Genomic DNA, 288,358 nt, shown 5'->3' on the forward strand with positions numbered 1-288,358 from the left:
GTTATATCAAGTGGACAATGAAAGTTACCCATCACACACAGTGAGTCAGGAACAGGTTATGGATGTTTGACTGCTGCCTAAAGAAATGTGAACGTTGCTCAATGGGTGTAGAAGATGCTCTCAATGCTGTTGAACTGTGCTGTGTTTTAGGAATAGTACCCATTTATTTTTGGAAAGTAGAGATGAATAGGGTAAGAGATAGGGCCAACAGATAAAGTTTCCCACATAAAGAAAAATGTAGTAAGTAGCTGAAGTATGGTGGTACATGCCTATAATCCCAGGATAGGCTGAGGAAGAAGAATTGAGTTTAAGGCCAGTTGGGACTATAAAAAGAGTTCTAGGCAAACTTGGGGTACATAGTGAGATACTATCTTAAGGGAGAATAGAAGCAAAGAAAAAATAATGTTGACTTTATTGGAGTTGAGGGGAGTAGGGAGCAGGAATAGAGAATGTAATAAAAAAATCAAGAGGGTAAATCTAAGTACACATTGACTGATTGACTGCATGAAAAACTACACCATCATTAACATCTTCATCCAGGATGTGACACAGCAGGTTGAGAACAGACAACCCTATAGAAACCTACTCACCGAAGATGGCTTCAAAGCTAGGAGATAGCAATTGAAAGTACTTGGACTTTGAAAATCCCCCATGGAAGGCCTTACCCTCCCTGGGGAGCAGAAGGGGGATGGAATGTGGTGTTGGGGGGATTGGGGGATGAGGAAGGAGGAGAGGGAGCCGTGGGTAACGTGTAAAAAGTTAAATTAAAAAATATTATAGATTTTTTAAAAAGGAAAAAAAGAAAGAAAGTGCTTGTTCTTTGTATGACTTCTTTACTGGTTAGGTACGAACCAAAAGAAAGTTAAAAAATGGCATTTGAACTCGGCTGTTGAAGACTTATCTACCAAAGAGGTAGGGAGTAGGGCAGAGACCATTTTCAGAGAATTGAAAGAGGAACTTTGCAGGGAAGAGGGCTGCACAGTGTCAGTTGCCAAGAGGCAGTTACATAAAGGTTGAAGAGCAGCCAAGTGGTCAGAATCAAGGCATATGGCCTACAGATTTATATATTAACGTCAAGATCAGAGGATATGATGTGAACTTTTAAACACATGGTGGTAAAATGAAATCCTGCAATCGTTAGTGAAATTTTGAAATACGGAGTTCAAAGTTGTAATATAATAAGGGAAGGATATTTTCAAACATTTCAATGGGCTGCTTAATATGGCAGAAGACTTCATTAATACGATGGAAAGGCCTGGCAAGAAGAAGCATGGCCCTTAAGGCAGAGGGAATACAGTGACCCTTGGGATGAGTACAGTGTGAACAGCATATGATTTCATGAGAACAGAATTAGCTCCTGATACATTTCATCTTGTATTTATTCAAGGAACTGTGACTAGTGTTAAAGACAAACCAGGCCTTTCCTTTAGGTCAGCCAATAACCAGGACCCCACATAAAGGGTTCAAGAGGTAAACTGAGTCCTAAAAGGTAAAACATGTTACTCCCAGTGAAGGGATGAGGAAGAACCTTCTCGTCAAGACATTAAGTTAGAAGATATGAATGGGTAGAGAGCTATCTCATTCTAGTGAGGTCTTTGCAGATGATAGAAAACAATTCCTTCTGTTACATAGGAATTCCTTGAGTTTACATTACTAAACCCTGGGAAGGACAGAGACAGATCATTGGGACCAGAAACACGAATGCATGCACGCACACACGCACGCAAACACTCGTTTATCTGGGCTCCTACGTATGACCAAATTTCTACTTTCGGATATTATTCTCCATGATATGGAAAAAGTGATCTAGTTTATGGATACTCAGCTTTCTGGCCTGGGAAGAAAGACATTCCTGTGTTTTTATGAAATCTCTGTGTCGCCGGGCGGTGGTGGCACACGCCTTTAATCCCAGCACTCCGGAGGCAGAGGCAGGCGGATCTCTGTGAGTTCGAGGCCAGGCTGGACCGACAGCCTCCAAAACAATACAGAGAAACCCTGTCTCGTAAAAACCAACAACAAAAAAAAGAAATCTCTGTGTCAGGAAGATGGATATTCCAGACTACTCCTTTACTATTCTCCTAAGCTGGGGAAGTAGAATCTTCCCATCTGAGACAGGTCCACGGTAGGAAGGATACCTGGTTTCAAGGAAATACTGACCAGGTGTCTCTTTATGTCTATCCCAATGACACATTCTGGTGATCGTAAGTCTCTATAGGTGATGAGTGGGATCTTACAGAAGGCTAAGAGCAAACATTCCAGTTACATTCCTAGAACAACCGGAAGCTAGGCATGAACTCTAAGATGAGGCACTTCAGAGACAGAAGGATACATGTGAGAAAATTAGAAAGTAGAAGTGATGAAAATTGGTGATGGAATCAATGTAAAAAAAATAAGACAGAAGATAAAAGGAAAAAAAAAACACTAAGTGTCCGTGCTGGCTAGTCTTAAGTCAACTTGCACAAGTTAGAGTTAAATGCCTCTATAAGGCATTTTCTTAGTTAGCGATTGTTGGAGAGCTGAGCCCATTGGACAGTGGTCCTGGGTTCTATAAGAAATTTGACTATAAAGAGCAAACCCGTAAGCAACAACTCTCTACAGCCTCTGCATCAGTGTCTGCCTTCAGGTTCCTGCCCTGTTTACATTCCTGTCCTGACTTCCTTTGATGATAAACAGTGATGTGGAAGTGTAAGCTGAATAAACTCTTTCCTCCCCAACTTGATTTTTGGTCATCATGTTTTGCTGCAGCAATAGAAACCCCAGCTAAGGCAGGGTCCTAGATCTGGAACTTGACAAAGGGAAATGAGAGATAATAATAATCAAAATAGATATGATTCAATGGCAGACCCTAAACTGTATGAAAAAAAGATGGTCATCTGCATAGGTGCATGTAGAGGATAGACTGAGGAGAAAATAACAAATGAGTTATAATCTCAAACCATAGACAAAAATTTCTATAGCATCTGTCTCAGTGAAACTGATCAAACAACAGAGGGTCATTACCTAAGAGGTCGTTGGTGAGATTTGCCAAAGCACTGTCAAGACAGCTAGGTGCCTTTTAGTCCTGATTTGGGGACTAAGTGGGAGGTGGGGTGGGGATAATTAAGTATGCATTAAATTCTGGGAAATTGTGTTTATGAAATATAGTTTAATGAGGCCAGAACCAAACCAAAGGAAGGAAGGAACAATGGGATTTAATTCTATAAGAAACTACCAAGCCATTTTTTTCAGTACAACCATATAGTTTCCTGTTACTACCATAGTTAGAGGATCTCTTCCTCTGCATCCCCACAACACTTTCTGTGCCTGTTCTTTTTCATTTTAACCATCTTGGGCAATGGAAATGATTTTAATTTTCATTGTGGAGATGAGTGAGTGCTGTTAAAAAGATTTTGTGCTTATTGCTAAGCATTCCTGTATTCTCTTTGGTTGAATTGTCTTTTTAATTCTTCTTCCTATTTCTTAAAAGCTAGATTGTGGCTTTAAAATTACTCTTGGTTTTTAAATAAAACACTTCTTTTCTAAAAATGTATTTATTTTTGTTTGTATAGGTTTTTTTCTGCATGTTTACCTATGCACCATGTGTCTGCAATGCTAAGGAGGACAGAGGAGGACACCAGATCCTGTGAGGACTGAAGCTACAGATGGCTGTGAATTGCCACATGGGTGCTGGGAACCAAACTGTGGTCCTCTGGAAAGCAGCCATGTTCTTCCTTAACTACTGACTCATCGCTTCAGCCCCAACAAGAACATTTCTTCATGTGAGCTAGAAATAGGTCTTTTGCCAGATACACATTTGAGAATATTTCTCCAAGTCTGTGCCTTACACTTCTGCTTTTATTGTTAGTGTTTTATTGAGAGATGAAGTTCTTAATATCCATAAACAAGACTGCATCGACTTTTCTTTACTAGTGCTACTGAGTCCCAAGAAGTCTTTGTGTTCCTTAAAAGCCATGGAGATGCTTCTGGTGTTTCATTCTCAGTAATTTCCTAGAGTATTAAGCATTTTATTCAGACGTGTCATCTGTATTATAGAAATTAAGATTTTTTTACTATAAGTTTCTCCACATTATAGTAACATTGGCAGAAAAATGTTGGCAGAAAAAAATGTCTTTCTCCATTGAGTACATAGCTTTCCCAGGAAAGGCTAAGTGGATTCGCACAGCTGCTACCACTTCACGCTATGCCAACAGTATTCAATGGCTCCATTTACTAATAGTCCTGCCTACACTTGTTTACTTTATTTTACTTATTGCAATTACAGTCATCCTAATAGATGTGAAGTGCTGCCTAGCACTTTGCTTGTGTTGCACAAACTACCAATGATCCTGAACGGCTTGCATGTGCTCACCAGCTACTTTACCACCTTCTGGGGAAGATGTCTCTTTCAGTCCTTTGTCCATTTGAAAAGTCAGTTGCTTCTCTTTTGTTGAGTTGTAAGACAGATGATAGATAAACCATCTGATCGATCAGTTGATGGGTGGATGGACGGATGGATGAACAACTATTCTGGATTTTAAACCCTCTATAACTACTGGTTGCTGGCACTCTGGAGAGGTAATGGAACCTGCATAAGGAATTACTTTCTGGAGGAATTACTTCACTGGTGTGAGCTTTAAAATATTGTAGCCTTCTCCCACTTCTTGATACTCCCTTACTCCAGCTCCCCACTTCCAATATGGATAAAAATGTTACCATCCAGCTTCCTGCTTCTGCCACCATGCCCTCCCTGCTATGATGGACTTTACTGCTCTGGAACTAGAAGCTAAATGATTTCTCCCTTAAGTTGTTTCTGTCGGAGTATTGTATCACAGCTACAGAAAATTAACAAACACACTGCCTGATCTTTCTCACACCTCCTGGATAACTCTAAACCAGCCTTCTTGTCCCTCTTCTTATGTGTCAAATCCGGTTTCATCTTGGATTTTTGCAGTTACTCTTCTCCACACCTTTTGTCTTTTAGGTTATATAATGCCTTCTTTTCTCACCTTGTCTAAACTGTACATGGTCTGAGAGACTTTTAGTACTCTCTAAAAGCCGTCCTCACAACAGTATGTTGTTACCTAGCCCTTTGTCCTGATTTTTTCATAGCACTTACCACTCCTCGATAGTACATTATAAGCTCTGTGATCACTTAGTGTTCTGAGGACCAGAACATCGGCTCCAGAGAAGAGGAGTGCTGTGTTATTGCTGTATTTCCAGTTCCTGGAATAAAGAACTCAGTGAGATTCGCTGCTTGTGTGAATATCCTTAGATACACAGTCTTCCTGTGATTTGTTTTAAGTATCTAATCATCAATTAAAATGATGAAATAGGACATAGAAGAGCTTTCAGATACTTCTACTCTTGCCAGATCAAATTTTGTTATATTTTATGTTCCCCATTACCGAACCATGCTAGAAAACATTCTTCAGGCTAAGTGAACTCGTTTAACCTGAAGAATAAGTGTGTGAATTATTTTGTTGTTGTTGTCTGCACAGGATACTAACATGAAGTGCAACTTCCATGAACTTCTGGTTTAGCTCCTTGCCCTTCAGATGACAGGGCACAAAACATTTTCTGCTTTCTCAGTTCATCCAGAACTTCTTGTTCACAGAACTGCTGAACTCATGCCCAAACCTGCCCATTAAGCATTAGTAGGTTAACTGCCAAGTCAGTGGGGTTAGCATGAGACTTCTAGATTTCAATAAATAAGACCTACAGTCAACCCACTGTGATGACAGCTTCACATGGGAGTTTGTAATCTGCTTAATGGAGTCTGAGTCATAATAAATAACTCTTTCTTAGGAACTATATTTTTACATCATTTGTACAGCTTTGAAAGTCATTTAAAAACTCTCTGGGGTACCTAGCTAGTTGTTGTCTATGTATCTGTTAACATAAACAACAAGTAAAGTAACATCATGAAGACTAGCACTAGTTTTGTATTGTGTGTGACCGTTGTAATTGTTAGCACCTAGTTCATGATAACTTTGGCAATACTTTTTTTTCAGAGAAAACTATTTTTAAAAGTATAGTTGAGTGCTCTTTTCCAAAGTAGGCACCTGGCCCTATTGTGTCACTGAAAGATTGTTCCTGTATGCTGCAGGAGAGGGACAACTTGTTTTATGTAAGCTGTGTGAAAGATTTAAATCTATATTTGCCATGTTTTGAAAATGTACTATCCTGAGGGTCATAAAGCCATATAGCAAATCATGATTCTGCATTTTCCTCTCAGTCACTGAATAGTTTGTCTAGACTGTATATTAATATAATTCATGGTCTTTAAACATAAAGTTATTTTTCTGATGATAAAAATGATACATAATCATGACAGAAAACTGTGGAAAGAATCATAAAAGACAGAAGCAAGCTAAGACTTTGTGAATAACTTAAACTCACCATTGTTATTCCATTATCAACATGTGAATTTTTATGTCTTAAAAATAGCTTTATAAGCTATGTTTTACTGAACGTGACAGCTTTTTCTTGCTGGACAGTAGTGGCACATGTCTTTAATTCCAGCACTCAGGAGGCAGAGGAAGGTGACTCTGAATTTGAGGCCAGCCTGATCTACAGAGTGAGTTCCAGAACAGCCAAGGCTATACAGAGAAACCTTGTCTCAAAAAACAAAAAGAAAAAGAAAGTTTTTCTAATATTAATTTAAAAGTATCTGCATATGATATCCTGTAGTGATAGATCTGCCTCCACACCTGTAGCACTGACCACACCTTTTGGGCATGGTCACAGGTGTAGGGAGAGATCTACAGTACCCATAGCGCTGACCACTTGCTTTCTATGTAAGTTCTTTTTCCCCAAATAAACTCCACTTCCTTTATACAGAGTCCAGTGAATCCTGATTTCCACGCCCATAACATCCCATGCACACATACAACATAATTGGACTGTCCCCTAATAATTAGCAGATTTTCTTAAATTTCACATATTATAATTAATACTGAAGTTTTTATGCATAAATTATTATCAATAACCATTTAGTTTGAAATGCTAATGCATTAGAAGCAGGATTGGGAGATGGTTCAGCTGGTAAAATTCTTGCCATACAGTCACGAAGACCAGAGTTCAATCAGCAGGACACAGGTTAAAAAGCTAGACTTGGTGGCTTATGCTCGTAATTCTAGTGTTGGAGGGGTGGAGACAAGCCACCAGTCAGCCTGCCTCCTTGGCCACCTTGTCTCAAGTGAGCCAGCTGTACTATCTCCAAAGAACAATACAGCTGACCTCTGGCCTCCACGTGTCCAGGCACATTCCTGAGTATGTATCCACACATGAACAGGCACACACGATTAATTAATTAATTATAGAGGCACTAAAAGGTAACATGGTCAAGTGTGATATATTATCCTGACTAAGGCATGTTGTCATGACATCCCTGAATAGTCCTTTGTAAATGTGTTGGCTTGCGATGATGTCCTCCTTACACTTCACTTTGACTATGTGTTGATAACAATGCATACAATGTTTTTAGTTTATTGCTTTTTTTCTGTAAGTAATACTTGGTTCTGCCTATTTTGCTGTTAGAATTCTTTTTTCTTATGGTTTTATAATGCTAAGGATATATTGACCTGCTGCAATTTTTTCTCATATATATTTTCTAGCCATTTGTAGAATGCATGCTATGCTTATTCTTATAGTAAACTAGCGTATCATTTCATATAGGTATGAGACACTGTAACTGAAAATATGAAGTTACCTCTCCCAAATTAAGTTCTTAACCCAGGATTCAGCTGGATCATCATAAGTCATATTAAGTTATAACTGAATAGCTGAAGGTGTGGCTTTTAAGTAGAATTTTGAGTATCTTTCAGTCTCTTTCTCACATCCATAGGAACAGCGAGGCCAGTTTGAAGGAGTTTGAGAATGAAGGAGCGCAATGATCTCTGTCCTGCTAAAGGAGGTGCTACCTTGAAAATGAAATATTTATGAGGGCATAGCAAATGTCCAGGTGGCTGAGACTTTATTTCTCCCAAGTGGTTCTCACTGTGCAGTTCTCCAACTCACAGAATAGGAGTGCGCCTGTGTTGTGTGTGTGAGTGCATGTATCTGTGTGTGAGTGTGACTGTGTGTATGCCCCTGTGTGTGTCTTGTGTGTGTGCCTGTGTGTGTCTGTATGGGTGAGCATATGTAAAAATGTGTGTGCCTGTGCCTGTGCGTGTGTGTGTGTGTGTGTGTGTGTGTGTGTGTATGTGAAGAATGGGTGTGCATTTGACTGAATATTTAGTGGGAAATGAGTGTGATATGAATCTGGAAGCAGATGATCTAAGTGTGAATCATGATATGATCCCCTGTTTATTAGGACTCATTCAAAAGCAAAAACAAAGAACAAAAAGTCAGAAGTCTTTGATTAACCTTGGCAAGGATGATCTTGAAGGGAACTAAATTTCCAGTGTCCATCCACTTCCAATCTGTCTGTCTTATTATGTAGAATTTTTATGTCAGTAATCATCACTTTGCTGTTTTCTGTTAAAATCTCTTAGGAAGCATTGCTCTTAAAGAAGGCACCCAGATTAGGTACTGAGTCTTGTATCTTACACAAGGAAAGCATCCAAGGTTTTAACTATTAGGCTGCTGATTCTCTGAACCTTGGGGCAGGTTATAGTAAAAACCCAGTATGTTTCATTCCCTTCTGTAAAACCTAGATCTCTTGTCATAGCACTGAGAAGGACAGGGAGAGGGGAGAGGGAGAGGTGTGTCAGTCCCTTTGAAGCTCATGTTGGGAGGACAAAGAGCTCCCTGCAGAGGACTCTCTGAGGGTCTAGAGCATCGGTTCTCAACCTTCCTAATGCAACCCTTTTATACAGTTCCTCGTGTTGTGACGAACCCAACCATTAAATTATTTCATTGCTACTTCATAACTGTAATTTTGCTACTTTTATGAATCATAATGTAAATATCTGATATGCCGGATATCTGATATGCGACTCCTGTGGAAAGAATCATTCTACTCTAAGTGGTCGAGACACACAGATTGAGATTCCTTGGTCGAGAAAGTGACCAAGAGCCAGGTGCACATGACCCAAAGAAGATCACAAGACATGAAGATGCTCTTCTGAGTGAACATTTCTCTAAGGAAGCCTTACTCAAGGAACATCCTTCCTTCTCCATACACTGCTGACCAGTCACCCTCCAGAGATGGAGAGGCCTGAGGAGATGGTGGGAATACTTGGGCTCTGCATGTTTGACTGTGCTCAGATGTTAACAAAGAATCAGAAACAGCCACCAGGAGTTTGGGAGGGGGAAGAACTCACTTTCACTCTTCCTTAAATATCTCCTCTATCACTTAGACTTTTTATATAATTAACTATATATTTGTAGTGGCTCTGATGTATGTCATATATTATATGCATATACTATACATCATATATTATATATTTCTTTCAGTTTATTGTCTTTTTTATATTTTTTATATGCTAAGGTCTTCTATGTGGTGTTTTTTGTTTCTTTATTCTGGTTCCACTGTTTAATCTTTTCCTATGGACTAGTCCTATCTTTTAAGTATGTTTATGGTTACAGGGTCTGTGCTTCTGCCCCACCAAAATATGTAGTAAAATACCATCTGGGTTTTGTCAGGCCCTGTATTAACAGCACAGGATACAGACAGGAAGGCTTTGAGAAGTGGATACGTAGGATTGTAATTAATGGGGGTTGGTTATACTCCGATATCTAGTCCCTAAAGGCTGTGATGGTCCAGTGCTCTCAGAAGACAGATAATATTTTATGAGCAATCTCACAAAGTTCTTTGTCACACAATTCAGAATCCCTCCTGGGAAAAGGCCTGCAATTTGCCAAAGCTGCTGATAGAAAACTGGAACTGAGGCTCCCCAAACCCATTGGTGGCAACTCCTGGGTCTGCCATCGAGTACAGTTGTTTGTGGAAAGCAATAATCTGAGGAACAGAAGCAACAGGCATGAGTGCTGGAAGATGAGAATCACAATCCTACAGTGGCCACACATTCTCCAGAGTGACCTCTTACCTCCTACCACCTGTCTCTGAAAATATCATGACGCTTGCAGATTGAGGGACAAATATCTTCTTACCACGGTGGCTATCTTTCCTTTAAGACTGAGGGACAAATGTCTTCTTACCACGGTGGCCATCTTTCCTAATCCTGCTTCTTTCCCCTTTCTCTGGCTTTCCTATAGCATCCTTACCCCTTTGCTGTTTATGGAATGTTTTTTATTTTGTTTTGCGATAATATAATTACAACATTTCTCCCTTACATTTGTTCCCTTCATATGCCCCTTCCCACCCTCCTTCAAATCCATGGCCTCTTCTTTCATGAACTGATATTGTATGTGTGTGTGTGTGTGTGCGCACGCGCGCGCGCGCACACACACACACACACACACACACACACACACACACATATCCCTAAGTACAGCCATGCTGTTTTGAGTTTGTAGGTTGGTAGTCTGGGGTTCTTCCATCTCTCCTCCTTTCCCCAGTTCTTGAGTTACAGCTAATAGCATTTTCCTTTTCTGATTTCTCTCTCCTAGCTTGTTTTATCCCCTGTGGGTTCTATATAAATCCCTTTCTCTAAGGTTCAAATTGTGTTGCCAGTGTCTATGCTTTTGACTCACCAATAACATCATACCTGTTTGCCTGTCATTGGGTGGTAGCTTTGGCTATGCCAGACTCAGCTCAAAGTCAACTGAGAAAATAATCTCAGGACCTGATTTTACTTACATTTTAAATGAAAACTTCTGGTTTGGAATAATAGGTTTAATCCTGCTATGTGAAGAGAACGTTCTGGAAAATTAATCATATTCTGTCTGAATGGCATGTGGTAATTTTATAATATATGCAGTCATTGCTGCACAGTTCAAGACTTTACTAAGTAATTGATATCCACTGATATCCAGTGTCAAGTATCTGCTTGAATGGTCTGTTATTTGGCCTCCTTACTCCTGCAGTGTCCATACCTACATCCATCCCAGACAACACTCCTCTTTCCCCCTTCATCTTATTTACTTACTTACACAGATTGTTTGTAGTGGGCTTCTCCTTAACACTCATGTTCTCTTCACCCTAGAAATAACCATAGCAGACTTCGTAAAGGAAGAACCTCCCACTCTTCTCCCTTCTTCAGTATGCAAATATTTCTTTTTCCATCCATGGCCTTCTTCTCACTCCCTTTTAGACCTATGCTTGGCCATTGATGCCACCAGAAGTCCCCCTGTGGCAGGATTACATAGAGATGACAAAGGCTTTACTCTCCTGTTACTCATTTTGCTCCATCTGGTGTGATAAGTCTCTACACTAGGTGACAGAGGAGGTTTGTGGCTTTCTTTGCTACATCCTATACCAAATGTCAAAACAGATACTGCAAATCTAAATTAGACCCATATGTGTGTCTTATTTGGTTCACGTAGACACTTTACAAACCTGAGCAGGGGAGCTGGCAAGATAGCTCAGTGTGTAAAGGTGTCTGCTCCAGTTCTTGTGTCCCGAGTTCAATCCCTCGGACCCATATGGTGTAAGGAGAGAACCAACTATCTTAAGCTGTCCTTTGACCTCTATCTGTCATGGCATGCATGAGTGCATACACTTGGAGAAAATAAATAAATGCAATGCAATTTTTGAAATTATTCGAGTAGGCATTTAATAATTTAACACAGCTTACCTGAGTTTATGATTTCTCACCAGTCACACTGGGCTACAGGTTTCACGATAGCCACCATCGGCCAGAGCTGAGAAGGGGCTTCAGTCTTAGGTGGGTCATATGATCTATGTAGGTCTGGGTGAGTGTATACAGTGTGTGTGTGTGTGTGTGTGTGTGTGTGTGTGTGTGTGTGTGTCCTTGGAGGCTACAAGAAGAGGTCAGATGTGGGGCTGGGTTCTCTTCAAGAGTAGAGTGTGTTCTTAACCATTGATCCATCTCTCCATCCCTGGTTTGTTTGCTTGTTTGAAACAGATTTTTCATTCTGTGGCCCAGACCTGCCCATATTAACTGTGTTGTTCAAGCTGGCCTCAAACTCAAAGCAATCCTCTGCCTCAGCCCCTATATTCTGGGATTACTGATGTGAGCCAATTCACTCTTCCATCCTTTAAAATTGTGAAATATAACATACATACATAATTAAAAAACTTTTAGAAAAAAAGAGTTTAATAAGTACGTACAAAAGCAAAAATCATACATTTACAAAGTCATAAAGGCATAGTGCTGGTGCAAACACCTCTTCCTGTGTCTATTATTCCTCCAGAGCACAGCCATCCCTCCCCATCAGTCATCACCAGCCCATCTTAGTTCCTTGACTTTCTTTATAGTCTTACCTCTTAAAGCATTATAGCCTATTGCTGCCTCTTATTGGACTGAATTTTAGGTATTGGTCATTTGATGTCTGTGAGTAAGGCAGCCATGAGAACGGCCTCATAGAATTTCTTTGTTAATGTTAAATTTAAAGAAATCATTTTAGATAAAACATCTTTACTCCATTCCCAAGTAAATGCATACCCTAATGGAATAAATTGTTTTCTATTTTAAAATGGCAACCAAGAAAAACATAAAACTCTTGAGTATACACTATTGTACACAGCAATTCAACCTTAGGTCTTAACTTCACACCCACCCCAGAAGCCTATTGGGGAATAGAAAGAGCTCTCAGAACATTTAATTAATACTTCCAAATATTTAGAGACATAGTGGAGTAGAGCTTTATCCCTTTTGATTAAGGGATAGTGGGGAATCAGAACTTGTGAGCAAAACAAGTTAAATTTAAGGACAAATAAGTGGAAATCTGGCATAAGGAATACAAAAGAAGATTCAAGAATAAGCAAAGGTGATGGTACATTCACTTGTTGATATTTCGTTGTCCTTTGGCACATATATATATATATATATATGTGGTAAGTTGAATCCATTTACCTATCAAAAACTTGGCCAAAGTCTGGAGAGTCATAAAGTACTTGGTTCACACAATTATGAGGACCAAAGTTTGATCCCACCCCCAGAAGCCATATTTTCTTTTATTATTATTTTTTATTTAGGTTAGAAACAATCTTGTTTCATATGTCAATTCCAGATCCCTCTCCCCCCTCCTCCCCTGCCCTTCCCACCGGGTCCCCTAGTCCCCCACCCAATCTCCACTCCGATCACCAGGGAAGGTGAGGCACTCCATGGTGGATCTCCAGTAGCTGTCATTTCATCCAGGGCAGGGCCTAGGCCCTCCCCCCAAGAGTCCTGGCTGAGACAGCATCCCTCATTGTGGCATGGACACTCAAAGTCTAAATATTACCCAAGGTGCCATAGATTACCTAGGCCTCCTCACTGACACCCACATGCAGGGTTACTGGGTCAGTCCCATGCAGAAGCCATATTTTAAAAAGCAAGACAAAATGGCATGGCATGCATTTGCAATCCCAGGTTTGGGGAGGTGGGGAAAGGCAGCTTCCTGAGGCCCACTGACCAGCTAGCTTGGTTGAATCAGTAAGTTCCAAGTGAAAGTGAGAGGCCCTGTCTCAAGAGGCAAGTGGGAGAGCAACCTTAAAAGAAACTTGATATTGCCTTCTGGTTCCCACTAGCAGGTGCATACACGTACACCCGTACACAGAGATAACCCTTGCCCAAGCTCCATGACCAGTTTTACTACTGGCCAAACCATGTTTCTAGAACACATATTGGTACTTGTTTTCTGGAAGATGAAAATCATATACTTGGGACTACGTACATTCAACACCACTGGGTGTAGTTTAAGGGGAAGAAGTCTGTTAGCCTTGTGGCAAGTGTTTATATACAGGTTTACCATTTCTCTAAGGGTGAGGTGTTAAAATAGTAACAAGTTAGACACAATTTTGTGTCTAATTCTACTTTTTTTAAGGGATGGAATTTCAGAAAGCTGAAAAATCTCCACATCATGTACAGTTCAGTTTCCGGATTTGGATCTGTAATGTGGGCATTCCGACTCTCCGTTCTCTACTAATTTACTTTTTGGATACTAAAATTGTTTTCAGATAGGTGTGATGGTGCAGATCTTTAATTCCAGCACATGGGTGGCAGAGGTTGGCAGATCTCTATGAGTCTGAAGCTAGCTTTCTCACATAAAGAGTTCCAGGCCACCTGGGGCTACATAGTGAGTCCCTGTTCTCAAAAACTAAAAATTCTTTTCAATGTCAGTGATTTTGACAACCCAGATTGTACAGAGAGATCTAATAATGGGAGTCTTTATTAAACAATGAAAGAAACTAACCATGTAGTCCATCTTCTCCACTGTATGAATGAGAACTCTAAAAAGTGCTTTGTCCATCTGTTAATGTAAACAGGAAGCTCATGTTGCTGTTATGCGCATGCCTGTGTTATCACGCTCGATGCTGATGACTCAGCAGCGTGGGAACTCTCTGAACTGACAGAGCAACCCCCCATAACATGCGTGTTACCCAGAACTGTAAGAAATGAAGAGCCATAAACATAAGATAAAGCGTGTTAGCTGTTAGGATTACTACAGTTCCTTGTTCCCACACACTCTGGCCACGTGTGTGAAAGAGTATAACCAGCTATCTAGCTTGAAGGTTTAATTAGCCGAATGAAGGCGAACTGTTGATGCTGGACCGGCTACAGCACAATGAGTCAACCCATATGTTTTCTGTCACTGGAATATGAGCCTATAAACAGACTGTCTGTGGGGGGGAACCCACAGATGACTGATAAATGAATCTTGGCAGTGGCCTATGATCAAATTTGGCAATAACTGAGGAAAATATTGACATTGATAAAACTAGTTGAGCAGCCCAGGAATCCTCCTGGACCAGAAAATTTTAAATGGAGCTTCTTTTTAAATGGGAAAAGAGTGTCAAATGGAAGCAAAAGCTTTTCAGAATGCATCTAAAGTAAATGACTATAGATGTGCCTGTGAGTGTGTGAGTGTGTGCGCGCGTGCATGCATGTGTGTGTGTTTCATTTTTGATGTTATTAATTAGTCTAGAAAGAAACACAGAGTGGTGAATACTCATGGAGAAAGGAAGGAAATTGTTCTGTCAGCCTACAGCTTCAAAGCCTGTTGAGCACATTTGGCATGAGAACTCTTCCATCTGTCTTGATTTGCTCTGAGGCAGGAGATCTCAAACCTTCCCTGGACCTTCTCAGAGAGCTGTGGGTGATGAGAAGGAAAACAGCAGTGGCGTCTCACCAAGCTTGAATTCCTAAGACAGCAATGCCAGCTGAACGCTCATTCCACAATTGTTCTGGAGACAAGTGGGAGATGACAGCAGGCCTGAAATAGCAGTGCCGCTCACCCAACTATTTGTGTCAAAATCCTGCCAAAGAGATGCCTGTTTATTTCAATGAGACACTTTTGAGGCTTCAGTTATCAGAGGCACTATTTTTTTGATGCTGGGACCATGGCATTTATCTCTTCTGATTGAGCTATCACTTGAGGATTGCAATATGTATCCTTGTTAACCAAGTGGGAGATTTTCTCCATTCAGCAGGCGTTTATGAGCATTTGCTACATGGCGAACTCTGTGCATGTCAGAAAGAATATGAAGATGCCTGAGATATTCTAGGTGGAGCTCTTGATTTCATAGGAAAGTGAATAGATAAGCTATCATATAGTGAGATTCATATTATAAATGGAACACAGTGCTTTGCTGGTCCCCCAAACATATGGACCTTGCCTGCAACTTCAAGGAATGGCTTTATGTAAGGTTGGAATGGAAACTTGCTTTAAAGATACTTCTTAGATGTAAAGAAAAGTCAAAGGAATTGGAGGAGAAAGGCATGTGCATAGACCTAACTGTGTTTATAGTTTTATGAGTGTGTACTTACTTACAGACTCATCAACTTGAATACATTAAACATGTAAAGCTTTTGGCATGACAGTCAAACAGTCAGACAGAAGGCTGGAGAAATAACTCAGTGGTTAAAAACACTTTCTATTCTTGCAGAGGACCAGGTTCAGTTCCCAGAAACTGATGTGGTTGCTAGCAGAGGATTCATCATCTTCTGGCTTCTGAGGGCACTGGGCATGCACATGGTACACTTACATGCATGCAGACTAAACACACACACACACACACACACATATATATATATAATAAAAAGTTAATCTTACAAAAACAGCTGGGAAGAACTTAAAAGTCATAATACAGATTGGAAATAAAAAGATAATTTGCAATTAGCCTGTGACAAGAGAAGGGTTCTTGATAAGACTTTCATGAAAGTTCAAGGAGAAACTTAGGCCTGGATTTTAAAATATTTTACACATCAAGTGATGACTGGGTTACTTCCTCTGAAGGAAACAGAAAGTCAACTGAGATCTATAAAGATAAAAATACATGCTTACATTTATGGCTAAGCATGTAAATTCAGTCTATGGTGGAAACAAATGAATTGAGTGTGGAAAGCCACTGTCATAGAGATAGTGGAAGCTGGTGACAAGAGCAGTAACACCATTAACCTTGAAAATAATTAGTACTGGTAACTGTGAAGCAATGTGCTTATAGGAAGAGTTACATTTAGCAAGAACAGGACAGAGAACTCAACAAGAGTTGCTGAACACAAATAGAAGTAACATATTGCCCATGTTCAGGGCACACTCTTCCTCTTTTACAGCCTAACCTTTCTCAAGGCTATATTCTAAGTCATATTTCAAGTTGCCTGCTTAGACTTTATGGCTCCAGTTAAGTTTGGAGAAACAATGCTTGCAGACAAACAGGAAATGATGCCCTTGATGTACTACTAAGAAATGTTCTCACATAGCTGTACCACAGCATCAGATTGAAACTTAAAAAATGGTGGAGAACAATTCAAACACATTGTCTTGAAAGATGATCCCAGGTTTTAAAAAAAGGACAGTTGAGATACAGTGCAGAGGAAGAGTTGAAGGTAATTGCTCAATCGAGATTAATGCGTGGTAATTTTTTATTACATACAGTTAATGGCTACCACACTCTGATGAGATGCTAATGGTTGGAAAGTGACCTCAGGGACTAGCTTAAAAACAACAGAAACAACAAAAAACAATGAACAAGCTTATTGACTGTGTTTACTTAACTTTCTCATAAATTATCTCAGTTTCATTCGAGGAAATGTCTGTGCTGTTTAGTCATCACCCCAATAGAAACTAAGCTACTGAGGAACACAACTTTCACCTCACTGCACAACACATACTACATTGCTAAACTATTGTAGACTCTGAAATTAGAGCTGGATATGAATCCCAGGATAGCCCATGATGTGCCTGTGGAAAACATAAACTCCCAGCCTTGCTACCATGACCATTCTGTTCATGGACCAGTAGACAAATCCAGGGATCTCAAGGGAGAGAGATTGACATTCGTTCACAGAATGGGTCATGCTACTTACTTGGTTCCTTATCTTCTGAAATAAATCTTTCATGAGAATTTACAGGGGACATAAATAGCTTCATATGCTTTGTCCATTTAGAGAAAATTAGCCATATGCTTCTTCCCCAAATGTCTTTCTCACAAGCTTTCTAGTCTTGTTCCTTCTCAGTCCCCACCTATCCAGTCAAACCATTGGTTACAGCCTAGGAATGAGGAATCAATCACACATCTGGCCTGAAGTTCTAATCTCTGTGAAGATGTTCCTTCACTAGTATCCTTCAGAGTTGTCCTAGCAAGGGGCTGTAGTACTGCAACTGTGGTGCCTGCATCTGTGAACGAGTTCTAGTCTTCTCCCCAGTAAATGGATCATAGGGCATACCTCTTGAGGTCAAAAGTACATGCTTGGACACAGAAGGTATTTTATCAGGAGTAGGAATAACTGGCAGTTGGAAAACTTCAAATAGCTTATTTGTGTCTTTTGGAAGGAACTTCTCAGGCCTGATCACATGTGTACCACTTCCATTTGATGACAGAACATTATCTTGTACATCTAACTTTATGACATGGTTAGTAAAACAGCATCCAGCTTGTGATAGGCAACTCAAGTTGCATGGCAGTTTATTGCCAAATGTTTAGTTTCCTAAAAGGCCCAATGGCAAGACTAGAGCTGCCACTCAAAGTGAAAATATCTGTGTGCAGATGACAGCAGCACCTTGCTCCAGAATCCCAAGGGCCTCTGTTGTGATTTACCTATGAGTGTCTGCTGGAGAATCTAGTACTGGTACCTCAAGTGCCATTGAGTCTGCTGGGTGATATGGTACAAGTGGCATAGCAGCCTGTAAAACATCTGGCATCTATTGAATTCCATGACCCACTTAAAGTTAAGAATGGTGATTCTCAGCCTTGGGTCATGACCTGCAGGTGTTGTGTATCAGCTATTTATATGCCAATTCAAAACAGTAGCAAAATTGCAGTTATGAAGTAGCAATGATACAGTTTTATGATTGGGGAGGTCATCACAACATGAAGAACTGTATTAAATGGCTGCAGCATTAGGAAGGTTGAGATCCACTGGTTAAGAGCCTTCCAAGTCATTAGATATATGGGCCAAATAGCGCAGAAAAGTTAGGAATGTAATGCTTCCAAAATCCAAATAGACCCACTAAGCATTGTACTTGAATTTTTTATTCATTTTGCATAATAACCAGAGTTCCTTCACCCTTCCCTCCTTTCCCTACATCCCATCCACTCCTCAGAGAGGGTAAGGCCTCACATGGGTCATCAACAAAGCTTAGCATATCAAGTTGAGGCAGGACAAAGTGCCTCCCCGTGTATCAAGGTTGAGCATGCTATCCCACCATAGGGAATGGGTTCCAAAAAGCCAGTTAATATGCCAGAGATAAATCCTGGTCCCAATGCCAGGGGCCCCACAAACAGACCAAGCCACACAACTGTTGCCCACATTCAGAGGGCCTACTTCTGTCTCATGCAGGCTCCCCAGCTGTCAGTCCAGAGTCCATGAGCTCCCACTAGCTCGGGTCAACTGTCATCATGATCTTGATCCCCTTGCTCATAAATCTCTCCTCCCTCTTCTCTACTGAACTCTAGGAGCTCGGCCCAGTGCTTGGCTGTGGCTCTCTGTGTCTACTTCCATCAGTTACTGGATGTAGGTTCTATGTTGACAATTAGGATAGTGGCCAGTCTGATTACAGGGGAAGGCCAGTTAAGGCATTCTCTTCACTATTGCTAGAAGTCTTAGCTAATGTCATCCTTGTGGATTCCTAGGAATTTCCCTAGCCCCATGTTTCTCTCTAACCCATAATTATTCCCTCTATCAAGATATCTCTTTCACTGCTCTCTCACTCCGTCCCTCCCCCAACTCAAGCATCCCATTCCCTCATGTTTGTATCCTCCTTTCCCCTCTCTATTGCCTCCCAAGTTTACCCAGGGGATCTTATTTATTTCTAGTCCCTCTTAGGGCCCTCCTTGTTACCTAGTTTTTTTGGAACTGTGGGTTGTAGCCTGGTTATACTTTGTTTTACATCTAATATCTACTTGTGAGTGAGTACATACCATGTTTGTCTTTCTGAGTCTGGGTTACCTCACTGAGGATGATGTTTTTCTAGTTCCATCCATTTGCCTATGAATATCAAGATGTCATTATTTTTTTATAGCTGAGAAATACTCCATTGTGTAAATATACCACATTTTCAATATCCATTCTGCAGTTCAGTGGCATCCAGGTTGTTTCCAGGTTATGACTATTACTAACAATGCTGCTATGAACATAGTTGAGCAAGTGTCCTTATGACTGAGTATCCTTTGAGTGTATGCCCAAAAGTGGTTTCTCTGGGTCTTGAGGTAGACTGATTCCAGTTTTCTGAGAAATCACCATACTGATTTCCAAAGTAACTGTACCAGTTTGCACTTCCACCAGCAGTGGAGGAGTGTTCCCTTACTCCCCATCCTCTCCAGCATCCCTGTCACTCCAGGATACAATGTTGGTGTTTGCTATTCCTGGTAGAGGCAGGTCTTATGGCATCTATTTGACCTTTCAAACCACAACATCCTTCACTTGGTAGGTCAGTGAACTAATATGGGGATTCTGTCAGCTTCTAAGAATATTTATCCCAATTATGCATTCTGTGTTTGACAAAATAACAAGATGAGTTTATGGATCCATTGAACCCACTGTGAGTAGACTCAGTGAAAATTCCATTGGCCAGTGGTCTTCAGTGAACTCCTACTTTGACTAGAGGAGCACAGTGCTGTTTGTGGTCTCCTAAAATCAATAGCAATTCAAAGCCAATGTCCACTAGACCCGAAGAAATCTGATTATTTCCTTATTCTAGTGAAAGACCATAAGTCCTTTCTGGAAAAGATGTAAGACAAACTAACAGTAAAACCTTGCAGTATTGTGGCAAAGTCCTTCCTTAAGGAGACCTTGCCTCCCATTCATTTCTGAGGCCCTGAGTCTATAAACTGACTCCAGGCTAGATATTGTTTGAAGAGCCTTGTTCTCTATTGGTAAGATCAATGTAGCCTTTTATTAACTTATTCTAGAATTGTTATGCCTTTAGATCAAACTGTCTCATACATTTTAAGTATTCATTGAGTAATGTTCTGGTTTTTTTCTAAGAGAGGTTTTACTATGTAGTTCTGGCTGACCTGAAACTCACTATACACAGCAGTTTGGCTTTGAACTCACAGAGCTCTGCCTGCCTCTTCTCTTCATAGCTGTGATTAAATGCTTGCACCACTATACCAGCTGAGGAAACACAATTACATTCATAGCCTGATATTTAGGAATCTAAGTAGATTTCTTTCATTTACAAATTTGGGATCTTGTATATAAAACTGGGTTTCACTTGGTTGTCTTCAACATTGTACTAAAGTGTGATAAGCTCAGTTAAGTTTGGAAATTGCAGAGAGGTCACCTTAAGGCATCAGCATACTTTGGCCACATTATTTTTAGACCTATGTTATCTTGTGCACAGAACCCTCCTTGGAAGTTATCTGAGGAATCTGCTATTAGTGACACACTTAGTGCTTAAGTATACAACTGCTAAAGGAATCTTAATGGGATTTGAGCCAAGCAAAGATTGTGAAAATGGAGGCAAGATGTTCAACAATCTCATGAGTTGTGAGTGAATGTGACACCTATCTGTGATCCCAATACTTAGGAAGCAATATCAAAAGAATCAAGTTCAAGATCTGGGAATGGTGGCACATGCTTTTAATCCCAGCACTTAAGAGTCAGGGTCAGTCAAGCTCTATTATAGAGCTATAGTCCTGAAAACAGCTTGGTATTGGCACAGAAATAGACAGGTAGACCAATGGAATCGAATTGAAAACCTGGGTATTAACCCACACACGTACGAACATCTGATCTTTGACAAAGAAGCTAAAAATATACAATGGAATAAAGAAAGCATCTTCAACAAATGGTGCTGGCATAATTGGAGACTGGCATGTAGAAGAATGCAGATCGATCCATGTCTATCGCCATGCACAAAACTTAAGTCCAAATGGATCAAAGACCTCAACATAAATCCAGCCACACTGAACCTCTTAGAAGAGAAAGTGGGTGGTACCCTTGAACGAATTGGTACAGGAGACAGCTTCCTGAACATAACACCAGTAGCACAGGCAGTAAGATCAACAATTAATAAATGGGACCTACTGAAACTGAGAAGCTTCTGTAAGGCAAAGGACACAGTCAGCAAGACAAAAAGGCAGCCCACAGAATGGGAAAAAATATTCACTAATCCCACATCTGACAGAGGGTTGATCTCCAAAATTTACAAAGAACTCAAGAAGCAAGTCTCCAAAACACCAAAGGACCCTATTAAAAAGTGGGCTGCAGAACTAAATAGAGAGTTTCAATAGAGGAGTCTAAAATGGCTGAGAGGCACTTGAGAAAGTGCTCAACATCCTTAGCCATCCGGGAAATGCAAATCAAAACAACTCTCAGATACCATCTCACCCCTGTCAGAATGGCTAAAATCAAAAACACCAATGACAATTTATGCTGGAGAGGATGTGGTGAAAGGGGGACACTCCTCCATTGCTGGTGGGAGTGCCAACTGGTTCAGCCACTTTGGAAATCAGTGTGGAGATTCCTCAGAGAAATGGGAATAAACCTACCACAAGACCCAGCAACTCCACTCTTAGGCATATATCCAAAAGATGCCCATTCATACAACAAAGAGGTCTGTTCCACTATGTTCATAGCAGCTTTATTTGTAATTGCCAGAACGTGGAAGCAACCTAGATGTCCCTCACCCGAAGAGTGGATAGAGAAAATGTGGTACATCTACACAATGGAGTACTATTCAGCAGAAAAAAATAATGGAATCATGAGATTCGCAGGCAAATGGATGACACTAGAAGAAACCATCCTGAGTGAGGTAACCCAGTCACAAAAAGATAAACATGGCATGTACTCTCTCATATATGGATTTTAGACATAGATCTGGGGAATGCCAGCCTACAATCCTATGGCCAGAGAGTCTGGGAAACAGAAACTTTATTTAGTGGCTGATCGAAGAAGAGGCAGACTCCCTTGGTTAAGTACTGAGCTGAACTCAAGAAAGCCAGTAACAGAGAGGGAGGACTGATGATCAAAGGGATTAAGACTGGGCTGGTTTAACCCCCAGAAACAGCTGACCAGACAAAGGTTAACTCTTGAATCCCAGGCATTAGCCTGGGAAGCCAGCATGGGACTGATCAAGACCCCCTGAATCTGGGTGTCAGTGAAGAGGCCTAGGGAATCTATTGAGCCTTGGGCAGCAGATCAGTACCCATCCCAAGTATACACACGGACTTTGGACTCCAATAGAACAATGTGAGGTGCACTCTCACCCAGAACTCTTGGGAAAGGGTCTAGGCCCTGCCCTATATGAAATGACACACTATGGACACCCCCATGGAGGGCCTCACCCTCCCTGGAGAAATGAGAGGATAACGGGGGGGGGAGGGGAGGGCACAGGAGGAAGGGAGGGAATGGGAGAGGGACCTGGAACTGACTTGTGAAGCAACCTTGATTCTTATCTAAATTTAAACTGGAAAATAAAATTTAAAAAAAAAAGAGTCAGGGTCAGGAAACACTCTTGAGTTCTAGACCAGGCTGGTCTAAAAAGTGAGTTCCAAGACAGCTAGGGCTACACAGAAAAAGAAACCTTGAATAGAGAGGTGAGGGTGGGGGAATCAGTTCAATGCCATCTTTGGCTATGTAGTGGCCACGATATCACATTGAGATACATGAGACAAACCAATAAAAATCATGTTCGGCTCCAAGGAGATGGTCAGAACTAGTAATTTTCAGCTTCACTTCTCCTTGAATGTAGATACCAAATAGACTGGTTTTGAATGACTTGGAAGGCAGCTTAAAATAACAGGAACTGACTGCTTGGTCATCTTTCATATCCATTTTCTGGAAGTAGAATCAAAGGAAGGGACTTAGTTCCTACGGCTCAATCAGGGACCCAAGTCCATGGGACAGCCTTATCCTTAACGTGTTTATCATTATGTAAGGGAAAAGAGAAAAATCTGGGGAAGGGGAGGGCTTTTTAATGTATGAATGCTTTTGTACATTTTTCTATTGAGCTATACATTTTTCCTCACTCCTCTTCTCTCCCCTTTCACCTCTTCCCACTGCATGTGCATACACACACACACACACACACACACACACACACACACACTTCCAAATTATTCAGGAGATCTTGTCTTCTTTCCCTGGAAGGGAAGGATTTTACCACAAAAATTAAGTTATTTTAATTTCAAAATGACATGTGATTTTACTCTCAATTCACTGGGCAGAGCTAATCACATAGTCCCATTCTTAACAAAAAGAAAACATGGAAACAGACACCTTCCACCTTCCCAGAATGGAGCAGTAGCAGTAATATTTAACAAACAGTATTGATGATGGCCCTTGACTTTAAGCCTGAGATGGAATAAATTGTCCTAGAATTATAAACCCAAGTTGGGACTTTAGGACAATCTGTCTCTTAAATTAGCCTGCATGATTCTATATGTTTCTTACAAGGATTAAGTAAATGGACTTTGGATATGTCAGGGATATAGAATCCATCTGAGATGAGCAAGTCAGTAATTTTTATCTATACTCCATCAATGCTTCATTAATGGTAACATTATAGTCACAGGTTTTCTCTGGAAAGCAACTCTGAAATAGTCCTGGACAGGAATGCCATCTGTTCTGTCTTTACTGGATATGATCTACTTTTCAAAAGTTAATATTAAATACATGAATATATACACATATATGCTGGCATATTCATGTATATTTTCTTATTCTAAATATTCCATTCTCACCAATACCTACTAATGAATAGTTTCTACAACTTTTTTATTTTTGAATACTGAACCTGCTAGACAAAAAAATTCTCAGTAGATCCTTATAAAACTACAAAATAACCACAATAACACAGAGTGTCTACTGGCACCAGAAATACAAGAGAATAGATAGTTCTTACCATACAAGTAATGAGGTATTTTTATAATGTGTTGTAACAACAGGCAAGTTGAGGAGGGGTGTTGAGGTCGGAACTTTGGGGTTTGCTGTTCAGCCATGTAAATACAACTGCTTTGGCTTATATTGTTCCATCTGCCTCTCATTTCTGATTAGAAATAGAACATTTGGCTCCACCCTCTCCTTGAGGTGAATGTGGGCTCTTCTCAGGGACATAACTCCCTGCATCCCCCTCCTTGGATATTCCTGGGCCTGCCCCTTGCCTAGAGTGTCTCACACCCACTTGCACCCATCATGAGACCCATCAGAGTACTGGACCTGCTTGAACCCACCAGAAGAGAACCTTAGACCCGTGCCCACCAGGAGAGGAAGAGACCCCAAATGCACACACTGGAAGAAGGGATGGGAAGATGACACTATGAAAACACATTCAACAACAGAAAAACCAATATGACACCTCCAGAGTATAGGGGCTCTACACCAGCAGTACCTGAACATCCCAACGCAGATGAAACAGAAGAGAACGACCTTAAAAACAACCTCATGAAAAATGACAGAGGCTCTCAAGTGATAGAGGATATGAGAAAATCCCTTAAAGAAATGGAAGAAAAACAAACAAAACAAAAAATGCAACAAATCAATAAATCTCTTAAATTAAGCAAGGAAAGCCAAGAAAAAACAATGAGACAGTTGAAGGAAACAATCCAAAGACATGAAAACTGAAATAGAGACAATAAGGAAAACACAAACTGAGGGAATGCTGGAAATAGAAAAGTTGAGTAAATGATCAGGAACTACAGATGCAGACATAACCAACAGAATACAAGAGATGGAAGACAGAATCTCAGGTGCTGAAGATAAACTAGTGGAAATAGATTCACCGACCAAAGAAAATCTTAAATCCAACAAATCCTTAACACAAAATATCCAGGAAATATGGGACTCCATGAAAAGACCAAACCTAAGAATAACAGGTATAGAAGAAGGCAAAGAAACCCAACTCAAAGGTGCAGAAAACGTATTCAACAATATCATAGAAGAAAACTTTCCAAACCTGAAGAAGGACAAGTCTATGAAAGTACAAGAAGCTTATGGGACACCAAATAGACTGGACCAAACAAAAAAAGTCCCCTTGCCACATAATAATCAAAACACCAAACATACAGAATAAAGAAAGAATATTAAGAGCAGCTAAGGTAAAAGGCCAAGTAACATATAAAGGCAGACCTGTCAGAATTATACCTGACTTCTCCATGGAAACTTTGAAAGCCAGAAGGTCCTGGAAAGATGACCTAAAAACACTAAGAGACCACAGATTCAAGCCCAGCAAAACTCTCAAACTCTATAGATGGAGAAAACAAGATATTCCATGATAAACCAGATTTACAAAATACATATCCACAAATCCAACACTACAGAAAGTTCTGGAAGGAAAACTCTACTACAATGAAATTAACTACATTTCCAAAAACATAAGCAATAGATAATCTCACTTTACCAAAAGCCAGAAATAGGGGAAAAACTCACACACAATACGACCACCAAAAACGAATCCAAAACAAACAAGAATCAACAATAAATGGTCATTAATATCCCTCAATATCAATGGTCTTAACTCACCTATAAAAAGTCACAAGCTAACAGAATGGATACGAAGACAGAATCCATCCTTCTGCTGCATACATGAAACACACCTCAGCTTCAAAGACAGACACTACCTCAAAGTTATGGGTTGGGAAAAGATTTTCCCATGAAACTGACCCAAGAAACAAGCTGGTATAGCTATCCTAGTATTGAACAAATTAGATTTCAAACTAAAATCAATCAAAAGAGATGAAGAAGGTCATTTCATATTCATCACAGGAAAAATCCATCAGGAAGAAGTCTCAATTTTGGACATCCATGCCCCCAAATACAAAGGCACCCACCTTTGTAAAAGAAGCATTACTAAAATCACACATTAAGCACCACACACTTATCGTGGGAGACTTCAACACCCAACTTTCGCCTCTGGACAGGACTCCCAGACAGAAACTTAACAAATAAATAAAGGAACTAACAGAGGTTATGACCCACATAGGTTTAACAGACATCTATAGAACATTCCATCCAAACACAAAAGAATATGCCTTCTTCTCAGCGCCACATGGAAGTTTCTTTAAAATCGACCACATCCTTGGCAATAAAGCAAACCTCAACAGATACAAAAAAGTTTAAATAAATCCATGTATCTTATCAGACCACCATGGCTTAAAATTAGAATACAACAACAACACAAATTACAGAAACTCCAAAAACTCATGGGAATTGAACAAGACTCAATTGCATGTCTCTTAGGTAAGAAATAAAGAAAGAAATCAAAGACTTTCTAGAATTCAATGAAAATGAAGGCACAACATACCCAAACCTATGGGACATTCTGAAAGCAGTTCTAGAGGAAAGTTCATAGCACTAATGACTGATAAATACTTAAGAAAGTGCTCAACATCCTTAGCCATCAGGGAAATGCAAACCAAAACAACTCTGAGATACCATCTCACTCCTGTCAGAATGGCTAAAATCAAAAACACCAATGATAGTTTATGCTGGAGAGGATGTGGAGAAAGGGGAACACTCCTCTACTGCTGGTGGGAGTGCCAACTTATACAGACCCTTTAGAAATCAGTATGGAGATTCCTCAGGAAAATGGGAATCAGTTTATCACAAGATCCAGCAATTCAACTCTTAGGCTTATACCCAAAAGATGTACATTCATACAACAAGGATATCTGTTCAACTATGTTCATAGCAGCATTGTTTGTAATAGTCAGAACCTGAAAGCAACCTAGATGCGCCTCAACTGGAGAGTGGATAGAGAAAATGTGGTACATTTACACAATGGAGTACTATTCAACAGAAAAAAAAACAATTTTGAAATTCACAGGCAAATGGATGTTACTAGAAGAAACCATCCTGAGTGAGGTAACCCAGTCACAAAAAGACAAGCATGGTATGTACTCACTCCTATATGGATTTTAGTCATGGAACAGTGGATTGCCAGCCTACCGTTTCACTACAAGAGAGTCCGGGAAACAGGGAGGACCCTAAGAGAGATATGCATGGTACCCTGGAGAAGGGGAATTGGACAGTATCTCCTGAGTGCATTGGGAGTATGGGGGAAGGGAGAGGGAGCTGGGGGAAAGAGAGGGGGAGAAGAGGAGGAGAGAGGAAGACATGGGGCAGCAGGAAGGTTGAGTCAGGGGGAAGAATACAGGAGAGCAGGAAGAGAGATACCATAATAGAGGGAGCCACTATAGGTTTGAGGAGAGATCTGGCACTAGTGACATTTCCAGAGATCTACAAGAATGACACCAACTGGCAATCTAAGCAATAGTGGAGAGGCTACCTTAAATGTCTTTCCCGATAATGAGATTGACGACTACCTTATATGCCATCCTAGAGCCTTCATCCAGGGGCTGATGGAAGCAGAGGCAGACACCCACAGCTAAACACTGAGCTGAACTCCTGGAACCCAGGTGCAGAGAGGAAGGAGTGATGAGCAAAGGGGTCAAGACCAGGCCAGTGTAACCCACAGAGACAGCTGACCTGAACAAGGGGGAGCTCATGAAACCCAGACTGATGGCTGAGAAGCCAGCATGGAACTGATCTAGAACCCCTAAATTTGGGTGTTCTTGAGGAGGCCTAGGCAATCTGTGGGGCCTTGGGTAGTAGATCAGTATTTATCCCTGGCATACAAATGGACTTTGGGAGCCCATTCCATATGGGAGGATGCTCTCTCAGCCTGGACATGTGGGGGAGGGCCTAGGCCCTGCCCCAGATGACATGACAGACTTTGGAGGTCCCCCATGGAGGGCCTCACCCTTCCTGGGAAGCAGAGGGGAATGGGATGGGCAGTTGGGGTGGCTGATGGGGAGCAGGGGAGGAGGGGAGGGAGGAGCTAGGATTGACATGTGAAGCAAGCTTGTTTCTAATTTAAACTTTTAAATGGTTGTGGTATCCATCACCCTGCATCAGCATACCCTTGCTCTAATGGCTGGGTACATGTAAATGTCTTCAGAGGACTTCCTGTGTTGACTACAGGGGTCTCTTTGCCAAGCTGTCCTAAGTGATGGCCTGTTACAGGCTCAGTGAAACTATAACCCAGTTGGCTCTAGACACTGGAAGGTAGAAAGAGGAAGAGACCACAAAGCTTATCATAATACAGTGGGGGAATCCAGGACAGAGATCACCTCATAAAGGAGGAAAGTATTCTGCAAAAAGCATTGTTTTAGCCCTTCTTCCAAATTGCATGTACCATTTGTCTGCTTCACTAAAAATAGCGTGATGCTGAGCCCTTGTTTTTGTTTTTGTTTTTCAGAAATAAGAGTCTGGGAGACACGTGTATGTAAACGGACAGAGACTACAACAGTAAATTATAGATGTGAGGCTACCAGCAGAAGGTGAGCTAGCTAAAGAAATAAATTAAAGAGGTTGTTAAAGTCAAAAGTAGCCCGATAATCCATGCCAAAGTCTACACACACACACACACACACACACACACACACACACACACACACACACACACACACACACACAGGAGAGTGCAGAGGTATTTGAGATTCTGACAGGCAAAAGTCCTGAAATTCAGAAATGCCAGTCAAGCTAACATCACTGTGAAATGGGCCCAATTTGAAAGCTGGATTATCTTAATGTACTTGATCCTCACACCGATAAGATTAACAGAATGGAAAACACCTGTCCTGTCGGCAAGGCTTCAACAAACTGTCTCCCAACCTCCAACCTTTCTCCTATTGGAAACTTACATAATGGCTTTATTTCTGGAGATGTGGACTCCCGAATCAGTACTACTGTGCAATTTTAGTTATTTGTTGATGCCTCAAACTGAAGTTGTATCCTGCTGAGCATTATGTAGGTGCAAATACTATATGCTGAAAATACATTAGTTAGGTGCAAATACATATGCAAATGCTTTATGTGAATTTACTTACTTGATATGTTTTATCATAATGAATTTTATTTACAGGTTTCATTTGTTTATTTTGTGAGAACTAATTTAGACCCTAGATATCATAAGGAACAGATTGCTGTGGGTGAGACTTGCATGACTTGCGATAAGAGGTTAATTCCTGTGTAAAATAATCTCATCCTTGTCCTAGGCCTGAAGACAAAGATAGCAATGTGTTCAGCCTTTGTAAACTAGCACCCCTTCCTGAATTGAAAGCACATATATATGTGAGGGGTAAATATAGCCAGGTTCAAGGACTGTAAGTTCAAGTGAACAAGAGAAGGTAAGTGAAAATAGACTATACAGAAGATAAAGCAGAAGAAAAGAAACAAAAGGAAGGAAATATACTCTAGAAAACATTTAGCATTGTCAGAGTGAAGGTAACTCAATGGAAAAAATAAAATAAAATCCTGCTTCTATAATAGTAACATACAATTAAAAAAAACACCCTCCAGAGAAAGCCTGTTTCAAAACAGAAAGAAAATAAATAAGTTTTGAGTAATTCAGTAGCTGGTATTTACTCACTGTTTTCTTTTTTAAAATCAGTTGTTTTTTATATAATGTGTTTTGATCATATTCACCTACAAACTCTTCCCAGATTCACCTTCCCTTCCCTACTCACACAACTTTGTGTCTTTAAAAGCAACACAAAATAACAACAACAACAAAAAATATTAAGAGCGATTTGTGTTGTCCAAATATCCTTGAATGCATAGACTTCCACTGGGGCTACACTCTTTTTTTTTTTTTTTTTTTTTTTTTTACGAGACAGGGTTTCTCTGTATTGTTTTGGAGGCTTTCGGTCCAGCCTGGCCTCGAACTCACAGAGATCTGCCTGCCTCTGCCTCCCTCCCGAGTGCTGGGATTAAAGGCGTGTGCCACCACCGCCCGGCCCCCAGGGGCTACACTCTTAGAGAAAACTCTCTCTCCCTTTCTCAGCAGCTAACAAATGCCAATAATTCTGAAGCTAGGTGTAGGGTTCTGTGACCAGTTCCTCTCTTCTTCTGGGATTTGGTCTGGTTTGGCCTTGTACAATTTTAGGACATTCTGACACAAACACTGTGAGTTCACATGTGCTCCCGCCCTGCTGTGTCCAGAAGACAGTTTCCTTGTGGTCATTCATCACCTCTGGCTTTTACACTCTATTCACCCCCTCTTTTTCAAAGTTCTCTGAGCCGTGGAAGGAGGGCTGATACATACATACATACATTTAGGATCGAGTATTCTGAAGTCTCCTGTTCACTGTACCTTGACCAGTTGTACATCAGTGTGTTAATCACCATCTATTGCAAATAGAAACGTCCAAGATAAGTGATAAGAGACAAACTGACCTATAGGTGTAATGATAAGGAGTTAGTTTAATACTGTGTCCATTTAGTAGCATAACAATAGTAGGTTCTCCCCTGGGCCTACGATTCGTCTGTCTGTAGGATCTGAGCTCAGTTACAGTGCAACATATGAATCCCATTTGGTGGAGTAGGGCTCGATTCAAATCATAAAATCGTTGGTTGCCCCCATGAAGTTCATGGCAGTACTGCATCACTAGGTATGTCTCTCTAGGTCAATAATTACTGAAGCTGGACAGATTCAAAGCTGATAATTACTTTTCCCCTTCGGTACTTTGCATAGTACCTTCCAGCGTTATGAAAGCTAGCCAGTAAGGATGAAGTTTCCAAGTCACACCAGCTTGATTTTTCCATGTTCTATGACTCAAGTTTGTAATGTCTTTAGTAATAGATCTTACCATCAAAGGTAACCAAAACCAATTATAATCACCTATAACATTTGGGTGTCTACAGGACCTCACTAGCCCATAGTTGCTAAAGAAATGACCCATTCCTGACACTATATTTTTTATTAGTTTGCCTCTAATGCTTTCAGTAAAAGCATTGTTGCCCTTTTATAGGGTAACTCTACTTTAACTCTTTTTCATGAATATATATTTGTAAACTTCTACAGTAACAGATTTTCATACAATATGCCAGAGATCATATAATGAACATGCTCAAGATCTGCAAATATGACACTGATAAAGATAAACATTTTCCTGACTCTCAGAATTATGATCTAGTCGGGCAGACTATATTTTATGTTTGAAGAACAGGTCCTATGAAGGATTCACCCTGTGATGCTTAAGCTGAGAACTAGAACATGCATTGCGTTTGAAGCGATAACATGTCTACAGGAAGAAAGAAAAGCAAATAGAAGGCTTCTCGAAGTATTCTTAGAATTGAAATGAAACCAACTATGAGAAAGGAGAGGATGAAGAATGTCAGGAAGAACTGAGGCTGGAGAGTAGTGATGTCTTCAGTGGTGCCCTTAATCCCCAGAGCCACACAGAAGCATAAGTTCTACTCTTTTACTTCAGCTTCTAAGAATGTCTCCTGGCCTCACTTTTCCAGACTGATGGAATTCTATGTGAGCCCAAACTACTGAAACCCAGAGATTATTTCATGAATAGCCATGAAGCAGTGACGTGAAGTAACCAGGTCTTCATTTTAATATCATGTTAACTTCTCTGAACAAGACACATTAGAGGAAGCGTCTTTCCAGCCAGCAGTAGAGCAAGACACAGATGATAGTGATGTGGCTAGGGTGGCCTACACCTATTGATGTAGATTTCCACCTAGTGAGGTCAATTAGTGATGAAGACTAGTCTGTTCTTCTGGAGAGGACTAGATGACTAAGTATATTCCAAAGGTAAAATAATAATCAATAGGGCATTTAACATGGATAATATAGATGATCTTTAATATATTTTCTGAAGGTCATAAAATAAAGATTAATTTTGTGAAAATGTTCATGTATATTCATACTAATTTGGTTGGATGAATACTTTTTTGAGTATGCAAACTATCTAAGGCATGGTTATTTCAACTCACAGTAGCCTTTAAAAACCTTAAAAGTAGTAGCCTCTGAACCACTGTGTTCGGTATCAGAAATATGTGTCCACAGGAAATACCATTAAGAAGTCCCTAACTTGGGCCTGCAAGGAAGAAGAAGCAAGGAAGTATGTTCTGTCTAAAATTTCGTTAGGGATTAAAACAGGAAGCGGGAGATGAATGACATGCCCCAGACAGCTCCTGCTAAAAATAAAACATATCTCCTTAAAATAAAAATTTTAAAAAGGTCAGGAATTTAAACTTTGGTCTCATTAATATTCAGGTTTCACCAAAAGTGGTTAGTCATCCTAAGGACTGATGGATGACTGACTTCGTCTGGGGACCATTTCAATTCTAACGAGCAAGAGTTGGCAGCATTTTGTTGGATATTGAGTGCCAAACTAATAAAATAAAATAAATTGATGGGGATTATTAAAATAATGTCTCTAATACCTGAATATGAAAATGGAAATTTTAATTTCCAAACATAAACCAATAGTGGTAGGTTATCTCTGTGGTCAGTTCCTGAGTGAGACTCAGGTAACCTGTTGCTTCCAAGTTGATTCCAGGTATCTGATTGATATCTTCAAGGGAAAGAGTTCAGACTGGAGATGCCATAGCAGCAGTGGGGAGATCAGCTGTGGTGAATGGCAACCCATATAATCCCTGTCTAGTCTTCTTGTCAACATGGCTGCTGTGTTCATGTGTCTGTGTGCCTGCACATGGGTAACTAGGAACAGAGGCTGAATGACATAATAACTGTCATTTTGGTTGCTCAGTACCTCTTTCCATATCAGCTGTTCAAATATGGGGGAAAGGAAGGTCTTCACACTTCATATCCAGTCCTTTGTGGGATCCCCCATGTGCCTGATCTCTAAAATTTCCTATTTTTTATCTTCAAGTATTTCTTTTTCCATGTCCCTAATAAACAGTTAAATGTATTCTTTACTAAATAGAGGGATGCTCTCTCAGCCTGGACACATGGGGAAGGGCCTAGGTTCTGCTCAGGATGAAATGACAGACCTTAGAGATCCCCCCCCCAAGGAGGGCCTCACCCTCCCTGGGGAATGATGTGGGGATTGGGTGGGGGGCTGGGGGACTGGTAGAGGGACAAGGGGGAAGGGGTGGGAGAGGGAGCTGGGACTGACATGTGAAACATTCACATTTCTAATTTAAATAAAAACATATATTGAGAAAAATCTATATATTCTTATTTGGGACAATTTTACCCAAAAAGAAAGTTGCACTATGCAATGATATGCTCAGTGGAAAGATATTTCTCAGTGCTGAATTTTTGAACCAGCCATCCATAGAACCATGGAACCATGGTGCAGCAGTCCTTAGAAGTCTGGAACCACATGCTGAGCCTACCTATCTATAAGTTAAGACTTCCATTTTTTAATATTTCACAGCTTGTTATAAAGGAATGCCTGCCCTTGGTAGAGGTATAAGGGAGTGGGGGCAGGGCTATGCAACAGTCATTGATGATAGTGTGGTTCTGGAACATTTGCTCATGAAGCTACTTGTATCCTCTAGCCATGCTCATGCATTATTCCAGATATCCATACCAGTGTCATAATTGAGTCTACTTAATCTTATGAGTCAGAGAGTTTGACAAAAATAAACATTTAATAAGCAACTCTTGCCATGTGCTTGTTACTTCCCTCTTTTGTGAGGTAGGTCTCTTGATGTAATGTTCTTTTCAGGTCACTCAGATGTCAATGACTTCTCTTTTACTCCTCTATTACTGACAATAGAGATGAAAATTTTCTAGACCTTTTTGAAATATTTAGATTATTCTCAATGGTAATAACACAGATCATAAATAAATTTTAGTAGGTGACCAAATGTCTTTGTAAGATATAAGGAATAAATAAAATATATCAATTATTTTGTGTATAAAATTAACAATTCTGTCTTCTTCAACAGTGACTATCACATACATATTTTTTAAAGCACATAAAAATGTTTGGCTATATTGTGAGATTTATTATTGTTGTGATGGTGGTTATTGTTATTTTATAAATCACCACTGTAGTTTCACAATACTAACTGTATAAAATCAATCTCACAGAATATTAGTAGATATGTGACATAGTTTATAGATTATAAGATAAGGTGGAAGCATATCCAAGCATATCCAATATATGGCTGAACATATAACACAGTTCATAACTTACATATTTTAAATAAACCAAGTAACTCATCAAATAAGCCATTAAGAATGCTTCAAGCTGGGTGGTGGTGGCACACACCTTTAATCCCAGCACTCGGGAGGCAGAGGCAGGTGGATATCTGTGAGTTTGAGGCCAGGCTGGACTGACAGCCTCCAAAACAATACAGAGAAACCCTGTCTTGTAAAACAAAAACAACAAAAAAAGAATGCTTCAAATTTTCTTAGAATTTTTATGATAATGCACCCTTTATTTCTTCAAAATTTCAGGGTGTGTGACTACAGCAGATGAGGTTCTAGCATAGGAAAACCAATAGTTTATGGACACAGAAAACAAAGAAGTTTTTGTTTGTGTGATTGCTTTTGATTTTCGAAACAGGACTTCTCTATGTAGACCTGACTGTCTTGGAGCTCTATCTGTAGACAAGGCTGGCCTTGAACTCAGAGATTCTCCTGTCTCTGCCTCTTGAGTGTTGGGATCAAAGGTGTACACCCACACCACCTGGCATTATTAAGAAAATGTTTAAGTTGTGTGACCAGATTGTTTAAGGGGAAATCAGCAGATGATGATGCCATGAACACCAAAGCGAGGAAGCATCAGGAGGGTTTGACTAGGCGGCACACTATGGGAATAGTGTAAAAGATACCTTATAGATCGGTGGCTAAGATTTCACTAATGTCCTTGAGGAGAGAATATTTAGTTCAGATTGAGGAAAAAATGAAATTGTGTTTCACCTGAGAAGCAAAGGTAATCTGAGAAAAATATGAAGTGCCTATTTCTTTTTATCATTTAAAACATTTTATTAAAATGTATCAATTGCACATAATAATAATTTTTGTTATGACAGTTTTATGGGGGTATATGATGTATTTTGATCATATCCACCCCTGATTACTGTGAAAAAGCTTGTATCGAAAGAAGGAAGATATTTTCAAATGATGTTAAAGCAGTATTCAGCAAAACTTTTGTTGGGATAAGAGAAGCAACAACTTCCAAGAGCTTTTTGATACAATATAGCTATATAACATGGGTATGTGTGTTGATTTTTTATTCCACAGTCTTACTGAACTCATTTATTACTTCTAGTAAGTTGTATGGTGGGGTTTTGTTTGTTGTTTTGTTGGATGGTTTTTTGTGTTGCTTGGGCTTTGGCTGGTTTTTTTTTTGTAAATTCCTTAGTATTTTCTAGGTAGGTTATGCTATTTGATATTTTATCCTTGTTACCAGATACTTGCTTTTCTTCGCTTTTCTTATTGTATTGGTGAATATAATGTCCAGTAAAAGTAATATGGGAACATATCCTTGCTTTGTGCTTAAACTTAGAGGGAAACCATGCTACTTTCAGTATAATGTTAGCTGCATGTTTTTAGTAAATGAGCTTTTGGGTTAAGAAAAATTTCCTTTATTCATAACTTAGTACAAGTTTTATAAAATATTGCATTCATTTCGCTTAACTGTTGAGATAGTATGCTTTCAGTTTTTGCTTATTAATTTGATGATTTACTTGTTTTTAATATGAATACTACTTTACATTCCCAGGATAAACTCTACTTAATCACGGAGTCAGATCCTTTAAAGTATTGTTCATTTTTATCGTCAAAATTTCCACATACAATGAATGAGTTGTAAAGTATTTCTTCTCTTTTATTGTCTATAAGCTACACAATTAGTATTATATCTATCTTAACGATTTAGCAGAATTGGCTTTTTTACTATACAGCCTTGCAATTTTTTGTTGGAAGTATTAAGATCAAATTTCTTTAATAAAATATAATGTGTCCCAGTTGTTTATTCATGTTTAATTAAGTTCATGAGTTTTGCCCATTTCAGTTCACTGGGATTTATGACCTGCAGTTGTTCATAATATTTATTTATTAATAACACAAATTATATGGCATTTCCAGGCTCTGTGGTATCTCTGTTCTATCCATGAAGGGGAAATGGTGGTGTGAATATTCCTCTAAGGACTTCTCAGCTGGAGCATTGGCAGTGTTTGGCATGGATGGGGGAGACATTCTCAGCTGGGAGAAGCATCCCTGGGCTTCTGCATGATGTTACCAGCCCCACGATGGTGGGACCAAATGTGTCTCCTGACATTACCAAATACCCTGAAAATCAGAGAGGGAGTTACCTCTGATTGAAGACTGTTAATCCAAAGGAGTTACAGTCATAGTGCTCTGCACGCAGATTGAGTTTGAATTTTTCCCTCTATTGTTACTGTTTCCTATTTTGGTGATTTCTTATTTTTAAGTCCTGCCCACTTTGATCTTAAGTTTCTTTGAAGAGCTACCCAGGTGGGAATGTTTACAATTGACTTCAGATGTTTCTGATATGAGCATCTAATGATGTAAATGTTTGTGGTAACTTTAGTTTGGCGGCATCCCCACATATTGTGGTTCTGATTACACCTCATAGAAAGCATTTTCTGATTTTCTTTATGACTCCTTGCTTTTTAGATTTTTTAAAATAGTTTTATTTTGTATGTATGAGTGCTTTTGCTTGCTTGTATGTAGGCGAACTTCATGCTGGGAGAGGACAGAGGTGTATAGGATCACCTGGAACTAGAGTTATAGACAGTTGTGAGCCACCGTATGGGTGGTGGAAATTGAACACTGCAGTAGCAGCCAGTGCTCTTCCCCACTTAGCCATCTCTCCAGCCCCACTGACTGATAATCTTTTTTCATATCTTATTGATGTTTTTCTATAGATTTATCAGCTTTTAAGAGTTCTGGTTTATAATCAGAATTTGGCTTTCTCTGCTTATCACTTTAGCTCTAAATATATATTTTAGATGTAGCCCACGTAGGATTTTCTAATTTCTCAAAGATTTAACACTACAAGAAAGTCCCTTTAATCTGTGGCAACCGTCCTATGTTAGAGCACACATTGATGTTAATGAAGCACTCCATGTCCCTTTGTCATAGCGTTTGCAGTATCATTTTTATATCATTTTAATTGTGATCCATCTATGATTCTATATTTAAGCAGAGTGTTTTTTTAGAAGCTATATGATCTTTGTTTTTCATCCAATCTAGTAACTTCGGCTTTTTAAATCTCGATCTTTTAAACTATTTTTTTCAGTGATTATTTGTATGAAGTACCTTAAGCTGAACCTTTTGTCCCTTTGTGTGTGTGTGTGTGTGTGTGTGTGTGTGTTAGCCTTACTTGCTTACTGTTGTTTCTCCCTGTGTCTCTCCATATTATCTTATTATCTCTACTTCCTCTTCTGGAGCAATTTTTCAAAATAATATCATATGTATTCTTAACTTTTCCAATCCTGTCATGTATATTATAAGAAAGGGTGGTCCATGAAATTGCACTTTGACCATCATAGAGTTGACTTATGCTGTGTCACAAAGACTCCAACACTTTTTCTATAAGCACCAATAACTCAAAGAGATTAAAAATTAGAAAAATATGGCTGATGTTTCTTGCATTGTTCTATCTGTACATAGATATATTTTCCATGTGGTATCTGAGTCCTACTACCTGGGCAAGTTACATGCACACACAGACATACACATGCACACACATATGTACATTGTATGTATGTATGCATCATCCTATATCATACTGCATTTGGAGGCTACATTTCCCAACCTCTGTCAGAAACTGAAATGGAGTTTTCTCCAGTACTCACGGTGAGAACCTGGTTTGCTCCTGCAGCCAAAATTCATAAAATTGTGGGGACATCGCTTGTGAGTGCACGCTCCTGGGGTCTTCAACTTTCAGGTTTGTCTGAACTGATTCTCCAGCAATGCACTGAGTGGTTTAGCTTTTCCTGCCAGGTGCTGGTTCCACAGAACCTTCTGCCTGTGTCTCCCCTTACTTGTCTCTTTCTTTGAGAGCAGTGACATCACTTCTTTGGCAAATCTAAAAGGACATGTTGTTTTGCAGTTTGTTTAGTCTTTCAGTTATTGTTAGGATGGGGTGTTGATTCCAAATGTCTCATATACTAGGCCAGAAGCCGAAGTCAATTTTTTTAGTATGGTTATTATTTTTTATTCTAACAAATCTGTCATGTTAGGACCTCTGTATGTAAGTATACATAGCCCCCCACACACACCGACATACATATAATTAAAAATAAAGATTAAAATGTAAATTGCAATTGTTTTGTAGTTCATAAGTAGGATGACTGGGTTGTCACATGGTTGTGTGAGGTGTGCCTCTCTCAAACCTTGTCACAGTATTGGCACAATATCCAAGTGAGGTGAACTTAGAGGGGAAAGAAAAGTAATATCAATCTTCTGCCAAAAGTTTCCTTTGATCCCCTCAGCTTAAATGCTAAACAGCAACCGACTCCAGCCAGTCCGTCCAATGCATCTCTGTTTTCTTCCACACCTTAAAATGAGCCCCACTGGACTCTTCAGCATTTTCTAATGTTAACAATTATGCACGAAGAGTAATTACATGCAGCTAAAAATGTATCAGATGGTTTCTTGAGGACATGTTTCAGTCCCTTGTGACGACTAAATGTGCATATTATATGAACTAGTGATTAACCTCATGTCACCAATAAAGTATCATTGTCACACTAAGGGAAGAAATAAAAGTACTTCCCCTTGGAGTTGCTTAACCAAGGTCAAGTCGAGATTTGATTTCGCTATATCGTGCTCCCTGTGTTTTCTGTCCTCTGTCTGTTCCATGAGGCCAAATCTATGCCGCCTGCCTGAAGGCTGTTTTGTGAATCTGTCCCTGTCCCTGTGTCTGTCTCAGTGTTTGTGTGTCTTTGGCTGCAGTATGAGCTCTATGTGTCTGTCCCTAACAAAGACAGGATATAGACCTTTGCTCTATTTCTATTGAACAGCACAGGAGTAATCACATGGGGGAAAGAATGGGTTACTTTACAGAGAACTTTAGCAGAGTTTTACAAGGGATTGTCAGTGACTTCAACTGACCCCGGTAACAAACACCATTGTTTATCACCTAGAATCCATAAACAGTTGCTTTCAACCTCTGTGTTTTCTGCTTTTCTTCAAATGATGCCCATGCATTTCCTGGGTCAAGGGCATGGAAGAGTACACAATTTGAGGTTACAGCTATGCATTAGCTTTGGTTGTAAAAGCTAACTGGACAGACAATCCAAGACAAGGAAGGTTAATTGTTACATTAAACAAACAGGCTGAGTACACAGCTGGACAGCAGCCTCAAGTGATTTCAGGGTGTATTATTAACTTGGTCTGTGAGGTCCGGCAAAAGTTCCAGTCTCTTAGGCCATGGGCGATAGTTTTAGTACATTTTAACTATACAACTAAAGAATATGGATATTCTGTGGGAACATCTAAAATTTTTCATGATTTACTTTGATTAAAATATGCTTATTATTGGTGATGATATGTGAATTCCTACCAAATTTATGGTTCAGCCCTTTTGGGGGTACAGTAAACACTTTTAAGACAGCCTCTATGAAGAGATCGGTGATACTGTACTCATGGTGCTTTATACTTACTGATTTCCCCTTCTTTGATGCTGACTCTGTCACCTTAAAAGCTTTCCATCCTCCCAGAGTAGATTAACATGGAAGCTCTAGGACAGTGATTTTCAGCCTTCCCAATGCTACAACCCTTTAATACAGTTCCTCATATTATGGTGATCCCCGCCAGCCATGAAATCATTTTGTTGCCACTACATAACTGTAATTTTGCTACTGTCCTGAATTACAATGTAAATATCTGATGTGCAGGATATCTGATGTGTGGCCTCCAAAAGGGTCGAGACCCACAGGTTGAGAATCACTGCTCTAGGATCAGGTAGATACCTCCTTAAATTGCACAACAATCCTTTGAAAAGCCACATGACCTTGTATAATTTACTTGGTCAAAAAATAAACCTGTTTTATTGTAGGTAAATAATAATGTGGGAATAGTAAGTGAACCAGCACAAGACAATTATAATGAGGATTAAGTACAATAATACAAAGTCTATGCATTGAAGTCTCTACAACCACAAGTCATTAAGATGAGTATAGTTGAAGCATAAGACTCTTGGTGATTGTCCTGCTTTAGATACTGAAGATATCTAAGGAGCCAGACTAGCCTTGAACCCTGATTACTGAGAAAGGTCCATTCTACCTACAGCTAGATTCATCAGATTTTTTAAAATGTGGTAGAACTAGAATGGTCAGTAGCATGGTGCCACAGATAGATACATGGACCTTCATCCAAAGTTAAAACAGAATGTGGCAGGAGCCCTATTTTCTTTCCCTGCCACCTTCCCAAAAGATGTTCTCTCATAGAAATGCTAACATGCCCATTCAGAGAGGGGTAGAGGAGCCTGGATCTGATTAGGTGGTAGCCCCAATCATTCCTGGGCTAACTGGTCCCCCACTGACCAAGTAGACATTTACAGGCCCAGAAAAAAAAGAGGAAATTGGAAGTAATGTTAGCAGGGATGGAAGAAAAATAACGGCAACCATCACTTGGTTAGCTATCCTTCTGATACCGGGGGCCTTCTAACTAAGAGACACATCAAGTCCCAGTACTGTCTTGCTATTAGGAATTCTTATAAAGACTGTAGAAATGCATCTATCCCCTGTAGACTGTGCCAGCAAAGACAGACCTACGAGATTCATCAAAACAACAGGTCTTAGAACTGAAAGGAGAAGTGGGCACATGTCTCCATCCCTAACCTGGAGGCTATCTCCAACTGATAGCCACTTGCAAGTGAAAGATTAGTTTTCTTCAAGGGAGTCTCACTACGGAAGCAAACCACTCTTAAATGTAGGTTGCATGGCCAACAGAAAACAAACTCAGTGGCATTTGGGGGAGGTTCTTTGTTTCATAATGGAATGTCAGGGCTTTTAAATGATTTTATCTTATTTTAATTTTATTTCATTTATACAATTTTCTTTTTTTAATCTTTTTTAATCCTATAGGCCTTTGTGTATGTATATATTATGGATTCTAGTTTAATGTTTTTATGTTATTCCTGAGTGTACAAATAAGTGGATTTCTGCATTTCTGTCTCTTGTGCCTTTTCTTGGGGTCTTCACCTTCTATTTGTTTTGTCCTATTTGATTGTGCTAGTTTTTGTTTTGTCTTGCTTTATCAATTGTATTACTATTAATTTTATTATTAATAATTTTATTATTATTACTATCCCTTTAAATCTTGTTTGTTTACTAATGAAAGACAGAAGGGGGATGGATCTGGATGGGAAAGGAGGTAGGGAGGAACTGGGTGGGGGAGAGGGAGGGGAACTGTAGTCAGGATATAGTATAAAAGAAAAAAAATCAGTAAAAGGGGATAAAAGTCCATTGTGGTCACTGAGGACATGCTATTTCTCTGAATAAACTTGTAGATGTCTTACCATAAGCTCTGAGCAAAAGCCATCCATATCTTTCTCCTAGTGTTCATATATCAGCCATTGTTTAATTTGGCGCATTGACAGCCTCTCTCTACAGATGTGGATTTGAATGCAGGACTCCTGTCCTTCCAGGACCTAAGCACGTGGATTGCCCTCTGCAAATGCACTGTTGCTCATCTGAATACTGTTCACTCTTTCCATCTCTGCTCTCATTTATGCAAAAGAGATAAATTCTGCACTTTATCCCACTAATTGTCATAATAAACCAATGAAAGGACATAAAAAATCTTTTCTCTTTCTGATTGCCTGGTCTTCTGAGTGGTACATTAGCCAGCAGCATTAATAGCTCCGTACTCTTGTAGTCAGCACTAGCTTTCATCTTAGAACTAATTACTGCATTACAAAAGAATAGATGAATATGAGAACAAAGACAGCAGACATGCTGAGCACCACCCCACCACGCACAGGATTTGAGTACAAAAAGATGAGCAGAGAGAGAGTCACTAAAGACGAAGCCTTTAATTTAACACTAAGGTGTGGGAAAGGGTTTTTAATCATGTTCATTATTGTAAAAGGCTCAACACTAAGTTGATATGATCTCTCATTAGAAATATGATTCTGGTCACGCGGATTACGTATTTGGTAAGAAGATGCTAATAAGTAAATTAACTAAGTAAAAACATAAAATGTGTGATAACTAGCATTGGTGCTGTAAGGTGCGACTCATTTCCTGGGAATTGGGCTTTGAGGTTTGTGTTTGTTTTGACGAGCTGGTTAGCTAGTCAAAGAAATGTGTAGTCTTCCAGGCTCCTCCAGGACTGATAGCCAAAGACTACATAATTCGGCTTCAGACTACCTGGAAGAGTTTTTACAGTGGAGCCACAGTTCCATACCTATTAAATTAGCCTTTGCCAGCAGTCCAGGTGGCTATTAGCAGTTATATGCTCTGACTGATTGTAAGGGGCAGTGAAAACTGAGATCCTAGTACAAATCTCTGTAGTGATTTAGGATTTAAATAGTCTCTCTCTCTCTCTCTCTCTCTCTCTCTCTCTCTGTGTGTGTGTGTGTGTGTGTGTGTGTGTGCTGTGCTCATGTGTGTGCATATGTGCATGTGAATTAATGAGTAAATGACCTCAAGTGTCATTTACCCATTTTCATTCTTTAAGATGAGGTGTCTTGTTGGCCCAGAACTTGACATAGCCTAGACTTGGCTAATAAGACCCAAAGATCTGCCTGTCTCTACTCCCCAAAAGCTGGGATTAGAAACCTTGGCCACTACATCTAATTATCTTTCTTTACGTGTGGGTCCTGGGGATCGAGCTCGTGTCTTGGAACTTACAAACCAAACACCTAACCAATGGAGCCATGCCCCAACCCTAACATGATTATGTTGATGGCTTCTCTGATTAGGGCCATTTGTTTGTCCTTTAAGGACAGTAGTAAAAACTAACTCAATTCCAGCTATTTTCAAAATAATTTGAAGATAAAGTAGTTACTCTGGTCTACTTTGCAAATATTATTTTATCAAATTATATGCTACAGATAGACTATGAGAAAATCAATGTATTGTTAGATCATAGATAAACAATATTTAATCTGTTGAAAGCCTCGCTTGAAAATGAGCTTGGTTTTGTAGATGTAATGTAACCTAAATTAGTGCATATTCCAACTACTCTGTTGACTCTCTTAGTATCGTAGTCCTCCCCCCATCTCTTCCTTGCTTTGATCCCACACCGTAATAAATTCCTGCCATATTTTCCATTCCATAACATACATTCCCATTTACATGAAAAGACTGTCCTCAATTTTTATTCATTGTTTACTATCTAGTATCTATTTTCATTTTTTTCAATTTAACTCTTTCTATTGATTCTTTGTGGATTCCATATCATGTATCTCAATCCCACTCATCTTCCTGTCCCTTCCCATCTGCCTTTTAGCCTTGCAACCTCCCCCTCGCCAAGATAAACAGAATAAAATGTAAAAGAAAAGAAAGGGAAAAAAGAAAGAAGAATGTCATCATTGAAGCTGTAGTGTGACACAGTGAGTCACACAGTATACCCTTTAGTCCTTATATCATTACTTGTAAGTATTCATTGCAATGAGTCATTGTTCTGGTTCTAGGCCTCTGGTTTTTGCTACACCATAGATACAGGGCTCTCACTGGGGCTCCTCTTGGATATCCTGTTGTCCTGTGTCATAGAGATCCTGCAACTTTGAGTCTACAGGTCTGACCTCTTCACATGCTCCAGCAGATCATACATGGGGGTGGATGATTTCTGGGTCTGCGTGGTTACTGGGTTGGTCAGCCCACAAGCTCGCCTTCAACACCAGGGTGAGTTCTCCGGCACTGTCTCAGCTAGCTCACCCTACCTAGTAAGTAGCAAGGGGCAGGGGCAGTTCTCCTGCTCTCGTGTGCTGTAGAACAATCTTTGTGCACTGTAAATATGGATCACTCTCATTGGTTAATAAAGAGCTGAGTGCCCTATAGCTGGGCAAGAAGAGATTAGGTGGTAGAGCCAGACTAGGAGGATGCTGGGAAGAAGTAGTGTTATGCTATGTGGCACGAGGGGAACCTTGGCGGATCCTGTGGTGGGTGAGGGACAAATACTCCATGCAGACAGAACTTATATGGGAAGGAAGTTTTGTGGGAGGAAGGGAAAGAAGTGGGGGGAGGTGTGGGGAGGTAAGAGAGAGGAGGGGTAGAGAGAAGAGGGAAAGATAGAGAAAGAGAAACACAGAGAGAGAGAGAGAGAAAGAGAGAGAGAGAGAGAGAGAGAGAGAGAGAGAGAGAGAGAGAAATCTGTATGCTTCCTCAGAGAAATGGCAGAAAGAGAGAGAGAAAAAAATAGGTGTGCCTTGTCTCTTAAAAGAACCTCCTGCTCCTGCTCCTGAGTAGAGCCAGGGTACTGCTCAGCTATGCAAGGAAGGGCGATGCACTATGCCAGCTCCCAAGATGCAGGGCCAAAGTGTGCCTGGATGCTAACATTCCTCCCTTTTTATTTATTAAAAAGGTGAGGAGTTAGGCATGGAAAACTAGGGAATGAGGGGTTTGAGTTCTCGAGACTGCTTCCTGGAGACCTGGGGGGTGTTGACCATCTTTGGGGAACCTGAGAAGGATGTGTGCTGGCCACATCCTGGGGTAGCTGGTTGTTTTACTGCTGTCCAGGCTGCGTGGAACTATCTGGTGTTTCTTGGACCTGGTAAGATGCTGGCATAGCAGAGAACAAGGTTATGTTTAGAGGAAAATCTTTCCTTAGGTCCTAGTAATTGATAGAGGGGGATCACAAGACAGTCGTGGGGGGGGGTGGTACTTATCTGGAGTGAATCTGACCTTTTCAGGTGATTCCAAGTTGACTTCCTGGAGCTTACATGAATTCTTTGAGTTTGTGAAAAGGTAAATTTTAGACACATTAGCATTTTTACTGTTTGTAATCTGTACTGAAATTCACATTGTAGAAATGGCAGTATACTCATGCCAGAAATGATTTTGGTTGAAAGCATTAACACTTTTCCTTTTGTCTGGAAAACTGTGACAGATGTTTTTAGTCCAATGAAAAGCACCTTTGAAGTCTATAGTTAAAAACAACCAAAGGGAATTTAAAATCTTAATCTTGCAGTTATGATCACAGAGTGGTAGAGTATGGTGTTTTGTGCTGTGTCAGAGTTGAATTGATAGCTTACCAGAACTCCATAGATTACTGTTAAGACTATGAACTTTTGGAATGTTAATATAACAAGGAGGGTGGAGTCAGAGGAGATGCTATGAGACAGAGTGAGCATGGTGGGAAGTATGTACATGAGGTAAATGAGCCTCGGGGCAGCATATAGATTAATAGAAATGAGTCAATTTAACTTATAATAACTAGCTTGGAAACAAGCCTAAGTTACTGGCTGAATTTTATAATTAATATTGAGTCTCTGTGTGGATATTTGGGGAGTGACTGGTGGGACAGAAAAGTCTGCCTACACTCACGTCCTCAGGGGCGGGGCTCATACTCCTACACCACAAGGGCCAGCTCTACTGTGTTGCCCAGGTGAGGTGAAGGGACCACTCTGCAGGGTACCTCAGCTGGTGAGAGACAGGGCCAGCTCTCTTGCTCTCATGACCACTGGTGCAGTTCTCCCACCTGCCACAGGCTGTGAGGGGCAAGGGGAGCCTTCTCTCCCTCGCCCATGACATCGTGTAGCAGATGAGGAGGAGGGCATTCTCAGGGCCAGCTTACCCACGCCCTATCAACATGGTTGGCTACTGTATTGCTTAGGCCAAGTGAAGGCCTGCTCTCCTGAATGTTGCATCTGGTAAGGGGCAGGATCAGGTCTCTTGCCCGCTGCAAGTGGCAAGGGGTGAGAGCATGGAGGGGGGAGGCATTTCCCCCTCGATACTACAAGGCAGCTGAGGGGTATGGGGCCAGCTTCCCATTCTCAGGCCCTCAGGGCAGGCTCACCTGTGCCCATTCCAATAGGGTCAGTACTACTGTGCTGTCCAGGCAAGGTGCAGGGCCTGTTGTAGTTGCTGAGGGACAGGGCCAGCCTTTCCACTCTCATGACCCAGGAGCCCACTTCTCTGCCAGCCACAGCTAGGGGCTAGGGACAAGGGGAATGTCTGTCCCCTGCCCACGCCGCTGTATGACACATGAGTAGTAGGGCTAGATTTCCCATGCTCCCAACCGTGGGACTGGCTCACTTGTGCTGTCACCAGTGTGACCAATTCTACTGTGTTGCTGAGGGGAAGTACAGGGTCTGCTCTCCCGAGTGCTGCAGCTGGTGAGATGCTGGGCCAGCTCATCAATTCTCATGACCTCAGGGCCAACACTCCCACCTGCCATATTAGGTAAGAGGAGCAGGGAGGACATCTCTGTGTAGCCCTGTCTTCTTGGCCTTTGGTGGTAACAGGAGCCACAGACATCAACACAGGCCACCGGTTATAGCAGGGCCACAGGTGCAGACATGACCCTTGGCAACAGCAATATCACTGTTGCCCTCAGTGACAAACAGGTGACTGAGCTCAGCCCACCCCTCACTGCCTTCACCTCTTAGGATCTGCCTCTCTCCACAGGACATGAACCATTCTGTCTCTCTATCTCTCTTTTTTATACCCCACCAAGTATTTGTTCCCATAATAGAGCCCATATACCCAGCACCTTGTGGCACTAAATGGGCCTTTGTTTTCTCTTCCAGCCTAGGGCGGAGACCCACAGACTGGCATGTGGCTCTTAATTGCAAGCCCCTATTTTCATTTTCCCTGATAGCCTTTCATCCTCTTCCCTTCTCAATTTATGTCAAGTGACATTGTTGGAGTCTTTTCTTTAATAGATATTTTCGCCTTAAAGATAACCTGGGAGTAGTCAGAGTTAAGTATCTATCCTACATATTTAATGCCTCTTTAGTATGACTAATGGAAAAATTTTGTTCATTGAATATTTGAAGACCAAAAAGTCTATTCAGTAGAAATAAATGTTCAATGACTTGCTCAAATGAAAAATAAAAATGGAAACTAAAAATAACCCATTATTTTTCAGAGCAGAAGTCATGAAATTCAGCAGTACTCTTAAGAGCCATGATAGGTCATGGATGACAGGTAACACTGGAGCATCTCCATCATACAAAGGAATGGGAAAAACATTAGACTTGACTTAATTTTAAATTCCATTCTGCTGCTTGCAACTAGTATGATTCTTAACCTTTCTGCAGATATTGCTTGTTGGGTAGAGTTTCCATTTTATGTATGCTTCTTTGTTGCATGCTAGACAAATTTTATATCACAGAGATACTTCCCTAGCCCTAACTATAGTTGTTTGTGCGAATGGAAATAGCCATCCAATTGAAGGCAATTTTTGCCGGGGCCTGAATATGATATTTTGGTATAGGCCTCAGCTCAATTCCAGGAGCTCTAAATCTCCTATTGTCTTTCAGATGTCAGCTGGTCGATGGCCTGGCCACAGTGGAGAATGACTTTTATTTTGTATAACAATAGTCCCAGGCCCCACACCCATCATGAGAGCTAGTGGGACATGCCTGGGGACCAGTAAGATATGCCTGAAGACTCCTGAGATGTGCCATTACAGAAAGTCTGAGGACTTGTGTACGCACACTCTAGAACCATCTCTAGATGTCTTCTGCCAGTGCCCTGCTTTTAGAAAGCTATTTAAGAGGATGCTTGAATAAACCAGTGTCTCCAGTATGGACTGAGAGCCCTCCTGAAATGACAAGATGTATCTGTCTTGTCCTTAACACTGCCTTTGGGTAGCTAGGACTTCCCTGATCCCCCCCCCCCTCAGGGTTGGACCCAGGGCTGTTCAGACATGGCCCTAAAGACATCATTCCAGAACAGATGGCTCTTGCAGCTTAGGACTGATACAGGCCGGACTCTGGCAAGTTTTCAGCTCAAATTGTATACCTACTTCCTGAGAGCTTTGTAACTCTGATGAGGGTTAGTTAACCTCTCTGAGCTCACTGGGGAATAATATCCATCTTAACTCATTGAGTTGTGGGAAAAAAAAGAGATAATTAGTAGGAGAATAGGAAGTCAGTGAAGAGGCTATTTTTTCATATTTTTTTAATTTAAACTAGAAACAATCTTATTTTACATATCAATTCCAGTTCCCTCTCCCTCCATCCTCCCATGGTCCCCTCCGACCCACCCTCCTATCCCCCACCCACTCCCCAGGGAGAGTGAGGCCTTCCATGGGGGATCATCAAAGGCTGTCACATCATTTGGGACAATACCTAGGCCCTCCCCCATGTATCTAGGCTGAGAGAGTATCCCTCCATGGGGAATGGGCTCCCAAAGCCCATTCGTGCACTATGGATACATACTGGTTTCACTGCCAGAGGCCCCAAAGACTTCCCAGGCCAAAGAGGCCATTTTTAAGAAGATAATGTATTGGTTATTTCTGTATTGCTGTGACCAAGAGGGAAGGCTTATTTCCACTCACAATTTCAGAAGGTTCATGGTAGAGTTCATGGCAAGAGTGTGTGGCAATGGCGCCTCACATCATAGAGGCCCAGGATACAGAGGGTAAGGCAGGTGGTCAGGTGATGAGCTACATTTAACCTTCAAATGTCTACCCCAAGTGGTATACTTGGATTGGACATGGCCACAGCCTTTCAAAAGCAATGTCACCATGTGGGGAACAAGCATTTGGAAGGTGACCCTGCAGGTGACAGTTTAGAATCACACCATAACACATACCTTGGGGGCACATATGGACTAGTACTGTGACCAGTGTGGAGTCTGGTAGACCTGATGAACTAACTGTGTGCCTTCTGGCAAGGTCCTGGATGACTTTGGATCTGTGTACTCTGATTGTCATGAAGATCAAATAGAAGTATCGTGTTTATGATGTGAATACTTGTTTTCAGTGGCCACTTATTCTTAACATGTGAGAACGAATATGATGAAGAGTAAAGTGTGCCAGCTTACTGCTTTTAGCATCCATGCTTTTGGGGATAGGGACGGTGATGCTGACTAAGAATGCCTAGTCTGGTCATAGTTTGTCAGCGTCATGAGACATCAGATCATTGTGTTTTAAGTAAAAGCGTCACGTTTGTTTTGAAGACCTAGTGTCGCCTGACTAATAAATACACCTACTTCCTTGACTGGAGATGTTCTCAAAGTAACAGAATTTCTACAAGTGCTGATGAATATACCCAGCTACTTCACAAATCCAGCAGCACTCAGGAAGGGGCTGTAGCCACCTGCTGGCTTCTTCCGTTTTCACCTCTCTCCCTTAAAAAGCCTAAGCTATGCATTGTATTGTGATTTTAAATAAAGTATGTGTCCTATTTATGTTACACCAATTAGAGGTCCCTCAGAGTCATAGCATATGCCGATAGTGATATACTAGAGAGTTTCAGTGGAAATCTCTTCTGCTTCTCTCTGATCCAAACAGGCTCCAAGGAAACATCCAAATGACTCAGGACTGAATATGCTCAGGTTCTCCCCTCTCTCCTGGTAACCAAGGCTTTTGTGTATATATATATATATATATATATATATATATATATATATATATAATTTTTATTTAACTTTTTACACATGTTACTCTCAGTTCCCTCTTCCTTCCCTCCTCTCCCAGCCCCTCATTCCTCCCAACCTCCCACCCACTCCATCTCCCCTCTGCTCCCCAGGCAAGGTAAGGCCTTCCATGACGGATTTTCAGAGTCTGTCATATAATCCCGGGCAGGGCCTAGGTTCTCCCCATGTGTCCAGGATGAGAGAGCATCCCTCCATGTGGAATGAGCTCCCAAAGTCCATTTGTATGCCAGGAATAAATACTGATCTACTCTTCAAGGTCCCATAGATTGCCAAGGCCTCTTCTCTGACACCCAAGTTCGGGGAGGGGGGTGTCTGGATCAGTCCCATGCTGGCCTCTTAGGCATCAGTCTGGGGTCCATGCGTTCCCCCTTGGTTAGGTCAGCATTCCCACCAGCAGTGTAGAATTGTTCCCCTTTCTCCACATCCTCTCCAGCATAAACTGTCATTAGTGTTGTTGATTTTAGCCATTCTGACAGAAGTGAGATAGTATCTCAGAGTTGTTTTGATTTGCATTTCACTAATGGCTAAAGATGTTGAGCACTTAAGTGTCTATCAGCCATTTTAGACTCCTCTATTGAGAATTCTCTATTTAGTTCTGTACCCCACTTTTTAATTGGATCCTGTGGTGTTTTGGAGACTTGCTTCTTGAGTTCTTTGTAAATTTTGGAATACATATCCACAAATCCAGTCCTACAGAAAATTCTAGAAGGCAAACTCCAACCCAAGGAAGTTAACTACACTGAAAATAACATGGGCAATAGATAATTACTTTACCAGAAGTCAGAAATAGGGGGAAAACTCACAAACAAAACTGGTAACTGAGTCTGATGTCTGATCATGTGCTATCTGTTTGTGTTTGATCATGTGCTATCTGACTCTTCCCCAAGTTAAGCTCTTTGATAGGATCTTTTCAACAGCTCCTGATGGAAGCAGGTTTGTTCGAGTCTGTTCAGCATGCATGAACTGCATAGTGGATTCTCTTAGCCTCACGCTGACCTGTCCACTCATGCATATGTGTGAATCCAGGCGGGCCACTATTGTGTGTAAGTTCCATACATGATGTTGTGTTAAAAGTTGTCATCAGCAGCTTTATATGACAGAGTCCTCTGAGTTACAGTTTCCTTTCTTCTATTTGTGGTGACACAGGCCTTCAGTCTCAGGACTCAGGAGACAGAGGCAGGTGAGCTCTGTGAGTGCCAATTCAGCCTGATACAGTAGCAACTTTAAGGAGAGCTGGGGGTACATTGCAAGACTTTGTCTTAAAAATAATTCAATTTCATTTTATAAAGGTTCCTTTCTGTCTTTGTGCCTGCTCTGTGTTATACACTTTTGAATCATGACTGTCAGAATGGTTGACTTCGGTTTTACATGACGTCATGGAGTACTGAGTCAGATTTTTTATATCTGATAGGAATCAAGTCTGAAAAATGGACTTAGAATGTCTCACATCCGGGCCAATTCAACCACTATTGTTTTAAGATCTGTTTTAAAACAAAAAAACCTTGTTGATAAATTTTCTTGCAGTTTTCATCAAATAGGAATCTTTAAGCTTGGTGAATTGGATAAACCATGGTGGTTTCCCAAGGAAAATGAAACTGTTTGATGCTACAGGAACTTGCTAAGGCTTTTGATCTTTCTTTAAAAAATCCTTCAAGCAGAACATGCTTGCCAAACTTTCACTTAACTGGTATTGCCATTGACATGAATTGTCTCATTTCCTTTAGAAAGCATTAAAGGGAAATTTCTGCTGCTTTTAGTGGGCAAAGCCTGACCAAAAAATAGGTCCTAGTAAAATAAACCTTTGGGTGTTGCTTTTTCCTGTGTTAGCATAAACAGTCCCATTTACAAACATTAAATCAAGCTATTAATACCAATGGATTTCAAAACTAACAGCAATACTTTGTTGTTTTTTTCTTGATTTTTCTCTAAGCTTGTTTACTGATTGCAAATTTTATTGCAAATGAAAGCCTAAACAATAGAATCCTTGGGCTGAAAGAAAGTTTATTTAACCTAATCACCTTTCCCTTTTTTTTTTTTTTTTTTTTTTTTTTTTTTTGCAGTGCTAGGAACTAGGCTTACCACATGCTAGGTAAGTGCTCAAACACTGAGATACACTCACAGCCTAGCCAGAACATTTGAACACACATACTAACATGCTGGCCAGGGGTATTGCCTCATTTACCCAAAGATGTTGTTTTAGTCCATTTGGAATGTTATAATAAAATACCACGGACCAGTTATGGCTTAAACCAGAAATAGTTCTTTCTCACAGTTCTGGAAGTTAGGGAGTTTAACATCATCAGTTGGATTTATGCCTAACAAGGGGTTGCTTTGTGTTTCACAGACCACTGTCCTCCTCGTGTCCTCAGATGGGAGAAACCACAATGGACCCCCCCTCCCCAGGTTTCTTATTCCACTCATGAAGGCTCTACCCTCATGGACCTCACCTCCCCAAAACCACACTTGCCAAAACCATCACTTTTGAGCTTGAGATCTCAATGTTTGGATCTTTGGGAAAGAGAGTAAATGTTTATTTCTAGAAGATACAAGATTGGTTAGTGAGAGTCAATTCATGGTAATTTACATGTGTTATATGAAAATGACTCTTTTCCTAAGCATTCATTTATAGCATAAATACTTATACTCGGATAGAATGCCAGCAAAAATTAAGCTGAGCATTTCTCGCATACTATGAATACGTGCTAAGGCTCATTCAACTCTGTCACCGCTCTGTAGCAGCTGCACACATCTTCTACTGCTAAAGATGTGTTAAGAAATGAAAAGAGAGAAGTATTTTAAAGTAAAGCACCAAAGCTTAGTTTGTGAGGAAAAGTACCCTTAGTACCCAAAAGGCATTGTATTTTCAGAGACTACCAATGTCCCCATTGTTGATTTTATGGCCCTGGCATTCCACACTGTTGCACTAAAAACATGTAAATTGCAGCTTTGTTTCTTCTTTGTTTTTCTCTCTTCACTTTTTGGTGCCCCCACTAGCACCCAGCTCCCAAATAAATATGTGGGAACGTATTGTTTCTTATGAATGCCTGGCCTTAGCTTGGCTCGTTTCTAGCCAGCTTTTCTTTTTCTTTTTTCTATTTTTTCAAGACAGGGTTTCTCTGTGTAACTTTGGAGCCTATCCTGGAACTCACTTTGTAGACCAGGCTAGCCTCGAAATCACAGATAAGAAAGGTAAATCCATACTTGTTAACTAAATGCATTAAAATGTTTGAGTAAATAAGCTCATCTAAAAGCTATGATTAAAACTAAAATCTGTACTAAACATAAAGTTTTATTAATAGTGTTTTCTTTAAGAGTAAAAACTAGAACCACCCTCCCTAAGTCTTTTAAGAAATAGTTTCAGCCAGGTGTTGGTGGTGTGTGCCTTTAATCCCAGCACTTGGGAGGCAGAGGCAGGCGGATCTCTGTGAGTTCAAGGCCAGCCTGGTCTACCAAGTGAGTTCCATGATAAGCTCCAAAAAACAATACAAAGAAACCCTGTCTCAAAAAACAAACAAACAAACAAACAACAAAAAAGAAATACTTTCAGAAAATACAACATGGTGAAATATTCAGAACTTTTAAAAACTATTTTCTTAATAAAGGAATTAAAAATCTAGACCTGCTACTGTGGAGACTCCAGGGGACCAAACTAGGCTCTCCGTATGTGGGAGGCAGCTGTGAAGCTTGAACTATCAGAGGAACCCCTGGTAGGACCACAATACAAACCAGAGCTAGCTTGCTGGAACCCATTCCCTATAGTGGGATGCCATGCTCAGTGGCAGAAGGACCACAATATAATACTGGTATATGAACTAGCTTGTTGGAGCCCTTTCCCTACGGGGGGATGCCATGCTCAGTCTTAATGTATGAGAGAGGGGCCTGGCCTTGCTCCAACCTGTTGTGCCAGACTATGTTGGCTCCTCATGGGAGCCCTTACCCATGAGGAGGAGTGGACTGGGGATGGGCTAGGGGGAGGTAGGCGGTGGGAAGAATGGAGGGGATGGGAGGGAGAACTGTGGTTGGAATGTAAAATGAAATCAAAAAATTTTAAATGGAAAAAAAGGAAAAATAAATAAATTTCTGTGGCACCAATGGGGAGGAAACTATGTAAGTAGCATGGGATTTTTAGGGTTTCATATAACATGAAAATTTGCACTAATTTTCAATATGCACACACATCTGACAGTGCAGTAGAGAAAAATCACTAAACTATAGACAAAGGCTCAGTAGCCATGAGAGAAACTCAGAATTGTCAACAGCCCAAAGAAGTCATATTCTCCTGCACTCTTCTTTTAGAAAGGGGCATACTCATCTTACTTAAGAAGGACGCTGCAAATGGTGATGCCATTGATGAGATCTTGAACTGTTCAGTAAAGAAGGCTTCATCACAGAGAGACAAATGGTGCTGTGCTATTCCCTGGCTCTGTGGTCTTTTCAGCAGAGTCACCCCCTGTCTGTCCCAGCTGATTTATGTGCTCTGGGTGACAATGACTAGCATCATGCATGTAATACAAGTGTTTCTTGAATGAATGCAGAGATTTGGGCACAAGCAACCTGATTTGAAGGCCTTTTCTCATAGATGTTTATTGCGTTTTATATCTGAAATAACTCCACAAAATCTGGTGTGCTGAAGACTTATCCCCCAGCACAGGGATTTTAGTGGATCATGAAGACTCTCATTTCATCAGTGGGTTAATCATTGACTGATGGCTTTATCATTTGATGAGCAAGAGGGAAATGATCGAGTTCGGGAAGAGAGAGTTTGCTCTAGTCTGCCTGCCTTTCTTCCTTCTCTCCATCCTTTCTTTTTTCTGTGATAACACACTCTACAGCAGAAACAAGGCAATACAGAGAAAGAAAGGGCTATCCATCACAAAGGAGAGTCAGTGGGGAATGCGATGTACGAACTTGATTCAGAAGCCTTGGATGAGTGCCACTCACCTGTAGGCCTATGCTTAGCTAGACTTTTATACAGTCCAGAACTGCCTACCCAGGGGCTGGTGCCACCCACAGAGGACTGGGGCCTCCTAACCAGTTAACAGTTAAAACAGTCCCCCATAGGTCAATCTGATCTGGGCAAACCTCCACTCCCTCCTCAGATGACTCTAGACTGTGAAAAGTTGATAATTAGGGTTTGTTTTGCTTTTGAGATCACTTATGATTAGTCCAACATTCTCTTACATCTTTTTAAAAATTGGATCAAGTTAACCTGGGGTTCAGTTGTGTTTCCTTTTAAAGTATTAGTTCATCCTTTATGACTAATAATTAGGGCTTAGAATGTAATTTCCACAAGAGTGCAAAAGACTACATCCCCACTCCACCCCACCCCACCCCATCCCCCACCCTTTTTGAGTTTTGAAGACATTTTGCTGTGTAGTTATAAATTTGCTTCTAAATTTTATTCAGTGTTCAAGGCTTTTCTAAATGCCACTCTGCTTTATGTCAATGACAGCTATCATCTAACACTGCCTTAGTTCAGTCTCTGCGACAATGAGAGACTAGTTCTTCCATCAATTTATTTACATGCGAAGGGTGTCTGTCCTTCCAGCCTGGGAGAAATACAGCCAAGGGTCTTTGACAGAACATAAAAAGCTCACTCTCTTGCAGAATTTAGTCCTAAAATATTCTCTGAGTAGCCTTTTCTGCACTTCAGGGAAGAAAGACTCCGGAGTTCTAGCTACAGTCCACCATTGGGAGGAAATCACAGTGACAGAACTCTGGGCAGCTGCTCACATCACATCTACAGTCAAGTACGCTCAGCATCCTCTTTACCTTCACAGTCCTGGATTCCTTGTCCAAGGAAATGTGTTGACCACGGTGGACTGGGTCTTCTCACATTAATTAGCATAAGATGGACAATTAACCATGTCTACACATGCATACAGGCCAAGCTGATCGAGACAGTTCCTCACTGAGACGCTCTTCCCGGATGATTCTAGATTACATTAAGTTGACAATTAAAACTATCACATTACTTATCTTTTTCCTCCCTGGTCCCTTTGCTCTGTCTCTTCTTGGAGTCAACTATGACCTTGAGGTTTGCGTTTCCTTGAAGGTTTGTATTAACATGACTTCAACATACATTTTCATTTTGAAATTCAGAAAAAATTATATCACACAACATGAATTCCTGTCAGTATTCTTTCACTTTAAATAGAATCTCCAAATAAGGGCTTTTGTCTGTTTCATTCATAGATGTATCTGAATTGGTAATTGGCTTTAATCCAAGATAGGAATGCACAAATATTTGTTACCTGAATGAAGGGGAGTGAAGTCTTCTAGATAGTTTCGTCTTTTCATACACGAAGCTTAGAAATTTGGCTTAGTTGCCCAACTGAACATGAAGGGCATATGCTTTAGGGGGTGGCTCACTGGTCTTTCTAATGTAGTCATTTCTTTGTATTTAAATAAAACTAAGCTGTAATAAGTAAGCCCATTTTAGTAATATGAAATGTCTTCCTGCTTATCTTACTGTGCCTACGCCAGAAATAACTTCTCAAAGCAATGAATTTTACCCATCACAGAAGCACAAAGATAAGACAAAAGTGGAGATTTTCTTTTGTCTACTGCTGACTTTTAACCTGTCTTAGGTACAGAATTCTTGTTTAATCCAACAAGAGCTCAGGGATGCAGATGTCTGGCCAAACATTAAAAATATTACTACATACAATATCTGTACTATATTATGATGTCATCATTAACATATTATATACTTTTTTTCAAACCAAAATACTCTGTGTAGCTTAGACCTCAGACTTTCCATGTACCCCAAGCTGGAATTAAATATAAAGTGAGTCAGCTTCATGGCCCATTTTTTTAAAGATAGGGCCTCACATAATGTAAACTAGCCTATGTGCTGAGAATGACCTTGAACTTCTGATCTCCTGTCTTCACCTCCCAAGTACTAGAGTTACAGGTATGTGTCATTGTTTTATGTGATTTCAGGGACTCTGGGCTATATGAATATTAGACAAGCTCTCTTCATGATGCATCATTTTCTTCAATTAAATGCTTTCCTTAGAAGATTACTCCTTTTAAATGTTGATTTCCTTTTTACTGCTTCTTACAAAGCATATTTTATATGCATGTCACACAGTTTCTGTGTTGTAGAATGGGAGCCTGAAGTTCTGTGTGATAAAACTTCTAAGATGTTGGATGCTTACTTACATTTGCATCTAATATGAAAGACACCACATACAATTGAGGGTTTGTAAATGAGGAAGCTGGGAAGTGGGGAGAGACAGCTGCTTGAGATCGCAGGAGCTGTGTAAGTTGCAGAAGGGAGCAAATCGTCTGTGCCTCTATCATGTTGCCATGGACTTCTATTCATCAGCAAGGCATTCCTGTGTATTCTGCTTTGCAAGACTGGAAATTCCCTGAGAATTTTCCCAGAAAACTGCGTGCCATTTAAAGGGAAAGAAAACTGAAACTCTGTGTGAATACAATATGTGGGAAATAAACCTAATAAAGTAGACACACTGAGTGTTTTTGAAAGATATAACAATACTCTCTGTTAGACATGGGTGTATACATTGTTGTCTCTTGTGTTGAATTTTCCTGATCTATAATAATAAAAAGTGTCTATTGCCTCATAATACTTAGTATTTCTTGAGACAGTGGGATTTCTACAGAAGAATCTGTATACTCTCTGACCTTTCAGAGCTTTCCACTGAGGACAAAGAATAAAATCAATGTACTTAAGGCACAAGACGAGGCAAAACGGTAGTTAATTGCTGTAAGTGCTAAGTTGTAACGTACAAACTATTAATACCATACAATTGATTGGAAAAGGTTACATGAAGTTCAGGGCTTGCTTCAAGAATTCTGACAATCTATTTCCTATTTCAGAGGGATGCATGGGTGTTCTTTTCATAATCAGTAGGTGAACTGAACATACTAGTTTTACTCAGCTTGTTTAGTTCACAGTTCACATTAAAAATCTTAAGAGGAGATGAATAAGACCTACAGCAATTTGGGGGGGGAACTGTGGAGGAAATAGAATTATTGTTGCTGTTAGAGTTGGCAAAGCGAAGAATAGATCAGCTAAACAGAGTGGGTGAATAGGGGTGCAGGAAGGGTGGGTGCTGGCCAGAGTGGACTTAGAGTTTTGTGGGAAGTGCAGGACCAGAAACAAAATTGAACAATATGAGAGTGGGAGGAGGCAATTAGAAGGTTGAATACTTTGGACAGAGGCAAATGAAGAAACTTTATGGATATTTTAAGATATCAACATGTCATAGATTTAAAATTTGGTTACACGTTGGTGACAGTGGAGCTGAAGGAAATAACTCTAGTTGTAGTATCCATGTAGGAATCCGAACTGATAAAGGGAAGCAAAACTGAATCACCAAGTGATGAGGGCCTCCTCGCACTATTGCTGGAGAGGCATGGATGAGAAACACTCCAGAGAAGAAAATGCCCACCATTGGACAGACAGGGAGATGAAAGAATGGGCAGAAACAATGAGCTAGCTCCCTGCTCTATGGTGCTCAGGAAATCATATTGCAAAGTTTTACAGAGACATTCTGATGAGCATATTTAAATATAAAATATCCCAGTCATAAGGAAACCCCCATAGCATATCATATGCTACAAGACACTAAGTACCTATATAATAACAATAACTCTTGGTGGAATGGAGGACAAGAAAATAAGACGATTTTTCTCCCTGAAAGTTGTCACCAAACTCACCATTATTCTTGTCCCTTTCTATTTCAGACTGGTCTATACTCTACACATACCTGAATTAAAAAACAACACCTGTGTATTTTACTGGGTGGTGGAGAAGGAAGCATTTTTCTTCTTATTGGTGGTGATGTCTAGGTGAGATGAGTCATCATAATGATGTTTTAAATAAATTTGATTCTATGTCTTTTTAAAAGGTGAAGAAGTAATAATACCATAGAGATGAAATCTATAAAAGGCCAAGGGACAGATAGAACCAAGGAGGCAGATTTTAATTCAATACAAAAAGCACATTCTAAAAATGTGAGCTACCATAAATGGAAAAAGCTAAGTATATTTCCTCTTCTGGAAATATTGTAGCAGTAGCTCAACTCTGTAGAGATGCTATATATAGAATTCTTACTTGGGGCTTAGGACTGAGAGACCTCCATAGCAACTTTTCTATTATCTTCCTCTCGTGTATCATGGATAGGCAGAAAGCTTATGAGAATACTAATCATGTCCACTTACTCATGCAAGCAGGGTTTGAGGTTTCTAATTAGACATTGAAGATGTAACAGTGCACAGCCAGACCCAATCTACACGACTGGACAGATAATGGATGCCAGTAGCAAAGGGCTAAACGCTGTCCTAGGAAGCAAATACATGCTACTCAGGGAGCATGTAGTTCAACATTAGGGAGCCAAAGAAGATTTTAGGGAACAGGTGAGATATAATCTGAAGTATTATCCATTATACTTAATCTAATTGATGAAGACAGAGTTTTCAGTCACTGTAGTCTGTTTACATATTCAATTCTTACCCCCTGAACACAAGTCCACTGACAGAATATAATGCTTAGGAAGAGGATTTTCTATGTGACAAAATGAGCTACATTCTCAAAAGTGTTTTTCAGGTTTCTAGAAAAGCTAGGTCTATTTGCATTTAAATATTCTTTAAAAAATTAAGTGCAAGCAAAATCTTTATGTATAAGATAAGGAAAAAGCTAGGTCTACTTGCATTTAAATATTCTTTTAAAAATTAAGTGCAAGCAAAATCTTTATGCATAAGATAAGGTTGTGAGGTATTCATGACTTTCTCCCATATAACTTGACATTGAATCTTCCCTCTCCAAGGTTGCTAAGGCAAACCAGATTGTTCCATTGACCCATACAGAGGCATGGCTGGGAAGCAGAGAAAGGGAGTCATAGCAAAGCTAGAAAATAACAGCATCAAATTTATAACTGTTTGACTGTAAATGTCAAGTAATATAAAGATCGAATCAAGTATGTGCTGGTAAATTTTCCCTCCTTCTGGGAAACAAGAGTATAAAGGTACTACTGAAAATCTTCATCAACTGTACCTGTTATAAAACATACCCTCTCATGCCATTCGTTCAGGAATTGTGCCCAATGACTCCCTCCCATTGTAGTTCTCCCAAGTTGATGAAAAAGCAATAAGACTCTCAGAAAGTGTCAGGGTTTTGAAAATAGATTAAAACTACCTTGTTGTATAAATTTTAGTTATAAGTACAGATGCAAGAATACTAAAATGAATCAACAATATGCAACTAGCAATATACAAAATGATGAGGATACACTGTGATCAAGTAGGATCTCTCCTAGCCAAGCTGGAGGGACAGCTCAGTCATTTTAAAGGCTAGGCCCACAGTCACAACTACAAGAATACAAAGTCTCTAACACTTTGGAAAATTCTAGAATGCCATTAATCAGGAGGAAAGATTAAAGGAAGTAAGTCTTATAATTTTTCTCAGAAGCTTGACATTACCCCAGAGAAAATTTGTTAAGAAAGTAAAAGTTACACTAAGGTTTACTCAGAAACCATATTTTCTTTGAAAGACAAAAAAAAAATGAAAACTGTCAACCTTTACTGTAAGGGTCAGATTTTAGTCAGCTTTTTAAAAATTATCATTGGTAAGTATATGAACAAATGTCCGGTAAATTTAAAGTTAGCAAGGTTACCTTAGTTCTAATGAAGACAAAACAAAACCACAAAAACAAACAAAATGTTCTAAGGACAGCCACCTGCTGTTTCTCCTTCCAGTTATCATTACTTCCATCTATTTCCTCGCTCAGGCCAAAACCACAGGATATGGTAGAGCATACTCCTAATTCCACTACTTAGGAGGATCATCACAAGTTCAAGGCCAGCCTGGGCTACATAGTCAAATTAAGATCAAATCAGCAAGACCTATCTTCAAAAAAAAAAAGTAGGATCTGGGCTGTGGTGGGGCATGCCTTTAATTTAGCACTCAGGAGGCACAGGCAGATGGATCTATGTAAGTTCAAGGCTAGCCTGGTCTACAAGATCTAGCTCCAGACAGCTTAGGGCTACACAGAGAAATCCAGTCTTGGAAAAAAAAATAGGAGCCTGCATATAACCAACAAGTCCCATATAGTTTACAAGCTACCTCCAAATCGTCCAGAAGTTACTGCTTCCACCACTACCGCCCTGCCCCAAACCACGATCACTTCCCTTTAGAGCCCTAGATGCTAATAGCATCCACATTGTGGTAGCAGTGAAAATCGGAGTCTCTCCAAACAATGTCAAATGCCTTCTGCAAAATTAGGAGGCACAAAGTCACTCCAGGTTTGCATGGTTATTGCCCCTCACTTTACTAGTCGTCTTGTTCTATTTCTACCCTTCTATAATCTGCACCTCATACGGTAGCCAGAATAATCTTACTACAGTTGCAAGAAGCCTGAGAGACCAGAAGTAGGTAAGTACAGTGATTAGATTTGTGTCTTGGGAGAAAATACAGAATGTTATCAGTCCTGACTGTTATTTAAACACCCCGAGGCCTCCTTAAACAAGCTCTTACCCTCCTTGGACTTTGGTGTCTATATTTGTGTGATAGGCATAATTATCCTTACCCCCAGGCTGACAGGAAGATCAAATAAGACAACATGTTAAAACACTGCATTGTGCCTGACACACTGTAAGCAATGAGAGATTGGCAGTTATTAAAACATCCGAGGTAGTAATCGTAAAGCTGAGAAAAGACAGTAAGTCTCAGAGATGTTAGGAATAAGCAAGCTTGGAAAGCACTGACATTTTTACGTTTGGGCATAAGGAGGGGGTAAAGCACAACTGTTTAGATTCTTGACACTGGAAACTTTGTAGGCAAAATGAAGCTGACACTGAACTTCCTGAAACAGAAGGAGAGTCCTGCCTCCTTCTTTCATGGCTCCTGTTCCCCACAGACCGCCTTCCTCCCATCTCACAATTTGTAACTGTGTGTCCGCAGATCTCCCCAAGTGGAACATGAATCAAATTTAAATCTGTGCTTAGAAAGAAAAACTACAACTTTAACTTCACTAAATTAAATCTAGTGTTTTCACCAATTGTCAATTCTGAGAAAAAAGAAACCTACAGAAGCTAATCGTACCTATGATATCAAAAATACGTTTTGGGGTTGGAGAGATGGCTTTGCAGTTGAAGGCACTTGCCACAGCCTCATGATGACCTCAATTAGATCGATGGAACCTACGTGGTTGAAGGATAGAGCCCATTCTTCCAAATTGTTCTCTGACTTGGATGTGTTTGCAGTGATATATGCAAGCCCCTCAAATAATAATAATTTCGAAACTACAAATACATTTTACATTATTTTGAAGTTGCCACAGATTTCTCCAAATAACCACTTTCATGAGATTATAGTATTTATTTATGTTTTTTAAAATACCCATTATTTAAGGAGCCCTTAGATATCTCCAAATGTATTTGGCAGGAATAAGTTCAGACTTCCTGCTGGTTCCTTACATAAGTCACGCATCTTTTTCACTCTATTAATTAGTTGTTGTTTGTTTCTGTGTACTGCCATGCTTACTTCTATCCATAAACCTCAGCTGTCCTGCTGCGTTCTTCCAGGGAAAGCAGCCACAGGACTTTAAGTGTTTGTCAACTGTTCTGGCCACTCTTTGCATCCTTCACTTTTCACTCAGTCTTAAGATGTAAGATTGATACAAGTACTGTCCACCATCAATAAGCATTATTGAGCAGAGGGTGCTATGCTCCATGTCTTACTATTTAGCATGGAAGCAGTTTATCACTTGAGAGTTGCAGTCAAAAAAAGAGACTTATGGGGAAATTATCAGACAACATGGGAGTTACTTTACTCAGGATAGTTTTATGGCGTGTGAATTCTCAGAGATTTGTCGGAGGTGACACCGAGAAGAAAGAAAATTCCATTAGAGGGCTGAGTTTGTCAAGACTGGGTAAGTAATGTTTGTAAAGTTGTTCCTGCGTTTTCTATCTTTGAAACACTGAACAGAGCGAAGCACATTTTATTCTCTATCTTGATGACCTTAGCATATTTGGTTAGATCCAGAAACGGGTGGGATATTTAGGATATTTTCATTCCTTCGGTCATTTGTATAGAGATATCATGTTGATCACTGTAGATAAAAATATTAGGCAAACATTCACTTCAAAAGCGTTCTGTGAAGAGTTGTTAGTTTTTCATAAATTAATGCCTGACACCTGCTGGCTGATTGTGGAATTTTACTTAGCTTATTGAAGTGGGATTTGTGAATTTTCCATACAGTGAAATCCATCAATTGCAAATGTACAATTCTATGTGTTTTGATCAGCATGCAACCAAGGGAAGGTATATACCTCTTCAATACACTGATTTAACTTCCTTTAGTTATCTACTAGTGGCAGGAGAACCCTTTCCTGTGGTTGTTCTATTTCTAGCTTGTTTGAGGGAAGCTATGTTCCACAATAGCCATATTAATTACATTCCTACTAAAGTACTAGGAGTTCTACTCTTGCCTCCTCCTCACCAACATGTGTGTGTGTGTGTGTGTTTGCTATTATAACAAGTCATTCAACCATTCATTATTTAATTTTTTTAACTAGGGTGAAAGGATATCACATTGTGGCTTTGATTTCTTAGTGATGCTTAGAATTTTTTCATTTATTTACAAGTCACTGGGCATCTTCTTTTTGCAAAATGCCTATCAGATCATTTGCCCTTCTAAAAATTGGATTGTTTGGCCTTTTGTTGTTGAGTGTCTGAGTTTCTCACACTATCTGAATACTATTCTCCTACCTAGCAAATTGTTTGTAGTTTCCCTCATCGTGTATGTGGTCTTTCACTCCATAGTAAAAAGATAGAAAATGATTGCTTTCTTTGTTGTACAGAAGAATTTTAGTTCAATAAGATCTCATCAGATAATCTTTATTTTTTTAAATATATTTTTGAAATATATATTATACATATATGTATATACATATATATGATCTCTTTCAGTCTGTTTCTTGTCTATAAAGGTGTGTCAGTTTTATCCTTTGTTGCTTTTTTGAGGCAGGGTCTTACCATGTAGCCTTAGCTGGTCTGAAACTCTCTCTGTAGACCAGGCTGACTCATAGAGTCATTCAAGGCATCGTGCCAGCATATCTAACTAAAACATAATGTCTGGGTTTTCTTGATATTTAGTTTTTAGCCTCAACTTCCTGTATTTACTGTGATCTCTTATTCATTTGCTTCTTTGAATTTTGGGCTTGATTTTATTCTTGCTTTAGTGACATTGCTAGCTTGCTCTTTGAAATACATTTACTTCTTCATTCAGGGTGATCTTGAACTTCAATCCTCTTTTCCCCACCTTCCAAGCACCGCACTAGCCTGCCCAGTGTATGTGGTGCTGGGGATTGAACCCAGGCCCTTGTGCATGCTAGGCAAGCACTCTGTCAGCTGAGCTGCATCTCCAGCCCCAGGAAAGGCAGTTACCACACACTTCCCTCTTAGTGCCACCCCAGCTATAGGAAGGAGCCTTGGGGTGATGGGTTTCCATTTTTACTTGATTCCAGAACATTTTTAATCCTCTTGTCAATTTCTTTTTTAAAAATTTATTTCTTGAGATTATAACATAATTACATCATTTTTCCTTCCCCCCTCCAAAGTGTTTGTCAGAATCTTTGGATTCTTGAAGGTGTTGTACTTCCTTGCTGCCTATGTTTCTCGGCCACTCCAGCTGGAAGAGCGTTGTTCATTGGCGCAGATCCTTTCTGGGGGAGACAATGAGTGACAGGCTGCTCCACTCCGTCTTGATGATTTCATATCAGCTTTCAGCCCTTTGTGTTTATGAGCAAGGTTTCGATAAACATTTGTGTCTTTGTGTACATACATATCTCTCTACATGCTTGGTAAATACTTAGGTCTTGGGTGCGATTATAAGATGAATGTACGTTTGACTTTACAAGGAACAATACCTTCTGCTTTTGAAAGGTGATTTTATACACATTCCTTATGGTAAATGTATGTCTGATTTTTTTGTATAGTTCTCTTTATTTAGTTTGTTATTTTTGATACAAAGCTCTCACTATGTGACACTCTAGCCTGGAACTCATTATGTACCCCTGACTGTCTTTGTAACAATTCTCCTGCCTTTACCTCTTGAGTGCTGGAATTACAGATGTGTACCACCACACCTGGATGCATGATTCACTTTATAAGAAACACTGACTTTTGCTTTTCAAAAGTAATTTTACCTGCCACACACCTAACTTTATCTCCATTCTAGCATACTTTTCTGTATTTCATATCTTTGTTATAGAAATTCTTTGGACAAAGCCGGGTGTTGGTGGCTCAGGCCTTTAATTCCAGCACTCAGGAGGCAGAGGCAGGTGGATCTCTGTGAGTTTGAGGCCAGCCTGATCTACAGAGCAAGTTCCAGGATAGCCTCCAAAACAATACAGAGAAACCCTGTCTCTAAAAATAAAAAAATTAAAAATTAAAAAAGAAATTCTTTGGACAAATATATCTTTAGTTTAGCCGGGTGTTGGTGGCTCATGTCTTTAATCCCAGCACTCAGGAGGCAGAGGTAAGTGGATCTCTGTGAGTTCGAAGCCAGCCTGGTCTACAGAGTGAGCTCCAGGACAGCCTCCAAAGCAATACAGAGAAACCCTGTCTCGAAAAAACAAATATATAACTTTACTTTCATTTGAGACTAACAGGAGAGGTTTTCTTAAGATTGTCATGAATTAACACTTAAGAAGAAATGGGCTGTTACATAAAATAAAGCGTGCAGCCTTGAAGCCAGCAGTGTGATGGTTCCACAAACTTATTTGATAAACAAGTTATCTCTATGAACATTAGTTACTGTACCCTCATCCTGCGGATGGTACAAGTATCTACATTGTAGACTTGTAGCAACAGGGCTAAGTGTGTACCAGGGTCAGCATGTAAGAGGTGATACTCCTGCTGTTTGTCGTTAAATTTACAAATTTTGCTGTGGGAGGGCATGGAGTTCATGAGGCCCTGGCTCTAGCTAGGAGGTTATTGGTAATTAATGGCTGTTAGGGAAGGACAGCCATTTTCTTCAATTGTGTAGCTACTTGCAAGTTTCTCGGGATCTAGTAAATAACCCCAGAACCAAGCACATTCAAGCAATTCTAAGTAAACTCAGTGGGTCATTTTTAAAAAAAGGCATGGAGGTAAGCGGGGTGGGGGGGGTAGGGTTCCAGACAGAGGGGAAGAGACAGAAGAATATGAAGTGGTGACTAGTGTCAAAATACGTTGGACACATGTATGAAATTGTCAATTAGTGAGTGGATGTTTCTTTTGAAAAATAAAACTTTGGCTAAAAGCAAAAGGCTGCATTCTAAAACGCAAATATAGCCCATGACGTATGCTTTATTGCTTGTTAGAAAAGTGTTTTTACAAGACTCACACCTGCCAGAGTTTGTTCCTGCTGTTTGGAATGTGGGAATTTTGCAACAGTGTCCTATTCTGACACTTTCTCACATAGAATTCTGTGCTTAGCCGGGCAGTGGTGGCGCATGCCTTTAATCCCAGCACTCGGGAGGCAGAGGCAGGAGGATCGCTGTGAGTTCGAGGCTGGGCTGGACCGACAGCCTCGAAAACAATACAGAGAAACCCTGTCTGGTAAAAACCAAAAAAAAAAAAAAAAGAAAAAAGAAAAAAAAAAGAATTCTGTGCCTAAATTATACCTTTGATTTAACTGAGAAACCTCATTGCTGCATAAATTATGTTAATAGATATTATAGCTTATTTAATATGATCAGCCTAGGCTGGGATTCATTATAAGTTAATAATGTATTCATTCATTGATTTATCTGTTTACTATGGGAGAAGGCACACGTGCCATGGCATACAAGTAAGGGTCAATGAACACCTTTAGGTAGTTGATTTCTCCTTCCATTAAGTGGGTTTCAGGGTTTGAACTTGGGTCATCATGGCAAGCATCTTACTGACTGAACCAACTCACTCACCCTCATTTAAACTCTGTATAATTTCACTGAAGAAGACCTTTGTAAGCAAAAGCAGGAACAGGGAGTGAGTTTTAACAACATTGCTAAAGGAAAGCTTTGCTAAGTTTGCTAAACTTTTAGACAAAATCTTAGTTTATTGGGCTGCACTGACACCTGCTGGTAAGAAGGTCAATTTCTAAAAATTGTGTTTTGTATGTAGAACCTTACTTTAGTCTTCAAAACTTGGTATTTGCATTCTAGGTTTAATTCATTAATGATTGTAAGCAGAAATTTTTGATTCACACTTAGGCTGTGGCAACTCTTGGTGGGCACCTTATAATCCAGTGGGTTTCAACCTTCCTAATGCTGCAACCCTTTAATACAGTTCCTCATGTGGTGACCCCAGTCATAAAATTATTTTCATTGCTACTTCATAGCTGTAATTTTGCTATTGTTATGAATCTTAATGCAGGCATCTGTGTTTTCTGATGGTCATAGGTGACCCCTGTGAAAGGATCTTTCAACCCCCTCAAAAGGGTCACAGGCCACAAGTTGAGAACCACTGCTATAAACAGAAATGATGCTAAGGAGTGAGTATCCTCAAAGATACCCTCTACAGATCTGTTTGTCATCATGACATTCCATCCTCAGACACTAGGACACAGAGTAATGCTTAAGTCAGAGCCCGCTCCGAGACACTGCTCCAGACAGATGGGCCTTGCCAGAGTTAGGGCACCTCGTTTCAAGAGGGGGACATTCCAGGGTAGTATTTTCGTGTGCCAGAAAGATAAATGTGGCTGATACTGCTTTTGTTTAAGACAGGGCATCACATAGTCCAGGATAGCCTGAGACTTGCCATGTAGCCCAGAAAGACCTTGAATTCCTCCTGATCCTCCTGTCTGCACTTTCTGCATGCTGGGGAGGATAAGTGTGTATCACACATGCGGTTTATGCTGTGCCCAGGATTGAACCCGGGGCTTTGTACATGCCAGACAAGCTCTCTACTAACTTAACTATACGACCAACCCCTGACTGCTACTTTTTAAGACCAACTGATTCGACACTCTGATTTGGGGTCATCACATTTTACAATTGGAAAGAAATTTACTAATCATCTAGTTTGCTCCTCTCTTTCATAAATGAGGAAGGCGAGAAAAATAAATTTAAATAACTTAGGTACCTGGAAGAGTACAGGAAAGAAAAAGCAGCTCCCTAGATGTATATTGCTTGTGGCTTAAACCAAAAGCTTTACAATTTACATTCAGTTTTTTTTCCAACTCCTTTATGCCAGCTTTCTCAAACTCGAGATGTGTTATTTGAATACACAGTGTATTATGTAACATTGCTATCTGGCGCTTCCAAAATACGTCCTCCTCCCCCACATGTCCTTCTCAGAAAAGCAAGCAGTATTGTGTTTTTCTTCAGATGTGAGAGTAGAAGAGGAATGTGGATCAGAGTGGGAAAGTTGGTCAGGATAAGGCTTCACCAGAGACCCTTGTAGCTTTCTGATCAGGGCTGTGCTCACAGAATCTCACTCTGTACACCTTACCAGACACAGTAGCACATTTCTCCTTGGATTTTTCATTCTAATAGGCATCGTCATACAGGCAACACATAAGAATGCAAGTTACAAGTGAGAAAGCATGCTGTGTAGATAATTAAAAACCAAATGGCCATGAAATGATGCCAAGCAGGCTTTTTCTCAGCTTTGTCACTGTCAAATCTGCCCTGCTCATTGGTGGATACTCAGCAACATCACCTTTAACATACCAGAGGTGAGGAGTGTCCCTCCAGTTGTAACAACCAAAAATATTGCCAGATGTTCCCTGTAAACTGCACACACTCACACATGCATGCACACAGTTGGGCTAGGTTAATACCTGGTATGAAATAAAGCTGCTTTCTTGTGATAAAACAAAAAACAAAACAAAACAAAACAAAAAAGAACTACTGAAAAAAATCTCAATCAGGATGCAGAGATGGCTCAGAGGTTGAAAGGACTGACAGCTCTTCCAGAGGACCCGGGCTCAATTCCCAGCACCCACATGGCAGTTCACAACTGTCTGTATCTCTAAGATTTGACACCCCACGCAGGCAAAACACCAATGTAATAAATAAAAACAAACAAATTATTTTTAAAAACCCAATCAGATATTTAATTTTTTTCTTAGAAGTAAATGAAATGCTAACATACAAAAATAGGTCCAGGAGTCACCTCCTGACTAGATAAATACTTTATCGAAATATCTCTTCTGGAGCCAGGCATGATGCTCAGGCTTATAATCCCAGTGATCAAGAGACTGAGGCAGGACGACTATAAACTGAAGGCTAGCCCACATGATAAACTAAATTAAAGAGCAGCCTGGACTACATAGCAAACACTCACGCGCGCGCGCGCACACACACACACACACACACCCTATGCTGTAGTGGGCTTATTAAAGTGTATTGTGGTACTTGAAGAATTCGGTCTCTCTTCATGATGAACAGTGTGAATTTGATACAACCATACTTCAGAACTTTAAAAACAACCTCTGGGCTGCACTGCTCTTTTCCTGTGATGGCGTTAAAGAATCTTTTTGTTTTTGTAGCACTGTCAAGTTCCTTCCCAAACAAGCGCAACATGTAAAGTTTCAGGGCAGGGGTATCATCCTCACCCTGCAGGAAAGAAAATTAAGAAGGGTCAAGACCCAGTGCAAGTGTGTGTTGGAAAATAATTGGGTTTTATGTTGTGAGAGACTTTATGGAAGGAGTTTGGGGTAGACAAAAACCAAGTGTGTGGAGGAAGGGGCAGGGGAGAAATAACAAGGTTGGGAGTCTTAGGAAGCCAAAAACTGGGATAGGACAGTGAAGTATGTATCTATGCAGCAACCTTGAAATAGTTCCTAGAAGCCTTTCTAAAGCTTCCTGAAGCTTCTACCCGTCTTCAAGCTGTCATTGGATAGCTCCTGACCACCTTTTCAGCCTCCTCAGCATAAGGTTCTGTGAAAAGAGAAGCCTTTAAATTCCCATAGCACTCAAATATTTTATGTGGAATAGGTAGATGACAGGAAAATTGAAATGGCGAAGCAGGGAAGGCTGATAGGAAACAGGTGTTCTCGGAGAGGCTATTAATAGTGTCACCATGGCAACCCTTCTGGAGGAATCTAGCAGTGTGTATCAAAACCCATGAAAAGATGAGATGAATACTGGATCCAGGTGTTCACTTGTGTTGGGATTCATTTTTTATTTTCCGAGACAGGGTTTCTCTGTGGTTTTGGAGGCTGTCCTGGAACTAGCTTTTGTAGACCAGGCTGGTCTCGAACTCACAGCGGTCCACCTGCCTCTGCCTCCCAAGTGCTGAGATTAAAGGCCTGCGCCACCACTGCCCGGCTTGTTGGGCTTCATGTTAAGCAAGTAATCACAGGATATGCTCAAAGATGTATGTGTGAAGTAGAGTTGCTGATCTACTCATTATTGTAGAGTAAGAAGTTAGCACGTGACACGGGAGCATGCTAACCGACAGCAGAATCATGGCTTACTCACACAAAGAAATAACAAGGACACGGTGCTATTAGAACATTTGTTCAGGGCTGTCGAGATGTCTTAGTGGGTATAAGCACTTGAAATGAAGTCTAAGAGTTCGATTCCTCTAAGTTACATGGTGGAAGGAATTAACTGACTCTAGAAAGTTGTTCTGACCTTCACACACACACACACACACACACTACAAAACAACAAAAAAATCTTCCTTGAAAATATTTTTTTTTTTTTGGTTTTACGAGACAGGGTTTCTCTGTATTGTTTTGGAGGCTGTCCTGGAACTTGCTCGGTAGACCAGGCTGGCCTCGAACTCACAGAAATCCGCCTGCCTCTGCCTCCAGAGTGCTGGGATTAAAGGCGTGCACCACCACCGCCCGGCGAAAATAATTTTTAAACTATATGCTCAGAAGGATCTGTAGGAATACACATCAAAAATGTCCTTGTTAGCTGTATAGTCATTTTTGATTGTTTCCCCCCCAAAAAATTTCTTTCTAACACACACAGATACATATATTTATGTATATCAATACAGGGTCTTACTCTGTAGTGGTTTTGATCTTCAAAGGACTTCTCCTGCCTCAGCATTCCAAGTGCTGGGATTACAGATGTGAGCCACTGTTTCTGGACCTTTAATTTACTCCCACTGCTGTGGATATTCCATAATTGATAGAATAAATATGCGTTGCCTCAGTGTTAAAAATAGTGGCATTTGGCCAGATGTGATGGCTCATTTTGGTAAAACAGCATTTGGGCGGCTCAGGCAGGAGGGTCATGAGTTTGAGGCCAGCCTAGATTACAAAACAAACAAAGCAAAGCGAAAAGGTATTTGAAATAAAGGAAAATAATGAAAACAAGAAACAATTCCCCCCTCCTGGTTCCTGCACGCTGTGACACAGACAATTCTCTGTATCTCACTTGGTGGATGGTGGGTTTTCTAGCATTAACTTTAATGATCACCCTGACAGCTTCTGAAATGAGGTCACTATACTCTATCCAGGCACACCAGCTTATTCTTTAAAGCCAGTTCCCAATATAACCATGAATGTTAACCCACTCTGAGCTTCCCAGTTTTGAGGATATATAGGCATTATTTAAGAACTACGGGCCTGGACTGGTTAAATAATAAGATGTCTAGCAAGGATTTGAGCTCAGAGTCTAAAGGCAGAGCCTACAGTCTCACTCCTGAGCTACATACAATGTTTTGTGGGTGTAGTTTTTGAGCTTCTGCATATGATTGTGGGTCATGTGTGGCATGAGTAAGAGGTATTCATGGAAAGACAGTCATAAGAAGCTAGCCACAGAGAGTGTGTGTGTGTGTGTGTGTGTGTGGGTCCTTCTTTTCTATAGACCAAAATGTATTTTTGTTGACTATAATATTTGACATGATATAATTTATATGCTATGTTGTACTTAATTTTTTTTCTGTGACAGGCTTCGGAGCCTGTCTTGGAACTCACTCTGTAGACCAGGCTGGCCTCCAACTCACAGAGATCAGCTTGCCTCTGCTTCCCAAGTGCTGGGATTAAAGGCAATGTGCCACCATTGTCCAGTTCAAAACAAATTTTAAAGCACCAATAGGAAATCGAAAATGGAAATATTTTCTCAATAGGAAACTTAATCCTGGTGAATATATCAATTTTTCAATTTCATTGTGAGTAGTATTTTAGAGTATGGAGAAATATGTAAGACACGACAAAAACAGCCTGTTGAGTTATTAACATCTGAAGAGCTGAAGTTTATTTATTTGATAGTCGACTACCAAGAGGCAAAAACATACTGCCAAATTTGGAGAAAGATAACTGACATGGCTTTTAATGAGGTCAATTTTAAGAAAAAAAATTACATATGATTGCATTAAGACACACATATACACTCTGTTGTTAACAGACTGACATTGAACTGACAGCAGGAAGATCTTATTGTGGAAATCAGGTGTCATTCTGCTATTTTCACTCCTTTAAAATGTGTATGCCTTATATAAGGAGCAGAAAGGTGACGCAGAGGCCTGATGGAGTATTCCTTTTCAGTAGTGGTGAACAAGGACAAACCATAAAACAGCAGACAGGACACAGACACTGGTTCCCTCAACAATGAGAGGGTAATGGTACCAGTTACAGCAAACAACTGTGGGGATCCCACAGCCTTCTCACACGATAACTCAGTTCATTCATTCATTCATTCATTCACTCATTTATTTATTCCTGACCTTCTCACATGATAGCTCAGTTCATTCATTCATTCATTCACTCATTTATTTATTCCTGCAACTATGCAATTGAAATTTTATCATGATGAATAGTGCCTTGGGTCTTAAAAAAAAATCTCAACAAAATCCAGGCTTCTGGATGCAAACATTTTTGTGTGACAGTTATTAAATATTTACAAGAAAACCTATGCTGTAACAATAAAGATCTTTGACACTAAGGTTTTTAATTTCTGCTAGCTTCTACTTAACCATTCTTTCAGAAGTTCTTTTATACTATTTATTAAACACATTCTGTAAAAGGTAAGAAATAATGTACATTCTCATGGTCACACACAGTGACAGACTGAACTAACACTTTCACCCTAGCTGTATATAGGTTGCATATGAGAGACATGGGTTGCACATTTTAGCGATCCATGCAGTGTAGGCTCACAGAGAAAACAAGCAAAACAATTAGACACTTGTCAGCCATGAAAACTTACCCTTCTAGTCACAACAGGCTTAATAGCAAAACTACCAGCACTGACAGCTCCATTAAAACCATGCTGGGCAAAATTAATTCTGGTAAGAAGGTCCATAAAGACACTGGCAACCAGGAATTTTCCTGGTTCTCCGAATGGGATTCGGACTAAGCTCTCCTTACATGGCTTTCCCCTATTCTGCAGGCATTAGTTGAAGAAGCATTTCAGGCTTCAAATAAAAACAATCAACCTTCACTGAAAAGCTGGAAACGGTCACTTTTGAGTCTCTGATCCTGGAAACAGCTTGCTGTAGGTCCTTAAGGCAAATGCCAGGGCTCAAACAAATTGGAACGCAGTCTGGAGATGTAAACAATAATATCTTGAGCAAAGGTTACAACTTCGACAAAAGCTCTTCACGAACAGGCCTATCTGGGTAAGACAGGCTTCTTGGCTTTTGAAGTTCATATGTTTTATATACTAGAAGTACTGCATGTTTTTGTATTTTTTTTCCTATTGTAGAGACTTATGGACTAGATCAAAACTTATGGTGTTGCTTAAAAAACAAAAAAGCACAGCATGGAGAAGCCACTCAAAAACCTAGTAGCGTTTTGGGTTTGTTTTTGTTTGTTTCCTGTTCATATTTTGCTTATGTGGTTGAAATATGGAAAACCAAACTGGGAAATCATAATGTTGGAGTATTTTAAGGGCATGCCGTTGTAGATATTAACAAGCTTATTTATACAGTAAGATCTCTGCAGAAAATGTTCTGCCCGATGCCACATTCCAGAATGGCCACTGGTTTCTTTATCCAAAAGGGCCATGTTTACAGGTTTCACAAATATCCCCGAAGACTTCCCTGTGTGCTTGCTGATGATGAAATTCATAGCAATATCATCACAGTTCTGCGTCTCGTCGATCAGCGCATGGACGGCTGCAGGCTGCCTATGGAAGAGTTCAAGGTATTTGCTGTTGAAGAAGGAGGCTCCAATGAGCACCATGGAGTACTGGTCACCGTTTCCCGCCCCTGGTGCCTGCAGTACAAAATTTCCATAATTGTAGACACCGGATGGAGTAGAGATGTGTTTTCTAGGTACAAATCCTACAATCTGATCAGGAAATTGCTGAAAAGGAGTAGGAGGAAAAGAACAATTACATGTGGCATTTCCTTAGAGCAGACATAGACAAAATGTGTTTATTACAGAGGATGTGACTGATCAACTTTTCCTTATTTCTTATTTCTACATTTTCCTTATGTTTACACCCTAATTTCTTCTAACTCTAGACAATCTCATAACTTTGTCTCCTGATAAGTTTACAGCTTAAATTCCATCATAACCAAAAATCTCTCTGAAAAAGTGTTACCTTACAAATATTCTGATTCTAACAAGTGAACTAAGCAAATTTTAGTTGCCATGGAGTCTAGTCCTCCCAAGTTTGCTATAAAAAAAGCTGATCATGATGTAAAATAGCAACACATCTTTACATAATTAAACAAATGCAGCATAAGCAAACACAATACACCTTTTATGAATAAAACTTAAAACACCATTTGTTTTTCTTTATATTTCTACTCAAATTACTCTAACTATTATATTGTTTACATTGCACCTTATTCAATCTTTATATTTAGGGCAGATTGATTTTTTTAACCCTTAAGTAGAAATCCCATAGATGAAGTATTATATTAGAACTTTTTGTCTAAGAAGAGTTTCTTTACATAGCAGGAAAACAATGTAATATAGGAAAAAAGTACAATTCATTAATCAATATGTGAGGGATGAAATTAAAGCTGCAGCTTCTAGAAGGCTGGTACTGACAGGGCACAGTCTCTGTCTGCCCTTCACATCCCATGTAGCTCTTAGGGAGGGCTCACTGCAAATCCAGCCATCTAGGACAGCACAGTATTAGTCAGACGATCTGCACACAGTTCAGTTCAGGTAATTTGTAATGCAGCTTGTAAAGCCCTGCTATTACCAGTATATGTTTTTTTTTAAAAAATCTTTATTTATTTATTTATTTATTGTGTATACAGTCTGCGTGCCAGCAGGGGGCACCAGATCTCATTCAAGGTGGATGTGAGCCACCATGTGGTTGCCAGGAATTGAACTCAGGACCTCTGGAAGAACAGTCAGTGCTCTTAACCGCTGAGCCATCTCTCTAGCTCCCATTACCAGTATATGTTTAAAGGGAGAGCTAGAGAACAACTTATGCCTGCTCATTCAAGCTGGCATTTAGGAAAAACCAAGCCAAAACAAACACCTGCCACCACACTGGCACACACACAACTATTACCTCAGAATTTATCAACATGGTCTCAACTAGAATGCAGTTTTGTAGAGGCAATAAATGCTTTCTTTTATTACAAGTTTCTTACATGGCTAATACACAAATACATCTTCCATTTGAGATATAAATAGTCTGAGGAAAACTTCTCTACACTGTAGTTTGGCTGTACATTTCATTGTACTTGGGAAGAACAATGTTCATTGTTCTTGGGAACATTTCATTGTTCTTGGGAAGCTAATTCCATTTTTTTCTTCCTATGACACCAAAATGTTGAGCCAATTTTCATGCTATCTTAAGTTCAGAAACTCTTGACTGCCCTATGACAATCTCAGCTAAGTTTTAGACACTGCCTATACTGTTTGAGTTGCCTCTGTGTTAAAAACTAAGTGCCCCTGGTTAGGTATTGCATAGATAAGACTTTACCCATATGGTGTCATAAAAGATATAGCAACATTACCTGCCAGACTGAGAAACCAAAAGCAAGGTCCTGGGAACTAATGAGTATGTCATCATCTATCATTAATACTGCTGCAATGGAAAAGGGAAAAAATACATTGAACAGTTTGGAAATGAATGCAAAAATCAGTAAGATACAGTTGAGTCTATACAGACCATTCAAATGGAGTATTTTCAAACCCAGTTAGTAAATTAAAAATGTATTCTTAAAGAGATTTGTTTAGTAGGAAAAGAAAATTCTGCCTGAGGGGGAAGTATCATCATGCAGTTATAGCTGATCAACCCAGAAGCTAATGATCACAAAGTCAAGGGTCCTCTAAGAAAAATCACATGGGAAGAAGAAAGTGACACACATATATTATAAACTGTGCGGGCTGACTGTATGTCAACTTGACACAAATTGTAGCCATTTGAGAGGAGGGAACCTCAGTTGAGAAAATGCTTCTATAAAACTGGGCTGTAGGCAGGTCTATAGGGCATTTTCTTAATTGGTCATTGAGAGGGGAGGGTCCAGCCCATTTATGGATGGTGCTATTCCCTGGGTTGGCAGTTCCAGGGAATAGCAAATTGTATAAAAAAAGCAAGTTGTAAACGGTGTCCCTCCATGGCCTCTGTATTAGGTCCTGCGTCCAAGTTCGTGTCCTGTCTGAATTCCTGTTATGATTTCTTCAATTATTAACAGGGACGTGGAAGCATAAGCCAAATAAATCCTTTCCTCCCCAAGTCACATTAGGTCATGGTGTTTTATCACAGCAATAGTAACCCTAACTAGACAGTCATCTTAACAACCTTTTCTTAGTGACCAATATACACTCTGTAAGTACTATGCCACACAGCGTACCTCTTAAAAATATCTTAACATTACCCACTTTGTTATCATTACAAGATGTATGTGATTTCCCCCACCGGGAAGCTGCTTGGTGGATTCGTGGAAATTGCTTCCAAGTGTTGCAAGCGCCTTTTTATGATAACTTACATGAAAGTCAGAAGTCCACTCACCCACCCACAGGAGCCCTTTCCAACTCTGAACCCAGCTTTGACTCACCATTGGTTTCCAGTTCAGGGAAGACCTGGAGCCGATTCCTCATTTTGTTTGCTGTTTGTGGTTTGAAGATGACAGGGACAGGGTGAGGCCCCAGAGAGTTCCATAATTCCTCCGGCCCCTTCTCTCCTACGTTGTTCCACACCACGATCACTTTGTGCAGGTTTGGTATTGCCTGGTAATGATTCAAGAGTCTCAGTAAGAGGTCCGTTCTGTTGTACGTCTGCATGATGAGAGTGAAAGAGTCCAGGGCCGACGTGCTCTGGGGCTTGATTTCCCTGCGCAGAGTGAGCATCTTGTCTTCTTTGATGTTGGGGAGCAAATTGGTCAAAGCACCAGCTACCACCAGTAGCACAAGGATGACCCCCAGGGAGAATCGAAGCACTGGGATCCCCATGACTCTCCCAGGAAGTTTGCAGATGTGCCAACACCTGGAATAGAGACCAGAACCCTCTTATTTAAATTGACCTCTCCATTCTTTTCATAAAGTGGTTTGGCCTAATGGATTTCTAAAAAGTGTGGTCTTACAGTGTTTTATTCTTTTTTACATCAACTCTTTGAGAATGCCGTACAATGAATTTTGATGATACTCGTTTTCCACTCTTCTCCCCAGCTCTTCCCAGTTCCACCACCACTTTCTCATCCCTTCCTGTCCTCATTTTGTCTTTTAAAATAACCCACAGTGTCCAGTTTGTGCTAATCATGCTCCTACATTTGTGTCCATCTCTGGAGTCTTACAAAAAGACGAAGAAAGAAAGAAAAATCTGTCTCTCTCCCACCCAGAAGCACCAACCATCAATAGCGTCTCAGGGTTGGGAACTCACGACCCCGCCCCCCTCCACGTTAGAATGCTGACTAGCTTGACATATGATATTATATAGACAACAGCTATGGCTGCTTTTCCTCCTTCTCCTTCCTCTCTACTCTTCCTTCACCTTCTTCTCATTTGATAGCTTTTCTAGGACTATTAAACACTTTAAATTTTATATCAGGAAAATTTTGTCACTGTGGGCTGTGCTGTTCTGCCTGAATTCACCTGTAGGTTGAAGTGTAGGGGCTTGTGATAGTTTGAATGAAATTAGGCCCCCCTCCCCCTACAGTCTCTTATAGTTGCCTGTTTAGTCCCCAGCGGGGTAACTGTTTGGAAAGATTAGGGTGTGTGTCACTGGGAGTTTCAGAAGTCGACTTCTGGCCCAGTGTCTCTGTCTCTCCCCACTTTCCGTATTCATCTTTCTCTCAGCCTGCTGTCTACAGAGATCAGGACGTGAGCTCTCAGCTGCTTCTCCAGCACCACACCCGTCTGCCTGCCACCAAAGTCTCTGCACCGTGATAATGATGGACTAACCCTCTGAAGCTGTAAGCAAGCCCCCAATTAAATGCTTCTTTCTAAGAGTTTCCTTAGCCATGGGGTCTCTTTACAGCAGTAGAACAGTGACCAGGACACGACTCTTGTTCTTCCACAGCACAGGTCACGAGCTATGGTGCAATACCAGGATTCAAGAGGCTAAGGCTGGGGGATTTCAAATTCCAGGCCAGCTTGGGCTACATAATACACACTAAGACCCTACCTCAAAAAATAAATCAGTCTTCCAGAGTCAGCCATGGAATAGCAGGGGAGAACAATAAAGATAGCCTGGATATTCATGAGTCAGAAAGTTTAATCTAATCGACTTCTCAAATATATACATGTGAAAAAAGGTTAAACCTTACTGTCGGTTTTACAGACTTACAAATGGTTTCCTGGCTCCACACATTATCATTTCCAGGATTGCTGCCTCCTGCTCTAACACTGATGTTTTTTAATTAGCCCTGCTTCTGATTCCAGACGATTTATTATTCCACAAACCTCTACTAAGCTTTTCAGACACGTCCTTATGTTTTATTTTGGCAACTGTGTCTCATATCCATTTTGTCAATGTATGCCTTCAGCTAGTCATAGCTGCAGCCATCTTCAGACGTAACCTCCATGACCACCCCTGAGTAGGAAGCTGGCCTTCCCACCATAGTTTCCCAGCACACCATAAACAGATAAAACCACGGGAATCACCAGGCCTTACTATCAGACTCTGCTGGAAGCGTGTGCCTGAGTCTTTAATATTATTTTAAGAGCTGGGTGGTGGTGGCCCACATCTTTAATCCTAGCAGCCAGGAGGCAGAGGCAGGTGGATCTCCATGAGTTCAAGGCCAGCCTCTTCTACAGAGTTCCCAGACAGGCTCCAAAGCTACACAGAGAAACCCGCGCCCACTGAAAATGGAAAACAAAACAAAAAACATAACAAAAAATTTTTAAGATAAAACAATTACATTCTAGATTAAAACGGTCACACCCTGTAACTACACTTTTTTCTGACCCACACTTCAAGAGGTCTGGCTGGTACATCTGCCATTTAGTGCTACACTTCATGTCAAGTTCCCCAAAAATTCTGCATCTGTCTGCCTTCTTCTTTTGGCCTCACAGCACTTGGGGACCTACTCCACAAGTACAAAAGCCAGCACTAGGGAAAAGGACTCTCTGAAGAAATTCACTAAGAGACTAGATTGAAAAAAAAAAGCAACTAGGAATTTCTGGTCAACATTATGAAAGTACCTTTAAGTCAACAAAAGAGATTTCTCAGCATCAGAAAGAATATGAGGGTCTGGGAGAGACAGCTCAGCGGGGGAAGGATTTGCCATGTAAGTTTGAGGATAGGAGTTTGACACTTAGCACGCCTGTAAAAAGCTGGGTGAGGCAGCAAACACTTGCAATCCAGAGGCAGGAAGATTCTTGGTGCTTACTGGCTAACCAGTAGAGCTTAGTGTGAGCATCACATCCCAGCAAGAGACCCTGTCTCAGTCAAGGTAACTGAAGCCTGGGGACATAACACCAGAAGTTGACCTCTACCTTTCCCATATATATGTGAACATGCACACATGCACACACACACCTACATCCCCACCCCACACCTATATCCCTTACACACAGAGAAAACAACATGAGATTATTATTACCTGTTTTTTGTTTCGAGACAGGGTCTTGGGAGATAGCCCCAGCTGCCCTTGGATTATGTAGTGCAGACTAACCTCAAACTTGTGATAACTCAAGCCTCAGTCTCTTGTACTGTAACTGTTCATTATTCCCGATGACTTTGATCCATTCTCTATTCCCTTTTCTGTCCTATAGAAACAATCTCTCATTATTAAACAGGCACTCTCATTTACTGCACAATACTGATTAAAAAATGAAGACACTCTTAGGACTTCTCACTGGAAATCAACCCACAGCTAAGGCATGGGATCAGTACAGAGCATGGACATTTGCTCTTATTAATACCAAACTACCTTTATGTGGCACACGCCATTTCTTTCCACCTTCTTGGAAAGGTATAGTAGTGTTTACCCATGGAGTACATCTAAGGTCTTCATTTCACATCCGTGGTAGAACTCAGGCAAGTGCAGCCAGGCCATTGTCCCACGATCAACCCCTTAGACTAGTCTAAGCAATCTTCTCTTCTGTATATCAGACACCTTGCAGCAGTATTGTGTTAAAATCGTCACCACACACCCATGACCTTCCTTCACGTCCTAAAGTGTGTTTTATAATGGCAGAAAGATTCCTCCAGTTCAAGAGCAGAGAAAAAGCACATAGACTCGCTTTCATACCTTCCTTTTAAGCTTCTGAGAAAGCAAAACTCAGGGCACACATTCCCTGATGTGACAGTGTGCTAAGTCACCTGCGGCTTAACGTAGCTCTTTACTATATGAGATAGGGTCTCTCTCTTTGTAACCCAGGCTGACCCTGAATGTACAGTCATCTTACTTCAGTCTCCTAGGTTCTCTGATTACAGGAATACACTATCATGCCCACCTTGGGAAGTGTTTATTCACAAGGACAAGCCACAAAACCTCTCACCTTTCCAGCCCAGACTTGAAATGTAGTATTACTTACATTTTTGAAGATTTTTCAAGGGTAGTCGGTCTTGAACTATTTTCTGCAGTTCTATCAAGAAAAGCAATTTTGTGTTTCCGCTCTATCATGGTCTTACTCTAAGATATGGATAAAATTAGTAACCTCAGCTTTCATGTAATTATTTTTCATGAACAGTAACCTAAGGCTTTGGAGCACAACATTTTCATCCCACGGAGTCTTTTACTAAAACAACACTTTGGTGAGATAGTCAACCAAAGATAAGATGTAGGACTTAACAATCTTGATTCCAAGGCTTGAAAACCCTTCTAGCACTGAATTTAAAGGCATGTCTTATAAAACACATGTTCATTTCTGCATAGCCACTTAAAAATACTCAGGGTAAAGCAAGGCTTTACTGACTATATTAAAGGACACCAGGGTTAAGAGCTTTGTACTATTCTATGGAGCTCAGTAGAAATGGCAAATTCTAAAACTTAGAAGTGTTTCTACCCACTAACTACCTGGCAGTCTAGACTAGAAAAAGGAATGGAGATGAATTACTATAGATAATTGTAAACTTTTGACAATGTCAAACACACTCTGGCGTGACAAGCTTCCCTTTCATTTATACTTCTAAGTTGGAGCTCATTCCCTGTGCCTTCACAAGCTTTCTCTTCCAACACCTTCTAAGTCTCTACTTTACCTGTATCAGAAAGGTTTCAGGAGATCTAAATAATTTATGTCTTTAGAGATAGATCATCAATATTTCATTTGGCATATATTAAATAATGCACCTCAATTAAACTATGCAAATTTCTTAACTTGCATGAAGAGCAAGGGAGAAAGGACTTTCTAAACTGCAGTACAAAGGACACACTACTTTTAGTGTGGCCGAAGTTGAACACTCTATTGTAGGCCCATTGTAAACAACCTTGATGCATTTTGGAGACTAGTTCAAGGCTCTCTTTTGTTTTTTCCTAAAGAGGTAATCTATCACCTAATCTGAAGCTCTGAATGGGACATAAAAGAACACACCTGCAAGAGGTGAGGAACCAGGAAGTAAGTAAAGCTGGACCTTGCTCTTAACCTGGACTTTGCTGTTTTTTTCCGTTTTAAAATCATGTCTGTGTAAATTTACTGACACTCTGTCACTCCAAAGCGGATTTCATAGCTCCTCTCCCCCTCTCCTTTTGAGTTTCTCTGTGCAGCCCTGGCTGGTCTGAACTTGCTTTTAGGCCAGAATGGGTGTGGAGTAGGAGATCCACCTGCTTCTGCCTCCCCAGTGCTGGGAATATACCCAGGTGACAGCTCTCAGTCCATGTACTTTGCCCTTCATCCGACAGCCACACCAGATAATCGTTACCTAATAAACACTGCAACTGCCACCCTAACACAGCAAAGGCCCTTCTTCTCTCCATGTCTCAAAAATAAAACGAAACAGACAAACCATGGTTCTCCCAGTGATTATTCTACACGCACCTGGGCTCACATCTTAGTTCTGTATAGGTAAAGAACACACCCTTTGGGTAATTTTAATAAACTATTACTCCATACCAGAGGTTTTTCATCCAGGGATGGTTGTACCATCCAGGGAATAGCTGGCCAAGTCTGGAGACGTTTTGAATTGTCATGACTGAAGTGGAGGTACTATTGCTATCTGCAGAGTAGGCATCAGGGGTACCGTTGAACACATCACAATGAGCAGGACAGCACCCACAGCACAGTATTATCTGGTATTGCTATGCTCAAAATGGAGAAGACTTGCTCTCCATTTTATTTGCCTAATAAAATTCACTTGAACATGACAAAGAAAGGCTACCTACCTGTGAGCCATTTGCTATGTGTTATGCCCAATCATATTGGACAAAGATGGCCCAATATTTGCTCCCTGCTTGCAAAGACAAAGTAAACTCAGAGTTGGACAGGAGGATCTCAGAGGTCTTTAAGGCCAACTCAGCGAAGACAAGCTTTGCTGGACAGCATTGTCCATGACTGTACACCTTGCATGGCTGTCACTAAAATACCTGGCAAGAAATGTAAAAATTGATTCCTTGTGTAAAAGAACATTTTTGTAGCTTCAATGAGATGACACATTCCACAAAATGCACCCATTTAAAGAGTATGATTCAGTATGTTCTTTTAATGTTCTCAGGGTTTTGGAAACATCATGACATTTTTGTTATTGTTTGTTTTTAAGGTAGGATCTTGACTGTCACCCAGGCTGGCCTCAAATTCTCAATCTTGCTACCTCGGCACCCTGAATGCTAAAAATGCAGGCAATTTGCCAAGAACCTTGTTCATTACCTATTTTTAAAACGCTTTTGGTGCCCTCATTGATTTCCATTAATCTCATCCTTCCTCAGCCCCAGAAAACTACACATGTACTTTGTCTCAACAAATTTGCCTATTCTAGACATTTCTGTGAATGGAACTATATAATATATGGCTTTTGTATCGTACTCCTTTTACTTAGCAAAAGTATTTTCAATCTGCATACTCTGATACAGGCATCTCTTTTTGGCATGTACATGCATGGGATGTGCGTGTGCATTTGCACACGTGTGTGGAAGCTAGAGGCTGACATTGGTTGTCTTCCTCAACCACTATCCACTTTATTAACTGAGACAATGTCTCTTCCTAAGAACCTGCAGATTCATCTAGTCTAGCTAGCCAGGTTGCCCCAGGGACACTGTCTCTGCCTCTGAAAGGTCAACACACGGGTTAGGGGGCCTGCCATGCCTGCCTGGAATTATATTGGTTCTGGGGACCCCTACATTTGCACTGTAAGCACTGAATGTACTGAAGCATCTTCTTCATGACCCCCCCCCATTCTACATTCACTCCCAGATAATGCTCTATCATACAGATATCTCACGTTTTGCTCATCTGTTCATCAATGGGTGAGCACTACGGCTGTTTCCATATCTGGGTTATTATCAATACGGCTGTAATGAACATTTGGGAGCAAATGTTCATGCAGACATTTGTTATCATTTCTCTTGGGTAAACGCTGAGCAGTGGAATTGCTGCGCTATGATGTGAGGAATGTTTAAATGTCTGAGGGAAGCGGTTTCTGGAAGACCATTATTGGAAACTTTCTAAATGCAGATATAAGATAAAGTAAGGAAGTAAACAATACACAGTAAGCGAAGTGTGAATTAGAAATACGTGTATGTATTTAAACAGAAAGGGAAATCTGAATTCCTCAAGACACACTACTTATCAACAGTCCCCAAAAGCAGTACTGCTGAATTCTTTTCTAGAGGCTACTGCAATAATTATGCAGAGAGAAGCTGTAAACAAATATGCCAGAGTAGAGCAGGAACAAAAAAAAAAGTCCTCTGGCTAGTCAGGTAGAAACACTGTGAGCAGCTTGGCACCAGACACTGCGGATCTGCTGTTTTCATCTTGACGCCACAGATGGTAGAAGAATGATAACTATTCTGCCATTTTGCTGCGAGATCTGCCCAATACAGCACAGACTGTTTCTCTTTGGGCTCATTCTCCAGGATGTGTACTTGCATAAAAACGGATGATTATCGACTACAGATGCTCAGAAAAAGGCCTTCATCTGCCAGGCGATAAAACCCTCCCAAGGTGGAATGGAAAGGTCGATTCAAACCGTGGGGCTTCCCTCTACCGACAGGCAAGACATGCAAGAGCGGAAAGAGACAGCTGCCAATTGCCTAGCAGCTTCTGGCCAGGTACATCGCATGCAAATGACACTGTCCAAACTGAGGCAAAGGGACTGATAACATACAGCAAGCCGATCTCTGACTCCTGACAGAGGCCATCTGAACAAGTCTTTCAAATATCACCTGCATTCTGCAACTTTCCCTCACTGCCCTCCATCCTGTGTGCTCCTGTCAACTCTAGGCATGGAGATAGACCTTGGATCCAGGTATTACAGCTGTGTCTCCAGAGTCTTTCCCAGAGTGGATGTATCTCTTTTATTACATTTATTTATTTTGTGTGGGGGGGTGGCCCTTGTCACATGCATGGGGAGGCGAGAGGACAATTCCTGGGAGTCATTTCTCTGCTTCCACCCGTGGGAGTTCTGGGGACTGCTCTCAGGTTGACAAGGTTCTCAGCAGATGCTTTTACTTGTGAGAATCATCTCTCACTGTCCCGCTGTGAGGCGATATTTTGAGGAAGTCTCTAAGTCACTGAGTCCACTCAGTGACTGTAATTCCTAATAGTTGAATGGACTTAGGAATTCCTAACTTTTGCAACAGATGCCTAAAATGTTAACAGAATACATTCAAATGTAAATTAGGTTCAGTTAAGAGAGCAGCACCCAAGAAACTTTTCCCTACATAAAGGAACTGGGGTATCACCATCATTATGATCAAAGAGTCATTAATGTAGCTTCAAGCAGGAGTCACACAGACCACCTTTCTGCTTTCAATACCAGGGTACAGACTTGCTTTGATTAGAGACTGTAGATGCTCATGGAAGGGTGTTTGCCTGCCAGGAGATAAATCACCCCAAGGTGGGAGGGTGAGGTCAATTTAGAAACTGGGCTTTCCTTCTATACATAAACATTTACAAGATGCAGCCAAACTACTTGACTAATAGATGCCCCAAGTCTCTGGATGGTTTTGTTTTGATTTGCAACCCCCATCCCCCAGTCTTTCTGGGGTTATTCTGAATTGAAATATCTATTAATATTCCAGTTTATACAGAAGCTTGTGGTGAACAAACCCGTTTATCTTGGGAAGAAACCACCATCTGTTAGATACTCTCATCCTTTTCAATTTCGGGTAGCAGCACCCTGTAGGGAGACGTGGAGCTTTTGAGAACTGACACCTCACTAAGTGAGTGACTGAAGGGCAGTCCTTCTGCCTCCAGGCTGCCTCCAGGCTGGCTCCGTGTAACAAGCAGCAAGGTCCAGCCGCCATGGAATCACCAGCTGCCATCACCAGCTGCCGTGTCTTCCCTGCCATGATGGACTGTATCCTCCCAAACAATGAGCCAAAATGAATCTTCCTGCCATTTAGTTTGTTTCTATGAACTAGAAAGCAATGAATAGGTTGACAAATTAAAATTTAGTTTGGGCTCTTAAAAGTGACAAAACTCTAGACTTCATTGCCCAATAATGAGCTTTTCTATTAAAATTTTAAGAAACTGCACTGAGGTATTTTTTTTTTAGATATTATAGGGTAGTTTAGGAAGAGGAAGAGTATATTTTTAAAGATTTACTTATTTTTATTTTTATGTGTGTGAGTGTTTGCCTGCATGTATATGCACCACCAGGCCTCTGCCTGGTGCCCACAGAGGCCACAAGCACATCAGATCTCTTGGAAACGCAGTTATGGACGGTTGTTGCTGTCATGTGGGTGCTGGAAACCAAACCTGGGCGCTCTGGAAAAGCGGCCAGTGCTCTTCACCACTGAGCCGTCTCCCTCCCCAGCCTCGGGGTAGATTTTGTCCACATTCAGGAGTCCGTTCTTGCCACTGTTACTTCAGAAATGTCACTGCCCATCTTTCTTTCTGTCACTTTCTCCCAGAGAGCCCATCAGACTCTTCTGTTACTTGTTTTGCAAGTCTAAACACATCAAAAATACTTAAAGTTATTCTGTGTTAATAATAAAACTTCAAAAGACAGGAATACACACACACACACACACACACACACACACACATACAGACACATACACAATACTTTTGCTAGTCTAAACATATCAGAAATACTTCATGGACCCCAGACTGACAGCTGGGGAATCAGCGTAAGAACGAACCAGTCCCCCTGAACATGGGTGTCAGCTGGAGGGCTTGGGCAGTCTATGGGGTCTCTGGCAGTAGAATCAGTATTTATCCTGAGTGCACGAATGGGCTTTGGAAGGATCCCTATGGAGGGATATTCTCTCAGCCTAGATACACGGGGGGGTATCTAGGCCCCCCCCAAAATGATGTGACAGACTTTGAAGATCCTCCATGGGAGACCTCACCCTCCCTGGGGAGTGGATGAGGGGTGGGATGGGGAGTTGATGGGGGGAATAGAAGGATGGGAGGGAAAGGGAACTGGGATTGGCATGTAAAATAAGATTATGTCTAATTTAAATAAAATTAATTTAAAAATACTTAAATTTATTCTGCATTAATACTAAACTTCATAAGGCATAAATAGGTACACATGTGCTCACAAAAGATACAAAAAGGTCATGTAGTGTCATAGATGTGCCTTATGATCGTGTATGTTTATGAATAGTCAACCATACAGTAAAATGAATGTTGATCAACTAAGTCATAGACTCTTAGGGATAAAGTGAACCATCTTTTCCAGTAACAGTGTACACAGACACACAGATACACTTGATCACGGATAACCATCTAAAACACCATCATCTAAGGCCTCATTCTGTCTTTACCGCATTTTTGCAACTAGAGTTCTGAAACAGAGTTACCGAAGCATTATTTTTTGAGGCTCCACAGACACAGCATCACATCTGACTAGATGTGCCGGGTCATTCCTCAGTGCAAACTGTGAGAATATCATCTCTGCACTGATTACATTACATCCAAGCCGTTTTGTTATGGATAAATCAAGTTAGGGGCAGTAGCACGGGCAGCATCCAAAGCAGGTCATCAGTCACGATACGCCAGTGTTTCCATTTACCGTCCTGATTTCCCTTGCCTGTCTATACCAAAAGCGCCTCATCAGTCTTGGGTTCTCCTTCTTCCCTTTCCTGCTGAAGACATCATAGTCTCAACACAGCTCCAGGGAGCCACTATCAATAACTAGAACTTATTATCACAGATTTATGGGGAAATAAAACATAGATATGTGTAAATTGTTTTAAATGCACAGCCTGCCTCCTTCAATCCAGCCATTTATCACTGAGGCACACCAGGAGGTCCTCTCAACTTTCAAAGTGCACAGGTGTGAATTATCATAGATAAAGGATCTTCCTAGCCTTGATTCTTTCTCTTGGAATTGTCAGTTAATTATGGATGATTATGCTGATAATGATGTGCTGGGAAATGACCAGTCCAACGGAAGCATACCAGAAGAGGATCAAGAGTGGCCTTATCCCTAAGAGGAACATTGTAGACTGTACGGGGGTCCAAGGCACCAATGGACACTAAGAACAAAGCTAGAAATAGAAAATCATTTGTAGGCAGTAGAGTCTAAGGCAAATTTCCTGTGAGAACTGGTTCAAAAAAATGTCAAGTCCACGTGCAAATCTGTTGCTTTTGCCATTTCAGGGCACAAGTGCTTTTCAGTTGAACTTCTGATGGGGGACGTCCTTCTGTATATGTTTCTCTAATTGGATGATGAATAAAACACTGATTGGTCAGTAGCCAGGCAGGTAGATAGGTGGGCCACAAGACCAGGAGAAGGCTAGGGAGAGGAAGGCAGGGAGAATCCGCCTAGAGTAGTCATGTAGCCACCAAAGGAGTAACAGGTCCAGGAATTCTCGGGTAAGCCAAGACCCGAAAATACATGGATTAATAGAAATGGGTTAATAATTAAGAGAGAGCTAGCTACTAAAAAGTCCTAGCCATCAGCCAAAAAGCTTAAGAATTAATAATAGTGTCCCTGTGTTTATTTGGGGCTAAATGGCTGCAGGACCAGGCGGGACAAAAACCTCTGCCTTCAAATTTCCACCTGTTTTAGTAATAGGAGGAGGGGGGAGGGATTGTTAGGCTACAAATCCCTCGAATATCCGGTGGAACTCGTTCCTTTCTAGTTGCAACTGGTTTTTAGCAGCTTCCAAAGCCACTTTCTGAAGAGAAACAGATTCATGCACATGAATTATGGCTTATAAGTATTTTCAGACACTAAGCCTAAGACAGAAACAGTACCAATTCATGTCAGCTTTCTCACTCTAGTGGGGCAAGGTCACACATTCCAGGGTGCTCTATCCTACCAGCAAATATTTCTAGGTTCTTACCATGTGCCCAGCACTGTGGGAAAAGCGAGGCAGACATAGCTCCTACACTCACTTAGCTTAGCCATAGCAAAGGAAGCTGTCAGAGCTTTCCTCCCGTCATGTTATAAAACAGTTCCAACTGACAGCACTTCTAATTTTTGGAGAGAAAAAAAATAAGGTAGGCACACTACATTTTGTAGATGGGACACCTGGGGCAGAACAGGAAAAGCATTTCCTGAATCACAGATGGAGTGGTGGGCCAGAATCAAACTCCCGACTCACACTTGAGCAACTCTGTAACTCTCCCCACGTTTTGCAGGGGTGCTATTTTCAGCTTTATTCCAGACTACAAGGGTATTTCATATATACAGGTAATGGAGCTGTGTCAACAAAACAAGGCAAAACAAAAATCCAAAGAAAAATAACCTTAGACAAAGAGAGTGGTATTTCACTATTGTTATAACATATTTACAATAGCAAAAAAAAAAATGTCACCCAAGTGTCCATGGATGAATAGATTTGGGAAATGTGGTCTATATATACAATGGACTTATTATTCAGCCTCAAAAAGGATGTTAAACTGTGTGGAACAAATACAAACACAAAAAGGACAACTATTTTACGAGGCTAGAGTTTTTTGTTGTTGTTGCTTTTTTTTCTTTTTAGAGGGTATAAAGTTTCATTTTTACAAGATGAAAAAGTTCTGGAGATTAGTTATACAACAATATAAAAATACTTAAGATTGCAGAACTGCAAAAATGATTAAGATGCTATATTTTGTTATGTATTTTACCATATAAATTTTTTTAAAGAAACAGTCTGTTACTCACCTCATTGTGTTACTAATTTTTCACAGCAGTATTCTTATGGCTTCAGTTCTCCACAGGAATGGGCTCTCTCTTGGTTCTATTAAAAGATATCAAAGAATTTTCTGTGATGTTTTGAGTGACTTCTAAATTAAAAATTGCTATTCGATGTTCTAAACATTACATTTAGGAATAAGGCAGATAGTGTTTTCCTGTTGGTTGATGCTAACAGCTGCAATGTTTCTTATGTAGATCTCTGGAGGGTCCAGAAACAGAATAAACAGAGATCATCCCAACTACCCAAGACGGACACACTTGAAACCAGAGCAAACACATCATGCAGTGCATCCAGGGGCCATGTATATAATTTGTACCGCTATTCAATTCCTAGACTTGCATGCATCTTTACCCTCAGCCACTACTGTAATTCCTTTTGCTCACCAGCAGTTCACAGGACACTGACCTGAAGTATCTAATAAACCATGGGTCTAAAATAGGGTTGTAGATAAATGCCGGCCCAGATTACTGAGGCTGACAGATGCGTCCTTCTCATTCTTGCTGTCTGCTTTTGGAAAGAACCTGGAACAAGAGGAGTTTCCGTCCTTTAATCCTGTCTGCTTTCATTTCTCAATCTTCAACCACATGTCTAAACAGCTGGGCTTTTAGGCCCCTGTCCTGCATACAGTATGCACAAGCAACTAATTGATGACATAAACAAATATTTAAAAGTTCACAGTAGGAAAAAATTGATTAATGAAAGTATGTTTACTACTGTACACACCTATTTTATAGCCTTCCCTAGCCGTTTGATCTTGTAATACATGGGAGGAATTAGGAATTATGGCTGGAGACTTCCCAAATATCTCATCTGATTGGAGCCTTGCTAAATACTGACCACCAAAACAGCTGAGGAATCAAAAATATTTTTCTCCCAACTCATGTTTTTCTTTTTTTTATGAAAAAAAAGATTGTGGGGGTAAAAGAAATGGGTTAGCATACAGAGAAGGACTCACTGAGTGACAGCTGTCTCTGTTCACTGTTCCCAACTCATCTCTTTTACACAACTTAAACACCATACAATCCTAAAACACAGGAACCTCTGCTTGTCTTTACATTAACTTGCCCTCTTCACAAAGCTGTTTCAGGTGAAGAACTTTGCCTTATCTGCCTTTATAGTCCTGATGCCCAACACAGAGCCTGATACATACTAGATACTCACTAAATGATCACTGGATCAAAGAGTCAAGTTTTGACATGACAACATACATAGGATAACATGCACAGGACAGATATGATGTCGAAATTAAAAAAAAAAAAAGAAGTGAGGCACAGTGGAAACAATTTCTACCCTAGAACTTTCTCTGATTTAAACAGTGTCTTTCTGTGCTTTATACTGTAAACAAAATTCCTTTAATGCTGAATTGGCCGTTATGCTGCCCAGGGCCTAAGGATACAAAGCAGCACTGCTACTTCAGAAACCAGACTAACCCCAAGAGAGTATCTACCTTTTATCTTGGAGGGAGGGAGCTAAATCTAGGAGTCTCTGGAAACTGATGGTGCTGAAATTACATTTCTTTAATGTATTTCAAAACTATTCAGTAACGGGTAATGTGGGTTTCTCTCTAAGCTAGATAAGCAATTTCAGATTTGCAGCAGGGCAAGCTAGAACACAGAATTTATTTCCCAAGGCAGAATAAAAAGCTCACAGACTCAAATTGCTGCTGACCTTGATGTGAAGGCCGGAAATCAGTTGCTGAAATTTGATTATTTCTAGGTACCATTCCCACTATCATAAAGAAAGCAGTCTTGAAGGGAAAAAAAATCAATTGCAATGGAAATATTTAGCCTTAAACTACCTACTCTGCTTCCGGTTAGTGCTTCCCCAGAAATGTAGTAGGATAAGATTCAAAGACTATTCTAAACACAAAAGTATCCTTTAAAAAGTAAATGCTATTAATTGAAAATATTCGCTTAAATTAAGTAATCAAAGAAAAGCAAAGACAAAAATGCTTTTCCCAGAACTCAATATATAGAGTAAAGCCATTTTCCAGCAGATTTTAAAGATGAACATTTAAAAAAATTTACAAGATACACTTTCAAAGATCAAATTACAGAATAAACCTACACACAAAGTTCCAAGAACGAGGACAAAACAGGCGTAGATCCCAAATGCACGAATAAAATCGACAAAAGAGCATTTTAAAATCGCCTTACCTCCAGTGCAGAGGATTGCAGTGGAGCCAGCAGATTTATTTGCAGCTTGGTTAGCATGAAACGGAAGGGGAGTCTCCTTTGGTTGCCTCTTTCCCACCCCCTTTCTTAAACCATGCTTCCAACCCTCTCCGCTGGTGTAATTGACAACCTAAGAAATGCACTGCCCGCCAAGTGAGCACTCGGAACAGGGGACAGCCCCCGAGTGGCCACCCCTCCTTCCCTTTGGGCGACGCTCGCTCCACTTCCTGTTAGGCAAAAAGGCATTCCCAAGAAGCTCGGTTTTGTAGTTTCCAAGCCATCTCCCAAAGCCAGACCCTCTTTCTCGGTTTCCTCTCCTAGGTAACAACTTTTAATAATTCACGTGACGGGCCAGGTGACCTTGTCTAAACAATTTCCCAGAAAGATGCTGGAGTGTGTCCCTCTGCCCAACCCAGGCCCGCAAGGCTTATCCCCAGATTTCCTCATCTAGCCAGCTTGTGACTGAACTTCCAGAAATGAACCATAGTGACAGCTACCATAATGGGGTGACCGGCATCCTAAAGGGACCTGTGCTTGCGTTTGTCTTCAGGGTTGCAACCAATTGACGGAGGGAGAAACAGCACGAAGCCATAGCCTCCATGGCCCGCTTTCTAAAAGAATTCCTTTCAATACCTTTAAGTGTTTCTTTTGCAAGGCACCCAACGATCGTGTCCCGCGTGGCGGTTTCCGCGGGTGGAGTGCACTCCTTTAGCGTTGACCTCGAGAAGCCATCGTCGCGCATCCTGCGCACGTGGCTGCCTGGGTTCTTCAGTGTTGTGTGCTGCCTCAAGCACCACGGGGATTTGAGGTCCGGAGGGTGTTAACGCAGAAAGGGCAGGCGTGGGCTACCCTGCATCCGGGAAACGCTGGCGGTGGGCGATCGGGGTGGGTGACAGCAGGCCCTGAACCCAGGCAGCCAAGTCTGCAGAGTGCCAGCTGTGGCTCTCCTCGGTGACTTCAGGAGATAGGACCCCCCCCAGCTAAGCTAGTGAGCCCCGGCGCCCAGCTGCCTCGGCGGTCTGCAGCCCTCCACAGTCCCGCCTCCTGCCTCCGTAAGCCCCGCCCCCGCCCGAGCCCCTACCCCGCCTCCGGCTTTCCCGTCCCAGGACGCGTTGCGCGGCCCGGGCCGGAAGTCCTCGAGTTCCCGGGTGTGTGTCTGTGTCTGTGTCTCGCGGCGCTACGCCGCCGCGGTCAAGCGCCTAGGGGGTCCGCGTCTGAAGCGTCACCTCTGTCACTGCCGCCACCATACCGAGTCACTTCTAGAGGGACGGAGGCCCGGCCTTCGCCGGGTGGAGAAGATGTTGCCCCTGTCCATCAAGGATGATGAATACAAACCACCCAAATTCAATCTGTTGGGCAAGATCTCAGGCTGGTTTAGGTGCGGGGTGCTGTGTGTGCTGGGAGGGGGCTGCCTGGCAGGAGACAAAGCCGGGAGCTAAGGGTGGTCTGAGGTCCGGGGTGGGAGCGTCACCCTCCTGCTGTGGTGGAGGGAGCATGTGGACTGGGTGGGTCCTGAAAGGAGGACTCGATTTTAGGGTCCCGGCATCCCCTTGGCTCCTGCCTGCTTCTAATCACCTGTGTCGTGCTCAGGTCCATCCTGTCGGACAAGACATCTCGGAACCTGTTTTTCTTCCTGTGCCTGAACCTCTCTTTCGCTTTTGTGGAACTACTCTACGGCATCTGGAGCAACTGGTAACCAAAGGGGAAGATGGTTGGGGCGGAAGCAGAGGGCGAGGGAAACTAGCCACTATTTGCTTAGTGCCACGTAGCTCCCTACCGGTTCAGGTCTTACCTTTGCCACTACCACTTCTGCTGAGTTGCTCTCTCATACCTTCATCAACGCAGAAGGGAAGGGATGCTTTTCTAAGATCAGGGCCCATAAAGTACAGCCTCTGATTCCCTGCAACTTCATCAGACAGCACTGACAGGCCCACTCCTCTCTATCTCCCCCCCCGATAAAAATCAATCTCTTCTTTAACTGCTTCCCTTGCTTTGGCTCAGGAAAACTGGGAGGATCCTGTTAGCTAACCTCCCGGTGGGTGTGGTATTTTTTTTTGGATTTTACCCTTAAGATTCTGAGAGGGGAGGTCTGAGCTACCCTGTTGAAATTGTGATTATTGTTGAGTGGCTTTTGAAGAGGTTTGTGAAGAGACCTTTGGCAAAGCATATGCCATTCTCTTTTACAGTGAAACTGTGGCATTATATTTCCTCTTATCTTCACTGCAGTAGAAAATTCCCATACAGTTTTCTGAAAGTGCCTCTTGATTTGATGATGGCTTTTGGTGTCGCCTTTGGGTTTTTTGTTTGTTTCTATTTTCTGTTGTCACGATTTGGGTAGAGGAGAGTTCCGTGTGACTAAGGATATAAAGTCACTAGCATTTAAGCATTCCTATGGGATAACTTCTGGGCTTGTGAAATTGCTCTGCAAATAGCAGTCAGCACACTTCTCAAGTGTACTAACTCCATCTGTAGGTTTTATTCCCCTTTAAGAATCTGCTGAGAGAGGGGCTGGAGTTAAGCATGCTTGCTGTTCTTGCAGAGGATCAGAGTTTAGTTCTCAGCACCATATCTGACTGTAACTCCAGCTTCAAGGGATCTCACACCCTCTTCTGGATTCCACAGGCAACCCACACACACACACACACACACACACACACACACACACACACACACACACACAAATTGTAAAAGATGTTAAAGAAAAAGAATCTAATAAAAGATGGGGGATATAAATCTCCCAGAATCTTGGAGGATCTTAGGTTAGCCTGTGCCTTTCATGGTTTGTTTTTTGATCCTTCTGTTAAACTAACTTGGTCTCTGTCTTTTAAAATCCATTTTCAGAGAAGAAAAAGATGATAGTCTTTGATCTCTAGCTCTGTTGAGTTTGAACAAAAGTAATAATCTTTTACCAGGTGTTGTGACATCTATTCTCTGGTGCACATCTTTGATCATTTGTTGGGGATTGTAGTATGGCTTAGTGGTCTAGTTCTTGCCTACTGTGTGTTAGGCCCAGGATTCAGTCCCCAGTACTGTCAAATACACACACACACACACACACACACACACACACACAGAGAGAGAGAGAGAGAGAGAGAGAGAGAGAGAGAGAGAGAGAGAGAGCTGTAAGCCTATAATCCTAGTAGTTTGAAAGTATGAAGGTGGAGACGGGAAGATCAGAAGTTAAATTATCGTCTTCAGCTACATATTGAATTCCTGAGAGCCAGAGCCCACAAGAGAGAGAGAGGGAGGGAGGGAGGGAGGGAGGGAGGGAGGGAGGGAGGGAGGGAGAGAGAGAGAGAGAGAGAGAGAGAGAGAGAGAGAGAGAGAGAGAGAGAGAGAGAGAGAGAGAGAGAGACTATGTTATTTGGACACCAAATTTTTCAGTTTTTTGATTGGTCATTTTTTTTATGAGATTGGATTATCTCTGCGCCTGTCTCTTACCTAAACCCATGGTGTCTTGGTCATTTCTGTCTTTGACTTCATTCTTTAAAAATAAGTTTCGGGGGGCCTGGGTGTGTCTCAGAGTTTAAGAGCCTTGACTGCTCTTCCAGAAGCCCCGAGTTCAGTTACCAGCAACCACATGGTGGCTCACAACCATCTATAATGAAATCTGGCGTGCAGACAGAACACTGTATACATAGTAAATAAGTAAATAAATAAATCTTGTTAAAAAAAGATACATATTTCAGGTTGTTGAACCTCAAAGATCAAAAAGTTGTTTTCCTCAGTGTAGGGGATTAAACCATGGACAAAACACTCCTCTCACAAGAAAACGCAAAGAAATATTTGAAAGAGTTGCAGCAAATATTAAGTTGCTCTGATTTTATTTCTAGGGCCTCCATTTTGAAGGAGGAGTTTGGCTATACTTAGGCTGTGTATCTGATGGTGAGGAGGTGTCTTCAGTGCAAGAAGAGCTCGGTTCTGCCCACTTCCCCTCGGACCTTTTCACTAGATGGTCACCTAACGTAAAGCTTAGTACATGTGCCATGCGTTATGGGGCAATGGTCAGGCATCTTGGCACTTGGCACAGTGTAGGGGCTTATTTTGTATTTGCTGAATGAAAGAATGTGTGGATTTATCTGTGTATACTGATAACTGTTCTGTCAGGGGAAACACAAACAAACACTAGAAAGCAAAAGTTGAGCTCCTTTAGTTCTTAGAAGTTGGGAGGAAGGTGTACGACTACTATCCATGTTTTTTATTTCTTTCAAGTATGCTTTTCTTTCTGGTATTTTCTTTTCTTTTTTTCTTCCTGTTATTGAAAATAATTGTTTTCTTCCTCACATAATATATCCTGAATATGACATCCCCTCCCTCTACTCTTTTCAATTCCTCCCTAACTCCCCTCCCATCTGGATCCACACCCTTTATGTCTCTCATTGGAAAACAAATGGGCTTCTAAGGGATAATACAGAAATAAAATAAAAGATAAGATAAAACAGAACCCAACACATTGGAATTGAACAAGCCAAACACATAGAAGGAAAAAAGCCCAAAGAAGACACAAGAATCAGACACCCACTCATTCATTCACACAGGAATTCATAAAAACACTGAACTGGAAGCATGTGCAGGCCATGTTCATCTTCATTTATTGTTGAGTAACTACATAATCTCAATAAAAGAATGTAGTTTTGTATCATCAAGGCTTTTTTTTCCAAGGTACAGAAAAAGGCAAAGCCAATACTTGTTTAAACAGACAGTGCCCTCTTCCACAGTTGGCTAACATAGTCCCACCTCTCCCTTGCATCAGAATGCCCAGAGCATAGAGAGAACAAGGCAAAAAAAAAAAAAAAGTACACAGAGTCTTCTAAGACTTATCTGGATGCTAACACACAATGCTTTCCCTCATACTTTTATCGCATGGCCATGCCTAGAAGCAATGTGGTGTATACCATGAAACCATGTAGATTGATACAAGCCACGGCTTTGTTAGTGAGGAAGAAAGAGCATATGTACTGGAGAAACAGACCAACCCACTTAATGTAGAAAGTTGAGGTGCAGTGTTTCTGTTTTCTTCTTTCCAAGTTCCAGCAAGGCTTCCAGCACGTTTTATCTGAGTATATGCTGATTCCTGCCCCCTTTTATTCTAGTATACCACTGTGTTTGACTTTATGCATTTTCATGCTGTTCTGCAATACATTTACTTCACCATCTGTTTAAAAGCTTAGTTTCAATTATGTCATACACTAAAAGTATTGAAAATAGTTCCACTGAGACTGACTGCTGGTTACAACCCCTTTGGCAAACTTTTATTTCAAAAATATTTGCAATAGACTCATAACAGTAGCAAAATTACAGTTATGAAGTAGTGACAAAATAACTTTATGGTCGGGGGTCAGCACAACATGAGGAACTGTTTTAAAGGGTCACAGCAGTAGGAAGGTTGAGAAGCACTGCCTTAGACACCGAAAAAGCTTCTGAAGCAGACTGGAAAGGTTGATGTTTCTGTTTCGGTAAACCTTTGTTCTAGAAATGCTAACGGCTATATTGGAGGTTTTTATGTAATGTGTGTAGAAGATGCTTGCTAAGTGATTCCTTGGTGAAAAGTGCTCTCATTGATCATGTTTTTCTATTACATTAAAATTTAAAAATGTTTTAGGCTTTTATCAAGCTCTCCATTTTTGTATGACAACTCGTCAGCTGTGGTGGAGCCATTGCCTTCTTGTTTTGTTTTCCAAACTTAGATATGTATTTCACTTTGATGAACATTAAGGATGATAAAATGATAGGATGATAGAATGAGCTGCAGTTCATTGGTTTATTAACTTTACTAATGCCGTGATCTGAATCATTTTCTTTTTTGTTCTTTAAATGTGTTGGTGTGTGATTATCTTTGTGTGCATGCATGTATGTGTCAGTGTACCTGAGAAGGGCAGAAGTTGAATTCAGTATCGTTCTAGATCACTTTCCACCTTAGTTTTTGAGACTGATTGATCCCCAACGTAGTTTTCAAATTTCGTGATAGTGAATTTATACTTAGCTCTCTTATTCTACATATGGAAGTCAGCTGGACAGGGGTTTGTAACTATAGTGATCCCTTGTCTTCAATTGTAAATTAATATTTACCAGTCACTGAGTACACTGTTAGCCCAGAGACCTTTTTTTTTTTTTTTTTGGTTTTTTACGAGACAGGGTTTCTCTGTATTGTTTTGGAGGCTGTCGGTCCAGCTCAGCCTCGAACTCACAGAGATCCGCCTACCTCTGCCTCCCGAGTGCTGGGATTAAAGGCGTGTGCCACCACCGCCCAGCGCCCAGAGACCTTTTAAGAAACCTTTTGTAATGGAAAATCTTAAGCATGTGTAAATAGAATAATGGATACCATGTACTCACCACCCATCTTTGCAATCCATTTCACCCATTTTGTCACCCATGTCCCACTGCTCGAATGACTTAAACAGATACAAGACCCAGTCTTTCATAATTGCTTACGGCTGATTCTTTAAAAGACAAGTGCCACCCTTGACAGTTCCAAGTGCTCATATGTCATTCCTTGTTTCATGCATTCTTCTTATATTATACAGAGAAAATCTAAATAAGACCCACACACAGTGTTTGTTTGGCTGATATGGGAAGATCTTACATCTCTTAGAATTGATAGCTTTTTCTTCCTTCCTTTATTTTTATATGTGGACCATAAACATATTTCCTTTTAAAGCTGGTCTTAAACTAGGCCCAGCTCAAACTCCCCAGTGCCGCAGTTATAGATTCATGCCACCACTCCTAGTGTTAGATAAAATCCTTCTCAAGAATTTCTTTCCCTTCCCTCTCCCCTCACCCCCTCCTTCCTCCTTTACTGTTCTTTGTAGACAGCATCTTACACTTGTAGCCTATGGTAGCCTAGTATGTGTTAAGTAGCCCAGGCTGGACTCACTCATAGGGGTACTCTCGCCTCAGATTCTTCAATGCTGAGACTACTGTGTGAACTATGCTTGGCTTCAAGTGTTTCTTTTGTCATGGAGTCCCTTATTCAAATGTCTTTAGAACTAGTTACGTGGAAAAAGTATCTTAACACTTTTTAAAAGAAATTGGCATTTAAAGAGGAACCCAAAACAAGTATGCTGATTGGATGAAATATTTTTTCTTTAGCACATTTTACTTTATGTGCAAATCCATAATTTTAGGTAATATCTGTGCCACTTTTATGTTTTTTTCATTTTTCAAAAGTTTTTATTACATTTTATTTGTCTTGTGTGTATGTGTCTGTGCATCCATGAGGGAGTACATGCCTTGGTGCACATGTGGAGGCCAGTGGATACCCTGTGGGAATTGGTGCTGTCTTTCTACCATGTGAGTCCCGGGTCTTGAACACAGTGCGTCAGATTTGATGTCAGGCATCTTTTCCTCTTGAGTCACCTCACTAGCCCCTACCTTTATGTTTTAAAGAACCTTGTGCCATTTGTCCAAATGATAATTCATAGTTAGTAACACTGCTAGTGCTGAGGATGAGATGCAAATGTCACATTTTTCCAGCAGTGTTTTCCCAGTGAGTGCGAACTCGAGGCTTTTCTAGTGTATTTATCTACTTGTCTGTAGCTAAGTAGCTTTCACATCATGGTCCTCAGTTTATGGAGACTGCTTCATATCATCTGCTGTAAGAACACGGTGCTCTTGCATCTCAGAAGAGGAAGTAGATTTTCAGGTTCGGGTACATTTTATTAAATGCTAAAACTGCCCTGGGACTATAATACACCATAAAAATGAATATAAGTAAATAAGTATTAAAAAGAATTTGATTGCTACAGTCTACAGGACTTGCTCTTTTATGTTTCCCTTAAGGCAATGTTTTGTATCCATTGACTGTATAGAACACAGGCAAAAACAAACTTGCTGGGGTTCCTATAAAAGTACTACAAGTTAAGTGGCTGGCACATGAGAAGTTTCTAGTCTCACAATTGGGAGGTATAAATCTGACTTCCAGGTGTCCACAGGGATTTGGGGAAGAATCTGCTCGATGCTACTCTCCTAACTTGAGGTGGTTTGCTGGTAACTTTTAACATTTCCTTGGCTTGTAGAAGCATTTCTCTCATCTCTGTCCTAACGTCTCTTGGTCGCCTGTGTGTGTGTCTTCCTCCAAATTTCTGGGCCCTTTAAATAACAATACCTGTCAGTACCCGTTTGTGGTGTCCTCCTAACCAAGCATATCTGCAGGGAACCTGTCTTTAAGCAAAGTCACATTAAATGCACAGACAGACAGACAGACAGACATATACATACGTACATACATGCATGCATACATAATATGGGAGCAGTGGTGTGCCTCATTGCTGTAGTAGCAATCCCAGTGTCTTGATTCACTTAATGAGAGATGTAGCTGAGGCCAAGATGGCTGCCCAGAGGAAACTTGCTTGTATAAAGGAGGGAATAATTATAACAGAAAAGGGACCTAACGCTAGCCCTTCTGGGTTAGCCTCTGAGTTGGAAAGGAAAGGGAAGAAAGGATAAGTTGAAGTATTGGATTGCCACTTCATATGGCTCGGGGAACTTAAGGTAAAGAGAATACAGCCTAGGACTGTGCTTGGAGCTCTTCCTGGGATCCAGAGCCTTGGACTCAGTGGAAGATTTGGAGGTGAAAGTTTAAGGTTGAGGTGAAAGTGAGAGGTGGTGGATGAGACCCAGCTCCCCAGGACAGACAGGACCATTTTCACCAAGAAAGGTAGAGTCAGTAGTGAGTTTGGGCTGGACAGAGCCACAGTGCGCCTGCTGTTGTGGAGGGAGCTCTTGTGGGCTGGAAACCAGGACAGCCACTTTCCTGACAAGGTGGCCAGGGCACTGGTGGGTGAGGCCTGCTGTAAGCTCTGTGTTGAAGTATAGATGTAGTCTCCTGTTTGTGTGGGTAGTCTATTTCTGGGCCTTCGATATGGTTCAGTTGTTCTCTGTGTGCCTTAATGCCAGCACTGATGCTTTTGAAATTGAGAAATACCCTCCATCTTTGCCCCTCTTCTTCAAGAAATTTACTGCTTTATATAGGACCACTGCTCTTTTATATGAATTAAAAAATTAAGTATTTATTTTACATGTATGAGTGTTTTGCCTGCATGTGTGTATATATACTACATGCATGCCTGTTGGAGGTCAAAAGAGGGTGTCAGATCTAGAACTGAGTTATGGGTGGTTATGAAACACCATGTGTACGCTGGGAACTGAACCCAGGTCCTCCGAGAGAGCAACAAGTGCTTTTAACTGCTGAGCCTTCTCTCCAACTCCCATGCTTCATGCAATATAACTTTTAAGATGAGCTTGACACTCGCTTGATAGGTAAGGAATGGAAAACGGTAGCTCATCTGGGGACGTATGTCCTCTGATTCCTTGCTCATATGTCAGATGTACAGAAATTTAAGTGGTGCAGTGGCTAGCACTGGCCCAGAACAAATGACTCGCATCCATGAAGCTTTGCTTAGTTCTAAAGTGAAGGCTACAGAGTATTGTTTTGTGGGTGTGGGGTGTAGCTCAGTGGGAAAGCATGTATTTAGTCTGTCTGAAGCATGGGTTCAGCCATAAGTACTAAAAGGGTTTTGGTCTTTTTATTTATAAACATCAACGTCTTCCCCTTTATTTAAATCATCTTTAATTTCTTCAGTATATAATTTCAGAGTATAAGTTTTATAATTTGTTACGTGTATCTATTAAAATGTTAACTTTTCTTTTGTGTACTATTACAAATGGAAAAATTTTAGTTTACTTTTGTTCTTTGTTACATATAGGAATGCAAATTATTTTGATGCTTCTTATTTTTATCCTGCAAGATTATTGAGTTAATTTATTAATTCAAACAGTGATTTTTGGGATTTTCTTTAAGATTTTCTATATAAAACAGCATCTGTAAATATATATAATTTTATTTCTTCCCTTATCTGAGGAATTTTGATTTCAATCTTACTTTATTGCCCTGTTTAGACTCTCCAGTAAAATCATAAGTAGAACAAATTGGCATATTCTTGATCTTTGAGGGGAAACAGCTTTTCACAATTAATTAATTAGTCAATTAATTTCACCATTTACTGATAATATCAGGTACATATTGTTGTGGCGGCCATACAGAAGGTTAAAGAAATTCCTTGTATTTCAAATCAGTTGTGTATTTTTTTCTTTTTTTTTAATTTAAATTAGAAACATACATGCTTCAAATGTCAATCCCAGCTCCCCGTTTCTCCCTCCCAGCCCCCCCCCCCCCACTCCCAGCCCAATCCCCACATCTTTCCCCAGGGAGGGTGAGGCCCTCCTTGGGGGGGATCTTCAGAGTCTGTCATTTCATCCAGGGCAGGACCTAGGTTCTTCCCCATGTGTCCAGGCTGAGAGAGCATCCCTCCATGTGGAATGGGCTCCTAAGTTCATTTGTATGCCATGGTGAACACTAATCTACTACCCAAGGCCCCAGAGATTTCTGAGGCCTCCTCACTGACACTACATTCATGGAGTTAGCCATCAGTCTGGGGTTCAAGAGCTCCCCTTGTCCAATCAGCTGCCTTTGTGGGTTTCACCGGTACAGTCTTAACCCCTTTGCTCATCACTCCTCCTCCATCTCTGTCACTGGGTTCCTGCAGGTCAGATCAGTGTTTAGCTGTGAGTATCTATCTCTGCTTCCATCAGTCACTGGATGAAGGTTCTAGGATGTCATATAAGGAAGTCATCAACCTTATCATTAGGTAGGGGCTATTAATGTAGTCTCTCTGCTATTATTAGTTTTCCAGTTGGTGTTATCTTTGTAGATCTCTGGAAATCTCACTGGTGTCAGCTCTCTCCTCAAAGCTATAATGACTCCAATTATTATGGTATCTCTCATCCTGGTCTCCTCTATTCTTACCCCGACTCAACCTTCCTGTTCCCCCATGTCTTCTTCTACCCTCTCTTAAAAGACAAACATGGTATGTACTCACTCATATATGGATTTTAGACATGGATCAGGGGAGTGTCAGCCTACAATCCCAAGGCCAGTGAGTCTGGGAAATAGGGAGGTTCCCAAGAGATATGCAAATATACCCCAGGGAAGTGGAAAGAGGCAAGATCTCCTGAGCAGATTGGGAACATGGGGGGATAGGAGAGGGAACCAGGAAAAAACCAGTTGTGTATTTTTATCTTCAGGGATGTTACATTTTATGCTGTGTTTTTTATCTGTTAAAATTTTTTGTCCTTTATTCATATGATATATTACAATGATTGATTTTAACATATTAAACCATCTTTGCATTCTTGGATTCAGTCACAGTTGCCAAGGTATGTTTACTCTTGAAGTGTAGTACTTCGTTTGTTTGTTGATATCTTGTTGAAGGATTTTGGGTTCATTTTTTACGATTGTACAATTTCTTTCTCATAAAGGTTCATCTGGCTTTAGTCGTAAGGTAACACTGGTCTTATCCTAGGGAAGTATTCTCTTATCTTCTATTTTTTTCCCATGTGTTTGTTAAAGATTGGTGTTCACTATGTTTTAAATGCTTGAGAATTAGCTAGTGAAGCCAGCATTGCAAGTGTCATTAGAGCTTTTTGTTGCTGGAAGTTCTAAAACAATCAAGTCAATCTTTTCTCAACCATAGGCTTCAGATGATCAATTTTCAGACAGCTTTGTGAGATTAGTCTCCCCTTAGTACTTGTTTTTAGATAATTTGTTGCCATATGGTTCACAATATTTCCATGTTATTCCTTTCTATTCTTTAGGTCAACAGTATCCTTCTTTATTCTTGGCTTTTTAGTAGTAAGATTTTTCTTTTCTTTTTTCTTTTTTCTTTTTTTTTTTTTTTTGCCATTGTTATTTTGACAAAGACTCTTACTGTGTAGCCCAGATGGTCTCAACTGCTCCCTGTGTTTCTGAGTTCTGGGATTACAGACTCACGCTGGTGCTTAGGTCTTTTTCATAGATCCGTTGACACAAATGTTGCCAATTTCTTTGATCTTTTCAAAGTATCAACTTTTGGTTTTTGATAGTTTTTTACCTTAAAAGAAATTCTCAGATGAAGAGAGTAGAGGCAAGCAAACTTCCTTCTTATGTTCTTTGAACATGGTGCCATATCATATTCTGATTTGAACCATTTCCAGTAAGAATAATCTATGACTTTAGTCCTTTCTCACTTCTCTTTGGTGTTCTATGTAAAGTGTGAGGATCTCCCTCCCCAGTGGGTACTCACTAATTATCCTGGACTGTGATTGACTGGTCCAGCAGGTAATCACTGATTATCCTGGACTGTGATTGACTGGTCTCCGTCCCCAGTGGGTACTCACTAATTATCCTGGACTGTGATTGGCTGGTCTCTGTCCCCAGTGAGTACTCACTATTTATCCTGGATTTTGATTGCTTTTCTTTCAAGAATTTTGGAAAATCCTAAACTACTTCATTTGATTCCTTCATGTAAAGTTTCTGCCTATGGAAATTCTTCATTTGTTCATGAATGTTCCATGAATGTTCAACACCTTATTCATAATTAACCTATTAATTATTTTCGTATTTGTGTTTTGCCTGTATGTATGTCTGTGCACCACATGCATGTCTGGGCCAAAAGGTGTTGAATCTTCTGGAAATGAAGTTACAGGCAGTTGTGAGCCATTGTGAGGGTGCTAAGAACTTAATCTGGTGTTTTTAGCTGCTGAACCATCTTTCCAGCCCCTAAGGTTCTCTGACAGTTCTAACATCTGGGACATTTCTGGTTCTGTTCTGTTGTTTGTTTTAGTTTTTGACTGGGAGTCTTTGATAGTGGCCCTCATCCTGTCCTTTCACTTATTTCACCCACCAGCTTTCCTTCCGGTCGGCTACTGGGTAGAGTTTTGAAGCCTGTGTGGGCAGTAGTTGGTCTAGGTATTAGCTTGGGGATTTGTTTTTGTTTGTTAATGACACTAAATGACAGTTTTCTGGTGGCTTCTACCACCATGTGCTTAGTGTAAAATTTAGAGTACTGGAGGGTTTTTCATGATACTTGAGTGTAACGTGTATTCTTCCTGCCTGCCGCCTGGGTCGTGTTGCCTCTTTAAGCCCCCAAATAACATACAAGACACTATATTAATTATGAGCTGTTGGTCGTTTTCTTACTGGCTAGCTCTGACTTAAGTATTTAACCCATAATTGCTAATCTGAGCATTTCCATGTGGTCTTCACTTACCGGAGGAAAGGTCCACATGTTGCTTCTCCTGCATCCTACATTGTGACTGCCTGTGCCTCTCTTTCCCAGAATCCTTCTCGACTCCTAGTCCCACCTATCTTGCTTTTCTATTGGCCAACAGTGCTTTATTCAACAACCAATAAGATAAGCACATACACAGGACTTCCCTCATCACTTGAGTTTTTCTCTGCCTTTAGCACTTGTATCTGCACTGTAACCAGATCTCTCGCTGGTCTTGGTAGATTTCTATTGCCATGTCACAGGGTTGGTGAAGACATGGTGGTGAGTTCTCCTGTAGCTTTAGACTCAGGCAGTCCTGGTATAATGAGTAGTATCAGAATTCATGTGTTTGTTCTGCCTCTTTTTAAATTTCTTTTAAATAAAGAAGGGAGGTTTGTTAAACTCGTGGTTCTAGAGGCTGTGAAGTCCTATATGGAGGTTCTAGCATCTGGTGGAAGGGCCTTCTAGGTGTATCATAGTGTATCATCATATGGAAAGGGCATCACAGGGTGAGACAATGCTGGTGTCATAGGAAGGGTCCTTATCCTGTCTTCCTCCACAACCCACAGCCAACAGCTGGGAGCATGACAATAATTAATAGCAGACTTGGGGCTGAAGAGATGACTTGCAGAGGACCAGTTACCAGCATCTATGTTGTAGCTCACGTGTGTCTGTAATTCTGGACCTAGGGATCTGACACTCTCTTTTGGCCTTGATGGCCCTCAGGCACATGTGGTTCACACACGCACATGCAGGCAGTCATGTACATAAAACAAATAAATCCTAAAATACAGTGGTTATAGCAGACTTCTTTGCCTGTCCTCCAGCAGCAGCGTTTTTTCCAGCCTTCTTATCTTAATAGCTGTTGGCCTTTGTTTGACCAGACAGAGAGCAATTTCTATCCTGCAGCACATGACTGATTTTTGTTTGTTTGTTTTGCTGGTGGTGGTTTTTGTTTGTTTGTTTTTACCATTTTTAGGCACTAGACTATAAGTGGACAGGATCTTCCATGTGCCATATTTCAGTGCTGCCTTAGAAGGTAATTCCAGATGACCTTTAGTTTTTAGGGAGAGTATTTTACCATTTGCTTTGTATTATAATGTACTGTTATGTTTGTTCTTTTTCAGCCTAGGCTTGATCTCCGACTCTTTCCACATGTTTTTTGACAGTACTGCCATATTGGCCGGATTGGCAGCTTCTGTTATTTCAAAATGGAGAGATAATGATGCTTTCTCTTATGGGTAAGACTTTAAAATACTTTTCTTGAACTACAAGATACACAGAAAAATATACAGCTCTTAAGGCCATGAGATTTTATAAGTTAAGTTTGCTTGTGTGATTTGAATTCTTATAGTCCTTACTCATCTCCCTCAGGGTTGCACTTTAACTTCCTGGATTAAATATGTCTGCTTTATATAGTAGAAGGAAAGGAACAGGAAAAGTGATATAATTATACTCGCAAAATAAAAAAAAATTTAAGTATATAATCAGAATCTGTAAAGTAACTTTATTCATATACAGAATCTTTTGTTTGGCGGATAATCCCTTAGCTTTACCAAAAATTTAGGAGTTGCTATATAAGGATTTTCTCATAGCCTATTTTTCGACAAAGAAAGTCATATAAAACTGATCATATTTTTTTCTTTCTTTTTTTTAAACTGGAAATACTTTGCTATTATGTATTTAAAATTATTTCACAACACGGTCTTATTTATCTTTTTAGTTTTCTTATGTACAGTGATTGGTACACTGAGCCACGTGCTATGCAGGGACCTTTGGTGACTCAGATTAGAAGCAGAATTGGGCTCCCCATGGGCTTGGGAAGCAGTGGAGTTTTCATTATTTGGTTTAAGCTCCTGGTTTCCTGCTTTGAGCTGACAGAACACTTGTTGGAATAACTGTGCTCATACGTAAGCAGAGATGAGGACTGCTGTCCTTTCCGCCTTTCTTGTGCATCTTGGTTCCTTCCTTGTTTCCCCTGCTTCTTCTCTTAGTGCCCTCTCACCTGCACCCTGCAGCTGCACTTCCTCTTCCTCCTGCTCCTGCTCTCCTCTCCTGCCTCTCCTCTGCTCCTCCCTCCCTCCCGCCTGTCTCTTCCTCACTTTTGCTGACACCTCATACCATATGATCCTGCTCACCTCTCCTGACTCTCTCTGCCCCTACCCTCTCCTCCCTCTCAGCTGGTTTCCTCCACACCTTTTCCGCCTGTGTTTGCCCTTGCACGCTGCTTTTGCCCTGACTAGTTGATGCACAGGCGTGCTTAGGCAGTTCTCTTTTCACAGACTACACGTTTTAATTGTAAGACGCACTCTGTTCAGGGAAACATAATCGGCTATGATCATTTGTCTAGTTTTCTTCATTTTAAACCTACAAGCAGGCCCAGTAATAAACTAACCATAACCCAGCATTTTATCAGAATGCATGAAACATATTTACCGAGCTAGAAATTAGGAACCCAAAGATCCCTAAAAACTTTCTTGCCTTTGATCTTGAAGGTCAGTGCGCTAAGCATAAAAGGCTTTCTGTCAAGCATTAGCTATGGGACTAGAGGGAGAGATTAAAAGAAAATGATTTCTGTTTTGAACAATAATCCTGCTGATTTAGTAGATAATCCCTTTTAGGTGTAAATTATAGAAAATTGGCTGTGTATTTCTTGAGTTTAGTAAACTTTTCTCCAAAAAAGTACATGCTTTGACAAAAAATGCATGCATTTAATTTACTTATATATATTTGAAAATAGAGTGTAAAATTCCTATTCTGTTAGATCTGCTTGATAGGATGAACACAAACATAACTGGACAGAGGACCCGTAAAGAGTTTGTTCAGCCTGGCATGGTTGCACATGATTGTAACCCCAGAACCTGGAAATAATTTCAAGCCCTCATAGACTCAGTAGTGAGTTCCAGGGTATTCTCAAAGGGTCTCTACATAACCAGAAAAGAAAATGTCCTCTTTACCTAAAAAATGTTTTTATAACAAAAATTGTGTTTAGCAGTTGACTTAGAAAGCTAGCAAAAGCATTTTTCTTTTTTATATTAAAATAAGTTGTTTATTTTATTACATATTTTAAGTTTTCTTGCATGCATACAAATTGTGTTTTCCTAGAATTTTAACAATCTGGCTTTTAAAATTTTTTCTTTTTTTTTAATTTAAATTAGAAACAATCTTATTTTACATGTCAATCCCAGTTCCCTCTCTCTCCCCTCCTTCCTTGCCCCCCCCACCAATCCCTTATGCCATCCCCTTTCTGCTCCCCAGGGAAGGTGAGGCCTTCCATGGGTGATCTTCAAAGTCTGTCATATCATTTGGAGCAAGGGCTAGGCTGAGAGAGTATCCTTCTATGTGGAATGGGCTCCCAAAGTCCATTCATATACTAGGGATAAGTACTGATCCACCACCAGAGGCCCCATACATTGCCCAGGCCTCCTAACTGACAACTATATTCAGGGTGTTTGGGTTGGTCCTATGCTGGTTTCCTAGCTATCAGTCTGGGGTCCATGAGTTCTCCCTTGTTCAGATGAGCTGTTTCTGTGGGTTTCTCTAGTCTAGTCTTGACCCCTTTGCTCATCACTGCTCCCTCTCTACAACTGAATTCCAGGAGTTCTGCTCAGAGTTTAGCTGTGGTTGTCTGCTTCTGCTTCCATCAGCTACTAGATGTTTGTCTTTTTTGTGACTGGGTTGCATCACTCAGGAGAGTTTCTTCTAGTTCCATCCATTTGCCCTACGAATTTCAAGATTCCATTGTTTTTTTTTTTTCTGCTGAGTAGTACTCCATTGTGTCAATATACCACATTTTTTTTATCCGTTCTTCAGTTGAAGGGCATCAACAAATGGTGCTGTAGAAGACTGCAGATAGATCCATATCTATCACTATGCACAAAACTTAAGTCCAAATGTATCAAAGACCTCAATATAAATCCAGCCACACTGAACCTCTTAGAAGAGAAAGTGGGGGGTGCCTTTGAATAAATTGGTACAGGAGACTGCTTCCTGAACATAACACCAGTAGCACAGACCTTGAGATGGACAATTAATAAATGGGACCTCCTGAAACTGAGAAGCTTCTGTAAGGCAAAGGACACAGTCAACAAGACAAAACAGCAGCCCACAGAATGGGAAAAGTTATTTACTAACCCCACATCTGACAGAGGGGTGATTTCCAAAATATACAAAGAACTCAAGAAGCTAGTCACCAAAACACCAAATAATCCAATTAAAAAGTGGGGTACAGAACTAAATAGAAAATTCTCAATAGAGGAATCTAAAATGGCTGGAGGACACTTAAGAAAGTGCCCAACATCCTTAGCCATCAGGGAAATGCAAATCAAAACAACTCTGAGATACCATCTCACTCCTGTCAGAATGGCTAAAATCAAAAACACCAACAACAATTTATCCTGGAGAAGATGTAGAGAAAGGGGAATACTCTTCCACTGCTGGTGCAAACTCATACAGCTACTTTGGAAATCAGTATGGAAATTCCTCAGGAAAATGGGAATCAGTCTACCACAAGATCCAGCAATTCCACTCTTAGGCATATACCCAAAAGATACACATTCACACAAGGACATCTGTTCAACTATGTTCATTGCAGCATTATTTGTAATAGCCAGAATTGAAGAAGCATTTTTTCTTAAAGACAGGCTCCATACATAGTCTGAGTTGGTCTAGAACTTATAACCCTCCTGGTGCAGCCACTGCGCTTGCATTGCAGGTCCATGCCACCACATGGTGTCCCAGAGCAGTTCTCATGCTTTGCAGTGTTGATGAAGGCCTAGCTGGTATGAACACACCTTGAGCGAAAATTTGTTTCCGTGCCTTCAGGCCAAATGTGCCTTATAGAAAAACGAGATCTCTTCTGCAGCGCTTCACCTAAGTAGGAAGCAGAAAACTTTGGAAGCTCAGAGACAAGGGACAGGCATTTAAAAGTGGTTTTATATAATGATATGAAGATAGAGTTAATTCTAAAAATAAGTAACTGAAAGTTTAGACTGAGTATATTAGTTTAGAAAAAGTAGTAAACACAATCTCAGGGTGTCTCTGATGTAATGTGGGAATAATTTAACTTTACTTGAGATCAGAGCTCCACTTCCTAAGGATTTCATAGCCATGAGGTACAAAGTGAGTTCTCAGGATAGGAGAATAACTACAGTAAAACCTGATTTCCTAGACATTGTCTCTTACTTTCTTTGGACCCTTCCTTCTTTGTCCGCCTGCCTGCTCTTGTCCTCTCTACAGTGGCAACTTAAAATTTGCATCTCTGTGACTTTCTAAGCCCACTGTGTGTGTTTTGTGGCATTTGCTATCAAATATAATTTGTAGTAAATTAACTTCCTAATCTGTCTTACAGTATTATATAAGATGTATTCTGTAAATATGAAGACTTTGCTGGCACTTAAAAATCATGTAACATAGTTTACAGTCTCTGAAACATACATTCATTTGGATTTTAAGAAGTATAATTCACTGTTTACCTTGCTCTTCTTTAGGTATGTTAGAGCGGAAGTTCTGGCTGGCTTTGTCAATGGGCTATTTTTGATCTTCACGGCTTTCTTTATTTTCTCAGAAGGAGTTGAGGTATAGTAGATAATAATGAGAGTCAGGAAATGACTTTCAATAAAAATGTTTTAAAGATGTAACAGTAATAAAAATCTTTTCAACTATCATTGAGAGAAAATATATGGGTATATGAGGACTTATGAAATAGTGAAAAAATTATGTATGAAATATCTCGATGGAAAACAATGGAATGACAGTGCTCTGTAAACTGTGAATGAGGTCCTGCCACTGAGAAGTAGAGGTGCAGTCTGAGTAATGAGATCCTTTGGGGATTGTCTTCAAAACACCTAGAACCTGATAGTTTCGTTGTTGAACATTTAATACTTGGTGTACATTTCCTAAAAGTAGAAGGAAAATGGGAGGATTAGTAAACTTACAGAGAGCAAGAAGAACAGGTTTGCAACCAAATATCATCACACATATTTACATTTATTTAAAGACGGTAATTGTTACTTTTTCAACAGTATGTGAATACTGGCTTTAGCTGTCTCAATTTGGACAGGTAGTTTTGAGCACTTTTACTTGTGAAAATGACTAAAAGTTTTAATATCGCACTAAAATGTCAGCAGTTTCAATCAAGAACCGTATCAATGCCATCCCTTTGTATTGTGTGTTTTCAGAGAGCGTTGGCTCCCCCAGATGTGCACCATGAGAGACTCCTGCTTGTCTCAGTTCTTGGATTTGTGGTAAACCTAGTGGGAATATTTGTTTTCAATCACGGAGGTCATGGACATTCTCATGGCTCTGGTATGATGGTTAGAACTATTTGTTTCTTCATTTTGTTGACATTTATTTGGTGTGTGTGTGTGTGTGCGCGCGCGCGCGTGCACCCACACTCGTGTGCACCCAGGCATGTGGAGGTCAGAGGACAATCAGAGAGCTGGTTTTCTCTGCCCCCCGAGTTCTTGGGGTTTAATTCAGGACTTCAGTCTTGGGGGCAGATATCCTTGTAAGTCCCCCTTGTTTTCTTCTTTTTAATATTTTGCGTGTTTCTGTCATTAAATACTTTAGAAAATTAATAATTTTAAAGTTGTAAGAGGGTGATGTCTAGATACTCAGAAATGTCTTCCTGACCCAGCCCTTGTACTTCTCCATAGCTCTCTCCCAATGCTGTTCAGAGCTAAGCACATTACCATACTGGTATGGACTTCTCCAGACTCATGTAGTACACCTGCTTTATGTACTATTTAATTAATATTAAAAAACAGGTATCAGAAAACCATAAATCCAGTAACTAAAACAAATTGTGTGTGCTTATAAGTTACTGTGTAATGCATTTTAAAGATCTTTCCATTTATAGATGTTGGTCTACTACCTTGCATTTTTATTGATTTATGAAATCACTTTCTTATAATGAACTCATAGAAAACTCCATGGTATGAAGCCAGGCCTGGTGGTGCATGTCTGCTACAATCCCAGCACTTGGGAGACAGGCAGGAGGATTAATGCTAGCTTCAGCCTTACCTGTTCTACATAGTGAATTCCAAGCTGTCTAGGGCACATAGTAAGGCCCTGTCTCAACCACAAAGCTAAATGAAAGCCAAACAAACCAAACAAAAACACAACAAAAAACAAGAGGGAACAAGGAAACATTTGAACCTGCCATGTTGTATAGGTCTGACCTAGACCATTTCCATCACTACAGATAGTTCTTTTAATTCAGTGTGTTAATGTAGAAGTAGGATTCATAAAACATAGTATATATACCTTTTTAATAGATATACTTTTTTTCAAGTTGCCTTCCACAGTGACTGTTTGTTATATCCAGAAATAAATGTATTCGTTTTCTCCCCAGACTACATCAACCTTTAACATTACAGATTAAACCTGCTTTATAGCCCTTGCTAGCCTTTTAATTGCGGCCCTCCTGCCTCTGCCTCCTGAGTGCTTAATTGTAGGCATGAGCCCACAACCTGGCTTTATAATTTCTATGCTGTTATTGTTGTTGACTTACTGAATCTTTAGACCTGGTTCTTTGTGCTCATTGAGTATGTTTATAGTAGCGGGTTAAAGTCCATCTCTGGGCCTCTTTACAAGTGTCTTCAGTTAGCGGCTCTTTGTGAGTGGCTCAAGTTTCCATACGCTTGCTAGGCTCATTCCTTCATGAGAGTTGGACACTTTAGGTCACTTGTTTTAAAAACTCTGGTATCAGATTGTGTCTCCCCTTTAAAGTTTGTTGTTTCTGATGTTTTGTTCATGTGTTACTTTTCTTTTGAGTCTTTTTGGATTGAATGACAAATCATGTGTTTCTTGTAGGATGTGGCCATTGAGTGGTCTGGTAGTTTTTACTTTAGGATCTTCCTTTTGTTTTATCCTGTCTGACCAGTGTCACACTTAGACTGGAATGGCTTAGTAGTCACCCAGAGTTTAGTCAGTTTCCTTAAGTGACTTCTTATAAATCTCCTTCTTTTGGCAAAGAGATCTTTGTGAGGAAGTACATCTTCCAACTCTGCTTCACAGTTACCAGAGAACCCAAACTTTTACCTTCTGCTAGCTTAGAAGTGTCATTCATGAAAGATGAATGACAGTTTGTTCTTTTTCAGATCTTCTTAGGCATGTACATAGCCTGTGATTCCCAGCAGTGTGTTGCCATTTTGCAGAGTTCCTTGTGGAATATGCCTGTCTGAGGTTTCCTGAAGTTCTCAGAACTCTAGTGTCAGCAACTGACTGACTGCTGGGAATTCCCCACTGTTGCCTTAGTGCCTGCTGAGCTCTCAGCCTAGGAGCCTCACTAGGAGACTAGAGACAGGACCAGTGAGTTGCACGGATGGACAAAAACTGGCTAACCAGAAGGTGGTGCTGTAACAGCGCACCAAAAGCAACCACATCTCATCTCATCTCGCTGCTATCTACAGCTTGGTGGCTTTAAGTTATTTATTTTGCTCCTCAGCTGGGAAGGAAAGACTGCGTTCCTTACAAGGCCTAGTAACTGCTATAGATGAGGACCTGTGTATTCTGTGGTTCTTATTGGTTGGCCAGAGCTCTAACATGGTTGCTTTATTGCTGTTTTTTCTATATTCTTGTGACTTAGGAGAGGGCTAAGATCTAGAATGCAGGGTCTCCTGGAGATCCTGCATGATTTGCGTTTTCTGGCCTTCAGAGCTTATTCCTGGGAATCGGTGGTAGAACTCAGGATTGTTTGAGTACATTGGTGGTATTTATTAGAAGCAAGTGTTTCCTGATTGAATCTGGAGACAGGATTCTTCTAACTAGTGTTATTGTAATCAGTTATGTATTTTTACATATCTCCTGTTCTAATATTGTTTGTTTTCTAGACCATGGACACAGTCACTCCCTTTTTAATGGTGCTCTAGATCACACCCATGGCCACGAAGATCATTGCCATAGTCACGAAGCCAAACATGGAGATGCACACGGCCATGGTCATGCTCATGGACATGGGCACTTCCATTCTCACGGTGAGTGCAGCCAAACAAAGCACCTGCAGAGGGCTAGCCTTCCAAAGCAACATGTATGAGGTGACTTTCCTAGCTGGAATGGTCTGTTGAAACAACACTTAGCCTCTAGTGAGTCTGTCTAAATGGTTTCCAGTGTTAGTTTCTTTTTATTGTACTGTAACATGAAGGCAAGGCAGTGATAGTGTATGTTATAGAAATACTAGAGATTTTTCAATTTCTATTATAACTGTTTATGTTAACTGCCTAATATTCCTTGTTCTTTCAGAAATCTTTATGTAATAATAATAGATAATAAGTTATAATGTATTTATCAGCATATTTTATTTCAGGTCATTTATTCGCAAGTTGTGTGTATAGATTAATAGGCACTGCTTAGGTAACACAATCTATCTATGCTTTTTTTGTTTGTTTGTTTTTGAAACAGGGTTTCTCTGTATTATTTTGGAGGCTGTCCTGGAACTCACTCTGTAGACCAGGCTAGCCTCGAACTCACAGAGATCCGTCTGCCTCTGCCTCCCGAGTGCTGAGGTTAAAGGTGTGCGTCACCAACACCCGGCGTACCAATGTCTTAAATAAATAATGCACTTAGATGTTTACCGGCACTGGTCATGTGGATGGAATACTAAAGTTTTACATATGAACAAAGTGAGAAGAGCCTTGAGGATTGAACATTCTGAGGCTCACTTTTGCAGTCTTCCAATTTTCAAAATACCGATTGGTAAACAAAATACTCTTCATGTCCAATGCTTATGCCTTGATCTCAGGGACTAGTTTATTCGTGGAAGCATTTCTTCAGTTTAATGTATAGATCTCACTACCAAGTGTTTCCTCCCACCTCTTTATTTTTTTTTCATTATTTAGATTAGAGCACAGCATAAATGCTACTGTCCTGACAACTTGAAGTGTACAGTACAGTGTCAGCTATAACTGCCCCAGAGTTGTACAGCTTTCTGGGCCTTATGCATAAATAGTATAGCTTAACCTTCACTCCCTTTGACAAACACTTCTCCATCTCCAACCTCCAGCACCTGGAAACGGCCAAGCTCCTGTTCCTTTGAGTTTGCTCCTCCAGCTTCCTCATATAAGCAGTAGCTGGTGTTGGTCATTCTGTTTTACTCACTTCACTTGTCTTCTGAATGTATCCATATTGTCCTGAATTGCGGCTTTCTCTTTTAAGATGAGGAAGGATACCCGTAGACATCCTTCGGGCACGTTTAGGTTACTTCCATGTCTTCAGTGTGGAAAGTCAGGGTGCAGTGAACTGATGCTGGTGCTCATGCTGTGACCACACATGCCACTTTTCATAGTGGTTGTACCAGCTTACACTCCTACTGATAGTGTGTAAGGGTCCCTTTTCTCCACACACTTGCCGGTACTTTTTTTAAATAGCCATGAGTCTTCCTAACAATGTCCTTGAAAGTTTTATTAGAATTTCCTTGCTGAGTACTGGTGTTAAATTTCTTTTTCTATACCAATGGGCTGCTTTTCCAGTTTTTCCTTTGAGTTGTTTGAGTAGACACAGATGGATCCCTGAAGCCCATTAGCCAGACAGTCTAGCTGAGTAGACAGGCTTAGGTTTTAATAAAAATATGTATTTTGGAAGATTGAGAAAAACTTTAAAAATTACTTGGGTTCAATTTGTTGCAGTTCAGTTAATACTTATGGCATTGTAATCATTGTCGTAAGTCTAAGAATTTTACTTGTGTTACTTTTATAATTTTCTCATAATCTATCAAAGGAGATAATAGCTGTTGTCTTTGTTAGCTGAGGCACAAACAAATCATAGTAAATAATAAATTAAGAAGCTAGAATTTCTGACCAATGAGATAGCTCAGTATGTAAGGGATGCTTGCTGTGAAGCCTGATGACCTGAGTTCAAACCCATCTGGTGAAAGAAGAGAACAACTCCCTCAAGCTGTCTTCTTACTGCCACATGTGTGAGTGCATGCATACATGCAAATACACGAATAAATAAAACAGCTAGCATTTGAGCATATGGTGGGGTATGTAAGAAAATGGGCTTCAATTTCATTTTGCCCCCGACCCTTGTCCAGCTCACTGAGCTTCTAGTTACTGGAATGCGACACTATGAGGGAGCTGTGTTATTTTGAAAGCTCTTAAGCCAGTGGTGCAGAAATCGGGAGCTTCTTCTCTCTAGGGAATCATGTCTGCTTCAATCGCCCAGTGGCTCCTCTGCAGTTCCCGTGTTGACATTCCCCTGAACCTGAAAGGGGCTTGTGTCTTTCACGTCTTTATCCACAGCGTGCACAGTGCACACACCCAACTCAAGGAACTGAGGAAACAGCTAAGTTGTAGACTCAAGAGGCAAAAGAGACAAGTTTGGAGAGTAACTAGCCAGCCAGCTTCTGCCACAGATACCATGCAACCAAGAGGACTTTTTAAAAGTTAATTTAAACACTTCATAACCATGCCATCAGACTCTCCCTTTCAAAGTACTGATGTCAAAAACGACTTTTCGAGAGATACTTCAGACATGCAGAAACGTGATTTGCTCAGGAGCTGTCTGTCAGGAGGACTCCTGTGGCAGCTGGGTCTTTCAGGAGAGTGCTGTGGGACCATGGTGCATACTGTGTCACCTCTTGCTTTTGTGTCTGTGTTGCGTTGTTGCCCAGCACCGGCCCAGTGTGGTTCACTGTTGCCGTGCTCTGGTGTGCTGTCAACTGCGAGCCGGTTACTACTCAGTCTCCATTCACAAAGCTTGTCTGGTCTCCTTTTAAACAATTGCTGCCCATCTCTTGCCATTTATGTGTTTTTGTTTCGTTGCAAAACCGATTAGTAGTCTCTGATGCATTTAAGAATAGAAGTTATAATATTTTTATCTTTTCATCATAAAGAGAATTTTATTGTAATTCTGCAAAAGGATTAAGAGAATGAACACCCTTCCTACATTAACACATTGAACATGTCACTGCTCTAAAATTTGGACACTTTTTTCTTGCTGTGCTTGGCAGTACATGTGATTGTGTCACGTATGTTGCCCATTTTCTACCTCACCCTTTCCCATAAAATATGTTAATAAGTTAGCAATATTCCTGTATGTATGCCTTCTCAGTGTTCGCTTGTTGACGTAGCTCAGCTAAAATCCTTTGCAGCTCTCCTGTAGGCCAGTGGCACACAGCCTTTCTGCCCTTGGAGATCCAGGGCCCCTGTGGACAAGGGGAAATGCTTCAGGCGGGTCACATGATAAAAGGCAGGATTTTACCGTGACTTGTCTTCTGTGGAGAAAGTGACATAGTCATGCAGATGCTACTGAAAGCTGTTGTTCTGTAGTTAGGTTACCTTGCTGTCAGTCCTAACTTTCATTCATGAACCTCTTCAAACTTTTATAGTATAATATTTTGAATTTTCTTGTGATTTTTATTTATAGTACAATAATTTCCAGAATATTCTGTATCCTTGTTACATTTCAAAATTGCCTGCTCTAAATTCACCTCTATTCAATTTCTTGGTTAAGTTGAAAGATAATTTTGTAGGTCTAATATGACTGTATACTCACATCTCCATTGTACACTTAAGCAAAAAGTACTGTGAATTGGAAACATTTGGATCAGGATTGAAAGAAATGTTTAAAATAACTTAATTCTCCACAGATGGCCCATCCTTCAAAGAAACGGCAGGACCCAGCAGACAGATTTTACAAGGTATGATAAGCAATTGTGTGTTTCTTGATTTCATGAAACTGACTTCTCAGTTCTCAGTTGTCCAGAGTTCTTTAAAAAAAAATTAGTACTTGTTTGTAATTGGAGGTTTCCCTCCTGTCTGCCAGTTCATGGATAACCACTAATTACTTATAAATGCTTGACTGATGGCTCAGGCTTGTTATTAGCTAGCTCTTACATTTAAATTAACCCGTTTCTTTTTAAATCTATGTTTTGCCAGACAGTTCGTGGCTTGTTACTTTATTTATTTATTACATGTCTGGCTTCATTGTCTGGCTGGCATCTTCCTGACTCCATACTTCTTCATCCCCATCTTTAGTTTGATAGTATTGCCTACCCTTATTCTGCCTCGCCATTGGCCAAACAATTTTATTATCAACCAATGAAAACAACACATTCATAGCATACTGGATCCTACTAGAGCACTTAGTAATCATATTTGAAATGTTATCCTCCTAGGAAATGTGCACATCCACAAACACACACCCACACACACACAGTGTTGGGTATGTTAGTAATATTTATCACATAGCTGTTTTCTTAGATTCAATTTAAAACACAAAAACCTAGAAATTGGAAAACCCTGCTAAAGGTTAAGTACTAGGCTTGACTACAGTGACTCCAGGTATGACTACCTTCCTAAGATTATGACGGTTTTTCCAAGAATAATGTTCAATATGTTCTTAATGTGGGAAAATTTAGAGCTAAAAAGAAAATCCAGTGAGACCTTTGTCATATGTGAAGGCATCAATTAATGATATCTCAACAGGATCTTAATGTTGTATAAACAACATCAGCTGGAGAAAACCGATCTGTCTCTGAACTCTGCTGCTTTCCTTTGGGGACGCGAACCCCGGTCTTCCACAGTTTCCCCTGGACTACAGATTCCAGTTCCCTGCTTCTTGCTTTTTTTTTTTTTTTTTTTTTTTTTTTTTTTAATGTTAACTCTACTTGAATCTGGTTTTTGCAGTGGCTTTAGATCTAGCCTCTCCTGCATGTGTTTTCCTCAACTGTTTCTTGATCTAATTCTTACTTTTTATATTTCTCCATAGGGAAGATTTGTTTTCAAAGGGCTTAGGCTACCTTCTAGTCACCAACTTTCCATTTACAAAATATATGGAATTGCTTTAAAAACAGTCTTTTTACATTTTTTGATGCAACTGTATCAAGTTCCATCATTTAGTTTTGATAATTTATATTTAATTATGAAAAATCGTCTTTTTGCATCTTTTGTGCAAGCTATAATGAAAATGAGTTTCTATTTCTGAAATACATGAGTTTGTGGATCTCAAGACAGCCAGAAGGGAGCTGAAGGGCAGCTGTGGCTGCCTGGTGTAAAAGCTGTCCTGGTCAGCTGCTCTGCAGACATGCAGACGTCAGCACCTTGGGCTAATGCACTGTTCACCTGCTTGCTCGTCCTCGGTTTGGCTTCTGCTGTACCAAGTCAGAGGTATTAGATCATTGATGTGTTACAAGTCTGGCAAAATTGCAAGGTTTCAATTTTATGTGAGTTAAACATGCTTTTTATGTGCCTTTAGTGATTTGTTTTCATGAATAGTTACTATAAAATAGAGCAGATAATAATGTGTGCTAATACAATCCACTTTCTGCCTAGGAAATTACATGTAGGCAGGGACTTTCCAATCTTAGGAGAAGCAAGAACAAATTACTTCCCCCCCTTTTTTCATTGTTCAAACTGTTTTTTATTTCTGTTCCTACCAAAACTAATGGAAGACTATAAAAGTTTAAAAACGATGTTATCACATGTACACACACATCCACAGACAGGTGTAAAAATTTCTGCAGAGTAGTCTGCACTGATGAAAAGGAATAGGGCTTTGAGGACGGGGCTGGGGTGGGGGTGGGGGGGGAACTGCTGTGCCTGCTGTAAACTATACAAAAGACAGTCAACTCTGTTTTCCCAGCAAACATTAAGATTTAAAAGGGCTCTGTGGTCAGAGTTTAAGCTGCTACAAACTTTCCTTTAGTTTAGGTCTGCACATATTTACCTCTTATTGTTCAGGGAATCCAGTACAAATCTCTCAGCTGGTCACAGTCTGCCATGTAGAGTCAGTCGTTGAAGGCGCTAAGACTTAGGGTTTTTTTCTGAGCAAAGCACACTTAAGTTTAACGACTGTTTTGCTGTGTGGTAAGTTTTGCTCATTAAGGATCTATTTGTTGAGTGAGTTATTGTCTTAGGTGTTCTCAGAAAGAATTGTATATGCAATTTATTTCTTGAAATTTTTGTGCTTTCCCAGGCAAATGTCACTTAACTTAATAGTGTGTTTGAGTTCTAAAGCAGATAACTTACTTAGTACTTAATAGTAAAGGTTCAACATATATTTTCTTGTCATTTAAAAGTATTCAGATACCTGCTTTTTTTTGACAGGGCAAATTTGAACACAGTAACAAATTTAGGTAATGAAAACCTTTTGGATAATTAATATCAGATTAAGTAGTGATAGAGCCCATTTGAAATTCTAGTCCTAAGGCAATATTTTTAATCACCAGCAGAGGGCATTGTGTGTACATGTTTTCAGAATTAGCTTTCTTTCTTTTTTTTTTTTTTTTCCTTTTTTTTTTATTTTCCAGTTTAAATTTAGATAAGAAACGAGGTTGCTTCACAAGTCAGTTCCAGGTCCCTCTCCCATTCCCTCCCCTCCTCCGAGAATTAGCTTTCTTAACCAACTGTTTTTCCACCTGACGTCCTTTCCTTCCCCGAGCAAATTTTTTTTAAACTTTGTCCTTTTTAAAGTAAAGATGAATGTCATAAACATTGTTTAAAATTAATTTTCTGTACTCTTTCATTTGTATTTTTCTATTAAGATCAAGTACAATTATAATGTACCAGTTATATGTTTAAAGTGGCTGTTGTGAAACCAGTTGTCAATGCATAAGTATTCTGCTATGCAGTACTAAGCATTCAGTACTCTTCTTGGTTTTTCACATTGATATGTAATGTTTTATGTATGGAATTTTGAGTATAGTCCTAAGGAATATTCCTATTCACAGTGTTAATTTCGACGATGCTTTCTTTCTAGGTGTATTTTTGCACATTCTAGCAGATACACTTGGGAGTATTGGTGTAATTGCCTCTGCCATCATGATGCAAAATTTTGGGTTGATGATTGCAGATCCTATCTGTTCCATCCTTATAGCCATTCTTATAGTTGTAAGGTAAGTGGCATACTGTGTTATTATCTGTTACTAAAATGAGAGGGAGGCAATTCAACACTGCTTGATTAGAGATCTACAGTGCAGATTATCATGTGGGTTTTCCTTTGGTCTTTAAAGAAAATCCTGTCCAGATTCTCATTTTATCTTCATATTTTCATGCACTTTCCATTTATATCTTGCCTGGAGTTTTAATGTTTCTTTTTTGGTTTTTGACATTTAAGTCTTTGATCATAATTCAAATCTTAAATCATATACTATATCTATAGAAAAATATTGGTAATAGAAACTGTACTAACTAGAATATTACAGTTTATATTTAGATGTGACAATGTCAAACTCTAGTATCAGTGTTGCCTTTGCTAGAACTATCTTGGATTAGACAATTTCATTATTCTTTTTCTTACCTACCATGGTGCTAAGGCCTCATAAAGACATTGTATGTAGGGATGTTCTGTCTTGGTGACAGTTAGCTCTAGTGCCTAGTTCAGCTGATATTATTGTCACCTCAGACCCTTTGTCCTAAAACATACTTTATTGTTGGCTTCATTTTTATTTAAAAAATAGAAATAATATCCTATCTTGCAGCATTTATTTTTAAAATTTGCATAATATGCCTCAGTTGGAGTGTTATCATTTCTCCATAGCTCTGCTTTCAGTAGAAGCTCTTGTAATGAAAATGAAGACTGATGAGATGTGAGACTGTAATGATTGCTTATATAGCTCAGAGTTGACGAGGATCCATGCAATAGATTGCAGTGCTAAAGTTAGAAATGGTTGTTTTTCGATTTCTGCCCTAAAAATAGAATATTTATTTTAGCCATGCAGATTATTCTTTAATTATTTGCACACGGAAGCAGGTGGTGTATGGAAGCCTTTCTAAAGCTCAAAATGCCTTCCTTCATCTTTGGAGGTCTTAACCAAACTCTGTCCTGCTAGTATAGATGTGACACACTCCTGACAGGTCTGCTGTCGTCTACAACTCCCTGTCTTGGTGGTGGTGCCTTCGGTGGCATTTTGCTTTATTGTGTGTTGTAGTCTTCGTTACTCCAGTTGGTTTTTTAAGTTGATGATCTTAGTTTTCCCTTTGTTCTATCTCCATTTGTCACCTGAATTCTGCCCTGGTTTTCTTGGAAAACTATGATGGCCTCTTTGTGCTCCCTGTCTTCTACTTTTCATGCCGCAGTGACATTTCTTTGATGAGGATTATGTGACATACTGCAGTTATCTTGCTTTAAGTCCTTCTCCAACTCTATTTCAGAATAAAGTTCAAGATCCATAACAAAGTCCCCTGATACTGTTTAATCATCTTAGCCCCTCCCTACCTCCCCCCTTCCCTCCCAACTCACCTCAGTTCACTCCTTTTCCTGTGACACTCAGTTTCACTTTCCTAAATATATTATGAGCTTTCTGCTTTCCAATTCCTATTTCCTCCCTCCAACTCTTCATGCATTTAATGATACACCCTTTCCTGCAGCCTTACGTATATGTGTATCCCAACTCCACATCCTTCCTATGAAGCTTAAATCAAATAGCGCCCCCTTCTAGAAACATTTCCTGATTTGCCCCCCTAGCTGTGTGAAGTCCTTCCTTGTAGTGACTTCTCTAAAAGTTCCCTTCCAAGACATTTACCACACTGTCCAGAGTCTGCCTTATGTGCCTTTGCAGCTCTCTGAAGGCAAACTAATATCTTATTACTTTAAAGTGATCTTATGATTCTCCTGGCAAAGAAATTGGCACACTTCAGATTTGAGTCAGAACAACTTAGGCTTTTTTATCCTAAACAGTTACATTTTCTAGCTGGGCAGTGGTAGCACACACCTTTAAACCCAGGACTCTGGAGACAGAGGCCAGAGGATCTTTGTGAGTTTTAGGGCAACTGGTCTACAGAGCAAGTTCCAGGTCAGCCAGGGCTGTTACACAGAGAAGTCCTGTCTCAAAAACCAAAACAAAACAAAAAAGAGTTATATTTCCTAACTCCAAGCTGGAAATTCTTTCTTTGCTATGTTCTTATTCATTTATCCTACAAACAAAAATGAATAATAAATAAATGCATATATGCACACAACAAACTGATCTTGCCACAATGTCCAAAACATCTTTTTAATCTTTATAAACCATCTTCAACAAGTAGCTCTGAAACCCTTACTCTTTTGATCTCATCATGACACAGGGGAGCGGAAATCAAATCAATAGATTGATACTCCGCTATGAAATGAGTATTTATTGTGCAGCGCTAAGGGAGGATATCATGGTAGTCGCTGTCACCTGGGGTTGAATGATAAGGCAAGTCTTCAACTAAATGTCGTCAAGAGCTTTCCAGCCTAGAGACCAGCTGATAAAAAAAGGCACATGGTTAAAAACAGCTACCCTAAAGGAGGCCAGTGTGGCTGAAGCACGGGGAATAAGAGGAGAGTGGTTTGGGATGAAATTGAAGAAGTTTACCAGGGAAAATTACAGGGCTTGGAGGTCGGATTTAATTTCCAGCGCAGTGGGAAATCATGAGTGACCCTTGGTCCACATGTTTTGTTTTGTGGTGCTGGGGACGAAGCCAAAGCCTGTACTTGCTAGGCGAGCACTCATCATCACTCATCTAGATCCTCTTGCCCTGATTTGCATGTTTTTAATTTATTTTGGGTGCGTGAATGTTTTACCTGCGTGTATGTCTGTGTACCATGTGTATGCCTGGTGCCTTCTGGAGGTTTGAGATTTTGTAGGATACTCTGGAACTGTAATTTTAGATAGTTGTGAGCTGCAGGATAGGTGCTAGGAACTGGGTAGCAAATGACATTAGCCATAGAGCCGTCTCTCCAGCCTCCCGATTTGAGTTCTTAAAATAGTTGTTAGCTGGCCATGGTGGCCCCCTTAATCCCAGCACTTGGGAGGCTGAGGCAGGCAGATCTCTGTGAGTTTGAGGTCAGCTTGGTTTATATAGGAAGTTCCAGGCCAACCAGGGCTACACAGTGAGCTTCTGACTCCAGTAAATTAATTAACTGAGTAAAATGAAGTCAAAAAAGATAAAAAGAAAGAAACTTTTGAATGAGGCTGAGGTTGTAAGGGGTACAGGTAGCAAACAAGTCTAGGAGTTGCCATAATGGACCAGGAGAGAGGCCATAATAGCCGGGTCTAAACTAGCAATGGAGAGACCTGAATAAAGCCAGGAAATGGGGTAGAAGTAGTGAGATTTGCCCATGGATGTGGATGTGTGGTCACGGTTAAGCAAATGGGATGCGCGGCAATGCTTAGAGCCATGGCAGTGCTTCCCCGGCAGGGATGGAGGTGTTGCCGCCGAGAGGAGACTGGAAGAGTGGTGTTTTCCCTCCCTTTGGAAGGGTGCTGTAGATCAGGGGTGGTGTCTGCTCCTTGCTGGTGTGAGATGATGCCTTAGTTACTCACTCGGAGGCTCCCTCCCGGTAGGCAGTGGGTGTGTAGGTACAGGATTGCTGCCATCACTCGACTTACACAAAGGCGAGTTAAAATCGCAGAATAGTGGTCAGCTCGCAGCAGTGCCACCACTTCCCTAGAGATGTCACACAATCTATGGCTGTTCCCTCCTGACACTGCGTTAGCATCAGCTCCCTTTCACTACAGTGCTGCAAGCAGCCTCGCCCAGCCAATTGGTACAACTCCTTTTTATTTTTTATTTCTGTCCAAACACTTTTAGTGTCTATATACTTAGCATACTGAAAAAACGAAGGAAGATATCCTGATTATAATATGGCTAATTACTGAAATGTATGCTGTACCTATTGAAATGTGTCATAGTCTCACCTCTTTGAGACTATGGATAATTTCAGTGTTTCTGAAGGCCATTCAGCAAATGCTGTGATACCTACTTAGCGGGACAGTTGATCTCATAACAAATACCTTATCTCCATGGGGGAGCCAGCAAAGCAAATGGGTACACAAGTAGATAATAAGACATGCACAGTACGGTGCAGCAAAGCAGGAGGAAAGACACGAACACATTTCTCTAGAGGCCTTCCAAAGAAAGTGCTTTCAAAAGGAAGAAATAAGCAACCCCATCAAATGGTCTTAGGATGATACTTACACCAGACTCTGGGGAGAGTGGTGAGAATGAAAGCCTAGCATCAAGAGGCTGTGGGGGGAGGGGGGCAGTGGGGTAGCCATAGTCAGCTCCTTTCAAATCCTTTCACTATAAATGGGAAATGTGATTGCCTGGCAGCACCCAGGACCTACTTTGAGGTTTGTGGTCATGAATTTAGTATAAAAACAACTAGGATGGGTGTATATTTCCTCTAGTCTTATTTAGCTACTTAGTACACGTTATAGAATGATACAAAGGATTGGGTTTAATAGGTGTGCAGTTTTGTCAAATGAGTGCTACTGTGATGGGGGATAGGTAGAAATTATAATAGGGAGAAATTAACTGAATGTTTTAGCCATGTTCTGGAGTAGTCCCCCTGCTCAAGAGTCATTAACTAGTAGAAATCGTGTGTATGTGTGTTTGTGTGTGTGTGTGTGTGTGTGTGTGTGTGTGTGTGTAAGGAATAGAGGTGACAGCTAAGAAGCCACTTGCTCAACTCTTCAGTTACTGGAGGGGAATGACCAAGAATTCTGCCCTTGGTTAGACGATTGAATTATTTGATGGGCTTGGCCTTCAAGGGAGGGGTGGCGTGTGTGGTGGGAGGATGTGGGGTGCACAGAGAACTAAAAGTAGAAATAACAACCAAGGAGCCACCCCCAGCCTGTCTCCCCATAAGCCTACCTAAGAAGTTCTAAACTTTGTAACTACTTAGTGTTGTGTTTCCACTAAAACCAGTGGTTGGATGAGGAAGAAGGCCACACTCAGCCGTCAGGATATTAGGAAGTTCCATTCCACTCACAAGACTTACTTTCTAGTTTAGTATTGAGCCGGGCATGGTGATAGCACCTGTGATCCTAGTACCCGAGAGGCCAAGGGAGTAGATCTCAAGTTTAAGGACAGTGTGGGTTAGACAAGACATTGTCTCGAGGAACAGAAATATTTCTTTACTACCTCTTTCATGTTTTATGTTTCCTGTGTCGTTTTGCCCGGGTAAAATGTGTTTTGGAAACCTGTGCTGCCCTTTCTCATCTGACTAGACTCAGTTTTGCCTTCATCAGTGGAAGTCATTTCCCACAGTGGGTAGGTTTCTCCCAGCATTGTCTGACACAAGCAAAGGGTAGTAAGGATTTCTGGGTAGAACTGGTTTGTGCTGTGATAACTTTTATTTCCCAGTGAAAAGCAGGACTTGGAATGTAGCAGGAAAGAAAGATTTTATTTCCTGGAAATGGGCCTCAGTGAGGTTTATAGTGGTTTGCTACCTTCTCCCATGAGTAAAGCTGGAATTGAAAGTAAGTGGAAAGCCGAATAAATCAGTTGTGTCACTGCAAATTACAAATGATGCCATTGACTTTGTTTGGTTGTGTTAACCTCTTAAATAAAAGTCCCTTATGCTTGATGAAAATATATAACGGGATACAGCAATGTGCGTTATTACAGGCATGTTTGAAGCCTTCCTAGAGTTTCTTAAATCAGTTTTTTGAAGTTTACCAGTTAGCATCCTTATTGTGCTTTGAACTTACTTTAAAAAAAATCATGTAGATGTACAGATAAAAGCTTTATAGTCAAAATAATGTCCTCTTCTTTGTATAAGGGCTTTTTAAATAATATACTTCTTATCAGGTTGAGGGAAAAAATACTCAAGTTTTCGAGACTTTAGATTGACAAGCAATCATCTTAACTAGAGGCAAGAAATAGGAAGGCTGTGCATGAAGAAAAACAAGTTATGCAAATGCCATTCTATTGTGAGTGACCACAGGCATTGCTCATACTAAATGGTTAGACCGTGACTCCAGTTTTGGTAAATTGTAATTGATTCTAATTATTTGTGGCTTATAATAAGCAAATAGCACACATTAAGAAGCTACTCTATCTTCATATAGCCATATATGAGAAATTGTAGGCATTTTATCTTTTTCAGAAATGTTTTTGGGTGTTCCCTAACAATTTCCGTTGTGGTTTGCCTTTCAAGTGGCTACATTTACTATTCTTTAGGCAGTGTGAGATAGAAGAAAACAGACTATTGGTATTTTAACTGCTGCCTGTATAAGTTCTCATGTTGTGAAACTAAAGGAATTGGAACACTGTTACCTAGGAGTTACATTTTAAATCATATTTAAATCGTATCTAGAGTTACCATGCTGAAGGATAAAGATTGACTAGGCAGCCTACCACCCTTTCTCAACCAACATTCTGGGAAAGGTCCTAGTACCATAAGACATCTATTTAGGGTAATGAGCATTTCTCACCTGTGCAATGTGCTACGCCTGTGTCATTCTTGGAAACTAAGTTGTCATGACTCCAATCATGTGTGTTCAGTGGTTCAGATGAAGAACCCTGTTTGGGAAGTGCTGGCAGAGAGAGGGTCTTTAGAGATATGAAAGAAGCCAAATGACTCAGGAATGCTAAAAATGAAATTTCAGTTTAAGATTCTACTATGTAATGCTATCATTTACAAACATTCAGTAGTTTTTAATTGGGCCACCTTTTCTTAGGCTCTGAGGATACTAGATAGAGTATGAATTCAGTCAGATTTTGTCTTTGTCAATAAACCATGATGAACATTATTTAGAAATTTGTGACTTAAGCAAACTCTTCATTCATTTCCATTTTTTTCTCTACACACCTACACACACACACAGAGAGAGAGAGAGAGAGAGAGACAGAGAGAGAGACAGAGAGAGAGACAGAGAGAGAGAGAGAGAGATCATATATATTCCTCAATTATTAGTGTATGTAACAGTTTTCAACTACCCTTTTCATGAATTGGCTATATCAGGATAGGGATATGTCCGGGCCAGTGAAGAGGGAGCAGGGTTTTGGTTAATTGGATCATAGTACAGGAGTGAGTTTTGTTTACATTTGATGCTCTCTGGATTTTTTTTTTAAAGAGTATTGCTAGCTCAATCACCATATTTACAATCAGAGGTTAATGTATGTTCCTACTACAAATCCTAGAGTGCACATACCTTTGCATTTTTTCCAAGGGGAAAATGGTAGTTTTTGCTTTTTTTCCACACAGCCCTAAGACACAACCAGTTTGTAGGTTAGAAGTCACTGGAACTCCACGTCTGTCGAGTATGTGTTCTTTACTGAGGGAAGGGAGCACCAGGCCATAAATCTAAAATGGTTATTGTGTGCAAACTGAAAAGGGGAGAAGGGTCCTGTGAGGTGTGGTTTTCTCCAGTAAACTTCAGTCATCCATTTCCCTTTTAAGTCTCACACATCATATTGTTTTTCTGTGTCCTAAAGTCATGTCACATGGATACAGCTGCATAGCCATACATACCAAAAAAGAAAAAAATATGAATACCCTAGTGCCTGGATCTTAAGTGCCAGCCGAAGAAAGGTCCGTGTGGTAAAAACTTGGGTTGCTAGGAGCACACGTGGGAGCTGGTGGAACCTTTAAAAGTTACAACCTGGTGAGGGGTATATGTCATTGGGTGTATGTCCTTGAAGGAAGTAGTGAGACTCCAGCCCCTTCCCCTGGGCTTTGCTCTCTGGCTCTCTGTGATGACAGTAGTTTTGTTCTCATCCCTATTTTGCCATGAAGTTCTGCCCTGCTGTGGGCCTGAAAACCATGAATCAGCCCATAACAGCTGTGAGCCAAAATAACCCTTTTCTCTTTACCATTTGGTTATCCCGGTATATTTGTTACAGTGATGAAAGGTTGATTTACATAACAGAGTTCAATATATTCAGTAGACATTTCAGAAAGGTTCTAAACACGTGAGTACCTTACGGATGCTTCCAGAATAAATCTCTTATTGTCAAAATGCTCTGTTATCTGCCTCTTGCCTGCTTTTCAAGCTACAGTTGTTTTCCTTAGCCTTCCCATGTATAATACTACACTTTAGCTTGTTTATGGGAGACACTCTGCACTTGCTTACCTTTGTTGTGATTCGTTTCTTCCTATTTCCTATCAGTCCTAAGATTTTCCAAAGCTCAGCTCTGATGCCCATACTTCTGCAGCTTCTCCGCCTCCATTCCTAACTACCTAACATCCTCGTTTTCCCGAACAGGGGTGCTATGTGCAGCAGTGTGTCAGTAGACAGACCCTCCATTGCAACAGGACCGTCATGGTCAGCCTGACACCAGTGTTCTTTGCTCACAGTACTGTTTTGAGTACTGGAGAGCTAAGCGAGTATTGGGAGGCGTGGGTTATGCTTCTGCATGTCATTCATGAATGTAAACTTGTAGCTGCTCCTTTCTAAGTTTCTATGTGATTAAATGCGTTTTCATGGATTGTTGACACAGGATATTCCCAGCAGGTTATAATCCAAAGTTAGGAATGGAAAATAGGGACATTCTATAGATTGCAAAGTTACTAAATAACAAACAAATCTGATGTTACAGATTCAGGGGCCATTTAGGTTTGAACTGCAAACATGTGAGAATTGTATCATAAGTTTATAAGCTATATTAAAAACTTAGTTTCATATCACAGTAAATATGGAAGTCAGGGGTTACGCCTTGCTCAAGTGTTGAGTTGAAGTGTTTGCTGACCGAGTACTCAGATGGCCTCGTCATGTACGTGGAAGAAGCAGGGTTCCTCTGGCAGGGTTGTATCCAGATTCTGCGTGCCATGTGAATGTTTTTATTTAACATCTCACATGTTCATGCCTGCCCAGTATTAATCAGTGTTAAACGTTAATAAAAACCTGCTCTTCCAGCCATCATAGCATCAAAAATGAAGATAAATGGTTAATAAAATGTACGCTTAAAAATATATATTTTCACATATTACATGCACATGAAAATGTTAGTAATAATTACTTGGTCATATAATTGGATTGTTGCTTTGTTTTCTTTTTTGCTAATTTCATTTTCTCAATTTTTAGATACTTTATTTGTTGGGTTTGTGGCTATTTTAAAATCATTATTTGCAAAAGATGAAGTGTTAGCATCAAGTTTCATAATTGAGATCAATTTTTAACCAATGAATTATTCTGATTTCATAAAAAAGGGATCCACGTGGAAGCACCACTAGGGTGAAGGTTTATCCAATGGGATGGACCCTTCCAAACTAGGGAATAGTTATTGCTCAGGGTACAGCATGGTGATTAGTTTTGTCAACTTTACAGGATCAAATCTCAAATCTCACCCAAGAGATGAACTTCGAAACATATCTGTAAGGAAGTTTTTAGTTTTTTTGGATTCTAGAGTTTTAGTTTTTGGTTTATTTGAAGTGGGGAGATGTACCCTAAATGTGGGTGAGTCCCATTCCCAGACAGAACTCAGGAGGCCCAGCTGAGGAGCAGCAACTTTCTAATTTGTAACTGTGTATGCAGTGCAGCCAGTCACCTGAAGCTCCTCCTCCTCGTGATGACTGCACCCTCACACACACTGTAAGCCAAAATAAAACCCCTTCCTTCTTAAAACAAAACAACAACAACAACAACAAAAAAGGTCACTGTTCCAGATTCAACCATATCATGAAGCTGCTCAGCTGCAGACTTCAGTAATTTTGATCATTGGACACTGTGGCTTTTCTATTTATAACTTGTATTGGCAACTTTAAACTATGTTTATAACATATTTTAGTAAAAGTCTTTGTAGTTCAGATTCAGCTCATTTGATCTGTGGAAATATCTTCTATAGGATCTGTCAAAGCTCATCTTTACTGAAAACCTTGTTGGTTACCACACTCTCACAGAGATTCCTGTCCATGCAAGAAAGTCTTATTCCAATTTTTACACTTGATCTTTGCCCAAAGGCTTAAAAGTAGTTACTTTAAACACGAATATGTTGTTCCTTGACAACACTTTTCATTTGACTGTGTCATCAAAACCTAGACACGCAGTTTTTAAGGTGTGCATCAGGGAGCTGTTTAATAATGACATCCAGTGCTTTATACAATTCAGTTTCTTTGGCTTGAGGGGTTTGTTTTTGTTTTGAAATTAAACAATGTTCTGAAGGAAACTAGAGCATAAAGCATCAGGAAAAACAGTAAGAAACTTTTCCTGCTAAATGGTCTCAAGATCTCAGTGTTCCCTAAATAATGAAACAGTAGCATCCAAACTTTGGTTGTCTCTTCCCAGGTTTATTCATAGGCATGTGGCTGCAGTTGTGCCAACCACGCCAGTTTTTGTTTTCACTGGAGTCGCTTGTGTAAGCTACCGGCAATTACTCTGGGCTTATCAGTTGGCCAGAGATACTTTATGTGTCCTGGTTTGGGGCTCAGTCTGGTGAGCTGCCTCGTATATTAGGATGCAGGGTGTGTCTGGATAGAGATTGAACCGCAGTCATGTGCGTGCCATCTGCCTGCCTTCCTTCCTTTCTGCTGTCACCTCCAGTTAAGAAGTTCTCACCATCAAAAATGATTGCCTTACTGTCACAAGAGCGTTTCATGAGGATCCTGATGCTAGTCATGGCAGCCTGAAATTCAAGACTTTTGCTTTTTAAAATCAGCCCTCCCAGCCTTCCTCATTTGAAAAGTTAGCAGCTTTGTGGTGTGTTGCATAAATGAATAACATTGCAAGAAGTGCCGTTTTACTATTATTCTTTTTTTTAATTTTTTATTTTATTTTATTTTTTTAACATTTTTTATTTTAAATAGCTTGTTTTACATGTCAATCCCAGTTCCCTCTCCCTCCCCTCCTCCCTCATCCCTCCACCACCCCCCCCCATCCTCCCACCCTATTGCCAATTCCTTCCACATAGGGGATATCTAGAGTCTGTCATTTCACTCAGGGTAGGGTCCAGGCACTTCCCTAAGAGTCCAGGCAGAGAGAGCAATCCTCTTTGTGTTATGGACACACGATGTCTGTTAGTATTCGAGGGATAAACACTGATCCACTGCTCAGGACCCCATAGGTAGCCCAGGCCTCCTCATTGACTCTCACATTCAGGGGTCTGGATCAGTCCCATGCTGGCCTCCCAGCTGTCGGTCTGGGGTCCAAGAGCTCTCCCCTGTTCAGATCAGCTGTCTCTGCTGGTTTTGCCAGCCCATTCTTTGCCAATTTGCTCTTCGCTCCTCTCTCTCTGTCACTGGGTTCCTTGGGTTCTGTTCAGTATTTAACTGTGGGTGTTTGCCTCTGCTTCCATCAGTCACTGGATGAAGGCTCCAGGATGGTTATAGACATCAAGTTCACTATCAGGAATGGGCATTCGAGGTGGTCTCTACACTATTGCTTAGCTTGCCAGTTGGTGTCATCCGTTTAGATCACTAGAGGTCACAATGGTGCCTGATCTGTCTTCTAACCTATGATTCCCTCTTCCCCCTATCCTACCCCCCCCAGTCAACCTTCCTGTTCCTCCATGTCCTACTCTCTCTTCCACTTCTCCCCCTCTCTATTTCCCAGGTCGTCCCCCCCCCACCCCTCTCCGTGTTCCCCATCTGTTCAGAGGATCTTGCCTCATTTCTCTTCTCTTGGGTACCATGTATATCTTTTAGGTTCTTTCCTGTTTCCCAGACTCTGTCAGTGGAAGTGCAGACTGGCACTCTCCTGATCCATGTTTAAAATCCATATATGAGTGAGTACATACCATGTTTGTCTTTTTGTGACTGGGTTACCTCACTCAGGATGGTTTCTTCCAGTGCTATCCATTTACCTGCGAATTTCAAGATTCCATTGTTTTTTTCTGCTGAATAATACTCCATTGTGTAAATATACCACATTTTCTCTATCCATTGTTCAGTTGAGGGGCATCTAGGTTGCTTCCAGGTTCTGGCTATTACAAATAATGCTGCTATGAACATAATGGAGCAGATGCCCTTGTTGTAGGAATTTGCCTCCTTTGGATATATGCCTAAGAATGGCATAGCTGGGTCTTGTGGTAGATTGATTACCATTTTCCTGAGGAATCTCCATACTGCTTTCCAAAATGGCTGTACGAGTTGGCACTCCCACCAGCAGTGGAGGAGTGTTCCCCTCTCTCCACATCCTCTCCAGCATAAATTGTCTTCAGTGTTTTTGATTCTGACAGGAGTAAGATGGTATCTTAGAATTGTTTTGATTTGCATTACCCTGATGACTAAGGATGTTGAGCACTTTCTTAAGTGTCTCTTGGCCATTTTAGCCTCCTCTATTGAGAATTCTCTGTTTAGTTCTGTACCCCACCTTTTGATTGGATCCTTTGGTGTTTTGGAGACTTGCTTCTTGAGTTCTTTGTAAATTTTGGAGATTAGCCCTCTGTCAGATGTGGGGTCAGTGAATATCTTTTCCCATTCTGTGGACTGCCTTTCAGTCTTGTTGACTGTGTCCTTTGCCTTACAGAAGCTTTTTAGTTTCATGAGGTCCCATTTGTTAATTGTCGATTTCAGTGTCTGTGCCACTGGTGTTATGTTCAGGAAGTGGTCTCCTGTACCAACTCGTTGAAGAGTATCTCCCACTTTCTCTTCTAAAAGTTTCAGTGTGGCTGGATTTATGTTGAGATCTTTGATCCATTTAGACTTAAGTTTTGTACAAGGCGATAAACATGGATCTATCTGCAGTCTTCTGCATACCAGTACCCAGTTATGCCAGCACCATTTGTTGAAGATGCTTTCTTTTTTGCTCGAATTATCATTGCCGGGAGTCAGAGGCAGGTGGATCTCTGTATGTTTGAGAACATTGTACTATTATTCCAGCAGAAGTTTCAGTCTTCCCTCAATAGTGATGCACTCTTTTTCAGGAACTGCCAGATAGAAGAGAGATCATTAATGAAATATAAATATGTAGTATATCCAAATTCAGACAGCCTTAATGAAGGGCAGAATTCTTTATTTCTGACGACTTGTCACTCTTAAGAATTATTCCAGGGAAAGCATAAAACTCTACCTTAGATTTGTTGCTTTTATTAAAGGTTTATAAGATACTACTATTCTGTCTCTGGCTCTTTCTCCTCCCTCCCCCACCCCAAAGATTTTAAATCCTGGTATCATATTTTCCTACAGTCTTATTTGGGATGAGATCTGCTTTCGTGAAGCCACTAGGACTACATAGGAAATAGGAAGGGAACAGTGAGGAACTGCTTTCCGCCTGCATTGTCCCAGGCCACTCAGTTACCTCACAGTTTCCATGATCAGTATTCTGGGCATAGCCTAGCTGGCTTCTCTGCTCAGGCCTCACAAAGCTGTAACTAATGTGTTGGCTGGGGTGCAGCCTCATCTGATGCTCAGGGTCAGCTTGCAAGCTTATGTGGTTGTCAGCAGAAATCCTCAACTTGCAGCTGTTGAGCTCATAGTGGCTTCGTTCTTCAGAGTCAGCAGGGAGCAGCTGACCTCAACCAGTGTTCCAGTCCCTCTTTTAAGGGCTTGACCCTGATTAGCCAGGCATACCCAGGTGTATGTATTTCTGGTTTTGTTTTGTTTTATTTTTTACTCTTGGGGGCCCACCACCCAACTCCCAAATAAATACATGGAGACTTATTCTTATGAATGCCTGGCCTTGGCTTAACTTGTTTCTAGCCAGCTTTTCTAACTTAAATTATCCTGTTTCTCTTTAACTATGTTTTGCCTCTGGACTTTTTTACTTTTATTCTATATTCTTTCCCTTTCTCCCTCACTCATTTTTTTTTTTTTTTTTTTTGTTTTTTTGTTTTTTCGAGACTGGGTTTCTCTGTGGCTTTGGAGGCTGTCCTGGAACTCGCTTGTTAGTCCAGGCTGGTCTCGAACTTACTCCCTCACTCTTTCCTTCGAGCCTGAACTACATTGAGAGTTCAAAGCCATCCTGGGTAACTTAGTGAAATCCTGTTTCAAAATACAAAGTTATAAAGGGACTGATTACAGAGCTTAATTATTGAGCACTTCTTCTGTCCTCCCTTCTTTTCTTCCTTCCTTCTTTTTCTTTTTTGTTTTTGTGGTTTGCTTTTGAGACAGTCTTACTTTGTTGCCAAAGCTAGCCCAGAATTTACTCTGTAACCCAGGATGACTTTAAACTTGTGGCAGTCCCCCCGCCTCTGCCAAGTCTTGAAATTATAGGTGTGAACTACCTTATTGTACTTGATTACCCATTTTTGATTTAAGAAAAAGACTCAATGTGAAATCAGTGTGTGATGTTAATGGCTGCCACCTTAACATCAGTTACACACATCGCAGCCCTAAGCTACTATTCATTGCTTTTCATTTCAGTTGCTATGGTGAAACCTTGTGACCAAAAGAAACTTGGGGAGGAAAGAGTTTATTTGACTTATACTTCCAGGTCATAGTCCACCATTGAAAGAAGCAGGGGATGAACTCAACCAGGAACTCAAGCAGATTGAATATATAGCTCAGTTGCTGAGCACTTGCCTAGCATCTGTGAGGCCTTAGGTTCAATTATCAGCACTGAAAACACAACCCCCCCCAAAAAAAACAATTAAGTATTATAACTAACAACAAAGGCAATGTGGAGATAAAATATCTAAAAATTACAGGAGGAGATTAGCATTTCTAAAAACCACGAAAGCAGACTGTAGCAGATCTGTAACACTATCCAAGAATCAACATCATAACCATGCCAGTTGTTCTTATGCTTATTTACAAACTTGAAACTTCTTGTTAGTAGTACTTTTTCATTGGGACCACCAGCCTGCAAATAAGGACATGAAGCCTTATTTATTAATTATAAAGTTTTGCCTTTATTTTAACGGCTTGTCCTCAACTAACTCTTATAACTCAAATTAACCTGTTTCTGTTAATGAACGTTCTGTCACACGGTCCGGTTACCTCTGCTCTGTACCATATGTCTGACTTCTTCCCAATCTCATTGGCATCTCTGCCTCTCTTCTTCCCAGAATTCTCTCTCTCTTCCCCAGAAATCCTGCCTGTTCTCTCCTGCCTAACCATTGACCATTCAGCTCTTTATTAAACTAATCACAGTGACACATCTTAACACAGTGTAAAGAAATGTTCCGCAACAACTTCTAATAATAAAAATTCAATCAGGTCTCTCCCTGCCCCCCCACCCCCATCCCTTCCTCTCTCTCTACCTCCCCCACCTTCCCTCCTCCTCTTTCTCCTCCTTCCTGCCTGCCTGCCTTCCTTCCGCTTTGGGAAAGAGTTAGTAAAAGCTGATTTTAAGGTCAGTTAGGGAAGACAAGCACAGAAGAGCTAAGAAAACTCTTCTAAAGAATAAAATGTGTAAAAGTGACTTGCCTGAAAAAGCAGATAAACTTAGGGAGCAGACCAATGAGTTCAGAAACAAATGGCTCATAAAACAACAACAAAGACAGATTCAAACTGCAATGAGACAGCATGTTTTACTCATCAGGATTAATTTCCAATCTTGTGGTAAGGATATGGGCAGAATAGGCCTTTTAACGTACTGCAGATAGTAATAAAAACTGTCCCTGTAAAGAGAAATGTTGTAATGCTGGCATTTGTATAATCAAGCAATTCCACATCTAGGGATGTAACCCAGAGGTAAATTGACAAAAACATAAAAAGTTATATTCATAAAATTATTCTGGTGGTTACATTTGTAATAGCAAAATATTGGAAATAGAACAGATATTTGTCGGTAAGAAAGTTCTGTGCAAGAGAATTCTAAAAAAGAAAGACTATAGATGATGTCTGGGGATGTGGTGTGGTTTCCAAGATACAATATTCTGAGAAGAGGATAACCCCTGAAAAGCACTGACTATTGCCATGTGTGAGATGTATAGCATATGTTCTGTAAGAGCACTGCAGTCATTTATATAATAACAATATATAACAACAAGCATAGTCTACATATTTTATGAGAAAAAAAGACAGTAGAGGGAAATAAAACAAAACCCAAGTAAATATAGCTACCTCTAGGAAGACAGAAGGGAGGGTGTTTGAAATGAGACTTTAAATACATTTTAATATCCTTTTCCTGTAAATTTTATTTTATTATTGTACATTTGTATAATGTGTGTGAGGTGAGTGTGCCGCTGTGTGGATGTGATGACAGTCAGAGGACAAATTTGTGGAAACAATTCTCTCTTGCCATTTTCCTGTGGGTTTCAGGACTTAGACTCATGTCACTGGGCTTGCAAGTAAACACCTTTACCTCCTGAGCATCTTGGTGGCCCCGTGACATCCAGTATGAGAACTGTCAACAGTTTTAGCCATTGAAAAATTAGCAAAATTTAGAAGGAAGAAAACACATTACGGTATCCTTCATTACTCGCTGCGAGAAGAAAAGATGACCTTTAGTTCTGCTGTTTTAATGTTTGATATTAATCTATGTGTAGTCTAAAATCACCTGCTGCTTAGATTCAGTCTGCACGAATGCTACCTTGTTCTTTTGCTTCATTGGTCCTTTGAAAACATGATTTCATCTATATCTCTGCTACTCAACATTACAGGGTAACCAGAACCCAGTGCAGGATAGCAATTAGAAACCCACTTGGAGGGTCTCTATAACACACGTTCTGGGTAGTTTCCTATTTTTCAAGAATTAAAAATATATTCCTTTGCTTTTTACTTCACATGTGAACTTTACTTGTAGCCAATGTGTGGCTTCTGGAATCGGCACTAAGCAGTTGTCACAGGGTTGGGGGTTTGCTTCTGATCGGTGCTCAGGTGTGAGAAGTGCCCCACATTGCTGTCACTGCACACTGCTAAGGTCCTTTTGGGTCACTTCTCCATTCAAATGCCCCCAAGCTGTTCCATTTCTTTTAGTCTTCCAGGCCTCATACACATTTGAAAGGCATGTCTTTTCTGTAGAGAATAGTGCCTTAGAAGAACTAGAAAGCTATTCCTGTGACATCTCAGATGCTTTAAAAGCACTAGAAGTGGAGCCTACCTGAAATTTTTACATTTAGATATGTGACCTTGAGCAAGTCACTTAGCCTCTCTGTGTCTCAACTTTTCTACCTTTAAAGTAGAAATTTACCATGTAATTTGTTGTTTGCCATTCAAATGAGTTATCATTTATACAGTCTAAAACCTGCCACACTGGACATGGTTAATGGCCTGCCTACCTACAAAAGAAGGCTGTGCGAAGCTTGACTATGGCCCCTTCCATATCTATGTTCCCTTACTACTGGGGTGTGCTCTTTGTCATGCTAACTGGTTCCATTGAGCTCATTATCAGATGGAGGGAAAGCAAGACGGAAGCCACTACTTGGTTACAGATAGCTGGTTCCTCCAAGTCTCATTATCTTTTTGATACCATGTGTCTCCTAAGTTTAATACACGTGTAAAAGTAAATAAACCAAAAAAAAACTTAGAAAAAAAAAGATAACAAATTGAAGTGGGCCATAGTCATGCCTATAATCTCAAAGTTTAGGAGGTGGGGACTGGGGGGATCCTGTTCAGAATCATTCTCAGCTACTAAGGAGTTCCAGGGCAGCCTTGGCTATTTGAGACCCTGACTCAAACACACAAAAATAATAAATATACATCAAGATCTGAAAGTGTTGAATATTCCTAAATAGAATTCTTTCTCACCTGTATATAAACATTCAAGGAAATGCTGCCTTGCCTTCTGTTTACTAGAGGTTCTTTTTTGAGATTCATGGAATTGGTGGTTCTTGAAGGGTTCAGTGCTGTATAAATAAAAGATATCTTGTATTCCAACTATTCTTCATTAGCTATTGATTTGTTTACCTTGTCTGTGTATTTTGCATATGTTCATGTGTGGCATATGTCTGTGTTTGTGAGTTTGTGTATGTAAAGGCATGTGAACACTTACTACACATTCATATGGGGATCAGACAGCAGCATCTTGTGTTGGTCCTTGCCTGATACCTTGTTGAAGTTGGGTGTGCTTGTTGCTCGCCCTGCATATCGCAGACTAGCTAGCCCACAAGCTTCTGGTGATTCTCCTAGTTCCACCCCCATCTTGTCTCAGGGTCACTGGGATTGCAGGTGTGCTCTGCTGCATCCTGCTCGATACGGCTTCTGGGGATTCAAACACAAGTCCTCATACTTGCATCTTCTTTACCCACTGAACCGTCTCCTCCAAAGTGTTATTTGTTCATTCAGTCCATAATTTGATAGGTGCTAAGTGCACACTATGTTCAGACCACAACGCCAGGTCTTGGGAATAAAGTGAGTGTGGTTGGACTCGACCTGGGAGACCTAACTGACGAGAAGCTGCTGCAGGCTTTTCAGAAGCTTCCCTTGGCTTTCTGTCACTAACAGCTTCTTACCCAGCTCTAACAAACCGCAAGCTGTTTTAACCTCCCTCTGTTGTTTTTGCTGTTTATAAAAGGAGAGAGTTGGGTCTCAGTGATCCCCAGGATCTGAAACGCTGTGGTCCCAATATTCTCTTAGGGTTACTTTGGACTGTTGTGAGAATGAAATTGCAAAGTTTTCATGAAATCACTTTAAAAACTATTAAGTGCTATGTAAATGAAAATATTACTCTTTACTAATTTGATGTTATAGGCTGATATTTTTGCTCCAAAAAATAGAAACATAAAGTGTTATAACTATGCCCCAGATGCTTAGGAAAGGGGCAATCTCTTCATGCCTGGTGGGGGAGGGGGTCCATAGTGTCTGTTATTGTCCTCATTACTGAGTAAGAAACACTCACTGTACTGTGTTTTGATTTAGATCCCAGGACCCAGAGGTTTAGTATAGTTAGTTATACATAAACCATGTCCCCAGGTGGGGCACTTTGAGGGATGTGTTCTGTACTAGGTTTATGAAATTTAAGATTATCAGTAATCATCTGTGATGAACAACTGTGTGTCTACGTGTACCATGCAGAGATTGAATGTCTTTGTCTTCCTTTGTCATTTGAAGGTTTGAGTGGGCCTGGAGAGATGGCTCATTAGTTACGAGGACTTTCTGTTCTTGAAGAGGCCCCACCACCTCTGTAACTCCAGTTCCAGGGACTCCAGTGCCCTCTCTGTCCTCTGTGAACACCAGATATGTTGTTGTCAGCTCTTTTATTACACAGACATTTACACTTGATCTTTACATTAATTTAAAATTTCCTCTGTTCTCTCCACATTTATAGATTATTAAAAAAAACCCTTAATGATGAGAAGGAAGCATTCATTAAATAAACCAATAAACCAGTTCTCAAGGTTGCCTCAAGAATCATGTGGATTTGAGGGACTTTTATTCCTCCTTTCCTCTCCCCCCCCCTCGGTCTCTTTCCTGAGTCAGGGTCTCACTCTGTAGACCAGGCTGACCTTGAACTCATAGAGACCACCTGCCTCTGCTTCCCAAGTGCTGGGATCAAAGGTGTGTGCCACCATACGCAGCCTAAGAATTGGGTTTTAATTATTTCTAGATATTTGTTCTCAGATTTAATTACTTAATCTCTGAAGTTTTAATTAACTGTGGTTGTTCTTCACAAGTTTTCATAATGTGTATACCCTTTAAAAGATCTCAAGATTTCTTTATTTTAAGTGTTCGAGTGTTTACCTACATGCGTAGATTATGTGTTCCCACTGCATGCCTGGTGCCCAAGGACACCACAAGGGGGCATTAGACTCCTGAGAGTTAGCCACTATGTGGATGCTGGTCTTTTCCAGAGTAACAAAGTGCTCTTCATCTTTGAGCCATCTTTCCAGACACCCTACATTTTTTTATTTGTATGTATCTAAGTGTGTCTGTGTGTGTGAGTGCCCATGGAGGCCAGAAGGGGCATCAGAGTTCCCCAAGCTGAAACTATAGACACTTGTGACGTATAGGTGCTGGGAACTAAACTCAGTTCTACTCATTCTGCATGCTAACCGCTGAGCCATCTCACCAACCCCAGTCCATTGTTTACTTTATTCAAAGCTACTGATATAGATTATTTAATTTACTGTTGAAATGTGATCTTTCCCTAAAAGCTGTATGTGCAATAAAACTTGGATTTATTTTCATTGCAAAGTTACTTGCCAGCACAGACTAATGTTGCTCATTTAACCTGTTAAAAGGCTTTGGGATTAATTTTTATGTTTGTAGTATGATTATAGATTTATGTTTTGCTTTTGAAGAATGAAATCATTACTTTGTTTTACTGGTAAATTCATGCTTATATGAGTCATCCCTTGTCATTTATGAAAGGAAAATAGTGTTCTATCGTGAAAGCTAGAATTGAGTTAGTCAACCAGAAGCGAGCGCCTGACTGTTTCCAGATGCTTGCTCTTCCTCTCCCTGCAGGGTTTGGATGCAGTGCTCAGTCTTACCTCAGTCAGGAATTTGCTAAGCTTGCCCTTTCCCCCATATCCTTTCATTATGGCTAGATAGATACATGCTGAAATCCATTTTATGATTTCCCGTTATGATAGTTAATCAGGAAAATATGGACAGAAACTCCTGAGCTAAACACAATTTAGAAGACTTTTACATTTTATGGACTTCGAAAATGACCTTGGTTCTGAATTGCATCTCCTCCTGTAAGTGAACAAGCACCGTTTTTGCCCAGCTGTTTGGTGTCCTTCCACAGCCCCTACAGCTGACACCCTGACACCCTTTCAAATCATTGTTAGGAAAGATATGTGGTGTGTCCATGTGCTGCAGTTGGGTGCTTGTTGTGACTTGGTAGCCATTCCAGTTTTCTTAGAAGAGCCCGATTCGTAAGGCTAACAACTGACCCTTTAAGTATGTAAGCCTTTTCTCTCTTACCCTTTCTTTCTCTTGAGAAATGACGATGGAGGGAAGAAAAGGTGTAGATTGGTCTTACATTAGTCACTCTCATTTCTTTGCTCCTGCTCCTTTATTTTGCCCAGGGAATCTTCATATATCTTAATAGTATATATGATGGATAGAAACAGGTGTTGCTCTTCAGTGTAAGTGTATTAATTAATAGCCAATATTCTTAATTATCCAACTCCTTGATTCTTCCTCTAGTTGCTTTTCTTTTCCAACCTTCTCTGACTTAACCTTACTCCCAAAAATGTGTGATGGAAAGGCCTAGAGCAGTATTGTATTGTTTTATAATGGCCTTCTATTTTTATTTTTTCTTCATTGTGATGTGTAATCTACTGGAGATGCCTTTTCCTATTGCCATGTGTTTCATTTACTGAGCTTTTCCTGTCTGCATTAGTACATTTTCTCTGTTAATAATTTCATCCATTCCAAAAGGTTTAGTAATTTTCCCTGTCCTAGAATGTACTCCTTGAATTTATTTTATTCAGTGGATTTAGCTGTACATTTTGTTCCATACATATTTATATACCAAACACTGAAATGCTGGAGACACAAATGTAAGTCCTAATCTATAAAGGTGCCCTTCAGTATGTAGAGAGGAAAGCAACTTGATGATGTTACAGTACAACAATCCCATAGATACCATTGATATTTTTCTCTCTCTCTGAGACAGTCTTTCTAGGTGTCCCAATCTGGCCCCATACTCATGAATGCTGGGATTACAGGCATGTGCCACCATGACACATCATTCATGTTTTTATAGGAGTGAAGAGTAGACATCTCATAGTTCAGAGGACAGTTCATGATCAGGAAATCTACCCCAAAGGAAGTCAGGCTTGAGTTTTAAAGAAATAATAGAAGCTGAAAGAAAGGTCACCTAAGAACATTCTAGGCAGAGATGATAGCATTAACCATAGCATGACAGAAGGGAACGGCACATGGTAAAGGAGCAGGAATTGAGAGGAGGTAAAGGTAGAGGGATTAGGGACCTCCCTTCTCTTCCCCAAAATACTACCATGTTGCAGAGTTTACATCTCATCCCCTAGGAAGTGGGGAGCTTTTGACCCACTAGTTAGTCGGGGACATAGGATCCAGTGCTTGTTTTCTGTGGCTTAACCTCATAGCTCTATAGAAGGTAGCTGTTATATATAGATGCATAATAGATCCCATAGAAACCTAGTAGCTAACATGCGTTATTATCTTCTAGTCTCTGTAGCTCAGGAGGCTGTGGGCATGGCTAACTGGAGTTCTCACAAGGCAGCAATCAAGTTGTCAGCCCGACTGCAGTCATTGCAAGGTCAGCTGAGGGAGAAGCCCTTCTAGCCTCTCTCAGGCAGCTGCTGACAGCCTCCTGTTGTTTGGGGCCAGTGGACTGGATTCCAGTTCCTCTCCAGACGTGCCCCTTCTTCTCTTGATCCATGGGTCTCTTGATGAAACAGCTCACAATGTGGTGGCTGTGAGAGTGAAAGTGGAAGGCGGGTCAGAGACCAGAGTGCCACAGCTAGTCAGGAAGCAGCATCTCATCACTTGCCATTTATCCATTCGCTGTCCGTTAGTAGCAAGCTGTTAGGTCTCCCTCTAGCACATTTTAGAGGAAAGATCACATGGCAACATGAATCCCAAGGGGCTTGGAAGCCATCGTTGAAGCTGCCTACCAAGCAGACTTAAGGAGTAAGATTAGGTGACAAGGAACACTTAGGAGGCTAATGTAATAATCCAGGTGAAAGGTCTGGAAATCACTGTGGCTATGGACTAGGATGAACTATTAAAAACTGTCTTGGGTGTAGTGGTAAGACATCTTATTAATTTATAGAGTATGAAGGCTGTAAGGGTTAAGAAGGAGTCACAGATGATATTTAATTCTTCATTCCTGTAGCTGTCTTACTACACAAATATGTTTTACTTAAATGTGACAAAAGCTCCTGTCCAGGTTGAAAATGTCACCCTTGCTGCTCCCTTGCCTCCATACTTTAGTGAAGTGGCCAGTCCTCACCCTGGCTGTGGCTGTGGCTTCACTATACTGTAAGATCCCTGTGACTTCTGCCTGCTTAATCTCCTTCTGTCTTTGTTCCCATTGCCATTCTTCTGTACTCAAGAATCGCTCTACTTAAAAGTTGGGGAGCACACTTCTAATTCTTTTTCTGTGTCCTTTTCTTTAATCTAGATTCTAAAATGCCCGGTATCTGTGTATCTTTCAGTCATTCAGCCAACACTTATCACGGGCATACTTGGTGACCAGCACTTTACTAGGCCTCCTTGGGAATATGATGGTGAGCAAGACAAAGCCCCTGTTCCTTTGGTCTGCATTAGTAGTTCCCCTCCTTCTCATCTGTCAGAAAGATCTCAAATCCTTTAGTCACACTTCTGAATGTGATGGTGAGCCAAACATTGTCCCTGTTCCTCTTGGTCTGCTCTAGTATCTCTTCTCGTGTTAGAAATACGAGTCCTTAAGGCACAGTTAGTTCCATTTCCATTTCTCTGTGAGATACTTTGAGATCACAGGCTTGAATTCCCATGGGCCCCACCTCCTGCAGCTGCTTCCAAGAGAATTCTGCATTTGACGTTTAGAGATTACATGAGGTTTAAAGTGAGAACTGGCGTCAGTTGTTAAGGGCAGTGACCTCTCCCCTTAGTCTGTAGCCTACAGTAGAGCAGAGTGTCACCCTCTGACTCACCAGAGTCACCTGCAAAGCTTTGTAGACCTGTAGATGTCTGGACCTTCCTTAGATATTCTGGTTCAGCATGGCAAACTAAAGGAAAATGATCTCCAAGGTGAATCTGGTGTCCAGCTTGATTAGAGGGTTATTGCACTAATGTCACCTTTGTGCTGTTAATAGTTTTGTTTAAACATGGTCATCCAAATAAACTAAAGCAGTAAACGGAGTGTTGAGTGAAGATTATCTATGTCAACCCATTCCTAGAAGAATCCTCATCCATCTGTGGGAGTAACCAGGCTACTCTGTATTTTAAATAATGAAAATATGTCTAATAGGACTCGTGTATTTGGCTTAGCTGTTATGAGCTCTTGCTGCTCTTGCACAGCAGAGTTAAGTTCCCAGATCCTACATTAGGTGACTCACAACTGACAGCCCCAGGGGATCTGAAGCCCTTTTCTAGACTTCTCAGTCACCCACAGGCACAAGTGCATGGTTACACACACACACACACACACACACACACACACACACACACACACACACACACTTTTTTTAGTATGACTGGTAATTAACCAGATTTAGAAATGTAGATCAATCAACGATTATATTAATGTATGTATTCTCTCTAGCTCCTTTGCTCTAATAGCTTTCTGAGTCTATGAGAAATGTGGAACAAAGACCAGTAATTATTTTTTCCTGAAATTCTAATAAATCATATTCTGTTCTTTAAGGAAGTATATTATTACCATCTTGCAAACAGGGATTTTTGTTTTGTTTTGTTTTTTTTTTTGCAAACAGGTGTTATTAAAATGTGGCTTAATAAGGTTTTTTTTTCCCTCCTTTAGTGTTATTCCTCTTTTAAGAGAGTCTGTTGGAATATTAATGCAAAGAACTCCTCCCTCATTGGAAAATACACTTCCCCAATGCTATCAGAGGGTAAGTTTTGCAAATCATTGGATTGTATGTTGTTTCCAAAATGTTAGGGTTTTCTTTTTCTTTTCTTTCTTTTTTTTTTTTTTTGGTTTTACGAGACAGGGTTTCTCTGTTTTGGAGGCTGTCGGTCCAGCCTGGCCTCGAACTCACAGAGATCCGCCTGCCTCTGCCTCCCGAGTGCTGGGATTAAAGGCGTGCGCCACCAACGCCGGCTAAATGTTAGGGTTTTCATCTTGCATAAATATGGGTAGCATGTACATATAATTTGACCTTTCTCCCAAGACTGCATGGTTACATGATTGTCATTCATATAAACCCAAGCAAATTCATTAGAAAACATTAAACTTTATTAAAGAAAATGTGTATACTGTACTCATCTAGAAATTGAATTGTAACTGTCTTATTCACTCTTCTATTGCTGTGAGAGACACCATGACCAAAGCAACTCTTAGAAAAGAAAGCATTTAATTGGGGCTGGCTTACAGTTTCAGAGGCTTAGACTGTTATCGTAGCAGGGAGCATGGCAGTAGGCAGGCAGGCAAGATCTAGAGCAGTAGCTAAGAGACAGCTACATCCTGACCTGCAGGTAGAGACAGAGACATACATACACTGGGCCAGATGTGGTTGTTTGAAACCTCAAAGGCCACTCCCAATGACACACCTCCTCCAACAAGGCCACACCTCCTAATCCTTCCCACACTCTGGGGACTGAGCATTCAAACAAATGAGCCTGTCGGGACCATTCTCCTTCACACCACCTCATCAGTGTAGTTAAAATTACCTGTTTCTATGTGTGTGTGTGTGTGTGTGTGTGTTCCTGTATATGTATACCACATGTGTGTAGGTGCCTGTTGAGGACAGGAGGAGCATCAGAGCCCCCGGAACTGGAGTTACAGGCAGTTGTGAGCTGCCTGCTGTGGCTGCTGGGAAAGGAGCTCCGTCCTCTGAAGAGCAAGTGCTCTTAACTGCTGAAACCATCCCTCCCACCCCTCGGTGTGTTCTGTTTGTTGTGTTTTATTTTGTTTTTGTGGCACCTACTGTGTAGCAGATGCGCTTCTGAGATACTAGAGACAGATGGTGAACAAAGAAAGACACTGTGCTCTCAAGGAGCCCACAGTCTAGTGGGCACACAAATGTTAAGTGATGCTGAGGGCAGGAAAATGTCCGTGATGTGCACTGTAAGAAATGAAATGAGAATGTAGTAGATGTGGATGACTACATCAGATTCAGCAAGGAAAGTGTCCAGTCATATACAAATCCTTAAGAAGAATGTTCCAGAATGCCACACACACACACACACACACACACACACACAAAACCACTAATGTGAGGCCACTATGACAGGAACTAATTTAGTGTATTTGGAGACTAGCAAAACAGGTTTTGTGGCTGCAGCATCGTAAGTAAAGGGGAAAGTGATTGAAAGGTTGGAAAGAAGGCAAGGACCAGATGTTAGAGGTCTTGGTCATGCTAAGAGGCTTAGACTTCACTCGCAGTGGGAAGATCTGGAATGCTTTGGTGCAGCAGGAATGTAATGGATTGTGTGCTTTAACAAGATTGTCCTGTGTAGAGAACATGTTTTGGGGAAAGCTGGCTGAGACTACTGTCATGGCAGTAAGATGGAAGCAAACACATTGCAGTGTGTTTTTGGAGGAGGGTTGCATTAATGAAGGGGAAGGCTGACACTAGGATGGAAGTGTTTGAGAGCGGGGAGTTAATTCCAAAGTAAGATTCTGTTTATAACCCATTAAGATTGAAATACTGAGCAGACATTACGGAGGATGACAGCTAGGCAGCACATCTGGCATCGTGGGCACTGATAGAACTGAAAAGATTTAAAGCCAGGCCAGCAAAGTAGCTCAGGGGAAGAGTGCTACCCAGCATGTGCAGGCCAGGGGTCAGGTTCTTAGGGGTGGGGGACAAGAGGACGGAAGAATGTCTGAATCATTGAGAAGGCATGCAGTGACCCTGGGAGATGATATAGCTCTGTTTTCACCTCCGCATTCAGAGACAGGTAGAATAGCCAGAAAAGGAATTAGGGAACTACAAAATCAGAAAACAGAAAATAGTCATTTCACTTTAATACTTTTTTTTAACTGCATTTCCTGTATTTGCAAATATGTCCATTTTGTGTAGATATTCAGAATTGTATCTTTAATAAAAGAAATGTCCCTCTGGTCTATTAACCTTTTCAAGGAACCTTTTCTGTGTAATGAATTCTATCGTTTCTAAGTATGTGTTCATTTCTGTCCTTTATTTCCAGCCCTTTTTTCTGTGGTCTACTGTGTCATTCTTTTTCTAGCTCTGTAACCCAGCTGTACTTCTGATCTATTTGCGAAGTTAAAACTTCCCTCTAGGTACTCTCAGATGTCTTGACAGATTTTTATAAGTGTTGGTTCATTCTCTTTCCCCATCCCGTCTCAATGTCACCGGAACATGAGTACTCCATAGGCATCTTTTCTGACGTCCCTTTTTTCTGTTGCTACATGGTTGTTTGTAGGTGGGAGGTTACTGTCTTGATCTTGATGCTGATGTCTGCCCGGTGTTTCAGGTGCAACAGTTACAAGGAGTTTATAGCTTACAAGAACAGCACTTCTGGACGCTCTGTTCTGATGTTTACGTTGGGACCTTGAAGCTCCTAGTAGCCCCAGATGCTGACGCCAGGTGGATCTTAAGCCAAACACATAATATTTTTACACAGGTAAGACTTGTTACAAACCTCTTTTAAGAGTCTTACAATTCTCTGTATCTGCTAGCTTTAAATACCTTACATTTAACAAATCAAATATTGAAACTACTAAACTAAAAGAATAAACATTGTTCTCCAATCTGAGTGAAATTTGGAAAGTCCTTATTTTTCTTAACAGCCTCCCTCACTCTCCCTCCCTCCCTCCCCCCTCCCTTCCCCCCCTCCCTCCCTCCCCCTCCCTCCTTTCTTCCTTTTATTTTTTTTGCAGTCCTGGGTATTGACTCAGGGCCTCCCACTTTAGTTAGTATTGTTGACTGGAGTCTAAACATTCCTCTAAGCAGAAACACTTTTCTATGATGTGTGCATCACTGGATACATACTTCTGTCTTTCTCTCCCTTTACATCTTCGGGCATGAATATAATATGCAGTGAGTTAAATTCAAGGCATTACATAAATTAGAGATTCTGCCTCCTGATGAGAGACACACATGCTTAGGTTCCTTATGAATGAATTACTGACAGATCTAGTGTTAATTAGGATTTACATAATCCCAATCTTAGATGCAGCAAAGACTCTGCTATAGTGTGTGCTGGTACCAGTTGTTCAGAATTTTAACAGCTTTCTGAGCAGTCACAGTATATAAATGCCCCTCATCTCTGTGAATGTGTGTCATCGTGGCTTTCATAAGGAGCCTTGGAGGCCTATGCTGGGTATCTGAATACTTCTCGTACTGGCTCCATGTTTCGGGGACAAAAGGACAGCAGCATGGCAGTGACCTTCTGCTTGCTGGCCCCTCCAGACCGGGTCCTCTCCTTTATTCTGTGTTTTCTAGTGCCTCCTACCCTCGCAGCGGGGCTTCTGTGAGCATCTAGGACACCCTGCACTCTTGGCTTTGTCACTGCATCCATTTTTCCCATGAAGAAGAATGCATTTTATAGTTCGAGAACTGGGCTCACAGCAGTAGCTGCCTATTGGGACTACTGAAGCTGTAACCGCAGGAACACGGGAGGCTTCCAAAGCCTTAACCCTGGCCTCTGGAAATGGCTGTGTTTGAGCATTCCCTCAGCTGCCTCCTCGATTTCAGAAACTATATTTGGGCTTCAAATACTTGTCTTTTTGTCATCTAAGGTCCTGACTAGTTGATTTCATTCCTTGTAGTTACCAGGGATTCCCTTTGAGGCTTGCTGTAAAGGTATTCAAAGCCCTTTCCCTTCCTGCCCTGGAGAAGTAGGGGTCATGTCTCTAAAATAATTTTTATTCATACACTTAGTGATTTAAAATTTTTTAATCGTTCTTTCTATTCTCACATACCAGAATAGACTATTTAAATAATTTATTTCGTTTTCTGCTTATGCAGTAACAATGCCTGTCCTTGTAGCGTGAGTAAATGTCAGGGCTTGCTATAAATAATTTTATTTCATGAACTGCAAGTCCTTAGATAACTTTGTAATTTAAGTTACATCTTCCTCACTTATCAAAGTGAAGCCAGGTTACTGCTTTTTTGAGGGGGAAAGTCATTACACACAGTGAGAGGTCTCATCAGGTAAAGGACCCCAGTGCCAAGCTTGATGACCCGACCTTCCATGATGGGGGACCAAGAAGTGATTGCCCTGACCTCCACACACAAAATAAGTGATGTAAAAATGAATAAAATCCATTTGCTAAACGGCACTGATGCTTTCTCTCAGCCAAAGTGTCTAGTCTCCGTTCTAAAGAAGGAGGGCTTCCTGCTGAGTTTCCTCGGTGTGTTTGGTGTCTTTCTTACAGCTGACCCTGAGGAAGAATGTAAGGAACGGGCTTTAGTTAAAGGCATTTCTTATGAAAGCTTGTATTAAGGTAACTTTAAACTGAAAGAACCAAAATTAGAGAATTGGATGTTTCTATTTAGTTCCCGATCTATGTATGTGGTGACTTTGGAACCACGGGGATTTGTCATTTTTAATATCATTTTCTAGAGTCACCGATTTCTCTTGAGCTGCTAAAGACGCAGGCTTGTTGTGCCTGAGTGTGGCATGGGGAGGAGCTGCTGGAAGCCCCTCAGTCTCCTTTGTGAATAGGAATTAGGTGTAATCCAGTGTTGAAGCTCTAGGTCTCCTTGTACAGCAAAGTCTTCCTCAGTGTCCATGTAAGCTAACTTCGAAATTAATTATTAGTTGATAATGGTGAGATGAAAAGTTTGTTTTTGTGTTTACTTAGAAACAGAAAGTGAGACCCTGGATTAGAAGCAAGTCAATGGTTTATGGCTTTTGTTTAAACTGGCCATGATCATGTGTCAATCTTAATGGTATACTTCACAATTACAATTTCAGCCTTAATAGACATTGTTTTGTTAGAAATAATGTTTGAAGAAAAAAGTTCTAAATCTGTTCAAACAAAGTTCTAGAATATGTTTGAGGTTCATTATCCCCCACCATTCCTCAAAGTACAAAAGACAGCCAAGCCTACTTACTGCAAGTTGTCTCCTGGCAAGACTTCCTAGCTCGCTCTCCCAGATAGGTATGCCGGTTAAGTCTTGAGCCCCCAGCTTCCTGAGTCCCCAGCTTCCTGAGTCCCCAGCTTCCTGCTTCTGCCTTTTGGGCTCTGTTCTTTTACCTTAAAATAGAAGGGAACAGTTATATCCAGGAAGGAATCAAAAAGCCTCCTCCCAACACAAGTCGGAGTCCCTAAATTACAGCAACCCTCCGCCCCCTCCTGTCTCCTGTGTTCACACTCCCTCCCCTTCTCTGAGCAGCAGTGTTACTCAGGCTTTTGCTCTGCTTGAGTGACATGCCCAGAAGAAGCTCATCTTCCCTTCTCTAAGTGGGTTTCTGGTTTTCCATCCTTTCTAACCTTTCCCCCTTTTTGTAATGGGCTTTAATGTTTGTTGAGTATTGATTTTGTTTGCCTTCTCTGCAGGCTTTTTCTTAGCTATCTTTCCTTATCATCTGTACCTAACACTCAGCAGGCTGAGCAGACAGCCATGGGATCTTATATATCCCCAGGTTTGTTATTTTTCATTACGCCATGTGGTATCTGTGTTCATTGACTGGCTGGTAGTAATGGATACAATGATGACAGCAGTGGCAATGCTGGCACTTACTGAGAGCCTGCTGGGTGTCAGTTATCATCATAGGCATTAATGTATTCGTTACACAGGACAGTTTACAGAAAAAGAAACCAGATCTGTTTTCTTTGGTTTCCCTTTTTGTTTTGTGGTGTTAAGTAAACACTGAGCCGTATCCCCAGTTCTTGGTTCTTATCACAGTGTCATTAAGTAGCCCAGGCTAGCCTTGAACTTGCTCTGTAGCTTCAAAGTTGTAGTCTTCCTGCCCCTGCCTGTTTTAAGAGCACTGAGATAAGAGGTGTGTCATGCTAACCAGTTATATCATTATTCTTAACTTATAATTTATTCTATTTATGTACATTTCATTAATTGTATAGTTTCATTAATTCTCTCTCACGGAAAAATAAGTTAGTTTTGTATGACTTTATTTTATTTGTGTGGGTGTTTTGCCTGCTTGTATGTCTATGCATTGTGTGTGCCTAGTGTCAGCAGAGACCAGAAGAGGGCGTCAGATCCCCTGGGACTGGAGTTGCAGATGGTTGTGAGCCACCATGTGGGTGCTGAGAGAACCTGGGTCCTCTGGAAGAATAGACAGTGCTCTGAACCTCTGGGTCATCTCTCTAGCCACCCCCTCCCCCTTGCATTTAGAAGGGATAAAGATGAACATGTTCAGTCAAAATCCCTAACAAGAATGTGTCTATGGCTTTGGCCCATAGAGAATACAAATAAAACAACAATTTCTACAGCCATAGTCTAACTTTAACTTGTCTTGGAGCCTTTCCAAGCCTGGAGCAGCAGGCTAACTTTTGAGGTGGAGACAGGGGCAGTGAACTTAGAGGGTTAAATTGACTGGTTATTTTTCCCATTAAAGAAGGTGCAGACCGCTGGGATAGCTGGCATGGGTCCTGTGGTTAAACTCTAGATCTCTTTGTATCAGGCAGTAGGTCACTGGCCAGAAGACTCCTTGGAAATTTGGCTTCTCTTTACTTTGAAGGAAATTGAAACGAACATGGGGAACTGGAGAACCAAGCTGCCCATTCCCACTGGGACAGGGAGATGCAGCAAATGGTTTCTTTATCTTTGCTGTTGGACTGAGCTTTTGTGGAAAGCTGTTATCCCCTCAGGGGACTGATACCAGTTTGAGTAATTAACTCATGATTATGCAAAGATAATTTATCTAGCGCCTTTGTTTTTCTCTTCCCTTTTCATCGCCTTGGGCTACTCATTTCTTATTACTGTCTTCCCCATGTTAAGACTGGGGTAATGAAAATGGCAAGCAATAAAAAAGGAGCCCAACTGTTTTGCCCATTTCACTTTCATTAGCAATTTTGTTTAAAGTGAAAAGATATTAAACAATATGTTTGGGTAATATTTTTACTTTCTATTAAGATTATACATAGAAGAATTTTGCAAAAGTAGATTCTCAGTCATCCCAGAGCCATCTGGATTGAGTTAATCAACTCATACTTGCAGTAAATCAGAATAATTTATAGTAACAGCTTTTGTAGTGAGTGAAATATTTTTTCTCATACATTCACACATGATCCTGACAACAGAAATAAACTCTAGTGGGTTTATTAACTACCTGTTCAATATTAGATGAGCATGTAACACTCGTGCAAATCATTAGCACTGATTTCATCAACACTGTTTCACAATGAAGAAAACTGGACTTCAGTTTTAATTTGTAGGTAAAAATCATACAAACACTAAGTTCTTCCCCACAAACCTGTTAGTCAAAGAGAAATGGGAACAAGTACATTTTTGTGTATGTTAAGTAACAAGAATTTGAGCTTGTCATGAGAAGACTTTCAGAGGACAGCAAAAGGCATATTTTCTGTGCTCAAAACCTAGGGTCTGTCTAGTTTTTTATTCTACTAGAATAGGCCTTGAAGCTAGCCCATAAATTCATCATTATTGCACAGAACCCTTCCACCTGAGTTCCAGAAAAATAAGCCATAATAGAAATGATTGTTTTGAGCCAGTGATTACTGTCCTAAGGTCACATTGATACCCCTTTATCCCCTACTGAGAACCTCTCCTTGTAAAGGGCCATCTTCTTCCTTCTTTTCTTCCTTCCTTCCTTTCTTTTTGTTCTATTTAATAGTAGTTTTTTGATTGAAAGAAGGAATGAACTAATAGGATTTTAGTTCATTCAGTAATATTTATTGACCTCTTGCTTTCTGTCAGATATTACAAAGGTTCTGGGACTCTAGAATGCAAAAACAAAAAACAAAAAAGACAAGACAAATATGTTTCCCTTGGAGAGATTGTAGTGTAGAACAGAAATAATAAACATATTGACTAAGTAATCTTTATGAATCCTTATGATCTGAAGTGACAATGTAGGTATGTCTGGAATGTACTGGTCATAAGCTGACCTGACATAGTGGCAGGTATTTGGGTAAGAGTGAAAGGAGGCTGGGGGTGTCTGAAGTATCTGCCTCCTCCTAAATAAGCTTTGTTTTTCCTCTCTGGCATTACATCTTACAACTGGTGTTTTCGTCTTCTGCTTTTCCAGGCTCTGATCAAATATAAATTCAGTGAAGACAAGGCTTTTTTTGTTATGTCATGTCATGTCCGTAAATACTTGTATTAAAAAAGTGAATGCATTTTGTAAGGGTTGTAAGGACAGGCCTCACCGATGTCTGGTAGGGTTGTGATGAGAACATCTTGTGTTACAAGTCTTTCTCTGTACCGTCAGCTCCCAAATAATGACATGGAGACATTAATTATGAGAGCTTGGCCTTAGCTTAGGCTTGTCCCACTATTTTTTATTAACTAGTTAAATTAACTCATTTATTTTAATCTACGTTCTGTTGCATGGCTCTTTACCTCGTTTCTCTGTATTGTTCATGCTGCTTTCTCTGAGTCTGACTCTAAACCTCACCTGTCTTCCCCTCCGAATCCTCCCTGCCCCGCCTGGAAATCCCGCTTAACCTCTTCCTGCCTAGCTATTAGCTATTCAGCTCCTTAGTAAACCAATCACAGTGACACATCTTCACACAGTGTAAAGGAATATTCTGAAATAGTCCTGTGGCTATCTTAAGGAGCATAGTTCACAGGAGGGCTGAATAGCTAAGAGGAATAAACAGAGGAGGAGGAGTAAACAGTGAGATCAAGTGGCAAGTCAGGAGCCACATTCCATGGCAGGATGGTGATCATTGTAAGGACTAAGGGAGTTCTGCTGATGAATGGTTGGAGGCATAGAGGGATGCTTGTCGTTCTAGTTACTTACTGAAAATAAACAAAAATGTGAAACCCAGGCAAGGGGCATTGATAAAATCTAGAAAAGAGCTGATTGTGGCTAGGGTGGGTTCAAAGTGATGGAGATGATGTAAAATGGTCAAGTTCTGGGTTTGGATGTTTTGGATGGGAAGCCAACAAGTTTTGCAGTAGGTTGGATATTGGATGTGAGAAACAGAAATATCTTTAGAAGGAGTAGTACTGAGGGTAGGTCAACAGGATTGATGGGAAGAAAGAGAGCAGAGTAGTCCTGTGCTGCTTCTTAGATACCCCCAATAAAATGTCACGTTCCAGTGCAAGTTGTAGGTACAAACTCCAGTCTGGACATACAAACATGGAGGTGTGAACATATACAAAGGTTGATTTACAGTTTGGCTGTAAAATGAGACCAGTAGAAAACAAGTGTAGATTATAAGGACTAAGCCTTTGGCCATGTCAGTGTTTATTGCACAATGATGGGATAGAAGAAACAGTGAAGGAGACTGACAGTTTGGCAAGTGATTGACCAGTGAATATTCTCTGGAAGTGTCATAGGGAAGCATGTTTTACGTATTATTCCCGATAGTCAGGACTGAGAACTGTGTATGGAATGACACGAGCAGTTTGGAAGTTGCTTGGCAGATCTAAAGATGATAGCCGATGCTACAGGGGACACAATATATTTATTTACCACAGAGAGAGAGGATCACACAAGCTAGGAGTTAGAAGCGTGGCTGGCTTCCAAAAGAGAGGTTCTTTTTCCTTTCGCTTCCTTTTATCTCTACCTGTGCTAATTTACTTGTCCCCGCCCTCATGGGTGGATAGCTTTGTGGGGTTCACTCCTACAATTCCCCTTTTAGTCTAAATAGAAGATTTAAATTTGATACAAACTCAAACATATACAACATACATACCTAGAGAGTGTTAATTAAGTTATAATCTACTTATCCTAAGCTAAACATATCCATTCCACCTAAATTCTAAACTTATCTGAAAGGGATACCTAAGTCTGAACACCTCCTTCCAATCCCAACCCTAAAATAATTGAAAATTAACACTAACAGTTGTAAACTATCCTCTAATATCAATAGTAGGGAGAAGGGACGTGGAATTCTCAAATTTACTTCCTGCTGAAGTGGTCTGGAGATGTGTCGAGTGATGTAGTTCCAAGCTGGTTTCAAGATGATGCTTGTCGGGTGGGGTCGATGATGTGGGACAGTGCAGATGCATCCAGTCGAATCAGGTGGAGTTGAGGAAATGAATCCCCATTCTCTTTCTGAAGCAGTTAAAGATTGCTGTCAAGAAATCCCTTTTTCTCTGGAAAACTCAAAAATTAATGTTAGCACAGAAATTTTTAACTTTTATATGTATGCATACTGGGAAAGGCAACCCTAAGTAAGATAATAAACATGAAAGAGATTAGAATTTTAGAAAAAGAACCAAGTATACACAGATGACAGTCCCTCACTATTTTTGTTTTCTTCTGTCTTATATAAATGGCTCTTTGATATAATACAGAAATTCTGAATTGTATTTTAACAATATGCTTGGGTTTAAAGCAGGAGAGCCAATCCAACTCTAAAGCCAGCGTTAATTAGATGAATTGGGACTAAGGCATATTAAGAAGCAAAGAAACTAGAAATTATAATAACAAAATAGAGAGATTTAGACATTGATACCACGTTGTATTATTGCATGTTTGATGGTCCTCTGGGTAGCTATCCTTTCTTCTTTAGGTATCCGTATGCCCAGTATTTTTTTTGCTGTTCAGAACTAAGTTTTCCTGTAAAGACACAAACAGAACACTTCTCTTACCTTTTATGAGGTCTCCTTACACATAGTAGTACATGGTAGAATATGACTTTGTAGATGAGCTGTCATCTTTCCTCCTCCTGAGACCTCTTCTATTCTGATAGAATCTTAATTAATTTCGATGGGACCCAAAGTTTTTCTTCTCCTGTGGAAACAAAAGCAAAACCCCTTCCCCAACGTAACACATATCCTGGTTTCCAGACTGAGGTCATAACATCCTTAAAATACATTGGTTGGTTCAGTTCAGAAGTCTTCTCTGTAGTCCAGTGTCTTTCTGTTGTAGTTTGTCCTTTTTTATTAGCATTAGAGAAAATTCAGGGCTAGCAAAGCATTATGTAACCTGTGTTTGGGGGTCTTTGTTCCCCCTTGCTGTTTATGAAGCATCTCTTTTAAGGTTCGATTAGATCTTTCAACCACTGCTTGTCCTGTGGGATTGTAAAGTATACCAGTTACATGTTTTATATTATAATATTTGAAAAATTGTTCCCATTTACTGGAGACATATGCTGGAGCATTGTCAGTTTTTATTGTTTTAGGTATACCCATAACAGCCATCACCTCTAAGAGGTGTGTAATAACAGAATCAGCTTTTTCAGAGCTGAGAGCAGTAGTCCATTGGAAGCCTGAGAACGTGTCTATGGTATGGTGTATATATTTTAAACTGCCAAATTCTGGGAAGTGAAATACATCCATTTGCAAAAGTTCATTTCTGTGAATACCTTTAGGATTACAACCTGCTGGTAATGGAGTTTGATTGTAGAATGAGCAAGTGGGGCAATTTCTTGCTATTTCTTTGGCTTGTTGCCAGGTGATAGAAAAATCGTTCTTTAAACCTTTGCTGTTAACATGGTATTTCGTATGACATTCTGAAGCTTCCACCACATTACCTATTAATAAACGATCAATTTCATCATTGCCTTGTGCCAGAGGACCTGGCAGACCTGTATGGGATCTGATGTGTGTTTTATATATATATGATGAGTTCTGTTTTGATGGTTTCCTGTAATTGTAAAAACAATGAGGTTAATTCTGTGCCATCAGAAACAAATTCTGCAGTCTCAATGTGCAAGACAACTCTCTCTGCATACTGAGAATCTGTGACTATATTGAGAGGCTCTGTAAAGTCTTTACCATGAGAATGGCATATAACTCTGCCTTTTGTACAGAGTTGTAAAGGCTTTGAACTACTTTACTTATATTTCCTGATTTATACCCTGCCTTACCTGATTTGTTTGTATCTGTGTAGAAGGTAAGAACTCCAGAAATAGGTGTTTGTCTCACGATATGTGGAAGAATCCAAATTGTTTTCTTTATGAATTTGATTCTCTCTGTTTTGGGATAGTTGTTACTAATAGTTCCCAAAAAGTCACTGTAAGCTATTTTCCAATACTCATTATCCTACAGCAAATCGTTTTAGAAAATGGTAAGATATAAAATCAGGGCAGAAATGACTACAAGAGCAAAGGAATTAGAGACAGTGTTTGTGGACATGTTTGGGATTTTTGCCTTTTCATAAGGGCAGTGATTGAGACTATCCAGGCAGGAAAGGGGTGCTGGATTAAGTAAAAAGTCTTTAAGGTAAGGCCGGGCGTTGGTGGCGCACGCCTTTAATCCCAGCACTTGGGAGGCAGAGGCAGGCGGATCTCTGTGAGTTCGAGGCCAGCCTGGTCTACAAGAGCTAGTTCCAGGACAGCCTCCAAAGCCACAGAGAAACCCTGTCTCGAAAAAAAAAAAAAAAAACCAAAAAAAAAGTTTTTAAGGTAGAAGAAACTATAGTATGTTTGACACTAATAGAAATGATCCAGTTGAGAGAATACAATTGATAATATAGAAGAAATAGGGACAATTTAGGGAGCAGTGTTCTTGAATAGCAAGTTCATATCCCAAACTGAAGCAATTGGAATGTAAAATAAGTAACATTTATTTTACTGTGATTACTGAATAAATGCAGATATTGTCATGGGAAGAGTTAGCCTGTGGTGAGCTGGTTTCAATAGGGGCTAACTAATCAAACATCATCATGTCCTTACTGTGAATAAACAAAACTGTGAAAGTCAGGCAAGAGGCATTGATAAAATCTAGACAACAGTGATAGATATGGATAACTCCATCTAATAGAGGCATTGATAAAATCTAGACAACAGTGATAGATATGGATAACTCCATCTAATAGCACGTGAGAGGGCATGAGACTAATAGCATGGACTTCTTTTTTTTTTCCCCTTGTAGTGGTTTGACAACTTACAATGAAAATAGACTGTTTCTTGGAAGCAGAAGACAAAAGCAATTCCATTTTCAAAGACAAATGAGGTGTTGTTTTGCTTTCCTGTCTCTTTTCTAGGATGTTCATCTATTACAGGTTTTATAGGTTTGGTGTTCTAATATTTTCTCTCTATTTTTCAGGCTGGAGTGAGGCAGCTTTATGTACAGATTGACTTTGCAGCGATGTAATCAATGAAAAGAAATTGTTTGAGGACCAAAACTTTCCAGTACTGTACAATCCAAAGCATTGTACTACCCAGTGCTCTAAAATAGAGGCGTCATCTCTACAGCTCGGAAGCACCAAGTAGTGCAGGTAGAGTCAGCGTGTGCTGGGGACACAGCCGGACCCTGCCCAGACTGTGGCCCTGTGTGCTCTTTCCTCCAAGCCATTCTGATTGCTAAGGTTTCTGGGTTTGTTCTAGGGTGTTGGGTCGTCTTTTTTTTTCCCCCTGGAGGTTCTTGCTGATCACCTTCAGCCCATCCTATCATCTCACACCGAGCCAGTGAGAAATTAAGACCGTGGGCCGCTCTTCCTAAAGCTGCTGGAAACCACTGCTTTTATCCCCACGAAACCAGTGTTGTTTTTACAAGCAGAAGTCTGTTTTCTATGTAATGTCACTTGTTGACGGTCTTCAATGTAATCATACGTTTGTAAAATTGTTTGTACCTTGCAAACTTAAGAACCAAACCATATTGGGTTTTCAAAGTGCCTTTGTATCCGAAAATATATTTGCCAGCACAGAAATGTACCATCAAAGGTCATATGTATGTTTTTTTAATGGATATTCTGTAATTTGTATGAAATAAGACTTGCTAGTAACATATATAATTGTCTTTTGCATATTTCCAGCATAGGTTTAACTATATTAAATTTCTTGTGAAAAAGGACATTATTTTGCTTTATAAAAAATTCAGTGATCACATTAAGATACTTTGTAGACTACTTTTAAAAGTACAGATACACAAGAAAAAAATCATCTAGACCAAAAAATCTGCTCTATTACAGATTCTATAAAATCTTGGCCTGTCTGTGGTAAATTCTCCAGTAGTTCTCCTTGCCATTTTTACAGATTCTGTTAATGATGAGAGAAAGCACCGCAGAGTTGGCAGAAAGAACAGCGACAGTGACATTTTACATCTTCATATTCTTTTCAAGTGCCAAGTAGTACAGTTTCTTTTCCTGGTTTTGTTTGCACAAATACAAATTACTTCCAGGAATTCTAGGATAACATTTGATTGAGTGTGAACTGTTATAACTATGGAGCAAATGTGGTGATAGAGAATTCTTTCTAAAATTTGTGTCTTACAAATAGTTGATTTTCTAGGGTCTTGAGTATGAGAAAAATAAAATTGCGTTGGACATGATGATGCATACTACTCCCAGCGCTCAGGAGGCAGAGACAGGCAGATCTCTTGAGTTCAAGGCCAGCTTGGTTTTCCAGGACAGCCAGGGCTACATAGAGAGAATGTGTCTTAAATTATAAGTAAACTGCAATTTGAGATGACAGGTGCTTAACATTCAAGTATTCTTGGTCTTTTCTGAAGAGACGCTGTTTTGAGTGAACATTTTCCCACTATACTTCATTTATCTCTACAAATATTCCCTTTAGTTTAAGTAAGTTGATATTGTTAGCAAAAATTTAAAAACCTTGAAAGGCAGAAATTAAGAGCGTAGATCAGTAACAGATATTTTATCCTTAAGGTGGCAGAATTTACTGTTGATTTTTGCCAGAACTTTTGAGTACCTTTTCTCCTACTTCTGACTACGATTTATGAACCATTCTATAGGAGGAGAGCTGTACCAGTCTCAACTGCAGCAGAATACCACACAATGTCTGTGGTGCCCTTTTTAAAGTCAAAGGGATTTCAAAACCTGTTTGCTTTCTGCCAGGCTGCAGTAGATGGGGTTTAGCTGAAACAATTTGGTAGTCTGTCAGGAGGGAAAGTACAGATGGAGATGTCCTGGCTCTGCACTGCTTCTTCATTTCCATTCTGAGTAGCCGAGTTCGAAAGACCCTGGATATTCTGTGGGCTGGGGCATACTTCTGGAAATGACAGGTCTAGATGAAAGCACATACTTGGGTGCGAGCCTTTACAAGTGGAGTTCTAAGATTTACCAAATCTGCTTTCCACTGGGCCCTTAATTCCAAGTGGAATTTTTGTCGAAATAGGTCATTCTGTTTAACTAGACCCTGAGTGCACCAATCCAAGAATGTTGCTTTTTCCTTTGATGAGGCATAGAATGTGTTTGATGTGAAACTAATTTTGCACTTTGTTCTAAGGGCCTGCGAGCTCATAACATTTAGCAGGTTGGCATTTACATTTTTGCTTAATTAAATGTTTGCATACCTGTGTGTACAAAAAAAAATGTGAGCAGAAACAACTTTTCACAGAAAGAAAGCTTGTCTAGTGTTATTGATACAGCATAATACTAACCAGTGGTTCTACTAAGAAATACTACTTGGTTATGGTAATAAAATTCATTTAGAATGTTCCTAACATTAGGTTAATATTCTTAAAAAAAAAAAAGGCCAGTCTGAGTGCAAAATTTGCCAATCTATGAATAACCAAAGTATTTTCCTCTGAGTAACAAACCTACTTTGTTCAGGGAAAGTTTACCTTACCAGACAAACATCCCCAACTAGATGTATTTTAAAAATTCGTTGTAATACTTGATGAAGAACTTGACCGAAGTCCAACCTGCTCATTTTGGAAACTCTTTGTGTCTTTCTGAAGGACAGTATCTGGTTATGTGTGTAGGTTAGTGTTCCTCTACTGTCATCCAGCCTTCTTTTGTAGTGGAGGTGTAAGATCATGGCAACAGATGTCATTGTGATGTCTCTTTGTCTAGATTCTTCAAAGCCTACACATATGTACTGGTAACCAAAATACTGTGACTTCTGTGTACCTCGATAAAGCAGCCAAATCAGTAACCTGCAATGTAGCCGATCAGAACTCTCATGTTTTGTTTTTACAGACAGTAACATGGAAACCAACCTGGTGTAGAATGCTGGGAGTTAAGAGTAGCGCATTACTTACTGTAGAGTTTGACACCTAAGCAAAGACTGTGCAGGGAGCAGTCTGGTTCTACCTCTCACGTTCAGATGAGAAACCTGAGGTCCAGAAAAGCTGTCATTTCCTTAAGATTACAGGGATGAGTGGTGGCGAAGCCAATGCTCAAAGGCGATTATCTGATGCCAACTTGAGAGTTCTCTACACTGTACTGAGCTGCGTCCCTGTGTGACATTGCCTTTCTGTAAATGTGATTAAATATGGCTTGTAAATAAAGAACTCTGACCTCTAGTTTTGGTAGATGAAGGCACTTTATAAATGGAATGTTGTCTCATTTTTCATATATAATTGTGAAGTTTAGATTATTTCCATAGTATTTGTTGTAGAATAAATTATAATAGTTATTTTTTATTCTTTCAAAACCAACTCTTGACTTGGAAAAAGAAAACAAAATTGTACTTTAGATACTTAACTTGTAAATGAATTTTTATTAATTGCCCAAGGCTCAGTCTAGTTTAATACTGACTCACTTTCCTAATTTTGCTTATATACTGTAAACTGGTTCCTTTTAGATAGCAGGCTGATTCACAGGTCATGCCATTTCAGCCCTGCCTGCCATATTCTTTCCCAATCCCTGGCGAGTGTTTTTACTTTAAAAATTCTCAGAGCTGTGCAAATGGGGACAGTGAATGTATGGGTCAAGTTTAGAAATCTCAATCAGAACTGCAAATACTAGACCACTGCTTTTGACTCTTTGTGAATGTATTACCTTGGCCAAGTTAAGGTCTTTTTGTTCGTTTTACAAAGAGTCACCATTGTTGACACACATTATTTTCTAATTCATAAGAATCTTGGGTGGGGGAGTCTTTTAGCCTCTGAAGAACATTCATTAAATCTTCTAAGAAAGATTCTCAAGATAGGATTTCTAGAGGCTCCTTAATGATTCAGATCTCTATCACAGAATCAAGACACTGAAAAAATTGTATATGAAAGAAAGTGTTTGCAGAAATATAGCAGAGAGGTGTAACTCCATTTAAAGGCCAAATGGGTGGGACTTTTTGATGAGGTCATCTTTGGTTTATATTTAGCCTTAGCCATTTCCTAGCTGCAGATAACACAGAAAACAAGGTAGATAGCCTCTGCTAAGTATGTGTCCAGGCACTTGGTGGCTTTTCTCATTTTCTGACATTTAATTCTCCATTCTTATAAAGAGGAGGTTGCATGATTTTATGATTGATAGCATCTTAAAATCTAGTCCGTGATCCTCATAGCATGAGGAAGGAGTCCTTATCTGGGGAGAGTCTATGGTATGGCAGCAACTCAGTCTTTTCTGATGACTGTTTTTATAAGGCCCAAGAATTTGTAGCACATCTATGTAGACTCCTGGAAAATCAGTGAACACTCAAGGTGCCATTGCTATGAGAACATTCACAAACAGTCTCCGGCCTGTTTCTTCCTATGCTCTGTATGTTTGATTCACAACTTGGCCACTGATCCAAAACCGTGCTGGAGGAAGTGGCACTAGAACTCCTTTTACAAGCATTTAGAAAGTTTCACTGGAAGTCATGGTGGAGCTGCTGACACAAGCGACCTCGGTGCCAGCATGAAGAAGAGAGTGCCCACCCTCAAGAACTTCTTTGGGGAATCGTTTGCCAAAAAGCACAGATCAATTTTCAGAAGTGTTAAGTAGTATCTGATTTACACGCTACATGTTACACAAACTTTTTCAATATAAGAAGTCTGTTTCATAAACAGAAGCCATGCTTCTATCATAGCTTTGAATACGAATTTATAACATTGACCCTGTTGGAAAGCATAACAAACCAAAAGAAGTCTTGTATATCTTTCTCTGCTTTGACTCAGTGAGTTTATGCTTACAGATTCATGAATATTTAGTTACCAGTAACTCTTAGTAGGCCACAGCAGACACAAGCTGAAGCAGAGGAACAGGAGGAAGCTGAGACTCACTGCAGAAAGCATCTCAGGAGTTCTGGCATGTCTGTGCAGGCTGGCGTTCTATCCATTCTGTCCATTTCTCCCCAGCTAGCCTGGGAGTCACTCAATCTCATTTTTTGCTTTCCATGTTGTTTGGGATTTGGCAGAACTGAGACTATGCGCTATGGCCTTCTGGACTACACAGCCACCCTGGGGATTGTGTCGCCTCCTGTGTTTTGGTGTAGAATTCCATATTGCCGTATCTTTTAAGAACTGTCTACTCCCCCAGAATGTTCTGTCATCCAAAACTCTTTCTCAGAGAAATCCCTTGAAGAAGCTTCTAATGAAAACACCATGTGTATTAAGTGATCTAAATGCCCCTAGATTACGCTTGTCATTTTTGTCTTGTTTCCATTCAAATGTTTTTGTACATTTTCTCCCCTAATTTGAAAATGATGTAACTGAAAATTTGCTAGATTCCATCTTCATATTTTCTGAACATGCCCACACTTCACTTTCCTGTTCATAATGGTTTTAAACATGGCCAATCCTGGACTGGGGATTGATTTCCTTTGGTGAAGATGGTAGATATCGCAACATTTCTACGAATGTTTACATACAAGGCCAGGTAAGAATGGCACATATAAGCAACCTGGATGGTTTGAAAGTGCTGCAGTGACCAATTATGACTTACCCAAGTGCATCACAACAGATCACAATGTATGTATCTTTCACGTTTTTCTACTTGCATACGACGTTCACATACATATTTTGTCTAACCACAATGTATTTTTAAATGATCATATACAGCTGTATTGAAAATTTGTTTTCAATTAAATTTCTGTTTAAAAGTCTTCATGGGTCATGTCTGAGTTGAATGGACCAGAAAGAATGCTTGCAGAATCTAGATACCAGATGCTAAGGTGTTAACCCAGAGGCTCTTCCTTTAGCTCAGATCCCTTTAGAATGATCTTTTGAGATTTCCATCAGCACTGAGTTGTTCCTGCCTCTCTATGGGTGACCTCATCTTACATGAAGCTGATCTCTACATGACCCCTCCAACCTTTCTTGTCAGCAGTAATTCCTTTTGCCGGATATGGTGGTGTATGCCTTTAATCTCAATAGCCAGAAGGATGCAAAAGCAGGTGGATCTCTGTGAGTCTGAGGCCAATCCAATCTACACAGTGAGTTCCAGGGTAGTCGGAGCTACAAATTAAGACCCTGTCTCTAAATAAATATTTTTAAAATGAAAAAAATTCCAGGAAAATATCTCATGCCATCTTGTCAAAGGGATTCTTTTGTGTTCTTCTCATATATTAATTACATCATGACTGCAATCTCCCCTTCCCCAAGCCTCTCCCTGCCCCACCTCCCCTCGGACAAGAGCAGGCCTCCTAGGGACATCAACCAAACATGGCCTAACAAGCTACATAAGACCAGATACATACCATCACATTGAAAGCTGGACCAGGCAATCCAGTAGGACCAAAAGGGTCCCATAAGCAGGCTAAACAGTGAGAGACTGTCCCTGCTCCCACTGTTTGTTACCACAAGGACAACAGGCTACTCAGTCATAACATATTCGCAGAGTGCCTAGGTCAGATGCCTACAGGTACCCTGATCTCTGTGAGCCCCAGTGAGCACTGGTCGGTTGAATCTGTAGGCTGTGTTCTCATGGTGTCCCTGTCCCTTCTGGTTCCTCTGATCCTTCCTCCCCCTCCTCTGCCTAATGCTTGGCTGTGGGACTCTGCTTCTGCTCCCATTAAGTTGCTAGATGAGGTCTTTCTGGTCTCTTTGATGAGGATTCTGCTGGGCTCCAATCCCAGAACACTCTGCAGGAAGAACAAACTAGGTCAGGTTTTGTGGCTGGGTTGGAGTCCCCATCCCTCCACTTGAGAACTTGCCTGGTTACGGAAGACGGCTGTTTCCTGTCCCCCATTACTAGGAGTCTTTGCTAAGGTAATTCTCGTAAATTCCTTGGAGTTTCCAGTGCAGTGTTTCTACTTCACCTGCAAAGTGATTCTTAGCAAGACAACTTCCCCATCAGCCTTGACTGTACTACAGGGACATTCTCTGCTGCATCCCCGCAGATCCTCAACGTGTGGACACGTGCTGCTTGCTGCGTCTGTCTCTACAGCTCCTAGTACTCTGGCTTCAATTCAGTTTGGTCGAGTTGTTTAAAGGCCATCAGCGGCACATGTGGCATGTTCATGGCAGAAACAAAATTCTTCCATCCAAATTGCTTCTCAGTGACGATTCTATTCAGAGTTTTAGGATCCTAAGAAATTGAAATGTGGCCTTGACCACCTTTCCTTCCTCCTACCACAAAGTCTTTCCCTTCCTTTAAAATTCTTTGAATTCTCAATTTCCATTCCAGGACTACTGCTGTATCCCAGGATGGCCTGAAAGCAGGGTCACATTTGAGACTTGCTCATCCTCCCACGTAGTCCGTGCCCAGCTTCGTCATGTCTTCAGTCCCTCACAGCAGCATAGAAAGACTTGGTACCAGGGAGTGCATCCTCAGGGCTGGATTTTCATGGCAGCAGCTCTATGGACTTCTTTCTCACCTTGGCTGGCACTTGTACTCACTAGGTATGTAGCAGTCAGGGGAACTCTGCCTTTGCTATGGTTCCTAGAATTAGCCACCAAGACGAAGTCCTCCCATGGCCTGTGGACAGTCACAACCTTTTCAGCTCTCAGAGTTTGAGACAAGCTGTGTTCTACAGTTCCATGCTGTACCAATCATGTGTTTAAGAGTCTACTGCTTCCCCAGAATGCTGCCTATGTTGCCTGGCTGCCAAAGCAAGCTTCCCAGTGCTCTTTCAGTCCTCTAGCTCAGAAGCTGGTTCTTCTCATCGCTTCCTACTTGTTTTGGTTCTTCCTTAATATGACCATTATTATTCTTTTTTTAACTCTGAATCTACATTTGTGATTAGATTTTTTTTTTGAGTGGGTAGAGTGTACATTCCTGGTATATAGTGTTGACAAGCTACCTATCAATTATGAAACACAACTTTCTATGAATTTTGTTATTGTTTGTCTTAGGGTGTTTTGTTTTGTTTTTCTTTTTGAGACAAGTGACTGTCTTGGAATTCACTGTGTAGACCAGGCTGGCCTCAAACTCCCATGGATCCACCTACCTCTGCCTCCTGAGTACACCAGGCCCAGCTAAAGGTTTGTTTATGTCGTTTATGTATACACATCCTTTGTCTATACATCAGGGGGCATTGGACCCCACTATATATGGTTGCAATTCACCATGTGGATGCTGGGATTTGAACTCAGGACCTCTGGAAGAGTTGAGCAGTCAGCTAGCACTCTTAACTGCTGAGCCATCTCCAAACCCTCTGGAAACTCTTAAATGCTTGTTTTCTTCCTTATTTGGTCATATGTCTCAGGGTAGCAATAAGCAAGCTTTGCATCTAGGCTGGAGACACAACAGAGATGAGAAGCAAACTCATCAACAGATGTAAACATGATGGCAGCAATTTACTGTTGGGCATTCTCTTTCAAGGGAAAAAAAGAAAATTAACAGCACTTTGATGGCTCATTTGAACACTGTTAAGTTTCCCTAACCCTACCTCCAAGTTTTGAAAAATCTACCACTGGGGCTGGAGAGGTGGCCACTCTCCCAAAGGATCCATGTTTAATTCCCCACACCCATGTGGCATCTCACAACCATCTGTGGTACACATGCACATGGTGCACATACATGTAGGAAAACCACCATACACACTAAAAATAACATGTTTTTTTTAATCTGCCATGAAACTCATGCTTGACTGTGTTACCAACATTTAAAAAGACAATTAATTCAATTATATTTGCTAAATTCCTAAAACCAAGGAGCCTGATGAGGTAGCATTAGAATGCACAACAGGCAATCAAAATTTACTGGGGGAAAAAAGAAAAAAGCAAGCCAGACAGATGGCTCAGTGGTAAGAGGTTTACTGAGCAAGTGTGGTATCATTGAGTTCAGATCCCAGCATAAGCCTGGACATGTAGGTCACCAACCTACATGTTGAATGAGAAACTGCCTCAAAAAGATAAGCTAGAGACATCCAATGTCCTGCTCTGGATTCTAAATGTGTGCATATACCTTTTTGTATCCACACATACATACAGATACCCAACACACACACACACACACACACAGTTTTTTAATGGGAAAAGTTCAACCTTTTTTTTTTTTGTAGGCCAGATATTCCTATCTTAAAAGACTAAAAGAAAGACAATACAAAGTTGAAACATCTCCAACAGTAGCTCCTGAATTTGGAAAGAAATATTCTCTTTGCAAGTATAATGTTTTATAAACAGATTCATATTTCCATGTAAGTATAGGCATAGTTTCATGGTAATTATAATTTTGCCATCTTTTAACTTTTAGAAATGTGATCATCTAAAATTATAAGTAAAATAGGAACTATGTGATAGTCTCACCTTGTCCTCACCCTAGGCATTGAATTAGATCATCATGTTTAACTTTACAGGAATTCTCTACGTCATGCTACTTCCCCTTGAGTAGTAATTAGTATATAGGTCACATTGGCTCAGACAGACTCCAAAAGGTAAAGTTAATACATCTACAGTCCTGTTAGCTTGAGGAAGCTTGTTGGAGGCGGTACTGTGGGGACAGCCAGAAGCTACGGAAGCCAACAGAAGCTTCGACTTGTGGAGAGGGTAGATTTTCTGATTGGAAAAGCAATGGCTTCCAAAAGGCAGAGCAAATTTCTCTTTCTTTTCCACATGGATGAGGACTAAGTCACACTCATGGAAGTACGAAATAAAGAGTAATTAGAATGTCCGGTCCCTGGCAATAGATTGAATTGGGAGCCCAGGGAACTGTGATGTAGGAGAAAGGCTGGGAGGCAGAGAGCACAATAACATTATGAACCCCAAGGATCACTTTCAGATCATTATGCTTTGATGTCGATCCTATTCAGCAAACTAAAAAGCCCTGTAACTTCCCAAGTCCCACACTGAACAGGACAAACTCCACAGGGTTTTTGACCTGTGTCTTTGACCTGTTGTCTTTGGCCAGTTTATGGACAAGACAGACTAGTGGTCACATCCTGCCCTTTACCACATTGCTTATTTCTGGGAACAGAAAGGCTCACTTCACAGCAGAACTGGGTGAAGTGATCTCATATATGATATCAGAATGTCCACATTAAATTCCAGGCTATCAAGTATGGTAGCAACATCAACATGGGGATAACCTAATAAAGACCTGGAAGTAACCTCTATAAAAATGCACAACCACAGAATCACAATAATCTTCCAACAAAGGCTAATGTAAGCAATTGGAGATTAGGACTGGGGAGAAGGCTTAGTGGCTAAGAGCTACTATTCTTGCAAAGTACCCAGGCCTGGTTCCCATGTGATGACTTCACAATGTTTTGTAACTGTAGTTCTAGGGAATCCAACATTCTTTTCTGTCCTGTGTCTCCTGCATGCACATGGTGCACATAAACTCACACAGTTGCACACATATGCATAAAAAGAATAAATCTTTTTAAAAACTAGACATTTAGGACAGTAATCCAAATTCTAAAAGCACAAAAAATGAATTCAATTGCAGTATAGAAGAAGTAAGAGTCAATAACCTTGAAGACATTATCAGGAAATTTTACTTACTCAGAACACGCAAAACATTTAAGAATGAAACAACAGGAACAGAACAGAACTCAGAGACTTATGGGATGAGAAATGCCTGCTATTCCTATTACCAGATTCATCAGAGATGAAACAAAGAGGCCAAAGCATTTAGTGCGAAAATACATTAGAAGAATGGCTGTATGACTCCCACATTTGGTGACATAAGCCTATAGATTCAAGAAGCTGATTACATCCCAAATGGGATAAAAATCAAAATAGCCACACTGTATGGAGGACTTTCAGTCAAAACCTCACAGGCATCATTGCAAGTATTGATAAGGTTAATGTGTAAAAAAAAGGGGGGGGCTAGAAAAATAATTTTGAAGATTCTTAAAGGAAGTGTACTCTCTCTTAAGATTTGATACAAACCTAAAGAAATCAAGAGGATTGGAGTCTGCCTGTCTTGACAACGCCCAATGGGCACACAGAAATTTGAGTTTAAGTTGCACTTAACTAAAGAGCCTGTGATCTGAGAAGTGGCAAATTAACAACCATTAAATAAACCACATCTTGTCTTCAGTTAGCAGTGTTTGGGGTGGGAGACAGAACCAATCAGTCCACAGTTGTCTTGCAAGAAACAAACAAGTACTTCCATGCAGTACTGTAAGAATGCAAACCAGAAGTGCCAGTTTGGAAGTCATTTTAGCAGGGTTAAGTCACCCTCGTCATCGCTGACAAATGCAATGTGAGGGGAAAAAGGTTTAATTTGGCTTAGGGACACTGTCCATCATGGTGTGGACGGCACTGTAGCAGAACCCTGTTGATAGCAGCATGAGGCTGTTTATCATTTCTTGGTGGATTGGGGAGAAAGGAAAATGCTGGTGTTTAGGTATCTATTCTCCTTTTCCCCTTATATATGATTCTGAACTCAAGTCTATGGGATGGTGCTGCCCATATTCAGGGTAGAGCTTCCTCACAGGTAGAAATACCCTCTCACCCAAAAGTGCGCCTCACTGGTACTCTACCCATTTCTTAATGCAATCAGACTGATAATTGACATCAACTAGCACAGGCAACCAAAATGTATTTATTTTTTCAGAATTTCACATATTTGTACAATGTGTTTGACCATATCTGACTCCCACTATCCACCTTCAACTCCTTGTGCATATTCCCCACATTCCCTTTCCAACTTCTTTAAAAAAAAAAACCCGGACAGAGTTCAATTCGGGCTGCTCATATACACATGGGTATGCCAATTCTCCGAAAGTATGGGCAACCTACTAGAAACTACACTCCTAGTAGCCTCTAGCTATCAATAGCTTTTAGGCAAGAGTTGGGGTTCGTGTGCCCCTCCCCCATCCATGTTGGAAGGTTGATTGGCTTGATATTGTATAAACAACCACAGCTACCACAGATTCATGGGTGCAATGGTCATGTCCAAAAGACAGTTTCTCTCTGATCCTTTCTGATCTCTTTGTCCCCTCTTTCTCCATGTTCCCTGGCCCTTGACAGGAAGGAGGTATAATACAGATGTCCCGTTTATGGCTGAGTGCTCCACAAGTACTTGTCTCTGCACTATGACCAGTAGTGAATCTCTGCATTAACTATCCACTACAAGAGGACTTTTCTCTGATGAGAATGGAGGGTCACATCTGCTATGGGTGTAGGAATACCTGTTTAGATGGCGACTTGATGCTGTGTCCATTTAGTAAAATAATAGTAAAAAGGAATACACTCTTGATAGCTGGGACAGTTTGAATGAATCTTGAGAACACCCTGTTAATGGAATCCCCAGACCCCTTTTTGACATTCTTTAAAAGGCAAAACTATCGAAAAGGAACAGATCACTGGCTTCATGGAATTACTGATGAGATAGAAGAGTAAACAGACAGAGGAAATGAATTCTTCTGGATGATGAGTAACTATAAGACTATAAGACATTTTACTGTATCATAATTTTGATTCGTTAAAACCAGCTAGGCTGAAACAAAATGGTAAAATACTTTCCTAGCATAGACAAGGCCATGCGATTAAGCAGCCTCTGCCCCAGCACTGCAGAGTCAAAAGCTAATAGAGACCAAAAACCAAGACATCAAAACCCATTAGAGTTAAAAACTACTAAATAAACACCAAATATATACATACACTTTTCTATTATCTCTATTTTCACCTTGGGGTTTCCATACAGCAGACCCCAACACTAATCCTCTTCACGCTGGTAAAGAGTTCTCATTTTATAATTTCATTTATATTGAGGTTAAACTACAGGTTTTCCAGGTTGAGCAATAACAGATAAACCTAACTTAAATTTCAAATTACATTTGCGGAGCCCCCCATTCTCCTTGTTACCTTTTCCAACTAACTTTGGTTTTTATCAGTTTTACCTGAATGTTATGGGTTTCCTACTTGTTTTGCGTATAATTCATTGAGCATATTGGATCAGTGTATTGATTATTTTACTAAATTTGAGGAAATTTTGACTGTCATTTTCATTTTTTAAAAACAGCCCTATTTCTCTTCATTTTTGAGAATCTACTTAGATGTTTATTAAAACTGCTTGATATTGGAGCTGATGAAATGGCTCAGCAGATAAAAGTGTTTGTTGTCACACCAAACACCCTGAGATCATTCTCTACAACCCACTTCTACAAACTGTCCTCTCACCTGCAAACAAGCACTGGTGCACACACACACAGACACACAGACACACACACACACACAGTCTCTTCTTCACACCAAGTGTAGACATTATGATTCTGATCGTTGTTCCCCTTTAATCTTCTTCTTTAGGTTGGACAACTTCTCTTCCTCTGTACTTTGGCCAATTTGGTTTTTCTTTTTGCTATTTCCATCTCCTGGATGGCAGTATTCATTATATTCACTCATTCTAAGCACCTGTGTTTTTCCTCTGTGCACAGCTCTAAAGTGCTAGTCTTTTATATCTACTAATTCCGAAGTCTAGGTTATGTTAACATCTTACCCCAGCATTCTTCCTTTCTAATCATAAAGTCATGCCTCCTATTGTGTTCTAGAGCCACTGTTGATGTTAACATTAATTTTTCACCACATTCTGAACCATCTTAAATTCTGTTCTAATAGGCATAAAACTACTTGCTTGTCACTTTATTTTACGTAGGCCTAATTCACATTATATGAAATGCTTTGTCCTCAGTTTAGTTCCAAGCCTGGTCTTTACTAGTACATGGCCATTCCTGGCTTCTGATAAGAAAGCATGCATATTTATCATGCCCTTCTAACTTGTCAGAATCCAAACTTGAAGCTGTCTTCTCTTGCAATAGAAAACAATGTCTGTTTCTTTGGGCCCCTGGCCTGACTTTTCACCTGGATCCTGAATCTTCCTATACACAATAAGAGGGAGCTGAGCATTTAAGATATGCCGCTAAGATCATAGCCCACAGTTCAATCCATTAACCATCTCATCCCAGTACAACACCAACTAGGCTGAACTGAAGTCGGGGAATGCCTCGACAGGAAAAGCCACATAGGCAGAATTCTGAATCTGCTGACTCCCCAGTGTCTTTCCACTTAGCAGAGTCACAACTGCAGGGTGTGAGCTATTCAACTACCAAACCCAGAAGGTTTTATTTTTTTGTCATTTTTAAATGTTTCGTTTAACATCTCTGAAGAAAACACTATGAAATCGACTTAAGGTACTTGGTTCTTCCCTCTTGTGTGCATACGAGACTGAAAATGGAATGTTTTGTACACATTAAAATATTTCATCCCAAATGAAACATCAAAATAATTTCTAGCTAACACATAATAACAGAAAGTAGGAAAAATCTCAACCAATATTCATGAATATACTAAGAAAAAGGGCATGTTGGTTAGGCTATAGAAATACTCGTGACTTGAACTATCACAGTAGCTTACAACAAAGCTACTTCTATTCCAGACCAACAAGGGTATAGCACTTGATGGTTATTAAACAAATGGGCCTTTTAAAATTGTTAAGTGTGTATATGTGATGACTAGCATCACACTGGGTATCCTCTTCCTCTGTCTTGCTCCACTACTTACTGTTTATTTATTTGAGATATCTTATTATATAGCACAAGGTGGCCTGGAACTTGCTATGAAGATTGGGTTAGCCTTAAACTCAGAAATCTGCCTGCCTCCTAAGTGCTGGGATTTAAAGCGTACACTACCATACTCAGTTATCAACGTATTTTTTGGAAACGGTGTCTCTCGTTGAGTAAGGCATGCACAGATTAGCCAGAAAGCCCCGGGACCTGCCTCTCTGCTCCCCTCCTACCACCAGGGTTCCAGCCATGTACTGCCACACCGGACTAGTCACGTGAGTGCTGGGGATTTTGGGTCTCAATGCTTGCACAGAAGCACTTTTCCAAGGCGCGTTCTCAGTTCACAACAGAACAGCTACCTTTTTATAAAGGAGATAAAACAATAAACGAATAGCAAGTTTTATATGTTTTAGTTACCACTCTGCACTTCTTTGTCCCTTAAAAACAGGGTTCAGATGATTCACATTCCGGTTTCCTCAGAGTTACTCTTAGAGGATGTCTCTGAATGTCCAGGCACACTTTTCCAGCTTGGTCTGCCCCATGTGTGTATACCCTGACAAGCAGCCAACTGATGCTCCAACAGCAACTGATGATGAATTGGGGGAAAACCGCTGCAGGAAACCAAACACTGTTGAGTCAACTTGTTTCCTCTTGGTCACTTCTGTTATACTTTCTAGATAAATGACAGACCCATGCCATTTGTCATAGAAATACCACACACCCAATCGAACTGAAATTAATGTGAGACAACAGAAAAGGTCCATGTTCAGAGTCCATTAATACTCTGGGATTCCGGTATAGAGAAAAGACTGAGCATCTCCATCTCCAGTGGGTGCAGGGTGCCTCCTGTGATGACCAAAGAATGCAATGGTTCTCCCAAGTCCACTGTGCACATTTGCTGTAAAGTGCCTGCTGCAATTTTCTGGTCTTCAGCACCAACTCTGGCCAAGCCAACACAGAGTGTCTCCTCAGTGATCACTGTTTAAAATGGGGCAGGGGAGGGAGATACTGCAGATCAATTACCTTGTTCAACATTCAAAAAATATTAGTACTTCAAGTACATTGAAAATGTCTTAAATATCTGAAACCTCTCTAGTCATTCACTATAGACCAGTCAGTTTACTTTTTGAGATTTCCAAAGGTTTACATAGGCTTATCTTTTAACAACTTGAAAAAGAATTAGCTGTATCTATACTCCAAATATTGATAATAATATTTGTCTTAAAACAGGTTCTGAGTGAGCATCCTTATGATTCACACATATTATAAAGATACATGTATGTAGGCAGAAGAGGGTGTTGGATCCCCTGAAGCTGGAATTATACATGGTTGTGAGGCATTTAAGGTAGCTGCTAGGAACCTGACTTGGATCCTCCTTATCTTAGTTAGGGTTTCTATTGCTGTGAAAAGGCACCACACCATGACCACGACAACTCTTATTAAAAAACATTTACTTGGGTTGGGGTGGTTCATGTACAGTTCAGAGGTTCAGTTCAGTACCATCATGATAGGACATGGTGGAGTACAGGCAAACATGGTGCTTGCTGGAGAAGTAGCTGAGAGTCCCACATCTTGCAAGCAACAGCAAGTGGTCTGAGACACTGGGCGCTATCTTGAGCATATATGAGACCCCAAAGTCTGCCTCCACAGTGACAGTTCCTCCACACCTCCTAATAGTGTCACTCTCTTTGAGGGCCTTTTTTTTTCTAACCACCACATTCCTTAAGAACAGGAACTGTTCCCAAGGAGTGAATCATCCTCCTGCCACAACACTTAGATTCTAAATACATTCGTAAGATACATTTATACTGACCAAGACACAGTAAAAATTAGGGGAGTGAGAAAAATTCACAGATTTGAATTTCTGCTCAGCAATCTAATTAGTTATAGGACAAACCAGTTTTTTTTTAAATGTTTTACCTCTTAAATGGTAGTTGTATGGGCTAATACAATACTTAAAAGAGTAGTTAGTAAACTATAAAGCCCACAACAAATAATAGTCATTTCTGGGTATGTAGGGCTTTAAATTCAGAATAAATATCAATATTTATCTTTTTATAATCATTCATTTTGGTGCTACAGCTAAAGTGCTGACTTCTTATTGGTTTTATCCTTTAGTTTACAAAGTTTCCTCACTGAAAAGTGACTTAAGAAGAAATGGAACAAGATTTTACACAAGGCAAAGAGGACATACATGGAACTCAGGGCCACTGACAGGGATAAAATGTGAAATAGCTGGGCTGGCTCGGGAGGGAAAGGTACTTGTCACCATGCTCTGATGACTGAGTTTGAATCCTTGGACCCATGTGGTGAAAGGAGAACTGACTCTTGAAAGTTGTCCTCCGAACTCCAGATGTACATTTTTGCAAGTTTGCATACACATAAAAACAAATAAATGTATGCAATCAAGAGAGACTTAAAAATATAAAATCACTCAAAAATGCCTAAATGCATGTTTTTATTAGAGGTCAGGTAAAAACAGTGTTCATAACAGAATATGGCAGGTACATTTAAGAAGTTCTCAGGAAACATGCTTTTTGCATACCACACACTGTGTCTACCTATTAGGAGTGTCTTATCTTTATCCTAAAGAAAACTATTCTGTATTTCAGTGTTGAGGAGAAAAAGCAGAATAAATGTATTTTTGTAGTATAGATCTTATTGATTAGAACTAAAATGATAGCTCTCTATCAAACATTTATACATTACCATATTAACATAAAACCTGATTATAAGTAATATATATATCAAGTAATATATATCAAGGATATATATTGTTTTGTTTGATTTTTGTTTGTTTTTCAAGACAGGGTTTCTCTGTGCAGTCCTGGAACTAGCTCTATAGATCAGGCTGGCCTCAAACTCACGGAGGTTCACCTAAAGCTGTGTGCCACCACTACCTGGCTAAAAGCCTTCATTTTTAAAGCTTTAAATTATGACAATTTTACTGTAAAGAACTCAATTGTTTTTTTTTTTTAGTATAACTAGAATCCTGTCAGATTTAAAATTAGGGAAAAAATACAAGACATACACATAACAAGGTAAAAATACAAGACATACACATAACAAGGTAAAAATACAAGACATACACATAACAAGGTAAAAATACCGACCCTGCTTCAGCTTGGTGTGAGTGTGTGTCAGATATGTAATAATGTATGTGCCTGTTAGAAAAACAACCTAAGAGGCCTAAGTACCTGGTTCTTCCCCGCGTGCTCTCTGATTCTGAACAATTTCCAGAAGCTGCTGGGCTGCCTGGTTCACACTCATGTATCGAGGAGGCTCATAGATCTTTCTTCCCCTGTAAGCATAAAACTAGACATCATTGTTCTTTCCTGTGAAATCAACTGTGGTATTTGATGCAACTCCTCCCCAGATATACTTTCAAGTTTTCACATGGTACCCTCTTCTGTATAAATCAAGGATGGGTTCTGTGATTTATACAGTTTCTTCAGCTTTTTTTCTATTGTCCTACTTTGGCTGTCCTCAATGACACTGAAATGATGGCAAGATTAACATCTAATAAAGATACATGTCTAAACTAAAGTTATGTTTATTACAAGTACTGCCTTGGACAGACGTAATTCAAACTGTGGCGATGGAGTCTACACCCTTGATGAATTTTTATTTTCATGGTGCTGGGGATTGAACTCAGGGCCCAGTGCACGCTAGCCATTTTTTTAATGTATGTTTTTTACTTCTTCCTCTAAGAAAATGGTCAATATTTGAACATGGGTTTTTTTTTGCATGCCTTGAAAGCCTGTCGCGTTTACCGATTGATCAAAACAGAAAGATAAGCTTCTGAAATTTGTAGTCTGCACTGATCATTTATTATCTACAGTTCTACCTAGCAAAAAGCATATAGCACAGTCAATCTCAAACACTCCAGACACTTCAGCAACAAGTTCAAGAGGCAAAATTAGTTTTAATAGCATGTAAATATATTTATTCCAATATTCCTACAGTATTATACTTGAATACCTAATTCACAAATAAGTATTACACATTGTTTTCATACCAAGTGTTTGAAGTCTAATAAGCACTTTCAGCCCCTTTGTTAAGTTTTAATCAGAAAAATTAATATGTATATAAATGTATGCTCATAAAAATAGATTTATAAGGACAAGTTGGAAGGAGGGCATAACTATATTGTAAACATGTATGAAATTCTCAATGAATAAAAATGGTAAAAGAGATTTACATATTGAAGTTGTCTTAAACAACCTAAAGGTTTTGTAATTATTAGTTGAAAGTTAAGTGAAACTTTTCTTCTTCAGCTTCATGAGTCACATTTCAAGTGCTCACTACCACATGAGGTGGGAGCTGCTGTACTACACAGTCCTCACTAAGAGAGGATCCGGGCCTCACACGCGGGAGAAATGGAAACCGCCCCCCACTCTTCCACCCCCCATCTTCACACATAGAAGTCCCACACACTCCACACACAACAGGGCAAGTGTCCCCAAAGCAGCAGCAGCCAGGGGCCAACGTCAGATGTAAGTCCAAGGTTTTGAAGTCCCAACACATTCATTCATGCACCCACATTGACAGGGTGACCTTCAAATGCCCATCGCTGCTCTCAGTGTTGGATCTACGAATTCTGCTGCTACCTTCACCCGATCACCCTGCTCCATCGTTTGTACGATCAGATATTTACTGTGCAACTGTTCTGCAAGCTCACTTCCACCCATCTTTAGACTGACTCAGGGCCTTTGTCATGGAATTGGAATAGGAGTTTCGCCCTCGGCATGGACGCACCTGATGAGGTTCTCCAGAGACTGCTCCTTCACTTTGATGTCTGTAGGGAGTAAAGCACAGCTCTGTCAGTCAAGTCATTTTACCCCAACCCTTCAGCTTCCACTGAGGGTCACGGATGCTTCTGGACATCTTCCCAGAGCCCTAAATGCTGATCTGAGTTTGTGGTGTCTCTGCTCACAATTGTGTGTGACTACTTTCCTACGGGGTTAGGGAGGACCGGAAGCCTGTGGCTGTGGAAAGGCCCCATGCTAGAAAGCAAATGGAGTTTGGCCCTGACATTCCTCTGCAGGGATCTAGTTTCCTGTTGGAAAAGATGATAAGGGAAAGCATTAGATCATGTTGGCATGTGCACTACTTAACTAATCAGAATCGCTTTAGTTCTTCTGCCCAGTAATTGCATAGATGCATCTAAAATGTCTGCTTGCACGCCTACACTTATTTCTTTTTCAGGCATCAGACTATAAAAGGTTCAAAGGATAAAACCTAAGTTTAAAAAAATCTTATTATTTATTTTTGTTTTTCGAGACAGGGCTTCTCTCTGTGTAGTCCTGACCATCCTGAACTGGCTCTGTAGACCAGGCTGGCCTTGAACACAGATATCTGCCTGCCTTTGCCTCTTGAGTGCTGGGATTAAAGGCGTGCACTACCACTGCCCAAAAAAAGATTCTCATCATATTTTGAAAAGAAGTGTTTGCTTTCTTACAATGGTAAGACACACTATACTATTGAATAAATACTCTATTTATTCAGGGTTTCAGAGCTCTTTGCCAGATGCTGGGCACTTCAGGGAGCGGCATACGATCGATGTCTGTGCTCCCGAAGTCTCACAGCACACAATGACAAAGAAAGACAGGCATTCGATGTCTGTGCTCCCGAAGTCGGACACTGCACCATGGCAAAGACAGGCATATGATGTCTGTTGCTCCTGAAGTCTCACACTGCACCATGGCAAAGACTTGGTCCTTCCCATTTCACTGCCACAGATGCTTAGCTGAACTCCTTGGGAAACAGTGAAAAGTCAGACTGGTTGTGTCCTTACAGGAACTTCACACAAGGGTAACAGCTGCTTCCTGTTTTACAGGCAAAATGAATGGTTCAGCCAAAGTTTGTTTTTGTAAAAATAAATATGGTACAACTGAAGAGTCTCTGACAGACTTCTATAACTTTATAAAGTGATAGTAAAAGCTTCTCTTATTGACAAATACTAAAAATTTTACTCAGAAATTATAACAATGATTAATCTTACATCTGGCTTTCAATGTCTATGGCACTTAATATTTAGGTATTTCTCAAATTTGAAATCGTTTAATAGTTCTACTTGTCTGCCACATACAAAAATGAATGTTAGTAAAACTATAGCCTCTAATATAATTAGTAATAGAAGTCATGTTTTACTTTAAGTAATGTCTTGAATACTTAAGGTAACTCTTGCATTAATTCATTCACTTCGAATTTGTAAAATGCAACATATCTACTGTAAAACATGTCTGCTGTAAAACATGCCTATAAAACATGTGGACATGGCTTTCCTACAACATACTCCATACCATCTAGAACTAAGTTTAAGCAATAAGCTCCAATTATTTCATTTAGAAGTATCTATGTAACTAATGTTCTTTTACTAACTTCTGACTATATCACATAATCATGTCTCTAAATAAAGTATAAATTGTCTGCAGTTTACTACCAGGCTTTTTGGTCCTTAATCCCTAAAGGGACTGACCCATAGTTGGCATTCAACAACTACATACTAATTTAAATGCAATCTATGGTTTGAGAATTTAGAAGCCTAATACCATACACTTCACACATAAATAAATAATAAAATAAGACAGACAACAACTGTCTTAGTCATTGCTCTATTGCTGTGAAGAAACACCATGACAAACTTATAAAAGGAAGCATTTAATTGGGGCTTGCTTAGTTTCAAGGCTTAATCCATTACATCATAGTGGTGAGCATGGCAGGCATGCAAGCACACAATGCTGGAGAGTAGCTGAAAGTTCTACATCGTGTTCCACAGGCAGCAGGAAGAAGAGACACTGGCTCTAGCATGGTCTTTTGAACCCTCAAAGCCCACCCCCAGTGACATACTTCCTCCAGTAAGGACAGGCCTACACCAACAAGGCCACACTTCCTAACCCTTATAATCCTTTCAAAAGTTTTACTCCAGTAACTAAGCATTCAAATACATGAGTCCATTCTCATCCAACCACCACCACAACAAAAACTACCAAAAATATCAGCCTTTTATGTGGGGGTTGGTGAAATGGCTAAGCAAGTAAACACACTTGCTGCTTACATGGATGACTTGAATTTGTTCCACAGGATCTCACAGTGTAAAGAGAGAACCAATTCCCACAGTTTTACTCTGACTTCTACATATATGCTCTGGCACGTACTTGCATATGCATAAACACAAACACATACAAAATAATAAGAAAAAAATCACCATAACTAGTTTGAGAAGCACTACTCTCCAAAACCCCATGAGGCAGGGTGATAGTATGAAGACAAAGGCTGAGAGTTGCTCCTCAGTGTTTTCTAGTTGGTAAGCAGAGACACTGGTATTCTGTCTTCTGGTTCCAACTCTAAGTGTCATTTCATAAGATGTTAGCTGTGTTCTGGTCATCAAGGGGACAGTGAAAATTTGATTCCAGTATTCCTTTCTATAACATATAAGGTTAGAAGAGGCTATTAGACATGTGACTTGTTAAATCTCCAGGTCTTTGCTGGAAGGCAAAGCCCATGTCCATCTGAAACTCAGTACTATTATCTTGTTGCACAAAGCATCCTAGCCCTTTGTATGTTAAACAGGAAACAAAGTTTGGTCAGGCTAGCACAATGAAGAGGCTAGGAATAATGGGTCATTTGTATTTTATTCTGTTAACAATTAAGTGAATGCTACTGGGAAATTACTCAATATTCAACATCATCTGCAAAACAGATTTTAACAAAATGATCTTTGGAGGATATTTCAGAAGTAGCATTTTATGATTTTGACAGACAATATCCTAGAAGATGCAGAATGGTTGGTGACAATAATAAATGCTCACTCCATGTCTGCTGAACTGTAATAATGATGGGCAATACTGAATCTTGGAAAAGATCTACAGGTTCTAAGAGGGAAAAAGCAAGTCCCAGCATAAGCACAGGATTTTCCTGGTATTTGAAGCTGAGTAGGGGAAAGAGAGCTATGTGCAAACAGTGGCTAGCCTGTGTCTGTTTTGTTTTGTTTAGTCTCTTTCTCTACCTAGTTATTCCCACAGCAGTTTTAATTCTATCACAAAATGCAAACAAGAGAAGTGTGACAATCCCACCGTGTGGGAAAAAGGGAGCTTCGGGCTGCTTACCAAGTAAACACAAGGTGTGCATGCCATTCTGTCTGTTCTTCTTCACTTTGTCAAAGAAGCTTTCTGGTCGCCACGTGTCCGTCCAAAACACAATAGAAACAGTTTCTCCAAACTTGTACAACTAGAAAAACAAGACATTATTTAATGGTACAACAATCACTATTATTTCATAGGTCAAGAGTCCTACAATAGGGCCCAATACAAGGCCCAAGCCGAGAGAAGGCTCAGTGGTTAAGAGCTGGTCTACACCTATAGGGACCCAAGTCTGTGCAGCTCATACTACCTCTGACTCCCGCTCCAGGAAGATCTGACCCCTTGGCTCTCCATGGCACCTGACTCACATGAACATACCACTCCCACAGACACAATTAGAAACTTTAAAAAAAAATCAACCTTAAGAAAAAAACAGGAATAAAAAGTTTTCAGCACTCTTAACAGGTGTCAAAAGTTTAATATTCTGCTTCACTGATAAGACTACCAAGCCTTAGAAAGATTAGTAGACTTACCTAGGTCACATGGCTAAAAATAAATAAATACACAAACTTAGGTCTGCGACAATGTTCTTTTTCATCATCTTAGCTCAACAAAATACACAAACAGTGTACTCCCTCTTGCTACTGACCATAATCTATATATACCCTTCCAATTTAAGAAGACTAGCTCTGTCCTCCGTGTCAAAAATGAGCCAATAAGAACTTTTCCCCGAATCTCCGTCTCACCCAGGTGGTCCACCTCATCTCCCTATCACAAGGAAGAAGTGTGACTCTTAGACTGACCTTGCTGTACTAGTCTACCGCAGCCCTGTTCTACAGCTTATGTAAGGATCAGTGGAGTTTTGGAGGTTGACTCTGTAACCTGCTAGCTGTGCAGGAAAAGTGTCAATACCCTCTTATCCTGTCCCCAACTGTGGGGATCAAGTGACATGTAAAAATTATTCACATGCTGAAGTTACATGCTAATATTATAATAGTTTTTGTAAAGGTACTGTACAAAAGATATGTTTCCCAAAACATACTATAGTAAAACACAATGCTAATGTTATAGAATGATTTAATTCTTCAAGTTAAACAGTTTGATACAACTTGTAAGGAATCAGGAATATATAGACACCGAAAAGCCACATCTAGTAACATATCACAGATTAGAAAGTCATTTTACTTTCTTTGAAAACAAAGAGACAGGTCTCAAGTGGGCACCGGGGATGCTGTTTCCTACAGTGACGCTTTTGTCCTCCTCTCTCCCGTTTCAGAAGCTGTGACAAAAGGTGCCAGGAAGCAGACAGGAAGGAAACAAGAAAAGGTGGGGAATGGGGGGGAACATTCCTCCTTACTTCTCTAGAGCAGCTAATACTTCTCGGGCTTTGTATACTCAGGTCTTAAAACCCTGAACAGTCACAGCAACTCTGAGCCCTAAAAGGATGGGTCATCAACACCCTACAATGCTAGACTCCAATTCACCTAAAAGGATGGTTCATCACAACCCTAAAACACTAGACTCCAATTCACCTGTCAAGGAGCTTTACCCTCCAAGCCCATTTGAAAGGTACCGGAACAAAGCATCCCCAAAGAGAAACTACTGTTTTGCAACCTGTTCACAAGACAGTGTACAAAAACCGCGTTGCTCCAAGTATCCAGTCATGTATCTTCCTGCTATGTGTAACAAGATTTCTCTGTCAAAAATACAGTTGGAGTTCTAGGATAGGATTCTTAGACTACATTCCCCAGGATGAACTTCAAGGGAGAGGCCCTAACTCTACAGAGGAGTTGTTATAGTTGCTGTCCTATGAGAAGCAAATTTACTACCAAATAATGAATGTCAATCACCTCTGTGCCAGGCATTATTCTGCGCACAGGGTTAAAGTGATAAGCAAATGGGCCTCTGGCCCTGCTGAAACAGCTGAGAGCTCACAGAGCTGACAAAGGCTCTGGTCTCACAGCAGTGGTTCTGGTTAGCTGCCTGGTCATGGACAAGGCAAATATCCTCTGACCTGCAAGCACATCCTGCACAGTGAGTGTAAGGAGGGAGCAGCTTTAAGGACTGAACAAACGACCAAGGGCATACTGAGTACCTAGTCGTGCCTCATACACTGTGAGGGCCCAATATATGACGCAATGATGTGCATGACAATTAGATGAAAATGTCGAAACTGCTGCATCCTGACAGGATCCAACTGCTCTCTTTATTAGCTACAGCCAAGAAGAACCAAATATGCAAAACTACATTTAAAATGGATAAGTTCAACTATACATTTTAAATGGGGTTTGTGACTTCCCATCAAACTTGAAACACACATTATTCCATGAAAACCTTCACGGAAAACTATTATTTCCATTTATGCATAAGTATGTAAGAGTCTGATTATTTTAAGAAACATGTAAATAAAAAATCATAGAAGCAAGGAAGTTCTTCATTCAAATAGAGTGATGAAGCCTTAAAAAGAGAATTGAGATGCTAGTCACATCTAAGCTAACAGAAATGTTCTGTGTGAAAGACTGAACTGCCCAATTGGGAGACTAAAGAAACCTCACACAGGCACTGCCCTCTAGGACCCTGATTTATAACTACAGCCTCTCCTGTGGCAAGGGTGCAAGCTTCTGCAATGTATGCTGAAACATTATGCAAACAGTGTCACCACTGAGATGTCAGTATCTCAAAGAACAGAAGGACCAGCTCTCTGCATTTCACAACCAAAGGACTTCATCACCAGTAAATTGCAAAAAGAAACCAGCAAATCTCAGTGACAAGAACTGAGGTTGCAGAAGCCTAAACACTGGGCTGTCTTACAACTCTAGCCTGTGAGCTACGACCATTCTTCCCGACAATATTATTCAAATCTGACATTGTTAGTGCTTCAAACCTAAGTTTGAAAACTACAAAAGCAGCTGTTTTCTCAGAAATCTTAGGGGAAACACAGATCTGTTCAGCTTTCATCTGGAATAATTTAGAGAGAAAACAGCCCATCTAACTTGGTACTGGACCATGTTTTATTAAAGAAAAATAAGAAAAACAAAAATCTTCAGCTGAAACACCACCCACCAAGCCATTTTGCAAGGCACTAAAGATTGAGGCAGAGGAGGAAGATGCATGAGAGAGACACACAGGCATTAAATAGTTCTTGTCAATACAACCTATGGACCCCACCTATTCTGAGAGTTCAGCCCTTTCTACACTCAGAGAAAAAACACCCGGAAGTGTCTTCTGAAAGACAAAACTACAAGCTGGAACTAGAGATAGAAAGGATGAAAGTGCAGGAGTGAGCTTGGAAAGGATGGGAGGGAAGAACTACATTATGAGAAAGAGCAAGCATATGCCTCCGCACCTCACATTTCTGACATCCTACCAAGCACCTATTCCTATCAACTCCAGCTGCAGAACTCAGAAACTAGCCACTCAATTATGCCCCTACTGCTTGCTTTGAGGCCCTGACACCACTTGTCTGAGTGACCCCACCAATCTCCTAAGTCATCTCACTGCCACCAACATTTCCTTCCTTTCATAAGTACAAACACCATTTTTACATTTATCCATGTACTTAGTGTCTATATAGACACATGCACACATGCAAAAGACAACCTGTAGAAGTTGGTTCTTTCTATATAGAGATTCAGGGCATTGAACTGAGGTCATGAGGACTCATAGCAAGCCCTTTTATCCTGGAGCCATCTTGTCAGCCCAGTACAGGTACTCTGTAAAACTTGATTCTAGTCGGGCAGTGGTGGCACAGGCCCTTAATTGCAGCACTTGGGAGGAAGAGGCAGGCAGATCTCTGTGAGCTCTAGGCCAGCCTGGTCTACAGAGTGAGTTGCAAGACAGCCAGGGCTACACAGAGAAACCCTGTCTCAAAAAACAAACAAACAAAAACCTATGTTCTCACATATAATTGGGAATCCACTTATGAAATAAATAAAAATGAATTATGTTTTAAAGCATATTACTTCAAAGACAATATCCAATTTAGAAGGGGGAAGAGAACTAAGCAATTTAACTCAAAGTATCTATTGCAAACAGATTATTTTTATGATGCTGTGGTAAATACAACAGAAGGCATAAAGATGAGTAAACTACAGAACTAATAGTAAAAATCTGAACACAAACATTCTGTATACGAGAGGCATTACCGAGTTTAAGTGGAAGAATGGCACAGGGAGGCCCACAGTTTAGAAAGAAACTACTGAATGGGGAGGATGATGAATCAGTGCTCCAAAATAATGGGTAGAGGTAGATGTGACGGTACATGTGACGCCAGCACTTGGGAGACTCAAGTAGAGAGACGCAAGTTCAAAGCCAGCCTGGACTATGCAATTAGGCCATGCCTTAGAAAAGTAAAACAAGGGCCAGCAATATGGCTCAGAGGGCAAGGACAGCTGCCTCCAAGCCTAGTGGCTGGACTTTGTACCCTGAGAAGCACATGGTAAAAGGAGAGAACCTACTGTATAAGCTGCCCTATGTCCTACATGCATTTGCTGTGGCATACACACACCCCTCCCAACACACACAAACTTAAAAAAGAAAATTTAAGACATTGAAGGACAATAAAAATAAATAAAAATTAGAGCCAGGTGTTGGTGGAGCACATCTTTAATCCCGGCACTCGGAGGCAGAGGCAGGCAGATCTCTGTGAGTTTGAGGCCAGCCTGGTCTACAGAGCGAGTTCCAGGACAGCTAGGACTGTTACACAGAGTAACCCTGTCCTGAAAATCCATTAAAACAACAACAACAAGACATGGCAACACTCAGGGTCATTAAAGCAACAGTCAGAGAAAGTGGAAGTGTTTCATAAGGATGAGAAAAGTATACAATTATCCACAAGCTCCTTGAAGAAAAGTTATGACTGCATCCAAAGTTACCAAGCAAACATCAAGTAGATATAAAGTATTTATTGAATGAATGAAGCATGTTTGTCTTAAAGACATTTAACTTGCAAGCCTCTAGTCTAGTAAACTATGTTTCAAGTGGAAATTTTCAGTAAGGATGAGACTTCCGGTACAGAATGATATGGCCCACCTCTATTAGACTGTGCATGGCAGGTTATGTGTTTGTATGCATGCGTAGAAGTGTTAAGTTTTACAGCTACTTGCCATCAATAACACCAATCCACAAGAATTGGCTATCAATAAACTACCAAGTTAAGGAGACTACTGAGTGCTTAATTCTGAACTGTCCTTGCAAGCTCTTTAGAGAACATGGGGGTGACACACCGAGAGTAAAATACAGTGCCCACCTACTCTTAGACATCTGCAGCAGCTAAGCTTGAAGACAAAGATGAGAGAAGGCATGTTTTGCCCAGGTCTTCCACAGCACTTAAAGCAGGCCTGTTTCAACATTTTGATGCCTGTTTCTAAAATCATGGCAAAGCATTCTGAGAAGACAGGACACCTTCCAAAAGGGAAGCCTACTTCCCTTTAAAATTTAGGTAAGAGAACATGAGGCGGAGCCTACTAACATCCTCCATCTGCCAGGGGTATCTCTGGTAATAAACATCTGCTCTTTCAGTCCTGACAAGCTAAAGGAGACAATGAAGTATGTTCATTTTCTAAGACTATTACTTGCTTGTGTTGATAGTTCTGAAGGCATGACCTCGTACCTACAGCTGCTACAGCACCGACTGCTTGTAAAAATGTAAATCCTCTTGAAGTTCAAGAGATGGCTCCAGAGTTAAGTGTGTATTGCTCTTCCAGAGGAAGTAAGTTCAATTCCCAGCATCCGGTCAGGCAGTTCACAAGTGCAATTCACAGTTCCAGGGGATTCAATACCTTCTTGCTTATGTGGCATCCACGTGAACTCACTGCCCCCACACACATACACACTAAAAATGAGGGGTATATGATGGGGTTGGAGAGAAAAAGAAGGGAGATGATATATTTTGACTTAAAAACAGATAGGATAGGACAGAGAGATGACAGACAGACAGATGTGGATTCTCACGCCCCATTCCAAAGCTACTATTCTCAGAAAGTTTCCTGGCAAGACTCAGCACTCACACGCCCTTGAGGTAGGTCTGATGAACAGTCTTGATAGTCAGTTGTTCGGGTTACAGTATCTTCCACAAATGGAGTCCAAATAAAATAGTAAAGAGAAAAAGTCCAAAAAGGAAAGGAATTCAACTGAAGAGCTTGCATTATACATGATATGTATGCATTTAATTAAAAATATGCCATGTATTCATAGTGGACCCGCCATATCTATGCTTCTAATTCAATGAATGTCACTAAACATGGAGCAAAAGTATTTGGGGCCTTGGGGGGACTGTTTCTGTTATTAATATGTACTACTTTTTCTTGTCCATCCCTAAACAATACAACACAGCTAGTTACATAGCACCTGCGCTACACTGGCTATTCTAAGAGTTGTTTTAAAGTATACATCTTAGACAAAAGGGATGCAAACACCTAATGCAATGCAAAATAATAACTAAGAGTAAGGGAAAAGTCCTGCAAAATGACCATGTACACTTCTGTCTGACTCTTCACAAACAAACTAAAATTCATACTGGATGGCCAATATTAGTCGATGAAACTAAGCTATTCTTCCTAAGTAACAAAGGGCTGGCTTTACCATATCTTATTTTTTAAAAGTTAATCTATTTGAGAGGGGGCATGACACAGCATGCACAAGGAGGTCAGATGACAACTTGCAGGAGCCAGCTGTCCTTGCACTATGTGGCTTCCAGAGTGCAAACGCAGGCTGTGAAACTTGAAGGCAAGCTCTTTTACACTTACTGAACTGGCTCATGGTACCAAATGTATCTTTTAAAAAAATCTATCCGTAAGTGATGGATTTCAGCAAGGTAGACCAGGGAAGGTCTTATTGCATGGATTCTAAGGTGCATCTCTTTTTCCTATTAAGATATAGAGACTTGGAATATGTCTTCACAAGCAGTGTCTGAAAAAGCACTGTTGCCCATGCAGGGATCACAGCTGCCAAGAACTATGCGAGTGTCAAGATCATAACATATATCACACTTGGACAGTGGGTTCCAATAGCTTAAGAGAACATCTTAGAAACTTCTATAGAGCACTCTTTCAAGCTCTCTGAGCCACAATTGTTGGAGGTAAGAGTAATGGACTTTATACACCAGCACTTGTACCATGGCCTTACTGCCTTCATCACTGGCTTACAGCTCTGAATTCATTTAAGAAACACAGCATCACACACTCTCTGTGAAAGAGAAAGGGATGCTGTGTGGGAAACTCAGGCTCAACCGCACTGATGAAGTCACTGAAAAAATAAAAGGCCATTTAGGAATACTTAGTGTAATTTGCTTATTCTTTCCTTTTTTATGTATGTATGTATGAGATAATAAAAAGTTAAAATCATCTGTAACTAAATGTACATGGCCTGTTGAAAGAAAAGGTTACAAGAAAGAAAAACATAAATTATAGGAAAGCAGTAAAAAAAGCCAAACCAGCATATATTTCAAGAGTTTTATGGCTCCTGTATGAATACTTGTAGCTTACAGGAAAATAGAACATTACCTGTAAACCACAGCAGCCTACAGCATTCATTATGGAGGCATTGTGAATAACTTGATAAGGGATTCCCAACTTTGTTGCTCTCAGAATAAGATCGCTGTGTGTTGTAGCCCTGTAGTGAGAAAACAGGTTCAGTTAAGTGAATGGCACTAATCTTCTAGCTCATGAATTCACATCAAAGAGTCAACAGTTCTTCCTCAAATCCTACTAGGCACCTGCAGAGGTCTTTTATTTGGGCTTTTTAGGGATGCAGTGTACGTCTACCCACATCCCTCACAAGATGTCACTCCAACTACAACACTGACACTGACTGAAGAAAGGAGCGGGCTGTGTCCTGATAGCTGCTAAAGACATCTGTAGTTTGTAAACTCAGCAATTTCATTCTTGTCTCAGGGTTTCTTTAGATGAGTTTTAAGAAAATTTAGCCGTTATTAATGAATACAATAGGCATTTCAATATGTACATCTATACATGAGTATGATTAAAAAGACTTAGCACCTCAGACATTCGTCATTTCCTTGTGTTCCAAATATCCAAGAGTCTTCTCTCCTTCCTATTTACTGCAAAATACTCAGCTGCCACCAACCACAGTGCCTATGTTATAATCATTAGAATTACTCCTGTTTCAGCCTTCTCCTGGACCCAGTAACCACCTAACTTAGCTCCTTCCCCAGCACTATTCCCAGGCTCTGGTAACAATTAACCTTATATCCAGTTTTGCGCATTAAGACTAGTTTCCACAATACGTGGGGGGCACTTTGATGAATTTTCTCCTTTACAGTTCAGTGGTACAACCAAATTCTTTACTTCTGCCCTATTTGGATTTGTTTTTATAGTCTAAATCTGAAGATGAAATAGGACATAGCCTGTTGGCCCTTCAATCTATTAAAATTCTGCCTGAAAGAATTCTATTTGGAGTTTACATCTGTGTACAGTCTTTCTATTTATAGCTGCTTTCAGTCCAGCTACTTCTGTATATACTTAGTGATATGTGTGTGTGTGTGTGTGTGTGTGTGTGTGTGTGTGTGTGTATCCTTTGCAGGTTCTGACTATTAACTTCCCTCTTCTGAAAATGTGATAATAACTAGGTAGGCTGGGGAAGAAAAGAATATATGTAAATATAAATTGAACACTATGACATGTAATCTCACATCAATTTAGAATGGCATTACTAAAGGTTCTTTTCATCTTGATAAAAATGCTAAGCCCTACTGGGGAAAGCAACATTAGCATGTTTGAGAAACTCCTTACAATAAGCAGAATCTGTCAACTGGTCAATGCATACCAAGTAGGAAGATCAAGGGCTTACACCCCATGAGGCAGCCAGCTACAGATTAAAACATGCCCACTAGGGAAGCCTGTTTTTAATCACACACAGAAAATATAAGGAGTATGAAAAATTATCAGCAATTTGATTTAGAGTAAGTGTTTAAAAAAATAACAAGAATGGTAGATGGAAGGAATGTTTTTAATACTACCTTGAACAGAATCTTCCTACCTAACATTTAACTTCAAGGAAAAGTAAATTAGTTATTTAATTAGGGTGCTATTTTTTAAATTTAAACAGCTTTATGGATGAGTTACTTAAACAGATGAAAAGAAAACCAGGCTTAAAATTTTATTATCATCACAAACTCATTTGAAATAACCAGACCAAACAACATACACATAAGTTTACTATTTCCAAATGCAGGAACGGAGTTACCTAATCAGAAATAGTGAAGAATTTTTGCTTTAATAGCACACTTGTTATCTGGAATTCTTTTAAAGGCAATTTCAAGAGAAAAGATGCAAAATGGTTTAATTGCTGGAAGAACATGAAGGCAACCGTAGCAGTGCTGCCATGACAGGGGGAGCAGGGGTGACTGGAGCCTGGAAGTTTGCTGCTTCAAGACGCACAGTGAAATCATACCTTCAAGAGCTATTAGAAGCATTGGAAGTTGAAAACCCATTTGGAAGCTGCTTTATATGCTAGAAAATGTCTGTACCTACAGATCTTTACTTAGATCTTAAAACCTTATTTGAGATAATCTATCACAAAGAGACAGTGCAAACCATGGAGAAGAAGAGACAAGGAACTGTATGTCAGGACACATCTGTATAACAAGCTTTATACATGTTAGAGAAACCAACAGTTGCATTTGTATTGGAGAATAGAACAGACTAATGATACTGATGGCATGTATTGGAGAGTTATTTGGTGCCAAATGCTGGTCAAAGACATTGCAAGGAATGACACAAAAAAGACAAGTAAATAAAGGTACATCTGTATGTACTTTTTTTGGAAAAAGTACATGGCATGAAAATAAAAATTACAGATTCAGTATATGTTTATTTAGTTACAATGTATGTTAAAAACACAAAATGAATAATGAAACAGAAGCACTATTAGAAAGTCCTTAATGCTACTCCTTCTATAGACAGTAAGGGACAGGTTGCCTGATACTCTCATCTGCCGTATGGCTAAGCCAGGGAACTGATGCTATACCATTTAGAACCAGTACAACCTCCCTGTGGTTAACTTCTACTTCCCTTTCAATAAACCAGATAAAAGGGAAGTAGGGAGTTTGTGATTTTTAATTATCTCCATGAAGGATGTAAAACTATGGAGGGCAGTGATGAATAATGATAATGGGGGTACAATACTATGTATGTTCTTAAATTCAGTGATCTGTGTATATTAAACTGAATTTTATGTTACGTATATTTTACCACAGTTGAAAAATTACTGGAAAAAAAGAATTCAAGACTGTACATCTTAACTTCTTTTCATAGTTTTAAACTTTTATCATTAAGTTTTGTGTGCATAATATTTTGCACGAATGCACATGCATGAACACATATCATGCATAAATGTGGAGGTAGGAAAACAGTGGAGTGAGTTCTCTACTCCCACTCTGTGTGGATCCTGGGGCTCAGACTCCGGGCACCAGGCTTACACAGAAAACATCTTACCACCTAACCCATTTCACCAGTCAAATCTATATTTTATTCAAGTAGGAAGATACTTAAAATTAAACAGGAGACTTTTTGTCATTTTCTGTTTTCCCTGGATTCATCAACTCATTCAACTTCTTCATCTTTATGGCCTGACTAGTGAGAAAAAATTTGAGTCTAGTTATGTGCCAGCAGTCTCAGTCTGTGACTTAGAAAGCCGAGGCAGGAGGATCACATGAACCTAGGAATTCAAGGCCAGTCTGGGCAATGTAATGAGACCTCACTTTAAAAACAAAAATAAGACCTCAGAAACAAACAAAATTATTTAATTAATTAGATTTCCAACCGCATCCCAGCAGGAATCCAGCAGTAATCAGACAGCTGCAGCACTTAAACTTGAATCTAGCACAAGGCTGGTGACAGTCAAGCACTGAGATAGTGCAAATTAATTATCATTACAGTTTCAAAGGGGGAGAAAACCAGTAAAGCAGGCCCAACAAATCTACAATTAGCAAATAGGTATCACCTGGGAGGTCGAGGCAGGAGGACTAGGAAGTCAAGTCTAGTTTAGAACACTGAGATTTCAATGCTAGCTTATATTACAGGAGATTGTGTCAATCCAAACCAAAATAACGCAAACAAAGCCTATATAGCTGAGCAAGTTCATGGGGTAATACTGCAACCACTTGTAAGAAATGTACCACTGTAGGACTCTGTGCCAGGAGAGCAGTCACAAAAGCAGCCGGGAGAACGCAGAGACTAAAGAACGAAGGCAGAAAGTCACAGAAGTTTAGCAGGGAGGCCAACTGCATCAAGTCACTCTCTCTGCATTGTTTTCTGTACACGGAGTTCCCGGCTCCTCTCCACTGCCCGTCCTACCATCTCTTCTCCAGATTCAACACTCATGAACACCAATTACCTACTCACACTTGAGAGTCTTTCCGCCTTCCGTAACGACATCCTCTTGCGTTCCCCTCTCCTCTTTTCTAGGGCTTTATTTGTTCCTAGGCTGTCTCTCTCCTGGGGTGATGCTATCCATTCCTCTGGCTTTAAATACCACCCACATACCAATGACTCCACAGCCAGAATGATCCAGTCTCCTGATTCTAGAACCAGTCCATAAGTCAAGAGTTCCTTCCTCTTTTCATGTCTACCACATCCATTCTCTATCTTCCTTCTAAGATTATCTACACCATTCTTTCCTTTCTGCCATCAGAAACACCTGTCTAAAGTCCACTCACACCAAGCAAGTCAAGCAGTTTTTATATCGGGAAGAATTGTGATTTTTTTTGCTTAAAAACCCTCCAAGTTTGCCACTGTACTTCAAATAGGATTCCCTGTCCCTCCAAGCCTTAAAGATGGATGGCTCCTGACTCCCTTTATAACTCCTTCTCATACCCATCATGCTCTTTCTGTCTGCTCTACTTGGAATGATCTGCCTGCTAACCCATTTCAGTCACTTAAGTATAAACTTCAAAACATGGCTCTTCCATGTGCCTTTACGTAAGTAAGTCTCCCTCTGCCTCTCTCCACACTTCACAGACTTCACAAACTTTATTTTTTTTTTTCTGTGAAACGTATGAAAGGTACTGAGTGAAGAGATAACTGCCAGTTCAAAACAGACTTGTCGAGCCGGGCATTGTGTGGCACATGCCTTTAATCCCAGCACTCGGGAGGCAGAGGCAGGAGGATCTCTGTGAGTTCGAGGCCAGCCTGGTCTACAGAGCGAGTTCCAGGACAGCCTCCAAAACAATACAGAGAAACCCTGTCTCGGGGGTAAAAAAAAAAAGACTTGTCTTCCTTTGCTGATTTTAGGTAAACTATCGCAAAGTTCTTCAATTAATATTTAATTAGCAGCAACTGTGTGCCAAGTATTATGAATGAAATTAAAGAGTTAAAGACACTATACATATCCACAGGAATAGTAGAGACATGAAGGACACTGTACGTATCCACAAGAATAGTAAAGACACAGTTATTTTATTTTATTTTATATTTGGTTTTTACGAGACAGGGTTTCTCTGTATTGTTTTCGAGGCTGTCGGTCCAGCCCAGCCTCGAACTCAGAGATCCGCCTGCCTCTGCCTCCCGAGTGCTGGGATTAAAGGCGTGTGCCACCACCGCCCGGCTAGACACAGTTATTTTAAATGTTGTTAGGAACTCTGTGAAAGTTAACACAGTGAGGATCTAAGTATCAAGTACTCCCTTCCCCCCACCCCCACCAAGACTCATATACTGTGTCTTGTTACCCAGATGGTGCTGTCTGAGACGGTCTGAACGCTTCAGGAGGTAGGACCTACCTGAAGGCAGATCGCTAGGGATAGGTTCTTGGGGGCATCTTGTCTCTGGCCCCTTCCTGCATCTGTCTCTTTCTCTTTCAGCTTCCTGTCTGGCATGGATGAAGAATCTCCTCCATCACAAGCTACCTCTGCCGTGATGGTAGTGCATGGGGTCAAGCAACCCATCTGAACCCCTGAAACCAGTAACTATACTAAATCATTCCTCTCATAACTCGTCCGCTCAGGGAATTCAATCCCAGCTCCATAAAATAACTGACATGGCAATCACAGCTCCGTAAGCTAACTGATACAGCAGTCACAGTTCCATAAGCCGAACACCAATCGCCGCTCCATAAGCTAACTGAAACAAGCATCAACAATAATCTCCACCTGTCAAGTGGAGCTACATCTTCAGACTGGAGCGACAAAAGACAACAGCATGGAGAGGTGTGAGTTGACAGATGTGGATGCCTCCGACAGATAAAGGTGGAGAGGGAGCTTGAACTAAAGTGTGGAAGTTGAAAACAATGATGGAATGAGTTGATTGGTATGAGTGTGTTCTCAATACAAGAATGGCAAGACACAGACTTGAAGGTTGGCAGGTTTTAAATATCTGGCTATCAATGGGGCTTCTAAAGTTCTCAGCTGAGGCTACTAAATTGTTGTGGTTTACAAACTTGGCCATAACATGGGTAATGAGTTAAAAGTCTATATAATCTGTATACAGGCCAGGTAAAGGAGATAGAATAAATTAACCTAGTTAAAATAATGGTATTAAAAGTAAAAATTAAAAAGGAAAGGAAAAAACTGGCCAATAAATAAATAGCCAATTATACTATTCCTCAAAATATGGTGAAAACTTTTTTTTTTTGGTTTTTTTTTTTCGAGACAGGGTTTCTCTGTATTGTTTTGGAGGCTGTCCTAGACCAACTGGCCTCAAACTCACAGAGATCCGCCTGCCTCTGCCTCCCGAGTGCTGGGATTAAAGGCGTGCGCCACCACCGCCCGGCAAAATATGGTGAAAACTTTTTTTTATTATAAACTCGTAAGTTTTCTAAAATATAAAAATTAACTATTTGAAAATAAAATATGAAATAAGACAATATAAGGAGTAAACTCCATTATTTAAATTATATTCACTAGTTAACAAATTTGACTTTTTAAATGGCTATACTAGTTTCTAATGCTTGCTCTCAATTTCTTTACTTATTTCATCTGGACTAGCAAAAGTCTGTGGACTTGTACCAATCTAGAAGCCTCATTTTGAGCAGCAATTGTATTGTATAACATCTGTCAGTGCCAAAGACTGCTCACCAGGTGACTGTAAGAACTGAAGTGCCACCATATTGGGAGGTCTGGGTGGGAGTTTGCCTATAGAAGACACACGTTTTAGATGGAGTCAGTGTGCTAGTGAGAAAATTCTATATAAAGGGAGACATTTGCTGGTAAGATCTTTTTTATTTTCCTATTTCATTTTCCTATCCTATTGCTAAGAAGAAAAACAAAGGTACCATGAAATCTGAGGAAGCCTTAATTTTACAGAAAACAATGTCAGGCAGGAGCTAAACCAATTTAAGTATTTTATACTGAGTGATTACCCAATATAATTTTGCAATCAAATATAATAATGATACAGACTCTCTGGCCCTGCATGCTAACATAAATTATTTTCTTTATGACAGACACATACACATGTAACTCCATTGCTTTGAGAAATATCCTTGATGGGTGATTTAATTGTCCTTATGTTCCTCAAATCTGTGACATAAATCTTGGGTCACCAGCTGTAGACAAAGAACTCTTGTGTTTGGCTTGACACTAGAGATTGATGATGCTTGACTAGACAAGTGGAAACCCATCTTCTTGGTAATGAGGAAGAGCAGTGTTCCCAATGGGGATAAGACATTGAAATCAGAGATTTGATAAATGATAAATTCAAGGCAAGTAAGTGACAGCATTATTGCCAAATATTAGATTATTAAAAAAGAAGGGGAGGTGCCTAGAACAAAAGAAGCCAAAGATGCTTGCAATTATCAAAGCAAATGGCAGACCTGACCCTGACTTTTGATAGCATAGTGCCTTATTCATTGACACACTAGTTAAAGGTATCTGATGTCTTGTATGACCTTGTACAAAAAAAGCATAAAAGAGTTAGTGTTGACACTTGTTAAGGTAGTAATACTTATAATGACATCTTTATCATGTGGATTTTCAATTAATATTCAAACAAAAAAATTTAAATACAAAATTTTAGATAGAACTCAGATAAACTTATCAGGACCAAATGAGGAAAGTTTCAAACAGAATAATCATTGCTGATAAATAAAACTCACAATGTCCATTTTCACTTACCCAAATGGATCACCAACCACAAGGAATGCAACATCGCTGACATCGGCATCCTTAAAAATATTATCTGCTTCTTGTTCCACTTCTTCTCTGTCGGCAAGAATCAGTTTTCTTCCATAAAACTCTTCCTAGAGATTTAAGTAGGATATCAGAATATCAACATGACAGACAGCAGGTGAGCTTTTAACACACACATACACTGAAGAACCACTTTTGTCTAGACCTAGGTGCAAATCTTGGCAACCATCCAAACACAGATCATTCAGTACACCTCATCAGTGAGCCAGAACTCCATATCATGATGCAATTAAACTCTGTCTTCGGGTCTATCATCATATCCCTAGAGAAAGCAGACCTCTTAACATCTGAGGTCTCTAAATGTGTGTCTAATAGACCAGGCAGAACACCAAAGAATGAACAGAGAATATGTATTCATGAGCCCTATTCCTTAAACATGAAAATATGGAATGTATTAACAATAACGATACGTGGCAGTGTAGATGTTTCACCCAATTTCTATAAGAGCATTTGTTGTACCCTGGCTGAAATAAAAGCCCTCATCAATAGGAAATGACAGAAAACTACAATTTAGCTGTTTAAAAACAAAAATGAACAATCCTACATAATTATAGGAAAATAAATGAATTTAAATACACAGGACGTTTCCATTCAAGCTGCTTTGTCAGTTAATCTCCTGAAGTTCAATTCTAGAGAACAAGCCCAGAAGAGTGAGCCAGTGAACTAGTGGTCACATGACACTGTTTAAAGATAGTATATTAAGTCATGAATCTTATACCTGAATTCCTATGCAATTCAAAAATGGAAGAGGATGCATAAATAAATTTATTCCTTCATATTGAGAAGTCTAAGCTATTAAGTTACAGGGACTGCTACAGTGCAAACAGTAATATCCAATATTTGTCAAATAAGGAAATTCATAAACAAATTATTAAGAATTCTAAGACAAATGCTATAATTCCAAATGTGGTCATCATTTCCTAATACTTATAAATCTGTTACTCAATGGGAAAACAACTACAGCTAAGAAAATTGTTTCATAGGCTTTTAATAACACTGCATACACAGATTTTTAAAAATGCGTTCTTTATTTTCACTCTTACTGTGTGCTTTTTTCTTAATCATTAATCTTGACATGTTTAACTTTGACTTTAGGAACCAGAAAACCAGACACCAAGGCAAAATATGATCTTTACTGAACTAACGTTTCCTGAAAATGACCAAGAAGCCACATGCCACCAATGTCATGCTATCAGTACATGTGGAGGTCAGAGGGCAACTGGAGGGAGTTGGCTCTCTCCTTTCACCATGTGGGTTCCAGAGACAGATTTCTATCATAGGTTTCCAGAGTGCTGGTTTAGATAAAACCTCTTCAGTTATTTCTAGATATACTATAGCTTCTTCTACTTTTTTTTTAATAATTCCTACTTAAGCCTTTCATTAAGTTTTCTTAAATATAATGCAGACAGAACCATGAACCACTTGTAACAAAGACTATGTTGCTTATGCAACTTTATATAATACACAGATGCATTCAACCAATGAGCATGTAAGATTTAATATATCACCAGAAACTGCCTAAAGGAACCAAAACTAATACTTTCCCCAGTTTGCTGTCTTTATATTTCTTTTGGAGACTATATTAATAGCACTACCATTTGGCCATTTGAAAACAACAGTGATTAATGGAATAGTCTAACTTGGAATTTGTTTAGCAACACCTGTATGTGCCTATTATAAAATCTTGACAGGTTGACCTACTAAGTAGAAAGCATATGTTCATTACAGAAAACAAAATTATTTTTTCACTATGATATAATCATATGTAGTTGAAACCGACTTCATTTAGTTACATAGGTACAAGTTAACGATTTCTAAAAATCAGTTTGTTTTAACAAGAAATGGGGGGGGGGTAAAGGAACCACAGAAGAATGTGATAGAAGAGAAAGAGGCTCTACAGTTTTACTAGAAATATAAGGCACAACTTACAAATGATTGACTTAGGGAATGACAGTACCCTGGGATAAACTGCTCAAGGAAGAATAGGAACTAAGAACCTGAAGGAGGACATGAAGAGATTACTCTAAGAACTTTATAATAGAGCAGAATCCAAGCCAAGCTACTTTGCTTAATGTAGCTTCTCCGTTAGTGATTCCTAAAGTTATATACTTGTGTAGTTATTATCCATTGCTAAGACTGCAGAGAGACAGTATGAAAGTCTGGAGCAGTAGTTCTCAACCCAGAGCTGCTTTAGTTTGTATCTTGCCCATGTCACTATCTGTATGATATCGGACAAGTTTTGGAACATTTGTGTGCCTATGAAATGTGAACAGTAGCAACAGGGGGCTGGGTATTATAGCTCTGTGATAAGAGAGCTCGTGGAGCACATGAGAGACCCTGCGTTCAATTCTTCGAACTGGAAAGAAAATAAATAAAACAGAGCAAAATAAATGTCCTATAAATATTAGCACTTATTACTATGAAATAACAAGTATTCTAGCACCTTAAGAAGATACAAATAATTTACTTACAAGTAAGGTCAGACCAAACCTCTGATTGTCACTCTATAATAACTCCACATAGGCTTGGGGGGACAAAAAAAGTCTTGAAAAAAATTAAGACTTTACTAGCATTCCTAACTTATTTATAAAGCATTTTCACATGCACGGTAATAAAACACTATATGCCTTCCAGTTGGTTGTTTCTCTTTGACAAATGAAGACAGAAGTTTGGAAGTGTGTCCACCAGCAACTAAAATGTCCAAAAACTTTTGTGCTGGGCACTGTTCTAACAGCCTAGGATGCAGACACTTTTGGCCTCAGTTTATACAGTAAGAAACTAAAAGTAAAAGAATTGTCCAAGGACATGTCACAAGGCAAAAACAAGCTATATCCCAATTTTCCTCTAAGCCATTGTCCAACACCTTATTCTATTAACCTGCCTGTTCTCTCAAATGGTTTTAGATAACTGACCAGAGACCCAATTCTGTCATCTTAAGAGTAAAAACTAGCACGTGTGGCCAGCAAGTCAAAGCTGGACATTAGACATTATTTTTATTCTAATGCATGGCCAATTCAAGAACAAGCCTTAATTTAGTCTTCAAGTAACTCTGCAAACTTCCCAATTCTCTGGGCTATGAGTCTGAGAGGAATGACCAGAAATTCTGTGGCTCACATTTTGACAATTTAAAAACACCCTTCCCCTCCTCTGACAACACACCCATCAGTCCTTTATCTCAATATATGTTCCACTCTGAGTTTGCCAATCAACCAGAAACTGACCCTTCTGCTCCTATTTATTATTTACGTATTTACCCTTAATGAGAGCCTGCTCTAGGTATATAACACACTAATAAATCCTGTGGATATTTAGTCTCGGGCTCACTCTACATACACATGTGGGAATGCCAGCCTTCCTGGGAGATTATGAGTAAGATCTCTTTGGATATGTTGCAGACAGAAAGGAGATCACTGCGGTTCCCAGTGGAAATACTTCAAAGGAGGGAGCTTTCAGATTGCTTGCTGACTGTATAACCAACTCATTAAGGCATCAGCACCTCATTAGCACTCAACACAGAGAGGATTTCTTGGCTAGCTCATGAAATGACGGATTTTGATAACTATCCTCAAGAGTGTACACTTTCTTTCTTTTTTTTTTTAACTTACTGGAGAATGCCATACAAAAATTAGACTTGTAAAACAGGGCAAACCACCGGTTCATGTCCCAAGTCACTGTGTTACTAGTGTATGAGTGCGCTTTCTGTTGTCTCCAGACCCAGGGTATGTGTTTCAAAGGTCCTAAAAAAAAAAAAACCCAGACGCTTAGACTCTGTGCAGTCTGGTGTACGAGAATAGGATGACTGCTGGTTTTCTTCCCCAGGCGCCCGGGGACTTTAATCACGTACCAGGGCTTCCTTCCCTACAGTCAGGACTGAGGTGTAGGCTTCCAGATATACTCGACTGCAGCGTCTCACAACTTCCAGGCCCTTGACTGTGATGTCCTTGGCATCTCCCAGGCCCAGGCCGATCAGGTAGAGCATTTCGAAATCCAGGGACGGGGAGACTGCAGGACGAAGGGAACAACAACAAAACCGTCAGCTAACACCGGGGGACCCTAACGTGTAGGGATGAAGATAAAAACCAACGTTGCTCCAGGGACACCACACGGCACGCCCGAGACCCTTACATCATGCACGCTCTTAGAAACGACTGGAATGACTGTCTCAAGCAAAGCTGGATCCAATTACCCGCTTAGGGACCCGTGGGTGCTTCGCTCACGCCCCTCAAAGTCTCCCTGCAGCCCGTCCGTAAGAGCAGACCCAAAACCACGTGCCCAGGGGAGACAGACCTTCCGGGCCTCACCTACGGCGCCGTAAAGCGCAGGGCCCTTTGCAGCACTTTACGACGGGCAGGAGGGGAGGAGGCAGGCGGCTCGCGGAGACAGCCTTAGCTTCCCGCCGGGGCCGGGACTGACCTGTGGACTCTGGGGCAGGGGTCGAAGGTCAGGGACGCGCGCAGCTGCGCGTCTGGAAAGGAGCCGGCGTGCCCACGCTGCGGGCCAGCCGGGGCTGCCGCATCCCCACGGGCGTCCCGCCCAATGGCGGTGGCTCCCAAAAGCCCTGCGGACGCAGGCTCGCAGGGACCACCAGAGGGACTTCCCTAGCAGACCCCGCCTTTGCCCACATTTGAATCCCGGCTCTTTGGATCGGCTGTAGGTTAACCAGCGGTCACCCTAGGGAGGGGACAGGTTGACAGACAAGCCCTTTAGAGTGAGGTTGTAAGTTCCCGCCGGGGAGGGCCGCGACTCCTTCCAGGGGTTTGTCCCCAGCATCTGATGCTGGAATGCCCCCCAGGGATCTGCCTTAGTCACCCTCGGTCGAGAGTGACCTTTTAGGAGTGCTCAAGGGATGACTAAGTGTGGTGACATACACGGATGAAAAATGTCATAATGAAGCCCATTACTTAGTATGCTAACTAAAGGGCAGTTTTATCAAAGAAAGTGCTGTCATGGCGGAGGGGTGGTGGCGTGCACAACAGAAAGAATAAAAGGTGCTTCAGACCTCTCAGCTGTTGTTGCCGAGATTCTCGTAAAGGGACTGGTTGGTTACAATCAGTTCCACTAAGGGAAAAGTTTGGACGGAAGATGCCCTTCTTCAGTTCACTGGTACCTTCATCCAAGTTGGAAAGACAGTTTCATTGCTTGTCTTGGTACGCAGTACTGGCTGTTCAGATTTTTCCTGATGGCTTCGGTGCAGTATGCCCGCTTGCCTAGCCCAGCTTTCCTAAGCCTGGCCTTTTTCCTCCAAAGGGTCTCTGACCTCTTCATCCAGTAAGGCCTTCCGAGCTGGTTTTCCCTAGTCCCTCTACATCGATTTATTCTTTGCACCATTTTAAAACACACACACACACACACACACACACACACACACACGTTAAAATAAATCATGGGTACAAATGGAAAGACCTAAAAATGAAAAGAAAACACAGGGGGAAAAAATCTGACCTGTCTGGGAAAGATTTCTTAGGTATGACATCAAAGACATAGTAGAGAGAGGAAAAAAAAGTCCTTTAATAAAACGAAATCTCCCTTAAAAGATGAAAGTCAAACACCGAGAGAAAAGTGTTTGCAAACCAGAAATCTGACAACGGAATTATGGAAAACAAAGCAAAAAACAAAAAACAACAACAACCAAAAAAAAAAAAAAGGGAGAGAGAGAGAGAGAGTAAAGCAGGGGCAGCAAGACTGCTCAGCTGGTAAGGAACTTGTTCCATGTATGACAACCTGGTTTGGTCCCTGGAACCCAATTAAAGGTGGAAGAAAAACAGCTCCACAGTTATCCCTTGCCCTCCGAAGTCCTGTACCCCCTTCCACACACACCCTAATAATATACTAAAGATGAATTAAAATGTAATGAATTGTTAAATGCAGTAAAAAAATAAACAGCTCAACATGAAAAATTAAGCAAAAGATTTTGAGTGACACCAACTAAGACATGCTAATAGCAGATAAGCATTTTAAAAATGTTCCTAAATATAATTAAACATTAGGGATATACTTTTGGAAATTCTATTTAGATTTTTTTTTAGAAATTCTTGTGTATGTGTGAATGTTTGTTGCCTGCATGTGTGTGTGTGTGCCTTGTGTGTTCCCGGTGCTCATGGAGGTCAGAAGAGGACATCAGAATCACTGGAACTGGAGTTACAGATTGTTTATAAACCACCATGTTAATTCTGGGAATCAAACCCCAGATAACCCCGAAAACTATCCAGTTCAACACATCCAGAGCTGAATGCATCATGCTTGGCGTTTTTCTCTGTATCGTGTACATTGGTTGGGACAAGGCTGACATTCAACCAAGCCAGATATTAGTCACCCTACATGCAGTACCATGTCTGCACCTTCTCAGAAACCACACTTACTATCACTGTGGTGGTTCGGGTCTTCGTTCTAGTACTCTGTTATCTAGCCATCTTGTCCCCTTCAAATTTATTCTCACGGGAGCCAAGAAGTTCTAGTAAAGATACAACCTTAAAATGGCATCCCCTCTCTAAAATTCTTTGGAAAGCCAAGAGAAATCTTTTTTTTTTCTTGATGTTTAGTTGTTGGCTGTGTTTCAGAGGTACTTTGTGATTATATCCACACTTAACCACCATCACTATTTGGAAGTGCTGTGTAAGCGTGGCCAAGAGAAATCTTATGCCCCTTTGCATACCTCTATGGGGTGTTCAGTGCCTGCCTCCCTAGCCTCCCTACATACTGTGTACCAGGGGCTTTTCTTCAGTGACATTGACCTACCTGTAGCTATGCATTCAAATCTTGTAGCTGTGTGCACCTTGCTGTCACCTCAGCATGGAATCCTGTCTTCTATCTTCAGCCTAGCTCACCACTGTTCATCCTTTATACTCCCACACTCTCCCCACGGGTCTCTAAGCCTCTAAGCAAAGGAGTCTCCTCTATTGCAATCCTATGTCTATAAATGAGCTGAGTCTGTTTACAATTGCCTGTGTGCATAGGCACCATGACAAGCAGTCGATGGCAAGTACAAAGCAAATGGTGTAATTGTGGATGTGTGTCTCAAATTGCTTTGCTTGGACATTTTTTAAAATCTTGCTAGTCTTTTGATTTGTATACCACGGTTTCAAATTTTGTGTTATGGATTTTGTTTTTCTGTCTGTGTGTTTCATGTGCTTTTCCACTTTTTAAAATTTGGTTTTGTTTGCTTTTTTATTTGCCTATTTGTTTTCTAAGGAGAGAAAGAAGGCATGGAGGTGGGCGGAGGTAGGGGTTGGCAGGAAGGACCTGTGAGGAGGTGGGAGACAGAAAACCACATATTGAACGGATTTTCAATGAAAAATATAAATAATTAAACTTGTCATTTTCTTTGTGAAAATAATTTCATGAAGTCAGTAGCTTTTTCTATTTCTATCTTATTCTCTAGGCTTAGCATTGTGCATGTCCATAGTAGGTTCAGAGTAAGTGCATATTTATAGCTCGTATGGATTCACTAGTAGTCAAGAAATTTCTTTCTGTTACACTTCCTGTTTTATGCAATGCAGGTGTGTAATATGTCCAAAATGACTGCCAGAAAGTCGCTGATAGAACTTCAGACATGAGCATGTCTTGTTCATACCTCTTCAGGAAGCTGTATGTATTGAAAGACTTATGATACATGTCATACATACTTTATACACACAACATGGAATAGGTCAGCAAAATTTTCAATATACTAGTTATTTTTAATGACTTCTTAGATTCTATTGAATACTTTCTTGTTGATTCATATTAAGTGGGTATTGCCAAAAAGGACATTTAGGTAATCCAAAGTATAGGGAAAAAATGAAGGTGTCCTGTATGGCAAGAAGTTAAATATCATATTTTCAACCAGAAAAACTTTAGTGTAAAATTTGTAATAAGCCCACTTTTCTACCTGCTTTGTCCCTCAATATGAAGTCAGCACCTTTTTCTTTCCTGGGGGTCAAAAGAAGAAAAGTTGTGGTGACCTTTTCCCTCTTAACAAACATAAGCAGCAAACCTTGCCTAGTCTGTTTTTTGCAGAACCATTTTGTGGGGGTTGGCTGTTTCTCACCGTTTTAAATAGCTTTCAAGTAGGATTGCTTCTCTCTGCCACCTCCAGAAACTTATTAGGGAACTCTATAAGCTTAGGAAAGTTGAAAATTTTTACAGTAAGCCTCCACAGCTTCCTACATTCACAGCTGTTAAGAGGTCACTGTGTTTGCTTCATAATACATTTCCCCTTCTAGCCGGACATCAGCCCATCTCATTTTTTTGATACATTTGATAAAAGTCTATCATTTCTTCACCTAATCCAAGCTGAGCTTTGAATATTTTCCATTAAAACATCTACTTTTTAAAGTATATGTTGTACCATTTCAACAATAATGACAACAGTTAAAATGCAGACAAATTTCATTGTTATAGCAAATTGCAAGTCTTGTGCAACAGAAAGAGTGCAATAGTTATAGGGAATGGCAATTCCCGGACTGAAGAAAGGTTGGGGTGGGGGAGTCCATTTTTAATATAAAGAATGACAAGGATGATTGAAGCCTGAGGAGTTTTCACTTCATGTTCCTTCCTCCAGACAGAGGGTGAGCATTTGCCTATTTTTCTTGAGATATTAAGATATTTTATACCGTTTGTCACTGACTCAGCTTTAGTGTCCCCACTAAGAGGAACCCTTCCCCATCTTCTGGCAGTAATCACAAAATGCGGCCTGCAGATGCACACTGACAGCAAGTTATTCCTCGTGACTTTTCCACCCCGCTGTCATCAACATCATACGCTACTTTTAGCTTAAAGACATAACATAGCTGAGTTGTTTCATGACATCATGGACAAATTGTAATTACCGTACATCTAAAAGAAGCCATCCTTCAGTTTTCCAATTTGAGCTTGTTTCCCCGTTGAAAGGAAACTGTCAGGGGACTGACTAAACTCCATCTGACCTTATTGTGAATAGAGAATATTATTTTACTCTGACGCTGGCCTTTTTAACCTACATGCTCCCACAGATTGCCTTTGTTAGAGGAAATCTTCATTAATATTCAGAGAGTCTAGAGACCTTGAATTGATTTATAGTCACTATTTTCTAACAAATAAGTGGTAATTAATGATAACACTCCTCTAGAGGAGACTGTATTTACTAAGGTTAAAAAAAAGACTTGCTGTTACTTTATTGTATTTTGATTTACTTAGGAAAAAAATCACTTTTTGTTTATCCAGTGACCTTGTGTACTTCTTATATGGCCATATAAAGTACACATGTAGAAGAAAGAGAAGAGCAAATCTAGAGTTGTTTTCTGTGACATATAAGGAAAATGTTATTGCCAGTAATCTCAGCTCAATAGGTTGAGAGTAACCAGGCAGAAGGGGTCACCTAAAGTTTTTATATAAAGTGACTTCCAGAGATGTTCCTCTTCACCCACCTACCTATGTGTGTTAGCTGTTTATTTCTAAGTCATTTGATAGTTGGTAGTACCTTCAAAAATCTATGCTAAATAATAATAATAGGCAGGGATAGGTAGTTTGTTCTTTAAAATTATACATAATTTTACAAATTAGTGAGACTTTGTAGGGGAATAGCCTCTCTTTCACTCAAATCCATGATTGTGTTATTATATTTTTGTTTTCTTTTAGACATTTGTTTTATTTTTATGTGTACGAGTGCTTTGGCTGACTTGTATGTATATGTGTCATGCGCATACAGTGCCCATCAGGCCAGAACATGGCATCAGATCCTCCAAAAGTTAGGTGGGAAGAACCATATGTGCGCTGGGAGCCACCATGTGGGTAGTGGATACTGAACCTGAGTCCCTTGCAAGGATAACAATCACCCCTAACCACTGAACCATTCATCTAGCTCAGTTGTTTCTTTTTAAAGATGTTTTATATGGGGAAGGTAATTATTTTATCATGCAATGCTAAGGAATACACTAGTTTGCATTTTCTCAAATGGGAAACAAGGCACACGACAGCATTTCTGTTTGATTCTCTTGAATCTGCTTTTTGGAGGATTTGCTATTTTGCAACTTTTGTGATACTGTCCACAATGTTTAGCTACCTGTTACCTCATGGATCCTTGCTCAATGAGTTCATCCACCTTGTACTTCTAGTCTGGTTTCTAGCTCTTGCTCACGAGTTTCTTTATTGTTATGTACAGAATCTTGTTGAGGGATAGACTTGCATGTGGAATGTCCACAGGTGGTGGGCAAATACTATTGCCCTGTTACTAGATGTCAAAATGAGCTTTGCAATTGTAGTCATCTGCAAGAGTAGAATGCAAAGGTTTGTGAGAAAAACAAAATAGACCTCTCTCTATTCTGGATTAGAACTGAGTGTTTCAAGGTAATTCTCTTTAATACCATCTACTTTACTGTCACTATTGCCACAGTATGTCCAAAGTGTTGTCAAGTGATATGAAAAATTGTTTGAAAAAGACACTGAGGGCTGGAGAGATGGTTCAAAGGTTAAGAGGATTCAGGTTTGATTCCCAGCACCCACATGGTTCACAATAATCTGTAACTGTAGTCCCAAGGGAATTTTGGTAATTTATATGAAAATGGCCCCTAGAGGCTCATGTATTTTAATGCTTTGTGGAACTGTTTGAGAAAGGTTAAGAGCTGTGCCCTTACTAGGAGGATTGCATGTCATTAGGGGCAGGTTTTGAAGCTTTAAAAGTCTACTCAGTTCTCAGTTAACCCTCTCTGTCTCATGCCTATGAATCAGGATGTAAGTTATCAGCTGCTGCTCTAGTAAAATACCTTCCTGCCTGATGCCAAGCTCCCTGCCATGATGGTCATGGACTCACCCTCTGAAACCAAAAGCCTTCAATTAACTCTTATATAAGTTACTTTGGGACATGGTTTTTATCACAGCAATAGAAAAGTAACTAAGACAGAAGTTGGTACCAGGTACAGCCTTTTGCCATAACAGTCCTAACCATGCTGGTTTGGGAAGGAATGTGGAAGACTTTGAACTAAGAAAATGGTTTAATGCTAAAAATGGGACTTAAAAGACTGTCCTATTAGGAGATTGGACGATAATATTGATGAGAGCAATGTGGACTATGGACACACTCAGATCAAGAGGTTTCAGAGGGGAGCAATATTAGCAACTGGGCTATAGACCAATCTTGCGATATTTTAAAGCCACCCTGTTGCTGACTTTGTGGCTTGGTTACTAGTGATTACTGTTATGCCAGTCTATAATGAAAAAGAGCAAGCAGGGCAAGAAGAAATAAAAAAGGTACAGTCTGAGGCACCAGGAATTGTAATGTTGGAGCTAAGGCTTGTGTTGATGCAGATAAGGAAAGCTCATACTCAAAAAGTAGTAAAGGAAGTGGTGCTCTCAGGGCAAAACTCCACCCAGCTAAACCTTCAATTTGTGAAAGGAAAAGGTCTGAGGGGTCTTCTGGTCCTCTACTCCCCACCCCAAAAACCATGCAAATTAAAATTTAGGCAAATGTAATTCAAGGAGAGGGGTAGCATCCATCTCAAGCAGAAAGCATTGACCACGTGGTTCTGGTCATGAAGGATACGGGAGTAAAGGAGTTTGAAATCTTCCTCCATGGTTAAGGAATTATTTAAGTCACTGAGGTCACATGAGTGCATGGTAGGGAAGTTCAGAAAGGTGTTGAGGCCACAGAGATGGCTCCAGTTTATCTTGACTTAAGGTCAGAGAGCTCAAAACTGTCCTTTCTCTTTCAAGGTTAAAGTCATAAGACCTAAAGGTCTAAGGCATGGCTATTGTAGGATGTTTGATCTTGGTCATGGATGTCTTATCTAAATAACAAGAAGCTTGCTCTGAGGTATGGTTGCTCTTGACCCTCAAGGCCAGATGACGAGAAATTTAGTCTAAGGTGTGGTTACCAAATGTTTGAAGAATTAAGGAAGAGCGTCTGTTTCTTCCTTATATCTTGACAAAGTCTTTTGCCATACTACCCTTTTATGTTTGGGTATTTAAGAATGCTGAAGAATAAACTCGGGGTGTCCAATATTCACTGGATTGTTGTGCTGACTCTATTCTGTGTCTCCGTCCTTTTCTTAGCGTCTTTACTTTCTGTTTATCAATCTACACTCCCCCTCTCAAGTATAAACTGGGCAAGTCAACTGGATCGGACTGAAACCCAACAAAGATGGATTATAACAGAAAGGCCATTGCCTTAAGCTGTGAAAGTGAAGCCTAGATTGCATTGGAAACACCAAGATGTTGGAGAAGCCAGAACTGTGGGATACCTATTTAAGAAAGCAGCAGACAGGTAGTGGAATTAGCCCAACATAAAGAAGTGTGTTGCAGTCAGCAAAAATCGGAAGGGAAGAGGCATCTAAGCCCTTTGACATCGAACAGAGTTATAGGATTTGGAGTTTGTCCTGCTGGGATTTGGTCTTATTTTTTGGAATGGGATATATATTCTGTGTCATTATATAGTTTGCCTTTTGATTTTACAGGGACTTATAGTTAAGATATTGTCTTGAATCACAAAAGTGACTTTGGAATTTGGACTTTTAAATTGTGTTGAGACTGTGAAAGACTATGGGGACTTTCAAAGTTGAACTAAATGTGTTTTGCATTATGATATGGCCACAAGCCTATGGGAACCAGGGAATGAAATGTGATGGTTTGAATGAGAATGACCCCTGTCTTAGTTGCTGTGAAGAGACAGCATAACCATGGCAACTCCTATAAAGGAAAACATTTCATGGGTAGCTTACAGTTTCAGAGGTTTAGTCCATTATCATCATTTTGGGACAATGTGGCATGCAAGCAGACAGGTACTAGAGAAGGAGCTGAGAGTCCTACATCTTGATCCCCAGACAACAGAAAGTGAACTGAGTGTCACACTGAGTGAAGCTTGAGCAAAGGAGACTTCAAAGCCCAACCCCACAGTAGCATACTTTCTCCAACAAGGCCACACCTACTTTAACAAGGCCACACCTCCCAATAGTGCCACCCTCTATGAGCTTTTTGGGGCTAATTACATTCAAACTTCGACAGACCCCATGGGCTCAGATATTTTAATGCCTGATCTCCAGTTGGTGGAATTATTTGGGACGGATTAGGAGGTGTCGCCTTGTTGGAGAAGGTGTGTCACTGGGGACAGGTTTTCAAGTTTCAAATCCTCATGCTGTTTACAGTTAGGCTTCTGTGCCTCATGCCTGTCTGCCTGCTGCCATGCTCCCCACCCCCTGAAAAACGTAAGCCTCCAATAAACCCTTCCTCCTATAGGTTGCCTTGGTCATGATCTTTTATCATGGCATAGAAAAGAAACTGAGACAGGATCTCTTGCAGCCTCTGGGGGGCACTAAACACATATGGTAAACACATACATGCAGTCCCACTCACACAAAATATAGACAGGCAGATAAAATTGCCTTTAAATATACATCTAGATGCTGTGGAATAATCCTCTTGTACCTGTAAAGATTTGTCACTTGAATTGGTTTAATAAAATGCTGATTGGCCAGAAGCCAGGCAGGAAGTTAGGCGGGGTGACCAAACTAAGGATGATGGGAAGAAGAAGGGTGGATGATACCAGCAGCTGCCAGAGAAGCAAGTTGTGAGGTAATGCATGGTCACATGGTAATACATAGATTAATAGACAAGGGTCAATTTAAGATGTAAAAGCTAGTTAATAATAAGCCTGAGCCATCAGTCAAACATTTACTATTAATATTAAGCCTCTGACTCATTATTTTATTAGTAGCTGTGGGACTGGTGGGCAAGACAGAAACGCTTCCAGCTACATCTAGATACACTGATTTCATTCTACAAACTTGACATCTTGCCTCATCCTGGGCCTAACCAATCTACATTTCCTAAAAGTAACTTGCCAAGCTCTATAGTAGACACATGTTCTCCCTCAACACCACTTCCTTTTTCTCTAACTTCAACTCATGCTATTCTGCATATACCACAGCTTCGCAGATATCTGTGTGGCTCTGTCTCCATTTAAAACAAGTCTTTGTTCAGGGTTTGTTTCCTACTTAAACTTGCAACCATTGCTACTCCGTGAGCTTATAGCCATCTTATAACTCAAAATGCATTTAGCCCAACATTGAAAGTCCCCAGAGTCTTTGACAGGACTAACATGCCTCTGTCTTTCAATGTTCAATTGAACAAAACAAACATTCCCATTCCAAGAAGAAGAAGAGGAATGTGATAAGGAAAGATTGGACTTAAGAAAGATCCAAGTTCAATAGGGCAAATGACAATCTCTGAAACTTCATGTGTAGCATCTGGGTCCCATGGTGGCATCATCTGGGCTCTAAAGGGCTTGATTAGCCCTGCCCCTCCACCTCTGCTGCCTGCAGCAAGTGTAATGTCTCTCAGGATAGCTCTGCTCTGAGATTTTCTCTGAACTTTTTATAGTCCTGGCATCTTTAGCATCCTGAATTCTCCACTGCAATTTAGAGCTTATCTTTACAACTTTGCTCAGTGGCTTCTCAGTACCCTCTTGCAGGGGATCAGTTCTCCTACATATTACCTAGTTTCAATGGCTTTCTGAAGACTGGCACAAGCCTCCATGACCCATAACTCTTGCACTTTGCATGGCTTCAAAGTTAACACCATGTGACTAACATGGCAAGATCCTGATGCCATGATGTGTGCCTTGGCAAGACCAGGAAAAAAAACAAAAAACAAAACAACAAAACTTGTCTAGGCAGTTTGAGTTTTTCCTGTATTACCTTCCAGCTTTCTACTTGTTGGATTATTCAATTGTTATTTATTAGAGACACTTGTCTTTGATTGTACTTCTCAATAGTGTTTTGCCTTGAAAAAAATTCTATTTTCAAGTAGTTTTATTTTGTTTTGCTTTATGAAATGCGGTTTCACATATCCCAGGCTAGCTTTCTCTAGCTTTCTAATTTGCTATGTAGCTAAATTTGACCTTAAACTTCTGATTCTGCTGCCTCTACTTCTCTAGTGATAAGGTGTGTGTGTGTGTGTGTGTGTGTGTGTGTGTGTGTGTGTGTGTGTGGTGCGTGTATGTGTATACAACTATATATTTGTATGGTTATATGCTACCACATTACCATTTTATGTAGTCAGAATTTCATGCATGTTTGACAAGCTTTCTAAACAACTGAGGTACAGAGTCAGTCCTGGTCTTTGTTTTTAAATTAAAATAATAAAATTTTTATTCTTCTTGTGTTGCTGGAGAGATGGCTCAGTGGTTAAGAGCACTTGCTGCTCCTGCAGAGGACCCAGTTTTCATTCCCTGCACCCACATCTGGTAACTCACAAGTGTCTGTAACTCCCATTTCATGGATTCAATGCCCTCTTCTGGCTCTATAGGTACTTGCATGCAAATAGAACACATACATATATGCAGGCACACACACAAATAAAAAACTAATTATTTTCTTAAATGATTACTCTTTACCAAAGAATCTACACATACGAGGTTTTCAGAAGTAGTTATTGTATATTAATGTTTACATAAATATAGTTATATATTTATGAATTTGTATCTATAATGATTAGCTTATGCTAAGTGAAGATAATCTACTCTAGTACTGATAGTAAAGAGGAAATGTTTTGTTAAATTTCAGTTTGTTCTTTAAGGTCCTATGACCATTCTTCTGACTCCTGGAGGTGTCCTTTAAGGAGTGGTTTTAGCCATACAGAGGCCAATATAATTTTTGTGTCTATTTTAAGGTCTAAAGAAATATATGTGAAATTATCATTTCAGTGAAAAGATATTAAGTTCTTGTGTCAGACAAGTTCCAGGGATTTTGAAATGCATATATTTTGATGGCAATTTAACTCCCAGTAGTATTTTCTCTTAACTTCATTATACATAACAAATATGTATCTTGATTAAAAGCCAATTCAACTCCTACTTCATTATCATGATGAAATCATCCTGGGTAACAACCTGCCCTAAAAGCACTTTTTATTAAATGTACTCATTCAACTAAATTTTAAGTAAGGCCACTTAACAAACCTAGGTATGTAACAAATACTTTGACTCTTTCCTGGAAATGGAAAAATGCTTAGACTACAATAGATATTTTTAGGGCAATGTCATTAATATTGAACACGGTAGTATTTCTTCCAATAACAACAAAAATAAATAAAAGTCTGAGGATTCTTTCTCTGAAAAGTATTACAAGTTTTTCTGCTGCAATGTCTACTTTTTCACCTGTGACATGAAACCAATTTCCACAATGCTTGGCATCTAAACAGGCGTGACTGCACCTGTTGCTGGGCTAGCCCTTTGGGGAGTGGTTGAGTCTTGGGGAAGACCCAAATAATTTGGTAATGGGAGGGGAAGCCCCAGTTGAAGGAAGGGAAAGCTGCTTTTTTGACTTATCAGTTACTGTTCCTACAAATCTCTTGTAAGCAGACATTTACTCTCAACTTGTCACCCCCTAAAATCAATCCCCTTTCCCTAAGCATCTTAGAAACAGATCTTGCTAGGTTACAACAGATGAGAAAATGCCAAAAATCATGAATATATTTAGGTTTTTGTGCTGCCTTGTAATTGTGCCAGACAGAACTGATCTGCTGAATGGTCTCTGAATCCTTGGCCTCTGTGAGCCTTTTACATATCTGCTTCTCTGACTGCTTGTCAGCATTTGTATCCTTAGTTCTCCGTTGAGTGTTAGGTTCTGTCTACACTCCCTCAATGTCTAGTTCTTCAGTCTGTGAGATTACAATATATTTACATCATTTCTCTTTTCCTTTTCCTCTCTCCAAACCCTTCCGTATGCTTCTCTCTCTCAAATTCGCAGTCTTTTTTTTTTTCATTAATTGTTGTTACATGCATGTGTATGTAACCTGATCAGTCTGTGTAATATTATTTGTATGTACTTGTTTTCAGGGCTGAGATAACCAATCGATTTTCTCTTCCCTAGAGAAGACTATTTCTCTCACTCTCAGTATTCCTTAGTTGTCTGTGGTTCTTTGTATAGGGAGGAAGCCTTACGGCCTTTCCCTACCCTCTTTGGCGTGTCTATTTGTGGTATCCTTGCTCAGCTCATGGTCAGGCAGTCGTGTTTGTGAGACTTTATGGAAGACAAGGATTTTTTTTCAATGTGTTTGAATTTGCAAAGATTTGTTTTCCATCCCAGTATGTGGTCTATCTAAAGAACAAAACTTACATGTGTTGCTTAGGATAATATGTGGCTTTGTGTTGCACCTGCCTGCGCAGCCTGCATCCGAGAATGTAGCGAGGTGGTTGGGACAGATGACACAAAGACCGGTCGGTTGCTTTAAGAAAACTTTATGCTCCCCCAAGTCAGCTTAGGAGAGAACTCCCCAAGAAAAAAAAAAAACGCTTCCCTTTTTAAGGACTTCTGCCATCCATCTACATACAATTCTTTCCAGACTTCTCACCCTCCTGGCTGGTGGTTTAATCTCTGGCCCCAGAATCGGGGAGACACAGCAGGGAGCAGGAAGAGGCATCTAGCCGTATGGGGTATCAAAGTCATGGTGTTTCAGTGAGCAAGCCCTTATCTGAGCCCTATCAAGAGCTTTATGGCACTGAATTGTTTTCAGTAAACATTATCTCACAGCTGCCTGCTCCCAGGCCAAAGGGGAAGTGGGTTTCTGCTCAAGGTCTGGTGTCCCCATAGCTTTGTTACTGCAGGGTCTTAGCCCAGCCACAGAAGGTTGAGCTGGGTCCATAGAAGATGAGGTGTGCCGCTCGCACATTTCCCCAGCCTCCCTGGATCCTGAAGACAGTCAGATGCAGAGGGGAGTCATCAAGCAAGAACTCATTTATTACCACACAGCAAGCATTTTTATACAGGAAAAAAAAAAACACAGGGCGGGGAAACAGTCAGCCAATGGTTTTAAAGGTCAGTCTATCATGCGCCTAGGTGGCCTCTGCTTTACCTAGTAAATGTGAACTGTTCGTGCAGTGACCTCATCTGGTTCTATCTAGGCAACCAATCATCTTTTTTTTTTTTTGTAAACAACTCAGGAATCACCCATCTGACTTCCCCTCAGAGCCTTCTTTGACTGGCTCCTGTGCCCTACGGTTACTTGGGTGGAATATTCTATAGATATCTGTTAAATCAATTTGATGTATGATGAAAATAATTCTGATTTGCCCTCCTTCCCTCCGTTCCTCCTTCCTTCCTTCCTTCCTTCCTTCCTTCCTTTCTTCCTTCCTCCCTCCCTTCCTTCCTCCTACCCCTTCTTGCTCTCTTTCTTTTTTTACTTTTGGTCCAAGTGACCAGTCTACTGGAGAAACGGTAATATTAAAATCACCTACTATTAATGAATTAGTGTTAATCTGTTTCTTTAAATCCAGTAGTAAATTTTTAAATGAAATTTGGTGCACCAAAGTCTGCTGCATGCTTAAGATACTAGTGTCTTCTTGGCTGACTGGAATGCAATGTCCTTCTATCTCTCTTCTGACTGGTTTTCATTTGAAGTCTCTTTTGTCACACATTAGAATTGCAATACCTGCTTACTTCCTGGTCCCATTTGACTTGAGTACTTAATAGGTAGTATGACCAAACCTGAGATTTTCTAGAGAAGACATTGTGTTAACTCCCGCCTGAATTCCATGCTGCTCGTCAGCTCACACTAAAATAATCTCAGGCTAATGTCCCCTCAACTCCTGTACATTACAGTGTTTCAGGATACCAGCCCTTAGAACCAAGAATCAGTTTATTAGAATACATTTTTTGAAAACTATACTTTATATACATACACTAAACATATGCACATAATTATCCTGTTGGCTCTCTTTCTCTAGAGAGCTCTGATTAAAAATCCTTTGCCTTAACAGGCTGTCTTTAGAAGTCATCTGTAGCAGGGCATTGATGACACACGCTTTTAATCCCAGCATTCAGGAGGCAGAGGCAGGGGCAGGCAGATCTCTGTGAGTTCAAGACCAACCTGGTCTATAAGAGCTAGTTCCAGGACAGCCTCCAAAGCCACAAAGAAACCATGTCTTGAAATCCCTGACCCCCCAAAAGAAGTCATCTGTATCTTTGAATCCATGATTCTGGACTAGGTGATTAGGAGAGTGTGCTAATTTCAAAGTAGCAAATAACCACACTCTGGGATCTCCTGGCCTGGAGACTGTAGGCAGGTTGACTGGCCCTCCCACCAGGAGAGGAAGAGACCCCACCTACAACCATTGGAAGAAGGGATGGGAAGATGACAATATAAGAACATATTCAAAAACAGAAAAACTAATATGACACCACCAAAGTCTAGGGATTCTACATAAGCAAGTCCTGAACATCCCAACACAGATGAAGCATAAGAGAACGACCTTAAAAACAACTTCAAGAAGATGATAGAGACCCTAAAGAGGTAATAAGAAAATCCTTTAAAGAAATGGAAGAAAAGACAAACCAAAAATTGTAAGAAACAATTCAAATAGTGCAAGGTTTGAAAGATAAAATAGGGACAATTAAAAATAAAAACAGAGTCTGAGGGAATCTGGAATTAGAAAAGATGGGTAAAAGATCAGGAATTACAGATGCAAGCATAACTAACAGAATACAAGAGATGGAAGACTCTCAGGTGTTGAAGATACACTAGGAGAAATAGATTCATCAACCAAATAAAATCTTAATTTCAACAAAATCCTAACATGAAATATCCAGGAAATATGGGACACCATGAAAAGGCCAAAGATAAGAATAGTAGGGATAGAAGAAGGTGAAGAAATACAACTCGAAAGAAAACTTTCCCAACCTAAGGGAAGACATGCCAATGAAAGTACAAGAAGCCTACAGAACACCAAATAGAGTGGACCACAAAAAAAGGCCCCTTGGCACATAATAATTAAAACACCAAATACAGAATAAAGAAAGAATATTAAGAGCAGCAAAGAAAAAAGGCCAAGTAACATATAAAGGCAAACCTATCAGAATTACACCTGATTTCTCCATGGAAACTCTGAAAACCAGAAGGTTCTGGATAGATATTCTACCAACACTAAGGGACCACGGATGCCAGCCCAGACTGCTATACCCAGCAAAGCTTTCAGTCACTATAGTTGGAGAAAACATGATATTCCATGACAAAACCAGATTTAAACAATACATGCCCACTAACCCAGACCTATAGAAAGTACTAGAAGGAAAACTCCAACTTAAGGAAGTTAACTACACTCACAAAAACATAGGCAATAGATAATCCCACTTGACCAAAAGCCAAAAGAAAAAAACAGGGTAAATTTACACACAATACCACCACTAACAACAAATCCAAAACAAACAAGAGTTAACACTCAGTGTACCTTAATTGCCCTCAATAGTAATGGTCTTAACTTGCCTATGAAAAGACAGGCTAACAGAATGGACCCCAAGATAGAATCTGCCCTTCTGCTGCATACAAGAAACACACCTTGACTTCAAAGAGAGGCATTACCTCAGAGTAAAGGGTTAGGATAAGATTTTCGAATAAGAAACAAGCTGGTGTAGCTATCCTAATATCTAACAAATTAGATTTCAAACTAAAATCAATCAAAAGAGATGAAGAAGGCCATTTCATAGTCACCACAGGAAAAAGCCATCAGGAAGAAGTCTCAATTCTGAACATCTATGCCCCAAATATAAAGGCACCCATGTTCGTAAAAGAAGCATGACTAAAACTCATATCACACATAAGACCTCACACAGTTATAGTGGGAGATTTCAACACCTGACTCTCACCACTATACAGAACTACCAGACAGAAACAAAGGAACTAACAGAAGTTATGACAATTGGGTTTAACAGACATCTATTGAACATTCCATCTAACACAAAAGAATATACCTTCTTCTCAGCGCCACATGGAACCTTCTCTAAAATCGACCACATACTTGGCAACATAACAAACCTCAAAAAAAATTGAAATAACCCCCTGTATCTTATTGGACTACTATGCTTTAAAGTTAGAATTCAACAACAACACACATTGCAGAAACCCTACAAACTCATGGAAATTGAACAACGTGCAATTGCACAATTCCTGGGTCAAGGAAGAAGTAAAGAAAGAAATTAAATATTTCCTAGAATTCAATGAAAATGAAGACACATCATACCCAAACTTATGGGACACTTTGAAAGCAGTGCTAAGAAGAAAGTTCATAACACTAAGTGCCCATATCAAGAAACTTGAGACTAGTCATACTAAAGGATTAAGAGCACAACTGAAAGTTCTAGAAAAAAAAGAAGCAAACTCACCACAGAGGGATAGATGCCAGGAAATAATCAAATTGAGGGTTGAAATAAAAAAGTGCAAACTAAGAAAACAATACAAAGGATGAATGTAACACGGAATTGGTACTATGAGAAAATCAACAAGATAGACAAACCTTTCTCCAAACTAACCAAAAGACAGAGAGAGAGCATGCAAATTAGCAAAATCAGAAATGAAAAGGGGGACATAACAAAAGACACTGAGAGCCGGGCGGTGGTGGCGCACGCCTTTAATCCCAGCACTCAGGAGGCAGAGGCAGGCGGATCTCTGTGAGTTCGAGGCCGGGCTGGACCGATAGCCTCCAAAACAATACAGAGAAACCCTGTCTCGTAAAAAACAAAAACAAAAAAACCCCAAAAAACAAAACAACAACAACAACAACAAAAAAGACACTGAGGAAATCATTAGCTCATACTCTGAGACCCTATATTCCACAAAATTCAAAAATTTAAAGGACAATCTTCTGGATAGATATCACTTACCAGAATTCTAGGAGAAATTCAAAGAAGAGCTAATACCATTGCTCCTCAATTTGTTCCACACATTAGAAGCAGAAGGTTCATTGCCAAACTCATTTTACGAGCCTACAATTAATTACCTTGGTACCCAAGCCATACAAAGACACAACTAAGAAAGAGAATTTCAGACCAATATCCCTCATGAATATTGATGCAAAAATACTAGACAAAATACTGGCAAATTGAATCCAAGAACACATCAGAGAAATGACCAAGTAGGTTTCATCCTAAGGATGCAGGGATGGTTCACATATGAAAATCTATCAATGTAATCCACCATATAAACAAACTGAGAAAGAAAAAAACCACATGATCATCTCATTAGATGCTGTAAAAGCCTTTGACAAAATCCAATACTCCTTCATTGATAAAGGTCCTGGAGAGATCAGGGATAACAGGAACATAACTGAACATGATAAAAGCAATATGCAGTAAATCAACAGCCAACATCAAACCAAATGGAGAGAATCTTGCCAAAAGAAATTTACAAATTCAATGCAATCCCCAATCAAAATCTCAACATAATTCTTCACAGACCTTGAAAGAACAATATTCAACTTTTTATGGAAAAACAAAAGACCCAGGATAGCCAAAACAACCCTGTACAATAAAGGAATGTCCAGAGGTATCACCATCCCTGACTTCAAGCTCTATTATAGAGCTATAGTCCTAAAAACAGCTTGGTATTGGCACAAAAATAGACAGGTAGATCTATGGAATTGAATTAAAAACCCTGATATTAACCCCCACACCTAGGAACACCTGATTTTTGCAAAGAACCTAAAATTATACAATGGAAAAAAGAAAACCTTTTTCTCTTTTTTTGGGGGGGGGGTTCGAGACAGGGTTTCTCTGTATTGCTTTGGAGCCTGTCCTGGATCACTCTGTAGACCAGGCTGGCCTCGAACTCACAGAGATCCGCCTACCTCTGCCTCCTGAGTGCTGGGATTAAAGGCGTGAGCCACCAACGCCCAGCAAAAGAAAACCTTTTTCAACAAATGGTGCTGGCATACCTGGATGCTGGCATGTAGAAGACTGCAAATAGATCCATATCTGTTGCTATGTACAAAACTTAAGTCCAATCCAGCCACAATGAACCTCTTAGAAGAGAAACATGGGAAGTACCCTTGAATGAATTGGCACAGGAGACTGCTTCTTGATCATAACACAAGTACCTCAGACACTGAGATTGACAATTAATAAATGGAATCTCCTGAAACTGAGAAGCTTCTGTAAGGCAAAGGGCACAGTCAACAAGACCAATAGGCAGCCAGCAGAATGGGAAAAGATATTCACCAACCCCATGTCTGACAGAGGGTTGATCTCCAAAATTTACAAAGAACTCAAGAAGCTAGTATAAAGTGGGGGTATAGAACTAAATAGAGAATTCCCAATAGAGGAGTCTAAAATGGCTGATATACACTTAAGAAAGTGCTCAACAGCCTTAGCCATTAGGGAAATGCAAATCAAAACAACTCTGAGATACCATCTTACTCCTGTCAGAATGGCTAAACTCATAAACATCAATGACAGTTTCTGCTGAAGAGGATGTGGAGAAAGGGGAACACTCCTCCACTTCTGCTGGGAGTGCCAACTAATACAGCCACTTTGGAAATCAGTATGGAGGTTCCTCAGGAAATTGGGAATGAGTCTACCACAAGATTCAGAAATTCCACTCTTAGTCATATACCCAAAAATGCACGTTCATACAAGGACATCCCTTCAACTGAACTAGGAGGACCCCAAGAGAGACATACATGGTCCCCCAGAGAAGGGGAAATAGACAAGATCTCCTGAGCAAATTGGAAACATTGGAGGAGGGGAGAGGGATTTAGGAGAAAAAGAAGGGGAGAGGAGGACATGAGGGAGCAGGAAGATTGAGTCAGGGTAAGAATAGAGGAGAGCAAGAAAAGAGATACCATAATACAGAGGGCCATTATAGGTTTAAAGAGAAATCTGGCACTAGGAAACAAGGATGACCCCCAACTATCAATGTAAGCAATAATAGAGAGGCTACCTTAAATGCCCTTCTCAATGAGATTGATGACTACCTTATATGCCATGCTAGAGCCTTCATCCAGTAACTGATGGAAGAGGAGCAGTTAAACACTGAACTGAACTCCTGGTATCCAGTTGCAGAGGGTCAGGAGTGATGAGCAAAGGGATCAAGACCAGGCTGGAGAAACTCACAGAAACAGCTGACCTGAACAAGGGAAGCTCATGGACCCCAGCATAGGACTGATCCAGACTCCCTGATTGTGGGTGTCAGTGCAAAGGCCTTGGTAATCTATGGGGCCTCTGGTAGTAGATCATCATTTATCCCTAGCATAGGAAGGGACATTGGGAGCCCATTCCACAGAGGGATACTCTCTCAGCCTAGACACAAAGGAAAGGGCCTAGGCCCTGCTCCAAATGATATGACAGACTTTGAAGGGTCCCCCTCCCCTCCCCAGAGCAAAAAGGGGATGGGATAGGGGGCTAGTTGGGAACAGGGGAAGAGGGGAGGGAGAGGGAACTGGGATTGACATGCAAAACAAGCTTGTTTCTAATTTAAATAAAAACAATAGAAAACAAAAAAAAAAAACCAAAAACAAATGACCACAAACAGAAGGCCTTTGAATAAGAGGAACTTCCATGGTTCTCAAGGACAGAAACTTGACACCATGTTGCCAGCAGAGTTTGCTCTCCCTGTAGGCTTTGGAAGGAGCCCTTTCTTGTCTCTTCTAGTCCCTGTAAAGTCTTAGTTAGGCCTAATCACTACATCACTTGTTTCTGCCCCTTCCTCCAGGTGACTATGTCCTTCTGTATGTCTTTGTTTGTATGTCTAAATTGCCCTCTTTTTGGAATGACGTTTTTTTTTCGATTAGGGACTTCTTGAATCCAGTATGATTCCATCCTAATTTAATTTTATGCAAACAGTTTTAAAATAAGATCGTTTTCACAGGTTCCAGGTAGGCAAGAATTTTTGGAGGACATTCTCCAATGTGCTACATAGTTACTTCAGTGTCAATGGATCCATGGAAAATTATGATGCAAGATACTAAGATAGAAATGGCACTTTTTGTCTTGGATATTTGTTAGAAAAAGACAAAAAAAGGAATGTAGTTTGTGGTAAAAGCTACATTGAGAAAGACAGATATGGTGATGGGTTATACAGAGATAAGCATAGTCTTAGAGATAGATACATAAACAAAGATACTGATATGCTATAAAAGCTAAGCATGCTTTTAGAGAAAAGTGAGTTACAAAGGGAGGGTTTCCAGGTTCAGTGAGGGTTGTCTAACTATAAAAGAGTCAACTATTCCACTGAGAAAGAGGATAGATTACATTTTACAGTTCAAGAAACTGATGACTGCAATCAATCCTACAATCTTCAAAATGCTATCTGTCTCAGTTTTTATCTGACTGTGCTTTGTAGATATCAGTCATGCATTGCAGAAATAATCTTTTCTTTCCCTCAAGAAGCAAATCCTAAAAGAATTACTCACAATTAGAAATGACTATAACCAACATGTTGAATCCAAATTGTGCTTCGTAATTTTCTTAAAGAAAGTAATCATTTAGACATCAAGGAACTTAGAGTCTAATTTCATACTGCTTATGTGTAAACATATTTTTAAATGTATTAAAAAATACAAGTACTTATGTGGTTGTATTCCAGCTCAAACTAAAATCTGTATGTCTGTGACAATGTGTGTATTTCAAAGCTTTTGAAATGTTAACATGCAGCTTCCTGTTTATCTTTGACATTGTGAGAGAGTGGGATGTCATCCTTTGTGAGAATCTTCATGAGATGGTGGAGAATATAAATTTCCTGATAATAGCACGGCTGTGCTTCTGTGGTTTAGTTATTTAATTTTATATAAGCAATGATGAGCATTCCATGGAAACTAAATATATTCACATTATACATTTATTTGGAAATTCTCCTTTCTAGCTTTTAATCTCACAGACTTGATCAACTTTTAAAAATGAGTAGAATTTGGTGTTAAGTGCCTTCTAAATATTTATGTTTATAAATAGCTCTCAGCCTTGGCCAAAAAAGTAATTTTTTTTCCCAGTGGGAAGCAGTAAAGACAGAGTCTCATAACTAACTGGTCACAGTGCTGAGAACTTGGCCTTAGATGGGATTCTCGTATCAACCCCTCTTAAATTCAGGGAACAATGCTGAAGAAATGTAAGAGCAAGAAGATGAGGAGGAGTGCCACAAAAGTGTCTTCTCGACACAGCATGCCCACTGTACTCATGAGCTTACTGCAGCTCTGATTGCTAACACACAGCAGTAGAAGATTGGTCCCACTCCCATTCATTCCGTCATGGATGAAGCTTGAGCTTCACGAGGTCCTACCTTAGCTTAGCAGCTATGATGGCTACGGGAGGAGTCATTTTCCTCAGTCCTGTGTTCGCTGATAGGTTGCCCATGCCCCAGTAAATGATCTCACACCCGTGATCATGCAGTGATACATTCACTGCAGTAGGCCAAAACACAAGGCAGAAGGAGAGAACAGATTTTGAAAAGGCGCCCTCTGACCTCCACAGGTGCACCACTGAGCACATGTGTACTCACTGAGTAAACTAAATAGAAGTTTTGAAACACTGATTTAAAAAGTACTACGTTTACCGTGAGAGAACAGATGGTTTTAACACTGTTAGCTTTGTTAAATAATACATTTTAAACACAATTTTAATATATAGATACATTTCTTGGGATAACATGTGTCCTACATTTTGTAAGTTTGAGGTTCATAAACATCAATATACTGGATCATGGAGGACACCGTCTGTGCCATTTTTCAGACTGAGAGTTGATTGTGCAAAGCAGCGCTGTGGGTTACCCTGAGCCAAGAATTATGATGCTGTGCATTCCAGGCTTTTTTTCCAAGCCACTTACAGTTTCACAGATTGACTTACTCTCTTAACTCGGAGAATCACTGTTTTAGTTACTGCTCCATTGCCGTGCAATGTATAAAAGGAAGCATTTAGTTGGGCACTTTAGTACATTTTCAGAGGACAGGTTCATGACCATCATGGCAAAAAGCATGGCAGCAGACAGACAAGCGTAGTGCCAGAGCAGGAGCTGAGAGCTTCTATCTGATCCACAAACAGGAGGGAGAGAGAACAAGACTGGGCCTGGAGTGGGTTTTTGAAACCTCAAGGCCCACCCCCAGAGACACACCTCCTCCAATGTAGTCATGCCTCCTAACCTTTTCTAAAACAGTTCCAGTAACAGGGGCCATTCTTGTGCAAACCATCCCAATCCCCATTTAACAAAGCCCAGAGGAAGTCAGGCAGCTAGTGTGCTCAAATACGAAATGAAGATGCTGTGGTGAGTTCTCCCAGCATTTTCTCACCTGAAAAAAGTCCGCATTTTGTCTGCACTTTTTTTTTTAAATGAAAAAAATCGGTGGTACTGAGCCTGTAGACGAATAGTTTTGTTTTTCTCTTTAAGTACCTTGAAGAGTCTTTCCACTACATTTTGGCCTGCATAGTTCCTGATATGAAATCAGCAGTCACCTCTGTCTTCTTCCCTCTGAAGGTCACGTTTGTGTATTTAAAACTCTTATCACCAAATTTCAGAAGTTTAACTATGGCTTATCTTATAGTGATTTAGTTTGTTGCTTCTGCTTGGAGTTATTTTGATTCTTGGATCTAAAGGTTTATACCTTGTATTAGAATCACTTTAGTTATTATTTTTTTTAAATGTATGTGTGGTCTTTATAAAATTTTAAGTCTTTCCTTCTGGAGTTACAATTATGTATATCAGATTGTTTTAAAGTCATAAATGTCCCCTTTCTTTCTGCAGTTCTTTTTTCTCTGTGTACCTTATGCTCTTCTACTTATCATTACTGCCTCATATAGTCTGTATATGACTATAAGAATTTCTATTTGGGTTTTTTCTTTCTTTTTTTGTATCATAGATTTTCTTTCCCTAATCTCCATGTTTTCCTTTACAACTTAACCTGCTTATAATACCTAAAATAACACTTTTAATGTTCTGCTCTTTCTGTCATTACTAATTTCCCCCTCCTTATTATGTGTTACAGTTTCTAGCATTTTCGCATGTTTAATACCTTTTGGCTAGATGTCTATGAATTTGACTGCCATGTAGTTAATGTTTTGTTGGTCACTAAATTTTGTTGTATGTCTTTAAAGACTGCTGGAGCTGTTCTGGTGTGTATTTAAATAATCTGCACATCATTTATATCCTTTTAAGGCTTGTATTTAAGGTTAGTTATTTTAAAATTAATTGCACTCCACTACTAATGCAGGGCCCCCTTCTCAGCGAGCACAGATCTGAGTTTCCTTTTGTTAATGTCTGAACACTATTGTTTTGCATACTTTGTCTGCTTTTCTACTTGTTAATGGCAGTAAAACAATGCTTATGGCAGATTTTTAAGGGTTTCTTTTGTTTGTTTGGTTTTGGTTGATATAACCAACTATCAGAAAATGGGAGGCTTATCATCAACACTTTATTTTTCTTGGTTCTAGAGTCCACAACCAAGCAGGTTTGGTTTGTTTCTGGGTGAGGGTACTGTTTCCAGCTATATATGATAATTCTCTTCATGCCCTCACATGGTAGAAATGGAAAGACAGCTCTCAGAGACCCCTTATTAAAAGGCACTAATCCCTTTCATGAGAGCTCTATCCTTAACACCTACTTACCTCCCCAAGGTCTAGTCCCTAATACTGTCATATTGTCTATTAGATTCTATTTCTAATCTAAATGGAGTATTTAGGTTAGATTTAGACATATGAATCGGAGGAGAGGCAAACAGCTATTCAAACTGCTGCAGTAGAAAAAAATTCATATGTAGAAACAGGTCAATTTTTATTGTTGTTCTTTAAAAGTGGTTTTTAGTCATTAAACTTATCATTACTAATGGTTTTCTAAAATGTTAAGGTTGTCAAGAGTTTGAATAAATCTCTTTTACATTTCTTCTTGAGTTAGCCACATACTTCCAGTGTGAGGAACCAAAGGAGACATTCATACCATAATATGACTTATTGGTCTGCATTCTGTCTGAGGCACAGTCTTGTTATAAAGTCTAGGTTAATCTTATTCTGTAGCCTTGGCTGACCTCAAACTTGCAATCATCCTCCTGCCTCAGACTTTGGAATGTTGGGATTACAAATATGTATCATATAAATCACTTTTGATCTCACTTAACTAACTGTAATTTATTCCATATACAATTCCAAAGACCACATCAGTCTATTTCATTAACTCTACACTTAATTTATCTCCAACTCCCAACTCCACTATCCTTTTAACTATATCACAAAGCTGCATGTGGTCACTTCAACATACCAGGAAGAGGGGAAATGAAGAATTCATAATCCAAATTAGTTTTTGCCAGTTGTAGCTACTTATCCTTTACAAACTGTACAAAAGTGTTAATACATTGTTGGGCAATCTACTAGGGCCTTGGAAAGGCTTACACAAAGGACACGGGCCACTTGGGCTTTGTTCGTTTCACCTTATTCTGTCACTGGCTTTGTCACTGGTGTTCTTAAAGAAAGTTTATGTCACATTTGGAGATTTTTCAGGGTTATAATCTTGGACTGGAAATTTTATTTATTAAGCACTGGAAATGAGAAGCAGAAAACATTCTTCATGCAACTCTTCTTGCAGACATCTGATACTGATCGAAAGCTTCTCACTGCTCACTTTCTTACTGACAAAGTTAAGTTTACAAAGGCTTAGGGGAAGAAAAAGCAATCCCACTTATAACTGATAATTTTAGGAGAAAAAGAAGTGAGGCAAATTTTTGATTAACACCCACAAAGTGTTTGATTTGACTTTTGTACTTAGTGAGAGGCATAGTTTTTGTTTATTGTGTCACCTATGCCCTGACTCTATTCCTTAGGAATAATAAAATAACTTGGTTTGTGGCAATGTGCTTCCCCCCCCCTTTTAGTACACTTTTTATTAGATTTTACAGCAGGTAATCAATTTCTAACAGCTTTGCTATCAACGCTTAATAAATTTCTTTTAGAAAATGATCAGAATGAAACTATTTTCAACAACCGTTTTGTTCTTTTAACAATAACCGTGTCTTCATGACAGTCCCTGTTTCACAGGTGGTGGTCTGATGCCTCAACCAGAACAAAAAGAAACTCTTTTGTACACTGACTACAACACTCAGACTACAGTAATGTCTGCTTGCTATCAGGAAGTTTAAAGTGTATTTCCTGTTTTGAATGTTCATTCCTGTTCTGAATTGTTTGAGAGAATAAATTTATATACAACACATGCTTCCGGACGTTAGGTCATCAGAGTGTATTGACTGATCAGTAAGCATCTTGGAAAGACATTCACAAAGGACAGTGTACCTTTGCACATTATAAGATTTACACCAGTGAAAAAAGTAAAGAACACTCAGTGATTTCAGAGATATCCATGACCTCAAGTAAAAATTCTAAGACTTAATTTTGGCTTTACGCTGAGTGGACAGTTAGGTGCAGCAAAAACAACAAGATGAAAATCTAATGGGTAAAGCCAGGTAGGACACCAAGAATCACATAATTTAGTCAATGACATTGATCAAAAGTGTATTCTTTTCTGAGTGTCTGGTTAATGAAAAGATACAAAGATAGATGATGAATGGTCTTTGGGCACCAAGAAGTTAATCTGTATGTGAGAAAGGACAGTAAGACAACTGCTAGGTCAGAACAGGTTTCTGTGAATAGAATTCATATAATAACCTTTCCCCAAAAGTTGCCTGAACCACTGACTATAGTCAGAGAGATCCCAGTTTAAGATTTAATTCTCCCTCCTCCTAAGTGTGTAACCCAGTGCCTTCTACTGTAGGTCATGGACAGAACCAGAAGTCCTCCACCAGCTTGTTTATTCCCCACCATCTCAAGAAACATTTTGCTTCCATCATAATCTGAAGTGAATGAAGCGTGGGCTACCTTTGTATCTTGTTGCTCCACAAGTGATGACTACTGGGCTCCAGTTCTTGCTGTCTGTTGAGTGGTATTAATGTCCCACCGCATCATCTGATCATTCTCAACATTTCAGGTATTCAAGATGGAATGAACATCAGAACTGAGTTTCTGTGCTGGGCAGAGTGGCCCAAACCTGTAATCTGTGTATTCAGGAAGCTGAGGCGAGAGATTTTCATAAGCTCAAGGTCATCCGGAATTACAGAGTAAGTTTCTATTATCAAAACCAAAAATGGAACCCTTCCAAAGATCAAAAAAGAAAATGTCTGAAGTGAGAATGCCATGAATCAGTCTCAACATTACCTAAGGGCCAGGTTTCAAACTAAAGATAAGAAAATTTAGGGATGAGGAAAGGAAGCCACATGGCTAGTATTTTTCTTGCTTTGCATAGCTATGACAAAATACTTGGGAGAAGCTATGTAAGAGAGGAAAGACTTCTTTTGACTCCCATTTTCAGAGTTCCAGACCTTTGTTGACTGGCCTCACTGCCCCACACCTGTGACATGGCACAAACGTTATGGCATCAAGACGTTCTGATGGAAAACCACTTGCTTCATGACCACTATGAGAGGGAAAAGGGGCCAGAGACAAAACCAACCCTTTAAATGCACATTCCTAGCGACATCATTCCTCCAACTAGGCCTCACCTCTTAGTTCCTCCCATCTCTTAGAAACACCATCAATTAAGACTCCATCATTGTTTAGATAACAGCCCTTCTGTCCCCATCACTGTTCAATACCATAATCCGGGAAAGCCTCTAGCAAGTAAGAGTGAAAGAGTCACATGATTCTAATCGGAGAAATATGTTTTAGCTCTGTATTAGTCTGCATTTTCTAGATAAACAGAACTTGTAGAATATCTATCTATCTATCTGTCTATCTATCTATCATCTATCATCTATCCTTCTCAAGTTTTTTGTTTTTGTTTTTGTTTTCTGAGACAAGTTTTCTCTGTATTGCTTTGGAACCTGTCCGGGAACTCGCTCTGTAGACAAGGCTGGCCTCGAACTTACAGAGATCTGCCAGCCTCTGCCTCTCAAGTGTTGGGGTTAAAGGCGTGTGCCACCAATGCCCAGCCTGCCTGCCTGTCTGTCTGTCTGTCTGTCTGTCTGTCTGTCTGTCTGTCTGTCCATCTACCTGCCTATAAAGGGGATTTATTAGAATACCTAACCGGCTGTGGTCCAACTAAACCAACAATGGCAGACTATGACAGAAAGTCCAAAAATCCAGAAGTTGCTCAGTTTAAAGGCTGAAGAAGTAGGCTTTAATGTCCCTGAAGGAATGGACTTGCTAGCAAAGTGAGAGCAAGCAGGCAAACAGCAAAATCTTCCTTCTTTCACATCCTTATCTAGGCTTCCAGCAGAAAGTATGGCCCAGATTAAAGGCATGTCTTCCCCCCTCAGAGATCTGGATTAGAAGTGGATCTTCCTACTTCAAATCAAGCAAAAGCCCCACAGGTGTGCCCTCCATTTGAGGGTTTTATTTAATTCTAGATGTAGTCAAATTGACAAACACGAATAGCCATCATAAGCCCAGATCGTTTTTTCATAACTGTGTGCACATCCATGCGCTTGTGTGAGGAGAAGTTCTGGTACAGTACTTTATGTAAAATTAAAGTAAGGTCAGTGAGATGATTCAGCAAGGCAAACATGCTTGCCAACAAGCCTGACTGCCTGAGTTTGAGCCCTGGGACCCAGAAGGTGGAAGCAGAGAAGTGACTCCTGCATGTTGTCCTTCAACTTCCGTCAGTGCTCTATGGCACATGCGCCTCTCCATCATGCAACATACATAAACAAACAAACAAATAAATATTTAATTTCTTAATTTGAAAAATTGAGTAGTAACCATTTAACAGCTAAGAGGAAGTTTAATAAGGATCTTACAATTTCACCTATGTAAGTCATTTCCTAGCACTCCGTTTCACGTCTATGGAGGTAGAAAGCGGTCCAGTGAGAGGCGTGAAGACTGCTTCTTGACATGCAGTGGAAAACTGTGCCTAGAAGACAACACTGGAGCGGATGCCTGAAAGAATCCAAGGAGACAAGGCATCAAGATCAAAGGTCCGAAGGCAGACTGATAGACGCATTTGAGGGAAGGCAAACAGGCTAGTGTAGATATGGGGGAGCGGGATGGGGGCAGTAAGAGATGAGGCAAGGACGGTAGGGTAGGGTGGCAGAGCATGCAGGGCCTTAGGCTGCAGTAGAGATTTTGCACATTTGTGTCCAGTGTAATGGCTTCGGAAGCAAAGACTCCTTCTCTAATTCAAGTGGCCCCAAACCAAAATGTCACAACACCCTCTTAACCAATTGATGAGAATGGTTTCTACTCTGAATTATTTTTTGAGTGCAGATGATTCTGTAAGATTACCAATAATTGAGTCCCAGGAAAGGAAGAGTGGCCTGGTGACATGACAGGGACCGTGGGTCACCAGAGTTCTCGGAATAGCTTGACGGTTTCTTAGGTTTCTCTCTTTCATCTCTCTAAAGTGTCTGACACAAATTTTTAGTAAAAGAATGCCGATAGGTGTTTTTTTTTGACTATGGTATATTATTTATACTATTCAAATACCAGAATGCGTGTTCTATTAGCTGTTCAGTCACATATCTAACAAACATCTACTTTGTACCTATTACATGCCAGGAACCATGTAAAGTACTGACAACACAGAGATATGTAAATGGCTCCTTCACAGTCAAGCAAATCAGATTTAGAAATAGTTACAGGCTGGTGTAGCAGGGGCCTGATGTGTAGTAGATAAAATAGTTGAATGGCGATGATGATGGCAAGAATGCTGTATTTTCACGGAGTCAGAGTGGGGGCAATAATTCATGTTTGACCATCAACTCTACAAGGAAGGGAGACTGTTGATTTTCTCTTCTCCTGGATCTAGTATGGAAACATCAAATAATTGATAAAGTCTTTGCTGTTGTTCATTTTTTTGTTTGTTTTGGTTTTTTGAGAAGGGTTTTCTCTGTGCAGCAGCCCTAGCTGTGCTGGAACTTACTTTTTAGACCAGGCTGGCCTCAAACTCACAAAGATCTGTCTACCTCTGCCTCCTGAGTGCTGGGATGTGGTGATATACTGTTACGATCTAATAAAGCTTGCCTGAAGATCAGAATGCAAAACTAGCCACAGCTATAGAGGCCTGGCAGTAGTGGTACGCACCTTTAATCCCAGCAACCACACTAGCTAGCCATAGAGGCTGGACGGTGGTGGTGCATGCCTTTAATCCCAGCACTAGAGAGATCTCACACAGGGATTCAGCACTGAGTCTCAGTGAGTCTGAGAAGCAGCTCAGTGGAGATGCAATCTGAGGCCAGGATCCCCCTTTTGGTCTGAGGTAGAGGTAAGAGCTAGTGGCTGGCAGCTTTGCTTCTCTGATTTTCAGCTTGAACTCACTACACTGGGATTAAAGGCATGCCCTACTACTGCCCAGCTAATATTCAGTCCCATTTCATTGAACGAATGAATGAGAGTGTAGAGTGAGGTGGGCAGACAGGTCACACTACTGGCAAGTGGAAGAACATGTACCAACTGAGTGATGATGTGGAGCTGTGTGGTTCTGCAGTAGCAATTAAACTTCCACTCTAGATTTGCTGAAACAGCTTTATTTTTAACACAGAAACGTCTGTTTTCCAAGCTCCTTTTACTAGTATGTTTACAAGCAAGAACAACGCTGAAATCAGCACAGAGACCATTGTCCTCACAATACGTAGACTGATTCACTTGAGTAAACCCAGTAGGAAAAAAAAATTACAGATTTCGTCACACAGTGAAATGGAGTATCTTTCTCATTCATTGTTACACTTCAGCCTTCATCAGGTATAACAAACTCTGGAAGTGATTTCTACTGAATGACAAAGGAAATGGAACAAAAATTCGTTTAAGACTGGTTCACACCAGCTCTGTGGCATGTACTATTAACAGCTAAGATCAAGTCACAAAACATTATTTCGAGGAGAAAGGGTTTAGTGAACCCTAGAAATTGGGTTTGATTTATGCCAGCAAATCTGCCTTTTCACTGCTTGAGATTTCTAAGGAAGAAAGCCACAGTTCTTACCAAATGGTTTCTAAGGAAACCCCTTAGCCCACAGCCTCGGAAAACAATCCGGTTGTTAATGAGTGCTCCTTCTCACGGTGGGAAAGTGTTGACGAAAAGAAAAGCCTCCTCGACTGGGCAGGCAGTCTGTAAAAATGTTCACTGTTCTACGGGCACCTTTAAGAAATTTCCACCCATAGTAACATCTTCAGGTCCTGTTTCACAGTTGTTTTTACTCAGACCATACTTCTCTAAGGAAGCTAGGGCAGTAGAAACGCATTCCCACTGACTAAGAGCTTGCAAATGCATTCAAACAACTCACATTCCAGACTCTGGCCACACCACTGAGGCTTTCAGTTGGTTTTGGATTCCAGTATTGTAGGGTTTATTATTAGTATTGAATTCTAAATATTAAATTCATTTGCATAAAATACATCAGAAATTCTAGACAGCATTATTTGTCTTTAGTTCTATTTTAAAAATGTATTCTGAAGTGTCCAATGAGCTATCTTGGTTTTACTTCAACTTCTTCCCCCAAATAGTTGCAGTTTTAGCTACAATCCTTTTATAATAACTTCAACGTGCCTTAGATATATAATAAAACAGTTACGAGACAGATGCTGGTTACCCCCAGTTCTTATTGAAGTCAGGTTTCAAAAAGCCCTGCCTGCATTTTCTTGGTAACCATTAGGTAATGAAAGCAAAGGAAATTCATTCACAAATTTCAGTAGAATTTTCCTCTCAAGCTTCATTCAGAAACATGAAAGATTAAGTGCCAGGAGCCAAAAGAAAGTGACCATTACAAATTCAGAAAAAAATATTTAGAAGTCTCTCTTGCTCTGGGAGTGTTGTCCACTTTTAAGTCGTTGTCAAAATCTAACAGTCAGTTGTTGAGCCGCTTGGAAATCTCTCTGTCCATAGCTGCTGTCAGTCCATCTGTCCCCAAGTATGTTTTCCGCTTTAGACTTCTGTGCAAAGGAGAGCTGCCAAGCTCCTTCTTGTCCTCGTTTGTTCTCCTCATGTGACCCTACCTCCTTTCTCTCTCCCCACTTGTCTTTGAACTTCCTCCTCTGTGGACAGCTGCTTTCATTTGTAGCTGCTTTGGATTGGGGGAAAGCTCTGCCAATGAAAACAAGGAAAATAAGAAAACAAGAAGGGTTGCAAGCGCTTTGCATGGGTGGCAACTCTCTGGCTGTCCACTGTTGGGTCTTCTCGTCCTTTGGGTAGGAGGCTAAGAAGGGATCCGCTGCTGGAGATTGGTTCTAAGAGGTTTCTGTCTCTCATCCTACAGTCAACATGTTCAGAAACCACTTGTTTTGAAAGAGAGTATATATTTGCTTTGGTCAGACATATGCTGTTGTCAATATTTTAGGGCTCACAAGCATAGTTTTGTTGGTCTTTCAGACAGGTTCTCACTAAGTAGCCCAAGCTATCATAAAACGTGTAACCCTCTCACATCTGCTTCATCAGTTACAAGCACACGTCACCTTGCTTCCTTACAGTAAGAATTTAGATGATATTTTTATTGGGATGTTGGAGAGGGAGGGGATATAACCTTTTCTCCCTCATTCCTTAGAAATCCCAAAAATCAGAGGGCAGAGGGCTCCCTAGCCAATGTTTTCAGAGTGATATACTATAGATATGTCTGTAAGTGAGAATAATTCATAAATATTGGTTCATGAGAAGAAAGAAGAAAGCATCGTTTCTGAATCAAAATAACAGCAGAAAGAAAATATTTTATAGCTGCCGTTGTCATTCCACATTACTTGACAGCTGGGGTTGGGGAAGACCTTTCTAGATCAGATTAAAAGGAAAAATAAGTTCTGCTTCCATGGATTCAACTGCCCAGGCTGCCTGAGGGTGGTGTCTGAATGATGAGCCTATAGCAGAAATGGACTTTCTCCCTCTTTCTTTTTGTCTCCTTCCCATTTCCACACTCTCTACCACACCATGGTTCTCCAGAGAAGATGGCAATCTACGGGGGAAAATCTGTGTCAGACTTAGATGCTGGTCTTTGCTTATGTTAATCTGTCTGCATCTCACGCTGATACATCCAGGGCTGCCCGAAGAAATGGGCCAGGTAAGGTCCTCTTGTCTGAACACATTCATTCTGTTAGAAGTACAGCTAAAAGGATAAACCACATAAGAGCTATAAACAAATCCATGAAGAAAGAAGAAAAGGCACCAAACCAGCAAGATGACTGAGTGGGCACAGACAGGTTCTTTCTGCTAAATCTGAAGATCTGAGTTTTGTCCCTCCAGGACCTACACAGTAGTGGGAGAGAACTGACTGATTTCTGCATGCATTCTATGATACATACATGTGTGTGCAACACACACGCACACACAAACCACACACACACACACACACACACACTAAAAATTAAAATAGGGAAAAAAGTCACCACTGTTAACTGAGTCAGAGTCCATGTGAAGGAGATGATCACATTGCCTCACCCTACAGAAAATTAAAAATAATTAATCTTGAGATAAATTGAATTTAGTGTCCTAACGAATTGAATACTATCTGCTCGCCTCTCTAGTACTCACTGAATGCAAAGAGCTCTCTTTCCTGCGGAAGGGCTGTAGACCTCACTAGTGACAATGTTTGTGAATTAGGAGGTTTTAGAAGATCCAGGAGTGTGGTAGTGCTGCTTTCTGAGGTACCAGACTTCCAGTGAGGACCCCATTCATGGGCAAAGCATCAAGTTCTGATGGTAAGACACGAGAGACCTGCCCTCCAGAGAGTCCCAGTCTAGTTGAGGGGAGAGACGTGCGCAAGAGAAATTACAACACGATTTTATAGAAAGGCGCTAATCATGTTCTTTGTGAAACAGGTTTCTGAAGTTGAGCAATCTTGCCAGCTACATGGTCACATAGATGAGGTGTTAGCATACTCAGGGTTTCTGTGACTGAGAATAAGAAAAGGTAACAGGGAGGGTAAATGTGTTTGTGGGAAACTAGCACAGTGAAAGCCAATATTCATGGTAATAAAGTATTTCAAATGATGCTAACTAGCTTCCTTCTCATCATTGCTTCTCTTTTCCTTGTGTCCTCGTGTCAGACACGAGGATCAAAATGTAGCTCACCCAAATTTCTCTCTTTAAACATCTTAGTACTAGCAAATGCCAGTTGATATTCCAGGTGGGGTGCAACGTCTGCATTAGACACCATCATCACGTCTTAGACACCATCATCACGTCTATTCTCGACTTCTTCCTAAAGGTTACGTGCGGTGATGAACATGAAGACTCTAACAGCTGAGAGACGGTGGCTTTCTATTCCCTGTCTGCACTGTCATCCCGGATGCTCTGCTCTTTCAGAAGTAAGTACTGAATGAAGCAAACCTTTCTTCTGAATCTTAACAGAAGAACTTACATTTCAGCAAAGTTCAGTTTAATGAGATCTACTCTGCCTGGGTCCATGCTCAGCATTGCTGCCATTTGGGGCTGGATAATTCCTCCTTTCTGGAAAGCCCTCCTGGGCTTTACAGGACTTGGACCAGAATCTTTGGTTTCTGTCCAGTAGGTGAGAGCAGCCCTATACACTGTCACATATTCCTGGAGTAAAATCCTCCCAAACGGATCATTGACTTCAAGCTAATGAGAACATGCAGTGTGCCTGAGGTGTGGTCTTCTGATGGATGCGTGTCTTGAGTCTGCCATGCTCTTTAATGTGCGTAATTTGTGCCAAATACCAGGAGAACCTCGATGAGTCAGGCAGTCCTCAGTGTGGAGAAACTTGTAGTGTGTGGAGGTCAGAGAACTCAAGAGAACCAGATCTCTCCTTCCAGCCTAGGGTCAAGCTCAAGTGGAGCTCAGTGCTCCAAGTTTCCCACATATCTCTCATAAACGCACAAAATTGGGTAGTTTGTGTTATCAAAATACCTCCAAGCAATGAAAAGGCTCTGTAATTTTCTTTAAACTTTATCAGAAAAACCCTGATTTTTCTACAGATGATGGATCAGAATGTGTTGTTTTCTTTAACTGGTGTGATATTTAATTATTTTTATGTTTAATTTTTCCTCTGTATCCTTCATAAACCAACACTTGTGTGGTGAGTTTAGGGCGCTATTAGCAGCACCTGCCTGATGCAGTGAGCTCTTGTTTGAACAGCTGCCCACACTTTGAACATTTTTCTAAGCCCAGTCAGTTTTAAAAGAATAATTGTTGATAAACTAGATCTCACTATTGTGTAACTGAAGCAAATCTTAATTGCTCATCTTACCACTGTCAATACATAAACACTTTAAAAAAGTAAAAAGTAATTACTCCAGATCCTATAACATGGAGGTTTTCAACCAGTGGGTCATGACCCCTCTGGGGATCAAATGACCCTTTCACAGGGGTCACTTAAGACAATCAGAAAACACAAATATTTACATTATGATTCATAACAGTAGCAAAATTGCAGTTATGAAGTAGCAACAAAAATAATTTTATGTTTGGGAGTCAGCACAACACGAAGAACTGTGTTAAAGGGTCAGAACAATAGGAAGATTGAGAACCATCTCTGTAACAGTATTATACTTTATTTAAAATTAAATCAAAGGTAGGGATTACAGTGGAAGATGCATGTAATCCCAGCACTCAGAAAGTAAGGACAGGATTGTGAGTCAACACAGTGAATCTTGACTACACTAGGGTACAGAGGGAGACTATTTCAGAAGTAAATAGATGATAGACAGGTAGGTAGATCTCTAGACAGAATCAGGTTTGGCAAGATACATTTTATAGCATTAATATCACCTTTGAGCTGACAGGGTAGTATGCAACTTACTACACATTAATAAAACAATTACTTTCCAGGAATGTAGCATCCACCTGGTATTTATCTAGACCTGTGCACTTGCAAAGCAATTCAGTGAAGCTATAGTAAGGGTTTGAGTTGTCTTGGTTTTCTGTGTTTGCTGGTAGGGAAGCTTTAGGGAGGTATATATTTATTTTTATTTTTAATATTTATCAGAGGTCTTTTCTGTGAAAATTTTATTTTTCAACTCTGGCATTGTTTCTGTATACTTTCAGGTGTATAGATGTGTAATTTTGTTTCAAATTACTGTTTATTAAGTGGTTACTAGATAAAAGGAGCCATGCAAAGCACTTTTCATACATCATGTGTTTAGGGTAAGAAGCTGATGAAAAATTCCATAGCGAGAGGCTTGACAAATGGCTCAGCAGTTAAGAGGATGCTTGCTGCTTCCCAAGGACCCGAGTTTGGTTCTCAGACATATCAGGCAGATCACAACTACCTGCTACTCTACCCCAGGGACCAAACACTGTCTTCTGATCTTAGGCACACACACACACACACACACACACACACACACACACACACACACGCTAGACAAGTATGCACAGCATTGTTTAAATGATAATTATGATTCTAAACTTAAATTTAAGTATTTGAAATGTTTATTCCAGTTTTGTTATTATAACTTGTGTAAACCATATGGCTCAATCAGATATAATAGACAATTTGAAAGGGGGATTCCTTTAAAACAGCATACTCGTATAATGAAAACTGTCTGTCTTGAGATAATTTCCCAAACCTTTTATGCTGCAATGATTACTGGTTGTTTCCAGGCAGGATCAACTTGTTTTTCAATGCTGGGACTTACATTACAATTTGCTCATTTTGGGAGTTAATTTATGTAAGATATTTACATGTGAGTGTGAGAAAGAAGAGAAGTAAATCATAGTCTAGGAAGAACAGGACCTATAAATACTCAGACTTCAATTCTAGAAGTAAGTTTGGGGCGGGGCGATGAGCTGCTGAAGTTAGTTCTATTTTTATTGCTCCCATCTTACAGGTGAGGAAAGTGAAGCGGAGAGAACTGAAATAGCTCTCCCAGGATTGTGGGGCTGAGAAACACCTGGGGCTCTTGAGGTCCCACATCAGCCCTATCGATCACTATTCTGCACTCCCTGCTGCCTAAATTCAAAAAGTCAAAAGGCTCCCCCCAGGATTTTACACACAGAGGAAACTTTATGTTGTATCCAGAGCTTCAAGCATGTTTTGACTTCAGCTAGACATTGGGAACAGAAGGTGATCTGCAAATTGAAGGTGGCTTTTTCTCTGCCAAATATTCCTTCCAGCAGCCTGGCATATCTCTGTGAGGCCAGGATTAGTGTTGCTAAATGTCTGTTGCAGAAGAAAAGATCATGAAGGGGTTTCTTCTGACACTAACCTGAAAGTGTAAAGTGTCATTTTACTTTAGAGGAATACCTTTAAAAATTGACTGCTCTACATTCCCTAGGAGAGGACACCATGCCAGCCTTAATGCAGTGGGGAGGGGCTTGGTCCTGCCCCAACTTACTGGGTCAGACTCTATTGACTCCCCAGGGAGCCCTCACCTGTTGGGAAGAGTGGATAAGGAGGAGAATTGGGGTGGGTGGAATGAGGGGGGCTGGAGCAGGGGTGGGATGGAGAACTTTGGTTGGAATGCAAAGTGAAATTAAAAAAAAAACTTAAAAAAAACGACTGCTCTATCTGACAGCTATTCACCAATATTCTTTGTAGCCGGATCACAGACTCACTATCTTTTCAGACATATGTCATCTGTTTTCTTGTCACTGGTCAGAGCAGACCTCTTCTGGTCCCATTATGGCTCTGGTGTAGAGATGGTCTCTGAGGTTTTAGGCAGATCTCAGTCATTGAAACCTCAACCCTCAGGTACCTGAGCGCAGTGGGGCGGATAAAGGTGAGGCCAAACGGGCCTGCGGTTGAACCGGAGCCTTGAGATGTGTCAGATGCATGAACACAATCATTCAATTGTGTTCCTCCCTTGACTGCTCCAAAGATGACAATAATTCCGTGCACCCATAGGATTGCTTTGTGGGGTAGAGGAAAACTGTATATACTGGTTAATATAAGATAAGTTGTATTATTTTACTTTCTTTTGTGTTTGTAACTGAATCCTCTTAGGTACAGACATGAAAGCGGAGGGAGAAAACTGCATTTGTTTCCTTGTGCAGACTCTTATATAGCCCAGACTGGCATCAAACACAGATCTGAGAATGATCTTCAGCTTTTCAACCCCCTGCCTTTACCTCCCCAATGCTGAGGACTTCAGACATGTACCAACACACCCAGTTTTAAGGGGCGCTGTCCGTCTGCCTATGGGTTCCACGCTGGTCATTCACTCTACAAACTGAGCTACATCTCTAGTCCCTGGCTATAATTTTTAAAACTTAACTCCCGTGACTAAAATATTAAGGGTCAAATGCTGTTCTTTCGAAATGATCTCTGCATTTCTCTGTCCCACTTCTCTTGGTATTTATTTTATTTTCTTCTCAAAAGTGTTCTTTCCATTGGTAACCCTGTCAATTCTAAATCTACTTCCTACCAGTTTCTAGTCTAGCATTAAAAAACAAAAAACAAAAAACCCAGCTGTCCTCAGATGTATCTAAAAAAGTCATTGTTTACTTTAGTTAGAACAACGTTTATATGTTGACCCTGAGACAACAGTAGGTCTAGGGTGGGTCAGCAGTTTCATTGTCCGAGCCTAAATCATACATACTCAACCATGAACTCAGGCTTGGTTTCTCCCCAGCTTCAAGACAGAAGGTACAGGAAGCATGGTTTCCCAGAGGATGATATAAATGTTACCTGAAACAAAGAACACTAGAATTCAATTAGATGAGCTTATTACATTCTAAGACTATAACAGATGTGGATATGAGTTTTACTCTTTTCTAACAACCACTGTTTTCTCAATATATATCAAGTTATTTGTGGTGTTGATGTTACAGGGTAATAAGCCTCATCCAAGCCCATAATTGACTATACCTGGTTAAGATCCCCCAAAGGGAATTTAGCCACTTAGCATCTTTTGTTGCAAAGAAATACGCAAGTGCTTACGAAACAGTCTTATGTTACACAACAGAGTAAGTAGAGTAGCCCACAGACTGGAAGGCATCACTGAGAGGAGCTTGGAAAACACCACAGTTCTGAGGACTTGAACTCTGAGAGCTCATGGATCCCGTGGCTAGGTCACCCCAGGACACTTCCATTCAAGATTCAAATTGCCAAAAGGTGGATCAAACTACATTGATTCCTAGGTCTAACCCTGTGATTTAGAAAATAGTCTCTTAAAAAAAGTCACAAATTAGAGTTAAGAGGATGCATCGAGGAGGGGGCGGTACAAAAACAGAACAAGCCACAGTAATCTGAGGCCATGCTAAGATGCCAAGAATGTGACTTGAGTTTTTGAGTCCAAAACCAAACAGTGCTAGTGGCTTCTAGCTCGGAGATCCTGTAGATAGAGACTAGAGCCATAATAGGGAAACAGCCAGCAGTGAGAGAAGGAGAAGGACAAGAGATGCTTATAGTGGGGTCATCATCTGTGATGGCATCGTGAGATGCTTTTGTCAATGTGTAAACATCATGGAGTGGACTTACTGCCACAGACTTAGCTATCCAGGCCAGTGATGCCTAGATACATAGGGAAATAATTTCACTTGACTTCTTAAGACAGTCAAGAGATATGCCATGCAAAAGATCCAGGAGGTGAGAAAAGCTGCTGCCAATGTATAAAACTCTTCACTTAAGTAGAAGTACATGCTAAAGGTATGATAAAGTCCAGTAGATTGAGTGCTAGGAGATTGCTCATTGGTTGAGCATGCTGACAGCTCTTGTAGAAGACTTGATTTTGGTTCCCAGCACTGACATCAAGTGGCTCACAATTGTCTACAAGTCCAGTTCCGGGGCATCTGATGCCCTCTTATCTCTGAGGGTACCTGCACACACATAAAATCACATAGGCAAACATACACATAAATAAATATATAAATAAATAAATCTTTCTTGAAAAGTATAGCAGATTCATAACTCAGTAATATGGTCATATATTAGTACGATTATTAAGTGCATAACTGTATTGCTGTGCTTTTAAATGACCATGCAATATGTTTGTTTACAATATCAGTGCTGATTCCTGAGCAAGGCCTTCACCACAGTATAAAGTTACAGTGGCTGTGACAGAAGCCAATTTTTCAGTTCTTACAGGACCACCACTATACCTGTAATCTGTCATTGAACAAAGCATTTGGTGGAAAAATGTGGTTTTCTTGTTACTACTTTGTTCTAGAATAGCCTTTACTTTACAAGCAAAAGGTCTAGTAATTGTCTCATGGTCTAGAACATTGGACTATACAATTATTGGAATTAAAATCATGTCAGGTATCAAATGACACCAAAATATCAGGTAATCACACACAATTTCCAGTTCTGCATTTGGTGAGGTGAGATGACTTAGCAGATGAAGGCACCCACTGTCAACCCTGATGATCTGCGTTTGACCAGTGCAACCCACACAGTGCAAGGAGAGAGGGGAACTTATTCTCCTGGGTTGTCCTCCGACCTACACCCGCTACATACACAAGGTGCTAAGCACTTAGTAAGGATCCAAAACTATTTTGAGCATTCACATACATTTCACTTCATCCCTACAAATTCCCAATACTAGTCCCATCTTACACACAAGGGAAGTAAGTGAGTGAGCCACGGAGCCAGGATTCAGATTTCCCAATTAACACCAAAGCCTAAGTTCTTGGAACTACAATTTTCTGCACAAACTTCAGTGCAGAAACTGCTAACAAGACTTCAAAGTTTTAGGATGGTTCAAAACCTTTATTAGTTCCTCTTGATAAAAGAAAAATCTCTTCTTTTCCAGATCCTCTTGAAATTTCAGAGTTACTCTGCTGTTTCCATTGAGAGGAGTTCCATTTGAATATTGTCAAAGAATCACTAACACGAACAGCCATTTGCTGAGCAGCTGAAGCACAAGATTAATTGATAAGCATTGTGTTTTTCCTCTCACACCTACTGAAGCAGATAATCCACAACCTGCAGTAACTATGACTCTTATTTCCCCTATAACTGTGTGTGTTATGTAACAGAATGCTTAGACTACATGCACAGTAATTATGCAATATGCTTATGTGGTAAGCTTAGTCACTATTTGAATGATGAAAACACCATGAAGGACTCACTTTGCAATCATCACATCTGCAGGCATTAATTAACCTTTGGGAACCAGGTGGAAAAGGGACCACTGTAGTTTCTTGTGAGAGAGTTTCTGTCGGAGATGGTTTCACTTTACTTAAATCATTGCTCTTTCTTTTCTCCCTCCCTCCCTCCCTCCCTCCCTCCCTCCCTCCCTCCCTCCCTCCCTCCCTCCCTCCCTCCTGCCTTCTCTCTCTCCCTCCCTCCTTTCTTTCAGTCTTTCTTTCTTTTCTCTTTCTTTCCCTTCCTTCCATGCCCTCTACTCCCCTTCTCCCTTTTTTCCTGAAAAACAATTCAGTCTGAGAACTTGAGAACTGTTCTTTAATCCTTAACATCCTATCAAGGAGTGCGTCAATCAAGTACTTCAAAAGAACACTGTTGAGGGAGTATTAAAGATCTCCTGCTGGTCAGTGGAGTGCCTAGTACACAGGTTCCCTGCCCCTCGCTGGACGCTGCGCTGCTCTGGCCAGTCACTGTGGGCACTGTGGGCTGGCTTGTGAGCAGATGCCAAGAACCTGTCTCCTTCTGCCTCCCTTCTCCCTTTTCACTGCACTGCTCAAAGAGAGACAGAGGGGAAAAGAGAGAGAGGGAGGGAGGGAGTTTTGAGCCAAACTAGGAAATGTATTAGTTCCCTTGTTAAAGAAAGAAAAAAGATGGTGCATTTTTAATTCAAATGATTTGAAATCCTTCTCTTTTTTACATCAGATTTCTGACCACATTGTTTGGAAGCCACAGTGTCAGATTATAGCTAACTTCTGTGTTGGAAGTTACGGCACTTGGTTTGCAGTTAACTCCTGAGTTAACTTCCTGTGGTGAATTTGTCCCTTTATGGAGGATGGGAGGATGATTTTTTTTTTCTTTTAGCAAGTTGACAAAAGGGTAATGTCTAACCCTAGAAATGGAAATTTCAACTTGATAATGTATTGTTGACAGTTACTCATTTCTTAATCCAGTCATGATGAGACAGGATCTCTAAAAGCCAAAGACCACATGAATTATCAATGCAAGTATCAAGAGGGTGTGGAGGAAACCGGTTCCAATTTATTTTCCTCCAACTGTTGCAATGTTTTTCCTTTTAAAACAATTGTCTAAAAATGTATTAGGCCCTGATATAACTGTGCTACACAACAACAACAACAAAGTTGGTCTCCTGGCACATGTGTGACTTCAAGGGCCTGGCTTCTCCCCACCAGGCTGTCATTCCCTCTTTTTCTCGAGATATTATTTCATGTCCTGTGTCAAGCTTAGTCTATTGGCAGTTACTGCATCCTCTATAATTTAGGTTTTAAGCAACGTATGATTTACTCTGTTATTTAAAAAAACAAACTGTAGCTGTCTTCGCTGACTGGGAGGCTTTCTGCCTTCCCTAATCTCCCATAGAACCAGCAGTGAGGAACACAGAAACTCTCCTTAAAGCTGGAGATCTCACAACTGGTTAAAACTAAAATTTGTTTTTGTCCTGAATATCCTTGCCGGGTCCATTATGCATTAAAAGGGGGCCACAGCCCATTTGCAAGGCCTCTGAATGAGCCCCATTCATTCTGTGCTTGGAAAAGTCTTTTCAGACATCAAGACAAACAATAGCCACAACCTAATTTCTTTGGCATGGATATCAGCAGAGGAAAAGCCAGAAGACCATTATGAAAACTCTAGTATTTGCTCTTGGTGATTACATAATTCTGTATTCATTGGTCATATTTATTTAAATCAGTCCATTTTTTGAAAATGTTACAAAATAGTTCATAACATCATATTATCTCATTTGATGCATGAAACAACCTTTTGAAAACAAAGCCTTTCAAAGTAATTTGTTTCTTAATGTTACGGAAGTTTAAAGCTATACTAACTTGTGTTTTTTCATTTCCCTTCTTAAATCTGATGAGAATTCAAAATGATGGTTTTGCTTGCCAAAGCCACCTCTCATGTTCCACATTTACCCACAGATAGGGAAAGGTGGGTGGATGGTGTACATAACGCGGTTTCTGCAGAGGTGCCTGGAGCGAACGCTCTAGACTATTCCACCTCGACTTCCCATTGCCCTCAAAGGTCCCTGCTTGCACGCTCTGGGGGAGTTCTCTATCTGGCTACTGACATCTGTAGACCCACTCCGTTAGCCAGTCTGCTTCCATCTTCTTACACCGAACCTTCTCCGGTTAACCTGGAGCTTTCTCACATTTTCCTTCTCCAATTCCTCTCCCACCAAATATTTTCTCCCCATTTAATCTGACCAGCTTTCACTCTCCAGGAAGTCTTAGTCTTGAGGCCACTTTTTAAGGAATTAATGATTGTATTATCAGTTCAGCTAATAGTTTAAACTGTACTATAGTAGGAACTGGGACGGCGCCGGGATCAGTTGCTGAAATCTAAAACCAGACTGTGAAGAACTTCTAAACTGCCTTTACTAGACTATGAACAGAAAGTGATGCCCGCTTCGGGTCTCAAAAGCTTGCAGGGTTGATTGGTCTGAAAAGAACACTTCATCAGAGGCAGATGTCTTTAGCCATGGCCATCTATTTAAAGACATAACATTCCATTTTATATGACATGTAGTAATGACATGTCATTACTACATGTAGTAATAAAAATTTAATATATTTTTAAAGAAATAGAAGTTACTATTTTATAGTCCCTTTAACTATTTTGCTTATAACACTCCCACCCATTTAATCCCCTGCTCAACTATCCCAGTCCACATTAATGTATATTAATTCCTTTATTTTATACTTGTGATCTGTCTGCCCATAAGTTGTCTTTTTGTCTTGACATCTGTATGTTTTATAAAGCAGATGTAGAACTCTCTGCAATCTGTATAGCATATTAGCTGTACTCCTATGCTGTTCCGCATCATAGGAACTGGCCAAGTCTAATGGGACTTGTACCTTGCCGAGGGAACCTACTGTGAGTTAGAGTCCCCTATTCAGCCCTACAAGTTAAGAAACCCAGTAACTAGGGCCAGCAAAATGGTTCAGTAGGTAAAGGCACTCCTTGCCAAACCTGACAACCTGAGTTCAATCCCTGGAACCTACGTGTTGGAAGTAAAACCAATGCCTACAAATTGTCCACACTGGGTATGTGTATCCATACAAACAATAAGCAATTATTTAAAAAATAGGAAAAGAAACCCAATGACTAAATATTATTTCTTATTCCAAGTATTATTGATGCAAGAATTTACGACTTCTGTCTCTTGAGAATTTGTCGTCAATGTCTTGGATATGTACTGTTTTTTTTTCTAAGTTTCTCTCTGTCCCTCCCTCCCTCCCTCCCTCCCTCCCTCCCTCCCTCCCTCCCTCCCTCCCTCCCTCCCTCCCTCCCTCCCTCTCTCCTGTGTCTCTAAATCTATGGTTGAAATATGTCACTGCATTCTGAGTTTACTTCATGTGAGCTCATCTTGAAATTCTTTTCTCCGATGAAGTCAAGACTCCTAGCTTCACTTGCATGGAGACCCCTGTAAAGAACTCTTCAGGCTGTTGTAAGCTGATGCCCCAGCTCTGACTGCTTCAGGGGCTTGTCTGGAATGGTTCTGAAGCCTCAAGAGCACCTGTCTTTCGAGACAGGACTGAAGATAAGACTGTTTACACTTAAGAATTGATAAAAGGCTTTACAATTTTTCTTTAGAGAAAAGAAAAGGTCCCATTTATAAATCTGCCAGGAATTATAACCTTCATTTGCACTTCAAATTTCTTCATTGATTTCTTTCAGGCCCTGTCAATATATACTCAATGCCTGCCTATAACTTTATATTAGTTTTCTTTTTTTTCTTCAATCTATAAAGGACTTTATTGTATCATTTGTGGTGTAAATATCAGGGAAACATCACATATTTCCTTTTCTGAAAGGAAAAATAAACAAGCAATAATAAACAGTCTTTAAGCAAATTACATAAAAGTTTGGTTATGCTTCTGTGTCATATAAAGTTAATTTAGTTATCTAAATTTCACAAGGGAAATTAAGGAGATTAGTAATTGGGAAGTATATTAAAACTGGTCAATAACTCTTTACTCTTTTGAAACACAGGATCACTCACAAAGCCCGAGAAAAGACAGGGAAGACTATAAAAGTATGTTCATAGATTACATAAAACAATAAGTATCCCTTAAAACAAATGGAGAAAAATTCAGAAAATAAAGAATACAATGATTTTGGTTTATAATAATTAATGAATTAGTACATTAATTAGTACTTGGATTAGTAAATATTGGTGATTTTAAAAGATGTTTTTAATTGAGGTGTTTATAAAAAAGTAAACATCATTATACTAAAAGTAAATTCAGAGAAGGAAAATAAGTGACTGTGTAAAGGAAATAAAAGGTGATTGATAGAAAGTAATGTGATTTTAATTTTTTTATGAAAATAATTAACTTTGTATTTCTATTAATATATATCACTACAGTACTGGTTCAGTTTAATAGCAAAGATATTCCTGTCACAATCCAGGGAATAAAAATTTCACATCTATGTATAGACCTGGAATTTATTTACACTATGGCAGGTTCAGACAACAGAAAAAGGAAAGGGACACAAGCAGTGTTTGTGTTCTCTGCTGTTGGTACCTCTGAGTCATTCTCAGATATTTGCTGCATCAATTGCAATTCGTGCCTAAAAGATTGGTGCAATCTTAGACATTTTTTTTAACTAAATAGAGAATTCTCAATAGAGGAGTCTAAAATGGCTGAGAGACACTTAAGAAAGTGCTCAACATCCTTAGCCATCAGGGAAATGCAAATCAAAACAACTTTGAGATACCATCTTACTCCTGTCAGAATGGCTAAAATCAAAAACACTGAAGACAATTTATGCTGGAGAGGATGTGGAGAGAGGGGAACACTCCTTCACTGCTGGTGGGAGTGCCAACTCGTACAGCCACTTTGTAAATCAGTATGGAGATCCCTCAGGAAAATGGGAATCAATCTACCACAAGACCCAGCAATTCCACTCTTAGGCATATATCCAAAAGAGGCAAATTCATACAACAAGGGCATCTGCTCCACTATGTTCATAGCAGCATTATTTGTAATAGCCAGAACCTGGAAGCAACCTAGATGCCCCTCAACTGAAGAGTGGATAGAGAAAATGTGGTACATTTACACAATGGAGTGTTACTCAGCAGAAAAAAAAACAATGGAATCTTGAAATTTACAGGTAAATGGATGGCACTGGAAGAAACCATCCTGAGTGAGGTAAGCCAGTCACAAAAAGACAAACATGGTATGTACTCACTCATATATGGATTTTAGATATGGATCAGGATAGTGCCAGTGTGCACTTCCACTGACAGAGAGTCTGGGAAACAGGAAAGAACCTAAGAGATATGCATGGTACCCCAGAGAAGAAGAATGAGGCAAGATCTTCTGAATAGATGGAGAACATGACGAGGGGTGGGAGGTGGGGGGTGGGAGCTGGGAAGAAGAGAGGGGGAGAAGAGGAAGAGAGAGTAGGTCATGGGGGAACAGGAAGGTTGAGTGGTGGGGGTAGAATGGGGGAAGAGGGAATCATAGGTTAGAAGACAGATCAGGCACCATTGTGACCTCTAGTGATCTAGAGGGATGACACCAACTGGCAAGCTAAGCAATAGTGGACAGACCACCTAGAATGCCCATTCCCGATAATGAACTTGATGTCCATAACCATCCTGGAGCCTTCATCCAGTGACTGATGGAAGCAGAGGCAAACACCCACAGTTAAACACTGAACTGAACCCATGGAACCCAGTGACAGAGAGAGAGGAGCGATGAGCAAATTGGCAAAGAATGGGCTGGCAAAACCAGCAGAGACAGCTGATCTGAACAGGGGAGAGCTCTTGGACCCCAGACCAACAGCTGGGAGGCCAGCATGGGACTGATCCAGACCCCCTGAGTGTGAGAGTCAGTGAGGAGGCCTGGGTAACCTATGAAGCCCTGGGCAGTGGATCAGTGTTCATCCCTGGCATACAAACGGACTTAGTGTGTCCATAACACAAAGGGATGTTCTCTCAGCCTGGACTCTTAGGGGAGTGCCTGGACCCTGCCCTGAGTGAAATGACAGACTCTAGATATCCCCTATGTGGCAGGAAATGGCGATAGGGTGGGAGGCTAGGGGGGTGGTGGGGAGTGCGGGAGGAGGGGAGGGAGAGGGAACTGGGATTGACATGTGAAACAAGCTAGTTTTCTTTTACTCTGTTCCATCACTGGATATCTTTTTGCATTTGGGCGGTTAGTTTTGTGTTCTACAACAGTTTCTGTACATAACCATCTCTCTCTCTGTCACTCTCTCTCTCTCTCTCTCTCTCTCTCTCTCTCTGTGTGCTTGTGTGTGTGTGTGTGTGTGTGTGTGTGTGTATGTGTGTGTGTGTGTGTTACTATAGCCCAAAATGTTTCACTTCTAAACCCAGAAGCTAAAGAAGTTAAAGTTAGGAGAACAGTCATCCTATTGCTTGACAACAGCACAAGGGGGAACCAGTGCCATTAAAAGAGTACTGTATCATAATTCTAACTCTACATCAGATTCTGCTTTAAATTTTAATGGCTTACTCATGTCATCATGCTCAGTCACCTCATGGAAGAAAAACAGGTCCTGCTATTTTTTCACGCTAATTTTAGAATTTGACTGGGCCATCTGCTGTACTCTTATTGTTTGTGTGATTTGAAGTCCTGAATGCCAGCTTTCCATGGAATGATGATTCTATAGGATCCAAGCCCAGAATTTCTCATGTTCCCCTTAGATCAGGCAAGTCAAGATTTTGAATCCATAGGTACGCAAGGTCTATATGTGGTTCAGCAGTGATAAAGTTTCAAAATGGATCTTTGGATATCATCAGCTTTTAGCATGAAAGTATCAAAGGATCAGGGAAATTGAGCTATGTCAGTAATTTAGAGTAAAATAAAGGAACACAGGGAAGTAAAGGAGTCGCCCACCTCAGAGATTGTTTGAAGTCACTTGCCTGTTGAGAGTCAAGAATCTCAACAAAAACTAACAAAATTTGCTATGATTGCACAGAGACAGGATTTCTTTTTATCATTATATTCCATAGAACAAGGCAAAAATAGCAATGAACCATGCTAAAATCCCTTGTGTTTAACTGTCTGCTTTTCAGTTATAAGCCTGTAACTTCTTAAAACAAGAGTGTGGCCTTTATTTATAGTCAATATATGTCTTAACTTCCTTGTGAACTAGTGTAGTAAGGGCTTTTTTGACCCTTGAGACCTATAGTTTTGTTTTATTAGCCTGTACTCCCATCCAAAGTAGGAACAACTCTGTGGTTGCATTTACAAAATAAAAAGCAAAAAACCAAAAGAACAAAAACAAACAAACAAACAAACAAAAAAAAAAAACCATAACAGCAAAAGCCCGGGAAAATAAGTTCTGTAGAAAATCTTTGAAGAATATGACTTTAGAGGCCACATTAATCATATATATGACTATTGTTAAGTCCCTTAAATATGGCTTTCTCTCTTGAGATATCTACACCCAGTTCTTGGGTGTGTGTTAGCCTCTCCCTTAGGATAGCTCTTTCTCTCCATTAATGATCACTTTCAGGTCCACGTTAAAACCTTTCCTTAGTTAACTCCAACTTTGTTCCAAAAATGTTACTTTATCATATTATTTTGAATAATATAATAGTACTTCAATGAAAATTTATCATATTAGCATATCAGATGTAGTATACAGAATGATAACAAAGAGATTTTAAAAACCTCAATGAATGTAGCATTTAAATTCCTTGTGAACTAGTGTAGTAAGGGCTTTTTTGACCCTTGAGACCTATAGTTTTGTTTTACTAGCCTGTACTCCCATCCAAGGTAGGAACAACCCTGTGGTTGCATTTACAAAATAAAAAGCAAAAAAAAAAATAACAGTTTAAATATAAGGAGACCTGACATTCTTATCTTGGCCCTGCTGATGTTATCTGTGTTTAATGCAGACTTTTAAATTCTTTGGACTTCAGCAAGAACTGAAGTAGAGGCAACATCTAATCCTTTTAAGAGTAAGATTCCAAAGTTTGACATATCCATTCTGTTCCCACACCCCTGACAAGAGCCTAGTTTATTGATTATAGTAACTGTCAAATGATGGTGGACTATGTAGTCTTGGAGGACTCCAGTACTAATGAAACTGGGCCATTAGAGGAGGGCTATTGGAGGAGGGCTGGCTGCTGTTGTCCTCTGTTAGCTAAGCAAAGACTCTTTCAGAACCCTTCTTCTCTGCCCCACCCCAGCAGATTCCACTTTTCCACAACTGGATCACATGGTTATGCAGAGCAGTGTAGAGAAGAGGGAGACAGAACCTCTGTGGCTTCTACTAGAACCTCAGACTCCTTTGTTCAAGCTCCACTGGGAACTCAGCACATTTTTTAATGACCTCAAGGAAAATTCACAAAAAAATTAATTTACAGCCTAATAGCCATCTAAAAAGCCAAGTGATTTAAAGCCCCAATGATGCCTTTTATCATTTTAGAGTAACTACTGTTACTAATGTGAGATGTAGATATCTATAGAGCAATAGATTAATCAACCAATAGATAAATCAAGGATAAATATCATTTGTTGTACATTTTGTAATTCTGGAAACTTAGATTCAGACTAGACAATGTCACCCTCATTTCCTACTGTCCTTGCTTTTTATCACAGCAATGGTCGACACCCCAGGTTTGCAGTGATGTCATGACATGGCCTGGGAATGTGATGTAGCATGATCTAAAGGGGAAGCTACCAGCACACCAACAGTTTGTGCATACCCTTGAGTCCCACTGTTTCCCTAGGGGAATGAGTACACAGTTTGGAAACTTTGCTCTTGGACTAATCATGATTCATTATCTAGGACTGGATACGTTGTTTCTCAGATAAGAATTAAGCTGTGTTGAAGCTCAGAAAAGAATATGATTAGGTGTGGTGTTTTGACAGGCTGAGGAAAGGAGACTAGAAGGTCTCGGAAACAAAGTCTCTCTGACCTTTCCCTATCCTCCTTTGTCAGCCTCCTTTTCTCCTATGAAGCTAGCCATAGAAGCCAGAATTCTACCCTAAAGTGAGTCATAGACACCAGAATCCCTTATTTCAGATTCTTGTCTCAAGCCCCAGAGAAAGGAATGCAACACACACACACACACACACACACACACACACACACACACACACACACCACATACACACACACACACACACACACACACACACACACACACACACACACACACACACACACACACACACACACACAAAAGCAAGAGGACTCTGACCAGGGCCTTCAGACCTTTGTTCAAGCAGACTTCCATACTACTCTGATTTCTTTCTTGAGCCCAGGGATGCAAACAGATGGTGTCCCCTGAGTCTTTTCTTCATTTCAGAGGCCTCCTGTTGACCAATTCTAGTTAAATGAATTTGCTTTGCTTTTTCTCACTAACCTATCACCCATGACTCTTATGGGTGACCAAACATAATACCTTTCTGTCTCTCCACCTTCTTTTACAGAGGAAGGAGAGAAAGCAGAAATTATTTTAAAAACACAAGTCCTGCTTGAGTCTGCACTACTACTAACTGCAGTACTTATTTTCTGAGAAATTGGTTCATAGCATAATATATATTTATTAAATGAATGGAGAGAATGATAACTAAAGAGTTTGATTAAAATGATTATTTCTATTAGCCACAGAAGGGCAAAATGTAAAGGATTTTTGTCTATAAAATCTTACAGTCTCATACCCAATAACTATTTGTCTTAAAGTAGAAAACTGGCAATGATGGTTGAATGAACTAGCAGATATCTCAGTGAGGTATGTTGTTTCCAAACATCATCATGAGTGGCATTCCAGTAACAATGAAAATTAGTAGTGAACTGTCAATAAATGTCCATGCCTTTAATTTTTGGCTGTCAAGAAAGAAATTAGCATAATTTCTTCCTTAAATGTTGGGTAGAATTAGTGTGAGTCCATTTATAATAGATACTTTTGAGTTTGGAAAGTTACTGATGATCCAGTTCATCATACATGGCTTTTGGAAGATTGCTATTCAAGAAATGTTTTAGTGTATGTCATCAAATCTGTGATAAAGTTGTCCTTAATAGTGCATTTCAACCCTGACCTTCACAGAATCTGTGGCAACATTCTCTTTTGCATTTCTGGTTATGCTGATATTTTCAGAGAACCAGCCACTGGGTTTCTTGTTGTCTCTATTGATTTCCTTTTTGTGTGTTAGTCCATTGATCTTTCTGCTCTGGTTTTCACTATTTTGCTTTTGCTTCTTTGGGATTTAACCTGTGCTGTCCTTCCTGAAGTGGTTTGGACGACTCAGCTTGTGTCTATACTTGGTGTTGCCAGTTTTGCTCTACACACGGCCTTTTCCACATCCCACAAATTTCGATAAATGAGTTTTTACTGTTATTTGGTATTCTGCTTTAAATACTTAACATTTCTCTTGAGTTTTTTCCTTTGACTCACTTGTTATCTACAAGTGTGTTGCTTATACTTCATTTATTTGGAATTTTTTCAGTTTTTTATTATTGGTTAATCCATTAATTCCATTGTGTCTGGTAGCAGGCAACTCATTCCCTCTCTCCCTCCCTCCCTCCCTCCCTCCCTCCCTCCCTCCCTCCCTCCCTCCCTCCCTCCCTCCCTCTCTCCTTCCCTCCCTCTCTCTCTCTTTCTTTCTACCTACTTATTTTACATCCCAACTGCAACCTCCCCTCCATTTTCTCTTCCCACTCCATCTCCTAACTTCCCCTCTGCACCCCGACTGACCCCTCCTCCTCCTCCTCCCCTCTGCTTAGAAAGATGCAAGCCTCCCATGTGCATCAACAAAGTATGACATACCAAGCTGCTATAGTACCAAGCACCTCCTCCTGTGTTCAGGCTGGGCAAGACATGTATTGGGCATTTTAAGGCTTCTTTTTTAAAATTGCACAGGCATATTAGATGGCCCAGAATGTGATTTGTATTAATAAAAGTTCCCAATGAGCCTGAGAAGAAGGTGTAACATTTATTCTGACAGGTTAATCCATACATGTGAGTGTATCTGGTAGATTTATTTCAACCGTGTCCTGCTGACTTTCTGCCCACTGAACTTGTCCATTTCTGATGGAAAGGTGTCAAAACATTAGCTATAATAATGGATTTCTCTCTTTCTCTTGTTTCTTTCAAGGTTGGTCTCACATATGTTGGTGTCTGTCGCCAGGCACATGTATGCTAAGTATTATTATTTCTTCTTGGAGAACCAGCCCCTTTATTGTCTCTGATCCTTGATAGTTTTCTTTGCTTTCAAGTCTAATATGTCTGGAATTAATAGCTGCTTCTGCTTCTCATCATTGGTTTTAGCACATGTTTGCTTGCATGTGACTTAGGATTGCAGTGCACATAGCCCACAGCAAAAACATAAACTTACTTAGAGTCTTGAGGTTTTGGACCTGGGGACTTAGCTTAGTGATGGAGCCCTTGCCAATCCTCAGCATTGAAAAAACATGTAAGTCTAAAAATCTCAACTGCAATTCTCAAGCATGAAGTTTGAAGTTTGTAGATGACAGTGCTGCACTGTGAAAAGACTGGACATGCCTGCAAATGCCATCTAAATTAGTGTCAGTTGAAGTACAATTCATATTTAGTCAATGTCTTTCCTATTATGAACCTGGAAAGTAAAGTGTATTATGTGTTTGCTACACACAGAGAGTGGGTATTCATAATCTGAAAGTGACAAATAGGAAAGAAAAAGTGGAATCTTAAGAATGGCCAAGGCTAAGCTGGGCATTGGTGGTGCATGCCTTAAATCCCAGCACTTGGGAGGCTGAGGCAGGCGGATCTCTGTGAGTTCAAGGACAGCCTGGTCTATAGAGCGAGTGTCAGGATTGGCTCCAAAGCTACACAGAGAAACCCTGTCTTGAAGCCACCCCCCCCAAAAAAAAACAGAAAAAGAATGGCCAAAGCTAATAGGGCAAGCAACAGAAGACACTAAGTGTCAACAATAATCTTTGGCTTCCTGCTCTTTTCTTCAGGCCCATCGTCTGATTTCCCAACCCATGGTTATCATAGGTTGGTATCACATTCCCATGGCTCTATCTGGACTTTTGCAGTGATTCTGCCCTCACTACTTTCTCCAAATAGGCAGAAGCCTCTGTCATGGTCCTGCTCATGCTGTTGTTCTCTTTCTGGACTTCATAGCTCCCCTTGGCTGCACCCGTGTGTTTACAGTTCTGCTAATGTCCCATTTTTGATATCTCAGGGCTAGCAGTCATGTCCTATGACTTTTCTGGGAAAAATCCATTTCATAGCTCTCTAACCCAAACTATAAGCCATCTGACAGGAAAATGTTTCTCGACCCGGACCAGCAAAGTGACTCCATCCTTTAGAATCCTCTGTGCCCTGGAATTGCGCTTTGGGCTTATGATGGGAGATGTAGTCATGATGGTTTCTGAATCGCCATTGGTGTCATCTTTGCCTTGTCTTTAAATTATCCCCTGGCTTCAGTAAAAATTCTGATCCACACATCTTACCATCCAATAAGTTGCTTGGCTATACCGTTAGTGATCTGTCCTGACTTGCAATGCTTGTACTTAGAAAACAGTTTTAGTCTGAAAGTTTGACATCATTTTTCTTACTAATTCCCATCTTAAAGTCGTTTCTTTCTTCTCAAATTTATTTTTAGGTAATCCAGGGAAGCTAACTTCAGCCCTTTGCTTAGAAATTTCCTTGGCTGGGCATTCAATTTCAGTTCTTACGAACTGTGCCTTCCTCAATGCACGAGGATACAAACAGCTCAGCCAATCTTTCTGCAGCGTTCTACCAATGATGCCCTCCCTTTGCTTTCTAATAAAATATTCCCATCCCTTTTGGAGACCTCATCAGAATCTCCACACCACAGTTCTGGTTCAGTATTGACGATGCAAACCTGCAGTCTTAGCACTCAAGCGGCCGTAGAAGGAGGATGGCCAGGCTGGGTTACATAATTTGTAACATGAATAATGTAAGCCCAGAGACTGAAACTGGGATTCAAGCTTCAAGATGAAGATCACAGAAACAAAGCAGCCAAGCCGAAAGATCTTACTTCTACCCAGCTGAAATGGCAATCCTGTCCCCAGGAATCCTCAGAGGCAAAAGCTCTGAGTTCCTGTCACCTCCCACTTTGTATTCCTTTCCCCACCCAGCTATATCACTCCTGTCCCTGCCTTCCTAGGGCTGAGATTAAAGGCCTGTGATCCCAAGTGCTGGGATCATAGTCATGAGCTCTGTTACTCTTCACTCTTGTGTAGGCCAGGGTGGTCTTGAACTCAGAGAGATCCACCTGCCTGTATTCTGAGCCCTGGGATGAAAGGTGTGTGCTACCAGTGCCTGGCCCCAGGGCTTGCTAGTATGGCTGCTAGGATTAAAGGTGTGTATCACCATTGCCTGACCTCTATGGCTCGTGGCTAACTTTGCATTCTGGATCCTCAGACAAGCTTTAATAAATCACAAACAATATATCACCACATTCATACATAAGGGCTGTGCCAAAACAGCAAGGAAAAATAGTCCTGATTTCTACTAACATTCTACAGGTATTACTTTGGTAGTCTCCAAGAAGACTGAAGATTTTTTTCTATAGTTTTCTAATTTCTTTATGGGCCCTTATCAGAATTTAAAAGCCCTATTCCCGACAATGTAGGCTTTTTCTTAACATGTACACCTCTACTCCTTACCCTGCTCCAAAGTTGCTTGTATAGCTCTAGGTATTCATTATAGAAGGACTCTTTTCTGACATACCAGTGTCTGGTCTGTCTTTGCTAATTCCATCATCTATCTATCTACCTACCTATCTATCTATCTATCCTCTGCAGTGACTTAAGCAACTTTTATTTTTCATAATTATGGTGGAAGACATAAGCCTATTAGTTGTCCGCTGGGGCTCCCTTCCTGGATCGTAGAATGACCTTCTGTTCATGGTGTTTGCACATAACTGAAAGACAAGATAACTCTGTGGGGTCTCTTTTGTAAGTACACTTATCCTATGCCCCATCTCCATGTAGCCATCACTGGGATTGGAGCTAGGTTTCAACACACGAATTTCGCGGAGGCAGAGACACTCAATATATAGCAGTTCTCTGCTTGTTTGGGGAGTTATGGCTTTGTGAGGGTCCCACCGTTTTGTGTGCTCTGCTCTGCTGTGCTCACCCTTAGTTTTAGGGATTTCTATTGACGTCTTCTAAAGCTCCGAGATTCTTACCTGGGCCATGTCCAGAATATGAATAAACCCATCCAACATGTTTGGAATTTCTCTTGTAATTTTCATCTCTAGAATTCCTTATTGCTTCTTTTTCAGGATTTCTGTTTCTGCTGGTGTCAGTACTTTTTCTCTCACATGACTTACTCATTGGAGCCCTCGGTTTCTGCATTAGATGTTTGGAATTCCTCATCTGATAATCCTGCCACCCTTACCCTACCTGTTTCTGATGCCTGCCTTGTGCCTTACAACTGGTTCTTTCCATTTAGTGTGTGCAGCCATCCATATATTAGAGGCTTGAGCCCCAAGACATTGGTGGAAGCTTTAGGAGGTGTGGCCTTGGCCTGTTGGGAGGGTCTTAGGTCACGTGAGACTTTCCCTGGTGAGGGAGTACTGCCATGCTGGATGAGTTCTCACAAAGGTACCTTATAAAAGCCTGAGTCTGGCCCCACACAATCTCTCTAACTTTCTGCTTGGTGATGTGATTGCTGGCTCCCACACTTGCCACCATTGAGGGCTGACATGACAGAGTGTAGCCAACAGGGGCTTCCTCAGAGCTGAGAGCAGGAGGTTGTACTCCTGCCTGCCAATGTGAGAGGTGGTTCCCATGGCATTTCTACAGTCACGTATTGTAATTCTTGTTTCTGCCTGTCATGTATCTCTAGTTTGGAAGCAGTTTGCCCTGTGGCTTTACTTCACTCATGAACCCAAGAAGAGTTGTTTTGTTTTTAGTTTGTTAGCTCATTGTCAGTTAGAATGGAATAGCAACTTCTGAGTCCTTACATGTGAAATAGCAAAATGAAATCATTCCATTTACTAATTTTCAAAACTCCAAAGATGATGGTAGCAGGAATGTAGATAAATGGTGGAGTGCTTGCCTAGATGTGTGAGAGCCTGCTTTCCTTCTCAAGCATCACAAGGGAGGAGAGAGTGGTAAAACATTCACACAGCAGAATCATTTCACTTTCCTGACATATTCTCCAGTTGTGTTATTACTTCTATTAGACCCTTTGCTTCTTTGTTGATTTTCTGTCTGGTATTCCTGTCTAGTGGTGAGAGTGTTGTGTTGAAATCTCCCACTAAAAGTTTGTGAAGCTTTATATGTGATTTCAGTTTTAGTAATGTTTCTTTTACGAACATAGATGCCTTTATATTTGGGGCATAGATGTTCAGGATAGACACTTCATCTTGGTGGATTTCGCCTGTGATGAGTATGTAATGACCTCCTTCATCTCTTTTGATTGATTTTACTTTAAAGTCTAATTTGTTAGATATTAGGATTGCTACCCCTGCTTGCTTCTTGGGTCCATTTTATTGGAAAAATTTTTTCCCAACCTTTAACTCTCAGGTAATGTCTGTCTTTGAGGGTGAGGTGTGTTTCTTGTATGCAGCAGAAGGATGGGTTCTGTCTTCGAATCTATTCTGCTAGCCTGTGTCTTTTTATGGGTGAGTTAAGGCCATTAATGTTGAGGGATATTAATGACCATTGATTGCTCATTCTTCTTTGATTTGGAATGGTTGTTGTTGGTGGAATTATGTGTGGAATTTCACCCCTTTTTATTTTGCCTGTTGGTAGAGAGGGATTCTCTTATGCCTATGTTTTTCTGGTTGTAGTTAACTTACTTGGGTTGGAGTTTTCCTTCCAAAACTTTCTGTAGGGCTGGGTTAGTGGATATGTATTGCTTGAATCTAGTTTTGTCATGGAATATCTTGTTTTCTCCATCTATATGATTGAGAGCTTTGCCGGGTATAGTAGTCTGGGCTGGCATCCATGGTCTCTTAGTGTTGGTAGAATATCTATCCAGGACATTCTGGCTTTCAGAGTTTCCATGGAGAAGTCAGGTTTGCCTTTATATGTTACTTGGCCTTTTCCCTTAGTTGCTCTTAATATTCTTTCTTTATTCTGTATATTTGGGGTCTTGATTGTTATGTGGCGAGGGAACTTTTTTGTGATCCACTCTATTTGGTGTTCTGTAAGCTTCTTGTACCTTCATTGGCATGTCTTTCTTAAGGTTGGGAAAGTTTTCTTCTATGATTTTGTTGAATATGTTTTCTGCCCCTTTGAGATGGTTTTATTTTCGTTCTTCTATACCTATTATTTTTAGGTTTGCTCTTTTCATGGTGTCCCATATTTCCTGGATATTTTGTGTTAAGGATTTGTTGGACTTAAGATTTTCTTTGGTTGATGAATCCATTTCTCCTAGTGTATCTTCAACACCTGAGATTTTCTCTTTCATCTCTTGTATTCTGTTGGTAATGCTTGTATTGGTAGTACCTGACAGTTTTCCCAGCTTTTCTATTTCCAGCCTTTCTTCAGATTGTGTTTTTTTATTATTGTTATTTCAGTTTTTAACCCTTGCACTGTTTGCATTGTTTCTTGCAATTTTCGGTTTATCTTTTCGTCCATTTGTTGCATTTTATGAATTTTTTGGTTTGTTCTTTCTTCCATTTCTTGCATTTTTTGTTTTGCTTTTTCTTCCATTTCTTGCATTTTTTGTTTTGCTTTTTCTTCCAGTTCTTGTATTTTTTGGTTTGTTTTTTCTTCCATTTCCTGCCTTTTTTGGTTTGTTTCTTCTTCCATTTCTTGCATTTTTTGCTATGTTTTTTCTTCCATTTCTTGCAATTTTTTTGCTTTGTTTCTTCTTCCATTTCCTGCCTTTTTTGTTTTTTTTCCATTTCTTGCATTTTTTGCTATGTTTTTTCTTCCATTTCTTGCATTTTTTGTTTTTTTTTAAATCCATTTCTTTGAGGGATTTTCCTATATCCTCTTTTAGGGCCTCTATCATTTTCATGAAAGTGGTTTTAAGGTCATTCTCTTCTTCATTTGCATTGGAATGTTGGAGTCTTGCTGGTGTGGAGTCTCTAGAATCTGGAGGTGTCATATTTGTTTTTCTGTTTTTGAGTGTGTTTTTGTATGGTCTCTTTCCCATCTCTTCTTCTAGTGGGTGCAGAAAGAGCCCCTTACTGGTCTGGTGGTTAGGAGACCATAGTTCCCTTTTGGTGGGTGCTAGCAAGTCTAATAATCTGGTAGTTCTTCTATTCCTCATCCTCGTTCTGGTCCCATGGGTGGAGAAGAAGACCAGGAATCTGGGGTGCTTAGCCTCCCACCTGGTCCCCTGGTCCCTTTGCTGGATCCGCTGGTTTCCTGGTCTCATTGGTGGGAGAGAAGACATGGAGTCTGGGGTGTTTGGCTTCCGCAGGGATTGGAAGCTCTGTGCAGTTCCCAGGTGATCCCCCCGCACTAGAACACAGGCCCAGATTTAGGGCCTGTTGTACCTGGTCCCGCTGGAACAGCTGGTCACAACCACTCTTAAACTAGGTTCCTAAAGGTCAAAAGTAGGATTGAAGTATTACCTGTACACAATAATGAGACTAGACAGTGGGCTGGTGCCCTATCTTCCACTTCTTTGTGCTTTGTATCATGGTTGTTCTTTTAGAGCCTATAAACTATTTAATATTATGTTTTGCTAAGTTTTATCTTTTTTATCCCTGTTTCTAGAACTCTCAGATGTTCAAGTGGGAGGGGAGTGTGAGTATACTTTATTGTTTGTTCACTAAGGTGATGTTTATATGTGTCAGTCTGAAGGAGATTTTGAAGGAATAGTAGATAGAAATATTTCACTTTAAAGGACTGAGATCAAGGAAATAGTTACACCAATTGCTATCTATACTGTTGACATAACTGATAGGTAATAAAGTATGATTCACAAATTATATTAATAAACTAAATCCCAAGTCCATTCATTGATCAAAATAATAAAAACTAGATTGAAAAAATATATATGTAGAAAACTCCCAATAGATGACTTACATTCAAGGAGAAATTCTTAGTTGCACTTTGCATGTGGGGTCATGCTCCAGGGCACTCAAATTTCAGTATTATTCAGTTTCCTGAGGAATCCAAATATGAACAAGTACCATGAATAGTATTTTCCTCACCTGGTATGTGGATGTTGTAGGTTGTCACTCAGAATTGCTTTTATGGAGCCTTGTGTCATCAGAAGGATGCTCTGTTATAGAGCTGGTCTTGGACTTCCTTCAACCCCTTCTAATTTATTTTATGTGTGCGGGCGTTTTGCTGGCTTGTGTGTCTATGTACCCCATACATGCCTTGTGCCCAAGGAGCCCACAAGACGGCATCGGATCCCCGGACGTGGTTGTGAGCTGCTATGTGGATGCTGAGAGCTGAGCACAGGTCCTCTGCAAGAGCAGCTAGTGCTCTTTACCCCTGAACCACCCATCTCTCTATCCCCTCCAGTTTCCTTTAACAAGAAACCTTTTCCTGTTCTCTGTTGCTTCTCCTTCATTTGTCTGTTCTCTGATTTTTTTCTTGTGTGGTAAAGAGGCTGTATGCTGATGGCCAAGAATTTGGATTTTTGTCAGGTATTTATGTGGGGTAACTTTTGGGTCTCTTGGCATCAGTACATACCTATTCTCCTCTTCTCAGAATATGATGTAATATTCCTTCTTTCTCATGTATTGGGTAAGGTGGGTATTCTTTAAAGAATCTCTGTAAATTTAAGTATATGCAGAGTTTCTTGATAGACATAGATAAAGTCCATGACTTTCATTATGGATAATAAAATTAGTTTCTTTATTATTTTTTTTGTTTTTATTGTTTTGTTTCCTTTTTTCTTTTCATTTCATTTTCTTTTTTCTGCTTTGCAACTTTTAGAATGGAGTTTTCTTAGGCTACTAGTTTGGCATTTATTTCACCACTAAATTTGGCTGTTGCTGGAACTTGTAATTTTTTCTTATAAGATTTATTTTTATTATTTGTATTATGTATACTTGTGTCTGGGCATGTACATGTGACTGTGGGTGCTGGCTGAGCCAAAGGGATCAATTTCTCCTGGAGCTGGAATTATAGGTGGTTGTGAACTGCCCAATGTGGGTATTAGGAATTGAACTCAGAACCTCTGGAAGATTAATACATGCTCTTAAGCGCTAAGCCATCTCTCTAGCTCAATAGTCAATTATTGAACAACCTCTTTTGTCTCTTTGGACAAAATAAGCTTTATTTCGTTTCTCTTCTCTTTAATTAATTTTTTGGTCAGTATACAGAACAATGGTGTCTTCATACCATGTGCCATTATACATAAAGTGCTAAGGTGGGGTTGGGCAGGATCTCAGCCCTTTTTCGATGCAGGAAGGAGAGAGGAAGGAAGCAACTGGTGGCTGTTCCGGGTTCTCCGACCTTCCAGGTTTTTACCCTGATAATTGACTCCTGGTTTTTGTTGATTAAGATTAATTCGATTAACGCTTCAATGTGGAGGTCTGAGGTTGATTCTGGGTGTCTTTCTCAAACCCTTTACACCTTTACTTTGACTGGAGTCACAGGTACATACCAGCACACCCAGGTTTTTACAAGGCAGCAGGGAATCTGAACTCAACTGTTATGGTAGACAATTTACCAACCAAGCCATCTCCCCAGTCCATAAAGTATATTTCTCAAGCGAGTATTCCTGGTCTGTTCACAAGCCAGAAGCGTATGTTGGTTAAAATGAGAAGTGCCCCATAGGCTCATATGTTTGAACGCCTGGTTCCCAGTTGGTGGAACTGTTTGAAAAGGTTAGGAGGTGTGCACAGCTTTGTTGGAGAAAGTGTGTCCCTGGGACAGGATTTGAGGCTTCAAAAGATTCTCTCCATTCCCAGTGTTCCCTCTTTGCTTTCTGTTTGTGGATTAAAATGTGAGCCCTCACTGAGCCCAAGTAAACACTTTCTTTTATAAATTCCCTTAGTTAGAGGGAGGGGAAAAAATAAATTCCCTTAGTCACGGTGTTTTATGACAGCAATAGAAAATGAAGTGTTGCAGAGATGAAGCTCAATACAGCCCCTGATTTTTGTTTTTTAGCACCCTTTACTAATCTGAAAGATCTGATGCCTGATGTTCTCAACTTCAGCATAACACTATGTCCTCCGCATGCCATAGTGATGATTTTGATTAGGGAATCTGTGAATATTAACAGATAACCTTTTACTGACAATAACTTCTCCACCTCTTACTGGTAAAATGTATATACGATAAGAAATCTGATACATGTTTGTTTGAACTAGTGTTAGTTCAGAGAAACTATGTTGGGTAATTAAGGCCCAAAGGAATCACAAAGGAAAATACCCCATCATTTAATTAGATAGAGTTAAAGAAGAATCCATTTCAAATGCTATAATTAACTTAAAGTCTCTCCCTGAGAACAAGTATAATAATAACATGTATGTATAAAGATAATGATGAAATCTGTTAGTTTGTTGGCTAAAATCAGATATTAATCATCTAGGTTATATGACAGAGAGATACAGAGACAGATGTTCCTAAAGTAGTGTAACATATTTTTCTAAAATGTGTCTCCATAATGGTAGTTACTTTCCAGGACTCCTAGAACTATACATATTCAGGTGTGGCAGTGTAGTCTATAATCTTTGGAGACCCAGAGGCAGGAGCATCACCACAAGTTGGAGGCCAGCCTCATCTACAACAAATTCCAACTCAGACCAGTCTAACAATTAATCAGCCAATAAAAAACCCTAAACATTAATAAAAATAAAGGTAAGCCATTGTAATTATATTTATTTCATTTGATTAAAAGAAAAACAAAGTACCCTCTTTAGTGACTCCTCAGTTTTTTCTCAGCTTGTAGATGGATTTTGTTTTGTATAATAAAGATAATCATGCAAGTCATAGATTCATGTCCCAACAATGTCTCTTCTGAACTGAATTTTTATTATTCAGAATACTAAACAAAGCAGAATAGTTCACATAGCCTCATTTTCTAACAATAACAACAAAAAATAATCCTAAGTTACTACTTAATTTGCCTTGTGGGTCTTTGCATCAGACTGTATAAACAAAATTAAGGAGTCAATTCATAGTGGTATCTTTAAGTAAACAAGAATGAGTCCATTCGAATTAGTTTCTCAAAATTATTGCTATTTCTTTCCTAAGGAATGTGTCATTATAATATGATACCCAGGATTCGACACAGTCGTTTCAAAACAAAGAATTTTTGAGTTATGGGGAATGAGGCAATAAGTCAAGTTATTATAATTTTATGTTTATTTTCAGTCTCTCTCTCTCTTTGTGTGTGTGTGTGTGTGCACATACAAGTACAATAAGCACAGGTGTTAGAAGAGGCTATAGGAGGCTGTCGGATGCTCTGCAGCTGGAGTTACAGGCATTTGTGAGGAGCTGCTGAGGGTGTCAGGAACTGAATTCAGGTCCTCTGCAAAAGCAGTACCTGCTATTAACTGCTGAGCTGTCTCCCAAGCCCCAGCAATTCACTTTTGTTCTTTGTAAATTATACGTTTTCAAATATCCTTATGGCCTTTTGGATATTGAAACAAAACTAATATTATAAGATCGTTTAGTAATTAAAAAAAGAATTTCACTAAGAATTCTTCAAAAGAAAATATGGAGTGTACAAGTATTTGAACAGGTTTGCCTGTGTCCAAATCACAGCCCCTAATTTATTTATTTATTATATTTTTTATTTAACTTTTTACATGTTACTCCAAGCTCCCTCTCCCTCCCCTTTTACCCCCTCTCCAAACCCCCTCCCAACACTCCACTCCATCCCTTCTCCACTCCCCAGAGAGGGTAAGGCCTTCCATGGGGGATTTTCAAAGTCTGTCATGTCATCCCGGGCAGGGTCTAGGCCCTCCCCCATGTGTCCAGGCTGAGAGAGCATCCCTCCATGTAGAGTGGACTCCCAAAGTCCATTTGTGTGCCAGGGATAAATACTGATCTACTATCCAAGGCCCCATAGATTGTTGAGGTCTCCTCTCTGAAACCCAGGATCAGTCCCATGCTGGCCTCTCAGTCATTATTCTGGGATCCATGCATTCTGCCTTGTTTAGGTCAGCTGCCTCTATGGGTTTTATCAGCTGGGTCGTGATTCCTTTGCTCCTCACTACTCTTTGCCATTGGGTTCCAGGAGTTCAGTTCTGTTTTTAGCTGTGCATGTCTGCCTCTGGTTCTGTCAGCCACTGAATGAGGATTCTAGGATGGCATACAAGGTGGTCATCAATCTCATTATCAGGGAAGGGCATTTAAGGTAGCTTTAATGCTAGTTGGTGTCATTCTTGTAGATCTCTGAAGATCTCATTAGTGCCAGATCTCTCTTCAAACCTATAATGGATCCCTCTATTATGGTATCTCCCTTCCTGCTCTCCTTTATTCTTACCCTGACTTAACCTTCCTGCAGCCCATGTTCTCCTCTCTCCTCTTCTTCTCCCCCTCTCTCTTTCTTCTATCCCCCTCTTCCTTCCTCTCCTGCCATGCTCCCAATCTCCTCAGGAGATCTCATCCCATTTCCCTTCTCCAGGTTACGATGCATATTTCTTTTACGGTTCTCCCTGTTTCCCAGACTCTCTGGCGGTGGGATTGTAGGCTGGCAATCCCATGCTCCATGTCTAAAATCCATATATGAGTGAATACATACCATGTTTGTCTTTTTGTGACTGGGTTACCTCACTCAAGATAGTTTCTTCTAGTATCATCTATTTGCCTGCAAATTTCAAGATTCCATTTTTTTCCTCAATGATTAGTGCTCCATTCTTCAGTTGAGGGGAATATAGGTTGCTTTCAGGTTCTGGCTATTACAAATAATGTTGCTATGAACATAGTTGGGCAGATGTCCTTATTGTATGAGTGTACATCTTTTGGGTATATGCCTAAGAGTAGAATTGCTAGATCTTCTGGTAGACTGACTTCCATTTTCCTGAGGAGTCTCCATACCAGTCTCGAAAGTGGCTGCACAAGTTGGCATTCCCACCAGCAGTGGAGGAGTGTTCCCTTTCTCCACATCCTCTCCAGCATAAACTGTCATTAGTGGTTTTTATTTTAGCCATTCTGATGGGAGTAAGATGGTATCTCAGAGTTGTTTTGATTTTCATTTCTCTGATGGCTAAGGCTGTTGAGCACTTTCTCAAGTGTCTCTTGGCCATTTTAGATTCCTCTATTGAGAATTCTCTATTTAGTTCTGTACCCCACTTTTTAATTGGATCCATTGGTGTTTTAGGGACTTGCTTCTTGAGTTCTTTGTACATTTTGGAGATCAATCCTCTGTCAGATGTGGGGTTTGTGAATATCTTTTCCCATTCTGTGGGCTGCCATTTTGTCTTGTTGACTGTGTCCTTTGCCTTGCAAAAGCCTCTCAGTTTCAGGAGGTTCCATTTATTAATTGTCTATCTCAGTGTCTGTGCTACTGGTGTTATGTTCAGGAAGTGATCTCCTATACCAATTCATTCAAGGGTACTTCCCACTTTTTCTTCTAAGAGGTTCAATGTCCAGCCCCTAATTTATAATCAGAGTGACCTTTGTCAAATTATTTCATCATAAAATTGTGTGTATCTTTCTTTTCTCCTTGGTGGAAACAAGGTTGATGAAAATAATGGTTGTAATTTGCTAATTACCACATACAAGATGCTTAGAATTATTCCTATGTTAATTAACATATCTTTAAATGAAAATTGTTGAGGGAAACCAATGTATTAATGATTTCTTCTTGAATTCAGATTCAATTTCATACAAAAGTGCATGCATGAGTGCGGGCGTGCGGGCGTGGGTGCGTGTGTGTGTGTGTGCGTGTGTGAACCTCTTCTTGTCCCCGTGCCTGTGTTGACATCAGAACTGAGTCTGGTACCTGGGCCCCACATGGTGAGGAGAGAACCAGCTCTCTCAGATTATTCTCTGCTTTTCACAGTCAGCATGGGGCACTCCCCACCCCAATAAAAATTAATGAAGAAACCTAAAACAGGAATGAATATTGAATAAGCTGTTTTTCATAGTTGCATTTTCTCACAGTACCTTAACCTCTCATCGCAAAGATTATTTGAATCACTTGGGTCACCGATTCTAAAATTGTATTTGTCATTTTGGTTCCCATTTGTGCACCTGCACCTGCACACTGAGTCCTCTGTACTTCATTTTCATCCTCATTAACACAAGGTGTTAAATTCTTAAGAAGGCTACTGCGCTTAGGGCTATTTTAGAACTGTGTGTCCAGTTTTCCAAAGAGTCAATTTATTTTTATTAAATGAACTTTTCTGTGTAGACCACCTATTTCTCAGTACACGTCCAACTGGAGTTAAATGCACGTCCAAAGTTTCAAATAACTTTTCCTAATGAAAAGTTTTGTAAATATTTCTTTTTTTTTTTTTTTTTGAGACAGGGTTTCTCTGTGGCTTTGGAGGCTGTCCTGGAACTAGCTCTTGTAGACCAGGCTGGCCTCGAACTCACAGGGATCCGCCTGCCTCTGCCTCCCGAGTGCTGGGATTAAAGGTGTGCGCCACCAACGCCCGACCGTTTTGTAAATATTTCTAATGCGTCTTGGTACTCTATGTTTGTAGAATTTATTTATTAATTAGGAAAAAACTTTGGATGTGTTGGAAAGATGGAGAGAAAGGACCAGTGAAATGGCCAGTGGGTAATGGCACTCACCACTGAGTCAGACAGAAGAACCGAGGTCTATCCCCAGATATCCCATCCCATTGTTTGTCTTCCCAGAATGGCCAGTGGGTAATGGCACTCACCACTGAGTCAGACAGAAGAACCGAGGTCTATCCCCAGATATCCTATTCCATTGCTTGTCTTCCCAGAATGGCCAGTGGGTAATGGCACTCACCACTGAGTCAGACAGAAGAACCGAGGTCTATCCCCAGATATCCTATTCCATTGCTTGTCTTCCCAGAATGGCCAGTGGGTAATGGCACTCACCACTGAGTCAGACAGAAGAACCGAGGTCTATCCCCAGATATCCTATTCCATTGCTTTGTCTCACCTCCACGCATGTGCCATGATATGTGCACATGAACACATGTACAGACACACATAAATAAATAAAAGTAATTTTTTTAAAGCTGGGGAAATTTTAGTAATCTGATGATTCATTAAATAATATATTACTAATGTAAATGGGTAATATATTCTTGTAGAAAGGAAAAGGTCCTTAACTTTGTTCTTACAAAAAAAACCCCACACATAGATTTTTATAAAAAAAGTGTTAAGTTATAACCATAGTTGATTATTTATGGTGGATTTTCAATGGAGTAAAGAATGTTGTCCCTGATGGAATCAAACAGACACTTAATTTTTTTAATTTAATGTTTTCTAATTTGGGTTCAGTTAGTTTTTTTGGTTTAGTGTCTATAAATAAAAACACCATAGAACAGGGATGTCAGCACTAAACTCTTAAAACTGCAACTGTTTCTCAGCTTTACAGCAACTCCCCTTCTCTGTTGACCCTGCCCCCACTACCTCATTTTGAGACAATCTTGCTATTTACTTTTGTTTTCCAGGGTGGTCTTGAACTTGCAATTTTCCTACGTTTTTACAAGTGTCTTTCAATACATTTAGTGTATTTAAACATATTTACTATGTAACTTGAACATGCACTCTCCGGTTTTCTTCATTCTCTACTTGTGTTGTTTTTATGGATTAGTTCATTTGCATGAAGGAGTTGGCTGCCAGCAAAGCTTTTTGCTGTGCTCAGCTTTTTAAAAGCCAAAAAGATTTTGAAAGAAGATGGGCATTCTCCAGTTTCCAAATGTTGACTCTGGATTTGTCAGCCTAAGTAATAATAGGCTGCCTGCTGCCCAAAAGGTCAGAGTCACTGACTGATTAGAACATCGCGATTATGTGGAGAAAGAAACATTGGGTCATCTGGTGCCAAGTTTGAGCTGGACTGTGTTGTGTGACCTACTTTTCTTCTGTTGGCTTTGTTTCGATGGATAGAACATGTCTAATGTTCTCTGAATAGCAGAAGCAGTCAGGGTTTAAACTTGAAGGTTTTAAGGATGATATATTGATGCTTCTAACCATCCTAGGAAACCTATTAATAAGATGCTTAATTTGGCAAAACTGTGTGTGTTAGATTAGTTTTCTTCTTTTGCCAGCTAACATGGTAATTGGTAGAGAATATATGTTTACTTGGTCCGTGGCTCTGGAGATGGGCAAGTATAAGAGAATTCCATAGGAATCTGGCCGGGGTCCTTCCTGCTGTCACATAATATGCTGGAGGTCACATGGCCAGAGAGATCAAGTTTGTTAGCTTGGGTCTTCTTGTTAGTTTTTTTCACACAACCACCAGTTTTGTCCTATCCTACCCTTTTGACCTCATCTAATCTTAATAACTTCCCATAGAGACCCATCTCCACATAACATGAATATAAGTATTAGGGAATTAAATCTCCAACACATGGTCTTTGAGAATAAATTCAGATTGTAGTCCTAAAAGAGCCTATGATTAACGAAAAACGAGAGCAAAGCCCACTTTCACATATTGGTCTGATGTGCCACTTGAAACCTTGCTGTTACATCCATGGGTTATAAAAGTCAAGTTATTTGTATTTTTTATATACATAAACTTTACTCAGATAATTCACATACATAAAATTCACCTTTTTGTTTGTTTTGTTTTGTTTTCCAGTCAGGGTTTCTTAGTGTAGCCCTAAAGGTCCTTCAGACCAGGCTGGTCTCAAACTCAGGGATCTGCCTGTCTCTGTCTCCCAAGTGCTGGGATTAAAGGTGTGCACCACCACAGCCAGCTTAAACATTTTAACACAGATAGTTCAGTGGTTTAGGATACTCAGATACTCATGTAAGTGTATGACCATCAACATACGCATTTCAAAACATTTTCATCAGCTCAAGAAGTTATGCATGATTAGTAGTCCCTCCTCAGATTTAGCTCTTTGGAATAGCCGATTTAAAACATTAATAGTGCGGCAAGATGACTCAGTAGGTGTGGACTCCTGTTACCATGTCTGAAGACTTGAGTTCAATCCCAAAGAACCAAATAGTGACAACACAGTATTAGCTCTCTAGCTGAAAAAAAAAAAGCATTCAATAAAATTTAAGATAAACAGTAACCCTTCACTAGGAGTAGAAGGATGCTTCATTATTCCCTTCAGTGGTTCTTAGAAGAAGACAACTGGCAAATTCGCTCAATGGACATCACTACAGCACTGTTGCTGAGCCCTAGAGGAAGGTAAGGCTGCTACTCTCACCACTTACAATTAATTGCCCTCGTCTGGAGGCCTGAGCAAACACAGTGAGGGGAGGAGAAAAGGAACTGGAAGGGAACCAAAATGCCCTTTTTTTTATGTGGAAGTCAAATTGAGGATCAAATCAAGTGCCTTGTATGTGGTAACTAGACTGACTCACTGAGCCGGATCCCCTTTAATTTTGAAAGAGTGTGTCTCACTAAGTTGCCCAGGCTGGCACAGGACTCACTCTATAGCCTACCCTCTTGCCGAGCTCGACATCCCTTTCCCTCATCCTCATCAGAGGCTGAGATTATTGATAATCACCAAGTCCCATCTATGTTATAAATATTATTGCATTGTGTGAACATTAAAAAACATCTACAGACTGATGGCTGAGAGGCCCGCATGGGACTGATCCAGAACCCCTGAACGTGGGTGTCAGTGAGGAGGCCTTGGCAATCTTTGGGGCCTCGGGTACTAGATCAGTGTTTAGCCCTGGCATCTGAATGGACTTTGGGAGCCCATTCCACATAGAGGTATGCTCTCTCAGCCTGGACACATGGGGAAGGGCCTAGGCCCTGCCCTGGATGATATGACAGACTTTGGAGATCCCCCATAAAGGGCTTCACCCTGCCTGGAGAGTCGAGTGGGGATTGGATGTGGAATTTGGGGGGAGGATGGTGGGGGGGGGAGAAGGGGAGGGAGATGGATCTTGCATTGACATGTGAAGCAAGCTTGTTTCTAATTTAAATAAAAATACATACAAAAAAGGAATGATTCTAATTGATACTTTTATATACTTATGCTGTTAAAGTATTGATTTGTCTTATATTGACTATCAAATTTGAAGAATACTGTGTGTAAGTTAGGTAAGCACTCCTCAAATTTGAGTGTATATATGAACAAACTAGAATAAGAACCAGTTAAATCATAGAGAATAGTGAAACTCAAATATCTATTTGTACCTGTAAAAACCTCTAAGTATTAATGTTGATAGTGAGTCATGTGCCAAAAATTGTACAGAACTCAATGATGTCTTCACACAGTTATCTTTAGTAGGTAGACTTGGGCCAGTGCCTTCATCACTAGAACCAGTTAGGAACTTATCAAAAATGTAAATAATTTCAATTCATGCTCGGAAAATTAAATCAGACATTCAAGTGATGCATGTTGTCTGTTCAGAAGTCTTCTAGATGTACCCTTTGTGTGCTAAATTTTGACAACTGCATTGGTTTATTAGTTTAGGATGAACTAAAATGCTCCAAAGTGGGACTGGTTATTTATTGATGTAAAAGGGACAAATATGTTGATGCTTGTGTAACTAGTTCTGCCAAAAGCAATTCATAGCCTTTCATTGATCTAATAAACTAAAATTTACATTAGTCAAATGACAAAAAAAATCTACAGATAAATTACTAGGATTATCAAAGTGGATGGATAGACGGTTAAGTATTAGGAAATCAACTTCCTGTCTGCAGTCTCTGCTGATGCATCCCAGAGGCATCTCAAAGTTAGCAAGAGTCCAGGCTGGCAAGATGACTCAGGAGGTAAAGATACCTGACACCAAGCCTGATGATCCTAGTTCAATCCTGGAATCCCACATAGTGGAAGGAGAAAACAGATTCCTACTATATATATATATATATATATGTATGTATGTATGTATGTATGTATGTATGTGTGTGTGTGCTTGCACTCACACTCATGCACACACAAAACAAAATTAAGGAGCAACAGAAGCCTCAACTCTTGTTTTGTCCTACAAACCTTCTCTCTTTCTACCTAGTTCCATCTTTTTCAAGACCATTCATTCATTTGGTTGACTTAATCAGAATGAAAGGTGGGTCTGCTTCTAAGTTCATATTACCTTTGTACAAATTACCCTTCATGTAAGTGGATGGAGCCCATGCCAGGGGACATGACTCAGGCATGTGTGAGCTGAATTTTTTTAATGCTTCCTTTATTGCTTTGGGGAAAAGAGTATGGTGTGTGTGTGTGTGTGTGTGTGTGTGTGTGTGTGTGTGTGTGTGTGTGTGTGTGTTGCTTACCAAGGTCAGAGTACAACTTTCAAGAGTGAGATGAATTTTATTTTAGTTATGTACTCTTATTCAATGAACATTTGCACTGCTGTATATGCGAATCTGTCTTCCTCCCCTCCCCCTTTCTTCATACTCAACTAATTCACAGTGCTGCCAAGTCTGTCTCCAAAATACACTTGAACCTGCTCTCTACTCTTTCCTTCTGGCCAAAACCACCACGAGTTCACCCCCTAAAAACTGAACAGCATCTTCCTAGCTGCCCACTCCACTCGTACACTTGCCCGGTAGCAGAGGAAGTGAAGATCTTCCAGCACAATTCCAGTCATGTATATCTATCTCCTGCTTACATTCTTCACTTAGGAAAACAAACCCGAAGACTTTGCTAAGCACCGCAAGGCCCTGCATTGTTTGATCCTGTTTGCAGCCATCCATTCTACCACTTAAGGCCTCTTCACTACTCTCTTCTCATAAACTCACTCCAGTTTGATGTGCTGAGTATCTTTCCTGCCTCAGGCTTTCACACGTACTTGCTTATGTGGTGCGCTGGGGACGCATTGCCATGCCGTACAAACACTAATGCATGCATTCGTCACAGAAGTTATGTGCGACAGGTCTCATGCGCTCTACATTTAATGGATAAGGGAGCTGAGGCGCAGACAGGCTAAACCAGTAGCCCAGAGTCCCACACCTTACAGCGGTGAGGCCACAATGAGTTTCACCAAATTCTTGTTCAGTTGCTCCGTCTCTTGCTCCAGGTCCTAGCACTACTAGTAGTCCTGTCTTTGAAGAGGTCTTTCCTGACCAATGTATTTGTATGGGGTCCGGGAGTGGGGAGGAGCAGAGTCCCTCTGTTAGTCACCGTCTGAGTCTTAGTGTCCTTCATCCATGCCATAACTCACGGCTATTACTTTTACATCCCTCTTCCCTGTCTCCTCTACTGGGATGTAAGCCTTTTGAGGACAGGCACTTGACGGAATGCCAACACGCTAAACACACTGCGGAGTACAATGATGAAAGAGTACACTCTCAACAGCCGGCACACTGCTATGCCCCGATACCACCCAACATACGCTTCTTTCAAATTTAAGAAATTAGACGACTTGCTTCTCCATTAACTTGACTGGCTTTGCTAGAATGCTCCTAGCTATGCCTGACTTACTGTGAAGGGTAGGCAGCAGACTGACAGGAAGGAATGTGGTGATCTGTGAGCTGGAGATAAGCTAATATAGTTCTTTTTGAAAGGAGTCATGGTTGAAGTCTCCTCTGCTACACTCGGTGGTTTTAATAATAATCATTTTCCCAATTGGAGATCTACTTAGAAAATAAATACTTGGTATTTTCTTATTGATTGAATGACTTAATGTATCCTGCTGTTCTGCCAGGTTTCTTATCAAGAGAGACAGAGACAAAATGACTAATTGAACTAAAGGAAACTTACTCAAAACATATCAGACTCCCAGACCTGACAGGAGACTGGTAGGGGACAGGGAGGTGTGCAAATTGAGAATCATGCTCACAGCCACCCCTGCATTTCTGGATTGTGTAATGAGGTCCCAGCCTCCTGTCACCACTGCCCCTGCCCCTGCATTGTGCATACAATAGGAAGTCGAATGGGAAACATTTGATTAAGCTGGCTCATGTGCATCATGTCCCAGGTCTTCATTCCCACATCAGGGTTACACACAGTGAAGTCCTTGCGAGATCATGGTTCAAGCTAATTCCTCAAAGCCAGATCCAAATGCTTTTTCCCTAGGGAAAAGTAGAGGTGCATGCTTCCACTTTAGCTAATTCAATAATTGTGCTCATGACATAGATTTTTACTCATATGCAGATAGCAACACATTGCCATGTATTTTTATTTTGACTTAGACATTGGATAATAAATAAACATGTGTCTTGTCATTGAAGGTAAAATACAACACTTGATCTTAGCCAAAAGGCCGAGAAGTGATGAAGGTAAAATACAAGATGAACATTTATGACTGAGTCATGTGTGAAGTCATCTTTCAGGACCAAACCCATGAGAGCATCACACGTTCTTTGTAGCTGGAGAGGTGATGTTTCACACAATTAAGTCATGGCCCTTACATGTTTTCCACTAACCACTGGCCTCTGTACCTGGTTTACATGTCTGTAAGTTTAATTCAGATACATGGATTTTGTCTTATTAATTTTGTGCTGCTACAACAAAATGTCACTAGATAACTTATAAAGGGTTTTATTTAGCTTGACTCTGATAGCTAACGGGCCTAAATAGCATGACTCTGACATCCTTGAGAAGACCCCTGGCCATGGGGCAACACGGAAGTGAAAGAGACATGCTGCCTGTGAGGGAGAAAACAGAGGAACCAACCCACTCCCATGAGACCTACCCTACCCCCCATGAGGCAGCACTAATTTCTGTGTGAAGTATAGTTCTCTAGGATATAATTACCTTTCTCTAGGCCCCACCTCCTAACTCGTGAGAGACTAAGCCTGTAGCACCTGCACTCCTGGAAGGGACAGGGCTCATTTAACCACAAAGGGATCAGTTCAATGTATTCAAAAGTGAACTCGGTTTTTTTTTCTGTGCCTGACACTTTTTCTGTTCCCCTAGCTCTGGTAAATGCATCATTTTGTATCAACTGTCCTGTACCTCACTGCCTGCCTGTAGACTCTCTCAATTTCATCCTTCCTTTTGCTGTTCAAATATGTGTCTTTCTCGCTTTGCCCTTTACCAAAGCCTTGGTTCAAATTCATAACATCTGTGCCACTCACTGATTTTCTAGCTTTGCTTGGCTTTAGCTGGTCCCATTGGCTAAGTTTAGGCTGGTGGTGATAACTCTAGCCATGCATCTCATCATTTCTTGCCATCTTACTTTCCTGAACCATCAGGATTCTGAATATATTCTTTTTTCCCAATGAATTCAGCTCACTTGAGATTAAACATGGGACTTTGTACATGCTGGGAAACTACTATACCACTGAGCTACATAGGCTGCAATAACATTTAAAATGATTAATCTTTCTATTTCATTGCTTGCTAAAATCTACTGCTGGTCTGTCTGACTGAATTCCTCCAGTGTGCTTATCATCCACAACTGTATTTTCTCCACTTAGCACATTCTTGTTAGAGCAGAGACAATTGAACATGTTTGTTTAAATAAATGAAGCAGATGGCATTGAGTGGAGCACATGGACAAAGATGAGACGTACTCCAAGCAGAGAAAACATGTGCTTTTGATGTTCCTTTTATTCATGCTGCCTCCAAGACAGAGAAAGATCAGGAAAGCAACCCCAGTCATGGCACAAATACCAGACTCTCTTTCCTTCTGCTTGCCATGGTGCTTGCTACTTACTGCGTTGATCTGGGAGGCAAACTCTGCCTGTTCCCATTGCTAAACCAGGACATGTCTTAAAGATCACATGTCACATGGATTTGCAGTCCTTTCTGTTGTAAGTCTCTGTGTTCCTCTTTACACAGTTTATTCCGTCTTCTCTTTGCTACCCGTGACTATTCCCACCCCAATATGCCTTTGACTTTGACACCACCCCTCATTACTGCCACTCAAGGCCCGCATTGCTTTGTGATCTAGAGTCAAGGAAAGACTCAAGTGAGTATTTTCCAAAAGGAAATAAATACAGAAGCATGTAGATCTCTGAGTTTTCAAGTCCATTCTGGTCTATAGAGTGAGTACCAGGCTAGCCAGAACAACGTAGTGAGACTCTGTTTCAAGAAGACAAAACAAAGCATAAAAGGGAGGAGAGGAGAGGAAAGGAGAGGCGAGGAGAGAGGAGGGAAATGGGAGAGAGTTGAGTACAACCACAATGATGAGAGCTGAAATAGCTCTTTGTTTTAAATAGATTTTTAGTATCCTGTTCACACACTACAGTATACACGTGGAGACATCCTCCATAATTTTCTTCCTCTCATAAACTTTTTCTCATTCCCCAATAACTTCACTAATCCCTAAAACAAAGGCTTTCTAATGAAGGTCTCTTCTGTGTTTCTCATTCCACTCATAATCTAAGAAGAAGAAATGGTTCCATGAAAGACAATTGGAGTAAGATAAATGGGTCAATGGCAACACATCTGATACCCATAAAATTACACCTGAGGTTCTCACTCTTCAACCTTCTCTGTCTTATACTTCCCAACCTTTTTCATTGTCTTATTACATGCTCAGTATCTCATCAATATATTTCACAAAAGCTACTTAACAGGGAATTTGGGAGTCATTATTATCAGAAGAATTTAAAATAATTTGAGACAGGGTTCCAGTGTATAGCCTGCAATGGCCTCTAATTCCAGAGATCTACCTGTTTCTGCATCCCCACTGCTGAGTTTAAAGGCCTATGCTATACTACTAAGCCATAAGACATTGTTGTGTAGGTCAGTAGGCAATGAGAGAGCCACAACAGAAGTTTATTCTGGTATACAAAACACCAGGTAAGGCTGATTTGTATTGTGGGTTAACTTTGACAGAAAGAGTTGATGTTAAGTATATCATCTTCTACCAACACCATATACAATCCCAAATAACAAATTAAATTGAGTCCTGTAGACAATGCAAAACCATATACTGTTAGGTGTGGGAAGCATTGTAGTCTTTCTTGAGCCACTGTACTATGGGTTCTTTCTATTTTAGACTGAGGTCATTTAAACGTGCGTTTCCTAATGACACAGGAAGAGTAATAGTTTCTTACTGATGGTGAGGAAGGAAACAAGGGTCAAAAAGCATATCTTGCATTATCCCCATGTTGATAACTAAGCACACGTTTAAATGCCACAGCTTTATTTAGCATGTGTTTGGAGAAACTTGAGGAGAAACAAACACTCTAGCTCCTATAGGGAAGAGATATACAGCACAAACCATCACGATGCTCTCTCCTAGTATGTTAGAACACACCTCTGGGTGGGGTTATGTTACTGTCAACGAATTTAGTTGTGGTTTATTCTAACCCTTGCTGTCACTTTGAACTATCGAGGTTGTTTGATCCAGCATTAGAAGATTGCATTTTGTGAGAATCAAGCCAACGCCCACTACAGCTGTCAGACCAGCAACGTGCGTCACACCACAGACAGCCTGCCCAGCCACTGCTTTCCGGTTCCTGTTATTGTCTAAAAATGCCAAAGTTTGGAATTAAAAATTACTCATAAAAGCCCTTGACTCTGATGCTGCGATCAAATATGAAAACACAAGTACATGCTGGGGTTGAAATCAAACTGAAAAGTCAAGGTGTACGGTGTTAGTGTCTCTTAATAGGAAATTTAAATGTGTCTGACAAAGCTATAGTTGCACGCTCTCCCTTCAGTTAGCCTTTGTCAGCATGCCAGCCTCCAGCTTTAGATTACAGTGGGCTCCAGTTTCCTCTGCCTGAAACACTTCTTGGTGACTAGCTGCCCATTCACCTCCATGTCCTCATTTCAGTTGTTGTATTCAACAAGGACAATCTGTCCCTGCGTTCAAGACACTGCTTAGTCAAAGCTTGCCTGCCTCCCCACACCATTAGCCACTTCCAGGCCACCTGGGTGTTTTGAAGTCTACAACACCAACAGGCTCCTAGCTGCTAGCACACAGGTCTCTGTCCACTTTCGGCTTCCTGATGTAAATTTTATTTGTGGTTTGAACGTTTCTCAGATGCCCGTTTTGGCCCCCTTGTGTCCATTCTCTACTCTCACATGACAATCATTTTCTTTGATATAAAATACTAAATGCCCAGTATCACACTATGAAGAACAGAGTGGACCAGTGAGCAGAAGATTGGCAGTGTGTGTGTGTGTGTGTGTGTGTGTGTGTGTGTGTGTGTGTGTGTATGTATGTATGTGTGTATATATATATGTATGTATATGTGTTTACATGCATACACATGTGCAGAGCATGTTATTTAAATAATGGAAAACTTCGTGGGAATGCATTTTGTATAATCCCAAAGGACAAATTAAGTTTTGCAGATAATCTAACACCACATGTAGTTAGACTTTCAATGTTATGCTTTCCTTCTTTGTGCTCATCTCTACATTCCTTAGATTTCCTGCTTTTTAGATGCCTGTCATTTAAACACGCACTTACATGCATATTTTGTTACAAAAATTAGATTATCAGGAATGGACAAATGGCTTAGCTTTCCACAACTCTACTTCCAGAGGATCTGATACCCTCTTCTGACTTCTTTGGACACCATGTGGTGCCCACACATACATGCAAGCAAAACATTGATACATATAAGATAAAATAATAAATCTAAGAAATCAGATTGTATGTTGTTTAACTTGCATTTTTCTTTACTGCAGATTTTGGGTATCTTTCCTGGTCAATGCACTAGTTACCTAGTCCTTTAAGAGACTCTATGGTAAGAGGAGGGGCTTACAAGACACCACTCCAAGGTCGGATCAATCAGTAATTGATTATTGGGGGTGAGGGAGAGGCATTTTCTTCAGTATTGTAGCCACTAGTAAGTGCCTATGCTCCTGTAAATAACCCCTTGTTCACATGGATGACAAATCAGAGTCACCCGGCCCTTCTGTTCTCATAATATAGATAGTTACCTTTATTATAGGGCCCCTCTGGCAGATGATACACTTCTGGGAACCTGAGCTGGGGCTGGAGTTTCAGCCTGGCCTGGGTCTTGATCTTGGCTTTTGGCCATCAGAGCCTTAGAACTCCAGCAATGCTGGAATAACATTCTTCCCAGGTTCAAGGTGGGCAAGGAAAACAAATCGGTTGTGTTCCTAGTTGACACCCTTTGTGATCTTAGACTTTATCCCGTATCCCTGCCACGGCATTTGCAGCCTGGGCTTTGTTTGCTTGCATCTTCGTCAAGCCATTTTTATGCTTCTTGGAGCAAGTATATGTGATGGTTAGTGCTGATGGTCAGTTTGACGGGCTCTAGGATCACCTGAGAGACCAGCCTCTAGGCATACCTGTGAGGAATTATTCAGGTTAGGTCAACCACTTGGGTGCTGGATTGCATATAAAGGTGAAATCTAACTGAGCATAGGCATCCATTATTCCTTTCTGCCTGATCACATATGCAATGTAAGAAGCTGCTTCAAGACCCTTGACTCCCCTGCCACAATGGAACATACTCTCTGATAATCAAAGCAAACCCTTCCTCCCTAAACGGACTTTGTCAGCATTGTTTTGCAACATCATGGGAAATATGGCTAAGACAGCAGCTTAGGGTTCACCTTTATGAGGACATTCATAGTTTAGTGACAATCATCTTCATGTTATTTTCCAGACATTTCTACAGGTTCATTGACTTGGCTAGTCTACACGCAAATTCATGACTCCTGAAGCCTTTGTTACCATTGTCATTTATTGGGCTTTCAGTATTATTTGACTTGTCGCAGTATCTTTTTAACATTCTTTCTTGTCTCCACACATTTATCAAACTTTCACCAATGTGCTTCATTGTAACAAGCCAGTCAGTGTGAACAAACCAGTCAGTGACCATGCAGTTAGTGTAAAACTTCCACAGACTTTCATTTGCCCAGAGAAGAAAATTTCTTCTTGACTTAAAGCCTGAGACTCTAAAAAAATGTTTATCTTAAGCACGGCATGGTGGCCCATGCCTTTTATCCCAGGACTCAAGAGAAACTCTGTCTTGCAAAAAAAATGACATTTATTTATTTATTTTGAGGCAGGATTTCATAATATCCCTGCTTGACTTCTAGACTTGTTATGTAGCCCAGAATGACCTTGAATTTCTAATCCTCCTGCCTATACCTCGTGAGTGCTCAGATTATAAGAATGTGCAACCAGACTGTTGGGGGATCAAACCCAGAGCTTTGTGCCTGTTAATCAAACACTCCATCATTGGGGGTACTCCCCCAGATTCTACTGTTTTCTTGATATCAAATCTCGCTGCATGGAGTAGGCCGGTTTCAAGCTTTTCATGGTCTTACTTCAGTCCTGTGACTGCTGGGACTACAGGTGTGCACTGTGATGCCTAGCAGTACATGGGCTTTTCATCACTCCTTTCCAGCTCCCATCAAAATGCTGCTACACACACACATACACACACACACTCACACACACACACACACACACACACACACACACACACACACACACACACACACAGGCATGAAGTTTCTTAAGACCTCCAAACTTCCACATACTTAAAATATCAAGTCATCAGTGTGAGATGGTCTCTTGTGCCCTGATTAGGAAAATTCTTTTTCTTTATTTCTCAAAGTTTTATGAAGCTATCATTTTCTTAATGAGGATTTTGGTCAAAGGTAGCATGAGTTCTAACTGGTTGTAATAATAAAAACCCAGAGTAATATATTAGAGGTGAAAGCTGAAAGATCAGAGAACTTGAACATCCAGTCACTGGCATTCTTACCTCTATGAAATCCTCAGACCAAAAAGAGACTGGGATCCTGTCTCCTCTCACCTTATATTCCTCTCTCTGCCCAGCCATATCAGTTCTAGACCTCTATGGCTAACTTGTTGATAGCTCTGCCCTCTGTTCTTTAGGCAAGCTTTATTTGTTAAGAGTAGAAACAAGTTATCACCACATTTTCCCCTTTTTAAAATCTAAAATAAAAGAGGTTATAACTAATATAAGAAAAACTATATACAATAAGTACAATAACTATATACAATATATACAGGCAACAAATACATCAACAATGTCTAGTCTATTAGTAACTGACAAATTCACAGAAAATACTCCATATCTATCTATCTTAATGAGTCCAAAAGGTTGTATCTAACTCACTTCTATTCTAACTTGCATTACCAAAACTATCTTCTGATGTCTCTCAACCCTTTACACCTCTTTGTGAGTTTTTTATTCTGAATTTGGTAACACGGAAACAGTAACTATAGCTATAAAGTCTTCAACTCCATCAGAGACCTGAGAAGGAAATAATATCGCCTGAGTAAGTAGGAAGTGTGAGCAAGTGACTTCCAAAAAGATGTGAGAAATGACAGAAACAGTTGGCTGCCTGGACAGTCACCTAAGGATCCTCTGCAACACTCGGGCATCCATCTACGGCCTACAGGCGTAGAATATCTGACAGACTTTTTAGAAAAGCTGGAAATTTGAAGGAATGTCCTACCTATATTGGCAAAATCCATCAGTTGATTTCTTCTATGTCCTGCAGAATATCTGGCAGTTTCTTTTGTGAAGCAGGAACCTGGAGGGCCATCCCAGCTTGTTTTGGCAAAGTTCAATTTCCTGTGGGTCCTGCATGTCCAGTTTATACAGCATATTGTCAAGCAGTCCAGGCAAGAGCAGTTTCTTGCCTAAATACCAGATTGAAAGCAAACTCCATAAGGTGCCTCTTTAATGCCCCTCATCCTCTTGAAGCTGCCAGGACAGAAGTATCTCACTGTTGAGAAAAGTTTTAAAACATTTTAAATGTCATATTCTGCAGGTCTTTGAAGTGTTTGAAGATCACCTATCCTATATATATATATATATATATATATATATCAAACCTAAGTTTGACTATTATAGATGACTATTAATTGGTATTTCTTAACTAGTGGCTAGCTCCACCCTCTGATCTTCAGACAGGCATTGTTAGAATACAAATAAGATATCACCACAGCCAGTTTCTCCAGACAAGAGAAATTACTGCTTTCTTTATTGTTTGCAAATATTGTATATACCTTCAGTGAACACATTTGCTTGACATTTATTTTATTTTAATTTTTAGTAAACATAGGTTTGCTAAGGAAGATCAAGAAAAGAACTCCTGGGAGTGGGATTGGCTCCAAGGAAAGAATGGGACAAACATTATTTTATTTAATTATATTACTTCCAGTTCTTTGATAGAATGGACCAGATATTAATTCCTCTTTACATACTCACCACTCACACCTATGGGCCCATAATAACTACTCAGTACAAGTTTACGATAACAGTTTGACTTGCCTTTCTCCTTCAGCTTCCATAGCAACCAGTTACCATTTTGTTATAATGACACTTCCTCAGTTATGCTGGGATCTTTTTCTTTTATGTTTTTATTTTATATTTCTTCCCTCTCCTCCTCACTTTGTTTTTGAGACAGTATCTTACTATGTAGCTCTGGCTGGCTTGGAACTTACTATGCAGGTTAAACTGTACTTTAACCTCACAGAGATTTGTTTGCCTCTGCCTCCAAAATGGGTGGACACCACCATGTACCACACCTCCACTAAGCGCATAGCACATGAGCTCATTCTTTTTTTAAGCATGCATTCAGCAGCATTTGCTAAATGTGTACTTTGGGTACTGCAAAGCTTTGGGAAACGTGTTGTCTACCCTAGAGAATCCCATGACAACTCACTATGTGAACAGACCAACTGACCTATGACAGAAGCAATTGGAAAGGTTTGTTTTTTACCATCCTATAATATTTTTCCTTATCTTATGTTCCTTCACAATCACCCTTGAGGCCCTCAAACTGGGTAACCATCTTGCTTTTTTTTTTCTGTAAAATTTGCAACTTTCTATTTTTTTTTTTTTTGCAGAGGGAAAATTCATCATATAGACTGATAGTCAAGACTCTACACTCTTAACCTCCAATTTTATTTGCTTACTTCCTCTGCAACTTCCTGCTTTCTTCCTCTTCTAGGTCTCTTTTCTGTGATATCTTCCAGGATCCTTCTAGAAATAATCAGCATTTTATTTGTTGTGGTTGTTACAGCATTAGAGTATATCTTACTTTGTGTTATAATGATTTATGTATCAATTTAGCCCCATTAATAGATTGAGAAAACAATGTTTCTTGATTCCACAAAGTGAATATTAATAGAAAAATAATAGACTTTGAATCTAAAGTTTATTTCTAATTACATGTGATAGCTGTTTTATTCTTTCATTATCTGATTCTCTGGTATTTCTGCCTATAAGGTTACAGAATCATACACTGTGAAGTTAAGATTGTTTTACTCATAAATCATATGGACATTTTATTTAATAACTTGACACCATGTTTTACTGATTCTTTCAGAAAGATTTCATTGCCTAGAACCACACAGAAAATACTTGGGAATGAGCGTTCATTAGTGAAGTGTACTTATTGCATGTTGGCATCTGAAATTCCATGCAGTATTACAATAAACTATTTGTGTTTCACTTGCTGAACGAATTAATACTGCTTACTCTTTTGATTAAAAGATCAAAGATTTTTGTAATCATGTCTTCACACATTTTGCATGTAATCTGTTCATCCCAGCATAAGTGATAACAAAGCAATCACTTATGTAAATGTTTAGAAGCTGACGGTAATGAGACTTGGATTAGTTCTTACGGAAGAATGAAGAAGACGAATGTGCCTTCCTCTCCCATGCCTGCAGAGGAGGATAATTCTCCCTTGTTTCCAGTTAAAAGCCCTTTACTGATGAAAAAGTAATTCTGGGTTGCTTTTAATCTTTAATTGACGCATGTGCCTGGAAGATGAGTGAGTAGTGGGAGTCGTCAGGAATCTCAAATGGAGACATAGACAACCATAGATGAAGCAGGTGATAGAAACGAGTTTTCCATCATTATTATCATTAAGCAATCTTCACATGGACACACATTCTTAGAATAAACTATGCTTTCAAATTAGGATGAGGATGTTATCTCTGTGGTAGAAGGCTTGCTTAGTTTGTCCAAGGCCCTGGGCTCAATTCCCAGTAGTCATACACATGTATCCAAATAAAGGTCAAAAGTTAATGAGTTAATGGTGGTGGTGCACCCCTTAATTTCAGCACCCAGGAGCCTAGAGCAAGAGGATCACCATTCTGAAGCCAGCCTGAATTTCACAGTGAGACTTTGTAAAACAAACAAAAAAAAAAACAACCAAACCAAAAAAAAAAAAAAACAAAAAACCGACAAAAAACAAAACAAAACAAAAAATCATGCTCTCCATTTCATTGAGAAGCAATTTGTAACATACTGTACAGTCAGTCCTGAACTGTGATTTGTCTTCTTTTAATTTCAGCTTCCTTGTTTATAAATCTTTAGAGATAATAAACAACTTCCTTTAGAAGAAAGGCAAACCGGCCAGTGAGATAGCCCAGCCAGTAAAGGCACATGCTGTGCAAACCTGGTGACCGGAGCCTGAGCCCAGAAACCATGGAAAGGTAGAAGGAGAGAACCAACTCCACATAGTTATCCAGTGACTTCTGCATATGTGCTGTGGCATGCACGCATTCACAACACCTACACACACCTCCCCCCACAAATAATAAATATATAAATAAATCTTTGAATGTTTGTTGTGAGGGTTGAATCATAAAGCATCTAGCGCAGGTAGTATACAATAAATCATCACCATGTGTCGGTTATTGGACACATCAGCAACATCAGCACCGTTGGGCTGTGCTCCTTGGACCTCCTCTCTGTTGCTGTGAGCCACAGCAGGTCAAGTGTGGACTCCTAATCTGAAACCTGATAACTGGCTATGCTTGAGCTATCAATCTTTCACTGTTTTTTAAAAAGATTTTTTATGAAAAGTTTATGTATCTCTGTGTGTGTCCACGTGAGTTTTTTTATGTACACCATGTTCATAAAGGAGCGCCTAGAAGTCAGGAGAAGATGCTGGGTACCCTGTAGCGAGAGTTACGGACAGCCGTGAGCCACCTGATGAGGGTGGTGCTCTGCCACACTCTTCCTGACTCAGTGGACTGAAGCCTCAAAATAAATATTCCCTTCCTCTAGTCTGCTTTTTCTCTTTTTCCTGTGGTCAAAGCACCACTTTTATTTTATTTTATTTGTGATCAACAATACAGTAGGAAACTGAAGCAATATTAAATGTGACTTCTATCATTAGGTTCTGTTTGGGAGGGGGTGGCATGCAGAATTTTAGAGCTATCATATTAGACCAATTGATTAAATCGAAACACAAAGGAAGACTAAAATATTTTATCAATGTTAAATATACCATAGCTAAAAATACGCATATTCTTTTAAAAATTTTTATTTTTAATTATGGGTATCTATGTGTGTGTATGTATACATGGGTGCGGGTGCTTATTGAAGCTAGACACATCAGATTCTTCTGGAGCTAGGTGGATGGATGTGAGCTACCTGCTGGGAGTTGAACTGAGTCCTCTGGAAGAACAGTGCATACTCTTACCCATTGATCTATCTCTCCAGCCTTATATTTTATGCTCTGAAAGAGTATCTCTGGGAACATATAACCGATGAATGGGAAAGTACACTCATGTACACCACTCCAAGTGTGTCTTTCCTGTAGATACCACATTTACAACTCAGAGGATAGTAGGTTGTAGGATGTCTTATCTACATAAGTATGATGGTCTTATTTGAGATAAGTGGCCAAGTATTGAGTTATAAAACAATAAAAGGGAGCTGGAGAGATGGCCCAGTGAGTTAGAGTCACTTACTCCTAGTGACTACGATGTAGTTCTGCCCTACTTCCTAAACATTTCACAGCATTCCAATTAATGCTACCAACTAGGAGCCAGCATTCAGAACACAAGTCAGGAGACAGGGGCCATCTTAGACTCAAGCCATAATACCTACAACCTGGGGCTTCTCTACAGCTTTTCTTTATCTTTTATGACCTTAAAAATCTCAGAAGAATAGGGTTTTCCATTTTCCTTTGTATGGAATGTTTTCATTTACATGTTTTATTTCCTGGTTTATATTTTATGCTTCAAAGTCTTCCCTGCAAATCAGTTATAAAATATTCAAGTCTGTTTTCCTTTTTAAATTTTATTTTTATTTATTAATTGTTTTTATGTGTGTGTGTGCGTGCATGCGTGGGTGTGCATGTGTGTGTGTGTATGTGTGTAGCACAATGCAATGTTTCATAGGTAGAGGTCAGAAAACAACTGGACAACTTTTGTGCATTGCTTCTCTCCTACTTTGGGTTGTAAGATTGGACTCAGGCTGGTGTAGCAATCTCCTTTCCTGGCGGAGGCAGCTCACTGACCCTTAACTGTATTTTCTCCTACATCTTGAAAGGGGCGGTTTTTAAAATTCCATAAATGATGAATAAATAAACAGAATGTCATATGTTCATATAAGGAAATATTACTCATCCAGAAAATAGAATGTAGTACGGATATACTCTGTAAATATGGGTCAACCTTGATAGGATCATGTTAAATGAAAAGAGCCTAACACAAGGTCTACTTATTGCATACTTTCATCTTTATGACACTGAACAGATGAATCCATAGAGACAGAAAATGTGTAAGTGCTTTCCTGAGGGTGGGAGAGAGGGGTGAGTGCCATGGAGTGAACTTTCTTTCTTTTTATTTAATCATTAAATATCTAAATGATTGATCAGTTTTGACCTACTGATTGACATGCTTTACATTGTAATCACACTTTACATTGTAAGGGAGTTTGAGTTCCACATTTTTGCCCTCACCCTCAGTTCTGTGTGCCTGTTCCTCCTCTAACACTGCATCGCTGTGATGTAATGCAGCTCTACAGTATGATTTGATGTTTAGCAGGACTGGCTTTGTTATGCATCTTCATTGCTAGAACTTCCTTCTTAGAATTTTCCTAGAAACTCTGGTATACGGAATACAATAGACAAATGTTAGAATCTTTTATTCAAATTTCATATGAAGGCTATTAGTTGATTTTTTTCATCAACTGTTATTTTTAGAGCGGTTTTAGTTTCACAGCAAATTAAGCAGACGTTTTGGAGCTAGCTCTTGTGCCTTCAATGCCCAGCCCCGAGTACAGCCTCTTTTACTATTGGCATTTACCACCGCAGTGAATTTGTTCAGATCAATGAGCCTGTAGTGACACATCATTTTCATCGCCAGTCCCCAGTCCACATTAAAGTTCATTCTTGGTGTTGTACTTCTGTGGTTTTGACATGTAATACCAAATCTGTCACAGTACCATTATTCAGAGTAGTTTCACAGTCACAATACAATCTGTGTTCTGCTGATTCAGCCATCCTTTTCCCATTAACCATGATCTTTTTCTTTTATTATCATCATCATAGCTTTTCTTTTTTCAGAATGTCATATAGTTAGAATTAGACATATGTAACCTTTTCAGATTGACATCCTTCAGTTAGTAATATTAATTTTCCTCTATGTATTCTCAAGACTCATTTTTAACACCAAATAATATTAAATTATGGTAATATGCTACCATTTGTCTATCCATTTATCTATTACCTAACATAATTGCCTCCAAGTGTTGGTAATTATTAATAAAGCTCTTCTAAGCATCTTCTCAAGCCTTCCCTTTGGATAAATACTGAGAAGCACAATTCCTCAGTCATATTACGGGTATTCTCATTTCTCTCTGCTACACTGGTAGTCTGTCTTCGAAGGGTGCTTTGTGGTTTTGCATTCAGTACCATGATGACTGAGAGCTGTCACTCTACACCCACATCAGCATTTGCCAGTGTTTAGAAGTTTGGACATTCTAAGAGGTGGGCAGTAGGTTGTTTGACTTTTGATTTCAGAGTTTATCATTCAATGTGTGGTTGGCACTCCTCTATTACATTCTTCATTATGTCTTTCAGTAGTAATATATAGTTTTATGTAGTTTTGTGAAACGAATTTTTATTTATTTACATATATATTCCATTGTTGATGACATATTCTCAAGTAATAGTTTGGGTCTGCAAGTCATTGATTTTTATACATTTCTTTGCTTTGATCACCTTACTGAACCATGATAATAGATGCATGATATACTTACAATAATGTGGTTCTTTTCACATCACATTCCCATCCACACACACTTTTAGTATTCTTCATTCTGCAAATCATTGTCCTTCATCATGAATTTAATTCCCTTATTTTAGCTAGCTCCCTTGAATCTATTTTTCACTGTAGAATTCTCTCTAGATTTTGAGTCATATATTATTTATTTATTAATTTGATGAATGTTTATGGATATCTTGCTGTGAAGTCAACCCTGTTCTAGACAGCTCCTGAAGGAACAAAATGACTCATTCCTAATAAACACCGCCCCACTTATAATAGCATTCTCTGGTATGTTTACATTAGGCATTGAAAGAAATTTAACTTTCTAAAGTATTTGTAAAATCATGACAAAACTATAGCCATTATCTTGCAGTATGTTTGATGTTTTACTACTCATTTGATTCTGGAAACCATTTTCCATGTTTTAATGTCAAATTTCTGTTATGACTGCAACCATTATCCTACCAGATGATACATACTACTAATTTTCATGAAGATTTAAACTAGTGGAAAGACCAGAATGAAGAAAATAATCTTGACTCTCAGATATTTCTTTAAAGGAGAGATCCTGGAGCCAGTGACCTGGTTCAGTTTGTAAAGGTGCTCGCTGAGCAAGTGTGGTGACTAAGTTCAAGGAGAGAGCAAATTCCACAAGGTAACTCTCTGACCTCCATGTGCATGCATCGCATGAGCTCCACACCCAAACTGTGGGCACACACGAAACAATGCAATTTATGAGCAGATATTCTAAGAGCATGTGGGTTTTCCTTGCCTCAGATCCTCTGCTGACAATGCCAAGCAATATGCAAGTCACACATGGCATAGGATACTGAACCAGTCCCAGCTGCCGATGAGAAAGGGTTCTTTAACTTTCTGATACTAAAAGTTTGGGCTCACTATTAGTTTCATTCAGCAAATACACCTTTCTTTCTTTCACAGCAACCCAGAAGGTAAGAGCAAGCAACATGACTCTAAAAGAAAACTATAGGATGTAAAGAGTGGCAGAGTTTTTGCTTTAAGTTTCCCAAATGAAACACGCGCGCACACACACACACACACACACACACACACACACACACACACACACACACAGCTCATCAAACTATCAACACAGGGAAAATGAGCTTGAGATACCATCAGCATCAACAGTGGTCTGGTGTGAAATAACTATCACTATTGTTGAACAATGAAACATGAAACTATCTTTGTTGTAAAAGAAAGTTTATAAAAATCCCCAATGACATTGCCTAGCATGTTGACACGCTCCTTTAATCCCAGCACTTGAGAGGCAAAAGCTGTGAGTTTTAGATCAGCCTAGTCTACATAATGAGACCCCCCCCATCTCAAACAAAACAAAGCAACCACAAAGTCTGAAGGCACGACATGTGTAGGTAAGGCAACAGGCAAACTTTCTACTTTCTATACCACTGACAACATCCTTCTTTTTTTTTTATCATTTTTTATTTTAATTTTAAATAGCTTGTTTTACATGTCAATCCCAGTTCCCTCTCCCTCTCCTCTTCCCGCACTCCCCTTCCCCCCTCCCTCTCACCCTATTGCCAAATCCTTCCACATAGGGGATATCTAGAGTCTGTCATTTTACTCTTGGTAGGGTCAAGGCACTCCCCTAAGAGTCCAGGCTGAGAGAGCATCTCTCTTTGTGCTATAGGCACATGAAGACAGTTTGTATACCAGGGATAGACACTGATCCACAGCTCAGGGCCCCATAGGTTGCCCAGGCCTTCTCACTGACACTCACATTTGGGGGGTCCAGATCAGTCCCATGCTGGCCTCCCCACTGTCGGTCTGGGGTCCAAGAGCACTCCCCTGTTCAGATCAGCTGTCTCTGCTGGTTTTGCCAGCCCATTCTTTGCCAATTTGCTCATCACTCCTCTCTCTCTGTCACTGGGTTCCTTGGGTTCAGTTCAGTGCTTAGTTGTGTGTTTGCCTCTGCTTCCATCAGTCACAGGATGAAGGCTCCCGGATGGTTATAGACATCAAGTTCATTATCAGGAATGGGCATTCGAGGTGGTCCCTCCACTATTGCTTAGCTTGCCAATTGATGTTATACCTTTAGATCACTCGAGGTCACTCTGGTGCCTGATCTGTCTTCGATCCTATGATTCCCTCTTCCCCCTATTCTACCCCCACCCCCTCAACTTCCTGTTCCCCCATGACCAACTCCCTTCCTCTTTACCCCCTCTATTCTTCCCAGGTTCCACTCCCCCCCACCCCTCGCCGTGTTCCCCATCCATTCAGAGGATCTTGTCTCCATCCTCTTCTCTTGGGTACTATGCATATATGCATATCTTTTAGGTTCTTTCCTGTTTCCCAGACTCTCTATCTGTGGAAGTGCAGACTGGCACTATCCTGATCCATGTCTAAAATCCATATATGAGTGAGTACATACCATGTTTGCCTTTTTGCGACTAGGTTACCTCACTCAGGATGGTTTCTTCCAGTGCTATCCATTTCCCTGCGAATTTCAAGATAAGTGACTTTGTAATGAACACTGAACTGCAATGCATTTTCATCATCTTCCTCCCAGTTCAACCGGAGACTCAGATAAAAATTCCCCTGCAGTATTTTTCTCTCCTCCCATCAAATTTTTTCAAACGCTGTATTAGTAAACATAGGCTCAAACACTGTTCTTTTAATTATGTACATTTTCTGTACAGAATTTGTTTTAACTAATCTTGTGTTAATAGGGTCAAAGGGTGAATTTGCATTCTTAGAATGATTTCAGAGAAATAAACTTGTGGGAGTTCTTTAACCATTCTTTTGCTTTCAGCAGATTGAAGCAGTCACCTCAGGCTAACTTAATTTAAAAGCAGATTAGGGAGCTACATGCCTGAACTTCCAGTGCTGGAGAGGTGAAGGCAAGAGGATCAGGAGTTCAAGGACAGCTGGGCAACATAAATCACTGTTCACCAACAATCAAGCAACCAAGAGATTAATTTTTTTATGTATATAAAAGAGAGACAGGCTTTACTATAATAACAGAAAAATTCCCTTTGTGGTACCGGGACAAGCCATAGTAGTTTTCAGCATGCTATTTAAATGGAAAGCTTTGGTTCATTCTGGGGCCAGTGTGTAAGCAATTAGATGTATTTAGGCTTTCAATGAATTAAATTCCAGAGATGTTGAGTAAAGCTCTTTCTCTCTGTATGGTAATTTAATGTGCAAAATTCTACAGCATCTGATGAAAAGATACTGTAACTTTACTGTAATATTTTAACCTTAAAGATATTATGTCTCTGCCTGCTTTATTTTAGCAGAAGTAGGCAACTAAAAATGAACAAAGTTTGGTTCCTTAACAATGAAGCATCTCAGAGACTACCGTGGAAGGACAATAGGATAAGTTCACCGCCTCCTTCCCATTTTATAAGGATGGATCGCTATGATTGGACTTTCTTCCTTCCCTTTCTCTCCATCTTTATAGTTTCTGGTCCTATTATGTCTGCTCAGTACCTCTTCATGCATCCCCTGACTCCTTCACCTCAGTGAATCTCTATCCTAGGCCTGGCCACCATTATATCTCACCAGATTATTTGCATGCTTTTTAATTTACTTTTTAACTCTATGAAAATTTCATATTTGTATATAATTCTGGGGGTCGCTTTCACCCACTAAGCCCCTTCATCTTCCCCACAAGTTCCTCTCCCATTTTCATGCTTTGTGTTTCGTTGAGCTTTGTG

General features: G+C 40.3%; 3 protein-coding genes and 1 non-coding gene across 17 annotated transcripts; 2 read left to right on the forward strand and 2 right to left on the reverse strand.

Moving 5' to 3' along the window:
- The first annotated feature begins 38,446 nt into the window (after positions 1 to 38,446).
- LOC121142519 lies at positions 38,447 to 38,550 on the forward strand. Its single transcript, XR_005879561.1, has one exon. It is a non-coding gene; the product is annotated as a small nucleolar RNA U13 (small nucleolar RNA).
- Positions 38,551 to 71,815: 33,265 nt separating this feature from the next.
- Positions 71,816 to 92,402, reverse strand: Extl2 (exostosin like glycosyltransferase 2). 10 transcript variants are annotated; one of them, XM_040751989.1, is made up of 7 exons: positions 91,995 to 92,402; positions 91,344 to 91,388; positions 89,154 to 89,229; positions 79,549 to 79,714; positions 76,564 to 76,991; positions 75,520 to 75,590; positions 71,816 to 73,897 (listed from the first exon to the last, which is right to left on the reverse strand). In XM_040751989.1, exons 5-7 carry the CDS (start codon positions 76,955 to 76,957, stop codon positions 73,412 to 73,414), a joined length of 951 nt encoding a protein of 316 aa, XP_040607923.1. In that variant the 5' UTR covers positions 76,958 to 76,991; positions 79,549 to 79,714; positions 89,154 to 89,229; positions 91,344 to 91,388; positions 91,995 to 92,402; the 3' UTR covers positions 71,816 to 73,411. The 10 variants fall into 10 exon arrangements, with proteins under 10 accessions (XP_040607923.1, XP_040607920.1, XP_040607922.1 ...); XM_040751986.1 differs by lacking the exon at positions 79,549 to 79,714 and adding an exon at positions 89,593 to 89,708; XM_040751988.1 differs by lacking the exon at positions 91,995 to 92,402 and adding an exon at positions 80,486 to 80,536 and having other exon boundaries at positions 91,344 to 91,756.
- A 67-nt stretch (positions 92,403 to 92,469) lies between these two features.
- Slc30a7 (solute carrier family 30 member 7) lies at positions 92,470 to 163,217 on the forward strand. Its single transcript, XM_040751992.1, has 11 exons — positions 92,470 to 92,739; positions 92,952 to 93,053; positions 105,574 to 105,687; positions 109,936 to 110,023; positions 110,626 to 110,752; positions 113,281 to 113,424; positions 117,036 to 117,086; positions 120,146 to 120,281; positions 144,297 to 144,387; positions 146,936 to 147,085; positions 157,558 to 163,217. The coding sequence occupies exons 1-11, from the start codon at positions 92,660 to 92,662 to the stop codon at positions 157,603 to 157,605; spliced, it is 1,131 nt and encodes a 376-aa protein (XP_040607926.1). The 5' UTR covers positions 92,470 to 92,659; the 3' UTR covers positions 157,606 to 163,217.
- Positions 163,218 to 169,025: 5,808 nt separating this feature from the next.
- Dph5 (diphthamide biosynthesis 5) lies at positions 169,026 to 199,949 on the reverse strand. 5 transcript variants are annotated; one of them, XM_040751997.1, is made up of 8 exons: positions 199,647 to 199,949; positions 199,078 to 199,235; positions 195,159 to 195,283; positions 187,594 to 187,702; positions 180,119 to 180,239; positions 176,766 to 176,805; positions 175,205 to 175,308; positions 169,026 to 172,985 (listed from the first exon to the last, which is right to left on the reverse strand). In XM_040751997.1, the coding sequence occupies exons 2-8, from the start codon at positions 199,210 to 199,212 to the stop codon at positions 172,774 to 172,776; spliced, it is 846 nt and encodes a 281-aa protein (XP_040607931.1). In that variant the 5' UTR covers positions 199,213 to 199,235; positions 199,647 to 199,949; the 3' UTR covers positions 169,026 to 172,773. The 5 variants fall into 5 exon arrangements, with proteins under 5 accessions (XP_040607931.1, XP_040607929.1, XP_040607930.1 ...); XM_040751995.1 differs by having other exon boundaries at positions 199,535 to 199,949; XM_040751996.1 differs by lacking the exon at positions 199,647 to 199,949 and adding an exon at positions 199,521 to 199,607.
- Positions 199,950 to 288,358: the final 88,409 nt, after the last annotated feature.

Source organism: Mesocricetus auratus, unplaced genomic scaffold (assembly GCF_017639785.1).
Source record: "Mesocricetus auratus isolate SY011 unplaced genomic scaffold, BCM_Maur_2.0 Super-Scaffold_100009, whole genome shotgun sequence".
In the NCBI taxonomy this organism is placed as follows: Eukaryota; Metazoa; Chordata; class Mammalia; order Rodentia; family Cricetidae; genus Mesocricetus; species Mesocricetus auratus.

What these genes read in the sequence shown, in the direction of transcription:
- Extl2 (XM_013118408.3), bottom strand. An exon ending in CCCTGAACTGGAAACCAATG is followed by an intron (nt 75,591 to 76,563) that starts GTGAGTCAAAGC and finishes TTTCCATTGCAG; the next exon opens with CAGTATTAATGATAGATGAT. An exon ending in TTGGTTTCTCAGTCTGGCAG is followed by an intron (nt 73,898 to 75,519) that starts GTAATGTTGCTA and finishes ACTCCTTTTCAG; the next exon opens with CAATTTCCTGATCAGATTGT.
- Slc30a7 (XM_040751992.1), top strand. Translation starts at nt 92,660, where the DNA reads ATGTTGCCCCTGTCCATCAAGGATGATGAATACAAACCACCCAAATTC. An exon ending in TACGGCATCTGGAGCAACTG is followed by an intron (nt 93,054 to 105,573) that starts GTAACCAAAGGG and finishes GTTCTTTTTCAG; the next exon opens with CCTAGGCTTGATCTCCGACT. An exon ending in TGGACATTCTCATGGCTCTG is followed by an intron (nt 110,753 to 113,280) that starts GTATGATGGTTA and finishes TTTGTTTTCTAG; the next exon opens with ACCATGGACACAGTCACTCC.
- Dph5 (XM_040751997.1), bottom strand. Translation starts at nt 199,212, where the DNA reads ATGCTCTACCTGATCGGCCTGGGCCTGGGAGATGCCAAGGACATCACA. An exon ending in TAGGCTGCTGTGGTTTACAG is followed by an intron (nt 180,240 to 187,593) that starts GTAATGTTCTAT and finishes TTGTTTTTCTAG; the next exon opens with TTGTACAAGTTTGGAGAAAC. An exon ending in GCACACCTTGTGTTTACTTG is followed by an intron (nt 176,806 to 180,118) that starts GTAAGCAGCCCG and finishes TACTCCCTACAG; the next exon opens with ACATCAAAGTGAAGGAGCAG.